The sequence below is a fragment of the Poecilia mexicana genome, unplaced genomic scaffold (assembly GCF_051168715.1).
Source record: "Poecilia mexicana isolate PSO_F unplaced genomic scaffold, ASM5116871v1 scaffold_17, whole genome shotgun sequence".
NCBI lineage: Eukaryota > Metazoa > Chordata > Actinopteri > Cyprinodontiformes > Poeciliidae > Poecilia > Poecilia mexicana.
Genome location: NW_028263386.1, coordinates 26,738,257 through 26,967,572, shown reverse-complemented (window position 1 = coordinate 26,967,572; position 229,316 = coordinate 26,738,257). Strand labels below are relative to the sequence as shown.

General features: G+C 39.3%; 15 protein-coding genes and 1 non-coding gene across 20 annotated transcripts; 9 read left to right on the top strand and 7 right to left on the bottom strand.

Annotated features, from left to right (window-relative positions):
• The first annotated feature begins 2,006 nt into the window (after nucleotides 1-2,006).
• gtf2b (general transcription factor IIB) lies at nucleotides 2,007-9,499 on the top strand. Its single transcript, XM_015005957.2, has 7 exons — nucleotides 2,007-2,119; nucleotides 3,537-3,649; nucleotides 6,140-6,273; nucleotides 6,703-6,849; nucleotides 6,995-7,124; nucleotides 7,730-8,011; nucleotides 8,995-9,499. The coding sequence occupies exons 1-7, from the start codon at nucleotides 2,103-2,105 to the stop codon at nucleotides 9,126-9,128; spliced, it is 957 nt and encodes a 318-aa protein (XP_014861443.1). The 5' UTR covers nucleotides 2,007-2,102; the 3' UTR covers nucleotides 9,129-9,499.
• A 297-nt stretch (nucleotides 9,500-9,796) lies between these two features.
• pkn2a (protein kinase N2a) lies at nucleotides 9,797-51,039 on the bottom strand. 2 transcript variants are annotated; one of them, XM_088014877.1, is made up of 24 exons: nucleotides 36,882-36,959; nucleotides 35,873-35,878; nucleotides 33,721-33,885; nucleotides 33,428-33,563; nucleotides 27,432-27,586; nucleotides 24,749-24,878; nucleotides 23,031-23,179; nucleotides 22,722-22,935; nucleotides 20,397-20,582; nucleotides 19,366-19,475; nucleotides 19,121-19,264; nucleotides 18,875-18,950; nucleotides 17,908-18,064; nucleotides 17,236-17,362; nucleotides 17,018-17,154; nucleotides 16,794-16,869; nucleotides 16,565-16,656; nucleotides 15,639-15,815; nucleotides 14,689-14,751; nucleotides 12,649-12,725; nucleotides 12,389-12,531; nucleotides 12,208-12,315; nucleotides 11,802-11,882; nucleotides 9,797-11,716 (listed from the first exon to the last, which is right to left on the bottom strand). In XM_088014877.1, exons 1-24 carry the CDS (start codon nucleotides 36,942-36,944, stop codon nucleotides 11,513-11,515), a joined length of 2,976 nt encoding a protein of 991 aa, XP_087871003.1. In that variant the 5' UTR covers nucleotides 36,945-36,959; the 3' UTR covers nucleotides 9,797-11,512. The 2 variants fall into 2 exon arrangements, with proteins under 2 accessions (XP_087871003.1, XP_014861446.1); XM_015005960.2 differs by lacking the exons at nucleotides 35,873-35,878; nucleotides 36,882-36,959 and adding an exon at nucleotides 50,581-51,039.
• Nucleotides 51,040-54,432: 3,393 nt separating this feature from the next.
• On the bottom strand, nucleotides 54,433-98,187 carry hs2st1a (heparan sulfate 2-O-sulfotransferase 1a). The gene is made up of 7 exons (XM_015007375.2): nucleotides 97,653-98,187; nucleotides 64,039-64,289; nucleotides 63,787-63,872; nucleotides 62,501-62,639; nucleotides 62,216-62,313; nucleotides 59,427-59,584; nucleotides 54,433-57,786 (listed from the first exon to the last, which is right to left on the bottom strand). Exons 1-7 carry the CDS (start codon nucleotides 97,774-97,776, stop codon nucleotides 57,563-57,565), a joined length of 1,080 nt encoding a protein of 359 aa, XP_014862861.1. The 5' UTR covers nucleotides 97,777-98,187; the 3' UTR covers nucleotides 54,433-57,562.
• Nucleotides 98,188-98,547: 360 nt separating this feature from the next.
• selenof (selenoprotein F) lies at nucleotides 98,548-105,304 on the top strand. The gene is made up of 5 exons (XM_015007363.2): nucleotides 98,548-98,642; nucleotides 100,983-101,150; nucleotides 103,724-103,787; nucleotides 103,909-103,958; nucleotides 104,556-105,304. Exons 1-5 carry the CDS (start codon nucleotides 98,595-98,597, stop codon nucleotides 104,685-104,687), a joined length of 462 nt encoding a protein of 153 aa, XP_014862849.2. The 5' UTR covers nucleotides 98,548-98,594; the 3' UTR covers nucleotides 104,688-105,304.
• Nucleotides 105,305-110,214: 4,910 nt separating this feature from the next.
• LOC106929697 (transcription factor Sox-14) lies at nucleotides 110,215-110,925 on the bottom strand. The gene has a single exon (XM_015006797.2). It carries the CDS (start codon nucleotides 110,923-110,925, stop codon nucleotides 110,215-110,217), a length of 711 nt encoding a protein of 236 aa, XP_014862283.2.
• Nucleotides 110,926-118,097: 7,172 nt separating this feature from the next.
• trnap-ugg (transfer RNA proline (anticodon UGG)) lies at nucleotides 118,098-118,169 on the bottom strand. The gene has a single exon. It is a non-coding gene; the product is annotated as a tRNA-Pro (tRNA).
• Nucleotides 118,170-119,484: 1,315 nt separating this feature from the next.
• Nucleotides 119,485-131,740, top strand: septin2 (septin 2). 2 transcript variants are annotated; one of them, XM_015007352.2, is made up of 13 exons: nucleotides 119,485-119,638; nucleotides 120,504-120,550; nucleotides 121,997-122,111; nucleotides 124,732-124,818; nucleotides 124,913-125,036; nucleotides 125,130-125,264; nucleotides 125,974-126,091; nucleotides 126,206-126,307; nucleotides 126,426-126,571; nucleotides 127,131-127,214; nucleotides 129,521-129,581; nucleotides 130,554-130,671; nucleotides 130,747-131,740. In XM_015007352.2, the coding sequence occupies exons 2-12, from the start codon at nucleotides 120,527-120,529 to the stop codon at nucleotides 130,632-130,634; spliced, it is 1,077 nt and encodes a 358-aa protein (XP_014862838.1). In that variant the 5' UTR covers nucleotides 119,485-119,638; nucleotides 120,504-120,526; the 3' UTR covers nucleotides 130,635-130,671; nucleotides 130,747-131,740. The 2 variants fall into 2 exon arrangements, with proteins under 2 accessions (XP_014862838.1, XP_014862828.1); XM_015007342.2 differs by having other exon boundaries at nucleotides 127,131-127,253.
• An 815-nt stretch (nucleotides 131,741-132,555) lies between these two features.
• Nucleotides 132,556-140,251, bottom strand: stk25b (serine/threonine kinase 25b). 2 transcript variants are annotated; one of them, XM_015007331.2, is made up of 11 exons: nucleotides 139,840-140,250; nucleotides 139,034-139,264; nucleotides 137,954-138,010; nucleotides 137,756-137,864; nucleotides 135,620-135,777; nucleotides 134,367-134,552; nucleotides 133,535-133,680; nucleotides 133,357-133,456; nucleotides 133,202-133,273; nucleotides 132,976-133,112; nucleotides 132,556-132,896 (listed from the first exon to the last, which is right to left on the bottom strand). In XM_015007331.2, the coding sequence occupies exons 1-11, from the start codon at nucleotides 139,867-139,869 to the stop codon at nucleotides 132,857-132,859; spliced, it is 1,266 nt and encodes a 421-aa protein (XP_014862817.1). In that variant the 5' UTR covers nucleotides 139,870-140,250; the 3' UTR covers nucleotides 132,556-132,856. The 2 variants fall into 2 exon arrangements, with proteins under 2 accessions (XP_014862817.1, XP_087870491.1); XM_088014365.1 differs by lacking the exon at nucleotides 132,556-132,896 and having other exon boundaries at nucleotides 132,915-133,112; nucleotides 139,840-140,251.
• An 882-nt stretch (nucleotides 140,252-141,133) lies between these two features.
• Nucleotides 141,134-147,278, top strand: LOC106930012 (mitochondrial fission factor homolog A-like). Its single transcript, XM_015007312.2, has 7 exons — nucleotides 141,134-141,282; nucleotides 142,948-143,169; nucleotides 143,357-143,535; nucleotides 144,265-144,356; nucleotides 144,460-144,630; nucleotides 145,488-145,563; nucleotides 145,777-147,278. The coding sequence occupies exons 2-7, from the start codon at nucleotides 142,956-142,958 to the stop codon at nucleotides 145,906-145,908; spliced, it is 864 nt and encodes a 287-aa protein (XP_014862798.1). The 5' UTR covers nucleotides 141,134-141,282; nucleotides 142,948-142,955; the 3' UTR covers nucleotides 145,909-147,278.
• Nucleotides 147,279-147,305: 27 nt separating this feature from the next.
• On the top strand, nucleotides 147,306-153,181 carry LOC106929990 (putative flap endonuclease 1 homolog). Its single transcript, XM_015007282.2, has 11 exons — nucleotides 147,306-147,608; nucleotides 148,418-148,484; nucleotides 148,620-148,722; nucleotides 148,929-148,983; nucleotides 149,075-149,136; nucleotides 149,219-149,355; nucleotides 150,054-150,114; nucleotides 150,798-150,929; nucleotides 151,013-151,158; nucleotides 151,254-151,410; nucleotides 152,380-153,181. The coding sequence occupies exons 1-11, from the start codon at nucleotides 147,527-147,529 to the stop codon at nucleotides 152,431-152,433; spliced, it is 1,056 nt and encodes a 351-aa protein (XP_014862768.2). The 5' UTR covers nucleotides 147,306-147,526; the 3' UTR covers nucleotides 152,434-153,181.
• Nucleotides 153,182-154,240: 1,059 nt separating this feature from the next.
• On the top strand, nucleotides 154,241-167,872 carry agfg1b (ArfGAP with FG repeats 1b). Its single transcript, XM_088014440.1, has 12 exons — nucleotides 154,241-154,537; nucleotides 158,086-158,179; nucleotides 158,394-158,509; nucleotides 159,685-159,823; nucleotides 159,923-160,082; nucleotides 160,229-160,324; nucleotides 160,850-160,994; nucleotides 163,298-163,377; nucleotides 164,559-164,651; nucleotides 164,837-164,995; nucleotides 165,409-165,503; nucleotides 165,951-167,872. The coding sequence occupies exons 1-12, from the start codon at nucleotides 154,371-154,373 to the stop codon at nucleotides 166,008-166,010; spliced, it is 1,404 nt and encodes a 467-aa protein (XP_087870566.1). The 5' UTR covers nucleotides 154,241-154,370; the 3' UTR covers nucleotides 166,011-167,872.
• Nucleotides 167,873-168,150: 278 nt separating this feature from the next.
• Nucleotides 168,151-170,883, top strand: fbxo36b (F-box protein 36b). Its single transcript, XM_088014848.1, has 5 exons — nucleotides 168,151-168,196; nucleotides 168,873-169,001; nucleotides 169,734-169,906; nucleotides 170,231-170,492; nucleotides 170,606-170,883. The coding sequence occupies exons 1-5, from the start codon at nucleotides 168,151-168,153 to the stop codon at nucleotides 170,722-170,724; spliced, it is 729 nt and encodes a 242-aa protein (XP_087870974.1). The 3' UTR covers nucleotides 170,725-170,883.
• A 5,151-nt stretch (nucleotides 170,884-176,034) lies between these two features.
• Nucleotides 176,035-182,472, top strand: grk7a (G protein-coupled receptor kinase 7a). Its single transcript, XM_015007234.2, has 4 exons — nucleotides 176,035-176,827; nucleotides 177,977-178,432; nucleotides 180,338-180,618; nucleotides 180,812-182,472. Exons 1-4 carry the CDS (start codon nucleotides 176,231-176,233, stop codon nucleotides 181,149-181,151), a joined length of 1,674 nt encoding a protein of 557 aa, XP_014862720.1. The 5' UTR covers nucleotides 176,035-176,230; the 3' UTR covers nucleotides 181,152-182,472.
• Nucleotides 182,473-186,220: 3,748 nt separating this feature from the next.
• atp1b3a (ATPase Na+/K+ transporting subunit beta 3a) lies at nucleotides 186,221-198,514 on the bottom strand. Its single transcript, XM_015007222.2, has 7 exons — nucleotides 196,891-198,514; nucleotides 194,734-194,862; nucleotides 194,356-194,454; nucleotides 194,051-194,244; nucleotides 191,269-191,319; nucleotides 190,601-190,687; nucleotides 186,221-187,887 (listed from the first exon to the last, which is right to left on the bottom strand). Exons 1-7 carry the CDS (start codon nucleotides 197,000-197,002, stop codon nucleotides 187,720-187,722), a joined length of 840 nt encoding a protein of 279 aa, XP_014862708.2. The 5' UTR covers nucleotides 197,003-198,514; the 3' UTR covers nucleotides 186,221-187,719.
• Nucleotides 198,515-202,524: 4,010 nt separating this feature from the next.
• gk5 (glycerol kinase 5) lies at nucleotides 202,525-220,878 on the bottom strand. Its single transcript, XM_015007155.2, has 17 exons — nucleotides 220,846-220,878; nucleotides 220,184-220,504; nucleotides 219,432-219,525; nucleotides 219,229-219,304; nucleotides 219,011-219,104; nucleotides 215,348-215,479; nucleotides 214,139-214,214; nucleotides 213,746-213,807; nucleotides 213,579-213,652; nucleotides 211,787-211,847; nucleotides 210,454-210,580; nucleotides 210,224-210,328; nucleotides 210,031-210,125; nucleotides 208,019-208,122; nucleotides 207,863-207,922; nucleotides 207,529-207,662; nucleotides 202,525-205,645 (listed from the first exon to the last, which is right to left on the bottom strand). Exons 2-17 carry the CDS (start codon nucleotides 220,310-220,312, stop codon nucleotides 205,491-205,493), a joined length of 1,578 nt encoding a protein of 525 aa, XP_014862641.1. The 5' UTR covers nucleotides 220,313-220,504; nucleotides 220,846-220,878; the 3' UTR covers nucleotides 202,525-205,490.
• Nucleotides 220,862-228,882, top strand: LOC106929934 (nucleolin-like). 2 transcript variants are annotated; one of them, XM_015007201.2, is made up of 14 exons: nucleotides 220,862-220,992; nucleotides 222,063-222,123; nucleotides 222,212-222,274; nucleotides 222,547-222,654; nucleotides 223,558-223,626; nucleotides 223,708-223,831; nucleotides 223,925-224,082; nucleotides 225,426-225,552; nucleotides 227,035-227,186; nucleotides 227,272-227,419; nucleotides 227,496-227,629; nucleotides 227,705-227,831; nucleotides 227,936-228,111; nucleotides 228,606-228,882. In XM_015007201.2, exons 1-14 carry the CDS (start codon nucleotides 220,978-220,980, stop codon nucleotides 228,611-228,613), a joined length of 1,470 nt encoding a protein of 489 aa, XP_014862687.1. In that variant the 5' UTR covers nucleotides 220,862-220,977; the 3' UTR covers nucleotides 228,614-228,882. The 2 variants fall into 2 exon arrangements, with proteins under 2 accessions (XP_014862687.1, XP_087870574.1); XM_088014448.1 differs by lacking the exon at nucleotides 220,862-220,992 and adding an exon at nucleotides 221,902-221,925.
• Nucleotides 228,883-229,316: the final 434 nt, after the last annotated feature.

Here is a 229,316-nt window from a genome sequence, read left to right as displayed (position 1 = left end):
ATGCAGAAGTTGGGGACACTTTTCTTCTGCAGCGACAGTGACGCTGGTCAAAGTTAAAAGAAAAAAATTGAGAGATTGTCCAGCAGGCAATACCAGTAAAGATGGGTACAGTAAAATGAGTCAGATTACAGCGTTTTCACAGATTAGTGGCCCAGTCAAAGTTCAGATTTAAATTTAAAGTCTCTTACAAGAATTTGAATCTATTGCACTCCATTTAATCTGATTTAGGTTGACCGATTTTTAAAGAAGAATTGGCAGGATTTCAGTCAGACGTGCCAAATTGGTAAAGGAATATCCCAAAACACTTTCAGCTGTGACTGCAGCAAACATTGTTCTGCAAAGTATTAACTCAGATTTGTCTGGTAAAAAAAAAATTAAACTGTATTTTATTTTTCTTCCACTTCCCTATTTTGTGTTGGCCAGTCACATAAAATACTAACAAAATGTGGAAAAGTTTGCGGCTGTCATATGACAAATGTAAAAAAAAGAGAAGAAAAAAAAAATCAAAGGTAGTGAACAATTTTGCTTAGCATTGTATAACTTGAACTTTTTCCAAACCACAGAATTTGCCTCCGGGCAGGAATTTAGTAAGGGTGCATGTACACAAATCTGTTATTGTTTGGCGCCACCTGCTGTCGTCTATATGCACAAAAACAAGTATTGCGTAATGTTGATAAATCAGTTAAAATTTCTTTGTTATTTTCAAGTTAGAAAGGAAAAGAAGGATGGAAGCAATTCAATAAATGGTTGACTTGTGTTAGGATTAGTGATTTTCCAACCAGGTCAGAGGAATGAAGGAACCGTAAAGTCACAGACTGGCACTGAGTCATGGGCACAAACAGACACAGATGGCTATTCTATTTTTACTTTTACTTGAAGGAAAAAAGAAAATAGTGTTTACATTTTTGAAGAATTTCTTATTTGGATATCTAATTCTTCTCTAAAGCATTGCATGTTTTCGATTTGTCTGCCTGTATGGCAATTTAAGTTGCAAGCCATGATTAATGAGGTCTGGCTTTGTTCTGTTAAAAGAATCAGCGAGAAAGACCACCAGCATCTGACAGAGGTTTTCAGACATCTGGGGTCTTTTTGCAGTGTAGATGTCAAAAAATCACAAATCAAACTGTAAAAAAAGTACACTAAAATATTTAAAGAACAAAGCCTGTGAATTTTTATATAATAGAATAGTATTTGGTTCATTTAATTTTGTTTTTATGTCACCAATTTAGAGCAAGTCATCTCAAGACACTAAAAAACAAACAAATCAAATCACATCTAGTCATACCCAGTCCAATAAAATAAAAAAAAAATATTCCATTCAATTCCATTCAGTCCATTCCATTCAATCTGTATCCAATAGATACTGATTCAAGCACAAGCAATCTAATTCCATGCAACTATCAACACGGTGTTCCAATTCTGTAGCAGCACCAAAAGACAATTAACTGCATAATGTAAGGGTAAAAGTGAAATGTGCTGAAAAAAGCACAGTTTGAATTCATTTAGGAAATAAAAAAAAATGGTAATAAGAATGCATAATGGATAGCTTGTCTCCATGGGCAGTGTCTAAAAAATACTTTATGTTAATTCTGAATAAATACATAAACAAATGTTCAAATTAGTTGTCAAATTCCTACTCAAGGATTTTTTAAATTAATATGTTTCTGCACTTTTTCTAGAACAAAAACCAAGCAGACGAACAAATTTTGTACCTATAGGTTTGATATATATTGTCAAACCTATAACTTTTTGTATTATTGTTTACAAAATCTATAATGGAATGTACCAAGGTAAAATATGTAAATTACTGAAGGAGTAGCCCGTTCAATTCAGAATGAATTCTGAGAAGTGAAAAGTGAGAAGGTTTAAATTAATAGTAAAATGCTAAATAAATTTTCTTGATGACGTTAGTGTAGGCGAATCTAAAATTACAGGGATTATATTTGCTCTTGTAGGCAAGTTAGCGGCGTGTCATGAAAAACAAAATGTAATTTGTTCTCTTTGACACGCCGTAGTTTGACTGCCACGTGACGGGAACAGCTTATAAATATAGGTGCGCCGTCCATTCGCCTCTTTGACTAAAGGAAAGAGCGAAGAGTAACATGGCGTCAACGAGTCGGTGCGTAACCACTTTTTCCAACTATGTAGCGGTTTTGTTTTTTTTCATAAACGCTTTCAAGATGTCTTGTGGTGAACATATACATTGTTAGCTTTGGAATAGGAATAAAGTATTGTGCTCGTTCTACGAATAAGCCGCTCCTTTCACCACCGTTAGATTTGTTGGGTCTATTGTGCTTAGTGACAGCTAGTTAGCTCGCGGGGTCGTCAGTAGATGCTGCCAGAAGTCGTTGTTGTCTCGCCGCTGCGCTCACATTAGGCTGCTTTTAAATCTACTTTCTCCTGTTTTAAGGTGTTATATTAAATTATATTAAAATGAAATAAAAGGTTTAAGCTGTCTATGGATTCCGATTACACTATACAATCCAGACATCTGTAAACAAGCAGGCTATTGTCAACAACTCAACGCTTCTTATTGTTCGTACAGTCTAGGACCAGCTAATGTTATCTGCTGGAAATTAGTTAAATTCTGAAAAAAAAATCACCTCGCGGTTCTCATTTCCTTGAATTGGACGCAAAAACATCAAATTAAGGACAGTTAAACTGCTTCTCAGCGTATCGACATGCTTATGATCGAGCTTGACCTTTGCTGTAATGACATCTTATTATCTACCTATGGATTCACTTCTAAGCGTCCACTGTGTTTAAGTCTGTCTGCTTCTACCGCTTTGCTCCCTGTACAAGCCGGGCCCCTAAGCTGATCTCATCAAGGTATGCTCTGTCCTCTGTGTAAACGGGAAGTGAGAGTGAATGTAAAACAGAGAACGGAAAGTTTCTATTTGTAAATTATACTGACAGTAAAAAGAGATTTCATGCTGTCTCAGTTTCGCAGGTTTTCATTTGGTGTCAATAATTTGGTCCTTTTATGGTCATAACATTCTGCACAGAAACAGCCTTATAATTCAGTTCTGTAAGGATGCATGCTGCCAGGTTATGCTAATCAATGCATTGATTAACTGATCATCTTTAAAGATTAGTTCCTCTGTGAAAGCTGACATTTTGAGTTTCCTATAAAAAGAAATGTTGACTTAATTCCCGGTAGACTTAGTGTTGTATATTTCTTGCTGAACGATTATTGTCAGGACTTAGAAGATGGACTGAACACAAACCAAGTCTTGTAGAACAAAATTCTTCATGCAGAGGAGACCATAATGGAACCGCTTTGAAAGAAAACCTGCTATAAAACCAGCTCACAGCTACGGTGATGGTCGGGACTCTCTGCAACAATCATTGCAACTTGTAGTCGACCGTATCACAGTATGTGGGAGTCAGGTGTGATTGGTAACTCAGTTACCTGAGATTTTAAGACCAGGTTAAGGGCTGGAGGATCTCTTTGATTCTTCATGTCAGTTCCTACTACAGGAAGCAGACCTGCTTTCATCTGGCTTTGTCAACAGTCTCACTGTTTGCTTTCGCAGTGGAGAATCTCTGGCCTTACCCAAAGTTCAGTGTCCCAACCATCCTGAGGCGTTACTGGTGGAGGACTACAGAGCAGGCGACATGATTTGTCCTGAATGTGGCCTTGTTGTTGGTGAGTATTTACATGACGAATGCTGAGAATACACCTTCACTAAATCTCTTCCGTCAGTTTAAACCTCACTTTATGTGTTTCGTCTGTCATTATGACTCACCTTTTTGAAATGCTATGGGATTACAAATCATAATCCATCAAAAGGCTTAAAATAACTTGCATGTAGCTATTATTTTTGATTAAATGTGAAGACTGCAGAGAAACTATGACTAAGTTCACTGTGGGATGCTGCAGTAGCTGACGATGTGGATCAGCGCACGTACCTTAAAGCAACACCATTAAAGCATTTTGGTGACTGGAGCTGATCTGAAGGACAGCCACACTGCGGTGTGTTTTAAATCTTTTGTATGACAGTGTGTTGACAAGTTCTGATTATCCTACTGTCAATTAGCGACATTTAAAAATTTCTGAGCTGCATCGCTTCAAGCAAATAAGACAGATCCTAATTGTTTTGGGACATTAATAATTGAACTCGCATATATTTTTAAATGTGTACAATCAATATGTTAGAATAGTTGCAACTGTCCACATTGATATATCTATAAGCTGTTATCAGTTTGTCAATCAAGTGTATTTGTATAATACATTTTAGCAACATGGCAAAGTATGTTACATGGTGAAAACATAAAGAAATCATAAATACATCACATGGTCAGCAGTTGTGAAAGCCAATAAACATCATATTTTGATGAATGCCATCACCAAAATCATACACATGCACTATGTTGGTCAATGTTTCATTTCTTATGGTTCGTTTTTAGTTATTTTTGTCTCTTTTTCAGTTTTCTGGAAGTTTGTTCTAGATGTGTGGTGCGTAGATGCTGAATGCTGCTTTTCTATGTTTGGTTCTGGTTCTGGATGGAGAGCAGAACCAGACCCTGAAGACTGGAAGGTTGCTATGACAACAGCAGATCTTGACTGTATTGTGGTGTTAAGCCGGTTCAGTGATTTATAAACTAATAATAGTGTTTTAAAGTGCTAAGGTTTTCATAAGCACATGCAGAATATCCTATTGGCATGTGAAGCATAAAGACCTAAAACTTGGGATTTGTGAGTTTCAATGCAAACACTGAAATTGGGATTATGATATATTTGCAATGTATATTATTTGAATTCGTATGAAGATGAGGCTTAACATATACGAGTTCATGAGTTCATGTTTGTAACATGAGTTTTAGACAGTTCAGATTGTTTCATATGTACAATACATATTTGTATCTAGTGAGACCTGTGCACATTTTGACATATTTCTAATAAACACAACTATAATTTCTTTCTCTTTATCACAACCACTGATATCCAAAAGCAGCAGACATGATGAGGCGCAGCGTCCTTGGAGCTGACACATTCTTCATACGTTTGTGCATCGCCTTCATTTTCTCCAGTAATATTGGATTGTTTTGCTTTTTAATAAATGTCACATTTTGAAACAGATGTTCGAATTAGTTTAATATACAAAAAAAAAAAAAGAAGAATGTCATTGTTGGCATTTTCTGCAGCTGATTGCTTTATTCAGAGTATAAACGTTTTGTGTTTAAGGTGAGGTCTGAAGTGTAGCACATCCAGCCCAAACATCTCAGAGCCGCTGGGAACGCTGGGAACGCTGGGAACGCTGGGTTCTCCGGTAATGAGCCCCTCAGCGCTGGGCGGGTCAGGTGGGAGAAGATGAAAGCTCAGCTTCTAGCTTGCATTTCTGCCACAGGCCTCTGAGGAGATGATGACTGCCACTCCCAGTCTGCGACTCACAGCTGAACTGTATTTGGGTCTTTTAGTTTCTATGAGTCACCTGAAGAGAAAACGATGACCTGTTTGGACTGGTCTGTCTGATGTGGCTCCGATGTCTCTAGATGGTTTAATAACTCGCTGCTGCTGTGTTGTGACTCTGAAATAGACTTCAGCTTCACCTCGATCCGACTAGAATGAAACCTGAACATCGTCAGAGATCTGGGTTGACACCAGGCTGTGTGCATGAGGCAACAGCATCCAGAATATTACACCATCCTCTAATTATCCCACAGGGATGGAATATGACAAACAGTGGGATCATCATCATAGTCGTCTTCGTCTTCTCTCTGGAATTTGGCTTCGGTCTGTTGACAGACTCAGTTTCCTGTCAAATTTAACAGGATAGAAAGTCCTGAGAGCAGCGGTCAGCATCTGGACACAAACAGCATCACATGTTTCAGATCTGTATGAGGAGAATTGAGTGGTTACATAGAGACGTCTTCATTTCTAGATGCATTGGAATGAAACCTTGTTGGGTTTTCATCCACTAAATAAGCTCTTGCTGTGGCCAATAGAACTGAAAGGATTTTTTTAGGTTTTGAAGGTTAAGAGCTCCTTTAGCTTTTTTTTTATTGATGATCTGTTTACAGATACTAAACAGGAAGTAAGACTGGATGAAAGAGCAACTTGTTTACACAAACTGTTTGTTTTTTTTCCAGAATGCTGTATTTTGTTGTTGGGTTGATGCAGGTTGTCTGTCTCCAGGTGACCGTGTGATCGACGTGGGCTCCGAGTGGAGGACGTTTTCTAATGAGAAGGCTCTCAAAGATCCATCCAGAGTGGGAGACGCCCAGAACCCCCTGCTCAACGGAGGAGACCTGACCACCATGATCAGCAGGGTGAGCCGCAGTCCAAATCGAAGCGTCTCCATCAGTGTTGCCTACGGATGAACCAAAAAATCGGCCCAGTTTCCTTCACTTTGGGTGATTGGAGATCAGCCTATACTTAAATGGAAAACCGATTTTATCTGAGTCTGAAAAAGTCTGCAAATCGTCTGAAAATCCAGGGATGGTTGACGATAGTCAACATGCTGTTGCCAACTTTGTTGCTTTATTTACTGACGTTTTAGACAAAAACCAACAAAAAATAATCGGTATTGGCCAAAATCCTAGCCAGCAGCTGAGGCGTTTGGATCGGTGCGCTCCTCTCTCTGCCTGACGGTTCCTCCTGGTTGAGGCTCAAGCGGCCGTCAGCCGTCGGCTCCTCGCTGCGGTCCGATGTGTGAGTCGCGCGTTTCTGTTGACATGTTGAAAGCGTTTCCTCCACAGGGAACGGGCGCGGCCAGCTTCGATGAGTTCGGCAACTCAAAGTACCAGAACCGGCGGACCATGAGCAGCTCTGACCGGGCCATGCTAAACGCCTTCAAAGAGATCAGCACCATGGCAGATCGCATCAACCTGCCGAGAAACATCGTAGTAAGTTCAGAGAGAGGACATGGATTCCTCAACCCGGTTGGTTGGTTTGGAACCGGTCTTCTTCTCGCCCTGAACGTCACATCGATCCATTTTAACGTTTCCATGTTGAACATTTTTACTTTAACTGGTCCGTTTGGCTTCTCAGGACAGAACGAACAACCTGTTCAAGCAGGTTTATGAGCAGAAGAGTCTGAAGGGGCGAGCCAACGACGCCATCGCCTCAGCCTGCCTTTACATCGCCTGCAGACAAGAGGGCGTACCAAGGACATTTAAAGGTCAGACTTGTTTTCTCTATCTGGTCTAAATAAAGCTGATTTTCTCTTAGCTTTATAGTGAAATATGGCTGGCTGATATGCATGAAGAACATGCAACTACACAAGCACCTCATATCTGAAATGCAGCCAGCCTGGTGGCATCACCTATCCTCTTTAATCCAGTTTTCCCTTCAGCCTGTTTTTTTATATTTAAGCAGTTATGAGGCACGGCAGGAAAACCTGAAGCTACTGCTGTACAAGTTACTCAACAGGTTGTTGCTAGGCAACCAAAGAGTGAATGAGTTGATCCCACCAGCCTCGCTTATTTAGCTGTGAGAGGTTGAGGTAAGGCCTTTCCTCTGCCTACTTCCCCCAGAATGCTGTTCAGTGCTGGATCAGAGTTCAGTGAATTTTCTATATATTGAATATTCTATCAGATGTATTATCTATAATATCTATTGTGATATATATGATCATTGAATTACTGTCCAGCCTTACTGTGAAAGATGCTGTTATGGGAACAAATAATCCCATTTTTAACCAAGAATGTATCCTATGTAGGTCATTTTCTTTACAGTTGAGAAACAGACTAAATCAGGACTAAATCATCATGTGGTCTCTTCCAGAGATCTGCGCCGTCTCCAGGATCTCAAAGAAGGAGATCGGCAGGTGCTTCAAGCTGATCCTGAAAGCTCTGGAGACCAGCGTGGACCTCATCACCACCGGAGACTTCATGTCCCGCTTCTGCTCCAACCTGGGCCTGCCAAAGCAGGTGCAAATGGCTGCCACCTTCATCGCCAGGAAAGCCGTGGAGCTGGACCTGGTGCCCGGCAGGAGCCCCATCTCGGTGGCCGCTGCAGCCATCTACATGGCCTCCCAGGCTTCCGCTGAGAAGAAGACCCAGAAAGGTGAGAGGTTCTGTGGAAACACTGCTAGCTCTCACCAGCTGTGTTTCCATCGCAAAACTTTGTCAAAAACAATTTCGCAATTGCGGTGTTTCCATTAAGTAAGAAATTAAATGAACGTCACACATGAATAAGTTTGTTCAAGACATTAAAAATCATGACGGGGACAAATGTTATGAGATATATTCATAATTCAGAGGAAACATTGGCATCTTATTCAGGCATTAGAGCAGCTACATACGCAGCATTTTGGGGAAATTAGTCTATAGTTTTACAGAAGAGTTATAGATTCAACATGTACAAATGACACACAACCTCTCATGAGGTGGCGCTGTGGAGCCCTGGTGGAGTCGGCTGAACTTTGTCTAAAAAAAAAAAAAAAAACCCACAAGAACAAAACTGTATGTGTTATGTAGCAGATAATCCTTCCTTAAGGCTGTAGCATACAACTTCTATAGAAAGTTTTTTATTCTTTTACATATTTGTTCAAATTGTCACTATGTTGCGACACTGACATTATAACATGAAATGGATATTTAGCTCCTACTGCCACCTCAGACATACACTGCTCTCATAAACGGCCAATCAGAGCCAGGGGGCGAGGCTTAGCGCTGCTCACCCCCTTACTCTGCTGCGCTACAGCTAGCTCCTTGCAACAAATTTTGCCAGGAATGCTAAGGCTAGTTAACATGTCCACCGATGATGGTGGATAGACAGTTTTCCTGGAGCGGTAAGTTGCTTCTCCGCCACTAGCACATTTAACAGCGACTACATGAGCTTGATTGACAGCACTAAGATCCTCCTCCTGACTTTGGTTGGTTTTGACCGGGAGCAGTGCATTTCTGAAGATAACTCGAGGAGGTGGAGGAGCTTGATTATTTTCACAGATTATCTGTCTCATATTATCCTTTAATAACATGGTGATACTTTAAATATGTAAACATTTTCTACATGCTTCAAGTTTTTTGCTTGTTTTTTCCCCCCAGAAATCGGCGATATCGCTGGCGTTGCCGACGTCACCATCAGACAGTCCTACCGACTCATCTATCCACGCGCAGCAGAACTTTTCCCTCCAGACTTTAAGTTTGACACGCCTGTTGATAAACTGCCTCAACTGTGAACTAGACTCCGCCTACTCATTGCTGAAGTTTCTCTGCTGTACATTTTTCTGTTGGTTTAGAGTTTGAATATTCTTTGGTCGTGCTCCAAACAAGCAGCCTTCATGGAGGCACTGTGACAGGAATACAGCAGACTCACATTCCAGAGCTTGAATAAACAGCTTGCAGACTGTACTTGCAGTATTTCATTTGACTGTATATACTGTACCATGTATATATGTCCAAGCGGGAAAACGTTAACTTGACGCTTTGCAATTTTAGGCTCTTTTCATATTGTATACACAAAGCATTTGTTTTGTAGAAAAATTTGCCAGGTTCTATTTTGTTTGAATTGTTCCAAGTAATTTAAAAAAAATAAAACATTTTCAATTAATCAGCTCATGGCTTGAATTAAAACCTTCACATGTTGCTGCACACTGCTAGTCAGCTGGCTGTAGGAAGGTATGAGACTTCACAAAGATGAAATCAGCTGCGTGAAAACATTTTGCAACTCTATTACTAAACTAATATGAGCTTGCTTGTTAAAAACATTTACAATCAGCTGGCTGATTGTAAATAATTTATATATAGTTTTTTTTTTATCTTAAATTTGACTTGCATTAGATGGAGCCTACTGTATTTCAGTAGCTCCATTAAGCCAGGATGTTTCAGCAGTGAAATAAAAATAAGCCAATATTACAAATGTTTAATCTGTGCATTCATGATAGGTAACAGTGACTGCAAAGATGCCTTTTTTAACATTATACACCAGGATGAATGAGAACAGTTGTGATTTGGGTAATTTGTACCATCCATTCAGTTTATATCTGTTCAGGAAACAACATGCACAAGCACATTTAAAAAAAACAAAAACAAACACTTTGTACAATCTATTTCCATAATTAAGAAATGTAGATAAACTATTGATAAAATTAGTGCTTTCAGCTTACCTGTGTACATACAGTATGCATATAATATACCTCCTGCCCCTCTGTAGTGATTCATAAGCAGGTCTGAAATATTGAATCAGTCATATTTAACATGCACACTGACAGGAAGTCAGCTGAAAACATCCAATCAGATTTAAGGAGGAAGCACGTGCTTTAATGGCGTTTTAACATTAAAAACTAGGTGTAGTGTTTTACCTGAAAAATGAAAATAAACTCATCAGTTTTGGTGTGCTGATTTTACTGAGGTATCTTTAGTCAAAGTTCTGTCCATCACAACTGGCTGGGGACAATAGAACATTTTAGCAGCTAAGGATTGAGTTCAGCTCGATTTCCAACTCCATAGCTGCGCTGACGCCACCAACAGGACGGCACATCAGGGTTATTGTAGAAAAAAAAGGAAGTTTCTGTCAAAAAAAAAATCAGAATTTCTTTTTTTTTAGTTTAATCTCAGAAATTTTCTAGAAAAATAATTTGAAATTTCTGATATTAAAAAGTCAAACATCTGCTCAAATTTTGAGATTAATTTATACATTTTTTTTACTTTTGAAACAAAAAAATTTCAAAGTTTCTTCTAGAAAAATTCTGAAATTCATCTCAAATTTTAGGGTTTTTTTTCCTAGAAAATTTTTGACTTCTCAAACTCAGAAACGAGAAGCTTTGACAAGAAAAATTCTGAGATTAATCTAAAAAATTCTGACTTTTTTTTTTTTCCTATCTACAATGGCCCCAATATGCTGTTGTACCCTTGTGGGCATTTCTATAAGGCATTGCAATATCATGCTTCTATCTAGTCTATTTTAAAGCATTTTAAAAGAAAACATCTTGGATTTTTTCTCTAGAAGTGACTGGTTGAACTGCTCGCCAGAGGGGAAACTTTTTTTTTTTTTTTCAAGTCAGGAAACTGCTGTAGTAGTCAAGATGTTAGCTGTAGCTGACCGTTCAGTGACCAAGCCTTCACTGAACACCAGGTCCAGAAATGATCCAAGCTGAGGGATACACATCAATCAATACACATCAAATATGTGACTGAATATAATCTGTTCATATTTTTTTTGTTTGTTTTTTTAAAAAAAAAAAAATCTGAAGACAGCAACACTGAATAATGTGATTGTAATGGTGCCGTCTTCTCAGTCCGTATGGAAAACATTCTCAGTGGTCAGTCAACGGACACGGCGGCGATCTGTGCAGGATCTCCCTCCACCTTCCATCCAACACAATTCCATTCAATTAAAAGAAAACAACAACAATCTCATGTGGATTAAAAAATAAACAAACAAAACATCTGAGGTCCTTGTAGAGGTCATCTAGATTTTCTTCTCAATGGCACAGTTTGTTCTCTCAACATTTTGGGCAGGGAGGAAGAAAGGAAAGATTGTTTATAAAAAGTGAGCTCCAGTCATCGCTGAGCTGTTTAGTTCACAGTGTGTGTGTGTGTGTGTGTGTCTTTGAAGGTGGAGCTAACACCAGTCAGCGATGTAATCAAAGTCAGAAAACAGGTTCTGCTCCTCGGAGCTCAGGACTCGAGGTTCTCTGGGGGGGGTTAAAATCGGAGCCTCTGAGGTAAATTCATCATCGAAGTTGCTGACGTCGTTGGCACCCTGGATGGTCGGCACGAACGGCGGCTTCACCTTCTTGGCCAGCAAACCATCCCAGTCCAAGTTCTACCGACACACACACACACACACTTAGCATTCTGGTTGCGCACCATTTTAATAAAGAACGCCTGGGTTTTTCTTCCCCTCTTACCCTGAAGAATAGATGTTTCTTAACTTCCTCTGCATCTCTTTCTCCTGCTCCCAGACGGCGCTCCGGGCTCCTCCTCAAAAGCTGTGAAGAAAGAAAAGATGACTCAGTGGAACACCTCAAAAAATATATCAACTTAATGTATATGATGGATCTTATTTGGATTTTTAAATTATTTAAAGGATTTTTATTAGAGCTAGTTATAAAACATTGTATCGGGGGAAACGATTTGGTACTCAATTATCTCAGTAGCCACTAGAGGGCGTCTGGACTTATGATGTTTCAGTGCCTTTCAAAAACATTGATACTTCCTGAACCTTTTGACATTTTATCAGGTTCCAACCTCGGTGCGTTATACTGGGACACAGATTAATGTGACTCATTAGTGTGGACTCATCCTGACACACACCCTCCTCATGATGGAGATGGCCTCGGTGGAGAGGAAGCGTGGATAGCGGACTTCATCGTTAACGATGCTGTCGAACACCTCCTCCTCGTCATCGCCGGGAAACGGTGACTGGACACAAACACAGACGGTTACAGGAAGCCCTGCCTTGCTCGCAGTAATCTACCCAGAGATGGCGGCTCACCTCTCCCACCAGCATCTCAAAGATGAGCACGCCCAGCCCCCACCAGTCCACGGCGCGGGTGTACGATGTCTCTGTTAAAACCTCCGGGGCCAGGAACTCCGGCGTGCCGCAGAAGGTGCTGGTGCGATCCCTGAAGCCCATTCCTGAGAGCAGGACGCACTGATCAGAACCAATGCCACTTCACAGAGCGCTGTGCTGACCGGACCGGATCAAGCAGGAGCATTTTATCGAAGTAGTGTTCATGCAATCGGTCATCTTACCTTCTTTGCAAAGGCCAAAGTCAGCGATCTTCACATATCCCTCTGTGTCCAGGAGCAGGTTGTCCAGCTTCAGGTCTCTGAGGGTCACACACACACTTCCCGTTATTTATACATACACACACACACACACACACACACACACACACACACACACATATATATACATATACATACATACATACATATATATATATTTCAGTGACGTGCGGTCAGGGGAGGCAGGTGAGGCTCTGCCTCACCTGTCATCATGGAAAAATAATATATAATAATAAAACCATTTATATTGCTATTTTCACCCTCTGGTTTGTACTATAAGGTATCTATTTTTTACTTAGCTTAACCAGTTCTGCTGATTTTTTCTTCAAAATCGCTGGATTGTCACATTTTCCCATTCAAATGCTCAGAAGCCCCGCTGGTGAGGCAGCAGCAAGCTGAACCTCACCTGGGATTGATCAACCTCTAGCTAACTGCATTGGCTGCCATTCTATGAGAGCATGTGCGTCCTTGTCTGTATGCCGACAATAAAATGGCTAAAAAATATTTAATATATGGACTAATTTTTCATAATTTAGCTTATGTATATAATGTACAAGTGTTTTTTTGTCACCAACTGTGTGTGTATCGTGTTTTGTGTGCGGAGAAGCGATCAGAAACGGCAGAGAACAGACTCGAGGTGAGGCAGGCAGTTCTCTTGCCTCATGGCAGGGGGCGCTCATGATCCCAGATATTGTGACTCCACAATATCTTACAAAAGAGTAAGACACAGTGAGCTAGCCATGGAGCTAGCCATATAGTAAATAAGTAAAGTACAGCGATACATTTGTTTTCTCCTCTCTTCCGACATCAACATGAAAGACTATATTTCTACACTTAAACAGTTTTCAAAAGTGGATTTTCACTTGAAGCAGGAAATAATAACTAAGGAAGACCAACACCGGACTGAAAGTTTTGCTTCGAGACAGTTTGATGATTCTCAAATGGAGTAGAAAAGACATGCCGAGAATAGACTTGGCTTTGGATGAACGGATATTTTTGTGCAGAATTAGCGGTGCATGAATTTCAATGATACATAAAGGTAAGACAGCAATAAGATGTTTTTTTTTTAAATGAAATGTGAGTTTTTTTGGGCTACAGTTTGTATGTCTAAATAATTCAGTAAAGTAGAAGCGGTAGCTAATCTACCACAGTAATTATTTATTAATAAAACATTAAGCCTAAAATATACTACAACAACAGACTAAATATTCAGTTCTGTGTGCAAAATAAATTCTTGAATGTTTTTTGGTGCTAAATCCTAAAACATGAAGTGGCATTGCTGTCGGTTGCTATGGCAACGAATCTGCATAGCTTGGCGAATACAGATGACTTTGCTGTGGATCATAGCACGAAATCAATACCTACATTTTTAAGTTTCACTGAGTTAACGCGGCTATGGATGACATGTAAAAGATTAGTCTTTTTACCCCCCAGCGCTGTATGCTTCTGCGAAATTTCCGTACATCCGTAAAGTCATAAGTCAGTGCCTCACCAGCAATGAACCTCACCGCACGTCACTTTATATATATATATATATATATATATATATATATATATATATATATATATATATATATTCTCCAGAGTTCAAGTTTATTTTTAAAAACATATTAGTGAACATGTACATGTAAATACATGAGGTGGCTCATTTCCATCTCTATTCCTGTTGGCAAAAGGATAAAAAACACTAAATAAAACTACAGAATAAAAAATACATAAATCACCTTAAGATCTATATGTTTTACTAAATGCTGACAATTTTGGCTTTCAAAGAGCCAGTTTTTAAGATTTTTTTTAAAAATGAGATGAGAAGTGAAAGGTGACATATATATGTCTAGTTAAAACTAGCTTGACCTACTGCAGTTTTCCTATGTGGAACTGAACCATCAAAAACAAATCAAAAACAAAGCTGTTTTTGATTTTGTCCAGGGATTTATGATAAAGTGTCATTTCACTATAAACCAGTGAAAAAATCCCTTGGATTTGTTTCCCAGAGGAACGTACCTGTACACTATCTTGTGGTCGTGTAAAAACTGTAATCCCAGAACGACACACGCTGCATAAAATCTGCAAGAGGACAGAATGGCAATAAGAACATGGCCGTCACCGAGGAGAGCAAAGAAACAGGGAAAATAGTTTGAGCATCAAATCAAATGGTTTTCACACTAGTTGTGGTTGCGATGGTGATGGGGAAACTCCTCAAGCTGGATGAAAGCTAGAGATGCACCGATCAGATTTTAACATCTGTAACCTGGAGACGGGATACAGTGTCCAGGAGCTGGACTACCTTCTCCTGGACACTGACGGGGTACAGATATTATCCCATTTAAGGGATAATACTGAAACAAATTCTAGATCGGTACACTATCTTGTGGTCGTGTATAAACTGTATACGACACACGCTGCATAAAATCTGCAAGAGGACAGAATGGCAATAAGAACACGGCCGTCACCGAGGCCATGTTGTGGTTGTATGAGTGACAATGTTCCAAATCCATAAGGGCAGATCTATTTAGTCTGTGCTATGCTCTGAGCAACATCATGCTTTAACATTCATTGTTAAATTATATTTAGAATTCCTAATTTCACTTTCTGAACCTTTTAAAGAAGGTTTGCTGCAGTTTATTTTTATATGTTTGACCAGGGTAGTCAACCTGTTGTTTTTGTCAGTTTCAATCTCTTTATTATTTAGTTTTATATTGACTGTTTTACTCCTAATTGCACTGACTGAACAAATGAAAGTTGTTTTACATATTTGACCGAGCTTGTGAAGCTGTTGGTGCATTTAAGTGTTTGTACAGGTGCAGAGTTATCAGATTCATTTGTAACTCAGTGCATTTACGTCTGTTAAAAAAAAAGAACATTTTCAGTCAATTCAGCTCAATACCAAAAATGTCGCCAGTGGCGTTCAGAATGTGTGTGTGTGACCAACAGGAAGCTGCGGCGCCACTCACACGGCCCGGGGCTCAGAGAACACGTCGGCGTGGATGTGCATCATCAGGTCGCCTCCCGCTGCGTACTCCATCACAAAGCAGACGTGCTCCGACGTCTGGAAACACGCAAACAAGTTGACCAGGAAGGGGTGGCGGACGCTGTTGACCGTCTCAAAAATCCTCTTCTCACACATCAGACTGGAAGACAGAGATAGAGACGGCTGGACTTCAGCAACAGGCAGGACTTCAATGGAGTTAGCATCAGGACTAGCATGATGCTAACCTTGTGTGTTCATATACATGATAAAACTACAAAGTATGTCTGAGGCGCCTGCCATTTGGCACTCATTTAAAGGGCCAGTTCAGCATTTTGAAGGAGTTGAGATTTCATTTCAACATCTCTAGTTACAAAATGTCTCATATTAGAGTTCAGCTGAATTATTTTACACTTAGAATAAAACATTTATGTGTACCATTTTTATAGCACAATTTGAGATTGATTAAACAATTATTCCATTTGTAAAATCAAAAATATTTAGAGATGAGCCTTAAAGATGAGCCAAAATTGTTTAATAATCATAGTAATAAAAATAATAATAATAATCAAAGTAGAACCAGTATTAAAAAGAAGCAGGAGTTGTCTAAGTTTAACAGTTGTTGGCTTAAAAATCTGGGAAGTGAGTTCATACACCAACATATGATGGACATGACTGTTTTTGATGATGACACTTGACAAACTGTATTGTTTGTTCTCAAGTTGGTGTCTGTCTGATGTTTTTATGATGTAAAAACTTTGAATGGCCTTGTTGCTGAAATATACAAATCAAATTGACTGATTCATTCACAAGTTGTAGCTTGAGATTAATGACAAGAATCCTTAACCTTAGAGAGTCTGGCATTATCCTTAGTGCGTCCAGTCCAGTCTGAGGACAGTTATAACTGCTTACCTGTCCACCTCATCTCGAGCCACAATGTCTCCTTTCTTCAAAGCTTTAATGGCAAACATCTCGCCTGTACTTTTGTATTCTGATAACAGCACCTGAAGAACAAAATGAATAGGAAATCGGTGAGTTTATTTAAATCTATCGGAAAGGCATGACCCAAATATGGCAATCTGGGAGAAAAAATAATGTTTGAAAGGAGCATGTCTGTGAGAAAACAACCAGAAGAACTTACCTTTCCAAAGTGACCACGTCCAAGAACAGCCACACATTTAAAATCTTGGAGACTGAAGTGGAACTGCTCTTCTTCCCTTGAAGAGAGATAAATGGATGCAATGTTGGCTAGAGATGCCAGGGGGCAGCATTTACACAAATAAAAACCAGTGGATATGTCACAGATGTAGAATCCAAAACAGTAAAATTGTGAGAGTCTGACAAAGACAAAGCAGTCGGTCCTACCTTATCTCTGAGTCCTTCTGGATGGAAGTGAGCTCCAGGTTGGGATGCTGGAACTCTGGCTCCAGAACCCCGTCAGCGTCTGGTTCCAGAACCGTGCTGATTCTCTTGTTCAGGAAGTTGAATTCACTCAGTGCGTCCTGCAGACACACACAGGTCATGACATGTGTTGGGTGGAGCGTCATCACAGATACCGTGCTGCTCCTGTGACAGAATCCCACCTCCACTTCCTGCTTGTTGGGCATCTTGTTCTGTGCAGGTGGTTCTCTGACATCATCAGGTGCTGCGTAGTGTTTGGGTCCTGGTGTGGGTTCTTTGTCGAAATCCAGCTTGGTCACCAGTGGATCGCTGTGAGTGGAGCAGAGGAGGGGGAGTTTTATTTTACATCTTTTAAGAGACAACAGAAGAACCCTCAAATTATTCAGCTTCACCTTACAGTCACAGTTAGATAGAAGGAGTTCACCAATAAATCTGACCCAACTTCCTTTATTTTGTTAGATCAGTGATCTGAAAATCAGCCACTGTCCTCTTTGTCTTTCTGCTATGTGAGAGCTGACTATTAGCCCCGCCCACCAGGTCAATTTGCAACTTTGTAGCTCTATGAAGAGATTTAAAAAGAAAAAAGAAAAAAAAAAGAGAGAAAAAAAGAAAATTTGGTATCAGCCTAAATCGGTTTTAAAGATTGGTGATCGGCCAGAATGCTCAGACACACAGGTAGAAATATACCAGAAGTGTGCTGGTAACTTCAAAAAATACATACACTAAAGAACATTTAACCAAGTTTTAAAATACAGAAGACATCTTTGTGCATAAACTTGACTTCTCGCCCCCAAGCAAAAGAAAAAAACAGTTCAAAAGCAACATATACAGCCCAGAATGATGTGCTGGTTCACCTGCTGGGTGTGGGCGAACCAGGAACGCTGCCATGGCCCATCTCAGGAGCTTGGGGGCTGAAAGAGTTGGTGCTGAGATTGGGTATGGCTCTTCTCACCAGCCGCCCCCAGGTGGCGATGTTGATGTTCATCTGGGGGGCTCGTGGGAAGGTCTTACCTGATGAGAACAAATGAGAGGGAAACAAAACGAGGAATATGACGGAAAGCATGGGCTGTGTGAATCAAAGGCAAAAAGGAAACATTTCATATCAGCTAATTTAAAAAAATATATTTTAAGTAAGGCAGTTTCATTTCTCTAAATGAGGGCTCTGCAGCCTGTGGCTCTTATTAACTTTGATCTAAAACACTAAAATATTAGTGTTTTAAACTACAACAGTAATAAAAAAAATGCTGCTTGTTTTCATGTGATATAAGCAAAACATTTTCACAAAGAGTAACAATAATATAAAGAATATTCTTTTTTTTTTTTAAAGTAAATGTCCTTTGGTTGCAAAGTATGTGTTTTTTAAAGGAATTTTCTTTTAAAGATTTTATGTTCCATTGAAAAATTGTGTTCATTCTTTTAGTTTTTAGGTCTTATTTTAAGACCTAAAAACAAAAACAAAAATGCTTTTTTCAACCCTCCTGCGGTCTTAGTGTGTCATTCAACAAAAGTTACGGTTGGACAGCGAGGAAGTGCTAGGCTTGTCCCATCAGACCATCAGTTCCCGAAACCACACACACAAAAAAACATGTAAAAGCGTACCTAGGATCAGTGCAACCCCGCTTGACTGTGCACAGACTAAAAAACAGTAGGGTCTAATGGACCCCATCTCCTTGGGAGGGTCAATTTTAATAAGTTAAGCTAAATAAAATAATTGGCTTCATATAGCTTTAGTATTTCATGTAGCATCATTCATTAAAAATAAAAAAATCAAACTTCCACCACAGTCCACCGTAAAACACTGATGTAGCAGCAACACCTCACCTTGTTGTTTAGAGAAAATCTTTTTTTGTCTTTGTAGCTTTGGTCTTCTCTCAATAACAGGGTTGAAAAATGTTACCTTAAAACAAAACAAGAGAAAAAGATAGTTAGAATAGCTAAAAAAACAACACAGCTTTGGTGTTCACTGTGACACCAAAGCTGTGTTATTCCTACAGCAGATTATGAATATAGAAACACTTATCATCCTTTTATGGGCTTGAAGTACTTGGTGTGTGTGGCTGGACCTACCTCAGCAAACAGCATCCCCTGTGGCTCCAGGTACAGACACATTCCATGACGCTGGTTGTCCAGGAAGTCCTCCAGCCTCAGGAACTTAACAGCGCAGAGGGAACGCCAGTCCCGCCAGTACACAGAGATCTCCAACTCTCGAGACTGCGGGACAGAATCGGGTCAGCAGCAGCAGCAAACATTTACTTGGAGCAGAACGGCCCAGCTGGCAGCGCAGGTGGAGATCAAAGGCAGATGTGTGTTACCCGATCCAGCTCCAGTGTAAACTTCTGGTCCCAGGCCTGGTTACTGACGGGCTTCCAGCTCGTCTGTCCGACCACCGTGTTGTCCAGCTTCAGGACGGCGCTGATCTCATCTGGAGAAAACACACTGAGCTGTCAGGTTGTTTCTAATAAGACCACAGTTGTCATTTTTTGGGGGGTTTATTATTAACTCATTATACAAACTGCTTAATGTCATTTTCTTAGTAAATAATCAGACTTTTTTTTTTTAGAATAGCTATAAGGTGTTTTACTAGGGGTGCACCAATTATCGATCTTTAAAAAGCCTGACCTGCTGATTCAGATTTTAGCCAACATAGTTTCTTTTGTCTGAAAAGTCACTGAATATGGCAATAAATTTGCTAAATTGGCAACAGTGGGGTGATTATTGTTAACCACACACATTAATTTCTCACAACATTAATTTACCCTGGAACATTTGTGTGTGTGTGTGTGTGTGTGTGTGTGTGTGTGTGTGTGTGTGTGTGTGTGTGTGTGTGTGTTAGCACATTGAGTAGCACACACATGAGGTTGACTGATAGTGCTGAGACTGTTCTCCTGGATCTGATTGGTTGTTTCTGGCCAACTACTGCGATCTGCACATTTCTGCAGACCACAATAGTAGAAAAAGGACGAGGCGAAGAAGCTCCATCTTTGACAGGTTATCTGTCTCATATTCTACTGTCATATTAGTGACACTTTCAACAAATATGTAAAATACAACATTTTTAATAAAAGTTACATGCTGCAGCTTTAAAACACTATAAAACAAATCTGGGATTGGTGATATGTTGGACACCTGCTGGACTCACTCAGCGTTTGGGGACATAATCAACATAAACAAACCAGGTTTCAAACATTTACTAGACGTGCACATAAAAACCAGCGTTGTAGATAAAAAGGGAACAGGAAGTTAAGAAACCTCTTGTGAAAATGTGCGAGAATGGCCCCAGAAAGCTCCCCTGGTTCTTCAGTTTCCATCCCAACAGAGTCAGAGGGAGGTGAGGTGTACTTACTGGAGAGCTCCTCACTCTTTGTGAGGTTCCTGGAGCTCACGCCTCGGTTCCTGTTGGCTCGGCTAATGAAGGATGAGCGCGTCTCGCTGGGGCTCCAGCCAGGCAGCGGGCTGGGGGCCGCCTTGGAACGGCCGGGGACATTTTCCAGAAGGTCCTGGCAGCCCATGAGTCTGACATCTAACGTGCCTGAGGACAAAAGTAACGAACCAGTCAGTGTGTGGAAGGTTGCTCCAAACCCAGTCAGACCGTCTTTTTATACTGCAGCTGCAGCAGAAATGCAAATATGACTCGTTTAATGAGTCATATTAGACTAGTTAGACTAGTCTAGTCTAACTAGTCTAGTCTTGCATGTAGACTAGTATCACATTCAGGTTCGTCCAATTCATAACAAGTAGTAATTAAATTTTATTAGAGGAAGCCAACAAACCGACTCTATGAGCGACTGTTGACTAAAATAAAATAAAACACACACCAGACCTACGAGGTCTAACTGACTCTCAGTTTTAGTTTTAAGCCCTGCTTATGAGAGCTTAATCCAGCCAAAGCCTGATACCTCAGCAGAATTAAATAAATCCCACATTTATATGCATCAGCATCAGCTTTAAAGAGAAGTCCACTCGTCCTCAGACAGATGATTACTGTAATAAACTCTATTAAATCTAACTTTGTCCTATCAGTCAATAAACATCTGATTGATAGATAGCTGTGCCTGAGGAAAGCAGGATGACTAAACCAACTGTTAGTGCAAGCCTGAGATTATCTTCTACTGCAAGGAAACATGAAGCACGCTGCATGTTATTCCTCACCATGAAGCATAATATTTATGGATTACTTTATGTAAAATAATTAAACACTCCTGTTTGTTTTCTCACCTAATTCAAAAAGATTCATCCAAGGTTATTTAGTGACACTGAGAGCTAAGTAGTAACTGTTGCTACGCGTCATTGTTCCAACTTTGCCTCCCTTCACACAGCAGCTTTTTCCTCTCTTTTATTTTTTGGTGGCTGTTCATAGAACTAATTAAAAGTGACTGAAATCAGAGTTCTGTTGTGAATGGTTCATAACTCCAAAGTGACCCACATTCACAGAAGAAGAAAGTAAACGACACACTGCAGTGTTCAGGAAACGGACAGGATTGTGACAAGTTCATAAGATGGAGGAGGCAAATTTAAAAAAACACACAACAGAATATTAACTGCAGCTTCTACAGAGAAACCTGTTGCATAGTCAGAACCAGAAGACTTCTTTTATAGTTTCATGTATGTACTGATCCACTTTCACTTCCGATACCGATTCAGATATCTGAGGTTTATATCGGCCGACACAGAGCAGCTGAACTGACTTAAAACATTTATTTTTGTTTTAAACAGACATAATTAATGCACAGTACTGCATTAAAAATGTAGTTGTTAACTCTCCACCAATACAGCACAGCTAAACACAACAATAGCTTGGTCAAACATATAAAAACAACCTTCATGTTTTCAGTCAGTGCAATTAGAAGTAAGATAGTCAGTGTAAAATAAATGTTAAAGAAACTGAAACTGACAAAAAAAAGTTGGATTGATCAAACATGTAAAAATAAATTGCAACAAATCTTCTTTCAATGATTTAGAAAGTGCAATTTAGGAATTCTAAATATAATGTAAAATAAATAAAACATGATCTCGCTCAGAGCACAAAGCATAAAATTAGACTGAATAGATCTGCCCTTATGGATCAGGTGCATTGTGATCGATACCTGATCTAGATCTGTTTTCAATATCAGGACCAATCTAGCCATTGTTTACGTCTAGTTCTACCACATCTGGCTTCTTCGGGTGCAGAATTATCAAGTATAAAAGTCTCACTGCTCGCCCACACTCAATGCAAACCTCTAAAACTTCGATTGCAAAATCTGAATTGTGCTTTTAGAGGTTTGTATTTTCTTATATTTGCGCTAACCATGCTGTGAAGAAGATGCATGTGTATATATCTTTGGCCCAAACATGAGCTGGTTTTGTGAGGTGTTTTGACTAGGCCGGTCCCAGTGCAGCCAGGCTGTGGGCGAGTCTACAGCTTGTTCAGGCACACAGGTGGAGGGGTGTGTCTGCACAGGCAGAGAGGAAACACTAAAATACGGGCATGGCTTTACAAGACTAACAGGTTCGCTAATGTAACATTGCACTGTGTTGATGTAAACAGTAATGTTGCATTTTATAACCCATCTGGAACAACATCAGCCAAGTCAGGAGGGTGACGTCACACTATCATCCAAGATCTGCATTAACAAATCACTGTACGGTTGTGGGTTTCTGATGTGCAGCCGAGCTGTGTGTGTGTTACCTGTGAGCGCTGCGGGCTTGGTGACGGTGCTGTACTGGTTCTGTGTGGAGATGATGCTGGACCTGGGGCTGAGGGCGGGGGAGGACAGCAGAGACAGCTCCTCTACGATGGCGCTGCTGCGAGGGTGGTTTTTTGGCAACTCGCTAAGGCGCTCCTCTAATGAGTAACGCAACAGGTCCAGCTTCTGGCTGGACTCGGTAAAGCGAGCCTGCGCCTGGAAGAGAGCAGCCAATTAAAACCGTAAGACGCAGGTATGCAAGTCGAGAAGAGTTGCTTTGAATGTTATAGTTTACACTAAAACAGTCTTGCCTCTGAGTGAGCTTTCTTTTCTGTGACTTTTCCGGAGCCCAGCAGCTTCATGACGTTCTTGGCTCCCTCTGCTACTGCAGACTCTATCCTGGCATGGTGACACAGCTCCTCCACCCGCAGGTCCAGAGGACTGATGATGGACTTGTCAGCTAGTCAGAGAACAAACCAGCACACAGCTGTTAGTAACTTCAGGATGGAAACAACAAAACAACCTCTTATAGGCGTAACTCATATCCCACATGTAGAGTTTTGTACAGCAATTTTAATAGCATCATATTCCATTTTTCTATGTCTTATGGAAAAGTAAAAATAATAAGCTTTGCAGTTCTTACACAACATTTTATAAACATGATCAAGCTGCTTTTATTTAAAACAAAGAAAAAAGCAATATAAAGTCTTGAAATAATAAAACTAGCTGATTATTAAAGCTCTAATGATGCCTTTTTTCACATATAAATCTAAAAATATTTAGATTTTGAAGCTTGGATTAAAGCAGACAGAGTAGGTCTGTCATGAAAACAAGTTCAGCCTGACGATAAATTGTCCCAGAAGTTATTGCAATAAATTATAATTTTGTTGTTTTGAGACAATTTTCTAGAAATGTAATGGTAATGGCATAATAACGCAAGAACACATTCTCAGAGATCAATAGTCTTTAAATTCTAATGGACATCTGACACTGGACCTAGAAAGGGTTTTAAATATCCAAAATAATGAAACAACAGAAACAACAAACAAAATGAATTATGGAGTCTCTGCAAACAAAACTGTCCTTAGTTGAGACCAAAGTACCAGGCAGAAGACATAGAAAGAGAAAGAAGAGAACAATGATAGATCATACAAATGGAAATTATTGAGTTTGTTGTAGTTTATTATGCGATTAATTGATTTATTACTTGATACGACAGGCCTAAAACAGGAGGAAGAATTTGCAAGAGTTTTCAAGTACAGTTGCAACAACGGGGGTGTTCTGACAAATCACAGATATTTAAAAAGCCTGACGTGATGATTCAGATGTTTTTGTTGCTTTTGTCGCTAAATATAGCAACACAGTTGCTAAGTTAGCAGTACGCTGAATAATGTTAACCCCACACATGCAGATGTGACCTGGTGGGCGGGGCTAACAGTCAGCTCTCTCTCTCACCACAAAGTAAAACAGGACAGCAGCTGATTTTCAGCCCTTTGCTGAGGTAGATGAAATTAGAAGTAAGATTGATTTCTCATTAAGTATCGGCCGATTGCTGATTTCCCAAAATTGAGAAAATTGGAGCTGTGTTGTCTGCGATGGACTGGCAACCTGTCCAGGGTGACCCAGCTTCTTCCCTGAAACGTCTTGCTGAAGATAGTCACCAGCACCCCTCCTGACCCCACTAGGAACAAAGGTGTAAAAAAATGGATGGAGGAAGCTAAACTGTACCTACTTTCAAGTAAACATTGGTGGTGTGCAGCAACAGGTGAGGGAGGAGAAGCGCACCATTACTCTGGCGCTTCTACCTCCTTTGAGTTTTAAGAACTTTAAACCGTGCAAACTTCACTACAACAGAATACAGATCATTACATCATCGTCTTTAAAAGCAGGTATGAAACAAAGCACTGTCATTATGAAACAGCTCTATTCCATAAGTAAAAACTTGTGTCAAATCAACCAAGGATTGGCGAAGAGGCTAAATTATCTGTAGTTGTGTAGCCCTGGTCAGTAAATGGGTGTGGCAGCTCACCCATCAGGTCATTGCTCTCAAAGCTCAGCTCCGTGGCCTGACTGGCCTTCAGGATCTGCATTCTGATGAACTCTATCTTCGTCTTGCTGTCCTGAAGCATCTGCTGAGCGGCGGCCAGTAACTTGCGGTCCTGGTGGTGAAAAACAAAAAGGAAAATCTACATTAGAAAGTGTTTGTCATGAACAACAGAGTTAAATTCATATTTTGTGGTTTGAGGAAAAGCGTGGACGTCACATGCCTCCCAACCTCTAGCCCTGTTATTTACTGACGTCATAAACCATCTGACCACCTGCAGAGGGAGACCAGATTTGGCGCCACAACCTCAGCTTGTGCCCTTAATTGGACCTGTGGTACAACTGACCACATGGAAAACTGTGTTCACTGCAAACAAAGCAGAATCCTATTGTGGAGTTCCTCCTATTTGCTGTTCCTCTCATGCATGCAAATACACACACGCACACACACACACACACACACACACACACGCGCGCGCGCACGCACGCACGCACGCACGCACGCACACACACACACATTCACACACTCAGCGTGAACAAAGCCCACTCCACCCCAAATTCCTGTGACGTTTAAGTGCTGCTTGTTGACGGCTGCGTGTGCAGGAAGGTCCTCCATCCAGCAGGCATTTCCTCTCTGACATCAGGACTATTTCCAACGGAACGGCTGCCTCTGTCTGGTTGGAGGTGGAAGAGGGTGAGAGGAGTGGGGAGGTTCACAAAATGCAACCCCCCCTCCCCACATCCCCTCTCACACACACACGCACGGACGCACACACACGCACGGACGCACACACACACACACACAGAGATACCCCCCAAACAGACGCTGGGAGTCCGGTAACAATACTAAGGCCTGATTATGACCTGCAGGCCGACAAATGTTCCTCTTGTTTGAAAACAACGTTCATGTGGACGAGCAAACAGTTATAGTCTAACGTTTAATTGATTAATTGGATAAAAAATTGGCAAGTTCTCCAGATTTTTAATTTAACCATTTCAGCCTATTGTGTACAATATTAAAAATCCACAAAAATGTAAAACTAACTCATTTCCTTTTGTTAAATAAGAAAATAAACATATAGTTCCCTAAAATGAAATGATTATTTGTGTGAACATTTGTAGCAAGCGGGGGTTTTCTAAGAATTTGACAAAGAAGTTTTTATTTTTATCTTGAGTGCTAAATGTATGTTTTGTTTTGTTTTTTTGTACAATTTAGTTTTAATTACTGCTGATTAAATTAGCTGGCAATTATTTCAATAATTGACTAATCATGATAAATTTGATTAATTGCTTAAGCTCTAATGTGGACAAAAATAATGATTAATTTGGAGAACAACTTGGTCAAAAATAAGATGCACACCAGTTTCCTTTTTCTTCTTTTTTTTTTTTTACCACTGAACAAAAAAAAAAAGAAAAAAAAAAAAAGAAAAAGCTTCCCCCATCTTCCTCATTGAGATCAGAAATAGTGTGGACTTTCCTCAATAACTTTTACAATGAAGAGTGTCGTTGGTGGCGTCACTAATGAAATAAAAGGTGAACATTTTCTGGGTGAATCTCTGTATTACATCAAAGGAGCAATCAAATTCAATCAAAGGCAAATTAACACTTTTTAGAGAAACCGAGTAAAATAAGAAACGATCTGTAATACAGGGGTCATGTCTTACAGTTAAACATCAGACAGCAGATCTGATGAACACGAGACGTTCTGAGCGTTCCCGCTGTTATTACCTGAAGCCTCATGCTACACACCTCCCTCCTAAATAATAGTCTGTCCTCCCTTTGTGCAGGGAAAGAGACAATCCAGCTTTGGAAACAAACAGCTGTGTGTGTGTAGCACAGTATGTGTCAGCGCCTTCTCACGTTCCCCCTGAACAAGCTGCCATGTCACAGACTGGGTTTCAAGTCACGTTTAAGAGTTTCTGCTTTCAGTTCAAATTCTGAGCTCTTCTTTAAGTGGCTGAAACACACTGGAGAGACAGATCTATCATTTAAAAGTTCAGGGGGCATCATGAGTTAAATTTACCAGCTTATGTTTCTGTCACTGATGGCCCCGCCTTCACCAGGTGCCTCATCTGTCTGTTTTTGCTTTCCTGTGACAACCAGGGGCTCATTCCAAAGCAGAGTGCCCCATGTCCTGTTAATGTTCATCAGAATTGAACAAGAAAGACAAACTGGACCAATCAGCCCCAAAAAATTGACAGACTATATCTTTTTTCTAAGGGCAAAAAACAGAACCTCTTTTTATGTTTTGGATCTATGATTTACAATTTTTTTGACTACTTTCTTACATAAAATTCTTTTTTTGTGTGTGTTCAATATATTTAAAATTTTTGTTTTTATGCCTGTAGTACCTCTAAATTGCTGATTTTACCCAGTGGGATAAAGGTTTGGACACCAGTGACAAGCTTCGGCAAACTTTGTGTTTCATGTGCCCAAGTTTTCCAAGCCTTTTTAAAAGTGGCAGCTAAAACAGCAGCTGGGGTAAGAACCCTTCTGACGAAGCTGAAATCTCTCAGCGGCAGCTATTACTTCGTAACGTGTAACCTTATTCCAACTGGCCAGAATGAGAACAATGGTGGCATCTCAATCTCACTCACGCTGACATCCTGTCATGACTCAGCAAAAACCTGAAAGTCGAGTGAGTCCTGCTCCTCTGGTGCTGTGCTCACCTTGGAGGAGCCGTTGGAGTACATCTGAATCATGTTCTCGGCTCCCTGTTTCACCTTCAGTTCGATGTCATTCTGCCGTTTTAAAGCTGCCAGGCGGCTGTTGCTTGTGCACGTTCTCGCTTCACTGCTTGGAGTATCGGGGGTTAAAGGGCACTCTAGACAGAGACAAAAAAGGGTGAAACATACGGTCAGCTGTACAGAGACTTACTGGGATTTTGACAGTATAGCAACCATGAAGTTGTTCAAAATGACTGATGCTTCATGATCTACTTTTGTTTGCAGTTTAAAGAGCCAGTATGATGTATTTTCCAGGTACATAGTGTCATGTTAGAGCACAATCAAGTAACTATGTTATTTTCAGTTGCTTTAAAAATGAGGCACATCAGGTTTTTTGCTGCCGATTCCGATACCAAGTGTTGGTAGTTGTGCGCTGCTTTACCTGCTATCTGGCTCCGGATGACCTTTTTTTCCTGCATTGAGCCTCAATGTAGCCAAACTCCGTCAAGTGCTTGTTTTTTTTTAAATGCCATATTAGATTTGTTGTGTTGATACATTTTGACGTGCTTCACCCCCGAGGTGCACAACATGCAAGCATCCCCATTCACTCTCAGAGCATTATTGTTCCACACTACAGGACTTTTTGCCGTGCGGATGTGCAGTGTGAAGGAAAGAGGAGATCAGATGCACACGAAGGCTGCAACGTGAGATACAGGTGATCGGTTTTGGTGATTAGTAACAAGAAACGGTAATCGGCGATCACCGATCATACACTTTTTCACGGAAATCGACCGATTATGATCGGTGGTCGATCGATCGGCACACCTCTAATAAAAATGCTACATATATCAAATATGACTTAAAAGAATTTTGAATTGGTAAATGAATGCCTTAAAATTGGACCTCTGTCTCTTTAAAAACTCCTGCTCTTTCTAAAACTCTGCCTTCAGAAATTTGAACCTTTTCACCAGCACTGAACTGAGAAGAAGCATGTATGATGATCTCAGCAGATGAGCAGTTCCACCAGGTGTTTGCTAATTGCTACTAGCTAGTCTGAAGGAGCTGAGTGGGGGAAGAGCTGCTCTGTGTGGCAGAAGCTGGGAAGCTTAGAAACTGCAGCTCCAAGGAGGAGCTTGGTCCTTGAAGGCGGAACTAAGTCCAGCCAGGCATTTTGCACAACTCAATGGTTGTCTTGGAGATTAAAGGATTGCTCAACCATTCATGAAAGAATCAAGGCAACACTCCAGGTATGTTTTTGATGAGGGGAAAAATAGTTATTTGCATGATGCAAAGTTAAAAAAACAACGATTTTACATCATACTGGCCCTTTAATGCAGTTTGTTGAAATGCTTGCAGGCATCCGCACTGCTTGGTGAGAACATGCAGACAGAGCCCTGATGTCTGCAAATATGAACAAATAATAGTGATAAATCAATGGGTTCTTTAATATCTCCTAAATATGCCTATTTCCACTGAAAACAGAAAAGATAAAAAAACAAAAAAACAGCTCCAAGATGCTGACAGAAACAAGAAAATGTATGACTCATGTTTCGGGTGTTTCAGTAAACACCCGAAACAGTGTAATGTTTTCTGTTGAACACCTGTGGATGAGAGCAGAATGGAAGCACGTGATTCATTCAACCAAAATACTACATGAGTCACGTAATGACCTTTAATAGGCTGGGGAGGATTGGCATTGGTGCTTTCTGTTTAACGGGAGAAGAGGACACAGGGACTAGAAAGTAAGTTGGGAATGTTAGAAGGGCCTAAAGCTAAATAAATATTCTAAATGTTTGGTGCATAGAAAGTAGAAATGAACTGAAAAATGAACTCAGGAATCAGATCTTTTTCTCATCAGTGAACACAACATATGTAAGCATGACTAGATCATGCTCACACCAACACTGTTTGGTGTGGAATCAGTAAATATAGAGTATTTGTTAAAGAAAGTAGGGCTGAAAAACATATCACGATATAAGTGTTTCATATCAGTTGATATTGATTATTATTGGTAGGTTTTTACTTGTTTTAAATATCTGAAATACTGGCAAAGTGGTGGTGTGACCTTTCATTTTTTGTCCAGTTTTTGCCATTGCTTTTCCTATTTTTAAGAAGTTATGAGGCACGGTGGCAAAACATGAAACTGCTGCTGCACAAGTTATCCTACAGCTTGTTGCTAGGTAATCACAGAGTGAGTTAGTTGATGCCACCAAGCTAACTTAGCTGGCCTTTAGAGGTTGAGCGGTTAAAGTCCTTCCTCTGCCTGTATCCCCCAGAATGTCATGCGATCAGAGTTCAGTGAATATTCTATATATTGAATGTTCTGTCAGATGTATTATCTATTATTAATAATAATAATAATAATAAAATAATAAAATAATAATAATAATAATGTGTATCAAAATATATGTTATGAGTTTATTGCTACTAAAATAAACTAGTAAAACAATAGATCAAAATGGTTTAAATCACATTTTGCTACAATGTTTTGACTCCATTTTCAAAAAGAAATGTATGTGCCTATGTACAATAATTAAACATGAAAAGAGATCGAGTCATAAATTAGTGTTTCCAATAAACACTTATAAAAAGTAACAATAATGTTTGAATGTGTCTAAAATCCATGTTGTCAAGACAATGCATCATTAATCAGTTACTTTTTGCTGAAAATACTTAAAGGGACAGTATTATACATTTTCTAGGCACATAGTGCCATTTTATAGCACAATCAAGTAACTATGTTATTTTCAGTTGCTATAAAAATGATTCATATATCAAATATAACTTAAAAGAAATTTGACTTCGTAATTTAATGTCTTGAAATTGGGCCTCTGTCTCTAAGAACTCCTGGTCTTACTGAAATTGTGCCTTCAGGAAGTTGAACAAGGTTTTTACCAGCATTGCACTGAGAAGTAGCTCATATAATGAACTCAGCAGATGCACAATCCTGCCAGGTATCTGCTAATTGCTGCTGGCTAGTCTGAAGGAGCTGGGTGGGAGAAATGAGGGTGATGGTGGATTAGCTGCGTCTTGAAGGCGGCATTAGGTCCAACCAGGCTTTTTGCACAGCTGAATGACTGCCATGCGAGATTAAAGGATTTCCTCAAACATTTATCAAAGAATCAAGGCAACACTCCTGGTATGTTTTTGATGAGAGAATAACATCAGAATATGATGTAAAGCTTAACACAGCTGATTTTACATAATGCTGTTCTTTAAAAAAAAAAATCAAGAGTTTACCTTACAGTCACATCACTCAAGTTTCAACTTCATGCAACAATATGACGTTGCTGTTTCACATTAATGTAAGGAATATTTTTAGCAGCATTAGGAATGATTTGTGCTTTTCTGTAGATTACACTACAGAAATCAGAAACTGGCCACAAATCATCAATCAGTGCGTCTGTAACAGCAGCGTTAGCAGTGAGCTCATGTTATGTCAGCGGTGATGGCACACTACAACACGTGTAGAAGAGCTGAGTCTGCTGTCCAGTTTACGATTGGGACTTGCTTCTCTCTGTGGGGGGGGTGGTATGGCTCAGGTCGTTTCCCACCAGGAATTCAGTGACCCCCACCCAGAGAGTGGGCCGTGGAACGACACAGTGAGCTCCTGAATAGCTCCAGGGCTGATGTCAACCGCTGGACCACTGACAAAGGGGAACCCTCCCACATATTAACCCGGCCTGCGTCTGATAGGAAGGCAAACATGACTAATACAGTTCCCTAAGCAATGACATCATCACTGGGCAACTCAGACCTGAAACCATGCTGGGTTTGTCTCCATGGAGATGAAATATGATTGAAGGTTAGAGAGTGGATCAGCTCTGAGTGTTGGAATTCCCCTTAGAAAAGGGAGCAGATGTGACTGGGGAAATCTGATTGGTGGTTCTTCATCAAAGCCACTGCTTCCCAGCCAGTCTATTTCTGGCTTCAGCTGAGAGGTGAAGAAAAGCCAGAGACCCTTCAGCAATGAACACTCTGGTCAACAGAGAAAGGCATTTTTATTAATTATAGAAGCGAGTGATGTTCCTCACGCGTTCCAGAGCCAAGCATGATTCCAGATGCAGTTTCAGGTCTGAGGAGCTCAGCAACATTCAGACACCCTCCCTCGGTCACTCTGTGATGGCCAGAAACATTCCACTGGTGCCATGTCACTTATCCAGAATGTCCAAGTTCATCAGATAGGAGGTCACAGAGTCAAGCTAAATTTGTTCCTACTTAAGACAGCCATTCAGATGTCAACAAGGTTCCTCTCCTCAAACACACACACATTATTTAGATTGGGCCTAATAGGCATTATGTCCAAGGCCAATCAGATTCAACTCATTAACTTTGATTAGAGGCTTATATATATATATCTATATAGATATATATATCTATCTATATCTATATAGATATATATATCTATCTATATAGATATAGATAGATATATATATCTATATAGATATATATATAGATATATCTATAGATAGATAGATAGATAGATAGATAGATAGATAGATAGATAGATAGATAGATAGATAGATATCTATAGATATTTATTTTGCTTTAAGTAAGCAAAATAACATCTTCCGGCTCCATCTTGATGCTTGTTGTAACTACATGATGAGTTAAGTGCAAATCGTCTGGGATGATTGATTGATAGGATCCTATCACGCCTGCAAGGTGCAAGGAGGAGCTGTATCCCCCTGCAGTGCGCTGCACTTGTTACAATCTGATGAACTTCTTCATCCTACTTACTTTCTTTATTTCCTCAACAGATTAAACCATATATCCTCCATTTACACTACAATAAGTAGATTAACACAACAATACTGTGCATTTTCCTTTGGCTTTCTCTGTGTTGTATGCACTGCAGGTATTTTTAACGTCTGAGCCCGACCAGACTATTAAGCAAATAATTCTGGCCCGACCCGGCCCGAATTTCAGGTCGCGCTCAGGACATAAATCTAAACTAACACGTCTTCCTTAATCTACTTCCGAACCCAGGGTAATGTGACGGCAACAGGCCATCCATTTGCTTCCTGAACCCATCAGAACAACAGCTGCCAACAACTACTCCACAAGACAACGGCGGTAACAAAGGCGATCCTGAATGCTCCCAGCTGTTGTGCTTCAACTCTCTCTAAATTCCATTGTTGCTGACAAACGAACAGGAGCAGGCTTTCAACAGGCTCGGGGAGGAACAATCGGCAGCTCATTGTAGCTATCGCTGGAATGTGGGAATGCAACATTGTCATCCTCTGGGGAATGAGTCACCTCCAAACACTGGATGTGCACTCTATTAGCATGTGTAAGTTTATACAGGGCTTCTGACAGAACACTCCCAAAATTGTTTGTACTGTCAATATTTGTAGTTACAGTTAAAACAACTATGCAGCAAATGAACAGCTGAATGGGCTGGCATTCAGAGGAAATGTAGATGTAGATGACGGGACAGATAACTCTTTCACCAGTAAAGCTTAGCTAAACATTTTGAATAGCTATAAGAGATACTGATTGGTAATCGGCTGCTACTGATCAGCTGAGCTGATCTTTTTCTGATCAGCGAATGCACATGCCTAAAATGTCTAGGGTTGCTATAACAAGTAGGGTTGCAATGATTCCTCAAATGATTGGAGTACCTCGATTATAAAAATTTGTCGAGCAAATTATCTGCCTCGAAACTTCGTTAAATTATGTTTAATTATTTAGCGCACCATGTTTGGGTCGGGTGATTATTTGTGTTGCGCAGCGCTCTCACTTCCGCCTAGGAGTTGTTGGCGAATGCTAAGGTTAGCAACATAAAGTCCAATTTTCAAGTTCTGTACAGGGAATACTGAAGTATTTCATTGAGTTATGATGTTGCATCTTCTTATACTATAGTTCTTAAAAAGAAATAAGTCGGTCAAAGCTTTGGAAAAACCAGGGATGAGAACTAGTCATAAATATTTTACTGGTACAACTTGGATAATGAAGAATTAGCTCATGAATCAATGCAGTCATCCAGTTCTAATTACCTGCTAGTTCTTCTGGATCTTTGACCACTATATGAGCGTTTAGTTCTTGCAGCTCCTGGTGGAGCTCCTCCACCTTCTTGTTAGATTTTTTAAGCATATTGTCCACGTAAGCCAGGCTCTTCTTGTCTGTGGTGACCTGAGGATACGTGGGAAGAATGAGAAAGTAAAGGAGCACTATTACTTCTTTTGGGTGGTAAATTTGTCAGAGTAATAGAAAGAGCTACAAACTGGAAAAGATTAAAGTTTGCAATCAAGTAAAATTACTTTTTTGCAAGTAATATTTTGGGGGTTACCTTGCGCAGGTTCTCTGCACCTTCTTTGATCTTTAACTCTTTGCGGATCTCACGACGGATCTGCTCCTTGATTTCATCCAGTTTCTGCTGGACCATGGTATCAGACAGGTCCAGGTTTTGTCCAAGACCCAGTCGCTCTGCCACCAGCTGGGCCCTGGCATCCCCCTGGGGAAGAAAAGGTGAGAAACAGAACTGAGTTGAGACGAGGAAACTCGGTATGTAACGCAGAGGGACGACAGAGAGGAAGGAGGCAGAAGAGAGGGACTTCTCACCCTACGAGGGCACCAAAAATCTCATTAGATTATCAAAATTTGTTTTTACATTGGCATAATAACAAGACTCCTACAAAAAGCTACTTTTGAAATTTTATCGAATTTAAAGAAATTAAAATATAAAAAATATAGTAATGAAACTGATGTTCTTATCTTACCACAGATGTTAGCAAATCAAAGACATTTTTAGTTGTGTCAATATTTTACTGATTGGCTGACTGACAAATTCTTTCGAGTATTTTGATTGGTCTAGGAATTGGAAGCTTTGGAGATGCTAATTTGGTTACTTCATATGTAAGAAAAGCATAATTTCTTAATTCTTGTAAATATGTGATAAAATGTATTCATTATATTTATTTACTTTGTAAAACAAATAAATAAAATGCTAAAAACTGTGAATAAAGCCAGGTTTTGCTGATTATGATTGATCCAAGGGGGTGAATACTTTCTATTGTCAAATTATGGCTGATAATAATGAGTGATGAGGATGATGTCGGCTATGAGAGCTTAGGTGAAAAGGATTATGAAGCCAACAGTAGGAAGTTGGAGGACTGCTGCACTTCTGGGTTCAGTGTCTCTTGAGTAGCACTTTATGGTGACTTCTTATAGTTTCAACTGTAATGTAATGTAAGTTATTGGTAATAATAGTGGTATTAAGAGTCAACTGCAACTCCACACATTTTTGCAAACACGGTTTAGGACTCAGTCTTATGTCTTTATCATAACATTTATTAAAGTGACTGTCTTATTGAGGTATTTTGCAAGTTATTATATTTCTGTAAGAAGAAATATAGTAACTTGTACAGAGATGATCAGAGCTGCTCCTAGATAATGCTAACTTGTTTCAGCATACTTTCGGCATTTCAGCTATCATAGCCGTTAGCAGTGCAGATAGTAAGTTAATAATTCATATATCTAATGTAAATTGTTTATTTTTGTTTTCCAATAAATCTTTAGTTTGGAAAACATATTCATTATACAGTTCCTTTTATCTTCAATTATGTAAAAATTGGGTGGGGAAAAAAGTGATATCACAACATTTCATTTAAGATATTTATTGATCATATTTTCCATTAGATTTTTTCATGCTTTGGTCAACATTTTTTTTTCTTACAAAAAACACTACTTACATAAAGTTTGGAGTTGAAAATATTGATTATAGTCATACATTTAAGGGCTTAAAAAAAAAAAGTTATATAACATTGTCTTCAGTACCCAGAGACTTAAAGTCATCCTGCATTTCTAAAATATTTGTTTTTTTGAACCATTTCTGGATTAAAAAAATTATTTTATTTGTGCTCTTTTAATCATTTAAATGGCTGTTCATTAAAAGGAAATGTCTTTATGTTAATTCTAAAAAATATCAAATAATTAATTTTTAAGTAATATATATTTTACAATTGTGACTTTTGCAGTGTACGCTGATGTTACTATGCAAACAGAAAATTACTTTTTAATGTAATCTGGTTATTAGTCATAGCAACTTCACAAGTTAATACTTGTCTTCTCATTTTGGTTAAAGGGATCAAAGGGAAAGTGTCGAAAAAAAAAAGAAAACAAACCCCAGCTCCTCATTTGCATAGTACTGAGTCATTCTAGACCGCCAACATTTTTTCACCAAATCATATTTGCACAACTCAGCTGCCCTAGTTTTGCGTTGTGAAGATCTGTCAGTTCCCACTGGGCTGGAGGGTAAGTGGCTGCAGAAAACCCTGATGCCTGTGGCAGTGAAAAGGTCTTCTGACCGAACCTGAGGCTCAGCCGTTCAGCCTGAGTGCTCTGGCCTCACTAAAACATAGTGGAGTTTTGAATCTGAGCTGCCTCCAAACACCCGCTTTTCACTGCTGCCGTCAGTCACCAGTGACCTGCATCTGTAAAACCATCACCTTAACTTAAGGAGGATTAGCAGTCACTTCCTGAACGCCGCGGCTTTAGAGGTCACCATGAATGCACAGCGATTTTGAATTACAATAAGCAACCCCGATCTTTAAACATCGCAGTAGTTAATGTTTTATTTAAATGGCTGATAAAAAGGATTCATAACATTATTTTCAACACTACAAGGTCTAACTAACTGAATTAAGCCAATATTATGCAAAAGCCTTTAAAACATTCATCATAGAAATGATTTAACCAAATGTGGAGAAGCAGTTTGTATCCTCTACTAATCAGGACCAAACTTCCAGAAAACTGCAAAGATGCTGAAACACTGAGCTGTTCAGAACTGCTTTTGATTCATAAGAACTGGAGCATTGATATTTCAGGTACATTTGCTTGATAATTTTGATGACTGCATGTATTTTGTAGACCTGTCACAATTATCAATAAATCAATTAATCGCATGATAAATTAAAACAAGGTCAATAATTTCCATTTGCTTAATTATTTGTTTTCTCTTTTCTCTCTCTTTCTACCAAAAACTGGATGACAAGTCTTCAGTTTCAACTAGCCCCTTTTCTTGAAGGACAGTTTTGTTTACAGAAGCTTCATAATTCACTTTATTTGTTGTTTCTGTTGTTTTGTTTTGTTTATTTTTGGATATTTAACATGTCTTCCAATTCCAGTGTTAAATATTCATTAGAATTTAAAGTCTAATAATCTTTGAAAATGGGTTCTTGCATTATTTATGCCATTATTATATTATTTGAAAATGGCCTCAAAACAACAATATTATCATTTATCACAATAATTTCTTGAGCAATTTCTTGCCCAGCAAAATTTGTTATTGTGACAGGCCTAATCATTATATTTTTATGATGTAAAGCACTTTGAAATGCCTTGTCGCTGAAATGTGCAATCCAAATAAACTTAACTAACATTTACTCAACCTGCTTCAGGCGAATCTCTCAGTGAAAAACAAGTTCCTTGGTATTACTAGCTGTTCCTTACCACAACTTCATCAGCTTCAGCCAAATCCATCTCCAGATCAGTTGAACAAACAAGTCCACGCATCTTCTGCCGACCAGCTACGCCGTCAACGCTTTCAGTTCTATTACACAGACTGATTCAACACCACAAAAGACCGGGCTTCACTGCGCTGGGCCGAGGCAGCGGCCAGAGTCTCGGTCATTGACTCTGCCGGTGTCTGCTTTGCTCCAACTCTCTCACACAGACCATTGACATAAACAGGGAAGATAAACCGTCTGAGCAGAGACAGCCAAATCCTTCTTAGCTTCTCGCTCTGTGAGGTCATAGCAGCCCAGAATGGGACCTAATCTCACTCCACGGCGAGAACCGGGTTTAAAATTAACACCAGTTGAAGAATATCACTGGCCATCTTCGGCACCCCTCCCCCCAACCAGAGAACACATGTGATAGAGGAGACACCCTGGGATCTCAGAGCAACACCACAGAGACGTATTACCACAAAGCAAAGCATAGAGCTCAAGTGTGTTGTCTGTGGAAATGACATCATTTCTACAGAACTGATGATATCCAAGGCATTACAAGCTGTTTCTATTGACCATAAAATTGCAAAAATCGGAATTTCGAAAAAAAAAAAAAAAAAAAAAAAAACCTAAAGGAAACAAGAATTCCATAAAGTTTGATAAAATGTCTTGCCACTAAAATGAGGTGGTTTTTTGGCTGTATAGAAATTTGTGTATTTTGCAAAACTGCCATGGAAATACTTTTTTTTCCGGATCTAACAAGATCCACAACTGGATGTTACTACTGGCAGAAACGATGAAGAAGACAACAGGAAGTAGTATGAGGAGGATGGAACAACATGTTTTTAAATGACTTACTGCGTGAACAAACTTATTCACATGTGATTTTAATTGTGTCTCTTATTTAATGGAAACAGCACAATAGTGAAATTGTGTTTTTTCGACATTAGCAGAATATTGACAAAGTTTTGCCTATGTTTGTAATGGAAGCGCAGCTACTGTGAAACCAAGGTTGTATTGGACTTCTGCTAACATCAATAGACGTAACCACAATACACGACCATTTCCAGGTGCCTAATACCAAGAAGCAACTTCCACCTGTCCAGATTTTCTGATACAGCTTTGGCTAAACTAAACTTGCCATTAAAGTTGTACAATAATCTAGTTATCAACTCAGTAAGTCAAGCCAGGGATGTTCTCTCAGGTGAAGCTGCTACTAGGGGATCAAAGACAAAGGCGGTGGAGAGCTCACCACCACAAAAAACTAAATCAACTGAGCAGGCCCAGAACTCTTTGCAGCCACATCATTAAAGCATGAATCCATTAAAAAACCATTAGTGTTTTTATCAAATTGTGTTGGTTTTTTGTGTCATTTTAAATATATACACAGCTCCAAGCAATCCCAGTATCAACAAAATCACACAGACACGATATGTGGCAGTTTGGGGAGCATGATGTGCTCAGTGTTCATTATAAATAATATCTTTTCAAAAGGAGGCATTACAGTTTAAAAAACAACAGCAACTAATTAACAGGAACTAATAAAGCTGAGTTCCAGCTGTAGCTGAAAATGGAAAATTCCAACATCCTAGTCAGAATGAACTCAAAATGTCAGAAAGTGGGAGCAACTGCAACTACCTCCATATTGATACATATTGTTTCAGGTGCAGCTGTCAGCTGTGGCAGGTAACCAAAGAGTGAGTGAGTTAGTTGATGTCACCAACCTAGCTGAACTGGCAATGTGAGGTTGAGTGGCTAAAGTCTTTCCTCTGCCTACATCTCCCAGAATGCCATGAAGTTCTGGATTGGAGTTCAGTGAATATTCTATGCATTGAATTAGCAGACATATTATCTATCTATACAGATTACATGTCTGCCACTATGTATATTGTTACTGATTTATTGCCCAGACCTAATTTATCTGTTTTTTGTGTGTGTACTAACTCTTTTCCTGTTCCTCCAGTGTGATTGGTCCTTTAATACCATCAACACACATCCAGAGCCAGAAAACTTGTGTCCCAGTACTGATTTCATAATGATCTAGAATTATTGACAAATGTGCAGAGTTAGGGTTTAATCAGGGAAAGATCCTGGGTGTGTTGAACCTACTTTACTGGAGGCCTCTGCTCCTGTGATATTATCAAACAATAAACGGCTGAATGACAATCATAATAAACATAGCTTGGTAGTTAAGCACACTTAATTCTTTTAAATACCTGGCTCAATAAAATTGTTGAGTACTTCAATGAGAACTTTCAATAGGAACAAATTAAATCAAAGCTAGAATATAAAAACAGCTAAAATCTTCTATTACTGATTCTACAGTTGTATGTCATTTTAATAACACACTACAAAATGCCAGAAGGGACCCTGGCCCTCAACTGTTGCTGCATATTACAGCTTTAACAGTCTTATGGATATTAAAGGAGCCCTGCCATCAGCTGGAGCTCAGTCCCAAGCTGTGAGTGACATGTTTGTTAAACTTCTACTTAGGGCTGAAACGATTCCTCGAATGATTCGAGTACCTCGATTACTAAAATTCCTCGAGGAAAATTTACCTGCCTCGAAGCTTCGTTAATTTATGTTTTATTAGTTAGCGCACCGTGTTCCGGCCGGGACTTCATTTGCGTTGCGCGGAGCTCTCACTTCCGCCTCTGAGTTGTTGACAAAAGCTAAGTCTCAGCGGCATAAAGTTCAATCTTCAAGATTGGCCCGTGGGGATTTTATTGATTGATGATAATGCCCGACTTTTTATCGTTTTTGGGGAACCAATAAGCATCCTTAAAATGACTGGGGGAATGCCTGGAGTACGGCAGCATTTCTCCTCCGGGGCTGCTGGTTGAAAGCGAACGGCGGGAAGAGCGCTGAGGTGAGCGGATAGCCTGAACAGGGCGGGCGGCTGAGTAGCTGATGCTTACCGTGTAAATGTAGCTTTACCGACGAACCGCACAATAAATTTCATATCCCGGTCTGAAGAAACGGGTGGCGGAGCGCATCGTACATGGCTGGTAGATGAGTTTCTGAGTGTGACCAGTGAAGGTGTCGTAAATATCCCGTATTGCTTCCCCCCGTGTTCGTCCCCCGGTCTAACGGTTCGTCAGTCCGCTGGTCTATTTCCTCCCCTCCACCCCATCTTACGTTCGTTCATTCACCCTCTCCTTCCACTCCAGGCGGCATTTCCCGTATTTGCAAACCCAAAGCGTGACAGGTTAGGTGGCAAGGTGAGTTTAATTAATCTATTAAACTCACTGAAGATGAATACATAAACTAAAAGCTGGATTGTAGACATTTTTTATAAGCATATTTGTGAGCCTGCCTCTTTGTTATTAAATTCAATATAATTTCATATTTTTCTATAACTTTTCTTCTGGTTAACTTAGAAAGTGAGCTATTATTGTTACAGGTTAGTTTTCTAAACTACAAAAAAGCAACTGTTAGGGATGCTCAAATATGAAAAATTGGACTGATATTGATATCTGATTGTAACACCGGTATTATGCCAGATTTACCAATATTTCATTTTATAATTTTTTTTATCCGATTACTCGATTAATCGTAAGAATAATCGATAGATTACTCGATTACTAAAATATTCGTTTACAACAGCCCTACTTCTACTTCCTTTATCTGTTTTTCTTTATTCATGTTATTATACAAACTGTAGTCATCAGAATCAATCAACTATTAAATAAATAAATGCTATAGAGAATATTAGCTATATCAAAAGATGAAAAGGTTAGGATAATTTAGACACTGATGATAAATTGTCCCAGAAATTATTGTGATAAGCGATAATATTGCTGTTTTGAGACCATTTACAAGCAATATACTGATAATGGCATAATAAGTTTGTCCTATCAAAGAATAATGAACTTTAGTTTTGTACAGAACATTCCCACACTGGAACTGGAAGGTATTTCAAATATCCAAAATAAAACACAATCACCAAAAACAATAAAAAAGGGAAAACACACACACACACACACACACCCAAAACCATACATAAAATGGATTATGAAGTCTCTGTAAACAAAAATGCTCTTCAAAAAATATAAATCATCAGAATGGAAATTACCTAGCTCATTTTAATTTATCATGTGATTAATTGTTTATTGCGACAGGCTCATTATTGTTGTTTTAGAGTCTGACTCTGACTTTCTAAGTTTATGTAGTTCGAAAGTCACTCACCCGTTAAAATTCCAGATTTTTTAAAATTTCATATTTAAATCCAGATAAATCCAAACTTTTTTGGCCTTTGTGATGACTTCAGTTCTTTAAAGCACAAGAAAAATAACTGACAACTCTATAGAGGGGGGGAAGTGAAAAAGATAAAAAGCTGCAATAACATGGATGAATAAGTGAACACTTTTAAATATACTGGCAAGCAAGCAAGGCTTTTCTGTCAACATGTAGAGCAGCGTTGTCCAAAGTGCAGCCCGGAGGCCTTTTACGGCCGCTGAGTGACACAGATTTGTTCTGATGCAGATGGAGACTTTTTATTTCCCCAATTTGGGGAAATAAGCAATTTATCAATTAATTGCAATAAACTCAATTTCTAATCTTATGATTAAATTTTTTTGAAGGCCAATTTTGCTGAGAGTTCTAATTTTTTAAATTCATGCTTTCAGTTATAAGTGGTTAAATTTATTGTTTTTGGTTGTGGTGTTTAATTTGGGATATGCTAAATATCTTCCAGTTTCAGTGCTAAGTGTTCTTAACAAAATTAAAGTTTATTCTGTACAGGTGAATTTGTGTTATTATCCCATTACCAATATATGAACTGAAAATGTCCTCTAAACAACATTATCGTTTAGCACAGCAATTACTGGGACAATTTATAGTCCAGCAGAATCTGTTACTGTGACTGGCCTGCCCACAAGTTAAAATCTTCTCACAAAAATTTTAGAAACACAACATAATTGTCATCTTTCAATTACCAAGCTTTTTATTTTCCCTTTAGTTCATGGTAGATAGAACCACAACTATCTACTGACTTTTACACTAAAGACGACTTTGGTGCACCTAAAATAGTTTTAACTACATTATTAAAGCTTTTTCACATGAAAAGTGACCTAAATCATGTTTTCATTACTGAGAATAGATTGAATCTTTATTATTTTGAAAAACAAATTAGTAAAGTGATTGCCTTTCTATCAATAAGGAAAACACGCAAAACCCTCTTGAAGTTTTAGATCTACAATGATTTACACATTCCTTTCCTACAAATAAAGTAAAATAAAGACTATTTTCATTGTTTAAAATATTCCATGCTTTCTTAATTGTTGAGCAGGGGGAGGAAAAATTGTCTTTAAATTAGTTTTTAAAAAAATGTTTTATTTTCTGGCCTGGCAATACCCATTTTACAAACAGTTTGGAAATAAAGTGTAGAGGTAAACTAAACAAGTAACCTTCTGCCTCCTGCAACCATAAATCCAGGTTCTCTTCTCTAGGTGTTTACTTCTTGACGAAAGTATAGTTTGCACATATTCTCTCTGATGACTCACAGTTAAAATGGAGGTTGTGAGTGATTGGATGAAGGAGGAAGAGGTCTCTCATTTGCTCACTCCAGTGCGAAATTTGTTTGCACTCCTTGCTGTGTTTGCCCACTGTGGTATAAGGACAACAGTGGACACCCAAACAATCCTATTTTACTGTGCAACAATGCAAGGAAATCCAAGAAAGGCCAATCAGATAAGCCTGACATTCATCAACTCAGGCAAACACAAGGCCTACATTTTAATTTGAAATTAACACGCATCGCTCGTTGACGTGACTATTCTGGTCTCCAGTTCCACTGTCTTTGTCACACATGCCAGAGATGCCGGTCGGCATGTGCAGGTGTCGCCATTTCTTGCAAACTGAACACACAGACTCGTGAGGAGGAAACAAAAATCTCATACCAGAAACATGAGACGTCATGGGTTCAAAGAGAAGTGAAGCAGGAACTGTAAGCAAATGCTTCCTCTCATAACAAAACACAGCGCAAGACTGATGGACTCAACAACTGTGGCTCCACTATTTACTATGAGACAATCCATGACCCTGCATTACTACCCGGGCTATATAGTAATAGAAAAAATGGCTTAATTTGAGGGATACGATTTACAAATTAAAGCTCAGATTTTTTCCATGCGATATCCAATTTGTATATTTTTTTCCCGCTTTCTTTTATAAAACAAAAAAAAAATGACAGAAAATATTTTCAAAAAGTTGTTTTTACTTTAGTCATCTCTACTGAGTGATACGACGGAGAAAATTACAAGAAAAAAAGTTTTATTGTAATCTGATGTGACCAGCTCAGTCCATGAGCTGGTCACATCAAAATAGTCAGCGGTTTTCAACAACAGTTTCAATGTTCTGCTACTGATAATAATTTGATGCTGATGTGTTAAAACAAATGTGTTTTAATGCTGACATTGTGTGGTATGAGTTTATTACTTTCAAAACACATACAAAGTATAACAACACAAGATGCTCAACATTCCTCATTTTAGTTTTTCATTATTTTTCATGTCTGTATTCTCATAAAATTACTTCTCTGCTAATATTACAAATTTGTTCTGGTAGTATTATGACTTTATTCTTGTATTATTAATCACAAAAAAATATTAGCCTGGTCTGAATACTTGGTTAGAGTTGACCTGAAAGTATAGCAGCTGTGAAACTCTTGTAAACAAGAGGGCGTGCCGACATCACTCAGAACTATGGAAACCAACGAGAGCATTGTAGAAAAAAAATCCACATTTCCAAAAATGTAATCTTCCAAACACAAAAATTTTTTTAGATCAATGAAATCGATTTATTGCCCAGCTCTACTTAAAGTGGCAGTATGTAACTTTTATTAAAAATATTTTTTTAATTGAAACTCTCACTATGTTCTGATAGTGTGTTATTAGACAGATAATCTGAGAAAAAAATGAACTCCTCTGCCTTCTCCCAGTGCGAACTAGAAACAACCAATCAGAAAAGGAGGCGGGTCTATCAATCATCCTCCGTGTGACGCTACTCATCCCCCTCTCTACTATCCTGCCTGCATCCCAAATTCTCTCTTCTTTGCTGGATCTAGCATTGCATGTTGTGAAATGCTAGGCTAGTTAGCATGGCCACCAGTTTTCATGTAACGCTAAGTTGTTTCTCTGCCATTAGAAGATTTAGTAGAGTACATGAGGATAATTGACAGCGCTAAAACCCTCCTCCTGGCTCTGATTGGTTGTTTGTGACTATGCGCAGGTCATTTCTTCAGATGGCAACACTCATAGCTCATAGAGGAGGTGGAGGAGATCAATCTTTTTTACAGATTATCTGTCTCATAACATACTGTCACAACATGGTAACAAGCTTTAACAAATATGTATAACAAAAAAAACTTTATGTTTTTGTTTTTATAAAAGTTACATACTGCAGCAGACCAGTGTAAAGTATTAAATGGCTGGCTAGTAAGCATATGAATTGTATAAATAAACTGCTAGCAAATGTCATACCTAGTAAAAATAGCCTTCAAGGGTTCATCTGGGGCCTTAGACATGACCTGCATTGGCCAGTAAAATCACACACTGGGTCTGTACCTCTAATTCATCCAGGTTGACAACATGAGATCTGGTCAGACAATAAGACAATGGAAAAGTTCAGGCCACTCTCCAAGCCCAGGCTTACAGAGCCAGGTTTTCCCGTTAGAAGCCACAACATCTGAGTATTACACAGAGTCCATCGTTCAACACAGCCTGCTGCACAGCAATCGCCAAGGCCTTGTGTGTTACTTTGGTAAAAAATAGAAACATGTGGTAATAAACATAGATTCTACAAGCGTGACTCCCAAGCATATCTCGGAACAGATTGCACTGTATGTAATATTACACTCGTTGAGTTTCTGTTAAAGGTCATGCCTCACGTGCTACGGCAGGCCGTGTGTGAGCATGGAGCAACAAAGTCACAGAGTGATCAATGAACGGCTCTGAGGGACCAACCTGCCGAGAGTCACGACCTGTGTCGCCCTCACAGGGGTCTGGAGGGACTTGTGTAGGTTCACTTCAGCTACTATTAGCATAGGAAAGCAATAGAGCACATACAATCAGCTTTACGGCATATCCTTTTGTCAAGATATGAGTTTGTGTTCTGACTACATGTTGCTGATTGCTGATATCCAGAACATATAACGTTATTTTACCGAGATGCCAGAGAAAAGTGTAGGGTAACCCTAATTAATATCTGTCTCGATATAGACAGATATTTTTGTCAGTTTCTTTATTACTTATTTTACATTGACTGCTCTACTCCTAATTTGACTGATTGAACAAATGAAAGTTGTTTTTACATGTTTGACCAAGCTAGTCCAAGCTGTTGGTGTATTTAAGTGAGCTGTAATGGTACAATTATCAAATTAATTTGTAGCTCAGTACAAATGTGTAGGTTCACTTTAAAAAACCTACACATTTTCAGGTAAAAAAAAAAAGCCAGTCTTTCTGTATCGAATTGCTATCGGCCGATACTAAGCTTCAGATATAAGTATCGGAAGTGAAAAACATGAATCGGTGCGTCCTTGCATGATGAACTTCTTCCCAAGCAGCATACAACCGAGTTACCATGTGATTTGTTACCACCATCATGTCTTATAACTGTGTGACTAAAAGCAACAGCAACCCTACCAGAAAATATAGCGCACCTGTGCTGAGAAATCAGTCAACACAGTGGGACTGAAAAAGCCATTTTATGACTACTTGTTCACATGACAACAGAGCATCAGCACCTCTTGTCTCAGTGAAAGGCTTCAGTTAATGTGAAATGTTAAAAACAGGAAGGCTACCATCAGAAACAATGCAGCTGCCACATTGGATTCAAAGGCTGGATTTGAAATTTGTGAATATGGCCAAAAAAAAAAAAAAAACGTGTTTAGCTGGCTGAAGCTGGTTGTTGATGCTTAAACCTCAGAGCTCATGTTTTCAGATGCGTAGCCATCTTACTCCTCAATACCATGGTACACTGAGTGAATTTGACTTCCAGACCGATATCTTCACAGGTGAAATAAATGTTCTCTTGTAGAGAAAATACTGACAAGAAAATCTTTGAGCATCAATTTTCACTTTTTAAACAGGAAAAATATCATCCTAGCAGTCGCTTCATCTTTTGATAAATAGGGGCGGGGAGATGACCTGAAAAAAAGAGTTTCTGATTACATACAGTAGAATATTTATGTGCAATTTATCAAGTTCACTGCTAACAACAGAGGTAAAAATGTGATTTGAGTTTTTATTGAATACTTTTAGGAGGTCAGCTATTATGTTTTTGACTATTTTTAAATACTTTTTTTTTGTTGCCTGTAGGGATATACCAGTCCACTTTTTTCACTTTTGATACCGATACAGATGTCTAAAGATTAGTATCAGCCGATACGATACAGAAAAACAAAGTTGAATTGACTTAAAATGTTTCTTTAAAAAAAAAAAAAAAAAAAAGCACAGATATAAATGTACTGAATTCTAAATGTATTTGATAACTCTGCACCAGTACAGCACACTTAAATACACCACTTAACTTACAGGGATCACTTCAGTTTTTGTATCTTGAGTCTTCAAGCCAGTAGAAAACAATCCACTGAATGGAGAAATAATCCAGGTTCCCTTTGAGAGCTTACAAAACACAAACCAGCTGAGGCCAAAGGTTAAAGTTCATCTGAAAAAACGTGCAGCCACCAACAGTACAACAAGTAGACAGGTCTGTAATAGGAGTGGGCATTTATAGTGTAGTATATAATTTCTCATGAAAAAATAACCATGATAAGAATTTTTTATCCAAATGATTAGGAACCAAAACAATCAGCTTTACTCAGGCTATCAAATCGGACTTAGCTAACATAATTGATCCTAAAGCAGCACTGCAGAACTTTGATGACTAACCCAAAAGATAATATTTATGATTATTGGTCATTGAAAAGGTTTGATTATTTTCCGATCAGGGAAAGCACCACTCTTCAGAGTGGAAGTTACCAAGTGAAAAAGATCCAGTTTGCCATTTTCAGCGGCAATGAGATGTTAGAGGAAGCAGAGAAGGTGCGAAAAGTTTATGGAATGAAAACTGTGTTTTCTATAGAGAGCCGAGTTAGGTAGTAACTAGTTACATTCACTAGTTACTTTCACTGAATTACATTTATAAGTAAATTTTTTGGGGGGGAAAAAAGTACTTTGAGTATTTTTACTATGCTGTACATTTACTTCAGTAATCTTATCATGACATTGCTTCTCTTAATCGAGTAAAATTTCTGGATTCTCTACCCGGTGAATGAGGAACAATCATGTTTTAACCAAAAATTCACCACACAAACCAAGTTGTCGCACCAGACAACTTCCTGATTGGAAGGTTTTTTTTCACTGGAAGAAAATGCTTTAGAAAAAACTTTCCTTTGATTGTTATTTGTTACTTATCTTTACTGTTGACATTTTTGTCCTTAAAATATCAAAACTTCCACTTAACTTTCTATTTTGCTCCAGCAGATGATACCATTTTTAAATATTAAAAGACTGATCATTTGATCAGTTACTCAATAATTGAGTTGACTTTTTACTAAATAGTTTTTTTTTTACTCGAGTAATTTCTTGGATGGCTACTTTTTAGTTGTACTCTAGTAAAAAAAACATATTGAAGTAGTACTACTTCTACTTGATTACAACTTTTGGGTGCTCTGCCCACCTATGCTATGGAGGCATGTTGGGGGATTTTTATTCTGGCGACAACAAAAAGGAGTTATTCTTTAGAAAACTAGGGGAAGCTCAAAGTACTACATGAAAGTTGCTCTGTTTTATCCATTTGAAGAGTAGAGTTCTACTGATCATGGAACACACTAGATTAGAAAATTTTGTCAGTCTTTTAGAAATCTTACTATTACGGTAAACGTCCACCACTTCCATTGGAAAACCACAGAGAGACTGAATTAGGGCTGTTGTAAACAAATATTTTAGTAATCGAGTAATCTATCGATTATTCTTACGATTAATCGAGTAATAGGATAAAAAAAAATTATAAAATGAAATATTGGTAAATCTGGCATAATACCGGTGTTACTATCAGATATCAATATCAGTCCAATTTTTCATATTTGAGCATCCCTAACAGTTGCTTTTTTGTAGTTTAGAAAACTAACCTGTAACAATAATAGCTCACTTTCTAAGTTAACCAGAAGAAAAGTTATAGAAAAATCTGAAATTATATTGAATTTAATAACAAAGAGGCAGGCTCACAAATATGCTTATAAAAATGTCTACAATCCAGCTTTTAGTTTATGTATTCATCTTCACTGAGTTTAATAGATTAATTAAACTCACCTTGCCACCTAACCTGTCATGCTTTGGGTTTGAAAATACGGGAAATGCCGCCTGGAGTTGGAGGAGAGGGCGAATGAACGAACATGGGGTGGAGGGGAGGAAATAGACCAGCGGACTGACGAACCGTTAGAGCGGGGGACGAACACGGGGGGAAGCAATACGGGATATTTACGACACCTTCACTGGTCACACTCAGAAACTCATCTACCAGCCATGTACGATGCGCTCCGCCACCCGTTTCTTCAGACCGGGATATGAAATTTATTGTGCGGTTCGTCGGTAAAGCTACATTTACACGGTAAGCATCAGCTACTCAGCCGCCCGCCCTGTTCAGTCTATCCGCTCACCTCAGCGCTCTTCCCGCCGTTCGCTTTCAACCAGCAGCCCCGGAGGAGAAATGCTGCCGTACTCCAGGCATCCCCCCAGTCATTTTAAGGATGCTTATTGGTTCCCCAAAAACGATAAAAAGTCGGGCATTATCATCAATCAATAAAATCCCCACGGGCCAATCTTGAAGATTGGACTTTATGCCGCTGAGACTTAGCTTTTGTCAACAACTCAGAGGCGGAAGTGAGAGCTCCGCGCAACGCAAATGAAGTCCCGGCCGGAACACGGTGCGCTAACTAATAAAACATAAATTAACGAAGCTTCGAGGCAGGTAAATTTTCCTCGAGGAATTTTAGTAATCGAGGTACTCGAATCATTCGAGGAATCGTTTCAGCCCTAGACTGAATACAATACAAGTCGTTAAAAACCATTTGAAATGAAAGATCTGTAATTATCTTTGTTTTAAAATATTACTGAAATCCTGTTTAACCGTAATGCTGTGTGACTGATTTCTCTCTCACACACTCTGTGAGGTCGCCTCAGATCGAAATGTGAATTATTAATGATAACGACTGACAATGACAGAAAATCTCCTGTGGAGTTACAATAAACGAATGAATAATTTAACATTTTAACACACAACAGTCAATATCCATCAACTTTCTACTCTATACAAGAGGGGAAACAAAGTATTTCTGTGCCATTTAAATTTAGTTTTTAAAAAGAGAAAACTGAAATCAGCTGCCACAAGTGATCAGATGAGTGTGTCTCTATTAGCTTATGACAAAGTGCCTACATATGAAAAATCATTGAGTCTGACATCACACAGCTTGCTGTGTGCAGATTAATGATTTAAAAAAATATCACATTTCATTATGTAGCTTCAGCTGCTGTCCTGAAGAAGCCTGTTTCAAATGGGAATGTTTTTCAAGAGCATATTTTGTGTTTTTTGGTCTAAGGTTGCTGTGGTAGGCAGCCACATCCACACAGTTAGCTAAAGAAAAAAGACTCTAATAAGTAATAAACTGTTTTTCATACTTTCATTATCACTATAGTACCACAAAATATCAAGATAAAATTTTGAAGTCAACGTCACCCACGTCTTTTTTTGATACATTCATCTAAATCATTGAAAAGGGTTGAAACTTCAATACAAACTTTTTGCTAATAGTAACAAAATCATAACACCAGTAACAAATATGCCTTGTTTCACTTTTAACGTGATTCAATGTAAACTGAAGAATAATAATAACCCTAGAAGCTCGGATTTTAAAATGCTATCTAGATATTTTGAATGTTTTAAACTTAAGTTATTTTCTTGCCATACAGGTTCACCTACAACGTGTTTATTTAAGACCACCGAACTGTAATACCAAACTTGGGACGTCTGCTTCTGGGGCTGACGTCACTCAAATGAAACCACATTAACCGCGGTTCTGAGTATTGATACTCAACAAGAAGACACTCCGTTTGCACCGTTTAAAACCGTGAGGCATTTTTTTCCTGTTAAACTAGAGTTTTCCTGACGACAGTGGTACAGCTGGCTACAAGTTTAACCAGTTTAAAAAGTTTCTGACCAGTTCTTCACTAAACATAACCGCTGTCTACATTACATTACGTTTACTCCATCCATATAGCTGATATCTGCAAACAATACAAGACGGGAACTCCTCACTAGAGTTTAGAGAAGAGTCGTTAACTGTAAGGTTATATCAGAACCAAACGTTAACTATAATTTATTTGGAGATAAAGCAGCGCTACGTTTAATGTGTTTTCACGTGAGCTGCATAAATTTAACACGAAAACGTTCACAAAACAAAATAACCTGCTTAAATGTTGAATATTACATGATAACTTAGTTTGGATAATTGTTTCCCAGGCCTCAATCCATGGAAAGCTCCAAGACAGTCCTCTGGGATCAGTCGGCGGCCTTGTAGCTCAACAGAACTCTACGGAACCACGAAGGACCTGCTTTTATGAAATAAAACTCTTTGCTAACTTATTAATGCATCTCTCGGCGGGGTTTGCGCACTTTTCGCAACAGTTGTCAACTTTTCCTACCTGCACGGAATCAGCAGCCATCTTGGATTCGCCTTTGAATCAAATCCTACGGGGAGAGCGGAGAGGGGCGGTGGGACTCCAAAAACAGGACTTGTTTTAAGTTTCCCTCTCTGGCGACAGAAAGACGGGATTATTTTGGCCAAACCATCGCTCTTCTGGGTAACACGGGGCTTCCCATGCCGTCTTCGCACTTCTTTGACGCGGCCTCACCGTCCCGATAGAGTCCCAGAGGGTGGACTGGCGCTCAGATGTAAAAAAAAAAAAAAAAAAAAAAGCTACGGCAGAAATCTGTCCCACTGTAGCTGGAGAAGGAGAGGCGGTGGTTAGAATGGAAGCGTCCGCCCAGAGGAGCCGTAGTGCTGCGGCAGAGGCTCCCACTGCTGGACTGCTCTGCCCGGACAGTGACGCACGTGATCCACAACTTCCAGCGCACGAGCCTTACCTACTTGCGCTAACCTGCCACCAACCTGAGGAAAACACCAACATGGAAGTTATGAGTAATGAGGTGCTTCAAACTTTCTGACATTAGATTAAATTCTGCTAAACAGTGGAAAGAATAGTCTCATAATAATACTCATAATTTCATCATGAGATAAAAAGCAATAATGAGGATAAAACTAAGATTTGTTATTGAATAAAACTGGATAAATGATAACTTCAGGAAAAAAAGTTTAACCCCTAAAATAAAACTGAAGCCTACACCAAAGTTAAGAGCAAAAAAACCTACTGGTTTGACAAATATTTATTAAAGTAGGGAGTTAAGCCGGTCAGAGGCATAAGCAATCTTTGTGCCTGTGTGACAAGTTTGATTTTTCACCTGGGAGTGAAAAATGTAGGCAAAGTTACATTAATAGCATTACAATTTAAAGTTAATTTATTAGTTTCTCCTTGTGAACACATTTCATGGACAACAAAGCTGCTCGTACAGAAATCAGTAAGAGGCATTTTCCACAGCGGCTTAAATTTTGTTTTTTCAACTTGTGGTAAGCAACAGAAAATTAAATCACTCTGAGGTTATTCCTATTTATTCATAAAAGCTGATGCTTTTGTAGCCAAAGAAAATGTGATGGGTGGGGTTCCTGATATCTCAGTATGTTACATGCTAAACAAAAAAATAAAAAAATGGTTTGATTTTGACAACTGATGCAACACTAATTACAGATGATAGAGTGTGGTCTGTTTCTGTTGTAAAATAGCCAACAGTTTTGCTGATGCACAGTTTTATGGATTTCTGGATGAAAAACAAACCACTCGACCAAGCTTCTTCAGAATTTACAGTACTTCCTGTTGTTCTGCGGTAGCTGCTAGTTTAGAAGAAGATCAACATCATCTGGGTTGATCCCACAAATTTATATCATTTGTATATTCCAAATTGGAAACTGTTGCGAATTGCACTTAAAACTAAGAATAAATAAAAAATTTAGTATTTTCAAAACTACACATACATTGTGGTGTGGACAATAGTTTTTCATGTTTTGTCACATTTCAATCACAAACTTTGTGACATTTTATAAGGATCTTATGTGAGACCAACACAAATTAGAGTAGCGTGAACTGAAAGGAAACTAATACATGGTTATCAAAGTTGTTTTTTTTTTTTTTTTACAAATAAAAATCTAGAAATTGTGATATTTATTTGTATTTAATCCCTCCTTTCTCTGATAATATCAAATATAGCCGCCTTCAGAAGACAACCATTTAGTGAATAGAGTGCACCAACGTGTAATTTAACCGTAGTCTAAATACAGCTTTTCTATGAAGACCTCACTGGTTTGTTGTAGAACATATTGGAGAACATGACATGAACACCAACAGCAGCATGAAGACCCAGGAGAACAACAGGCAGGTCAGAAAGACACAAAGATATAGATGTTAAAAGCACAGGTAGGTTCTAAAATAATATCCACCGCTTTGAGTAGCTGACAAATTAATAATGATGCAGTTATTATGGGAATAATGAAAAACATCCAACACCTGAAGGTAACATATTTGATTGTGTTATGAAAAGGCACTATGTTCCTGAAAAATATATAACACTGCCCTTATAAGTTTATTAGAAATAAAAATCTGTAGTGTGACCTGTTAGAGGATGCGGAAAACTGGAGCTATATATTTAGGCTCAGAGCCAAATCCTCAGCATCCTGTCTGACAGAGATTTTCATTTCCAATAAAATAACAGAAAATCATCCATTCTTCCAATTCACAACTATGTGGACTGTTTCTTTTTTCTTGTTCTATCTCTTAAAACCAGATTAAAAAGTCATCATAGTTGATGGTTGTCAATGGACATCATTGAAAAACTTTGAGGGGTGTAAATACCTGAGCTCTGCAAAAGCAGCAAATCATAAAATTGTTCCTCATATCCATAATATTTGACTGAGCTTCACTTGGCACCAAACGGGTCATAAAATGTACATATTTATTGCAAATTTATGTAATTTAAAGAAAATAAATGTGTTGTACTTGCTGTTGGGTGGGTCATGCTCTGAAAAGCATTCAGTCTGTGTAATAAATTAAAAGCAATGTCACTCTGGATTAATTTAAAAGCCTCATCTATTGCAGCCAGTTTGTAACTTCATACCAATCCCTAGTAATAAATCTTACAATAAATAGCTGACTGTAATTGAAGCTTCTCCAGAGAAGAAGTGGAGAAAGTGCATTGTTTTTGTTTATTTGGGTCAAAGGGTCAAAACGGGGATGCCGTAACAAGAGAGCGATCTGAGATTATGGGGATGAGTCCAATAGCTGATGATGTCTGTTCAGGGATTATCTGAGAGCAACGAAGAGAACCTCTGACCAGCAGCAGCAGCAGAGGCTCGTATAAACTTCTCCTGACCTGAGCTGACTCCTCTCACGTGAACATGGGTCAAATTTAGAGTCCGCCATTCATGATGGATCAGCTACAGCTTCTCTGTGGGGGAATATTCTGCATGTACATAGCGGCAGACCTAACCAGAGTATGAAACATGTAGAAAATAATCATGTTGAAGACAAAAATCTAAGAATTTATCCATGACTCTTAAAAACAAACAACAGTGGTGCAGTGGCTCCAGTTTGGGGGTGACTGGAGCAGTGGCTAAAACAGATCCCAGGAACAACATCAGACATCTCAGTCCAGAAATGTGCAGTTCTAGGCACAGCCAAGATACTGGAGGAACCCTCAAGCTCCCAGGGCTCTAGTAGAGGACCCGAGCTCAGAGGATGAAAGAGAGATCACCCGCGGAGGGTGAGAAGGGAATTTAATTTATATATATATATATATATATATATTTATTTATTTATTATTTGGCTAGAAAATAATCTAGCCAAATTAAAAAAATTTTACTATGGTTTATGAGCACACAATACAGACATGGCAAATAAGTACTCAAGTTTGTTTTTTTTCTATCACTGGTTTCTGATGAGAAAATTCATTAGAATTCAGATTCTGATCTTTCATCTGATGAAATAAAAGGACAAAATCTGAATCTTTAAACTATCCTCCTTCCCATGTGTAATATTCATTCTTCTATACTTACCCAGACTTGATATCAAATTCTGTACTTTTGAAGATTGCAGGGACCCTTCTACAGATCTGAAGAGCTCTCAAACAACTGAAGTGGAAATAACAAGTAATAAGTACACACACACACACACCCCCACACACACACACACACACACACACACACACACACACGCACACACACACACACACGAGCTGGCATGGCAGCTTGTTATCTCTGAAGGACATGAGTCTTGTATTGGATCAGCCACCCTAGTGGCTTTCTATCTATCTAATCCCGGCTATGTAGAAACTGGCGCTGGAGCACAGACATTTGCATGGAATAAGAAAATAATTAAAACAACACAGAATCTCATGAAAGTCTTTTGTGTATTTTTTTTTTTTTTTGTCAGAACCAAATTAAAAACACACGACAGCCAGTGTTGTATTTCTGTCCCTTCACACAACGCTGCAAAGCAATGAGAACCGGAGAAAAGGCACACAAAACCGAATGGATTCTACAGCTGATCAGTCCGCAGTCCTTTAAGTACATAATGTGGCATTATGTGTCCATAATGTGACACGAGCTAAACTCACAGATAAACATGTTATCCTCTTTGTGTGGCTAGTTTATTCTAAAAACGATCGGGTCTATGCAGTGCTAATCAGCTGAGCATCGGAGTGAGATTAAAAATCTGCTGGTAATCTGTATATAATGTTTGTTGCCTTGGTAACATAATCTCCTATAGTAAACATTTTTGAAGATGGCATGGTGAAACAAGCTTTTCTGGTTAAAAGACACCTTTCATTACAAAGGTCCTGCTTTGTTTCCAGCTTCCAGTGGAAATGACATTTCTCTGCTGTAGTTCTCTACAAATTCAGGCAAAAATAACATAGAAAATACAACTAAAGAGAGTAAATGTTGTTTTACTTTGCAGCAGCAAAAAATAAAATACAGGTATGACACAAAATAATTAATTCACGATTTGGCTTATAGAGGTCTAAATTCATCATTCAATCTAAAAAAGTCATCAAATAATTGCTCCAATCAGGGCCGGCCCAAAGTTATATGGGGCCTTAAGCAGAACTTGATTTGGGGCCCATCCTCCTACTCAGAATATCAGCACCAGTAACAGCAGTTTGATCCAGACATGGTGAAATTTGGGAGAAGGGGCAGGGCAAACTAAAGCTCAAACACATAGAAAAGGTGAAAGTTGTGGCATCAGATTGTAATTCCATAATTTATTCCTCAAAATTGAGTGATTCCATAATTCATTGTTCTGCTTGATTAAAAAAAATCAATTTAATAACAATATATTTTTTTCTAATGCTTAATGTAATTTTTTCTGCTTTATTTTATTTATTTATTTTGCTGATGATTAACCTATGATTATAGGGTCCATATTTTTATGCCAGGAGATGTTTCTACAATGAAATAGATTGATAACAAAAAAAGTTTACATCAAGTTCCTGCCAAGCTGTAGGAGAAAAAAAGGAAAAAAAGAAAAAAGAACAAAAAGAAAGAAGCAAATTTTTAGTCACTTTAAATTTCAGCCACATCACAAACAAAATGTTGGCTGAGGGGTGATCCTAGAGAAGAAATGCTCAAAATTATATATAATCATAAGTTACTTTAGAGATGCACAGAGAAATTGGCTGGTGACCAATTGGTGGTCAGAAACCTTGAAATCTGAAAGATTCCACTGACAGCAACGTTCTTCAGTGCTGAAGGGAAGAAGTGTGGAGGGAAGAAGACTCAAAATTTAGCTTTTTTCACAGAAGCATTGAGATGTTTTGAAATGGAGGAAGCACAAAAGAGAGCAAGCGGCTTTTTAAAAACAGAAAAACTATCTCCTGCCAGCCGGTCATTCAGACTGCCGCAACACAGAGCCAGACCTCAATGGGTGCTGATGGTTTCACTGGTACCGTGCTTGTCGTATCTTATTTTTCTGTTTAAATTATTTGTTATATTGTGTGCAGCACTTTGACCAACAGCAGTTGTTCTTAAATATAAATCAATCTTAATTTGATTTGATGCTGGCAAATATTTCCAATAGGAATAGGCAATTCCCTAATTGATAAGAACAAATAATGATTAACTATTGTCATGTAAGGTGATATCATGCACTAATCGTTTGCAAACCTAACAAAGCAAAGCATTCCACTGTTGCTCCAGAAAAGCATCAATACAGATCAAAACATTTGAGAAGATGATTGTGTTGTGCTGCAGTTTCACAAATAATGTACTGAATACACACCGACACTCCTTTTTAACCTAGTAAAGCTAACTAAGCTAACCATGCTGATGGCTAACAAAACACAGCCAAAAGAATTCAAATCCCTCCGTAATCCCTTTTGTCTTTGTTTGTGGCTGACAAAATCCTGCTTTACAGCGACTTCTTTCTCTGTCTCACACACACACAGTGTGATATCACCTCTGCTCTGAACATAAATAATTAGCGACCTTTCCAGTCTTTTTTATATGCAAACTAATTTGAACGCTGTTAAAAAAAAAGTAGTTCTAAGTAGTTCATAAAGAAAATCAGACCAAAATTGGTACTTGCAGGTCAAAACAATTTACAAAAATTGCTGATGAGGCTCAGCGGTAAAGTGTGACCCAGGTATGGAGGCCTTAGTTCGATGACCTTTGCTGCATGTCTTCCCTCTCTCGTAACATTCTTTCCTGTCTGACAACTCCTAAATAAAGGCCACTAGAGCCAACAAAATCTTAAAAAAAAAAAAAAATAAAATAAAATTGTTGATCGTGAATCTGCCCCAGACCGTTGATCGGTGCATCTCTACAAGTTATACAACCCACTGTGCGAGAACGAATTGGATTGAAATGTTTAGAGAAATTGTAACGTTCTGACACACTCCAGTAACATTAAGTGTAAAAGCATCCTTCATTTACAAGAGTCACACATCAAGTAAAGTATAAAACACACACACCTGGCCCAGTAAATAGTCCAATAAAACAAACAAAATAAACCCAGACAAATGTTCTTTAGGTTTAAGAAAGTATTCAGCTTTTTACTGTTACTGTCTCTTTAAGTTAGTCACTGTGGTGAGGCATGTAGATGTCATCTCACTGTGGAAAATGTCAGTCCTCACATATGAACAATAAATCATAGTAAAGAGCTAAAATACAACCAAACACAATCAAACAGTACAGAGCCAGTGATTCCCCCCCCCCCCTCAGGTTAAGTGAAGAGCCAGGTCCAAACCGGATCCACGGTCCAGTCAGGGCTCCTCTGATTTTGTTTGGAAGGAAAACAGAGTGGAGAAGCTGCAGAGGATAACCTGCTGATGAAATACAAGCTCCCCAACCAGCCAGCCGAGCCAGAGACAGACCCGTCACATAGCAGAGCCACGTTAAGTCCTCCATTACAAATCCAGCAAATCAATGGCTTGCTAGATTTTCTCTCCGCTTCCGTTTCCTCAGAATGAGTCAGCTTAAAACACACAGGAGACTCTAAAACCGCTCTTCTGAGAGTCCCCTCTTCAGTTTTTGGGATAGATTTTCTCATAGAAGAAATTTTGAGCCAGCATGTAGAGTTCCCCATCCTTTTCTCTGACAGCGTGGGCTCTGACGAACTGGAACTGCTCCAGCGCAAACTCATAGAAGTCGTTCTCCATCTTCCAGATGGCCGACTGCTGCAGCTTGGCGATGGATTCCTTAGTGGGTGGCTTTTTCTCACTGGTCCTCCTCAAGTGGGATTTCTTTCCTTTAAGACGAGAAGATACAAGTTAGGTGTCTGTTTTTTTTTTTTGCTGTGTTTTTAGTTAGTTTGCCTTTCCCCACTAAACCAGGAGTGGTGCGCTCAGAGTGATGTGTTAGAAGGTTTAAAAAGTTCCGTTTATTTTTTAGCAACTTTTTCCACATGTTTGCTGTGTTTCGTTTACAGTTTGTGAGGCTTTTTTCTAACCAAGAAGGAAAAGAATTGTGGAAATAAAAGTCACTGTGTTGACAGATTCTCAGTTTTGGGTAGATGGTCATGCCGTTCTCTGTCAATTTCACAAGTTAGGATATTATTTTCTAACCTATCCACCATTAAAACCTCTGATTTACCTGATTTATCTCTATTGTCTGAGAAATGACTAAATTACTCAAATTACACACAGCGGGACTCAGTTTCTAACAAGTTAAATTCTGAAGGCATATCACAGTAAAAGGGGTCTGAATAAACTGTAATTTAAAGAATGTTGAGTAATTAATGTGGTAAATTATTAAACATTTTCCTTCCACTTCAACATTAAATACATTACCTGGCCACAAAAAGGCAACACACTAATAACTGGTCAGAACACATTTAGCTGTGGAATATATCAGGAAAAAAAACAGTTATTGATGGAATCAAATGGTGATTCAGTAAATATTGATCCCAAAGGGAAATTAAATGTTGTTGTAACTCATATTGATTCAAATTCTTCAAAGAGTTACTGTAAATGGTGATGACTGTGGGCAAGAAAGATCTCCTGTAGCTGCCTGTATAACAGTGAATATGAAGAAGCCTCTGACTGAAATTGTTTTTAAAAACTATCTCACAAAGATTGTCAGGGTTGTCCATAATTTTCTTGAATTTATGTAAAATCTTTCTTTGCATCATCATCATCATCATCATCATCATCATCATCATCATCATCATCATCTCCTCCACAGACGTCAACGGAACAGAACCAGCCAACTTCACCAGGTGAGGTGGGTTACTACGGTTACGGAGTTGTTGGGTGAAAGTACAACTCTGGAAAAAAATTTCAGAGCTCACTGCACTGAACCCCATTGAAAACTTCCTGGTTATTCCACCAAATATTAATTAATGTCTGAACTCTTCTCGAGTTAAAACATTAACATTGTTGTTTCTGAATGAATATTAACTTGTTTTCTTTGCATCTTTTTCATTATTTTGATCATTTTTCATTTTTTCATTTAAAACTAAATTTTTGCTTGGAATTTCAGAGACATTTTGTCAGTAGCTCATAGAACAAAAGAACACTTCGTTTTACTCAGACATATACCTATAAAAAGTAAAATCAGAGAATTTTGAGTGGTCTCTTAATTTTTTCCAGAGTATTTTATATACTCATATTTTTTGGGGGGGAGCCAGGAGAGGGAAGACTTATGCCATTGGAGGAAGGTGACATCATAATGTATGTAGAAATGCTCTCTGGAATGAGTTAGGAGTTTCTCCCGCTGCATCTTAAGAATCTGTCCTTTTGAAGTCTGGCTATTTGATTAAATATTTAAGATTGGGATTTTTTCCCTCCAGTTAGAGTAAAAAAAAAAAAAAGCTATGATAGTTGTTTATTCCAGCAAAAGGGGTAGAGACGATACCAGGATTTAACGACAGAGTAAAACTTGCGCTACCCGTTTTGTACAGCTCTGTGGCTCCTCTGAAGAACCGTGGCAACGCAGCCTCCAGCATCATCACAAAGTCCTCCAGCTCCTCGGTGACTCCCACCAGCATGTACTCATTCACCAGGTTGTATTTGGCCTGCTCCAGCGCCCACTGGCTGCCCACATTCCTGCACACATCAAGTTTTGTTTGGGTTGACAGGGAGAAAAGCAAGATAAGACCATTTCTGTTCCGTTTGTTGCTCACACAACTATAAAAATAAAAATATGCGGTTATAGGAGCAGGGATGGAGGGGAGGGATGACGCTGCGGATAGGAACATATCAGGAGTGAGACGCCACCAACACATGCGTCGAGAGAGATGAAGCTAAGAGTGTGTTGTGAGCCCAGAGGACAAAATGGAGGCTGAGGAAAAAAACAGCTGCTTTTCAGACGTTTCTTAGTTTGTTTTAGCTTTCCATCCTGTTCTGTAGAGAAGAAAGTAAAATGTGTCAGAGAGTCAGAGCAGGAATAAAAGCAATGCCAAAGGTGAGATGGTTACATAAATAGAGAGATGAGGTCAAAGGTGAAAGTACTGAAAGATCCTGGGAGGATAAAGCTGATAAAGCTGCTGCTTAGAAACTATTTTACAAGTTAAATAACAAAACGATAGAGAAAAAAAAAATATGTACAAAACATTTATGTTGTCCTTTTTAAAGCAAGGCTGCAGAAAAAAAACAGAAATGTAAAATAAGTGGAAAAATTAGGAAGCATCTTATAGTAGCTGGTAAAAATGTTCAAAGATCGATGTTTATTCTTAAATTAGACAATGGTAATGTGGTAATTGGTAATTTTATTCATTAAATAAAACAACCAAAATGTTTTATGATTGTGAAAAAAAGACTAAACACTGGTCTTACTAAAATATTTATATTACTTAATTTTTATCTGCATCGTTAAAATTTGCATTATTATCCATATGTCTATACAGCTGAAATCAGAATAATCAAATAAAAATTACATACACACACACACACACACACACACACACACGCACACACACACCCACACACACACGCACACCCTTTTCCTAACCCTAACCATCACATACCTAACCCTAACCAAAACTCAATTCATACCTTAGCCCTAACTCTGACCCCTGACCCAAAAACAGGGTTTCCCCTCGTGGGGACCAGGCTCCGGTCCCCACGAGGAGCAATTGGTCCCCACAACGTAGTATATGTCAGGAAAATAGTCCCCACAAGGTATTACAAAGAAGCACGCACGCACGCACGCACGCACGCACGCACGCACGCACGCACGCACGCACGCACGCACGCACACACACACACACACACACACACACTGTCTGAAGTTAAAACAGACCACAAACTTCTCTCACCTTAGATCAGTCAAAATGACCAAACATTTCTATTTGCTAAATGTTGGAAAACTTATTGAGAAGATTTTTACACATTTTTTTTGTAACTTTCTTTGAATTTAGAAGTTTACATCAGTTAAGTCATACAGTTTAAATCCCTGATGCTGACCAAATGCATGTAAACTTTGGAATTCGAAGAAAGTTACAAAAGTTCTCAATAAAAGTTTTCTAACATTTAGAAAATATAAATAATTTTGGTACTTCTGACTTACCTAAAACAAGGGAGGTTTGGTCTGATTTCACTTCAGACAGGGAGAAAAAAAATGCGCGTGTATTTTTATTTGCTGTATGTAAACTTCTAGTTTCAGCTGGATGTGTTTATTTCTTGAGCACAGTTTTGGTTCCATCCCAAATAAATACACTGCTGACTACAAAAAGCATTATACAGAATTCACATCAAATAAAGTAACATTCACAGTCCACTGGAGTAAAGGAAAATGTCAGCGTATGCCACAGGGTAGAATGTGGAGATTGTTTTGTCGAGTGTGGCTGCTTTCAGGATGTATTCACCAACTATTACTATTTGACATCGGTCAACAAAAATGACATCATGACATACATTTTGCTTTTTTCTCCTATAACAGTTTTCAGTGCTACCCAGACATATTCAGTAATCCATACTTCTAAGCTCAAATTGCAGGATTCTTTTCTCCAGTTCGTTTTATAAAAAATCTGGACATTTCACTATAAAAATATTCACTTCAAACTGCTCATTTGTAGGAGACACAAATAAAGAAGTAGCATAATTAAGTGCTGAAACTGTTTTCATTTATTTATTTTTCCATTTTCAGTATAGTATTTTTTCATTGTTGTTGATGGACATGGAGGTCCACGACTCTCTTTTGATTTTCCATGTTGTCACACAAAGAAACAGAAAGTTTGAGTAGTTCCCTTGAACTACTACATCCTAGTGTTCGTTCAGTTAACTTATCCTAATATGTGAACTTCATAAAAACTCTTAAAGGGGCAGTACTCCACCAGGTGTTTGCTAATTGCTGCTGGCTAGTCTGAAGGAGCTGAGGTTGGAGATGCAGGGGCAAAACTCCAGGTATGATTAGGGAATAACATTATAAAATGATGTAAAGTCCAAAAAAGTTGACTTTACATAATATGTCCTTTAATGTTTCAACATTTTACAATTAGCGATAAAGTTGGTAATCCTAACTAACCAAAGACAGGACGCCTTTATTCTGATTTAATGTCAGACAGTGAGGAGAAAAAGCTGGTCGTTTTCACAGTGTACAGCTGAATATCTGGTTTCAGCTGTACTAGCCTCAGGTTGAGTTTAGTCTAAGAGTTATTAATGTCCAGTGTTTCCACTGAACGATAAACAGAATGTTTGCTGTCAAAGAGGAATAAAGAGTGAAACTGGAACTCTTACCAGCATTCAGAATAGTGACCGCAGAAAAAGGGGATCTGGAGCCAGAGTTTCTCAGGAGCACAGTCCGATCCGCCGGCTGACACGCACTCATCAAACGTCTGAAACAAATACGCGCAAAACACATCAGGGGACAAAGCAGTGCATCTTTTTGACCCTTTCTTAATTATCTATGTCCAAACATGCATTCAGAGCATCATCTGACATCAATATGACTCAGCAGAAAAGTGGAACAGAGAGGAAGCAGGCTTCAGAGGGGAATGTTGGCATGTTTTTTTTTTTTTTTACCTTCTTGTCTCCTTGTTTCCTGCGCCTCAGGCCGGGTCTGTAGTCGTCCCCGAACCGCAGGAAGTAATAATAAGACACCAGCCTCTCGATGGGGTCTCTAATCAGGTTAATGTAGATGGGCTTCCTCTTCACTCCAAACCTGAGGAGGATTCACTGAGTCAAGCAACTGGAAGAAGCTCGAGAGTAAAACCAATTTTACCATGGGGAACAAGAAATGTAAAATTTGAAGTACAGATGCACCGATCCCATGTTAATGTCTGTATCGGTCCAGATATTGAAAAAAATTCTATATGGGGTATTGTGACGCTGTGCCCAATAAATAAAGACAGATCTATTCAGTCTATTTCTATGCTTCATACTCAGAGCAACGTCATGCTTTATTATTTAATTTAAATGTTTAGAATTCCTAATTGCACTTTCTGAACCATTTGTTGGAGTTTATTTTACATGTCTGACCAACCTAGTCAATCTGTTGTTTTTGTCAATTTCAGTTTCTTTATTATTTATTTCACACTGGCTGTTCTACTCCTAACTGCACTGACTGAATTAAATGAGAGTAGTTTTGTTTTACATGTTTGTCCAAACTTGTGAAGCTAGCTCAGGTGTGTGAAGCCACAGCTGAACCAGAAACAGCTAAAGATTGGACTGTTTGCTCAGTGGTCCAAAGTCCATTTTATTTTTAAATGGAAATAAAGTTTGCATTTTATTTAGAAATGAAGATTCCAGAGTCTGAAGGAAACGTGGAGAGGCTCAGAGTCCATGTTGCTTTCAGTCCAGTGTGAATATTCCATAATCAGTTATATTTTGGGTCACCATGTCATTTCCTGGTTCTGGTCCTCTGGGTTTTCTTAACTTCACAGTCAACGCAGTCGTTTAGCAGGACATTTTAGAGAACTTCATGCTTCCTTCTGCTGACAAGCTTTCTGGGGACGCAGGTTTCATTTTCCAACAAGATTTGGAACGTGTCTGCTTTACCAAAATCCAGCATGAACATGTCCTAATCTCTGATTGGTGAATCCAGCCGGGCATTGTCAAGTAAACACATGTCTTTGTGTGTAATGAGTTTATATCTGATTATTTACTTTCACTCTTTAAACTGAACTATTGCAACAACATTTTCATGATATTCCAAATTAATGGGACGAGCATGCCCCCATTCACAGTTTGAAGCTTGGATCCCTAAGTGACCACTAGGGGGAGTAAAAGACCCAAACGGTCAGCAGGTTGGATTTCCTAGTATATAATCAGCCTGCCATCATAAACATGAACAGAAATGATTTCTTTACTTGGTAAAATCCAGGAAGGAGACGTGTCCGTGGTAAAACGCAGGCTTCATTTCCCTCCATTCAGTCACGTTCTTTACAAACCGCACCTGAACACACCAGAAAATGCTGATTACGCCAGAGCCTGTCTGTCTGTCACACTGTATTAAACCAGAGTCTGTCTGTCTGTCTGTCTGTCACACTGTATTAAACCAGAGTCTGTCTGTCTGTCTGTCTGTCACTCTGTATTAAACCAGAGTCTGCCTGTCTGTCTACCTGGTCCTGTATGGACATGACGGGGTTGTTTTTGGTGGTGTTGATGTGCAGCACATGGTAGTGGTTCTTCCCGCACAGGTCGTAGGCAATGTTGGTGAAGGAGGTGCTGGCGGTCTTGGGCACGCGGTTGTAGATGATGACCAAGTCGTCCTCGCTGTTGGTCAGTGCGGCCGCCGCCTCGCGCTCCCTCAGGCCGTCCTGCGTGTGCCGCTGCTCGATCTCCCGCACCTCGTGCCGGGCGATGGCTCGCTCTGCGGGAAAAACAGGGCCGCCGTTTGTAAAGTTACACAGTGAAAAAATTAACATCAATAATTCGGTTTATTTAGCCTGTCGGAAAGAAAATGAATGTGCTTATTAATTTTTCAATGTCATATTTTCCACCATTTTATTCATACATTTAAAGTTCCGAACTAAATATTTTGTTTTCAAATTAAATATTTAGTCCCAGGCTAAATTGTTAAGTCTAAGCTAAATGTTTAGTTTTCAAACTAGCTCCAAATTACTTTAAATTAAATTAAAGTAAATTTTACTAACTGAAAATTTTGTTACAAACTATTTAGTTTAAAAAATATATTAAATATTTATTTTCCAAACTAAATATTCAGAAAGCTAGCTAAATATTTAGGTTTCTAACAAAAAATTAAATTAGTGAGCAGCGGATTACAGAGGTCACAAAACCCAGCTTATGTTTTGATATGCAACATCAAGTGGTAGAACAAAAACCTTTTCTTGGACCTAAATATTTAGTTGACAAGTTAAGTACTTAGTTCGGAAAATAAATATTTAGTTTGAAAATTAAATGTTTACTTTGGAAAAATACATATTTATATATTGAAGATACATATTTATCTTTCGAACTAAATATTTAAATGGGAAGTTAAATATTTAATCTGCAAACTAAATATTTAGCTCCAAATTAAATATTTAGTTTAGAATTCTGGCCTTGAAAAATGAACAGCCATTTCTCAAATGGGTGCTCACTTCAAATCCATCCATTGTTGTGCAGTAAAACAAATTATTGCTGTTAATTTTTCCAATGTTAATTTTACCAACGGCAGTAAGAGCCAAAATACCCCAAAGTCACTGTTGATAAAAGAGAAGCAGCCAGGTCTTGCTGATTGGAAACCATTGATCGGCTGATCATCAGAAAGCAGGATGGCCTCTGTAAAAGCTAATGTGGAGACAGTTTGTGGATATATTAATCAGGCTAGTGACAAAATCATGTGGCGAAGGAAAGCATTGATCTAAAAAAAGATTATAAGGCCATAAAAAAAACCCCCACAAGTTTTATTTAAGGTCTCAGAGTGTAAAGTTCATAACGGAGGAAAAATGGCCAGAAGAAAGCCCCCCTGGAAGAAACAAAGAAACAAACAAAAAAAACTCAACCTATAATGCCCGCTGGGCTGGATTGATGGAACCAACGTTTGACTAGAATACGGAGAACCACATGTGGATTAAACCCAAATTCAGGACACCAGAACAAACAGGAAGGATAATGTGGGCTTGTTTTGAGCTGCAGCATCATGAAAAGAAATATCACTTATAAATCCCAAAGTTTTCTAGAGTCAGATGGGAGGCCATCCCGCTGATTCTGAACCAGGCCATGCAGCAGAACAGTGAACCCAAACAGCAGAACGAAAGGGAAAGCAAAGAGGTACGATGTTACAAAGATCCAGTTAAAGCCTGAAACTAGGCTGAGCTGAAAAGCTTTGGATACGACACATATGCATATACAATTGTCTAACAAACCAAAGTGGTGGACATTTACAGGAACTACTGCTGCTGACGCTGGCTCTACAAACTGAAAGGTGTACTTTGGTCCTGAGACGCTGCTTAGATTTAGCTGGATTGTTCCCAGGGAGGACAAGACTGCACCTTCGGAGACACATAAAGACACTTACAAAGTCAGCCTTTTATCACAAGAAGAACATGTCCAAGACTAAAGGACTAATGTCCCAACAAAATCTAGAGAAACTCATCCACGTGTTTGTCTTTTGTCGCATTTTGTCTGCATGTTGCAGTCTTCAAAGGTCTGCCTAAAAATAAAAATAAAAAATCAATCAGACAGCTGCAGCTGATCCAGACTGTATGAGCTACAAATCTAAGCTTAAGTTTAAATCTGATCCACTCACTGATGCAGCACTCAGTGACTGTGATCAATAACACAGCTCTGAGAGAGACTAGAGCCGTAACTTCATTAAAAATGGATTTTCATTTAATTCGGCATCGTCCCTGTCCGTGCGTAGCAAAGCTAAAACTTGTGCCGTGCGTTGCAAGTGGAATGAAAAATGTCGTCAACGGGATTATTAGTTAATCTTTCTACAAACAACTTGTTTAATCCTTATGTACCGCATCCCAGTAATTATGTAGATGGCTCTGTGATCAGTCACATAAACAAACAATCCAATATTTGGATTTATAGTGATGTAAAAGGACGAGACGATGCAAAAAGCATTCTTGTCTCTTGGACTTTCCAGTTTTTTCTTCTCACATTGCAGCCATAAACTTGCTCGAGTTTTATTGCATTTTTATAATGCAGTCCAGCAGAACGTAGTGCAGAACTCTGAGGTGAAAGGTCATATGGTGTTTAAAATGGACTCTAAATAAAGTCCAGTGCGAGAAATGACTTATAAAAGTGACCTCATTAGGTATTATAGCCCACCTCCGAATAATCTGGGCTTAATTCAACTGTTCTGTGACGTTCTAAGAGGTTTTGGCAAACAAACAGCATCATGAAGACCAAGCTAAATAACATCCCAAGCATTAAACATTATCAGCAGTAAATAGAATATGTTGGCAGGACATCCATTAGCCACTATTGGAAAAAAAAAACATAGAAAGGCCGGTGTAATGTGTACCAGAACTCATCCATGGGACAAAAGCAATCATATTGAAGAAGATACTAGAAGAAATTAACCTTATTGACTCACATGCAAAACGTTTTGCGGCACATGGAACTGATACTGCACATCACCCTGAACACACAGATCAAAAGTGAGCCGTTGTGCTGTAGGGGTTGCTGTTCTTCAGCAGGGGTTGGGACGTTTGCCAGAGTTCATGACAAGATGGATGGAGCTACATACAGGGAAATCCAGGAAGACAATCTGTTAGGAGCAACAAAAAGACTTGAGACTGAGGCGGCAGTTCAAAAGCCGGGAACTCATTTTCATTTTCCGGCGTGATCCTTTGAGGATCATGAATGTCCTCAAAGGGCCCATTGTGGCAGAATGCACTGATAAAGCTACCTATTAAAAACTGTTAAAATATCAACAAATAGTTTTCTATGCATTCAATCATTATTCTCCATGTTGAATGATACTGAACATCTTTTCACACTGATGTAATTTGGTGGTCTACGGATAAAAGTGTCTTAAAAAATTAAGCACACAAGTCTTATTTTGAAGGTTCTGTTCATGTGAGGGCCACATTAAACTTATTCCAGGCCGGATTCAGCCCCCAGCCCTTAAGTTTGACGCATGTATTAGGATATGAGTTTTACTGACAAATAAGATTTTCCTAAAATAAAAAACTTTTTCCTCTTTTATTAATCGTGCTACAGCTTTTTTAAATTTTTTTATTTCAATCCCCAAACCACAAACTGATAAAACTATAGAAAAGGGCAAAACATAAAAAAAATCCAGGATATTTGGGAAATTCATTTACTATAAACAATTCAATACTTTGCTTGCTTCATGAAAATCTTCAATATACAACATACTAAATATTAATTAACAGATAAAAGTTTTAAAACATGTAGTAAGAAATTTATTTTTCCACTGTCGATTAAAAGAATAATAATTGTGGCCCTTGGGCATTCTTATTTTGGTGATTTTGGACCACTGGCCTAATCAAAGTCCAAAATTAAAACCAACTGAGACTTGGAAACTGATTTTATTCCTTCTAATTCAACTTGAGCTAATTTGCAAAGAGTAAGTCAAATCTGTATCATTTAGATTCACTAGAGACAAACCCTACATAACTGTAACTGCAGTGCCAGGCGGTTCTAACAGGTTTTGAGTCAGGAGGGTTGAAAACAAACCCACAGCACACTTTTTAGAACTTTATTTGTACAATGGCCTGTCAACGACACAATGCAAAGCTCTACATGCTCGTCCAGGAAGAGTGAAAGCTGCAAATCAGTGACTCGGTACAGTGCCAATTTAATTAATAAACTAAACTTGACTGAGCATGATGGTTTTTTTTTATGTGCCTTGAGATGTTTGTTGCGAATTGCCTCGGTATTAATAACCCAAATTAACACTAATAAGTGTTAGAGGTGCAGCCCTGAAGCTGACAGGTTTAAGGGCAGGAGGATGGCAGTTAGATGTAAAGATTACAGTTATTTGATAGCTAACTGGACGTTTACAGGACATCAATGCCCCTTAAATAAGGAGTGCAGAGGTTTTACTGGGGTTATTGCCTCCCAAACACTATGTGAGACTGCAGAGGAGCCAGACTCCGGTGCCTCGGTGTGAATAGACGCAACACAAAGAAGGCCTGGCCTTTGACGCCCTCCGGCTTTTCTTTGCCAAAATTTGCTTCCAGATTGACGGCCGTTGACAAAGACAACGAACGCTCCCGCAGGAAGGATGTAGGGAGAGGAAGTTTGTGTGAGTGTGTGAAGAGAGAAGGCAGCAACACCAGAGCGCCTAATACCCGTGGGAGCTCCAAATGGAGTGCTGATTTGAAGCAGTGCCTTGCGCAAGGGGCACAGGCCTGTCCTGGACAGGCCTGCATAGTTTTACGAATAAAATTTTATTTGGGGTTCCACTTTTTTCCTCATTGTGAGTATATGTACATGAAGTGCCCTCCTGAGCTACACGGCTCCATGCAGCTGTTTACGAGGCGGGATCGGGTTTCACTTCCACTCGCTTGTGTCCGCTGGACATCGGGCACAGTGGAGTGGAGACGGGCCAGCTGCTGGTGATGGACGAAGGGTTCATCAGCATGCACAACAACTAGATTGAGACATGTGTTCACGTGACGACGGAGGGTTCGCCTCGGCCAACATCAACAGCAGTAACAGTTGCTATGTTGGAACCTTATCGCCTCAGATCAAATGACATCTTTGGAATATTTCGATCCGGAACAGAGAGGGTACACAGAGTACCGCAGAACCAGCGGTCCGTGACAATACAAGTCATCAACGTCACACGCTTCAGAGTGGCACAGAGTAGCAGGTGCTTGAAGGAACGCAGTCTACTTTCCTCTTCTCCACATCCTGTAAACATTTCCCGCCTTTAGCCATACGAGGGGAATTAGCAAACGCTTAGGTTATTCCAACATGTACCATGTAAATCCATGCAGTGATTTAAATGGTAAATCACTGCATTTATGGGAATTGTACATTATGGGAATGTACAATTCCCATAATGTACATTTAAAAATCACTCTAGTAAACAATGAGACACCTAATTCAGAGTATCGTGGTCATATTTTAAAAATCTTCTTCTGATCTATTTCATATTCAAACAGTAAATGAAGACGCACTCATTGGGTGGCTGGTGACTGGAATCAGATGATTTTTAGCTCCGGTGGCCTTGACCAGACAGACAAACTGAAAAATCTGATCCTTTTTTCAGATCAGTAAAGGCTATGTCAATTGTGGTAACAACACTCTTCAGTGTGGATGTTGTTACTGAGTGAAGACTCCAGGTTTGCTATTTTCAGTATTACTAAGGTGCTAATAATTTAAGTCAGAGGAAGAAGACAGCTGTAACAACCTTTTTGTTTTCTGTCTTTAAACATGCAAGACTTGGACATGATGTTAGCATAATGCTAACAGCACCAACTCTGGTCTAGGTTGTAATCATTTTGTCTTTGCTTTGCAACTGAAGGGAATATAGAAAACATTTTATATATGATCACACGACTATATCTTAAGCCTCAAAGATATAATGGAATTTGCTAAACTAAGAATTATCAGGTCCAAGTTTTGTTCAGTGTTTTCTTGTTTAGTGACACTAGTTTAAAATATGACAAAGCTAATAGCTCTCTGGGAACATTTAGTGCAAATGTACCACTTTACGCCTTTCAAGCTGTGTTTTCTTCTGGTTGTTTTTTTTTAATCCATTGAACACATTCTACATCTTTGCTACAGCCTGCTCCAAAAAAATCCTGTAGTCTTGGCTCTTATCCCAGACCCTTTACCCTGTAATGAAGAGAAAGTGTCTAAACCCAATCTAAATCCTCTCTTCTGAAACACTGAGCACAATATACACAAACCATGTTGTCTGTAGGATATATTTAGGGGTAGCTTATGTTTTTCTTCCCACGAAGGTTTGGTTGCCAAGGCTTTTAATTTTTCCAATGTATTTTAATCCCAGAAAACTGCTCAGCTGCTTCCATCCAGTGCTACTATATACAAGACAACAACAGCATGGCTTACTGATATAAAGTAAACTGGTGGCACAGTTGTCAAATGCCTTTGTGCAGCAGAATAACAATTCTGTCTTGCCTGGAACAAAACTTATGCTGTCAGAGTTTCATTTCACCACTGTAGCCATTTTTTATTTTTATTTTTGCAGGTTACTGCAGGTGCTGGCTTGTTAAGTCTCCAAGATGCAGCTCTCAGACAACATTTCTTCTGACTTCCTGCTCCTCACTCATGATTTATGAGCTCATATTACTGCTAGTGACTCAGGATAAGTTCAAGCCATTCTTCCAGGGTGGCCATTGATTGACATCTCAGTTACCTTGTTCTTCCATTTTTACATAGTTCTCAGTGGATGAAGATAACTTTAGGCAAAAATACTGAACTTTGTCATAAAGCAATAAACAAAAACATAATTTAGTAAGTGCATATTTGCCCAACCCAAACATTCTCCCTAGCCCTACTAAGGAGCTCCATATACTGGGTTTAGATTCCTATAAGGCCAGTCGGTCTTCAGAAGTTTAGTAAATATGCCAGAAATTGTTATAAATAGGACAAACACACACAGACACACACACACACACGCACACAGGTTTGTATTTCCAGGTGTGTATGAAGAACACATTTCCTACAAGGAGTTGTTGCTGCTGCCGTGTGGACGACATGAAACCGCACGGAAGAGATACGGCGCGCACCAAACATCACGTTTAAAACCGTCCTTCTGTAAGAAGGACTGAGAAAACACGAGGGCTGCCGTGTTGCTGACTGAAATCCACTGACCATGTGAAAGGAGCCCTGAAAGCGCTCGTTAACCACACAGGTTCTGCCAAATTTCTAACAACCAACAAGCAAGCGGAGAGAAGTTCTACTTTGGCTTTGTGGTGGGTGCCCCATTCATCGCCAGACTGAACACACTTGGCAAAGGCCCCCATATCAAAGAGTGCCACACACACACACACACACACACACACACACACACACACACACACACACACACACACACACACACACACACACACACACACACACACACACGGAGCTAAGCTCAGAGCTCCCCTCTGAGGTCATTTAATTAGGGAACAAAAGTGTGAATTACTATGGCCACACAGCGGGGCTCCTTTCTTTCCACATTTCCCTCAGCTCCCCTCCCCTCTAGCCGTTGCCATGCATTAAAAGCTAATTATGAACCGTGCAGCCTACACGGGTCTTAAAAACTGTGACAACTACAAGCCTATTACTCCCGGTCCCGTTCCAAGTGAGAGGCGGGCGGAAGACAGAGGGGCTGGTAGTTGAAACATATTTACTGAAGCAATTTCACGCTGATTAGACGTTGGAATTTCAAATCATCATTCACATTCGCAGCTTGATCTCCGAAATGGGACAGGCCGTCATGTATTATTGCTCCCACGCCAGATCTGATGGGATAATAAAAGAGAGGGAAAGAAGGAGAGAGAGAAGATGATCCTTTCTCCAAGCGGCTCATAAATCCATCATCACTCCCATCCACCAGTTCTCCTCTTCTCCCTTCTCCCCTCCGGAGAGGCTTAGCCTCAACGAACCGAGGCCTGGAGCTGGGCGGGTAATAGAGATTGGCAATGAGGGGCAGACTGAGGTGTACGGCTTGTGTGGTTCTGCTTGGACGCCGCCGGATTGCAAAATCAATGGAGGATGGCAGGAAGGAGATCTAGCTCGCACTTGTGGTAAAAATCTTTTTCTAAAAAAAAATATGGAGTTTTCATCCCCCACACCTCTGGGTGTAGCTTGCTAGTTTTGCTTTGCCAGGTTTCCAGAACGGGTGGGGTGGGAGGGCAATTATGTCACCACTGCAGCGTTCACACACACTTCGGAAAGTCTTAATTATTCTAATTTAGTCTTTGGATGCATTTAGCTTAGGGTGGATTAGCAGCGGAGTTAAGAAAGGAGGGTTAGGGTTAGGGTTAGAGGAGATGCAGGTCAGCATAAACTGAGCAAAACACGACGAGGAGAGGGGAACGTGTGTGAGAGGAATCAGGTTTTAAAACACTGCTGGCAGAGAAACGGGGCTAAATGCTTCTGCTTCCAGATTTCATTAAGAATTGAGAAGGGTGCCGCCTTTCCTTAAAAGGTTTAAACCAGAAAATAGTTCTATGCAAACATATATTCATTATTTATACGTAATCAGGAAATGAACGTAGCTCGAAAAAGAGTGGGAAGAAGAAGAGCTTACTTACTCCCACTCCCTATTCAAACATTAATTGCACGGCGACGTCACAAAGCTGCCTGCATGTAATGAATATCTGCAAAAATGACTTAGTACTTCTGCTTGAATCTCAAACCGGAAGAAAAAAAATTGTCTGCTCCTAAAATAGCTCTATAAGCAAATTGTATCACTCTTTTAAAAACAACCAAAGCTGCCTAAGCTGCTGTTAATTTCACATCTTCATCATTTCACACATTTTCAGTTTAGTCCGTTCATATCTACATTTTCTTTTATTCAATAAAAAAAATTATATTCCAAGTGACTTTTTATGTACTTTCCAGATTTCTTTATTTTACTGCCTACGTTTATCGACAGCAGATGACTTTAAATAATTGCAGAATTCTTGTAATCTTAGGTTCACATGGAAAAGCCTATTTTTAGATGTCCCAGACTGGGACGTGGTGGCTAATATGAAACACATAATTGAAAATCTATTAAAGTCTCAATCAATAAAGCAATATCTAGCTCAGTCAATAGATACAGTTCTGTTGATACCTAGGTCAATCAATAATTACCTGGCTCAATCAATCGATACCTACCTTGACAGACAGATGGATAGAAACACAGAAACACAAAGAAAACACAGAAACAATTCACATGGGATAATTGGAGTAAATGGTTCTCAAGATAGGCTATAAAAGGAAGTGGAATCAAACGCAGATTTAATTATAGGTCACAGACAGTCCCTTTTTAGTCCACACCACCCAGAAGGACTGCATTGAAGATCCTCATAAAAACTGCTGTGACACAATACGTCCTGAGTGAAAAGTGCTCTTTATAAAGCTTTGTAATGCTTTTAAATGGACGTGCGGGTTTTAAAAGAGGAAGCAAAAAATGAGATTGACAGAAAAAGTGTGAATAACATCAACTGGAGGGCATCGCTGTTAAGGTCAAAAGCCTGATTTTCATCTATAATCCCCCATAGATTCGTGCTGCCTTCGCTGCTGTCCAGGAATTCTTTGCAAACAACTCATGTAAAGGCTGCTTATAATATAACCCCTATTAATTTTCTTCTGAATGTTCAACAAAAGTAGTCCTCTGAAAACAAGAACCTCTCTGTTACCAAGAAAGCCTCCTTCCAATTTAGAGAAGGCACAGAACACACCCTTGTTTGAGCCGAGGGACAACAGCGTTCAGACAGCTTTAAGTGGTTAACGGGTCTGAGTGTGGGTCTTCAGACCACAATTACACCATTGAAAATCATTTTGGGAGTTAGTCAGTATGACAGGATCCAAGATGATGGACTAAAAATGACAAAATGATCCTTTCTGGAGATTTCTTTACAATGTTTATTTTTCTAAATCGTTATTGAGAGATGTTCTGATGGGAAATCAGGTTCTGCTATCTGTGTGGATGGTAGGTAATAATTTCCTAAGGCCAGAAACATGCTGAGTGCTTTTGGACTTTCCAGGGGTCCAAATGTGGAACTGCATTTGAGTCGGCTATAGTTCCACTCGGAGATACAGAGTTTTACTGCAGCCTAATAGGGGGGTAAAGTGAACAAAATAAGACCTTTAACCCTTGTATGTAGAAATGGGCTCCAACTGACCCCACACACATAAAACTTGTATCATTTGCCATAGTCCTCTATGTTTGCCTCAGTCCTCGCACGCACAAGGGTTAAGCAATTTTATAACAAAGAGTCTGGTGAAACTTTTGGTACTTTGTGGTCATTGACTGTCCAAATACAAATCTCTCCCCAAACAACTTAGGTTTACAGTTTGACTTGGTCTTCTTTGGCATCACTTTTTGAAAAGGGGTTTTACTATCACTAATGGTGAGCAGAGTCAGCACATTCACACACATTTGGACTACACATACACATACCTGCATGAGCCTTTGGTAAGTGCTGGTTGTTTCTTTGCATTGTACTTTAGTAGTTTATTTGCTACATTTGTGGGAACAAACGAGCAATTTGCTCGCATCATAATCAAAGTAAAATCACAAACAACAGAGTACAAATCTATGAGGACCTCACAATTATTTCATGTATATTTCTGGAAACTACTCAGAAACTTTCCATTGGAAGCTAAATTGAGGAATTTTGGAAATATTGTAAACTGGAAACTGTTCATGGGAAAGATGAAAATTGATGGAAATAAACTGAAAATTTAGAGAATTTAAACAATTAAATAATATATATATATATATGTTGCCATTAAAGCTGCAATATGTAACTCTTACAAACACCGTGTTTATTTTTTTTTTACATATGTGTTAAAACTGTCTATGTTTTGACAGTATAAAAAGAGACAAATGATCTGTGAAAAAACGGAGCTCCTCTGCCTTCCCCCTGTGGTCCTTCTGCCATCTGCAGAAATACAACGCTTGGTCAGAAACAACCAATCAGTGTCAGGAGGAGGGTCTTAGCAGTATCAATCACCCTCATGTATGTTCTACTCAGATCCTCCCCTTTGCTCTCTGCTTCGCTATAGTTAACTACCTGTTGTTAATGCTAAGGCTACTTAGCATGGCTACCGATGACGGTGAATAAACAGTGTTCCTGTTTATCCAGCTTCATGGAACCTGGAGGAGAAACGGTAAGTTGTTTCTCCACTGTTAGCGCACTGAGCAGCATGTACACCAGTGTGATTGACAGCGCTAAGTCCCTCCTCCTGGCTCTGACTGGTTGTTTCTGACCAGATACAATGTATTTTATAAAAGTTACATACTGTAGCTTTAATCCTCGGAAAGTCTCATCATTTTCCAAGAAAAGTTTCCAAATTTGAAAATTCCTGGAATTTTGCAATCCTGCTGACGTTGCACTTTAGGATCTGCTACGAATGGGTTAGAGTGAGTGTCCACACTTTAACAGAGTAAGTCGATGTTTTATCAGCAAGCGTCGACTTAAACATTATTAGACATGTGGTCATTATGTTCAGCTTCTGCACAAAAATCTATAGCCCATTACATAGGCTCAAGATTACACAGCTAAATGCAACCAATATGGTATCGTGTAGATAGACAAGATAATAATCATGGCCTAATTTGCTTCCCACTTTCTCTTTCAACATTTCTCCTATCTTACTGCCAGTAATGTCTGCTCGAACAGAAATCGTAGAGAAACTGCGTGTTGAGGCCACTTCATCGGAAATAGCCACCAGACGACGAGGTTTTATGGACGAACCGATCTAACGTTCCTCTGCTTTGTCCAGAAATGGTAGGTCTGACAAGTTACACAGTGGATTGGCTGGAACTGCTCTCGCCTTGGCAAGCATCCTCCATGACTAAGCAGAGGCTACTGGCCACGCATTCTCTGGCAGGGAGTAAAAAGAAAATATGTGAGCAATGATTGAAGAAGAGCTAATAAATCTCTTTTGTAGAAAAAGAGGAAGAGAAGCAGTCCCAGCAGGAATGGCTGTCACTGCTAAACGCCTTCGGCAAAAATCATGTGAAATACTACAGTCAGATCAACAGATGAATGAAGATGAAAGAGCTTGAGACAGAGGAAGGCATATGGAGTAGGATTTGAACTAAAATAGAGCGCTCTGTTTTGTTTTTTTTCCCCTCTCCAAGGATTTATTTCCAAGTGTGACAACAAACCTCCGTTGTAACAGAGCGGATCGGATTGCAAAGATACAAACGAGATTGTCACTCTTCCCTCTTTATCCAACTACCCCGTAACAAATAATTAATAATGCATACACAGGAGTCTGGGGAAAGCTCGACACTCTGTTAGACAGAGCAGACGACGGCTATCAGTGGGTCTAAATGCTGAGTGGGAGGGACAGGAGAAAAATCTGTTTCGCAAAGTGAAAAGTGTGTTACACAGAGCAGTTCTGCAAAAAACAAAAACACCCGAGAAGATTTATCCTTTTGTCTCTGAGTGGCTCCTCCATCTAATCTAATGCTGATGTACTGGATTTATCATTAGATCATTAACAGTCTGGAGACGTAAGTTTGTGGTTTGTATCTCTGACAAATCATCCGCGCACCAACCAACCAGAGGTCACTGTAGGTTGTGAACGGATCTCGCTTCTTGTTTCCACTGAAAAGATCTCCTCCCTCTGCTTTTACAGTCAAACTTCTGTCAATCTGAACAGCTCAGGCAAATCTTCCTGTCTGTCCACAGTCCAGTTATTTGTCCAGGCTTGATTTGAGGTTTCTGCGTTTTACTTCGTCTGAGGCAGAAAAAAACCGGAGCAATAGGAAAAAAAAAAAAAAAAGAGGTACCTCTGTCAAATCTAATTTGCACATTGGGTTATATCTGGTCGTTATTGTCTACTGAAATGATTTAAATCTCAGCTCAACTGTACAAAAACAGATGAAAGGTGTTGTACTTTGTTTTTTAAGCAGAAATGAAGCCAAAATGGAAGAAAATAACTGGACCCTTTGGGCTTCTATGAGATTTAGGATTAAAAGTAGCAACAGTATTTGAACTACTGCAAATATGAGCAGCTCTATAAAAGCAGAGATTCTTGGCTCCTTGTTGGTCTGGACGGAGCAGAGGCCTGCCACATGTGGCCCCTAAAAACACTTCTTAGAAGAGTTTCTAATAGTGGTGGGACTGGATTAAAAATTTTGATCGAGGGCCTGTTGTTATTACTTGCAATTAATCACATTTTAATTGAAAGTCAAGTATCAACAAAATAAATTTCTAATTCAAAATACTCAATAACAAAGATATTTATTTGTTTCTAATCTGTTGTTCAGGCTCTCCAACCATCAGATTGGACCAATGTACTATTCTACCCTATCAGCTTTCTAGTTCTTCAGGAACCTCTGGTCATTCATGGAACTTTTTTTAGAAATGTGAATGTTCACATTAGCATTGGGACATCTGTGCTGCTGCTACATGTTAAGTATTGAGATGCTATTTTAGCCTTGAATAGTTTCGTTGACAGGCTAACTGCTTTTAGCACAATTTGAACACAATAAGAGTTTCCAGCGTCCCAGTAGATCATTTTCAGAAGCAAAAACGAACCTGAGGGGAACCAACAGAAGTAACTTTGTCATTTTTAGTGGATGTCACTTGTGCGTCAGATTTACAGGTGTACTGGAAACATGTGAATACAAAGGTTCTGGCTCGTAACTTTTGTATGTATAAAAAAAAAAAAATGCGATTGATGGCATAAGTATTTTTTAACAACTTAAAAATCATAAATTAAAAGTCCCAGCCCCAGTTTCTAACCATAAAAACAACAAAGGTTGTTTTAGCAGTTTATCTGTCTGGTTTTATACAATATCTAAATATCTGAGTGTCTACAAAAAAGCCCAAATGGAACAGGGCTTTTAAAATGTATTGTATAGCTTCAAACTAAGCACTTTATATTTTTAAGTGGGTTACATATCTTTCTTTATTTCCCATATTTATGGGAAGGACTCACTCAGCTGACCTCTTTCTACAAGAGCTTTTTTTTCTTTGCAAAAACTAGATGATTAATTTTGTTCTAAAGTCTGAATATTTTAGTGTCATTTCCTTAGCTTTCAAAATCATACAGTAAAAGGCCTGCATTTGTACAGCACTTTACCAAGTCCGAGGACTCCAAAGCCCTCATAGTGGACTCACATTCATCCACTGATGGTGGTGCTACATAGTAATGACAGCTGTGTTGGTGCAGGCTCACAGAAACAAGGTTGCCATAGCTACAATCGACTCCACTTCGACTACCTCCATCAAAAATAAATTATTTTACTTAGTGCAGATTTATAAAATCTATCTTTTTTGTGCCTCTAGACACATTTCATTTTGTGCTGAAAGTGACTCAGCAGTTTTATGAAGGGAGTCGTCGTGTTTGTTTGGTACAAGTCACAGATTTGCACAGAGGCCTGGCGCCTGGCAAAGTTGCAACAATAACAAATATTCACAGGGAAAGACGAGTGTCCCTGTTCATGCCATCATGCTCAGCCAACTGCGGCTCCTGCATTTCTTGCCTCCACACAGGCACCAGGCTGAAGGCCACAGGAGAGATGACAGACTAAAAGGAGACAAAAGTCTGATACTGTGTTCATAAGTTGTCAGGTTATAAAAACACAGATATTACAATCTCTAAAAAGGGTCAGACTTCAATTATTTTTAAATGTCATCCTGTATTACTGGACGGGATGTTAACTGGGAGGCCATCAGTCATTAAATAAATGTTCAAGTTTCATCTGCAGTGTTAATGTCAAAGTGGAAAGATATCAAACAACATTAATCCTGTTTCCATCAGAGGTTTTTTATGTCCATTTGGAAGTATTGCGTTAGAAAAGGTTAACGGAAACGGCTAAAGTCGAAATAACTTCCTTAATTTCGCATAAAATTTAAAAGCTCTCTTGAGATTGTTTACACCGTTTCCAAAAAAAGAGTTAATGTGCCAGAGTGGAGATGGAAACACATTTGCTTAATAAGTTCTGACCTATCAAACTTCCCCATCCATTGGATGCCTCTCCTAAGGCATCCAATGGCCTCTGGCGAGAGTTCAGAGGCACAAACTCTGAACTCTGCTGGACATCCAAACCTCCACCACTGAGGGGAGACCTTGAGCATAGAGTGACCACCGAGAGGCACTGCAGTGGTGGATTACTCTCATTCACTAAGTCGATCTTCCCCTTCCGATAATTTAAAGGATGCTACGACAGTATTGCTTAGGCTATTGCCTCCTTGCTTAGGCAATTGCCAAAGCAAGGAGGCCCAGACCTCCCTCTCCCTAGACACTTGTTCCAGCTCCTCCGGGCGAGTTCCAAGGCGTTCCCATGTCAGGGGAGAAACAGTTCCTCCGGTCTGTCCTGGGTTTTCCTCTGGGTCTCCTCCTGGTGGGACGTGCCCAGAATACCTTACCAGGGTCTGGGGCCTAACCAGATACCTGACCCACTTCAACTAGCTCCTCTCAATGAGAAGAGGCTCTTTTCTGAGTCACTCCTGGATGACTGAGCTTCTCACCCTATCGCTTAGAGCCCAGATACCCTGCAGAGAAAACTCATTTTTGCCGCTTGTATCTGCAACCTTGTTCTTTTGGTCACTACCCAAAGCTCATGACCAGAGATGAGGGGAAAAATGTAGACTGACCTGTAAACCTAGAGCTTCACTTTTTGACTCAGCTCTCTCTTCACGGTGAAAGACCGGTACAGCGCCTGCTTCACCAATCCCTGTTTATCTCCTGCTCCATTTTTCCCTCATTTGCGAAAGAGATCCCGAGATATTTCAACTCCTCCACTTGGGGTAGGCCCTCCTCCCCGACCCAGAGAAGACACTTTACCCTTTTAAACTATCATTTTTCACAGTCATGTGTGGAGTCTCTGTTTTTGAAAATAATCCTACAATTTTAAAATCTTGTCATCCGAACCAGACATTACTTAAATTTCCTGATTAAAATCGGCCAAGCAAGAAAGTTCCATTACATTAAGGCTCAAGATGTTTATATTACATTTTAGAAAACTTTAAGGAGATGCCCCAAAATAGGAAGATTAGGAGTCTGCAAGTCCTCAGCAGCCTGTCCACACCGACAAGAAGGAGCTCACTGACGCCTAATCTGTTTAACAAAGCCCCAAACCAGCAGCAATGTAATCCATTGTGTTGGACCGCCGGAGTCTTGACGGGAAGAACACAGCCACGAGTCTAAGAAAAGAAGAACCCGATTAATCATTCTGGTGAGCTGCTTCACCATCCGAGCAGAAGCCGAGGAGGAAACCACGTAGATGTCAGCTCGCAAATCCAGTGATCTGCACTCAGCGGGGGGCCGCGGTCTCAGTGCGGGGGAGCTGAATATTCAGTAACCCAGATAAGTCGTTAATAAGGTGCTGTGCAAACACACAGACAAGCCCGCAACGCAGCTGTTTGTCATGTTCTTATCTGTATTCTGTCTAATAAACTGTGAAGTGGAAGCCAGGCAGTTTGGTGACACCGCCAACATTGTTCTGAGGAGAAAAGACACAGGCGCGAGGAGGGAAATGAGAGGAGGAAATGAAAGGAAAAAAAGAAGCACACATGCTGATAAAAAGTGGAGTCTTACAGTGCCTTGCAAAAAGTGTTCATGCTTCTTGAGCTTTTCCACAGTTTGTCACCGTACGGCCACACAGAGCAGTCCGATGTTGTTGTAGTGGATGAAAATGATTGACGGTTTTCAAGATTTTTTAAACGGAGGATTACAAAAGGTGGAGCATCCAAACTCCTCTGTTATTTTGTAGAACCCCGCTTGACTGTGATTATGATTGGAAGTCCCTTGAGGCATCGCTCTGCCAGCTTTGCACAGTTTCCCCCTCATTCATCTTTGTAAGTTAGCTCGAGTTCAATCGGATTGACTGTAAACATGTCTACCTACAGATTCTCAGATACTAGATACTCTGGTTCACCTAAAATAACAACACTCGGTTCAGTTAAAGTGAAATCGGACTGACGCAGCTCACATGCCAAGTGGACCATAGACCGCTCCAAAAGCAGGAAGCGGACTAGTACATGGCATTCTGGGTAAATCCAACCAAAACCAACACGCAAGTCTACTGCTAGCAGAAGAAATTGATTGTGTTTTATACCAAATTTTTACAACCACTAACCATTCCATTGTTGTTTACATTTTGTGAAGAAAGAAGTTGGCCTCATTGCCTTCTTCTGAGGTTTTCATGTCTTTTCCGTGGTTCTTGGTGCAGCGCCACCACAGGCGAGGGGTGAAACATGTTTTTCAAAAAGTTTGTCTTGTTTGACAGTGCAGCATGAAACCGCTGAAAATGTAACAGTTTTGTTTCCCAATTAAACAGAGCCAACTGAACAGGTGTCAAAAGACCCTTAGATTAAATTGTGCCTAAGGATATATTTACATCCACATTGCCTTTTGATTTTATTTTCCAATATTTTGAAAACCATGGATCACTTTCCTGAACACCGTTTTGTTGGTTTGTCACATAAAATCCTCTTTAAATATACTGAAGTAAAATGTGAAAGTGTTCGAGGTATGGCTATTTGGAACTAAGTAAAAGGAAAACACAGCCCATCTCTGAAGACCCTGGCTTTTGGTCAGGCAGCTGGTAAAAGCTTCTCAGTAACATGGGCCACAGTTAATCAGGGGGGAAAGGAAGATAGTGACAAAAGGAAATCTTATTCCTATTCCTCCTCGCCTCTTCGTTTTTTTTTTTGACCTGATGTAATTGGTTGTAAAACTCCAGCAGGCTTGCTGTCCTCGTTTTTTTTTTTTTACCCCCGTTCCTTGTAGAAGTTTGTGGTTTCCACCAGCGAGGGATTTAAATATTTCTAAGTCCCGATGAAAATGAAATCATCCCTTTCATTTCAATTGCCTCCTTCTCCCGTGACAGCAGCTAGCTTCCTGCAAACATTATTGTCCTCCCATGCGCTCCACCAACGGGCACAGTAAAACACAAGTGGCACGTTGGAATACCACATAGGAGACGGTGGGAGCGTATAAAAATGTTGTTTACAGCAATCGATCGAGGAGGAGGCAAGTGAGAACACTGTCGTCATGAGTTATGGTGATGACGGAGCTTTATAAGCCACCTGATGTTTGGGCTGGTGCTGTGAGGGGCGCTGGGAGGAGAAGCAAGAAAAGGAAAACCCTGCTGCTGCAGGGAAGTGAGGAAAACGATGGCTACCACAGCAAGCGTCAACTGCTAGAAGTAACAGGCTTTAACTACACACTACGGCAAACACTAAACCACATTAGTTGCTGAAACAGGTTGAAGTGCATAGAAAATATTTTTTTTTACATCTGGTACATAAATATATAACATTATCTAATTGCTTTAATTTCCACCAATTGTTTCCACCATAAAGAACATTAATTTGTTTTGAAATGTTCATGATTTCATCAGCAGTATTATGTAAAATCCACTTTTTTGAACCCCCAAAACTAGCCCACCCAGCTCCTTCAGACTAGCTAGTAGCAATTAGCAAAAATCTGGTGGAACTGCTCATCTGCTGAGCTAATTATACGAGCTACTTTTCAGTGCAATGCTGGTAAAAATGTTGTTAAAGGGTTAATAAAGGAGCCATGTTGTGATGACTTCAGAAAGAGCAGGAGTTTTTAAAGAGACATAGGCCAGATTTCAGAGTTAAATTACAAAGTAAAATTTATTTTAAGTCGTATTTGAGATATATAGCATGTTGTTACTTGATTGTGTCTTAGAATAGCACTAAATAGCACTGAAAAACACAAATACTGTCCATTTAAAAGGTGTGTGTTCAATTTGAAGCACTGTGGAGTTTAATCAGTGACGTCACTTATTTTATGAAGAAACAGTGGGCCAATTATTTATAGTTAGCTCAGATTTTTTTGAATCAAGGCTCTGTAAATATTTTATTAGTGATATCAAGGAGTGTAACGTTTCCTAAAATGCACAAGACGAGACGAGTCACGATACCGAGTTGACGAGAACGAGACGATATTAGTATTATTATTATTATGATTATTATTATTATTAGATATATATTAGTCCTAGTCCACACGAAGCCGGACATCTGCAAATACATTTTTATGTGTTTTGGCCTTTCATCCACACAAAAAACTCAGTTTAATATAACTAAAAATGATAATAAAAATTCCGACCAAAGTGGACATTTGAGAAAATTCCATAGGAGATTTTTGTGCTCTTCTTTATTTACAGCTACAAAATGACGACAATCCTTAGTTTCTCGGCCACCTAAAATGTAGATCATAGCTGGACACTAAAGGCAGTTAAAGCCATTACATGATTCTGACTCTGAACCGTGCTTCATGTACCTGGACCCGGATTGTGTACTGCCTGTTGCTGACCTGGACCGATTTCCGGTCCTTTAATTAATGGATTAAGGATAATGAAACCCCAGTCTCTCCCATGGTGAGCTCTGATCTTTGGATTAGTGTGTAATCCTACTCACCTTGCTACTCTGTGACGTCATTGCCCCCCAGTTACAGAGGATTCCCTTCTATATCGCTCTGCGGGTGAAAGAATCCCCAGCAAACGACACTCACCATTCCTCTACTGCAGGGGTGCCCAAAGTCAGTCCTTGAGGGCCGGCATCCTGCATGTTTTAGTTCTCTCCCTCGTGGTTGTAACAAGTCAGTGTTCTCCTTAGGCCTTCTAATGAGTCATCATTCGATGCAGGTGTGCTAAACTAGAGAGAGAACTAAAACATGCAGGATGCCGGCCCTCAAGGACCGACTTTGGACACCCCTGCTCTACTGCTACAACACAGAGGATGCCAGTCTATCAAGGTCAGATTCTTGGAAAATGATTGCCCTGAAAACCACCTCTGTCAGGTAACTCTTCAACGCAAAATTATGTAATACTTCCTGTTTTCTGTGCCAGTCACTTGTCAAACAATCATCTTCACAGAGTCCAACTGTAAAGCCGCGCTGAAGTTGACTTGGTTTGGTTTTTAATCTATTGTGGGTAAAAAACAAAACAAAAAGAATCATGTGCTGAAGTGGTTACAACTAGTCAAAAAACACACCAGCTTGCTGACATTGCAAATATGTGCAAATCTTTGTCAATAGTCTGCTAATGTAAAAAAACAACAACAACCCGCCCCCACACACACAATTTCACAATTGCAGTGTTTCTATTAAATAAGAAACTATTAAAATCACATGTGAATAAATTTATTCATGCGATACGTTATTAAAAATCATGGCAGCAATGGATGTAAACAGTAACATGAAATATGTTCACCATTCATCCATGGTGGTGGATGAATGATATGATGGCTCATCAACCATCACAGGAGGCGTTGACATTTTATTCAGGTGTTGGAGCGATAAGCGCCTTATACTTGAGAGCGGCTGCAATAAGCAGCGTTTTGAGAAAACTGTGCTCGCCGTTTTTAGAGCAATGAATTCAACATGTTTAATGACCAAACTTATGAACTGTTCATCTATCCGAGAAAAAAAACATCATCCTCCTACTATTTCCTGTCATCATCTTTGTTGTTTTCACAAGTAGTAACGGCTGTTGATCATGTGACTCGTAATGCTAAATAAGTGTTTCCATTGCAGTTTTGCGAAATATATACTTCAATATGATAAAAAAAAAAACCACCTTGTCCTAGCACAAAAACTTTTTATGGAAGGGTTTTCCCAAAATTAGGCCAATTTGAGCAATTTTTGGGTTAATGAAAATGCATCTACAGACTACAATAGAGAGATGTGGAGGAACATCCTGTGGACTGAAGAGCAAGTCTGTTCTTGGGGCACCTTGATACCAGTAACACACTTGTTAGAGGCTTTAGATTGTCATAAATTTCATAAAATTCCTACAAAAAAGAACCTCGGTGAGTAAATAGAACAATACTATTGCACTGTTTTGTAATGTGGAAAATGGGCACGCAATGTATCTATAATTGGTGAAATATGAAAACCTATGATTTGAGGATTAGTTATAATCCCACTAGATTCACATGAGCTTGGGTGTATTTTATTCCATCTCCCTGTGCAGCTCACACTCTGGGAACACTAGCTCATCTCAGCTCCTACATTTACAGTAGATGTAGGTCAGGGCTGTAATTGGATCAGTTAAAACTGTTTAATTGATTTGTATTGAAATAAACTGAATGGATCCGAGTTGGATTTTAGATTAGCTGCATTAGATTGCACCGTATTTGACCTCAACTTCTATTTTCTTTGTGATGATTTTTGATCAGTTGGCGTTCCATAGATACAGAAAAATCTTCAAACATTAACTTGTTTTCTACAACTGGGAAGGGAAGTTTTAGAGTAAATTTAGGGCTTTTGAATATATAATTCAGAATACATTTTTAAACTATTATTATCAACTCTTTATTGACTACTGAAAGAAATAAACGAAACCACCAGAAGGAGAATTTTTTAAACTCCACCCCTTTGTCAAATTCACTAACAAATCTTACCAGTAGATGCCTTGCAACACAAGATTTTCGACAAATCATTCTTCTGTAACTGGAACATTTTCATAGCTCTTATAACTATGGGAGACGGTTTCTCATCTGTTTATTTGTGATGGGGTTTGACACAAAGTCAAACCCCATTTGACTGTTTTCACCTTTAGGTTTGTGCAAAACTGTTTGTACTCTCTCAAGCTTCTTTTTGTTTGATACTATAGGTTGAAAGATCACCCCATTGGTGTGTTGAGCTTGTTGAAGTAAAGCCAACAGTAATCCACATGAGCTTGAAAAAAAAAATCCTACAAATAAAAAAAATCCTATAATGAGATGTTGCAGTCATGAAGTAGCAGGAAGTTAACTGGGAACAACACAGTTTATACACAAACACAACCTGGCAAAACCTGGGGGCTACAACCCTGCTCAAAACTTAAGATTAAAAATAAGTGTGTAAAGTATAATAAAGCTGTTCTAATCTGGAAATGTATGTTGGTGTAGCGAAAAATCTCTTTGAAGTATGTGTATGACTTTAATTGCGTAGTGTGTTTGTGTGGAAATAAACGGCATAGAACTGGGCCAGGGTAAGGTATGCTACTTTTGCAGTAACATCACATTTTGTTTTTTTTTAGGTCATACCTAAAGAACAATTTAGGGATGGAAGTTCAAAGCTTTAAAACTGAACCCGAGTGGTTAAATAATTATTCGCCAAGTTAATCAGAAAGTAAGTTGAGCTGCCACTCGGTTGGAGTCGCCACAGGAACTCTGGATTTTGAGGTGATTTAATCTTCATCAGTACAGACAGAGCAACTACATAGCAGAGCATGAGATAAACTAATCTTATATCGGCTAAGTTTCAGATGGACCTGCCACTTGTGTATTTTCTTTTTTACATTTACAGATAGGCTTAGCTGCCCTGCAACAGACTGGCGACCTGTCCAGGGTGTACCTCGCCTCTCGCCCTGAACGTTTGCTGGAGATAGGCACCAGCACCTCCCGACCCCACTAGGGACAAGGGTGTACAGAAAATGGATGGATAGAGATAGGCTTAGCCAGTGATGAAATTATATCTAATGTGCACGAAGGTCAATGAAGGAATGTTTTTACTTAAGTAAGTGTGTCTTTCTACATGATTGAAATGCAAGGTAGATATGGAATAGTGTGGTGGGGGTGTAAGGTCAACAAGGTTTGATTAAGCTCCTCATTTACAGAAGTCAACATTGGAAACCATTGGTGAAGAAATGTGTAACAATTAGCCCAGATGATGTTGTTTCTCTACAATAAACTTTGAATGTAAGCGTACAGAAAGCACCAAGAAAGAGCATAAGGGATGGCTTCTGTCGAACTCGTAATTCCCAAAGAAATTACAATGTGATCATGACTCATTTACCACCTGCCAGCTGGCTGTCGCATCTCTTAGTGTTCTCTTCTTAGGTACAATTACAGTCATAAAAGGTTTAGGCAGTACGTCGGCCAAGTAACTGGGAGTTTAGAGGTTGACACACCACTTACGGTTTGGTTCAGATTTGTTCGGTTTCATTCTGAAGCATAACAGTCTATATTTTTGCACCGCGTTTTAAAATGTGGAGGGAAAGGAGAGAAATGTGGGGTGACGGGTTGCCTTTGTGAGCAGCAGAAGTAGGGGGAATCAGAGTGAGGCGATCAAAAGGGGGGAAGGGAGTGATTGGTGGCACTGGAGTGCTTTGCTCTGCTGGAACAGCCTCCAATTACACCGAGGGTGTGAAACCGTCCATAACACCCCGATTAGCCTGTCTGTCATCCTGCGACGGCAGCGAACGGCTGAGCCGGCTCCGGTTGCCGCTGCGTGCGCCACTTTGCAGAAACACATTTTCTGTCAGACAAAGTGCACACCAGGGGCCATAAATCCCTGGCCCCAATCAAGGCCCGCTTCTAACAATACGGCAAAAGCCCCATCTGACCATTAGTGCTACGCCGTCCAACCTCCCACAGCAAATCCATCCCAGGCACCTACGCCCATCTCCTCAGCGAGCTCTCCTCCATTAGCTGCTCAAAACGGCATGTTTCAGAGAGAGGTGCAGGCGGCAGACACCACCAGCTGCTTATGGTAGCAGATGCCCGGGTGCAGAGGGAGAACAAATGACTTGTGCATCCTTTATAGTGCATAGGAGAGCTAAAAACAGATACGAAGGGTTTCAGTAAGAGTTCAAAGGCAAAACCCGAAAGCTGTGTAAGAAGAAAAACAAGAAAGGACGAGGAATAATAGGGCTTAGATGTCTTCAAGGAAAAGACTTTGAAAGAAGAGATGAGTCATGGTCCAGCTGAGTACTCAAACTGCTTTTTTGTGCCAATTGGCACAAAATCTACCAATCTGTGGGTGTTGTTAAAGGAAGTACGGCAAACACATTTGCAGCAGTGTCCAATACAGTATCAGCAACAAGATGAACGACGTCTGGTGGGGAACTGAGCTGCAATCAATGTCTGTGCTGTGTGCGCCTGAGGACAGACTGGTAATGCCTGGCTGATGTCCTTTCAAGAGCAAATTCCTGACCAGATCTTCAGGTCCCCAAGCAGCGGGCGTGTGTGGGTGGGCTGCAAGAGTCTAACATGACAATCAAAGTCAAACTGGGGACTGACAGCAATGGAGCTGAGCCAGGAAATGAATGCTTAAAAAGTCTTGCGTCAGCTCGGCGAATGCCTCAACAACGGTCGCACGCACCCTCCTCTCCGTGGGCATTCGACAGCACGTCTCGACTCTCCCAGAGCTCATCACAGGGCCACTTGTGTCTGGAAGCAGATACCGCCACGCAACAGATGGAAATTGAATTCCTTTAATCGTGCCGACTCGCTGCCAGCAGATAGAAAGCCGATGACGCTGGGTGGAAAAAGAAAAAAAAAAGGAAAAGTCTTTTGAGATTCCGTCCTGCTGGGAGACAAGCAGACCTCACCAGGCCTGGAGGGCACGCGCTAACTTTGGGCCATCTATTTTTCTCCACTTACGAGGGCCGGGAGGTGACGCTTTTACAAGCAACATTCCCATTTCTGCAGTGACATGAAGTGCCACCTAAAACCACACGTCTGAAGAGTTTACTGAGCTTTAAAAATTAATAGCCACACTGATTTTACATGAACAGGAATAACCTTTTAATAGCGTTTGGCAACCCTTCTCTCTTTAACCGAAACTTGGAAGGACAGATGTTATGCAATGCTGATGCATCCATTTGTGTAATGAACTCAGTGGAGCAAACCACCGTGACTGGCAGTGATAATTTTATCAAACCATTTAAACCCCCATGTTTAAAAACTTTATTTTAGCTTTTTATGCAGCTCATTAGATGCCAGCAGCCGGATAATGAATGTCTAGTTTTCACAAGCCACGCACGGAGAAGTTGGCTGGTGAGCGGAATCGGATAATTTTTTATTTTAAAAAAAATATAATTTAATGATATGTACAGTATATATAAAAAGGTCATATGAGAGCTGGCAGATTGTACTGAGAACACCACTCTTGGCGTGGACATTAATGATGGAAAACATCTCAGTTAGCTTGTCTGTGAGAACCTTCTAGAAAGGGAAACTGTATTTTCTACAGTCATGCTAGTAGAGCTAATTGCTACATTAAGATGTCATGTGGAGCTGTTAACAACAACTGCTTTCTCTGAAACGTTGTGGGCACACTTTCGTTGCTGTGCTAGCAGTGGAGCTAATTTTTCATCTAGCACTCTAGTGGTTTTGCTAACTGAAAACATTTAGTACACTTAGATTCCCCTAAATTAATTTTATCACATAATTTCTAAGGTGCTAATTTACCTGACTGCTTTGTAAGATGTCAGCTGAATAAAGTTTGACATCTGTGTTGACGTTTTGGTTACTGACAGTTAAGAATTCTTCAAGAGGCTGTCTTTTATATTTACGCTCTTATTTTGAAGTCTGTTTACACGACAGTTCAGTTTCCTCTCCTTACATTCTCTTTTTTTATAAGAATTTTTATTGAAAAAGAGGCAAGTATACAACAAATGAACAAATGAAGTATTTATGAACAACCAGAGGAGTCAATTAAATAAATACATGCACAGATTCACATATATGAATTCTTTTGAGAGCCTTTTTGTTGGTACTGCTTACATTAGCCACCCATGCAATGCAGCTGATGACATTTATTCTGTACCCAGAATGCATCTCTTAGCAGCTTAAATATAATGATGTCTGGCAGAATCAGAAGAGCTAAGAACATTCAAAAACAATGAAACTGAAACCATGAGTGAAGGTCTGTTTAAAAGAATCACTTTCTGGGGTTCAGTCATGCTGACAGGTGTGCAACAACGACTTTGGTCCATCTCTGGATATTAATTCTCCGGGGCTTTTGGAAAGTTCCAGTAAATTATTGAATGATTGAATAAGCTACCACATTACAGTGAATCAGAGCTCATTCACTCAAATATTAAACGTTTTATAATTTGAAATGATCTGGTTGCTCACTTCCAGATCGAGTCTTGCATTAAAGAAAGAAAAATGCTAAGCTAGGTTAGATCTTTTCAGATTCGGTAATTAGAAATCCGCTGCAAAAATCTGTGATTGGTGCATTGCTCCTTCTCACACAGCTGCCTCAGGCTCACTAACTCCTTCAGTTTCAACAAAGTGACTGCTATATGCAGACTTCTTGAATCTCATTTACTTCTAAATGCTGGTCTGAAATGTCAGATTGAAGTAATAAATTAATTCAGTTCACCTTAAACTGTTTGAAGTATGGAAAAGGTAACAGCAATCTTAGCAATGACAGTCAAGCCATGAATTCAAATCTACAGCTCTGTAATGAAGAATCTTTATTTCCTTTATTTCCTCCCTCCTTTCTACCAAACCTGTGAGCAGCCGGCGTACAATGCTACCAGAATATTGGATTAGGCCCGCTGCAGGACTTTTGGAAGTTAGCAATGCCAAATGCATCGCAGCTAACGTTGGGATGATGAATAGTCGGAGCAAATCAGAGGTCATATGCCCTGCAGGAGGTGTGTAATGTGAGGAATTAACCAACCTGTGCAGCAACACAATCTCACACTGCTAGAGGAGAATAATGCTAGGCTAAAAAACAAAACAAAACAGGAGCTGTAATCTTAGACTTTACAGACTTTATTTCAGGTGTAACAAAATGTCTGAAAACAAAAGAGCCAAGGTGTGGGAATTAAAGAGAGAAATCAATCCAACAAACCAAGACAGTAAAGAGAGGGAGCTTATTGTTTTACATCAACGAGATGACTAACATGATTAATAATTGATTCAATAATAAATAATCCTTTAGTTTCTACCTTCTATTTTTTGCTTTACATATTCACGCTTCAGACCAGATTTCTACATTCACCTGAGAAAATACAAAAGGCAGTTTTCAGATCACAATTTTAGTCATCCATTTACTTATTTATTTGAAAATATTACTGCCTCCTTTAACTGCAATGTTAACTGCAATGAACCTCATTTTTTAGTTCAGCTTTACTCGCCAAACCCCAAGTTTCTGCGTTAGGCTGACGTATCAAACTAGTCAAATACCGCAAAACAGTGACATACGTCTATTTAGCACTTTTTAGCATCACACCAGTCATGTGATCAACAGGTACTACAGGCAAAATCGAGGAAGAAGTCAACTGGAAGTGGTAGGAGGATGATGGTTTGTTTTTGTTATTTTTCTAACAAAGTGCAGCTGGCTCCACCAGAGCTCTCACAGCATCAATTCATAAAATGTTTTGTGTCAATCCAACGTGTTGAATCCACAACTCTTGTGTAACATCATACTAAATTTTCCCAAAAACACCACATATGGAGCCTCTCCCATTTTTTATTTAATGGAAATGCTGCAAATGTGAAATTGCGATTTTTTTTTTGAAGGGCCAGGATGTTTTTGATTGTTTATCCTCAATAAAACAAATTATTGTTCAAAAAACTATTTTTGTATTTACTTAAGTTATATTTGTCTGATATTAACATTTGTTTGCCGATTTTTTTTGTGTGTGAAAAAAATAGCAACAACATAGAAGTCCTATCTGTAGATGCCTTCATTGTAACCTAACAATGCGCTATAGTTTCCAGCTTCATCACGGTGTGTCGAGATGATTTGTGGAATCTCCATGTGGGTTTGGACACCACCTGTCCCTTTAATGGTCCATGTGCAGCCTTGCAGCGCGGCACAGATGGATCTACAGCAGGCGTACCTGGTAATGGGAGCGGGCAGCATGGCGGGCCATCAGCATCGTGACCGTCAGCCCCCACATAACTCGCTGCTCTCATACACAGACGTCTGCCCGCTCCGGTCATCCATCAGAGAGTTTTCTTGCCAAGTCAACAGATTCTTGTGGTGGTGGGCGGCGAGGGGAGCGCCTCTCGGGTTCATTTCCAGCAGTAAAGGTGAGTGTGTGGAGGTTTTTGAAGGAGGAGGTGAACGATAGAGCTAACCTCTCCATGCAGGCATCCTGATATCTCCAGCAGGAGAAAAGTCTATTACAGTTAAGACAACAGCTATAATAGATTTCATTCAAAATTCAACCCAATAATCATAGCTTTGACTTGTGTATTATTATTTTTTTTGGCTCTAGTGGCCTTTATTTGATAGTTAATTGACAGGAAAGTGGGTAATGAGAGAAGGGGGAAGACACACAGCAAAGGTCACCAAGGCCGGGAATCGAACCTGCAACAACTGTTTCGAGGACTAAGGTCTCCATTTGTGGATTGTGCTTAACCCCTGCCCCACCACAGCACATCCACTTGTGTATTACTTATAACTGCCTATTTTAAAGTTCACACACCTAATATACCAAATTAAGCATTAATACACACATGGTGGAAAACATCTCAGCGCTACCTCAGAAGCTCACATCTGTATCTCTGCTCTTGTGGTTCAGCCAATCAGTGCCAAGGAAAATGAGTGGTGATCCTGGATTGGTTGCTCTGTAGCATGGCGCCTAGGCATTTATTGTCAAAGTTGCATTTTCTTTAGAATATTTTAGAAAAAACTTTGCGAACACGCAAATTATTCGCAAATAATTTGGAGCTACGTTCCACGAAAAAACAAACACACAAATAAGCGAATCTGCAAATTCTGGCCCAGTGTTTGATTTTTTGACTTTATGGGGTTTTTCTGCGACAACTAGGAAAAAAAATTACAAATTTATGACATCCTCTAAGTCTTGGTTTACAGCTCTAATTGTATCTGAAGAATCAAATTAGAGAGACATTTAATCGCGCCATAAATAGGGTCAGAACTTTAACACGTTATTTCGATTAATTTGTTACGTTGATTTTAACATATAAAATTTTTTAACTCAATTAATTGCTTTCCTTCTTTTGTTTTTTTTTTTTCTTACATATAAAGGTTCTGGCTGGAATTGTTGTATTTGCGCATTTCTGGTACACCCGTAAACCTGACACACAAGAGACATCCGCTAACAACAACGATGGACGACAAAAGCTGCTTCCCTTAGCGCAGTGACGGTTAATTATAGCTTTAAAAAAATAATAATCTGATGGAACAATGGAAAAAACTGTTGATGTGTTCAAGTTGTGCTAACAGGAGTAGGTTAATGTGTTTTTTGAAGTTTTTCACTAAAGGCAGAAATTTGCACGTAGGTAAGAAGCAAGCAGACATGAAAACTGTATAATTTTCCATTCACTGCACAATTAACCTTTACGTTTTGGTCTATGTGATCATGTGTGTCCTGAACCAGCCGAGGTGTTTTTGCCTTCCTCAGGCCGATAAGGCATCTCTTCATATCCGCCCAAAACGCTGCTGATCGACGCGCATTCATCTCCCAAAGCCGAGCTCAGCTCGTACGAGCCCAGACAGACTCCATCATCTTCTGTATGACCCTGCACAGCTCTGAGCTGCCACAAGGAAAACAACTGTGTGGGAGAGCAGGAAATATAAATAGATGTGTAAGCTGCGCATCAACAGGGCCCGGCGAGGGAAGCAGAGGTGTTACCGATTCGCCCAGGATGTCTATGTGCCGCCGATGACCTTTTCAGACACGACAGGCAATGCTAACGGCTTCATCAGTCCGTCTCGCAGAAACATTTATTATCCCCTCGCCGTCTCAGAAAGCTACGAGGCAACGTGTGGCTCGTGCAAAAGTGGAAACAGTTCCAGAGTTTTTTTCTGCGGGATATCTCTCTCTCTCTCTCTCTCTCTCTCTCACTTCAGCACCAGGAGCATTTCCATCAACAGAGAGGACTACAGGTGCAGGTTCTGACCGGTTTTTAAAAAGCCTGACCTCTGCATTCATTTATGTCTCCTACTTATCCCGTGTAGTTAAATTATAGTTATTATTGCTGCAAAGTACTTTACCATCAGCAACGTAATCAAGGACGTTTATGTATTTATTTATTTTTCTCCTCTTTATATAGTGTTTTTTGTTTCTTTTTGCTTCATTCTTTCTCATTTATGAACCATGTAAATATAAACACACTCCATAACACTGAGTCTGTTTAGGATTGTTTCACACATTAAGGTTTGTTTCTGTGTCTGTTCACCTGACATTAATGCCTTAATTTGATTCGTTTACATCCCAAGACAAAAAAAATAGCCCCCCCCCAAAAAAAAGCTGATTTTTTTTTGTCCAAAAAGAAGCTAAATATAGCAACAAAGTTACTCCATTGGCGACAGAATCTGATTTTCAGCCCTTTTGCTGAGGTAAATAAAATCGTGTTTAAAAATTAAGGAAAACTTGGGTGATTTATCGGTCAGCTGATTTATCGTTGCTGCCCAGGCTGCTGCGATCTAATGCGACAAAAAAATAAAAAAAATAAAAATATAATATGAACTGAACTAATGAGAAACGACACGCTAAATCTCTGTGTGGCTTTCAAGCTGTACTATGGCTTATAAAAAAGCAGCTGCTATCGAGATAGAGTATGCAGCGTTGTGAGACAGCACACACACACACACACACACACACACACACACACACACACACACACACACACACACACACCAGGGTACTGGGATGGTAAGCAGGAGATATAGGAGGGTGCTGAGGTCTGAGTAACACTCTGAGACAGCTTTTATAATCAGCACTATTACACCCAAACACCTGGCATATAACACACACACATATATATATATATATATATATATATATATATATATATATATATATAAATATTGCCATCACAGCAACATTAACATGGGTCCAACACATCAGTTCATCCCAACATGTTAAGTTTCAGCTGAATGAAGGAAATGGGGCCAGTCTATCACCTGGCTGATCTATCGGTGCTCTCTGATAGTCACACCCGTCTCACACCTCAGCATATTGTGTCCTGAAGTACCCCAATTTCATTGCTTGTTATATCTAACTGTGCAATAGCCATATTAGTTTGGTTTCCATTACAAATATAAAAAAAACAACACCACAATTTTGTGGTGTTTCCATTACATAAAAAAAGCAATTAAAATCACACTTGACTAAGTTTGTTAATGCGGTAAGTAACTCAAAAACACGCTGCACAATCATCCTCCAACTACTTTCTGTCGTCTTCTTCGTAGTTTGCGCCAGAGGAAACATCCGGTTGTTGATTGTGTGATTGTGAAATGCAAACAAAAAGGGTTTCCATTACAGTTTCACAAAATAAACCAAATTTTGATATGGCCAAAAAAACAAAAACAACAACAAAAAACCACACCACCCTAGAGGCAAAATCTTTTATCTAAAACCGAAGGTTTTCTTTAGACTGCCATGTTTCTTTTAAACAAATTTAATTTTGAGATGTCAAGTTGCACAATGCTATGGTGAATGGAAACACAGCTTGTGTTTGTAAATCAGTCATATAAGTGCAGCTGCAGTCTGATTGACTGAAGGCAGCGCGTCTCCGACTGTTTTTCCAAGTGTTGTTGTGACCCTTCAGAGTAAGAGCCCTGAGGCTGCAGCACCTAACTGGAAAGCATCCCAGCTGTGACGGTCACACCTGCGCTGCTCCTGCTGGAACTTGCCTGAACACTACCGGTCTGGAATCTCCTCTGTGCCAGACTCGCATTCTCATCAAAAACAGCTCGGATGTGGTGTGAATCTCTACAAGACGCCTCGGCTGCACCCTTCACAGCCACTGCTCAGGTCTGCTGCTGCTCCTCAAAAATCCCCTCAGTAGAGGCGCTGCACAGATAATCCTGCAACGTCCCAGATCTTTTCTGGGATTGAACCCCCGTGGGATCTGGCGATGAGATTTCAGAGGGCACCGCCGGCCACTTTTTTTTTTTTTCTTTTAATCAAAGGACAATTTGGTAAAGGGGGCAGGGGAGGATTTGGAGTGTCCCCACAAATCCAGGTTATTACCAAGCCTGTCTCAGTAGGCAATTAATCAACTAATTGCATAATATATAATTATAATTTCCGTTCTGATGGTTAATATTTTTTGAAAGGCGATTTTGTTTACAGACATCTTTTTTGTGTGTGTGGTTTTGTGTGTGTGTGTGTGCTTTTATATTTGTTTTATTTATTGTCTTTGGTTTTTTTTGTTTTCTATTTAAAATGTCTTCCAGTTGCAGTGTGGAATGCTGTGCACAAAATTAAATTGTAGTCTTGCATTATTATTTTTGTGCTATCTTCATTATTTTAGTTGAAGACGGTCTCCAAACAGCGATATTATCGTTTATCGCAATCGTTTCTGGGACAATTTATTGCCCAGCAAAATTTGTTATGGTGGTAGGCCACATTATTATTGAAATATTTTCCTCCAGCATTTCAAACATGAATCAGGAGCCGGAAAACTTCTAACGGCTTCAACATGAAGCAGAAGTAAACATGCTGCGAACTGGGCTGCATTAAACATGGCAGCCAGACTTTTCTGCAAACAAACTCACTTTTTTCTTTTATTTTGCTATTTTGGTGTAAATTGTAACTTAATCAAGTTAAATTCCACTTTTCCAAAAATCAAGCTTCCACAGCTGCATGTCTCTGATGACATCACATAAGGCAGCTGATCACAGTTGATTGCCTTTTCTTGGTTTTCTTGCTCACTGTATTTGCGAGTTTTTAAATTGGATTCCCTGTTCAAAGGTGTCTAATCTTCCTTCCTCCTCCACTGTGGTGTTTATTGGTGGCACATTTGGTTTATCTTGGAAGTCGGAATGGCATCACACCTGAATCAAGTGTATTCCAGTTGCAAGTGGAGAAACTGTGGGATCTGCTAATAGTTAGCTAATCACTGTAGCAGCAAACAAACTGATAGCGATGAAGGGAATGATGAAAAGACATGTCTGCAGTAGGTGTTGTACAGTTGAAAAAAAGAAAGGCCATATCTGTTAGGATTTTAGACCTCAGATGGGGAAATGTTTCATTTCTGACTGAAAATCCCACTTCTGAGCAGAAATACCATCAAACTGCATTGGATCTCTTCAGAACGCTGGAGGTGAGGGTGTTCTGGTTGCAAGTGGGATTAGATTCGTTAATCATTGTGGTGCAACAAACTACAATATATGAGCTCAAACACTGAAGGAATGCTCACATTTTTACTGCACCGTAAGTGTCACTGCTCAATCCAATATGGTGCCCGCCATATTGGACACTAAACTTAAGGCTTTTTGGTGATAAGCTCCGACCTTCTCAGGTGGAATTCTGACTCTAGGGTCTTTCTCGATTGGAAACTCAAAAATTCCTGCTTTTGAGAGCAAACACAACATCAGCTCGATTCTTTTGCCTCTTGTGATGTCATGACCCAAATACACACAAAACAGAATTTGCTGGAAGTTTTTTTTTTTTTCTTCAGAGCACTTCTTTAAAATATATTTAGTGAAATATTACATTGGAAATCCACTTCAACAACCAGCTTTGTTTTGTTGGAAGTACAGATGCATTAGTGGTCATACCTTAAAAGTATGTTGCCTTTAAGATGGACCAAGACATCAGTGGATGTTACTTAGTATTTTCTAGTACCGATCAATCAGTGATGGAAACCACTGCGACCTGCTGTCCCTTATTCTGTACTAAACCACGGAATTGCTCCTCCCTGACTGAACGTTCAGTTCACCAATCCCTATGCCGAGTAAAAGATATTCATATCAGTCATGCAAAGTTCAGTACCTCCTGCATCAGTAAATAATGAAAGCCTGTGTGCCATTTTCTGAGGAACAAGACGAAGCATACTTGATGGATGAGGCGCAGCTCGCGTCTCTAACTGACCCACATGCACAACAATGAGGGCTCGCCCGCATCTCTCTACCCGCGCTCCTCCTCAAGCCGTGCTGCGATCCCGTTTTGGGGCCGCGTTCCGTCGGGATCGCTTCAACTTACCGAGCTTTCCCCGGGACTCCTCCAGCTTCTGGATCTGGTTCTCCAGGAAGAACATGGCCACTGCGAACGCAAGCAGCGCCAACAGCTGCAACTTGGGCGGCATAATGACTCTGAGCAGCCCCATCAAATCATCCGGAGAGGGATTTGGTCACTCCATCCTCGGAAGAGACAACACCGAAACAAACAGCGGCTGCGGCAGGGGGTTTACTCAGCGGCTGGGGAGTGTGAGCATGGCCCTCTCTCTCGCTCTCTGTCTCTGTCGTTTCTCAGGAGCGTGTGTGTGGATATCTTGTAACATCTAGATACTTCAGTCACCTTAAATGGTAGATCTCCATGCTTAATTAATTGTCCCGGGTTGTAAATCGTCTCAAAACCCAGTAGATTTGAGCAGAATGCGAACTTCTCCAGTCGGATTGGGGAACCAGACTGGTACCAGTCGGTGTTGCCAGTGTCCCCTATCACACCGAGTGTGCCTGCCACCGCACTACGGACACATTACCCCTATTTGCCACCCAGACTATTGGATGTATGAGCAGTCCACCAGCCAGCAGTGGCTTTCCATTCGTCCACTATTCCTGCCTATTCAATCCGGATTGGACAGTTTCATCTGATTTACCTCAACCAGACGACAGGTGTCGCCCTCTTTTCATAATCCTCGAAATTCAATAAAGACAAGGAAGAGATTTTTAGTCGGCTTTGGTTAATGCCAACATAGAAAATATGAAAGAAATGTACAAAATAAAAGGAATAAAAAATGACATTTTTATTAAAAAATAAAACGACATTTTTCAAGCGACAGTGTTTATTTTTCTGACAATAAGCTGAAAAAATAAAAGACAAATATATTTTTCAAACTGAGCATTACTCAGGCGAATGTAGCTTTCCCTGAGTGAAATAATAAAGGACCTTTGTAGTAGTTTTGCTAACAAAGCAGGTTGCAAAATGTCCGGAGAGGTGTACCTACTGTGGCTGTTGTCGTTGCTGCAGACGGTAAGTTTATTAACGCCGAGAGAGCCGGTGTTAGGCATAGGGAGACTCCCTACAAGCTTACAGTCGCTACCAGCCGCTTACAGTCGGCGCTTACAGTCCATCGTTCAGTTCAGAGCACCGCATCCTGTTCCAGGAGTCCCTACATGACGTGGCTCTTCCAATGAACTGTTGCGAGCCAAGAGGAGAAATTGAGCTTATTCATTGAACACTGTAAATCTGGATGATGTTGTTATCAGAAATTAACTGAACAGTTCATTTACAGGTTTTTGGCGCCGATAAGCAACGTTAACATTTGACTTCCGGTGTTCCAAATTCACTCAATCTGTATAAAAGCTAAACTACAACTGAAATTTAAAATAATGTTTAGTGTTAAAGTTACATGGCACGGATAGGGCGCTCGTAGTCTACAGTGTAGTTGCATACCGAACATTAAAGGAGATCTTTTATGAAGTGTTAACATAAACTTCGCCTTCTGTGAACTGAAAATGAAAACAAATGAGTGGAGCGCCTCAGAAGCTGACGTGTTGCTGGACACAGCTAACCAAACAAGATGACAAGAAACATAGCTTACTGTTGGGATATTTTTTGCGATCGGAAATGTTTTCCTATCTAATGCAGTTTTATAACACCAAATACACCAAACAGTTGTTTTGTGAGTGCACTTTATTGCTTATGCAAGCTTAATTTGACCAAAATATTTACAAAGAGATGCATTTGCAAGTCATTGAAGTCCGTACAAAATGTTTAATGTTCAAGGACAACAAATTCAATTTTCATGTCAAAGTAAAAAAAAAAAAAAAAAGAGTTCAGGGCACGAGACTATACAGCTGAAATCAGTGCGCGCGCACAAAGTCCTGGGTTCGATTCCAGGTCTCCTGCCATTCGCTGCATGTCTTCCTCTTCTCTCCCCATCTTGTTTTCTGACTAAAGCATTGTTCAGTAAATGTAACGAGCCAAAAAAGTCTTAAAATACGTATTTCTCGTTTTCCCTCATTAAGAAGTTTTCTTGTTTAAGATTGCTTATAATAACCAAACTTATTTCTATTTGATAAATGCCAGAATAATGAGATATATATATATCTCATATATGATTCCAGGTTTTTGATGACCAGTACAAACATTGACTTTGTTTGGAGTGACCATCACCATCTTAACTAATTTGGTGATATGCTTCTGGGTTTGTTTTTTTATTCTTATTTTAAAAGGCATTGTAATCTTATTCTGTGGCATCTTGATAGTCCAGACCTACTAAAAGGAAATAAATGTGTGATTTGCAGTAGTTTATTGGCGCAAATTCTCATGTCTTAGTTTGTGGTGCTGGTAAAAAGCTAGCACATTCATACTTGTATGAAAATGATCAGATCGTTACCAGGTTTAAGTAGTAAAGGGCCAATTTTCCCACCTCCCTTTGTACCCCCATTTCAAATCGACAATCACTAAGGGTGCATTCACACCAGTCCTGTTTAAAGTTCCATTTCTTTTGTCTATAAAGTCTGATTTGTTTCGATCAGGTGTGAATGTGTAATCAAGCTCTGATGTCTCCAAAAGCAGGAAGTGCAGTATAGCGCAGGGCATTCTGGGTAAATACAACCAAAACAAACATAAGTAGGATTCTAGTGCTAGCGTGAGAAGGGTTGGCGGTTAGGCTCGTGATCTTTTACCAAAGACAAAATAAATCCTGCAACCACTATGATACGACATCACTCCATTTTTATTTACATTTTATGAAGATGTAAGTCGTCTTCAGAGGTTTTAATGTCGTTTGCTTCAGTAGTCCTTGGTGCAGCGCCACCACTGGCGAGGAGGGGAACAGGTTTTTTCAATTAGTTTACAGTGCCATATGAATTTGAACCGCAGCAAATGAAAATGGAACAAATGTCACAATTTTGGTCTCCAATCGACCAGAGTCTATCAGATTATCAGGTGTGAAAAACTCTAAAGTTTATTATTAACAGCTCTTTATAGGTAAATATTGTAAAATCAAACGTCAGGGGCCATATGTCCAAAAAGCTGGTGATTGGCCCAAACCTCATCAACAGATCTGATCATACGCTGATATTTGGTAGCGATAGACAGAAATTTAAATTATTGTTGCTGAACATAATTTGAACATTTTGGAGTGGTTTGTCTAATAAATAGAATGACATATGTTGTATGTTTTTGTACCTTTGAGGTTAGCTTTAAATGGTTCTTAAAGGTGATAAAAACCATCTTAAAACTGAGTCAAACCTCTTCCTACCAGTGTCATTCTCATACAGACTGAGTCACACGAGACTGTATGATGAACATATTCAGTTCCTAATTGAATCTCCTTCTCATCTAATCTGCGTGTCCCTGCAGCTGTCTGCATACGGGGCCGAGCTGTCGTCCGAGGCCTGCAGGGAGCTGGGCTTCTCCAGTAACCTCCTGTGCAGCTCTTGCGACCTTCTGGGGGAGTTCAGCCTCACCAAGCTGCAGCCCATCTGCCGGCAGTGCTGCCAGCAGGAGGCTCAGATGGAATCACGCAAGGTAAAGCACGGAGAGAGCTGGGGTGGGCTACACGAGAGCTTATTTAGAGAACAGAGAGAATGCCTGTAAAAATAAGAATAGTTTACAATGTTGGAGGTGCAAACTGAAGACGGAGTAAGGAATGCAGGACGTTCTGTCAGAATGCGTCAGCTTTTATTGACAGGGTCACATTCTTTAGCATTCTGCCACTACTAAAAGCAGCTCAGTTTGCCCTCTGTCTGTGGGTTTGTTGACACTTCGCAGCTGTACATCATCTCTGAGCCATCTGTCATCAGCTGAGACTCCTTTGGCCATAGAACTGCACAGTTTGACGTTGCGAAATTAAATTAACTTAATGAAAACATGAAACTGGTTTATTTTGCAAAAGGGAATCATTTATTTCACATCACACAAGTCACATTATCAACAACCGGATGTTGCTACTGGCACAAACCCTGAAGAAGAAGACAGGAACTAGTACGAGGATGATGTTTTTTAATGACTTATTGTGTGAACAAGCTTTTTCACATGTGATTTTCAACTGTGTTTCTTATTTCATGGAAACGCTGCAATTGTGAAATTGTGGGGGTTTTCGGCATTACTGGAATACTGACAAGATTTTGCGCACATTTGTAATGGAAACGCAGCTACTGTGAGACTCCAGCACAACAAAGCTTTACCAGCCTCTGTTAACGCCCCTGTGACAGGCTGAATCAGCAGGTTTTGCCCTGGGACCGTCTCCGTGGTGATCCCCTCTGTGATTACAGCAGGAATCAGAGCAACCCTCGAGCTCTGATGGATAAACACATAGTTGACTGATGGTGGGAAAACGGCATTCTTTTTTTTTTTTCTTCTCTCTCTTTTGATTTAAGCAAATCCCCTGGAGCGCGTGTGTAGTATCCTAGCAACAGCACCTTCTCAGAAGTGTAGTGAACACCTCTTGATGATAACTCTATTCCAGAAAGACACTTACAGCCAAGATTACCTCTTCCTCCTCCTCCTCCTTACGATTTGAGTAAAAACTGTCACTTGAAGAGCAATTGGCTGCCTCCTGCTGCCCCCCCTCCCTCCATCCCCCATTGTACCTGTAGAAACCACACTGCCTCTCAGCACATTTCCCCCTCAGACAGCAACAATAATGTCCCTTAGGAATCCGTTTAGTTGTTGGATTGGACATGAGTGGCGAGTCATTAGGCTCTCTGCAGAGCCCTGCTGGTTAGTGAGCAGGTAGAGTTCAGGTGGTTTGCGGCGCTGCCCCTCAGCTAACCTGACTTATCTCCGTCTTTCAGGCCTCTTTGGAGAACAATCGATGATAAAACCTGTGAGACATGCATTTCAGAGCATGGAAGCCTGCTGTGTGATGACCTTTTATGAGAAACGCCAGGATACAGACATTTTCATTCATAAATGCACATTTTTAATTCTGCCATATATATTCTGGAGACCCATCATGAAGGTTTCTCCTGGCTGTTACCGTTTTCAAGTTGTCCTTATCGGATCTCTTATAACCTTAACAGAAATGCGTCTAAGAACATGCTGTTGGTTAGTTTTGAGGCGTTTAAAGAACGCTCAAAATCACATCTTTCTGCTTATATTTTGCCTGTCACTAATGAGAATCATTGATAAATGAGGAGTGACTTTAGGCTTAAACATAAAATCTTTTTCACCCCCTATATTAAATCTGATTTCTGATTTGAACTGATTTTTTTCCCTCCCTTTCTTTTCATATCATGTAAAATCAGCTTTTTTTTTACCCCTTAAATACATATTGTTGTGCTCTTGGAGTCTGTGGCAGAGCAGTGAAGCTGAATTCAGTCTCTCCCAGTTCTGCGTTTATATGTTTATATGCCATCTAGGTCATATTTTTCAATCTGTTGAGTTTTCTCTTTTCCTTGTTACATTTTTTGAACAGTTTCCATCACAGTATTTGTTGTGGAACTTTTAAACAACTTTATGGACTTGTAGCTAGTTGGTTTTGTGAATCTATTTTTATTTCTGTAGTCCAAATTCAATGATGCCAAAACTACAAGTGGACAAGTCAAAATGTTCTGTTGTGTGTGTGTTAACACACACAACTCCTTCCACCGTCTCCCAGCATCAGGAGACATTACAAAAATAGTCCCTGATGGATTGATGGTCATTTCTTTCTGTCTATGGAAACACAGACACAGGAACCTATGAAATGAAAGTAGTACATTAGTGAAAATATATCTTAATTTTTCTAAGAATTAAATCTCCATTAAAAAGCCAATTTGATTGACTTAATAAATGTATTGCCTAATTTATAGTATGGGCAATAAAAGTATGGATCATTTTGATTGGCTCATCTTATCTATATATTTAATCAAAACCAACACTATGTATGTGAAGAAGTGAATGACATGCCACTGAGCGCTTTACCTTTTCTGACTAACTGGTGTTGGTTGTTGAAAAGCTCATCTTCATCTTCGTCATCCATCAGCCCTGCTGCATATTCACAGGCTCACTGGTTAATGACCTTGGAGAAGATGCCACGGCTTATTTATGGCTCCGCCCCTCCAGCAGAGCCTCATGCACGTCTCCTTATTTTTTTATTTTGTAATTTCCCCCTGCAGCTCTACGCTGGAGCGATCCTGGAGGTGTGTGGATGAAAACTGGGGAGGTTCCCTCAAGTCCAGGGTAAGTTCTGGAAAGAGAAGTTGGATGTTCATCTGTTTAGTTACCTCAGCTGTTTCTGCTGCATTCTCAGGATGTCTGTCCGTCCGTCCACATGACCTCTGCCTGTGCTTTTTCCCCTCAGCTTTTGTCAGGAGCGAGATACCCAAGATGTTTAAAGGTCTTCAGATCAAGGTAGCGCTGATGAGTTATGTTCTTCCTGTTATGTAGGGCTGCAACTAACAATTATTTTAGTGATTGATTATTCGGTTGATTAATCAGATTGAAAAATGGCCCATTCTACAGATTCCATTTAAACACTTTTTAAATATTAAAAATACATTCAAAAATGCAAACAAACAAATAATTCAATTTCTTTTTTAAATAAAAATATTTTATTGCCTAAAATGAAACTATGTAACATTCCTTTAGCTAGACTGGGTGAAGATAAAACCGTACCACTGGAGGAGTTTTGGCTAAAACATTTTTACAGACTGAGGAATTTTATCTTATATATATTTTTTGTACCGTTTTGGCTTCACTGCTCTGAATATGCTATTTTTACACACCAAATTGCGTTTTTTATATCTGTATTCTCCAGTTAAGATTAATCGATTATTAAATTAGTTGGTGATTACTTCAATAATTGATTAATCGCGACTGATCCGCTCGTTTTTAGCCCTATTTTTGTGTTGGCTGTTCCTTATCATTTTCTATCATCTATTTCTACCAAACGTTTATGTGCGTTTCTAACATGGCTTCCGTCTTCTGTCTCCCGTTTCCATGGCGCAGTACGTCAGAGGCTCCGATCCCATCCTAAAGCTCCTGGACGATAACGGGAACATCGCTGAAGAGCTCAGCATCACCAAGTGGAACACAGACAGCGTTGAAGAGTTTCTGAGTGAGAAGTTAGATCGAATATAGGCACACACAAAAAAATATCCTTTTTTTTTATATGTATAGAACTTAAATGGTCCTTTAAATTACAAAAAAAATTAACTTTATTTTGGGCAAGCGGGCAAAAATGTTGCTTTTTGTTTCATTGGATTTCTGTCACTGTTTAGCTGTTTGTATACAACCTGGGCTTGACAGCTGTTCAAATCATTGATCTATGACTGTTTTTGTATCTGATTATAATCAGTGTGTCTGTGTGGATCTCACCAGATGACTCGACTAAAACCCTAAAACACATTCATAAAATCAATTTCACAAAGGAATCATCTTTTGCTAAGATAAACGTTCCTCTTTTTGTCTGTCGGATATTGTTGTGAGATGATTATTTTTATGACGCTTACCGTTGTGACCAGCAGTAAATGCAGTAAGAGAGAGTGAATCCCCTTTCCTCAGCGAACGCACCCGGCTTTGCCGAGACACACGTCAGTGAAGAGCTCACAGTAAACCGGTTGTGGGATGTGAGCTCTGATGGAAATCTGTGTGTTTCTGCAGCGGCTGCTTTTGAAGAGGAACTGGTTTTCTTTGCGGGGTTTGTTTATGAGCTGGATGATGGGATAAATATGCAACAATAAACAGAATATCTTCAATTTCTTCTTTAAGGTGTTTTTTTTTCCTCTGATGCCAACAAACGGCATCAGATGGTTCCTGGACAGAACTGTCTATTTTAGATGATCTGCTGACATCTAGTGGTCTTGTATATAACCTGTTGGATGTTCATACAGTTCCTTCTCAAAAAATTGGCATATTGTGATGAAGTTCATTATTTTCCATAATGTAATAATAAAAATTAAACTGTCATATATTTTAGATTCATTGCACACCAACTGAAATATTCCAGGTCTTTTATTGTTTTAATACTGATGATTTTGGCATACAGCTCATGAAAACCCAAAAGTCCTATCTCAAAAAATTAGCATATTTCATTTAACCAATAAAAGAAAAGTGTTTTAATACCAAAAAAGTTAACCTTCAAATAATTATGTTCAGTTATGCTCTCGATACTTGGTCAGGAATCCTTTTGCAGAAATGACTGCTTCAATGCAGCGTGACATGGAGGCAATCAGCCTGTGGCACTGCTGAGGTGTTATGGAGGCCCAGGATGCTCCGATAGCGACCTTAAGCTCATCCAGAGTTTTGGGTCTTGCATCTCTCAACTTTCTCTTCACAATATCCCACAGATTCTCTATGGGGTTCAGGTCAGGAGAGTTGGCAGGCCAATTGAGTACAGTAACACCATGGTCAGTAAACCAGTGGTTTTGGCACTGTGAGCAGGTGCCAAGTTGTGCTGAAAAATGAAATCTTCATCTCCATAAAGCTTTTCAGCAGATGGAAGCATGAAGTGCTCCAAAATCTCCTGATAGCTGCTGCATGACCTTTCCCTCGATAAAACACAGTGGACCAACACCAGCAGCTGACATGGCACCCAGACCATCACTGACTGTGGGTACTTGACACTGGACTTCTGGCATTTTGGCATTTCCTTCTCCCCAGTCTTAATCCAGACTCTGGCACCTTGATTTCCAAATGACATGCAAAATTTGCTTTCTTCTGAATAAAGTACTTTGGACCACTGAACAACAGTGGTCCAAAGTGCTGCTTCTCTGTAGCCCAGGTCAGGCACTTCTGCCGCTGTTTCTGGTTCAAAAGTGGCTTGACCTGGGGAATGTGGCCCCTGTAGCCCATTTCCTGCACACACCTGTGCACAGTGGCTCTGGATGTTTCTACTCCAGACTCAGTCCACAGCTTCTGCAGGTCCCCCAAGGTCTGGAATCGGCCCTTCTCCACAATCTTCCTCAGGGTCCGGTCACCTCTTCTCGTTGTGCAGCATTTTCTGCCACACTTTTTCCTTTCCACTGAGGTGCCTTGATGCAGCACTCTGGGAACAGCCGATTCGTTCAGAAATTTCTTTCTGTGTCTCACCCTCTTGTTTGAGGGTGTCAATGATGGCCTTCTGGACAGCAGTCAGGTCAGCAGTCTTACCCATGATTGCGGTTTTGAGTAAAGAACCAGGCTGGGAGTTTTTAAAAGCCTCAGGAATCTTTTGCAGTTGTTTAGTTACTTTGTTGATTCAGATGATGAGGTTAATTGCTCGTTCAGAGAACCTTTTCATGATATGCTCATTTTTTGAGACAGGAATTTTGGGTTTTCATGAGCTGTATGTCAAAATCATCAGTATTAAAACAATAAAAGACCTGGAATATTTCATTTGGTGTGCAATGAATCTAAAATATATGACAGTTTAATTGTTATCATTACATTATGGAAAATAATGAACTATCACAATATACTAATTTTTTGAGAAGGACCTGTATATCTACATTCATCTACATAATCTATGATGAAAATAGATTATCTGTTTTAAGTTTTAGGAACTTTGAGTCAAAATTTTGAATAAATTATCCCTAAATTTAACAGCAAGCGCTTATAATCTCCCAAATGATGCTGTTTAACACAATTCAAAATCAATAATACTTTATTTACCCCAAAGGAGAATTAAATCATTAAAGTATATTTACAGGGCCATTGTGGATTGCGATGCTTTGGGCAGAAAGACTCCAGTAGCAGTCAGTATTTCAGCAAATCTGCCGGTGCGTCTGACTGAAGATGATGTTGTGCGTCATTACATGCTTATGACTAAATTTCCGTGCAGCAGAGGTGATAATACACATAACATCAGTCTAGCTACCTGCTACCTGCAAGGATTTGACACTTTGAATATTTACCATGCTGAAAAATGACCTGAAATTTAAAGGGGCAGTATTGTGTGTTTTCAAGGCACATAGTGCCATTTTATTGCACATTCAAGTAACTGTTTCCTTCAGTTGTTATAAAAATTATATATATATATATATATATATATATATATATATATAATTGTATAATACTGCTGCTTTAAAAGGGCAGAGAAACTGAGAACGGAGCAACCTAATGGTGGCTGAAATCATTTTTGATATCACATTGTATTGTAACCTAGTTATAATGGATTGTATTAACAAACTGATGTCATTTTAATCACATTCATTTGTACAGATTCAGGTCTGTACTAAACTGGACAATTCTAACACCTGTAAAGGTTTTCGTGTAAATCATTTCATTATGTTCATGGTGGGTGATGCTCCATGTTTTCTAACTAGTTGTTCTTCCAGGATCGTCCTGCGTTTAGCTCCATCAAATTTCCAATGGACCATCAGAGAGTTTCATGTTCAGACTGTTCCTGCGAGCCGACTCAAGGTTTGTTCATCTAACAAAATGCTCCCTGGTGCTGAAATGGGTAATGTGGCTTTATTTTCCCAATGAGGTGAATTTATGCAGCTGTGCCATCAGGATTGACATAACCCAGTTCAGAACCTGAATCTGAATATGTGTAATAATGATGACCCAGTTTGCTTTGGCTGATTTAGGTGCAAAGACTCAGTTAGTGGATCAGGAGGTCCTGCAGCAGGATGTATTAAATAATTACTTTAAGCAAAATCATAGTTGAGCCACTACATGTGTTCCTCAAAAATAAATATACCTTTTTTAAATGTATACTTTCTTATGCTGATCAAACTTTTTAGGAATTTCTAATTATTAACCCATGCCAGTCTTTTATTTTGGGTTAATGTAAGATGCCTACATTCTTCTGGCCACTCGACCCGTTTTCATCTTTCCACCACACACAGTAAGCAGGATGGTAAGAGTAAAGACGTCTCCATAACAACCATTAGCTGTTGACATGCCAGCTAGTTGATGCTAGGATAAAAACCTCTTTCTGTCCTACCGTCACAAATGTAAATCCAGTAGGTTGAGTGAAGAGAAGACCATAAGAGCGAACCAGGAATAAAGATGATCAAAGATTATCTCTTTATGTTCCAATCTTGTAAAATGTTTATAGGAAAAGACTAAATAGGGTAACATTCACAAAAGGGGGTTGACTGAAGTAGGCTACAACTTCTAATGTTGCCACCAACAATTTAGTTGAAAAAAATAACAATTGTTTTCAATCTGTCAGTCCTTCTGCATTAGAAGTTTGTCTTTAGGGGTTTTATAAAGTTACCAGGGAAACCAATAAATATGGCCGAAACTGTAAATGCATCACTTAGCGGTGAGAATAAATCACCGAGGTTTACATGTGAGGGATCATTATCACATTCCACCTGTGAAACCAACACAGCTCCTGTTTTCCCTCCTCACTTCTAGTCAACAGCTAAGAAGGAGTTTCCAGTTCTTCTCCTGTTGTCAACCATCGCCTGATTTCCTCCCCACACAGCAACAGATCTCACTCAGCTTTCATCTGTTGGCGTAGAGTCAGATTTCCGTCTCAGCTCTCGGTCTGTGATATGGATGTCAGAAAGATACAGAACTGAGGCTGATCAAAGTTATTTTTGTGACTGCGGTAAGAAAGACTATCTAAATAATCCTGATTAACAAATTATTGAAATAATCAATTAATGTAGTAGTCAAATAATAGTTAATTGAAAACACACTCAGAAGCAATAATTAAGGTGAAACTGTACAAAAATGTACATCTTGGAATTAAGACAAATATTAAACATGCTCTTTCCATCTCCACAAGTGACATAATTTTAATTTCACCTGGCTGAATTATTTCCTTATTTGCATTTTATAGTTTTTCAACACTGCATAAAAATAGGTTGAGGTTAAAATGAACAATCAGCTAAATATGCCAATTTTTTAAATCCAATTTATCGATTAATTATATCACTAAAATAATCATTAGTTGCACCTTTATCACATAGAATATTGAATGTATATATTTGTATTCTCTTTAAGCTCCAAACAAACATGCTCTATCTACACAGAGTGTGGTCAGGTTTATTTTTCCAAAGATGACCGGAACAGTTTTATTTACAGAGAATGAATCACACAATAGACTCTGTTTACTAACGAGGAAACTGCGTAATTGGCTGCACTTTTTTGGGGATGTGCGCAAATGCAAAACTTTCATTAGTATAAATAGAGAAAATTGTTCATGGTTTTCTTCATCTTCACAGTTGAGCATTGACTGTTTTGTGTTGTTTTATTACATGGAGTAGCCTCTCTCTCTTTAAATAGACTAAAGTTCATTTTAAACGCTACTCTCTTTAAATGGCACCAGATTGATAGATTTTCAGCTCCACAGATCATCTAAATATACGTAGACTGTTTTATTCGCTCGTCAAACAATGAAGCATACCTTGATATGAATCGCGTTCAGGTGAGAAACAGAAAAAAATGTCAGATTTACGAAAGTCGTTCAGGACAGTGTTTTTCTTCCCTTCTTGGTTTTAAAGCAACATCATGAAAGTGATTACATTGTCTTAGTGCATTTTTAAGTAATAAAAAAGAGATATGTTCTCACACATTAAATAAAACCTTCAGTTGGTTTTATTTTGTTTCTGCAAAAGCTTGGAGTTGTAAGATTTTACTCCTCCGTTCTCCTTTGTACACCTTTCCAGCCACATTTGTTGATTCTTCCTTTAGAGGAATATTTGATAGATTTTTGTTTTCCAGTCTGTCACATGCTGGGGGAGTTTGATGGCGCGTATGATGAGTCCACGGCGTCCTTGCTCATCCCTCCTGGCAGCAGGATGTAGGCCACCTGAGGGTGCAGGGAGGCTGCGGGCCAGGCGCTGCAGCTGCAGGGAACCACGTACCCGGCTGGGCTGGACGGAGGCGGGTGCTGTCCGGGGCTCGCCAGCCCCCCGAACCCTCCGCCCTGGTAGCCGAAGGCGTGCGCGCCGTAGGGCAGCGCGTGCGACATCTCCGCAATCCGCTGGACAGCTCCGGTGCTGAACTGCGTGACAGGCTCACAGAGCGAGAATGAAGAGGGGGAGGAGGAAGAGGGAGAGAGCAGAGTTCTGGGTTTGTCCCCGGAAACGATCAAAGAGTCCAGGTTAACCCCTTTCAGGTGTTCCGCTGCGTCGCCGAGTAAAGACGGCAGCGGGAAAACCAAACGGTCCCTCTTCAGGGGGCTCCGGGGTTTGCGCCGGGGTCGGTACTTGTAGTCCGGATGCTCCTTCATGTGCTGAGCCCGCAGCCGCTTCGCCTCGTCGATGTACGGCCGCTTCTCCGGGTCAGAGAGCCGCTTCCACTCCGCGCCCAGCCGCTTGCTGATTTCAGAGTTGTGCATCTTGGGGTTCTCCCGGGCCATCCGCCTCCTCTGCCCTCTGGACCAAACCATGAAGGCGTTCATGGGTCTCTTAATGTGATCCACAGGTTTTGCCATTTTTACGGGTTGATGTTATAAATGTAAAGGGAATCAAGTCACCCCTCGGAAAAGCTCATGCTCCTTTCGTGCGTAAAAGCAAAAGCTGCTGAGGGGGGAAAAGTCCAGAAGCTGGTTTAGTTTTGGAGGATTCGGGGAACAAAAAGTCCAAACTGACTGGAGAAAAACTTGAACAGTGAAGCCGAAAGACTGAGCGAGTGAATGAATGGGGACCACGCGGGACCGAGTGAGCTTGTTGTGGATGACGCAGAGCATGTCATCCACTCATCACCACGCGCGCTCTGACAAGGTGGGGGGTAATGGGCACAGTGGGGATTAAAGAGGCCATATAATCCTTTAAGACAAATAGGAGTGTAACTACAACTTTTTTTCCACTTTTTCTCACATTGTCCAGAAACTTTGCTGGATTTTACTGGGATTTTGTGTGATGACCAAAACAAAACAGCCAATACTTGGGAGGGAAAAATCCCACCAGAGACAGTTTTTAACATTTTTTCCGAATACATGTGTTTCTATGCAGCCTCCTTTACTCTGATACCCCAAAACTGTGGAATGGTTTACCTTTATACACTGCTCAAAAAAATAAAGGGAACACTCAAATAACACATCCTAGATCTCAATGAATGAAATATTCTCATTGAATACTTTGTTCTGTACAAAGTTGAATGTGCTGACAACAAAATCACACAAAAATCATCAATGGAAATCAAATGTATTAACCAATGGAGGCCTGGATTTGGAGCCACACACAAAATTAAAGTGAAATGTTCCCTTTATTTTTTTTGAGCAGTATATATCAGACAAACTGAGTCTCTTCATGCTTTTTTAAAAAGTCTTCTCTTAAAGTTTATCTTTTCTCACTGACTTTGAACTTGAAGTTTCGATTTTTACAGTTATTGTTATTGAATTTACTCTTAGTATTTATTTATGGGTGTGGTGTACAACACTTCGGTCAACTGTGTTGTTTTTAGAGTGTTTTATAAATTAAGCTGGAATGTGAAAGGAATGATGCCCATAAATAAAACGAATAGCTGAGAACTGCCTTCAGAAGAAGCCAAACTTAATTTATTTATGTTTGTTTGACATGACAACTTCTTAAGCTTATATTTACTTGGATAAACTTAACAAATTAACTACGTTTTTTAAAAGCTAGATCGCCGTTTTCTATTCTCAGTGTAAATAGACTACCAACACATGGGTGTCCACATAAATTGACATGTTAAGCAATGAAAGCATCGATCAGAGAAGCAACCACACTGTAAATGCCGCCTCCGAGACACAGCTCCTCCTTCACTCCTTCAGACTAGCCAGCATTAATTAGCAAATACCTGGGGAATCTGCTGAACTAAATGTAAAAGCTACTTATCAGTGCAACTGGTAAAAACGTTGTTAAAGAACTAGTGTGTTTCTTTTTTTTTTTTTATCAGAGCAGAAAGAGCAGCAGGAACCAGTAGAAAGATGGATCTGTGTTTATTGCTTCCATCCCCAATCTGGATAAATAATCCAGATATAATAATAATTTTTCTTAAAAGTCTGAATGTGCAAAGCTGAGCAAGACGTTGAAAAGATGTGGAGCTATAGTTGAAGATTAATGCACACCATATGTTTCAGAGTTTTAATCGCAAAATATTTCGAAAACCACAAAAATTCACAATTATGCAAGACTTTTGATTCTCTGTCACATTAAATTCGAATGAAAATCCCCACAGTATGTAGTTGTAGACTGACAACTACATACTGTGTTGTCCTCAATAAAACATAAAATATTTGAAAATCAGACACCAGACAACGTGAATCACAGTAACATCATCAGCCGGTGTAACGCTGAACTGATGCGGTGAAGCTACCAGTAGCAGGACAGCGGAGCTGCGCCAATAAGCTACAAACACTGAAGAGAAGAAGAACTGCCATCGATACAGTTCTAGCCAAGCATGTTTTAATGTTACACAATACAGTTTTAGCAAGTTGCTCAAAGTCTAAACTGGTATTGTTGTGCATTTAAGGTGCAAAGTTTACCTTCGACCAAACGCCCCCCAGAGGAATCCCAGCGCCCCCCTTTTGTAAAAATTTCCACCAGCGCCCCCTGCCGTCCTCTGAATGCCCCCCGGGGGGCGGTAGGGCCCACGTTGAGAACCACTAATCTAAAGCAATCCAGGCCTCTTCAAGGGCAAAATAACCTGACATAAAAGATCCAGTGGAGCACAATAGACTGGAGGTGGGGATGATAAGATGTTTTTCTCTCCCTGTCCAGCGGCTGGGAGGACAGCCGGGCTCAGGCAGCTGATCTGCCTCCTTGCAGCTGCTGTTATCTGCTTTGCTGTGGCTGCAGGCAGGCAGGCCTCCACATGGGAGGCGCAGAGACAGTCACCCTGCAGAAGAACAGCAGCTGGAGGACGACAAAGTGTGAAGAAATGATCCGCTTCTTTTCGCTCTCCACAAAGGCTTTGGTTGTTTTAAGTGGAAAAATTGTCTTGTGTTGTTTTGTACCTATAAGTGTTTAGAGGGACTTCTAAGAAAGGGCAGCGTTTCAACTCCAAAGAGATGAGGTTGGTGGGGGAGTGGGGAGGATATAAAGGGGGGGAGAGAAAGCGCCTGCAGCTCAAAATGGCGGCCATAATCCGGTTATCCTCTAGGCTCTAAAGATACTGGTCCTCTCTTTAGGAGACTATCTTTTCTTCTTATGTCAAAACTGTCCTCTATGCACTCAGGTGGATTAGGGAGTCACAGTGTAGAAAGAGGCTGGCAGGTAACGAAAGACCCAGGGGTGAAAAAGCAAATAAAGGACGAGACAGAGAGACAGGCTGGACATTTCAGACAAGGGGCATCCGAGAAAAAAAAAACAAAAAATGGAATCTAACAAAATAAATCAGCTCCGATAAGTAATAGAACAGCTTCTTTATTTCCTCCAACAATCCCCAGTCACTTCACCGTCTCCAACGATTTGTCATAAATCTTTTTGATTTGTCTTTCTAGTTTAGTGTTCCCAACAAGCAGGAACCTCTCTAATGGGTTTCCTGATTCTCCATCAGCCTTTACCAGTCAAAGGTCGTCTGGATTCTAGAAATATCATCTTCAAAGTATTTTAGAGTCCAATGTATAGAATGTGATCGTGATCCTGAAAAAGCTGTGGAGCAGTAGAAACATCACAAAAACTGGAGGTTTTTCCCAAAGTAATGAGAAGATAAGACAGAAACTGTTCAGGGACAAGCGATTATTTCTATGGCGTTCTGGTTAGGCAACTAAAATCTGCTGCATTCTTCTCGTGTTTGGACTAAAAAAGTGAGGCTAAACCACAGACATGTCTTTAAAAGCACTAACCTTTGTCCACAATTCCAAAAGTTGACACAACGACATTATCATCTGTTATGAAAAGAACCCTATAGAGTAAAACACGGTGGAAGCAGGATCATGACCTTGGATCTTTTTTCAGATGGAACAGGGTTTTTGTTAAAGGGGCAGTATTATGTATTTTCTAGGCACATGGTACCATATTAAAGCACAGTCAAGAACTATGTAACCTTCAGTAATAAAAATACCATATATGTCAACTATAATTTAAAATAAATTTCACTTTGTAACAACACTTTGAAATTGGACCTCTGTCTGTTTAAGAAACTCCTGCTCTTTCTGAAACTCCACCTTCAGGAAGTCATCACAGCAGGGCTCCTCGTTTTTACCAGAACTTCACTGAGAAGTAGCTCCAATAATGAGCTGAGCAGATGCGCAGCTCCACCAAATGTTTGCTAATTGCTGCTGGCTAGTCTGAAGGAGCTGAGTGGGGAAATTGTGGGGAAAGCCTCAAAAAAGTAGATTTTACATAATATCCTGAATATATTATTGATAAATCTAAAATATAGTGAGGACAACGGTCTCAATAAGCTGAAGCAATGTTGGAATGAAGAGTGTGTCAAATTCCCTGCTGGTGAAGTATTGCTTTCCATGCAATGCTTTTAAAATTTTTGGTTTAGGCATTTTTAAAATAAATAATGATCATGTTGTGTGCTTTTGTAAACTTAAAGTTACATTTAGATTATTTCACAACCTGGCAGAGCAGTGATTGTTTATTAAAACTTTTGTATTTTTTATTTTTGTAATAATAAAGTACTCTGAACTAACAATTATTGTCAATTTGTTGCTTTTTTTAGGAGAATCCTTCAGTCTGCACTGAAGCTCAGCTGATGAACGCTGGCTAAAGCATTTCTGTTAGATTTAGAAAAGTTCAGATGTGCTTCCACTCAAAATTCTGTCACTTCAGCTCCAAGTAAAAACTTTAAAGTCTAAAAAAAACATTCGAGTTTAACGCGACACCTCTGAGTAGTCCATTAGGATACATTTCAGGGGGAAAATCCCCCGAAGATTTCCAACGCTCTGCGAAGGATTTCACTAAATCTTGTGCTTATACTCATGATACTTAGGAAAAGTAAAGCGCTTTTTAATAGCTTTCCTACTGACACAGGAATATGGTTTGGCTTTGTGGCTGAGAGCTTCAATCCCAGTTTGAGGGTGGGGCCACCGCTTGATATTAACACACTCCCTCCAACATGCAAGGATAAACCTGGGGGCCACATTACTGTGGTGGCCCCTTTAAGCCACCGTGTAATACAACCGAGTCAGCAATCAATGAGATGCATTTTTACAACCGGGCATTTGTCAGTGACTCAGTGCCACACAAGAAAGAGATTTAAAACATCCTGCAGGAAATGAAAGTGCTGCTTGGAAAGTGAAAGGTGGCGTCTGAGCAGGCAGCTGCTTATTTCTAAAAGGACATTTTGGTTATGATAGGAGAATGAAAGTAAATATTATTTTCAACAAAATAGTGGTGACAAGCCTTTTACAAACACATTCGTTTGACTAATTATCCAGTTTTGTAAAGTAGGTTTTAAATAGAAATATAATTCCTCCTTCTTGCACACAAAGGCCAACGTGTTTTATGAAAGGGGCAGTGTTATGTAAAATTGACTTTTTGAGATTTACATCATGTACATTATTCCCTGATCAAAAACATACCTGGAGTGTTGCCTTGATTTTTTTATCATGCATGTTTGAGAAATCCTTAAATGGTAACTGTTCAGATGTGAACCTAGCCCCACCTTCAAGGACGAAGCTCCTCCACGGAGCTGCAGCTTCCAAGCTTCCCAGCTTCCACCTCACAGAGAGTAGGCCCCATTCAGCTCCTTCAGACTAGTCAGCATCAATTAGTAAACACCTGGTAAAACTGTGCATCTGAGCTCATTATAACAACGCTGGTAAAAACATTGTCAAACGGTTAATAGATGAGCCATGTTGTGATGACTTCCTGAAGGCGGAGTTTCAGAAAGTCCAGAAGTTTTTTAAAGAGACAGAGGACCAATTTCAAGATGTTACATTGCACAAGTCAAATTTATTTTAAGCTATACTTGATATATTTAGCATTTTCATAACAACTGCAGGTGACAGAGTTACTTGGTTGTGCTATAAAATGGCACCATGTACCAGGAAAACACATAATACAGCCCTATTAAGATTTTAGGCAACAATAAGTTTGGCTATGAAGCAATTATTAACAAAACTACTAATTTAGATCAAAATCATCAAGTTTGGACACCACCTGACTATCAGGAAATCATTTGCAAATAGTTTTCAGTGTCTGTTATTGCTTATGAATACCAGCCTGCTAAGGCCTTACCAGCCCAGGATCCTGGGTTGTTTTAATTTTTTTTTCAAGCCTCTATTTATTGTCTTTCATTCTTTTTTTAATTATGATATTAAATTAGTCTTGTTTTAATTGATTTATTTTTTCTTTGTTAAGAGAAAACAGCAAAAACACTGTGCTGTAAAAATGAAGGGAAACATCATAGAGAGACTGCCTTCTCTCTCTTTGGAGAACAGGATTAGAGCATCAGTGTAAAACACAGGAATTAACAGCAATTTCTTCTCCTATATAACTAGGGTGGATAAAGGAAAGATGAACTCAAAAATATATAGAAACTCATACGTATCACAATGCTTCACTACAACTAGTGAAGCATTGCACCAGTAAGAAGCTTATGGAAAAAAAATAGGAAGACAGTGGGTCCTGTGAAGATGATGTTGCACCGTAGCAGAAGGAGAAAGGGAGCAGTATTTACCAAGACAGCGGACTGTCCTGAACTCTTTTTATAGTTCAGGACTGAGCCAGGATGGAGGGGGCCTGGGGTTAGAGACGCTGTCACAACAGCAAGCTCAGATAAGCTCCCAGAGAGGAGACAGAAAAGCATCAAGTGAGCATATTTTTTAAGTCCCCTGATGCACTTCCTGAGCAACTAGATAATGATTTTGTACAAATAGTCTCAGGAAGACATATTAGTCTCATTTGACATCTTGAAAAATCATTGGAATCATGGGAAATCATTTGCTGTTACATGATATGCAGAGGGAGAAAGAAGTGTCAAAGACTCAAAACTGTTATTCAAGTGTAACGTTTCTTTTCTTGAAAGCAGAAACATCTTTCTCTTGAGCTTAAATGTATCGAAGCACTGTATAACCAGGTAATGACATCCTGCCTCATTCTGGTACCAAAGAAAACTCCCACATCAGTCATCAACGGGTAAAGATCTTTATAAAGTTTGAGTTGAAGACTGCTTCAACAAACCCACTGTCATCTGGACAAAACAGGCAGCACTGAGAGGATCCTATTTTAGTTCCAGTGTATTTAACACAATTCAGCCTGATCTGATTTGTCAGAAGCTCCAAAAAACAAAGGTGAAGGCCTCAACAGTCACTTTGAGATGACTACCTCACAAATAGACCACAGTTTATCAGGTAATACCTCTGAAAAAACTTTGATAAAATAAGTCACAATATTTTGTTTCACTCTGGCATTAGCAATGTATTTTGAATAGAATTGAGCTGAACTAAAAAGAAAACAAATTAAACTCTTTAAGTAAGCCATTATCCGTACCATAATTAGTTCATCCAACGAACAGAAACACCAAATAGTAGTTCCATCAGAGTCCACAAGAGGTCAGGATAAACTCAATTCTACAGAAGGCAAACATACCCCTTTTGCGTTTCATCGTTAAGATCCGTGCAGTCATTTTTCAATTCTAATTTTATATTCAAAAAGGAAGTAAAACGTTATCTTATCAAGTATTCTCCGTGTACACTAACAGATATATTTTACTTATTAAAAAAAAGACAAACACAGAAAAACAGGGCTCGTCCGGGATTTGAACCCGGGACCTCTCGCACCCAAAGCGAGAATCATACCCCTAGACCAACGAGCCGGATATTAGAATACTCGAAGTAGTGCTTATAAAATTAGTGATAGCCTTCTACACCGGAAATGCATTGTTTTATTTCTTGTCATGACGTATTTCTATCTATTCTATCTCTATTTAACAAGCATTAAATGTGTTTAATTTGTGGAAGTGACAGCTGTTTTTAAAGCATTGCTACAGATGATTTTTACATACTTCTTTCAAGTCTGATCTGTCAATTCCCCTAAAGATCTAGTTTATTAACAAGTCTTTATTTCGAGACAAAAAGTAGTCCACACCATTTAGATTAATAAAATAAAATAAACAAATCATATATTATGAGTTATGTATAACTCATAATATAATATAACATAACCAATTAAAGAAGTAACCTTTATTTAAATTATTATTTAAACTTAATCACCATTCAAAGAAGGGATTCCGATTTCTGGCCGAATAATTGGTACATCTCTACAAACTGTCTGGTAGAGCAGAGAAGGAACCATTACCTATCAAGTAAGGATTTTTCAAACAAACTTCAACTAAATTCAATGCATTATACTTTATTTATTTATCTCACAGAGAAAGTAAATGTCATAACTCATACCACCCAAGTCTTCAAAGAATGGATAGTGATGCTTCAAGCAGGGAGGATCTCTGGTAGCAGTCAGTCTCACAACAAATCTGAAGCGGCCTCTGGCTGAAGACTGTTGCTGCATAACAGTCTCTTAACTGTAATGGGATCCAGGCAGCAGAGACTATATTCTATACCAACATGTCCTGGATGACATCATCAGTTGTTGCTAAACTCTGTTAATCCACCTTATTTGCTTTAGGTAATTTTTTATACATATATTTTTACTATTTATTTATTTATTTTAGTATTATTGGATGCTTGCAATGGAATTTCTCTCATTATGTACATTTTAAATGTGAATAATAAGTCTGTCTGTCAATAAATTGCACAATCTGTGAAATTATTATTTATAGTCATAAATATGGATATAAGTATCTTGTAAAATAGTGAATTGTAATTTACTTCAAATAAACCAAAAAGTCCCACAAGCTTTAGCATAATGAATACTGGTTTTGCAAACTGAGCTGAATTTCAGAAATTTATCCTGGGCGCAGGCTGGAAATTCATATTTACATACACTTTTTCCTCTTGTTAAAATGTTATAACTCTAATTTCATACTTTTAAGAACCATATAACAATTAAAATACAAAATTAAATTCGTCAGCAGGTATTTTTTCCATTATAATGTGCTTCTAGCTGCTCCAGGACGGTAAGAACCGAGCTAACGGTACTGGCTGCTGAGCTGTGCCTGCTCCGCTCTCCCTCCTGGTGCATTGTGGTCTCTGTGCTAAAGGAAGCTGCTTGCACCGGAATCTGAAGAATTCGAGGTGTCCGCCAAGTCTGCGTTACCTCGGCAGCTCGTCTTTCCTCTCTCCGCACCTCTGTCTTATTCTTCACCACCCTCCCTGTTGGCACACTGTAAGTTTACCCGAAACTGTTCGGGACTTCATCTCTTATTTATCACCGAGTGTCTCTGGCGCGGCGTTAATCTCGGCTTGGTGAACGGACGACGCTAACATTAGCCATTTGAGATAACATCCCGCACCAGAAGCTACGCGGCTACCTAACGTCGGCTAACGCTGCGCTGAACTGTCTAATGAAAAACTTGCATGGATTGGTAGTTCGATAAAGACTATGGTTTATCTGTCCCGCTGACCTTCGTTAATGTAACTAAATAGCTGGGGGCTAATTACCCGGCTAATTTCAGTGCGTATTACATCATTAGCTAGCTAGTAATGCTCATTCTAAACTAAATTAGCCAAAATGAAAGTAACTCAATCCTTTACGCAAACAAAACTACAAATATTTTCAAACGCATTATAAAATAAATGTAATTTTCCACGTTTATCTTGTATTATTCGCCTTTGATTCTCGATGTGGGTGTGTTCACATCCCAGCTTCAGCTCATTAAGACTGTTTTTGATAAAGTATACAAGATTACAGTAATCAGACACAGAGAAGAAAGGCTCGTGAAGCAAATTACAGGGATGGGTGGATTAATTTAAGAGGCATATCTCAGTCTCTGAGGCTTAAAGTCGTAGTGCGGAATGGGGAGGCAGCTGCGATGAAGGGAAGCAGCTTTTTGTGGTGAGATGCAGCACTCTCAGCCATTCTGAGCAGACTTCCTGTCTCTCATACACTGAAACCTTTAACTGACAACATGAATAACTTGCAAGGCAGGAAATCGTTCAGAGGTGAAATGTGAGGACGCATTTTTAGTATTAATGGTGTTTCGGTCACTTTGTTCTTTAAGCAGTCTGTTCATTCTTATATTATTTTCCAGGTTGATCAAGGAGGAAAGAAAAAATGTCTCAGGCGGACAAAATGAAGGTGAGCCATCTAAATGTCAAGGCTTGTTGTATCTCATGACCTCGAGAGGTGCGGGCGTTACCAGATTTCTACTTCTCGTGATGCTCTGCTTCGTTGGCAGATCGACCTGATATAGCTTCTCCTTGTGCCTGAGTTGATGAGGTTTTTAAATATCCCAGTTTATTCACTCTGAATCAGAACTGCATGCTGGCTTGTGCAGGTCTCATGACCAAACCAAACAACCTCTTGTAAAAGCATGCAAAATACATCTGTTATGATAAGAGTTAAAAAAAAAAAAAAACACCAATCGGAGATTTCTGTGGCCAATTTCCAATGATTTCATAGCACTTTGACCGGCCAATACTGATGTTACAGATTTTTCTTTGACAAAAACCAGGGAAAAAATGTATTTGCTGTATAATTCAAACAGGAGCAGTGCCTCTAAGAAGTATTCACCCCTTTTTGGATGTTTTACCCTTTCATTGCTTTTACAAATCAATCACGATCAACTAAAAAACTCCTTAATGTCAAAGTGAAAATGAAAGATGAAAGTATTCAGCATAAAGAAGAGCATAAATATTCACTTGTTTTTAGTTTTTGTTTGCAATCTCAGCAACTGAATGAATGACTGAATATAGCGTGAAGCACTTTCAGTATAAGTGTGGGCCGGTTGCCATTTTCTATGATTCAATGTTCTACCTAAGATGATTTTGTCCTTTGCAGTAAAATTTTGCATGATTGGTTTATTGTTAAACGGGTAGAAATGACAAAATTGATCATTTTAATGTTTTCAAAATGGAAACTAGCACCTCACTGAATCCATAAGTAGTCCAGCATGTTCAGATGGAGTTGGACTAAATATTGGATTGAACTTTGCTGTGAAACTTTCAGCTTCCTGTTTTAGGAGTTTAAATGGAGCAGCTGAAAACTCCTGCTTCTTCAGAACACGGCATACTCAGCATTGAACATCCACACAGAAGAGTGATGCTTTTAGCGCTCAGCTTCAGTTTGTTCACTGATTTGGAAAAATGTTGGACTGGCTGGTGAAGCGTAAAATCTGCTTTACGAAACCAAACGGTCAAACGTTGACTTCTTCTCGTTTCTCTGGAATGAATACACACTTTAGTTATGCTTTGACCTGGGAACATGCAGCTCAGTGAGTGAGGAGCGACATCCATAGCTTTGTCTTCGTTGTGTTTGAAATGGCCTGATCTTGGGCCTTTAGGAACAGGAAATGTCTTTTGGAAATAATGCAGAGATGTTCCAGCCGCCCTGCTTCTGTAAATAAAATGTTTTTTCATAAGTCGATGTCTCCTCTGTGATGGCAGATGTAGGTCTTCTAATTGACTGTCGTACTGATGCCTGATTACATTCTGGTCTGGATGTGACTCCCAACGAGAATGTAAAAGGCCTCTGCCCTCAGTGCTGTTTTGGAACAGTCCTAACTTTGTCCTCTAACTCTCACAGCAGGGGCAGTTCACCAACCCAGAGACCCCGGGGTACGTTGGATTCGCCAACCTTCCGAATCAGGTTCACCGCAAGTCAGTCAAGAAAGGTTTTGAGTTCACCCTTATGGTTGTAGGTGAGTATATTGTTACTTTCCGTTGTGCGAAACTGGTTTTGTCAGGCCTGAGGAGCGATAGTGATAGCAAGTTTTTCACTGGCTAGTCCGAGCTTTTAGTTCATATCTTCGAATCACATGAATGTAGCTACTCAGCTGGGCTGAGCGGCGATGTTAACTCCTGATGTGTGTGTCCGTGTGAACCTCTGGGATTGTTGGGAAAGGGGAGGAAGATGGGGGGTGAGAGGGGGAGGGTAGAAACTACCCCGAACACGGCTCATCCTTCTGCTTTAAAATAAACCAGAGGAATGCAGCCTGTGGGCCTCGAGGGACTGATTCACACAGCGAGGCCTTCTGCTCTGTTCACTGTGAGAATACTCACTTAGTGCTTATCTAGAGCAGGAATCTGGATCATAAGCAAATAGACTTTTCCTGTTTTATCAGCATAGCTTATTCTTCCTGACCACAATAGCAGTGATGAAGTTACAATGAAAACGAAAAAATGATGAATCACCAAATGAAGACAGCGTTGGACTTTTGTCTCCATATAATAATAATACAGTAACTTTCTACACGTTTCAGACATTTTGATTCTGTCACTTGGTAAAGATTTTAGTGGGAACCACGGGACAAACATTTCTTCATAAAACACAAGCTGAGACACAGTATCTTGACTCATTTCATTCTGATTATTTAAGCTATTTGGACCACTTAGCTTATGTTGAATGTGTTCACATGAAGGTAGAAATATTAAAAATGTTTTTAGCAACTCATATAAAACTGAAAATGTAAAAAAATTAGTTGGAAACGCTGGTAAATATTTGTGAAACCCATTAGCTAATCAGCTAATGTTCTAATTTTGCGTCTACTATCTCTTCAAATAGTAGACGTTCCTATTCATGCTCTTATTTTGGAGTGGGTGAATGTTTACCCAGCGGTTCTGTTTCCTCTCCTCACGTTCTCCACCGGCGATGTGGTGCAGCAAATGACCTTTAATCTGTTCCCAGCAACAGAGTTAGCAAAACTTAACTGAAACCACAAGTGAAAGGTTTGCTCTAAAATCATTTCCTGAGTCACAAATCACACAAGGCAGTGTTAGTTAAAAATATTAGCGAGAGAAACAAAAGGGAAGAAATAATAATGATGAGATTAAGAGTAGGTCATGCCTTTCTAAATGACATTGTATGTTTAATTGGGAGGAAAAAATAATGATAAATGTGAAGGATGGGGAAGGAATAAAAATGTAGAACATGTATGGATGAATTGTAAAATATGAAAGGGAGAGATTGAGAAAAATAAGGATAGCACAAGTGACATCCGCTAATATCAGCGATGGATGATAAAACCGCCTCTCTCGACTCACTGGGGGTTAAATTTTGCTTCCAAAACGATCTGATGGGATGCTGGAAAAGACTGTTGATGTGTTCAAGTTGTGCTAAAAGCTGCTAGCCTATCAGTGAAGCTATTCAAGCCTAACATAGCATCTCAATGCTAAACATGTAGCAGCAGTGCAGAGGTCCCCAATGCTAACATCAGCATCCACAGTCCACATTTCTAAAGAAGCTCAATGAGTGATCAGGACTTCCTGAAACCCTGGAAAGCTGATTGGGTAGAACTTTGCTGCAGTCTGATGCTGAATAACCTGAAAAACATTAAAAGCAACAAATTTCTTAGTTGTTGAGCTCGTATGTCTGTTTACTCAGTAATTTAGCAGCAAAAAGAGTTTCTGAATTTAATATATTGCTTTTTTCTCTGATACAATTTTTGACTTAGTCACCTGGGTTAGTGGACTCAGATGGTGGTCAGTTCATTAATCTATGCTGCTGTCAGGACAGTAATGGAAGAAGCACAGTTCTATGTTCTGTAAAAAGCAGTGAAGAAAGAACATTGAAACATGGTTTCACTTCAGCATCGTCTGTGAATGTGGAATCCAGAGACGGTTTCAGGGTCTGACCTTTTGGGTTGTGAATAAACCATGGTTTTGGAATGTGCTTGATAAACTTAGACTTACTTTATTGACATTGCACAAATAAATACAGAACTGTTTTTGGAAACAAAATGTTGCTTAGCTACTGGAGTACACAGAAAAAATATAGAAAAACTATTAAGTGTGCCTAAACTCCCCTTTATGCTACTGACCATTTCTTCAGCAGTTGGGATGATTTATAGGAAAGATTCGTATTAATTTAAGAAAGGTGTCATGTTTCAGGTTTTCCTGAAACTATAACTTGTTAAACCCGGTGGTAGGGGACCAGGTCAGTCATCTAGCAACATTCCATGTTTTTGAGTTAAAAAAAAAGTTTAATGTTGACAGGAAATTTGAAAATATCACTAGGTAATTATGTGTTATGGAAGACATTACTAACATTACATAAACACAGACTATAAAGTCTTAAAAATGACCAAAAAAAACAACTAAAATAAATAGAACAAACAATTCTCAACCTTTGTGGGAAGAAACTGAAGCCTGGTGGCCCACCAGGCTTAGAATACCTGCCCTGTGTTTCTACAAGCCCTGTGTTTCTGTCTCATGTAGAGTTATTTCTATTTATTTTTCCAGCCGTTTCTCGCTAAACCTAATTTTTTATGCAGATCATGTCGTGTAGCACAGATTTAAAGCGCATTATCTTTTTGCTTACAGGTGAATCTGGACTCGGAAAATCCACCTTGATCAACAGCCTCTTCCTTACTGATCTTTATCCTGAAAGAGTCATTCCCGGGGCAGCAGGTAGAACACACACACACCTACACACTTTTAATTCCATCTTAAATCTGCAGTTAAAGTCCTATACCGTCTGCATTGTGTTTTGTCTCTGTAATAGAAAAGATTGAGAGGACGGTTCAGATCGAAGCATCGACTGTAGAAATAGAGGAGAGAGGGGTGAAGCTCCGCCTCACCGTCGTAGATACTCCAGGATACGGAGACGCCATCAATAGCCAAGACTGGTAGGAAATCACTTTAACATCTAATGAGTAGATATAAGTTTTACCCGCTCTGTGTTTAGATTTTATTGCCAATGTTTCCTTCTTTTGATCCAGTTTCAGCACCATCATCGCCTACATCGATGACCAGTTTGAGCGCTACCTCCACGACGAAAGTGGCCTAAACCGCAGACACATTGTAGACAACAGGGTTCACTGCTGCTTCTACTTCATCTCCCCTCTGGGCCACGGGTGTGTGCCTCCTTACACACCGACACACATGCAAACACTGCTTCTGTTAGAGTAAATGCTTCAATAAATTAGCCTGATTTTCTTAATTTTAGGAGGTTGGCTGATGCTTCAATGTGAAAGTGATCTTATGTATCTTTGCGAAATCAGCCACTGTCCCCCTTTTTGCTCTCCAATGACAGACGGTTGACTGTAAGCCCCGCCCACCAGGTCACATCTGCATGCGCTCAGTTAATACTCACCCCACGGCTACCATCTTAGCAACCTTGTTGCTATGTTTTCTGACAGAAAAATTGGTGTCAGCCTAAATGGGAACGGTCAGGTCAGGCTTTTTAAAGATTGGTGATCAGGGCCTGAAAAGTTGAAATGAGTGGCACCAGATCATGTGTGATTTATATGGGATGGAAAGAATTAAATTTCCAGGTAGATTGCAACTTGCAAAATTTGAAAAGATCTAGGTTAAATAAAAAAAGAAATGGTGGTAAATTGCTCAGAATTTGTCTCGTTGTATTAATTGTATTGCAGTTTGAGTTATTTACATGTTAAATGTTTGATTGTGCTTTCTTCAGTGTTTTCTTCATGTATGTGTGGTTATGTTAAGGAAAGCTTGAAAAAAAAAAAAAAAACTAAATCAATGATCGGCCAGAAAACTTCAGTGTAAAATAATTTTTCTCTAATATTTGCTGACTTCTTGGTTTCCTGTCCAAACCAGCCTGAAACCTCTGGATGTCCAGTTCATGAAGGCCATCCACAACAAGGTGAACGTGGTTCCGGTCATCGCCAAGGCCGACACGCTCACCCTGAGAGAGAGGGAGAGGCTGAAGCGCAGGGTAAAGTGTTGCCACGGCTCCACTTCCTGTCTCACCATCACAGCCACTGGGAATTATATCTGGAATGACCTCATAACTCTTTTTTTTTTCTTCTCTTTTTTTAATAATGCTAAGATTCTTGATGAGATCGATGAGCACGGTATCAAGATCTATCACCTCCCTGACGCCGAGTCGGATGAAGATGAAGACTTCAAAGAGCAGACCAGGATCCTCAAGGTTGTTGATTCTCCACACAGCAGCTCATTTATCACATTCAGTATCAGATTCCTAAAGTTGTCTTTTCACTTCAGGACCCGTTCTATTTGTAACATGATATGCTACTTCTCTTGTTTAGGCTAGCATCCCGTTTGCAGTGGTGGGCTCCAACCAGCAGATTGAGGCCAAAGGGAAGAAGGTCAGAGGTCGCCTGTACCCGTGGGGTGTGGTGGAGGTGGAGAACCCAGAACACAACGACTTCCTGAAGCTGCGGACCATGCTGATGTAAGAGAGGAAAGAGCTGAAACTACAACTAGCATGATGACAAAATTTTCTGGAAGATAAATTGTCCCAGAAATGATTGAGATCATTTTCAAGTAACGATCTGAGATCTGAGAGGAATGTCTTTACTGTACTCATTTCAACACTTTGTTTTTTAAGGTGCTTGAACTCTGTTAACATTTATCTCTGGGAAATTCTCTGGAAGTACCTGGAATCCAGCAAGGGTACTTGTTGAGATTGTAAAAGATCTTATAAATTCGGGACCTGTCGTCGACTCAAGATTTTTGTTAAATACTGTATGCACTGTTTGAAGAAATAAAAACAGTTTATACAGTAAAGCAGAGCAGGACCAAACTGTCTGTTTTTACTGCAGAACTACTCTGTTACTCTGCTGGTAGCATAGAGCTGTTGAAAAGGGGAAAACGACATTCCAATTGCATAATTGACTCTGTTGACTTCAGGCTGCTGCTATCTTAAAGAAAACCCTTAGTGGGAAAACCGTTCGGCCTAAGTCTGTGTAAATATCTGTGAAGCTCCTAACTTGGTTGCTTTTTTCCCACAGAACCCACATGCAGGACCTGCAGGAAGTGACCCAGGATCTGCACTATGAGAACTTCCGCTCGGACCGCCTCAAGCGGGGTGGCAGGTTGTCCTCCCATGGTTACGTTCTGCCTCTGTCTCCTGCGTACGTACCTGTCTGCCTGCCTGCTCTGTCTCCAGCTCCCCCACCTCCAAACAGCAAACCTCCACCGATGACATGCTAGGGTTCACAAGCTGCGTTTTCATCGCAAATGTGCGCAAATCTGTCGATATTTTGCTAATATTGGAGAAAAACACAATTTCGCAGTTTCTGTGTTTCAATTAAAAAGGAAAATGAAATTAAAATCACTTGTGAATAAGCTAGTTCACGCGATAAGTCATTAAAAATAATGGCAGCCATGGATGTCAACCTGGATTCAACACGTTGGAATGAAACACAACGTTTTATAAACTGAGAGCCTTGGTAAAGCCAACTCCACATTGTCTGGAAAAAAAATCAAACAAACCATCATCCCGCAATCACTTCCTGTCGTCTTCTTCATTGTTTCCACCAGTAGTAACATCCGGCTGTTGATCACATGCGAAAAAAGTGTTTCTACTGCACTTTTGTGGAATACATCTATTTCAATTTGGCCGAAACACACGAGTTTTTTTTTTTTTTTTTTAAAGTTGGCGCGTTTCAGTTAAGCGAATTTGTTTTCATAATTTCAATTTGCTCAACTGAACAAATTGTACTGAACAGAAACACAGCTATGGACACATGGTGGGTATCAACAATGTTGAATTTAGCACTTTAGCATTACCTACAACTAAATAATATGTCAGCATTAGCAAAACTACTTTAGGGTTAGCGCAGCTAACTTTTTAGCTAGCTGTATCCATTTTCCTTTGGCAGCAGTATGTAGAACTGATGCTAGGAGTTGTAGACTTTTTTTTAAGAATTAGTTCTGCTGTTGATGACAAAGCATGTGTAGATAGTGTCTGTAGATTAGAATCAGGGTGTGTGTGTGTGTGTGTGGTGTAACATAGTTTGGTTCCATCATGGTTTAACCCCTGAATAGACGAACTGGTTTAGCTCTGTGTTCTGAAGTCAACCACAGGAAGTGGTTTTCGCTGTCTGACTGCTCTGCCATCTGTCCACTGATGGCTGTGCTGATCTCCACTTGTGGCCAGGGGGAGGTAATGTTTTTATCATTAGAGGGGAGGCAAGCTGTTCCCCGGACTTCGGCACTAATTACTGCTTCTTATGGATCTTCCTGCTTTGGACTCTTTTAGATATTTGTCTTAGAGGCAACAAGAACACTAACCCACTAACCGTTTTCCCTCTCTCAGTTTGGCTTTTGTCTTATTTCCCTAAAGCTGCTTAAAGCTGAGTAACAAGCGCTTCCTCACATAGTGTTTCTGAGCAGACTCTGTGTTAATAATAAATAAATCAGTGCACAAAGCAAATGGCACCATATTAACCTCCCTTACTGCTTTCAGCTTCATTTATTGGGTGTTCATATAAAATATTACATGTTGGTAATGCAGCCTATGGTGAGTGAAGAGTGGAAAATTACAACGAATGACTAACTTATGAAATAATTATTCAAATCAGGGATGAACCGATCCACTTTTTTTTACTTTTGATATCGATATCTGAGGTTTAGTATCGGCCGATCTGATACTGAAACACAACTGCGTTGACTTAAAATGTTTATTTAAAAAAAAACTTTTAAAAAACAGACATAAATGCACTGAATTCCAAATTAATTTGATAACTCTGCACTTAAATACACCAACAGCTTCACAAGCTTTGGTCAAACATGTAAAACAACTTTCATGTGTTCTGTCAGTGTAATTAAGAGTAAAACATCAAATGTAACATACATAATAAACAAACTGAAACTGACAAAACCAATAGATTGATTATGTTGGTCAAACATATAAATAATAAACTCCAACAAAAAAAAATAATAAGGCATGATGTCACTTAGAGCACAAAGCATAGAATTAGACTGAATAGATCTGCTCCTGTGCACATTGTCACCAAAACCCGATCTAGAGTTTTTTTCAGTATCGGGACTGATACAAATATTAATATTGGATCAGTGCATCTCTAATTTATTTTTAAAACTGGAGATAAATACACTTACTAAATGTAGAATTAATTGCATGTTCTTTGAATAAATGTATTGATTTCATTTTAAAAACTAGATATAATAATTTCATGTTTGAAGAAATGTTTAATAGAAATCAAAACATTTAATTCTTTATTCAATTATTTTTGTATTTACTTTCAGTTTTAGACAAATTAACACATTTAAAGTAATTACTTCATAAATTATTTATTCATTGTAATTTGGCTCTCTTCACTCTCCATGGCAACCAAAGGTAACATGAAGCCTGACTGAAGTTGTCTCACCTGTGCAGGAAGGCCCCGGAGCCAGAGGAAATGGACAAGGACATGATTCTGCAGGAGAAGGAGGCTGAGGTTGGAGTCTGACCAATGTCTGACCGCTTCATGAAATGCATTATTCATGCATACTTCTAACTTTATTTTCATAATAGCCATACTTTTTGTGAATACACTTATCATATATTTGAAAAAACTGAGAATTTGCTGGAAAAAAATTTGAGATTTTTATTCTAGCGAATATTCAACTTTTGGAGCTCAGAAATTTGCTCTTCTATTTTTATATACAGTGGCCCTAATACGCCATCATATTTATGCCATTATTTTAGGAAGGTGACAATATTGAAAACCTGTCCAGTACTGGCCTAGAAACAATCCTGGAGGTTTTCCCCATCCTCCTCGTCTCCCATGGAAACCTTGAGTTCAAGTAAACCAGATTCATTAGTTGCTGTTTCCAGCATGGCGTCTGGCCATTCTGTCAGATTCTTGGCCAAGGCTGATTTCCTGTGAAACCAAACAGACCCACAACAAAACGCCGGATTCTTTGGAGCCAGATGGAAACTAAAAGATCCGGACCAGGAGTCTACAACATTTATAATCCAAACGGACATTTTTGTCCTCAGTCCAGCTGAATAAAAATCATTTGAGCCACTAATGCTACATGACCTCCCAGAATAAACGACCCTATCAACAGCTCACCTGAATGAAGGATTGACTTCTCTAGTCATGCCATGTTTCCTTTTGAACTGTTTCTTCCATCTCTGATTGGCTGATAATTGGTTCTGACTGATCCAAGTGGAAAGTCAAATCAGTTCCTATCATTTTTTAGGCTAATTTAAGATGGTCTCCATAAACTATAATGGTTACAACTAATTGTCCTTTTTAGCGTTTTTGCACATTCATTCGATTTTGCTTTTGTCTGAACAGTTGTACATTTTGTTGTTTTGATGTTAGGGATCTGTGATGCGTTCGATGTGCAGGTTTTTTTCGTCGCTCCTTGTTTTAAGTTCAGATTCCCTGTCTCACCTCTGGATGTTCTGTGTCATGTAGCTGAGGAGAATGCAAGAGATGATCGCTAAGATGCAGGCCCAAATGCAGAACCAAGGAGAGGGAGATGGCCAACATGTGTAGAAGGAAAGAAAAAAAACATAAGCAAACATCGTCTTTGGTAAGCATCAAACCAGGAAGTGTGCTTCGGTTTCTGTTCCCACAGCGATGTAATTTTCTTATCATTTTCTTTCAGGTGGATTTCAACCGGCGACCAACTGACCCCTAAAGTTTAGTTCCAGATAGAATCCGAAGTCTTCTTTTTTCTTTTTTACATTTTGTTTGATATACTCAGTGTTATGTTTATATATTTACATATAAAACTTTATTTTCTTTCTATTTTTTATGCATCTTTTTTTTTTTTTTTTTTAATATGCTTAGATGAAGTCAAGTCATGGGATGTTTCTGTTACGTTTATTTAATTTGTGGACGACTTCTGTTCAGAAAGCCAAAGTTTTGCTGCATCTGTTCAGAGGTTTGTGAAAAATAATTCCTGAGAGAGCCACCTATGGTGAGAACTATTAAAAATGCCTATAATCTCCTCCCCTTTTTTAACCTAATGTTCCACTTATATGAATTTTCCATTTAATAGGACCTATCCTGCCAGTGTTAGCCAGTTTAAACTCTCTAACTGGACCCATCCTCTAACATGTAAGCGTTCAGAAGGTGACAGTTTTAAAGGATTAAAAGCGTTCAGCCTTCAGCCTCACCAGGTAGAAGTCAAAGGTTTTTATTCAGGCGTAGTTGAGGTCAGGTTTTTATCCAGTAGTGCTGTTCTCAGATCAGTGTAGCCATATTAAAACTGCCTTTCACTGTGGTTAAGCTGAGGCTTCTAACAGTCTTCCTGTGCACCTGACTGGAGTACCGAGACATGACGTCTGTTTGGTGCTTTAAACTAACCGGGTGCTTTTACTCATGTGAAGTGTTACGTGGCGCAGCAGTAGCAGTGAGTGTGTTCTGTGTTAGATGGAAGTGGTGAATTGTGATGGTTTAACCCTGAACTTATCCCAGCTGCTGAGAGCTCTGGGGTCAGGAGGTGACCCGGCGGGGCCAACGTTCCTCAAACCAGCCAAGATTTGGGTTCTCCACATTCCTCTTTTGTGCTGTTTCTACCCAACATTAAGTACCAAATATTGTTCTTTATGCATATATTGAATAAAAAAATGTTTATTAAACTTTCAACAAACTCACTTGTAATTTGGCTTTTTATTTATATCTTTACAATCTTTGAAATAGTGCAGGGCATGTTTCCCATCAGGCCGACTGAGGCTCATCGCACGAAAGGCCCTTAACCTTTAAAGGGCCAGTATTATGTAAAATCCACTTTATTTTTAACATGTCATTCCCTCATCACAAACGTACCTTAAGTATTGCTTTGATTTTTTTCATGCATGTTTGAGTAATCCTTTAATCTCCCCTAGCAACCATTCAGCTGTTTGAAACACCTGGGTGGACCTAGCTCCGCCCACGAGGACAAAGCTCCTCCTCAGTCCTGCAGTTTCCAAGCTTCTGCCCACCCTCCACTCGGCTCCTTCAGACTAGCAAACAGCAATTAGCAAAAATCTGGTGGAACTGTGCATCTGCTGAGCTCATTATGAATGCTGATGTGATGAAGGTGAAGTTTCAGAAGAGTATTTAAAGAGACAGGCCCAGTTTCAAGGCTTTAAATTACACAAATTTCTTTTAAGTCATATTTGATACATATGAAGCATTTTTATAACTGAAGGTTGAGCCTGGATAATACCTTCCATCATGACACCCACGTTTCTAGTTATCTTTAATGACGCAGGGATTTCACACTTCAGATGCCCCTAAATATGACGGTGATCAGTAATTCTTATGCTCCAAATCCCCAACTCACTGTATGAGGAGGGAGAAAATGGGAGTGCATTGAAAAAAAATTCATTTTGTAATATGAAAATGTCCCTTTATAATGGAGTTTCTTTGAGTAAAAGTAGGCATGGTGTTAGAAGAGTTCATGGTGCAAGAAAAAAAAGACAGGAGATAATTTTCAATAGTCTTTATAGCAGATTTCTTCTCACTAACAGGTATACACAACGGTCTAAATGGCATGGCTTTTTTTTTCTTTTTGTTTTAGTGTTAAATACTCTTCGTTTTTAAAGAAAAACTGTAAAAATATTTAATTGTAACTAATTATAAGATCTCTTTCAGGGTGTAGACGGGGGGAAGGTGGCAGTGGTACAACAGGTGGTCTGTTTGTGGTCGTCAGAGCTGTTGTGTTCATGGACAGATGGACGAAAAAAAAAAAAAACAAGGCCGGGTGACGTTACATCCAATAGGGGGTTTCACCGTGAAGATGGAGTCATGTTACCATTTAAAGTAAACCTGAAAGGAAAACGTGGATTAGCAGGTTACAGTCAGAGACGTGACGTCAGTTTTAGAACGCCGGCGGCGGAAGCGGCACCTGCACACTCTCTCCATCATATGTGTGACCAGACGGTCAGAGATGCCTGGGAAGGACTCCTCTGCCAGGCTGAAGGCGTTCTCCAGCTCCTCAATGGCTCCTACTCCACCTCCGCTGGCCCGACGCTTGTCTTTCAACTGATGGGGAAGAAAAGTATTGTCCATAACTGGTCTGGTTATGTCAATAAGTTGCAGTTGTGATGAGGAGGAGGAGGAGTGTGACTTGCCTCTCTGAATATGGGCGTTACCAAAGCAGACAAGCACTGGGACTTAGGCTGTCGTTTCATAGAATCTCCGGACTAAAGAGAGGAGGAGAGGTAGAGAGCTGAGCGACCTGACAGAGCAGCTGCTGGTTGCCGTGTACGGCAGTGGGACGCCTCACCTCTGAGTCCGGCTGTGGGTAGCCCTGCTGTAGCTGGCTTATAGATTTGACTGTGGGGAAGTTCCACAGGGGAGTCTGCTCAACGTCACCGTCGGCATCCCTGTGAGGTGGAGGAGAATGAAACACTGCTGATTCAGCGAGCGGACAGAAATGCTCTTAGAGTCACGACGGCACTAACATGTCTGAGTCATCGGAGCTGGACTCCTCCCCATGTCCCTCGGATTTCCAGCGCCGGTATCGGTCGATCAGCTCTGTGAGATACGTCGTCTTCTTGGTGTGACGGGTGATAAACTTATGCTTCAGGAGCTCTTTGGCAGTGGGCCTCTGTGCAGACAGAACACAAGTAAAAAATACCCACTAAAAATCACAACCCATTTACTTACTTATTCTCATTAGGGACGCACCGATCCACTTTTTTCACTGCCAATACTGATACCGATATCTGAGGTACTGAACTGACTTCAAATGTCTTTTTTATGAACACAGACATAAAGGTACTGAATTATAAATTAATCTTCTAACTGTATCAGTACAGCTCACTTAAATACAAAAAACAGCTTCATAAGTTTGGTCAAACATGTAAAAACAACTTTCATTTGTTCTGTCAATGCAATTAGGAGTAGAACAGTCAATGCGAAATAGATAATAAAGAGACAAACTGACAAACACAATAGGTTGACTGTCTGTCAAACATGCAAGAAATAAACTCCAACAAACTTTCTTTCAAATGGTTCAGAAAGTGAAATTAGAAATTCTAAATATAATGTCAAATAAATAATAAAGCATGACATCACTCAGAGCACAAAGCATAGAATTAGACTGAATAAATTGGGCACATTGTCACTGATACCTGACCTAGAATTTTTTGCAATATCGGACCGATACGGATATTAACTTTGGTTCGGTGCATCTCTAATTTTTATACGTTTTAATTAGCGAAGCTCTCTTTTTCCACGCTGAAAAGCTCCAGAATTGTGAGCTTCAAGAACAGACACAGCTGTTGGACTCACAAAACGAGGGTCTTTGTTTAGGCAGGCCTCCACAAACTCTTTGAAAGGTTTGCTGTAGGGGCCCTCCAGGGTGGGCGGGGGGTTTTTGGGGATGAGGAACAAGACCCTCATGGGGTGCAGCTCCGAGTTGGGCGGCTCTCCTTTAGCCAGCTCTATGGCCGTTATCCCCAGGGACCAGATGTCGGCCTGAAACGGAGCAGAAACATGTCGTCACGTCATGCGACACAAAACGAGCTGCAACTAAGAACCAGACTTCAAATCTAAAACCAACAATGGTTTCCCACACTGAAACACACAAGAAAATGAGAAATTTTAGTAGATTTTTATGTAATAAATCAACACAAACCAGAGGGACGATGAAAAAAGCTTTTAACAATTTGGTGCAACAAAAATCTGAAAAGTGTGGTGTGCACATTTTTAGAATTAGCATCAGCCTTTACTGTACAGAAGCACAACAAAACTTGTTACTATTTCAGTATAAACCCAGAGTTTTGTTTGTCTTTTCATGTTTAATTATTATTATTATGATAGGTATTTTTTCTTGTTTTCTTAATTATTTTATTTTGTCCCTGACATTTTACTTGTTCTGAAAATAAAGATTTCATTTCATTTAGAGTTAGGTTCCAGAACAGTATCCTGAGCTATAAGCGTCTCTCACAGAATAGTTCAATCTACTATAAACTAGCACTACATGCTAGTTTTGTGGTAGCTAAAACTAGCATGTAGTTATTATTACATGCATGTAGTGATTATTAATTAGTGTAGCCGGTAGGAGCAGACGAGATTGGGGGTTGAGTGTTGGTTCCAACAGACACTTCTGGAGGAGCTGCACCGATCACATTTACAGCTGTCAGTCATGCACTCTGAAAACGGGGCTTTTATGGAAGGGAAGGGCAAGAAAAACAAGCTGCTGGTGAAAGTAACCTCAGAGAGTTTTCTACCCGCCGCCTCAGTGAACATGAGGAAGTGGGAGTTTGGGTCAGATGTGAGTAAAAGCTAACTTCCTGGCGTCCAAACCAACAGAGGCTCAACCTTAAACCTACAGCCAAGTAGTTCAGATCAAAGCACATTTCTGTGCCAGCATGTCTGAGACAAGAATGGAAAACTAACGTTTACCATCCAGTCTGAGTTCAGTTCCTAGAAGTGCAAAGCTGAAAGAGACGCCCAGCGTGTGTAACAGTAACTCTGTCAGTCATGGTGCTTGTGGTTGCCGTTTGCTGCTGCCAGGCTCGTTGCTGCTGCTCCTCTCTCACCTTGAAGTCATAAGCCGACTGCTTGATGACCTCCGGTGCCATCCAGAACGGCGTGCCAACAAATGTGTTCCTCTTGATCTGGGTGTCTGTCAGCTGGCCGGCCACTCCGAAATCAGCAAGCTTCACATCGCCCTGCTCTGATAGCAACACGTTGGCAGCTGGGTGAGAGAGAGAGAGAAAGAGAGAGAGAGAAAGAGAGCGAGCTCAATAAGCTGGGTTAGCCTTTGCTATCCGTTACAGAAGTCCTAAATGCTCCATGGTGAAACTGGGTCACCAGCAAACAGCTGGTCTGGAGTAAAACTGCTGCAGCCTCATTTGATCAGTGGCACTCTTCATAAACAACACAAGCCTATGATAAATATGGAAAATGTAAATTTAAATACATAAAATTAAACAAAGTTGTGTTTTTCTTATCTGAAGGACGTAGAGATAGAGGATCTAGATGTCTCTCTTTAAATGGTGCGCTCTCTGCTACACAAGGGCTACTTGCCTAAGAAATCAGTCAGCAAGGTCTCTTCTTCATCCAGCGTCTAGTCTCCATGGTAACAGTATTATTGTACTTCCATTAGCGCTTTGAGGTTTACAGCAGATAAACCTCCAAGTGTATCTGGATGTATGTTCTGCAGCAGACCCAGTCAGGAAGGAACAATAAATACCAGCACCATAAAATACCAGCTAATGGTTCTGTCCACTTCTGATCTGACCGTTAGCCCCGCCCACCTGGTCATGTCCTGTGGTTAACAATTGTAACCCCACCGTTGCCAACCTAGCAACCATTCAGACAAAATAAAGTAAAATGGGAATCTGCAGGTCAGGCTTTTTAAAGATCAGTGATCGGCCAGAAAACTGCAGTCGGTTCAGCCCTTATATTAAAGTACAAGGAAAAACTATTTTACCTTTTCACATGAAAATAGCCTAAGAGGGAACCATATCAATATTCTATATATAACAGTAAGTAAAATAGATGAGAAGCACTCTAAAAGTTTATCATGAGTTAGTTTTCTAGTTTGTACTGGTTTAAACTAAATGTGTTTTTGTCCCAGTTGGCAGTCCCTAACTTTTATATTTAGTTATTTTTTGCAGCTCTTCTGTTTAATATATCACTGGAAGATTCCAGAGAGAAAAACGCCTCCTGCATGCTCCAAAAACTGAAACACATGCAGCCATTTGATCATTTTTGGAAGGTTTAAGGAAGTAAAATCTCATAAAAGCAATAGCTGTGCATGTATGGCCCAAATGTAAAGAAATCAACATTCAACCCCTGAGAAAGATGGTACAATCCTCACATTTGGTCATTCTTTTCCTACTTTCAACACATTGAATTTTAAGACATCATGCTTTCTCACTAGCTGTATCCAAGCAGAAGGAGCTGATGAAACTAAATGATCCACATCTTTCACTTCAGATGTCTCAACAGGAGCACTAAGCTGTAGGACTAAACTCTTCGGGGAACACCCTGCAGAAGAGCAGAGCAGAGCGGAGACAAATGCAATCCCTGAAACGTGTTGCTGAGAACAAGACACTGAATCTGTGGCTTCAGCACTAAAAAGCACAAACGCTCTACAGAGAGGTCAAGAAGCAGGGAGAAATGATGCATTCATGTTTCTGCGGAATATTAAACACACTAATAGTCCAACTTATTAAATGTCTCACTTTTGTCACTGTGGGATTATTACAATCCATCTATTTTATGAGTAACAAAGAAAAACATTTAAAGGGGCAGTGTTAAGTGTTTTTCAGGCATACTATCGGTTGTTACAAAAATACTTATTTATTTCAAATTTGACTTTGTAATTGAGGTGCTTTACACAGCTGAATGGTTGCCACGGGATATTAATGGATTTCTCAATCAAGGCAACACTCCAGGTATGTTTTTGATGAGGGAATAATGCTGCATCATGATGTAAAGCTAAAATAAAAGTTAATTAAAAAAAAAAAAGAGATGTAAATGAAAATAAAATACCAACGTGAATATGTTTAGCACCTACAGATGGCTGTGACGTTACAACCTCACACACGCTTGTGAAATCAAGCAGAAGAGAACGTGTGTAGTGTGACTGTGACTGCGTGGCTGAGTGTGAAGCATCTGGTTCGGGCTCGGCCAGCACCAGGCTGTAGTCACACATCTTTCATTACCTTTGATATCTCTGTGAATCTTCCTCTCCGAGTGCAGATACTCGAGGCCTTTGAGAATCTCCCTCAGTATCGTGGCGATGTAGGTCTCCTCCAGAGGTCCGGGGCGGAGCTGGGCCGGGGAGAGACGGGACGGTTTGGATTCTCGTTTTCAGTCTGGCTGCAACAACAACGGGCTGTGAAACGTAGAAAACATCTTACCAGATCCAGAGCAGATCCACCGCCCAAATACTCCATGATGATCCATAGCTTGGTCCCCTTCAGGGAGAAAAAAAGAATCGAGTATTAACTGACAGTTATTTCACATTGTCTTTAACTTGTTTTAGAGCGTTTTACAATTCATCTCCTGGTTCTTATTTCAACTTTCTGAAATTAAGGTTATAACCTTATAAATTAGACTTATTTTTTAGTTTTCTAGTTATTCTGATTTTTGGATGTGACATTTTCTTTGCTTAAAAAATAAATAATAATAATAATAATAATAATAATAATAATAATAATAATAATAGTGATTCATTTTAACCTATGGATAAATTGTTGCTACTTCTCTCAAGACTTTTTTTATATTGTTTATTTAATTTAAACTCTTTCTCTGGTTTCCTTTTAAAGTCTATTTGGCTGTCAACACAACAGTTTGACCTCCGTTACATTAAGTCTAGATTATGCTATAATTGTTTATTTGTTTGGTTTGTTAACCAAAACCCAGTTGGGATTGTTGAGATTTTATGTAATAAAATCAGGCTGAAACAATTAATTGTGATTAATCAATTATTTAAATAATTTTTGTAATGGATTAATCATTAAGTGAGGTATACAGACTAAAGAAAAAAGGCAACTTGCTGAAAGATCAACATGTTCAGAACAGTAATTAAGCCACAGCTGCACAGGAAATATATACATTTTGCACATTTGAGATAAATGTCTGTAAATAAGCTCTGATCAGTACTCTTCAAGTGACAGTTTTAGCTTCACCTGGATCAAGTTCTGTAAAAGAACTACCACAAAGCACCTTTAGCTATCCACTTATTAATCAGTTTATGTCAAGCAGAAATGTCAGAGGAAACATGAACTTTTATTATTTATGAAGGATTTTGAAAAGGAAAGACACTTCACAGTTCTGTGCTACTTGGTGTTGGTCTATGTCATAAAATGCCTCAATAAGACATTCTTGTTTGTAGTTGTGACATGAAATGTGAAAAATTTATATTATTGCGAGGCTCTTTATGTAGTTATCCCATTGTTGTGTGTGTGTGTGTGTGTTGTTTTTTTTTACTATCTCACCTTCAAATATGATCCATAATACTTGGTAACAAACGGACTATCACATTGGCTCAGGACTGTGATCTCCTGTTGAATATCTTCTATTTCATCCTCGGCTTCTTCCAGGTCAATAATTTTAATGGCCACCACCTCCTTGGTGCGGTTGTTGAGACCCTTGTAAACCTCTCCAAAAGAACCCTTTCCAATCCGCTCCTGCTTGGTGAAGTACTCCTCCGGGTCCAGCTTGGTGTTCTGGATGAGTGACAGACAAATCTAAGCATTTTGTATGCTAATAAAAGTGCTTATGTTTTATTGTATGTGTGTGTGTGTGTGTGTGTGTGTGTGTGTGTGTGTGTGTGTGTGTGTACTGTGAGGTTGTCCCTAATTGACATAAAAAGCACAGAAAGCAATACTGCTATTGCTAACTTAAATGTATATTCGATGTACTATAGTGCTGTGCTGCAAAATATTAATAGAAAATATGATTAGCTGCGTGTGTTTTACATTACTATATTTGAAATAACAGCAGCAAATAAACTCAAAGTTACGAGGTTGTCTCAGCGCACAAATATATCAACTGCAAATGCAAAATTACTGAGAATTGAAATTATAAAACAGCACATTACATTTTAAATTATCTTACAAATTGTCTCCAATCATCTTTCTTGCTAAATGTAATGATAATAAAAAATGGTACATGTTGTGACAATTGGTTTAACCGTGTGCCCCGATGTCTTGGACCCCCACCCATCCTTATTCCTGAAAAGCCTGACAGCCACAGGAATTCACTAAACAAAGGATAAGAAAGGTGACAGGAGGTTCTGTACCTGGTTCTGTAAGTCTCCAAGGTGTGCCATCCCTTCTGCCGGGTCGGACAGAGCGACAGTCACAGCTCTGTCTTTCCAAACTTATCAGTCCTTACAGTTTTCGCCGCTTCCCGTCGCTGCTCTCTAGGAAGCTAGCTGAGAGGCTAGCCGAGCAGATAAACACCCAAACTGCTGCCTTTTAACGGGGCTGTCACCCCGCGTACCGTTTTCGGCCTTCAAGCCCAACGGAGGACCGAGCAGGCCCGCGAGACAGCGAGCTACTGACCGACACGCTCCATGGTATGTTCTCGGTGAGGACGGAGGGAGAAAAAAATCTCTTTCCGTGAATTAATATTTAATTCATTTCAGGGAGCGCTTAGCCTGTTGTTCATTTAAAGCTTGAGGAGGACAAAATAATGGCTCAGACCGACTACGCATGCGCTCTGTGTAGGAAGCCGATGGAATTCTGGGAGGTGTATTTCTACACTTGCAGCAGAAAGTTTTCAAGCTGATATTTTTAATAGTTATGTTAATATTTTAAAGCTTATATGGAGCTATTAAAGTGATGTTTTTTTCTGAAATAGCGTGAGGTTATTATTAATAATAGCTTATTTTCCTGTAGCTAACAGATGTCGATTTGCCATGAAAAAAACACAACATTTTTCTATGGATTGTAATTGTTCTCCAGATTTCAATATTGTGTTGTTTTACTAAATAGTAACTCATCTGGGAGCTGTAGTTACATTCACTCTTAAGATTAGAGACTACACGTGTTAGTCTACACGACTCTATAGTGTTAGAAAGAGATCTCCACTTACTGCCACTGAAAATCAACAGTGCAAGAAACTTATAAAACTATGATGCAAGTTATAGTTTTATAAGCACATAAGCACAATCTCATATGTAAGTCCTACTCATCCATTCTTTTCCTTAGATTAAAATATTTTCTTCAGCATAAGCATCTGACCCTATTTTGACAATAGGATGCCTAATAATCCTAATACTAGAACTGGATAGATATGTAAACAAGAGGACAAAAGGGTGAATACAAAATTATGGAAATAGTAACCTAATTAGGTGGATATGTCCATGTTACTCATTCAAATAAATAAAAACTGAATAATAAGCAGAAGGCATTTTGTAGATGGCCATTCTCTATTATTTATTTCGCCGGTTGATTCCTTAATAAAGAAGCATCCTGCTGAAATGTGAGAGTACCGTGCGTTCGTTTTATAACCTCTTTGCCACCTGCTATAGCAGCTCTCGGTTCCTCGAGCAATAGAAGTCTCAAACTCCGCCCCCCGTAGTCATGCACGCGATTGTGATTGGAGCAACAGCACTCTTTATTTGCGTTAGGAGCTGTACAGTTGCTCGCTGATTGTCTCCAGCAGAAGCTGTATATTTAGCGAATGGAACACTGATTTGACATGACATTTTAAAGCGTGGACCAAAAAACCCCAAACAGTAAGTAGTCACGCAGGGTTCATAGCTGTGTCCCTACATTGGAGACGGTACGCGGTTCTCAGCTCACGGCTTTGCTAACATACTAACGCGGGCTACTGTTCATGGCTTGCTAATGTTAAATAGTATGTTAGCCAATTTTAGTTAATTAGCGTAATGTTAATTTGTATTCAGGCTGAACATGGCGTCTTGTATTCTGTGACATTGAAACCGCGTGTCAGCAACGGCTACACTCTTGTCAGTGTTATGTAATTTAACGCAGTGCTGCGAGAAACACTGTTTTTCATCCAGTATTTATGAAGCATGGCTGTTACACGCCATATCTTTCACCACTGTAGTCCTCTCAGGACGCGACACAACTACCGGACAGTCTGTTCAGACGAGCCAGACAACATGTTGTGACTACGCGGCAGCTTCAAGGCGGGGCTATCGCTGAGCCTGTCCAAATTAGCCGTAAATGATTCTGCTCGAAATAAATTCAACCGCTTAAGCAGTAGTTATCCACTGGCATGGAGAAGGGCAGCTTGATTGAAATCGTGTGACTTCATCATTTTTACCTTTAGATGTTATATTATGTGTGTGTTAAGTTACAAGAAGAAGAATATAAGAGTTATTAATAATTTATAATAAACAATTCAAAAGATGAATTGGTCCGTCCGCTGTGATGGATGTCATGCCAGGCTTCTCCTCCTGCCTAACCTATAGTCCCACTCCTGTTCTCTGTCAGAGTTTGGACTGGGGCCTACCAGACGGGGAATCGTGTATCCCCAGAGATTACTGGGTGCCATTTAAAATCAAACCTTCTTTTGTCTCATCTTACCCACTCCATTCTTTTGCTTCTAGGAAATAGAGATTGGTAGGTTCGGTCTAACATGTTTTAAACTCTAGCTACAGTCTGGTGTTCGACAACAGGGCCAGACTGCAGTGGACTATCGGGTCTACAGAGAGGATCATCAGGGCTCATTTTCTCTCCATCCTGGACTTGTACAGGACTAGGGTCAGGAAAAGGGCAGCTAACATCTCTGCAGACCTGACCTCACACATCCTGGACACAAACAGTTTACTTTAAGCTCAGCGCTACAGCGTGCTCTTTGTAAGAAAACAACAACAAAAAAACAGCCAGTACTGACAGTTTCTTCCCTCAGGCTGTCTGATGTACACCCTAGTAGAGTCAATGTCTCCACTATAAAACAAATGACCATATTTTACACCATTTTAAACAAAACCCATCAGGTGCGCATTTATTTTAATCTCAAAAGTTTTTATATTTTATATATTTTTATATCAGATTTCTTGTTTTTCATTCTCTTGTGGCCACAGGCATGTGCTTCTTCTGACTTCCTTTTGAACATGTTACTGACACAGGAAGCAGCTAACTTCAGTCAGTAACAACATCCACAATGAAGAGTGTTTTAGTCACCGTTACCTAGCCGTGCCTAAGTATGTTGTGCTCTCGCATAGGGAAAACATTAAAGTTGTGAATTTTTCTGAAATCAGGCTGATTTTTACTTTAGTTCATCTTAGAGTAAAATAACTCGAAGGCTCCATTTGCATCTGTAATTCTGTAGGTAAGAAAATCAGAATATTTATGTGTGAGAGACGCCGAATCCCAGAAACATATATTCAAAGAAAATTTTGTGTTCGTTTTTTTTTTTGTCTATTTGACAGGAGGCTGGATGAGTGGGCCAAGTTTTACCCCGCCTGCCGAGGTGGCTGAGATTAACCGCATCCATTATGAGCTGGAGTACACAGAGGGCATCAGCCAGCGCATGCGAATCCCAGAGACCCTCAAGGTGGCGCCGGAGAGCGGATCGGGGCCCACTCTGCTTCAGCCACCTCTACCAGTTCACACAACTCTGATGCAGGTTCCTGAAAGAATTGTTGTTGCAGGTAGGATTCTGGGTTTGGGTCACTAATGATAAACATTTAAAATAAAACATAGATGGAGCAGTTCAAGTTGTGGAGCTGTTGCAGACCATCCAGGACAAACGGCTTTAACACCATCATCAGTGGGATGCTAGAAGCGGTAAAAGAAATGTCCCTTTAAGTTCTTTCTTTTTTCATTTTTTTCTTGCAGGTGACGATGGAGAGTCAAGGTTTGTTCAACCAAGAGATTTAGATCTAATTCAATCGGTTCCATCGGTGGACCTCCTGAACATGAAGGCCCCGCCGCGTGTCCTCACCCTTACAGAACAGCCGCTGGACTCTCTGGAAACGGATCAAGCTGCCAACTCACAGAGTAATCCCAGCCACACTGTGAGTACAATCAGACTCTAGTTTTGTGGATTATAATATAAACTCTGAAAAATTGCTACTTGAGCATTCAGCGTCTTTGCACTAAAAATCTGGAACAAACTTCCAGAAAACTGCAAAACTGCTGAAACATTGAGTTTCTTTGAATCTAGACTAAAAACTCAGCTGTTTAGATTTGCTTTTGAAACCTAATCATGAAACAATCAGTGATCACCTGATGTGCAAAATGTAATGTTGACTGTGTGTTTGATGACTTTGTATTTTTGTGTTTTTATGATGTAAAGCACTTAGAAAAGTCTTGTTCCTCAAATGTGCTATGCAAATAAAATTTGATTGATTTCTATTCATAATCTCTGATAGTTCTATGTTATTGGAAATTTTACATTTCATATTGAAATTCCAGTAATATCTGTAGGCTTCTCTGGACAGGCCAGTGCATACAGGCCCAGTCAGTACAAAGATGGACGTTGTATTCAGTGACTAGTTTTGTCACACTGGCCACTGAGAGATCCTCAGGACCCACTGTCCTGTATGTTTTAGGCGTTTCTCTTCTGTCACACAGCCGACTTACATGAATGTCTGGTTAGTCTTCTGCTTCACGTGATGGCATGCTGAGACGATCACCAGCAGGAAAGCTGTTGATTTTGGCCATTTAATGATTCAGGATTTTCAATAACACTTGATCACTAGATGTGAGCCTGGAATTCAATGAGCTCTTTCTGTGTGTTACAGGCCAGTTATAACACCCGCTCTCGGAGGGAACGCAGTGCAAGTGAGAACATACCTGGTCGTCATGGCAGCCATTGTAGCAGAGGAGACGTAAGGTAAGGAAACCTGAAGCGCTGCTGATCTCTAAAGGTCCCTAAAGTCTATTTTTCATCATTGTTTGTTAATCTACCGGTTCTTCCAATCTTCCCCCTGTGCTAGCGTAACCCCCTCCCCATCAGCCCCCCCTGTCCGCCTCTGTCCTCCCCTCTGTTCTCCAGAAGATGCAAACATCAACCTGTTTACAGCTGCTGGGTTTCTGTCTTACGTTCAGTCAACGACGCGCCGTGCTTACCAGCAGGTCCTTGAACTCTTAGATGATAGCCACCGGAGGTGAGTTGTTTTTGGTTGTTTTCTCATTAATCACTACATTCTTTATATTGCTCCATATAGATGGCCAGCTCTGATTGTTTGAATTGAATGTATACAAACCTTGGCAGCAACTGTTTGTAATAATTTACAGTTTTTTACATCGATTTGGGGGAATTGGGGATCACTCTTCTTTGCAGAATTGGTTTATAGGAAGGTTCTTAAGTTTGAATGGCCTGTTTAAGGTCAAGCCACATCATCTTAATCAAATACAAGTCTGGATTTTGAGTGAGCTGCTTCATAGATTCATTTTGGTTTTGATTTTGTTTTTTAAAGGGAAGCAGAGGTTGACATGCCGTTTTGCTTTGAAACATGCTTCCCATGAAAGCTTGAGCTAAAGGTCAAGAGCTCATAGTCAGACATTGCCCTTCAATATTTTTTGCTAGAGAGCAGAATTCATTGTTCCATCAGTTAACCTCTAAACCCCTCCAGCTGTCATCACTCTATACCAGATACAATGCAATACCCTTTCCAAAACTCTTGAGAATCATCAATATCTTTTTGGGCCTTTGTTTAGTCTTTTTGGTCAGCAGTGGTTCTTGGCCCTGGTCCTCTCTAATGAATGTGATTTTTAGCTTGCTTTCCTATTGTTGAATCATGACTTCTGAAGTTGATTGAGCCAAGTAAGGCCCGCAGAACTTTAAGTGTTCTGGGTTCTGCGAAATTGCAAAAAAAAAAACTGTAGTGATTGAAAGCAGTTAGGATACTGGTCTAAAAGAACAAGAAAATTAGTGTTGTATTCTGACATGGTGAATGTCAGAATATTGTTCAGGATGCTGTTTATGTTATTAATTTAACCAAAGATGTGTTAATTTCCACAGAACCCATTTGGACTTGGCTCTGGATATGAACCCTGACGAATCTGGCTTAGTTGATGCTTCATCGCTGCGGCGTCAGGTAACGAGTCCCGTAATCTTAAGCTCTATCTTTCTCAACGTTTAACTCTTTTTCATTTGAAATGATTAGGTGTGAAACAGGGACTGGATGTGTTGGCGTTTGGGGAATTTGTTAGGTTCCCTATCACAGCCCAGCAGAGTTAGCGTTCAACTTTTAAAAAAAAGAAAAAAAAAGAAGTGTGTAAGTAAACATTCACATTGTTGTGCTCACCAGATTGTGAAGCTCAACAGACGTCTGCAGCTGCTGGAGGAAGAAAACAAAGAACGCTCCAAGCGGGAGGTGGTCCTGTACTCGGCCACGGTGGCGTTCTGGCTCATTAACACGTGGATCTGGTTACGTCGCTAAACCGGGATACGGCCCAAATCTCCAAAAACACTGGAAACCAAAGTAAATCCTTGTTCAGTCAGCATAGGTCTTTTCTGACATTCCACAATAATTAAAGAAAACAAATGTTTTTTGTTTTTTTTGTTTGTTTGTTTGGTTTTTTTTATTACAGATTTAAAGATTATCTCTGTCTAGGGAGCACCTGAACCAGTGAAACCAGAAAGTGCTCAAAATTTGGAAAAAGTAAAGAGCTTTAGATGCTTTCTGGATGTGCTCTGTTTACTCAGTATATATCTTGTTCCTGCAAGTTATTGCCCACAAAATGAAGGCCAGACATCTTGATTGTATTTTCTGAGCTGTTGCCTCTGTTGTCAAATTTAAAACTAGTTATCTGACTGAGTTAAAATAATTTTACTGTGGCTATTAATGAATAATCCTGACACCAAACACTGAGACAAAGCTCACTACAAGTCATATAAAATGTTAAAATGTAAAAAAAAAAGAGTGAAACTGTAAAATAAAAAATAATAATTGTGTTCAATTGACAGCAACAATCACTTTGCAAATATTTATAGTACTAAATATTCCATTATATAATCTAAGGAAAGGGTGTCCATAATGCCAGTTCCTGTTTTACACTCTATTTGCATACTTTGGACAACATTTGTTTACTTTTAGTTTGAGCAAAGTAATCTTTACACAGGTTGGGGAATTTAAAGGCTTGCACAGAAAAAAAAAAAGACTTATCTTAGTAAAAACAAAACTCGGCTGTTACTGACAGGCCTCTGTTAAACTGAGCAGCATGTGTTTGAAAAGACTCACAAGACTAACAAGGATTTCTTTAAGTGACAAACACAGTTTTAGGTCTCGTATCTAGGCTGAAATGTAGGTCCCCTGCTGTGGCCATCATTAACCATTCGTAAAGTGTCAAAATATTAATAATTCTGCAGATGCCATAGCCATTTCCCTGCATGTCATATGTTTAGGAGATTCTGGTATGTTTTATATGAATTGTGTATCTGCGGGGGGGGGGGGCTTACTATGATGATCTGTTACATGAAGATTCCACATACTATTCACAGAGCTGGAGCTGTTTTTTTTGTTTCTCAGATTAAAGCCATTAATCCCATTGTTTTATTCATCATGAATTTTGCTGTAAATCCAAGAGCCAATGTGTTCATGCTCAGGTGTAGTAGATGAATACTTGTTTTTGAATACCATATTCATCTGTTGTGCATCCTTCTTATGTGAACATTGCATACATATGTATTAATATTTATTTAAAGAGAGGATACGTTAGGTTAATATTTGTTTCTAATTTATTCATTTGTGAAATGTCTGTAAATATTATTGCTATAATAAATGCTGGAGGTCCGTTTCCTCAAAACCCATCTGTTTGCTCAGTACTGACCCCTACCGTCTTTGTTGACTTGCCGAGCTTAGGAAAAAATTGTTGTGTTTCAATAGCTGAATTTTGTTGACGATAAAACGCCTTTTAGTCAACCGCTGTGTTTCTAAACGGATACAAAGTAGATTTACCGTGAGATATATTGAGAACCCGACGCTATTTGTTTTATTTTCTCCCTTTTTTTCAAACCGGAAGTGGGAGAAAAACAAAAGTTCATATGTGATTAGGAGGATGGGGATCACTAAACTGGCTGATTTAATTCGTTCTAATGCTCCAAATGCAGTTTCTTATAAGGATATCAGTGACTATACAGGTAATAGAGGACTGAACGCCGACCAGCTTGATCTGCCTTAATTATCTCTAACAAAGGTTGCTAGCAGCTAACGTTAGCATTCATAAAGCTTCTAATTGTATACCAAACAGTCACTTTGGTGCTAATTACATCAGTAATTGAAGTTACAGTGCTATTACATGAAGTCAAATTCAAAATCGTGTTAACTGGTCTCACCCTAATAAACAGTATGTAAGCTTTAACCTTGTAGTTAAATATCTCTGTAAGATCTAATAATTAAGAAATGACACAAATAATGTAAATAATAGCAATGTGCTGCTGAGAAAATGCATAATTTTTTTTACTGATCATCAGGAAGTCCAAGCAGCTATAGCTGTTAGGTGTGTGCCATACATGAAATATATTCATTAATGATCTTATTTTTATTATGTTATTCTGGGTAGGATTATGAGATCTTCTCCAAACAGTTCATTACTATGCAGAGAACAGTCATGTACAAATCCATAAATATGCATAAATTGTATTAGTTCACTCGCAGATACAATGGTTTATGGAACCACCTGTAAGCAACATGCAGGGGCGCAGCCAAGTACTTTCTGAGGTGTATGCAGAGAAATTATCTCATCAAGCAAATTTACTTTTCACATTTAAAGAGAAAACATCTTCATTTATCAAATGAAATCTTTTGAAAAAGAGGCTTTTTGTTCTGCCATCAAGGAAATATCTGTTCAGTTTGTCCTTTGGGAAACTATGTCAGTGACAGGAACCAGTAAGTGAAGAACTCTTGTGTAGTTTTATGTTCATTGTGCTGCCGCTGTATTCCATCGCAGGGAAAGTCATCGCCTTGGATACCTCAGTGGTTCTGAACCAGTTTCGAGCAGCAACGCCCTCTTTGAGGTGAGAGATCTTTGAGAAATTTATCAGAAAAATACAAATACCTGTACTGCTAAAAAAAAATAGTCCAACAATTCAGCTATAAATGCCAAAATAGCCTCTCTTCCATGTTGGTGATGTTGGGTTTCTTCTCCACAGCCCCCTGACTGGACTCTTTTTCCGCACACTGACCTTCCTGGAACACGACATAAAGCCGGTCTTTGTATTCGATGGAAAGCCTCCCGTGGAAAAGACACCTGTTGTAAGAAACATTTACAGCCTGCGTGTTTTGAATTGTTTTTGGGGATCATTTTGAGTTGGAGAACATGTCTGTGGGACCAAAGACCCTTTCCTGTTTTGCTCAAATCGGCAGTTTAACTGGTCTGCTGTAGAAACGACAGACTGACTGTTGACTGATTCCAGATTTTAAAAAATCCCTCTCGCTGATTGAGACTTGCTTTTCTGCAGCTGGAGAGGCGAGCCGAGGCAGCTGGTTGGAGCTCCCCCAAAAGAACAGGAGAAGGTCCACATGTATAAAGAGTGTAAAAGGATCTTTCATTATCATATTTAAATGTTTCCAAATTCTGATGTCATTGAATCATTCTTTTATGCAGCATCAGCCCAGACTAAGGATTCCATTGAGCTACTGAAATGTATGGGTGTGCCTGTCATCCAGGTACAACTTGTTTCAGTTTCCACTTTTTTTTTTTTTTTTTTTAATGTTTTTCATACTTCATGCACAGGATTCTGCCTTTCAGGCTCCAGGGGATGCTGAAGCGCAGTGTGCCCGGCTGGTGAGACATGGGGTTGTGGATGCAGTGGCCTCCGAGGACATGGACACACTGCCCTTTGGAGCGAACGTTCTCATTCGTCAGCTGAATGCTAAGAAGAACAGGTATGTTGAAACTGCAGTATGTAACTTTTATAAAAAATTTACATTTATTTTACATATTTGTCACTATGTTGTAGCAGCAAATTTTGAGACAAATAATCTGAAAAGATGGTTCTCCTCCACCTTCTCCTTGAGCTGCTATTGCCGATTGAAGAAATGCACCAACCAAAACAACCAATCAGAGCCAGGATGAGGGTCACGCTTGTGTACGGGTCGCTAAATGTGCTAATGACAGAGAAACAATTTACCGTTACAGGAAAATTGTTTATCGACCTTCATTGGTGGCTATGCTAACTAGCCTTAGCATTGACAACCGGCTATGCCAGCTGCAGCGTGTTAGAGAGCAAGGAGGGGAATGACAGGGGAGCCTGAGCAGGGCCACACAGATGGTGATTGACAGCCATAAGACCCGCCTCCTGGCTCTGATTGGTTGTTTCTAATTGGCACTGGGAGAAGGTGGAGGAGCTCAATTTTTTTCCCCCAGATTATTTGTCTCATGCTGTACTCTCACGACATAGCAACAGTTTTAACAAATATGGAAAAAACTTTTTTTTATAAAAGTTACATACTGCAACCTTATAATCTGTATAAATATATAAGAACAAAGTAAAGTAGTTCCAGTGATAACAGAGTTCAGTGCTTTGCTGTATTAGACAGATGGTAAGTCTTATCTGATTTTTATTTTATGCTCATGCTCCTAGTGAAGTTGTGGAATACTCATTACCCAGGCTGCTGGAAAAACTGCAGATTACTCATGAGGAGGTAAGAGCGAAACATTAATGAAACTTTTGCTTAAGTTTCTGTTATTGGAATCATTTAAAGCACATGTCAAACTCAAGGCCCGCAGGCCAAATCCAGCCCGCCTTGAAGTTTTATGTGGCCCAGAGGGACACATACATAGAACACTGAAAATAACTGTTGTATGTCTAAATAATATTTTATCAATCGAATGAAAGCAGTTTTCAATAGAAGAAGATTAGGGCAACAGTAAAAAAAAATTCTTAGAATTTTTACTTTTTTTTTCAGAATTTACCAGATTTATTCTGACTTTAATCTTCTGAGATTAAAAGACAGGATTCTGAGAAAAAAAAGTAAAAATTCTCAGGGAAAAAAAGTGAAAATGTTGACATTTTTCTCAGAATTATGACTTTTGATCTCAGAAGATTGAAGCCAAAATATATTTTTTTCAGTGGTTACAATCTTTTTTTCGTATGTATACTGCCAAATTACTGAATGTGAAATGATGTTCAGTATTATTGAACTTCTTTGTTAATGGGTTTAAACTGTAGCTTTAAACCCATTTGTTAATGGGTTTTATCAATGCGTTTTACCCCAACCGGCCCTTTGTGGACATTCTTAATCTTGATATAGCCCAAAATAAAAATGAGTTTGACATCGCTGTTTAAAGTTTTGTGATGAATAATCACTTTTTCCCACTTTTTTAGCTTGTTGACCTTTGTATTCTGCTGGGCTGTGACTACTGCGACAAGATCCCCGGTTTAGGTCCAAAGAAAGCTCTGACTCTCATCCAGAAGCATCGCACTATTGAGAATGTGGTGTTGCACATCAACAGAGAGGTAATCTCTTGTTTTGATCTACTTCTCACTATACAGAAATAATAAAAAAAAAAAAAAAATCTAACATAGTCACATACTTCCAGACCCATCCTGTACCTCTTTTATGGAAATACAAAGAGGCCAGGAAGATTTTCTTGGACAAAACAGAAACTCCAGCTCCTAACTTGGTGTGGAGGGAGCTGGACGAAGAAGCCGTGGTGGACTTCCTGTGTCACACCAAACATGTCAGGTACAGATTCATAGAGCCTGTTTTTCTGTTTATGTGGACCTGGACCGATGTGGAGCCGAAGGATTTGTTCCATTTATTCCCGTATGCTTTTTTAGGGAGGAGAGGATCCGTCATCGCATGAAGACATTTCATGAACATCGAGAAAATAGGCGAGAGGAGAGGAAAAAGGAGAAGGAGGCAAGGGACGGCAAGGGATGTATCAGGCAGACGCGCATGGACAACTTCTTCAGAGTTACCAGAAAGAGAGGACAGGTGAGGAGAGCAAAAGGGGAAAAATACACAAACATATGGATGAATATTTAGAAAACATAAATCTTCACCACTTCATCAGTGATGAATTTAAACTTAGTCATCCCCAAACATGATCGCAAATGTGTTTGGAGCTTTTATTTATTTTTTATTATTTGTATGTTTTGATAATTTACTGAAGAAGAATTAAAAGCATTTTATTAGTTGCAGTGTTGCAGCAAAAAAACAAAACATGGCATTTATCCAGAGAGTAAATATTTACAATATTTTTTTAATCCTTTTTCATAACATCTTCTAATGGTCTGAGGTGTTCCTGAGAGAGTGGTCGGGGGGCGGGGGGGGGGGGGGGCGGCATGGCCCTCTCAGAAAATTTATGTTAAATTCATGTTGTAAAACCCAATAAATAAACACATAAAAATTAGTATACACGTATTTGGAGTTTACCACAGTTTGTTGGCTTTTTGTTTCACCACTGCTTTTTGAGAGCGGAGCACGGTTCTTAGTGTTTCATGACGTTACTCATATAGGATGTTTTTGATCCCATTCATTATGGCATTATGCTTTGACAGAAATGTGAGGAAGAAGTCCACTCCCTTGGAAGATGAGCAACCATATAAATGTATCAGGATGCTTCACTGTTGACATACTTTTTACTTGTTGCACAAACTATTTTCCAGATGTCCTAAACAATTAAGATTATTTGCCATAGAAAATAACTTTGCACCAATCATCTGCTCTCCACCGGCCCACTTCCTGCATAATTCCAGTCAGTCTTTGTTGTTTCTCTTGGACAGAAAGGACTTCTTTGCTTCCTTTCTCATTACAAAACCCGACTGCAAAAGTCTTTGTCTTATTGTGTGTTCAGATGCACTCACATCCTTAGAGCAGAGGTGCTTAGATACATTTTTTCAATGTTGAAAATCTGCTATTTTGATGTCTAAACATTTTTCCTCTTTCTCTTTTCCTCCACAGCCAGTAGAATCACTTTCCTCATTAGGTGACAACAAAAAGAAACCTAGATTATAATAAGTATGCCTTTATTTTATAGTTGTTCCTAAATCGGAATAACTATATATGAAAAAAAAGAAAAACAATTCAACCTGAAGATTATGCTCCGAGGTAAATATTCCAGACAAAAATAATCAGGATGCATTTTCTTATGATAACAGATTATTATCCCAATCCAATAATTTTGATGGTAAATTCAGTCAGCTGCTGATTGATAAATAATGTGCAGCTTAAAATAATTTATTTGACAGAGAGCCTATTTTTGGAACAATTAAAAGAAACCCAGCTGAGAATCATGAAAATATACTGACCACAGCCCTGCATCTGGAACACCACAGCCTCCGACAGTACAGTACTGTGCCCGTGTACGACCAGCGGTGTTCAGAAAACAACACGGTTCCATTTGATTTCTTGGTCCATGCAGCAGTTTCCTGCAGAGCCAGTGAGACAAGCAGAGCAGGAGGTGTGCGGCCATGAAAGAGAACAGAGTGACCACTGTCAGGGAGGCCAAAACCAGGGACAGGCGACGTCTCTTCTCTGGATATTCAATGAGCACCTGCTGTGTAACAGGAGCCAAGACAGACACCAAAGGCTTGAATTTTAAGTTGTTGCTTTAATTTCAGAAAGAGAAAGTGAGATTGCTAAGTCCACATAGTAAAATCAATATTATGAAGAAAAAAAGATGTAAATCCTAATTTTTTATTATTTTTTAATGTCTTTATATGTAAGTATTTTTCTTTTACGATTAAAACGACATTGAGTTGTATTTGGTCATGTAATGTTTTTGTGACTTGATGTGAATTGTTTTAATTGCTCTTTTGTGGGACCATTTACTACAGAGAACCAAAAGTTTTGTTAAGTATATTAATGTGCCAGTCTATTAAATACACAAATATCAAAATTTTTAAATCATGTCTTAAAATCAGATATATCCTTTTTTAGGCATTTATTTCCTCTGCTACATCTCTTTATTAAATAATCTAAACTGCCACTATGCTTCTTCAAATAATTCCCAACATCTGATGGCTGGTATTTGATTGTGTCAAACACCAATCATGTTTGATTGGTGACAAACTATGATTTGTATCAAATATCAATCATAGTTGCAGATAGCAGCTATGGACCCAAGCAGTGACTGAGCTGAAATAAATTGATTAGCTACAACAGACGATTATGAAATAAAATAATATGAACGTAATTTTTTCAGCATTTAAGCATATTAAATACAAACTATGAAGTATTTTCTGATAATTATTTATTAATGAGCCCTCGTTGATGTGTGTTTAGAATCCAGATTAAAAAAACACTTGTTGGTTTAAACTATGTAAACCAACAACTATTTAGTTGAATTTTGGGGTGAAGTTAAAAGATTTTGAGTCGTCATCTTCTTTTAATGCTAAATAATTTCAACAAACAAAGAGTAAAAGAGCCCCACAGCGTGACACTGCCACCCTCATGCTTGCCAATTAACATGATGTTCTTAAGTTTTGAAGTTGTATTTTAATATACCATTTTATTGGAATTATGAGAGAAATTAATATTTATTTACAACTTAATTTATTAAATTTTGGTTCTTAAAATGTAACGCTGTACTTAATAAATTCACTATTTTCTTTCAAATTATTACATTCATGAATACTTGTTTACGACTTATTTATTGCATTTTGGCACTTATGTCCCTTAATAATTTCCTTGCCATTGTGAAACAAAACACAAGGCAGCATTCCAAACCGACAGATGGCGCAGCCTCTGGGGGAGGGGTTGGGTTTTGTCGACGTTTCAGTTACAGAAGAAGAAGTTTGTCAGTCACCCAATCTACCCGCTGGACCTCAGCAAGGTGTCTCCCCGTTCCCTGCCGTCAGACGCGGCGAGTCTGCCCCCGAAGAAACGCACTCCGCCGCCGGGCCATTTGACCAAACTTCTCCCAGTGATACCAGCTGCCCTATTTTCTTGCCATGGCGACGAGTGCGAAGCGAAAGCAGGAGGAGACTCACCTAAAGATGCTCCGGGAAATGACTAGCCTGCCTGCGAATAGGAAATGCTTCGACTGTGACCAGCGCGGCCCGACTTATGTCAACATGACAGTGGGCTCCTTCGTCTGCACCACCTGCTCCGGGATCCTGTGAGTGTTTCCTTTTAGCTTCCACGCTCTATTTGTTGTTTATACCAACCGCCGTGGAGCGACGAGAAGCAGCTGTCGACACGAAGCTCCCGGGAGGTGCGATACCGTTAGCTCGTTAGCTAGTGGGAAAGATGGGACAGGTAATGCCGCCGCTCCCTCCGGTTCAGCCGGAGGGCCGTTGGGCTGGGCTTTATGATCCTCCAGGAGGCAGATTGGCTTGTTTACAGCCACCCTTCAGCATGACGAGATGCCCTGACTTGTGTGTGTAGGCTGACTGTTTGATTTCTGACTCACACTGCCTCGGTTCTCAAGGTTAGCATGCATAACGTTGTTGTGAACTCCCGAAAACCTCCAGGTGTTCGGTTGATAGGTTATCAAACCAACCAGAAGAGAAACACACAGCTCTACTTAGGCCTGATAGGTGTTTGGACTTAGAAAGGAACTGGGAAGGTTGGGAAAAATGCTTCAATAGGAAAGTCAGTCATTCCTCAAGTTTTAGCAATCCACTTGGTCTAAACATGAAACACATTTCTGCTTCTTCTCTGTGTGCGTCACATGGGTTTTACTCAAGTGTTGGTTTTGCAAGACACCATCCAGGCAGTGTTATAACTGGCTAGTTCCTCTCTTTAGAGTCAAGTTGCAACATGGAGATGCTGCATTAGACGACATTGTTCACCAACCATTGTCAAATGTGACTTGGAGGCCAAAAATATTCATAAGATTGTCAGTATGGCAGTAGTACATCACTTGCATGACCTTCCCCTTTGACTCAGACTGTGTGTATATCAGCCAACCATACACACAGCGTAAGGAGTCATAATCTTCTCCATATAAGGCAATCTGACAATACACGCATGCGGTTTTAAAATCTTTCCTAAGTTTTTTGTTTTAATGTAATGTTTGCCATATGTGCAGATTGCTGTATAACACCAGATCACAGGACATAGAGGGTAATATACAGATGTGGTTAAAGGTTTACATGAAGCCATTATGGGCATGAATGTCCTATAAATACTGCTGTGTGTTTTTGTAAGACAAGATTTAGGTGCCCAGCTTTTAAGCTTAGTATGGCAGCATGTTGTAGTAAATCTGTCACATTAATTCTGATTTGTTCTTTTTGTAGTTTTTTGCCTACAATGTTTTTTATTGATGAATTGCCTTTTTTTTTGGACGCTGTGGTTTTGGATGCTGATCAGCAGGAATTTGGGTTTTATTTTTCTTTCTTTTTTTCTTTTACTTCAGGACAGTTGTGGATAGTAACAACAAAGTATATTTTTGTTTGTTTGTTTCTTTAAGCAGCTGATTGAGATCTCAAAAGCTCAAATGATACTTGAACTATGACCCCCAAATCCCAGAGGAGCTGGAATGGAGGCAGAGAGAGAAGGAGGAAGTTCAAACCATTTCTTCCATCGATCATGGTGGACAAGAAACAAACCTCCAACTCTATCCTCTCTCTACCCGGCTTTCTAACCGTAGAGCCAGACAGATTTAAATAGGAGCAGCAAAAGCAAATGAGGTGAATTGGTAGTTCTTGCTAACGGCTCATGATGTCATCCTGGAAATGTATTCTCTGCTGCCCAGATATGACATGTCAGTCAGTGTCTAAAGTCAGAGACTTCTTCATATTTATTGCTACAGTGACTGCTACCAGAGATCCTTCCGGCCCACAGCATCGTCATCCACGTTTCTCTGAAGATACCCAGTTAATATGAGTTATAACAACATTTAATTAAATTGTGTTAGATTTCAATTTTCTTTACATACATACATATGTCTGCCCAATGTCTTGTCAAGGGCAGGATGATGTAAAATTGACTTTTTTTTAGCTTTACATCATGTCATAATGTTATTCCCTCAACAAAAACATACCTGAAGTTTTGCTTTGATTCTTTCATGCATGTTTGAGGGAACTTTTCATTTCTGTGGCAACCATTGAACTGTGCAAAACACCTGGTTTGCACAGTTCTGACCATTAGCTCCGCCCACCAGGTCACATCTGCACCTGTCCGGTTAACAGTAGTCACCCCACTGTTACCAACTTAACTATTTTGTTGCTACATTTAGCGACTTTTTAGACAAAAAAAAATTGGTATCAGCAAAAATCTGAATTGGCAGGCCAAGGTTTTTTTTAAACAATCAGTGATCGGCCAAAAAACTGCAATCGGTGCAGCACTTATACTAAATTATAAGAAAAAACTATTTTATTTTTTCACATGAACATAGTCTAAGATGGAACCATCTCAATATTCTATGTAAAACAGTAAGTAATATAGATTAGAAAAGCACTCTAACAGTTAGTTTTCTAGGTTTTACTGGTTTAAACTAAATGTGTTTTTCTCCCAGTTGGCAGTCAGCTAATCCCGAACTTTTATATTTATTTATTTATTTGCCGCTCTTCTGCTTTCAAAGAAATAATTTTTATTGTACACATGAGAAAAAAAAGTGGTGATAATGGCAGACCTGATGAGGTTCGTAGGTCAGCTGATCTGTTTTCCCTCTGTTTGCTCCATGAGAGGTAAAAAAATAGCTGCATCTGTGCTTCATAGTGGAACTGACTGGGAAAAGAACCCATTTTATAGAGAATTGATTCACAATGCAAAATAAAAAAAATTTTAAAATCAATTTTAGTTTGTTTAATGTTTTTTTTTGTAAAATTACACTTTGAATAATTCTTTCATATATATATATATATATATATATATATATATATATATATATATATATATATATATATATATATATATATATATATATATATTTTATCTAAGAAGAAGCCAGGTAGCTAAGCTAACCTAACACTGGTAATTTAAGTTACAAAACTTTATGCATAAACCTATTTTTGCTTAACTATTGACTGATGGAATTTGGTAAAGCCATCCATCCATCCATTTTCTTTACACCCTTATCCCTTAGTGGGGTCGGGAGGGTTGCTGGTGCCCATCTCCAGCTAACGTTCCGGGCGAGAGGCGGGGTCACCCTGGACAGGTCACCAGTTTGTCGCAGGGCAACACAGAGACAAACAACCATGCACACACACATTCACACCTAGGGACAATTTGAAGAGGCCAATTAACCTGACAGTAATGTTTTTGGATAGTGGGAGGAAACCGGAGTACCCGGAGAAAACCCACGCATTCACAGGGAGAACATGCAAACTCCATGCAGAAAGACCGGGGCTGGGAATTGAACCCAGAACCTTCTTTACCCAATTTGGTAAAGCATGGAAGCTTATAGAATAGTTTTAAATAAATGCTCTATTTGCTTGGCAAAAATTGATTTCTGAATTAAAACTAGTTTCTGAATCAAATCTCTAGACTCTGGAAGATTCTCCTGTGAATTGTGGCGTGTTCAGCAGCACACCTGCACCTCTTAACACAGAGGTCAGGTTATTTTTAGAAACTGCCTTCTTGGCATTGCAATCGTTGGGATTTCAACCCGAGTGTGGCTCCACCACCCGACAGGTGGAGTGTGTGTGTGTGTGTGTTTCATGTATGAAAGTTACTCCTGTTCTCCAGCTAACGTAAAACCCTCCTTTCTCTACCCTGCAGACGAGGACTGAACCCCCCCCACAGAGTGAAGTCCATCTCTATGACCACGTTCACACAACAGGAAATAGAGTTCCTACAGAAACACGGCAACGAGGTGCCCTGCATGTCTTCCCTCCTACGCGTTTTCTAATATCCGTGTCCTAACTTCACTTCCTGAGATTCCTCTCTCCCTTCTTTTTTTCCTCCAATTCCTTTTCTCTCCCTCCTCCTGCGGCCTCCACTAACTTCACTTTCTCTCACCTCTGTCCGTCCTTCCACCCCCACCCCACTTCCCCAACCCTTCTCTATGTGCCCCCCTCTCCCTGTAGGTCTGTAAACACATCTGGCTGGGCCTTTATGACGACAGGACATCAGTTGTTCCAGATTTCCGAGAACCGCAGAAAGTAAAGGAGTTTCTTCAGGAAAAATATGAGAAGAAAAGATGGTAGGTTCTCCCGTTTTGTCACATCACAAACACAAATTCAATGCATGTCATAAATCAGGGTCCAGACTTTTTGCTATCGCCCACCAGACTTTGAATTTTATTGCAATATGTTGTGATATTATAGTGATAACGATAAAAATGATGATGCAAAACATCTTTCTATTTTTTCTTTTTTTAGGATTCTTAGCAATTGTAGTCGTTCTTGAAAAACGTTCCCATTTGAAATAGTTCGGAACACCAGTTGAAGAAGTTTGATTTATATAACTAAACTAGACACACTAACTACATTTAAATTAGTCATATTTTCAAATTTACCAATAGTTCTGAGACAGTGGAGAAAATCATAAATATAAAATTTCCAATATCAGTTTTTTTTTTTTTTTTTTTTTTTTTACATTAATGGAAATTCATCAAGATAACGATTAATCAATTTTCTTAACATAAGTTATTTTCAATAAAAAAATGATAAACAATATGCCCACCCCTCGTTGAGGGCCAGAAAATGTTGATGTAAAATTTTCAATTCAATTTTAAAATAAAGCTATGTTTTACTTTTACCTGCTCAAATATAAACACAATTTTTATTAGAATAAAGAAGTAGAAAAGAAGCAAGATTATCCACACTTTTTCAGATTTTATTTTCTGGAAAGACAAAAAGTTTGGATACCATGTAATACTTTAAGTTCACTTTACAGTTATGCCGTGTCATGCAGGTCTAGCCCAGGATGACTCGGCACTTCTTGCTTCATCAGTGTCAGCTGTGGTGTGAAGAAAGTGTTGCCGTCTAATTGTTACTTCCCTCGGCCAAAAATCTTTAACCATATGTTTCAGTCTGACAGCATAAAGTTTCTACATTATCCACGTGTCTGCCTTTTTTTTCCCTTTTTTCTTACCACGTTGTTTGTGGAAAACCTTTTAAAGAAATATTGTCGTATGAGAGCTGGTAGGAAGTAAAAGGTATTGAGGAGGAAATGCAGTGAAATTGAAAAATCCGGGGAGTAAAGCTGTGTGTGTGTGTGTGTGTGTGTGTGTGTGTGTGTGTGTGTGTGTGTGTGTGTGTGTGTGTGTGTGTGTGTGTGTGTGTGTGTGTGTGTGTGTGTGTGTGTGTGTGTGTGCGTGCGTGCGTGCGTGCGTGCGTGCGTGCGTGCGTGCGTGCGTGTGTGTGTGTTTTGTAGGTATGTTCCTCCAGACCAGGCGAGGGCGGTAGCGAGCGTTCAGGCCTCGGTGTCGGGCTCGTCGGCAAGCAGCACTGGGAGTACCCCGGAGGTTCAGCCCCTGAAAACCCTGCATCTCAACAAAACGCCACTACGCCAGGTAGGCCCAGCGACTGCGGTTGAGTCGGCACAGTAGCGTCGGCCCGGCAACGTTCCGTCTGTTGTGGGTTCTGGTGGTCAGTTGTCCTGTGTGTTCCAGTCCCCAGGGCTCAGCCGCCCGCAGGCCCACGGCGTCGCCCAGGAGAAGAAGTTCGACCTGCTCTCGGATCTGGGTGGAGACATTTTCGCCGCTCCTCCGACTCAAGCCGGCCCCCCCTCCACCAACTTTGCCAATTTTGCACATTTTCCAAGCCAGTCGGGTAAGTCTGCACCCGACAGAATTCTTCGTTCATCCATTACCCCGTAAAATTTCCTGCCGTGTCTTTTTGTTTTTTCTTATTCATTATTATTATTATTATTATTTCCACATCCTTTTTCCATTTTATGGTTTTTCCCATGGCTGCAGCACCTCAGGGTAATTCAAACACCAACTTTGCCAACTTTGAAGCATTTGGAAACACTACAATTTCATCCCATCTGAGCACATCACCTCCCTCATCAGGTACCACCTTCCCCATCACCTTTCTCCCGTCACCATTCTGCTTTATGTTTCTTCATGTTTTGTTTTATGTTTATGTCTTCCAAATGCACTCAGTATTTAACAATGTTCAGTGAAAGCTCCCCCAAACTTTAGATCTTTAAACTATAATCAATGTATCACACCTAGTTAGAAAGGAGAAAAACCTACTTATATGTTTTTTTTTTTATATACATTTTTATTAGGAGCTAATAAACTGGCCTCAATTTCCTCAATTTTGGGTGCTCGACTGATACTGATTTTTTTTAGTCTGAAGAGTGGAAGTATCAGCCAAAATCGTAATTGGCAGGTCAGGTCAAGAAAAAAAAAAGTTATCTTTTTACATGAACATAGTGTAAGTAGGTAACCGCATCAATATTAAGTTGTCTTTTCAGACAAAAAAACTGCAATCGTTGCACCCTCATTTTTATAGTAACAGTTTAATTTTTGGGGGATGTCCTTGCACATTTTTGTGATGCTTTGTGACGCAGTGCTAATATTCCTTGAAAGGGGGAGGTGTGCCAATTCCCTCCAGATCCAGTGCCGTTTCAGCTCATCCCCAGTCGGCGAGGTGCACAGAGGACCGCTACGCTGCGCTGGCCGAGCTGGACAGTGAGCTGAGCTCCTCTGTCACCACAGGCAGCAACATGCAAGGGTGAGAGGCCGACACACACACACAAACACACACACGCCAATGTTCATTACAGCTGCTGCCTTTCACACACAGACTGCATAGCATACTGCATGAACTATAATTTTCCAAAGCCTTTGAAAAGCATCCATACCGCTCAAACATGTTGCAACCACAATCTTGAATGTGTTTCACTGGAATTTTATGTGATTGACCAACACCATGTAGTGCAAGATTTGTGACATGGAAGGAAAATGATACAAGATTTTCAACAACAACAAAAAAAAATCTTACCAATAAAAATGAGAAGAAGTCCCACATGGATTTGAATCCAGCCTCCCTCGGGTTCTAAAACGTCCTACAGGAAGTGACTCTAGCAGCTTTCCACACCCAGAGTCTGCATCTCGGCCCGAGCTCAGTCAGGTTGCATGGAGAGTGTCTGTGAACATCACTCTTAATGTTCTGCCACTGATTCTTCAGTGGATTTATGTTGGACTTTGACTAGGCCATTCTAAAACATGAATTATGCTTTAATCTAGACTATTTTATTTTCGCTCTGGCTGTCCAGATTACAAGAAGTTTGTTTCTCACTAGGAAATGAGACAAGACTTCCCAAAACAACATAAAATGTAATTTGTATCAAATATGAAAAAAAATTGGCATGATGAAAAATATTTATACTCTTCTCAATCTAGGAAAGGAAAACATTTATTGGCTTTACAGCAATTTGGCTTGTCACAGTAAAAATTTTATTGGACGATAAATTGTGCCTGTAATTATTACGATAAAATATAATATTGTTTCGAGAGCATTTTCAAGTAAGATAATAACAGCATAATAATACAAGTTTGCTGTCTCAAAGACCAGTAAACTTTAAATTTTGTTAAGAATATTTCACTCTGGAACTGGAAAATATTTTGAATATCCAAAATAAAACACAACCGACAGCAATAAATAAAACGGTTTTGAAAGTCTCTGTAAACAAAATTGCCCTTCTAATCATATTAATCATCAGAATGAAAATGGTCAAACTCAATTACATTTATCATGTAATTAACTGATTAGTCGCTTAACGTGATAATCTTAATCTGAATAACGGTTTGCATGTTTTCATACGTTAGAAAGACTCCTGGCTGTCGCATTAATCTTTAGGGCCTTCCACAGATTCTCTGAGATTCAAGCTGGGACTCTGGGTTGACTCCTCCTAAATGTTACCTCCAATGGGAAGACGCATGTTGATTAAATTAAAATATGACTTTTAACCTAAATCTGCCAGAGTTCAGAATTATTTTAGACTTATCTGTATGTCCAGGATCGTTGTGAACCTTCACCCCGGTTTCCAGTTGCATTCAGCTTCTAACCTGTTTCCCTCCGTCCAACAACCAGCTTCCCTGCTGTTCCTGAAGAAATATTTCCCCGCAGCATGACGCTGCCACCACTGTGTTTCACCATGGGGATGGTTTGTTCAGTGTGTTGCGTTTTCACCACATACTAGACTATAAACCTGAATTTTCTCATCAGAACAGAGCACCATCATTCACATCTGACCACTTTCTTCATTAATGTTTTCTAGCAAACCTCTGAGTCCTTCATAAAAATATATGTTTATGTCTTACTGTTTAGTTTTTTTATTTGTAAAGTAAAAGTTTTTTACATCCCTGTGTCAGAATCCTTCCAGTTCACCATTATGAACTAAACTTTTAATGAAGTTTACGGTTGTAACGTAAACTTCATTTACGTTACAACGTATTGCTTAATGCAACAGCATTAAGCAATACGTTGTAACGTAAATGAAGTTTGATGAATTTAAATGAGCTCGATGATCACAGTCCTTCCTCAATGGTATTTTTTCTTGTTTTAACTAGTGTGAGTCTAATGATTAATATTTTTAGAAGGACAATTTTGTTTACAGAGACTTCTTAATCCATTATCTTTTTGGTTATGTTTGGTTTTTATTTCCATTTTATTTTTTGTTTTTGGTTGTTTTGTTTTTTTAATTTTGGATATAATTTTTAAAAAATGATTTAAAAAAAATCTTCTAGTTCTAGTGTTAAATGTATTAAAATGTGTTTATATTTGAGAGGACACACTTTCATCTTTATTCCATTATCATATTACTTGAAAATGCTCTCGAAACAACAATATTATTGTTTATCGCAATAATTTGTGCGACAGCTTATCATCCAGATTAGTTTGTAATTGCAACAGGCCTAGTGATGTAAGAATCATGCTTTAACTCCTTCTCTGCCAGGTCATTATTATTTATTTATTGCCTGTGACTGTTAAACAGACTTTAAAATGTATCGTGTTGTGTTTTGTTCCCACAGGGCCATGTTTGGACCTGTCCTTGGTTCCTCGCCAGCTCAGAACCAACCTGTGATGGCCAGCATGCAGCCCGGCTTTGGAGGTGGCCCATTAATGTTTCAGTCTTGATTACAAAGTTGAATTTATATATATATATATATATATATTTATTTATTTATTTATTTATTTATTTATTTTTAATTGGCAATTCAAAGTGGTACCATAAAAACATAATACAATTATGAAACTATCAACAAACATTATATTTTGTCAAATGCCATCACTAAAATCAAGAGTAATCATCATCAAATACACATAAAGATTATTGATGAATGTTTCAATTATTATTAAAGGGGCAGTATTATTTAAAATCGACCTTTTTTTTTGTTTTGCATCATGTTATCTTGCTATTCCCTCCTGAAAAACATACCTGGAGTGTTTTTTTTATTCTTTAATCCATGTTTGAGAAATTCTTTAATCTCCCATGGCAACTGTTCAGCTGTACATAACACTGGGGTGGACCTAGCTCCGCCTTTGAGGACAAAACTCCTCCTCAGTCCTCAGAGCTGCAGTTTCCAAGCTTCTGAGCTTCCACCTCACAGAGCAGCCCTCACCCACAACTCCCTCACTCAGCTCCTTCAGACTAGCCAGCAACAATTAGCAAGCACCTGGTGGAACTGCACATCTGATGAGCTCATTATAGGAGGAACTTCTCCGTGAAACGCTGGTAAAAACGTTAACGTTTTAATAGAGGATTATTGTTGTGACTTCTTGAAGGCGGAGTTTCACAAAGAGCAGGAGTTTTTAAAGATTTCAAGGTGTTAAAATACAAAGTCAAATTTCTTTTAAGCCATATTTCATATATACAGCATTTTTGTAACAACTGAAGGGAACTTTATCATGCTCTGAAATTGTACTATGTGGTTGGAAAATACATAATACTGCCTCTTTAATGAATGGCAGCTCTAAACAGGTGGGTTTTTAGAATTGATTTAAGGATCCATGTTTTGCCAGGTCATTATTTATTTATTTATTGCTTACGACTGTTAAGTAGTTTTGCAGTTTTCTGGAAGTTTGCTCCAGGTTAATGGAGCATAAAAACTGAATGCTGCTTCTCCACGTTTGGTTCTGGTTCCACTGATGCAGAGCAGAACCAGAACCAGAAGACCTGAGAGGTCTGGAAGGTTGACACAACAGCAACAGAGGATCTTTAATGTACTGTGGTGCCAAGCCGTTCAGTGATTTTTAGCGTACAGGCTGATTTTTATGACTGTTTCCTTTTAGCGGTGCCATCAACAAATCCCTTCGTTGCCGCGGCGATAGCCCCCGACATGGCCTCCAACCCCTTCCAGGCCAACGGCAGAGGTCCAGCTGCAGGTGAGAACGTTTAGAAAACATGAAAACCTTTTGTTATTCCATGTTTCTGATTAGATACTTGTGGAATTTTAATGTAACTCGGTTACATTGAAAAGTAGTATATGCTGAGTATCTAATGTATCTGTGTGTGTGTTATGGGTATGTGTGTACCGTCACTGTGCACACATGATGTGTGTGTTTCGTAGCCTCGTTTGGTACTGGCTCTATGAGCATGCCTGCCGGCTTTGGGAATGCGTCTTCCTACTGCCTCCCGACCAGTTTCAGCGGAAACTTCCAGCAGCAATTCCCCGGCCAGGCCCCCATTCCTTACCCCCAGCCTGGGGCCTACCAGCCTCAGTCTAATGGTTAGTGCCCTGTCCCCTCTGACCTCATACAGTATTGTACCTGTACAGGACCTGCCTTGTATCTTGTATCTATTTGATCATAAATGAAAGTCTGGATGGACGGTGATTTTTTTGTTTTTGGCAGCTGCTGTACAGTTACTTAAAGTTTGCATTTAGGGTGCAAAGCTTTTTGGGTTATTGTTTTTGACCAGAAATATAATAATAATAATAATAATAAAAAAAGATACCAACACTTATCAATAAGGCTCTGTTTACACCTAAATGCAACAGAATAGACCAAGGTTTTTACTCTTACTTTGTTTTCCCTATTTCTTTCAGAGTTTTGAATCATTGAGTATTATGGTTTAAATCATTTTAATATTTATGTGTTTCTGTGAAGTGAAGCCATTTTCCTTCCTCTCTGTCCCCCTTAGGGCCCGCCTTCCCAGTCTACGGTCAGAACAAGCCCTCCATTACGCCCTTTGGGCAGCCCATGGCTGTTCCTGGCATGTCCAATAACCCATTTATGGTGAGCATGCTCTGTCCTGCGTTTTTCACAGTTCTCTTCATAACTATCCAATCCTACCAGGGGTCTTTCTTCTGCTGTAGTGCTTGTTTTTTTTTTGGGGGGGTTGGGGGGGTTCTGTTGATGTTGTGGATTCTATGGTGGCCTTGGAGTGCAAACCACATCAACAAATTGCTAAACACAACTAAAGATTGAAAAACACTGTTGGGTTAAACTAATCATTGTTTTATCATTTTATTTGAGTGTTTTAACCCCCAACAAACACAATGATATTATTAGCTAAGCATTATTCCAACTTAAGAAAACACATTAACTAAACAGAGACGTCGCTGATGGGACGACACCACTTTTCTTGTTGTGTTTTTCAATTGTGTTTAGTTATTCGCTGAAGCGGTTTGCGCTTCAGGGCCAACGCAGGAACCTAATCTTGGATAATTCTTTTTATTTCAGGCCGGAGCGCCAGCGGGGCCATTCCCCTCTGGAGGTTCTTCCACCAACCCTTTCCTGTAGCACAGCTCCTGGCTTCGGCCACCAGAGGGCAGCATGCAGCACATACTCGAACGCACCTGTTCCGTCACGAAACTAGTGACAGTACATTTCTTAAGAAGAGACTTATCTATTTTTTTCTCCATGAAAGAAGTTTACAACACTATGAAGGAGTACAAAGGAATATATTTAGGACTAAGGGGACAGCTATGGCAGAAATGTACTGTCTGGACTATATTCCATTATTGTATGCTTTTTATTTTTAATATTTTTTTCCGTTCTAACTGTAAGCTTTGTGCATATCACTATTTGTAATCACAAACAAGTACATGTAATGTATAATAAGGACTGAACTAACAAGGATGCATAACCATAAACCTTGTGGTTAAAAACGACAAAAAAAAAAAAAAAAAGAAAAGGGGAAGAAAATCACTTCAAACTAACAGATAAGTAACAGTTTACATTTAAACAGGGTCTCATCCAAATCTGCATTTTTGGTAGAGTGATAATATTGTTTTTTTTATGTTCAAAAAAGGGAATTATTTTCTTGTTAATTTAAGAACTCTTTTTTCGCACCAGGTTTCCTGTATTAAGCCACGGTTCCGTTACTGCGATTCTTGAAATATAAAAATAGGCTTTAGTCTGATAGATAGGACTTTTAAAAATGAAAATAAAATGTAACCTTCAGAGCAGGTTAATGTAATATGGCATTGATCTGAATAGGCCAACATTTAAAGATTGTCGTTTAGGCAATCTTTAATATGGTGACAATTTCATATATCACCATATGAAATTAAGTATAAAAAAAACAACAAAAAAAGCTGAGTTTTGCTGTATTTACACAAATTAATCAGATAATTAAGTCATATTTCACCTGAAATGTAATTCCTACAATTGCTACATATTGGTTACTACAGAAATAGGAATATTTATGATGGTCCTACAGAGACTAAAGCAGAAATATATAGTAAATACCTGTTAAATTTAGTCATTAAGTGCTTATTAGCTGACCTGCTGAGGTAGTGGATGCTGACCAGAGGAGATTCATAGCTTGCCAATTGTAGGTTTAAAACAGCGTTACCCTCAGGATGGGTGGTTCTGTTTGTCTTCACACAAATATTTCCAAACAACTAAGCTAGTCTTTCTGTTCAGCAATCAGTTGGGGCAGGGCGTCTTACTGTAGGCCCCAGGCCCATGCCTGTTGGCAGTGCACAGCAACTATACTATGTAGATTATGAGGCAGACAGGAGTCTGTCGTGTTTTACTTACAGGTAAAGGAACAGACACGGCTCTTAGAGCATAAACAGAGGAGAACCAAGTAAAGGTTAAGTTAGTCGGATTTCTTTGTGTTATTTTACCTAAGCTGATAAGTCCTTGTTAAAGTTGGTAAGTATACTCTTGTAACTTGGGGAGCATAATTCAGATATTCTCTATATTCTATGAATAAAAACAGCAGAAAGAGACTGTTATTGAAGGCCTCAGGCTTGTGATCCGGTTTGGGCTACCTCAGAACACATGAAGTCAGGATCCCACGGTTTTGTTGGGGAGTGGTGGCTTGTACTTTAAAAGCAGAAGATCTTCAGCATTTGACTGACTAAACATCTGGGAGATCAGGGTTGTGTTCACTGTCCTCTTTTTGAATCTGTCCTCTTTGCCTTCGTTTTTAAAGCATCCGATCAGACGAGCAAAATGTGGGGAGAAGGAGGTTTGTTTAGATGAGGCAAAGTCTTCAGGGACTGCATACATCACTGGACCAGCCCCCTGACTGTGGACAATTTGGGTTTCAGTTATGTTTAAAAAAAAGTTTCTTGTTTTTACAAGATTAGGTAGTAAATGTGTACATTTATAAATATATGTATAAATAAATTAAAAGATTTTTAACTACACTGCCTAACTTGTCTTTATTGCAGATGACATACTTAATGCTTGAGCAGCAACATACTGCATGAATTGATGATGAAACAGATTAACATTTAATAAAGCTGATTTCAGGTTCATTTCACTTCCTGTATACTTTTATATTTTATATATATATATGTATATATATATATATATATATATATATATATATATAACTATATAAAAGCTGGTATAATGATAAAAGTCCTTGAATTTCAACAGGACATTCGACTGACGTTGTCATAGCAACGCCTAAACATTCGACATGGCGTCGCTTCTAACAGATCCATTGTTTGAGACTTATGGACGGGGTCCTCCGCCAATTAAAGATTATTATCACTTTTTTGTCACCAAGTCAGAAGTAAGTAACTGCAGTGTACTGCAGTACTATAACAGAAGTTTTGCTTTCTTTTTTAAGTTTAAGCGATTGAAATGGCTAGCATAAAGTGAACATTAGCTAAACCTGCTGCAAGACAAACTTCTTCCAACTTTTCCATTGGTTTTCTGCTCGTAAACAAAAAAGCAGGTGCGTCTCAATGAATTAGAAGTCTTCAAAAAGTGAATTGCAAACAGTAATTTAATAGAAAAACCTATTCATGTGAAGTTTCAAAAGGTACATATAAATTGGAAGCATATGTTTCTGTTAATTTCAGTAATAACTATTAACGACTGGAAAAAAATAAATAAACTTCAGCTTCTCTGAAAATTGAAATAGTTCGGTTAGGCTATACAGATGACAAAAAGGACTTTAGTCCCAGAATTATGACTTTATGTTCTTAACCAGAATTCTGAAATTTTTTTCAGTGACCTTAATCCTTTTCTGTAGGTTTTTATGTGGAAATATGGACAGACCTTACTTTTTGTGCATGACTTTAGTATTTATGTTCCATCATATGTCACAAATGCTTGGATGAAGAAAAAGGCTTTCACTGACATTTAATAAAAATAACTAGTCTGTATTTTTTCCCTCCCTCATTTGAACTGGAGCTCTTTTACTCTATTTCCAGATAATATGGAGATGGTGGAAGATCTCGCCCAGAATGGTGTACAGACACACCAAGCCTGGAGAGGTGAAGGAGTCTCTCAGTGACTTCTTGGAGGACACTGATCTACAGAGTAAGGCAACTATATATCGAGATTTGTTAAAACAGAGTCAGAGGAAATAAATAAATGTTTTGTCATAACTGAAAAACAATAGAGAAAAAGCAAAACTAGTCATCAGAGTTTCCCAGTGGAACAGTGGTTAGTAGAGTTGTCTCTGGATGTTATGCAGTTTCTAAAGTTTGTGCTTCCTCTGCAAATTGCATCAATTTAGAAAACTTGATAACATTTATTTTTTATAATATTTTATTATCAAATCTATTCTTTACATTTCCTTTTTTTATTTTTTGATATGGCAACATTTTTGTATCAGGAGAAAAAAACAATATCAAACATTTAGTAAAAGTAGCCAGAAAAATTAATTATCACCAGTACTGTGCAGTATCTAACACGAAAATACTAAAAGACCTTCTCCACTCTGCCTGTCACACACTGCATGGTGAATTGGAGCTCCGGCCATCTGGTAAGAGATTAAGAGCCAAAAGCGAGAACAACTACATGTAAACACTCCTTTATTACTGACGACATTATTCAGCTTAATTTAAAATGTGATTATCTAAAAATGATCATTTGACATTTATTTTCTATAAGACTTGCTGTTGTAGAATTATCATGTCTCTGATTGTGTTTCATCTGGTTGCAATAGACTTTTTTTTTTTTTTAAAGTGGTGCTAATCGTAACAAGCACTAAATACTATCCAGCACAGTCTGAAAAAACCCCCCAACAACTATGGCCTCCTTCTTCAGGAGAAGTCAGAGTGGTCTTTGGAGATCATGTCTTGGAGTTCACCATGGCTTTGTGCGAAGGCCGTTACAATTATCTTGATCGGCTGTCTGACTCACTCCTCCTACGGATAATAAACTTTCTGGAGCTTGAGGATGTGGATCAGCTTGGCCAGACCTCACGCAAGTTTCAGCAGGTGAGTTGCAGAAAAACACTCAGAAACACAAATGAAGTAATTCTCTATTACCAATGCACATTTTGTATCATTTCAATTTTTAGACACTTGTACCAAATATTTAACTTTTTTAAAAAACTGTTTCCATGAAATCCAATAATATATAGTCAATGAAGACATTATTCTTAAACTGCCTTTTGTATTCACTCAGGTTCCTTGCCTGATGTTAAAATGATGATCTGAAAGATTAAATGTGACAAACCATTAACAGAAACAAAATCTCTAAGGTAGGATATCCTTCTTTTACGGCACTGTATCTTACTGTGAAGTGTTTTTCCCCTTCAGCTGTGCGGGTCAGAGGAGTTCTGGGAGCAGGCAATGCGTCGCCATTGCTGCAGCATTTCTGACGAAGTGGCGTCTCTGGCGAAGGAAATAGGCTGGCGCACCGTTTTCTTCACCAACAAGTTACATCTGCAGAAGCTGCTCAGCCGCAGGAGGAAGATGTCTAAGGAGCAACATGAAGGCCCCGGCACCGATGAGGCGACACAGTCAGGGGAATCTTCCACTGAAAGCTTTAAGGAGGAAATTGACTTTGGTGCTGGAGCTGGTCCAGACTTTGACAATATAGATCCACACGTTGACAGCACTGAGCCACACGTTGACAGCACTGAGCCACACGTTGACAGCACTGAGTCACATGTTGACAACATCTCCAACCGTAATGCCACCTCTGGTTCAGACGTTGGAGTATGAGTCCATCAAACTCCTTTGCTGACCGTTTCAGGGACAACATCAGGTTGTCTGAGGTTGAGACGTTGCCTCAAAACAGGAAGTTTTGACAGGAAGTCTTGAGGCAAAACTTCCTGCTCCCTCCCTAACTGAACAGGAGCACAAAGCCAATCTGACTGATTTATGCCTCATTAAAAATTGCTAAAATTTCAGTTCAATTCTTATAGTTGTATTACTAACATGTGTGATTAAATATCTGGTTAGTTGCTCATATGAATCATCTTTTTCTTGATTTGTCTATGTTACTTGTTTTATTATACCTAAGTCACATAAGAGACTTACTTTACAGTAACAGGAATAATTTTAATGTTAATGTACATTGAAATTTACAATTTATAATTCAGAAGAGCTAATTAAGAATATAAAATATAGTGTGACCTGTCATAGCAATTTTAGCTATATTTAGCTATACACTGTTAGCTTATAGATGGAGTATGTTACTGGATGTCAATATGCTAGTGCTAGCCCTCGTGGTCATAAAAGCATTTGTCATGAATGTGTATGAAATAGCGGTTTTTGTGATACATGCAATATAGTGATTCTTGAGAATAGGGACAAAACAGGTCCTATGGATAAAGCATGAAATTTGAATAAAATATACACAAAATATATTTTTTTCAAATATCTAACTAAACTAACCTGGGTCATGTGAGCACAACAATGTATATTTTTCTTTTTTTTGCTGAATATTTTTTTATTTTAAACATTGTAGTCGGTGGATGATGCCTGTAAAAGCCCTTGTCCAGGAGCAAAACTCAATACATTCTTAAAGAAATACTAAAATTATATATTATGACAATTAAGTATAAGTAGTCATATAAATAATTATAAAAGTATCGATAAATTGAATTAAAAATAATTTTTAGATATTTTCCAACTCCGTTGAAATTTGTCCTTAGTTTTTGTCAACACCGTCAGAAATGAAAAGAATGTAAAAAAAAATCAGGCATTATTGGGGGGCACCAGAACTTCTGAGGACCCCATGACGTTGTCTTTTCTCTTCCTTTGCTAGGAGGGCTAGTTAGCTCCGGTTAGCTTAAGTTATTCTTTAGTTTTTTCTTCTGTTTTATTCCTAAGTTGTTTGTCACAACCATGATGTGTCAACTCCATAACTGACAATTTACAAAACTTTGATGAAATTTTGCGAAATAAAAGCTTAATTTTGGTATAATGTAAAGATTTCATGGACCTGACGAGCTACAATATGGCCTCCTTCAGAATAACATCATATAAATTGAGGTAGTTTGGCATTTCGTCAACTCCGTCAGATGTCAACTCCGTCAGAGTTTTTCTGACTCTTTCAGTGAAATTGTTGTCAAATCTCACTTAATTGTGCAACTAATTCATTTTAATGTATTTTACATGAATTGCATTACTTCACATGTACCAAGTTTTTCATTTTACTCACTAGTTTGTCACCACCTTCAGTTCTGTGTCAACTCCGTCATGCACTGTCAACTCCATCAGATGGACTTTTTCTTGTTTTTTGTTTTAAATAATATTTATTTTATTTCTTGAGAAGCATTTGTCTGTAAATTGAGTAAAAATATCACTAATGGGGTATTTTAAAAATCATTTTAGATTTATTTTTGTCAGATGGTGATGACAAAGTTTTGGGTCAGGTTGATTAAAAATATAATTTAAAAAAAAAAAATTCGCAACTGGGAGCCTGTACCTTAGCATCTTCATATTTTCTAAACATTATTTGTCATATTTGCATACATAAGGTTGAGAAATAATTAAAAAAAAATATGGGAAAATTAAAACCCATTTTGTCCCTATTCTCAAGAATCACTTAGCTAACTGTGGCATTTGAGCTAAAATTAGCTTATAAAGTTGTTGACATAATAAATGGAGTATGTTACTATAGGTCAACATGCTAGCCACCATGCAAATAACACTTTAGCTAAAATTAGCATTTTAGTTAATTTTGATATAATTGCTAAACTTAACATATTGAATGGACTAGTCTATGTTAGTCAACATAATAGTAGTAGCCCACATAATATTGACATTATTTTACCTGACCTTAGTATTTTTGCAAATGTTATCTTATATACTGCTGTTTGTATACCAGAGGGAATAGGTTACTCAGTATTTTAGCTAATTTTGGACATTTTCCTGGAACACACTAAACATGTACACAAACCATCCTTTTTTAAGGTTTGACTCTCAGGTTTGAGGCCTGCAGAACCTTACTCCCCACCTGAACTTGTGATTCGGGTCTTACAGATACACACTCTTTGGAAGGCCCCTTTAAGCTTTCTTCAGAAATGTTCTCATATGAAACATTTCATAGTTAATAATTGCTTCTTGAGAATCAGATCTAAAATTGGTTTAAAACTGTCATCAACTATTCCTTCCCTGTCAAACAATCTTCTCCACAGTTGTCTTCAAAAGAAAATCATTCTGTAAGGATGCCAACATCACTGGCCTTGTTTGTATTTAATACTTACATCAGCTCCCTCCCTATCTTAACAGGAGACCCAAAAAGTAGGAGTGTTTATAGGATTGATGGTGTCTGGGACTCAGAAGAAGCCCCCTAGGGGGCACAAGCAGCCAAAGCTAATGGACTGGTCTATTCTTAGCGTTCCCTGCCTGCCTGCTTGGACCACTTTATTTGGAAGAAATGTAGTGTTTACAAACATATAAGGGTTATTCATATTTTTGATCAGGTTCCAGTTTTCTTCTACACTGAAAAAGTTAGTCTTACGATACTGAAAGAAAACCCGGAGACAAAGGGGAAGAAACATTGGCAGATTATCAGTCTGTCCTCCATGTTATTCTTGAGACCTAAGAAGCTTCTTTGTTCCCCATTTTGCAAACAGGATGTTCTCCAACAGATTGTGAAGCACTGTGCATGTAGATACTGAGCAAGCTCTGCACCGGTGGCAACAGGACTCTGTTGCACAGCGCTGTATAGCTAGTTTTCCTGGAGTTGTTGGAGACTCTTGGGGATCCTGAAGCTTTTTTTTGTAAACTGTGATGACCTGGGACAACAACACTCCCAGTGTTGCAAGTGGTGGTGCAAGACATATTTAAAAAGATGACAAGTCAGAACATAAACAGAAGACGAAAAGAAATTGAATAGGATACTGGCTGCTAAAAATCCTTTAACAGACTCCAGAAAATAAAATCTTGAACTATCCCTTTAATTTGTCTCCCGGCTCCGCTGGGAATGTGTGCCGCCTCTCCATGTAGAGCTGTCTGGTGGGCTTAAGAGGATTGAGTGAAACAGTGTGAAGACTACATAACATCTTCTGAGGCACTAGCACAGAGTGGTTCCCTCATCTTAACCCTTGCTAACAACCCCCAACCAACCACCAAGCTTGGTTAATTACCCCAAGGTTAAAGCAGCAGGCGACTCATAGATCAAGCATAAAAACCAACTGAAATAAAACATCAGAGAACCTTTTTGGAAACAATCCTGTGAACTTATCTGGCACAGTTCTTTATTTTCAACCACGCTCCTGTGATCCATTACAACCAAGTGACTTGTGAAGGCACTGAGGCCCAATGGGCTCTCTGGGAGAGTAACTCTGAGCAGCAGAAGTCGTGTGTGAAGTAAAAGTGAAACTTATGGAGGATCTGTGAGCTTTCAGCTTACAGCTCTCTCCCTCCCTGACCTGGAAACAGATAAAACTCATGGCCTCTTTTCATCCACTCAGGAGGCTTAAGGGCTTCACTGACACTATGATCCATTTACAAGTCCACACTGTCATGGCTGACTCAATGACTTGGCCGCTGGCTCTCTTAGATCAAAATATTCTTAAGTTTTCTTTTAGCCAGTGATAAATTACAAAGAAATAACAAAAAAATAAAAAATAAAATAAAATAAATAAGGGCAAATGTTGGTTTGTTTTCTTCAGTAAAGTGGTTTCATGAGGACCTTAAGTATAACCCTCTGACTGTTTTTAGAAGCTGGGTGATCTGTGAGGAGTCTTCCTAGGCCACTTGAAGGGGTCAAAAGTTCTTACATTGGTGGTTGTGGACAGCAAGCAAAGCCTTTGATCTTCTGCAGGATACTGACAGCTTGAGACTCTTTGAGACTCTTTGAGAAAGGATTAGCTTTATCAACCTGAATTGGCCCACACATTATAATAGACGAAGTGTTGGGATTGCCTGCAATTAAAATTGTTTCAGAAATTTTAAAATGAGGTTCTATGAAAAGGTTAAAGCAGCTGAGATGCAGTAGATAACAATCTTGGTGATTTATCAAATGGTGTAGAAGGTGGAAGCTAACAGCTAATCCCAGAGTGGCCAAGGCTAAACAAAACACAGTAAGTATTTTCCTTGAGTCCATTTTAAACTATAATTTAGCATTTTTTGTATTGCCTTTGTAGTAATGGATTCTTCTTCCCTGTGTGGCTTTTCAGTCCATGTTCCTTTCTGAAGTGATCAACTGATCTCCTTCCTGAAGAATATCACAGCTGGACATTGCCATGGGCTTTATCCTGGTACATAACTGTTCTAACAGGTGAATGTGGCACCTTCACTCATCTTGAAATTGTACCTGCAGCTGTTGAACCAAAATACATAGAAAAGCTGCTATTAGACTACTTTTATTGAATTTCATATGCAATAAAAACTGCTCCGTTCTACTTAATCTTTCTCCAAAATGATTAGGGCCCAAGTAGCCACATGTGGCTCCAGAACTGCAGTTTGCAGACCGTCAGTGCAGTTAAACACCTAGTTTTAGTCACATCTGTAACCTCTGCTTGTTTCCCAACCAGGATGTTCTTGGAGATTATTTCACTCAACATATGGTCTTCATTATGACAATAAAAACACAATATTATTAGAAATGTGTTGCAGATTTTTTTTTTCCTTTTTTGGTGATCAAGACATGGCCATTGATGAATTAGAGTAAATATTGCCAGTGAGAGTGTTGGGAGAGATAAAGAAGCAAGCAGATTACAAGTGAGCTCACTGTGGTCCATGTTCTGGTGAGACAGGCAGGAGGAATCTAACGATGCCTGAGATCTTTCCCCATTCCATGTGTGCACATGTAAATGATATCTTACATGAGATTCTACACGATATTCAATTCATTTCACAGTTGTCGTGTTTTAAGCAAATGCACAGATAGACATACTAGATTTATTTAAATGTATTCATGACATATGTCAAAAAATGTTTCTGGTTATTTCTGTCTTTTGATCTTATTGTGCACCTCACTACTATCTGCATGGTCAACAGAATCCAAAGGACCACTGCTAGACTTTGAAAAATCAGGGACAGATATAGAGGTCTTCAAAGCCTCTTACGGCAGAGCCCGCTTACGATTCCCTTTCCGTGTACAGCATCCTTGAATAGACCACACAAAGATCCTTAAGCCAAAATCCCTCCTTGGTATTTAATTCTAAATGAGTAATTACTGGGTGTGTCAGTGTGTCTTAGGTTTGCAGGTGTGCTGTGTGCAGGAGCTCATTTGCACGCTGGCTTTGGGAGAGAAGTGCACTCTCACATAGACGCACAAACTCCAAGTGGGCATCCTTGAGAAGCCACTGAAGAACCCAGTCACGTAGGGGGGACAGAACACGCAAAACCGCCAAGATGTGTGACATGGGGGGCTTGGATAACCTGGTGGCCAACACGGCCTACCTGAAAGCACAAGGAGGGGATGACAAGGAGATGAAAAAGCGCCGCCGGAGCTTGTCTCTGCCCAAGCCGGAGCAGTGTGCTGCCATCAGAGGAGCCATTGACAAGGACTTTACATTCATTTGTGAAAGGCAGCCTATAGGGAAAAAGCTTTTCCGAGATTTTTTGTCTAGTACCCCTGAGTTCAAACTTGCTGCAGAGTTCCTGGATGAACTGTATGACTGGGACCTCGCTGAAGGTGCAACCAAAGAGAAGGCTCGGCAAGAAATTATGAAAAAGTACTGCAAAGCTGACTCCAAATCCTTCCTGACCTTTCTTACCGGGGAGCCTGCGGAAAAATGCAAGTCTGTGACAGATGCCAACTTTGAGGAGGTGATGAAAACCCAGGTCCAGGAGGGTGTAAGAGAATTTCTGAAAGGCAAGCCTTTTACAGAATACCAGGCCAGCCCATTCTTTGACAAATTCCTTCAATGGAAGGAGTACGAAAAGCAGCCCATCAGTGACAAATACTTTTACGAATTCAGGACTCTGGGAAAAGGGGGCTTTGGTGAGGTAAGCATGACAACTTATTTTTAAATATAGATATGTATATTTTAAACCTCAGTCATTTTATGAGGTTTCCAAATTCACGTTCTAAAATCCTACTGGCATTTTTGCATTTCTTGGTCGTAATGTAATTGCTGTTGATGAGAACTTGTGGGCAAGAGGATTAACCTCATTTCAAGCTGACTGCCAAGCATGAGCCATAAAATCACAATTCATATTGTTGGTGCAGAATCAAATCTGATGACTCGACAGAAAATAAGGGCCAAAATAAGAAGTCATTGACTCCCAAACACAAATATTTAAAACTTATTTGTTTTGAGCCATCCAGGTGTTTCAAAGGGGAACAGATGCGTTATCTGCCATTACTGATAAAAGTTGCACAAATGATCAACACTACTATCCTGTAATGGCTTAGCATTACATTCACATACACAGGTCTTAGAGCTGACCCTTGAGGAACTTATTTGGAGTTAGGGATTACCATGACTGAACCTTATAGCTGCTACCTCAAATGGCCTTCACTAGTATGTTCTCCATTTTTTAACTAAACACTGGATACTACAATTTAGTCTACATAATGATTGTGCCATGTTTCTACCTACAGCAAAAACTGATATTGATAAGAATTTTAGTTTAAGATGTGAGCAAAACAAGTCTCTAGGGTGATGCTAAGTAATGCTAAGGATCAGCTAGCAAGAGTCAAGTTAGTTTGACTCCTATGTCCAGTTTTTCAATTGCCTTGTACCCAAGCCAATAGATAATTGGATGATTGATGATTAGCATATCATACATAATGCCAAACTAATGAAATGGTTTAACATTCACAATCAGAATAAGTGTCACTGGGTAACTTTGTTTGCACAAAGAATTTTACCTTGGTTTCACAAACTCAGAACATATAGACATTAACCTTAAAACCTTATAAGCCTTCTATAATAAACATTACATTGTTCATTAGTGTGAAAAATGTTTAATTTATCAAGAAACAAGAAAACTTTTGGTCATTCAATCTGCATAAATCAGTCTTTGGCTATGTCCGTCAGCTTAATACCAAAAGATGATATTTTGGTTCTGTCTAGATATTGTAGAAGTTCTAAGCATCTATCATAATGAAGAAACCCTCATGTTTTCCAAACAATGTTTTTCTCCTTGTAGGTATGTGCTGTTCAGGTCAAGAACACGGGTCAGATGTACGCCTGCAAGAAGTTGTGTAAAAAGCGTCTGAAAAAGAAGGGTGGTGAAAAAATGGCCCTTTTAGAAAAGCAGATCTTGGAGAAGGTCAACAGTCTGTTTCTGGTCAACTTGGCCTATGCATATGACACCAAGACTCACCTGTGCCTTGTCATGACCCTGATGAATGGAGGAGATCTCAAGTACCACATTTACAACATAGGCTACGATGGCAAAGGTGTGGACAAGGGAATAGAGATGAAACGCATCATTCACTACACTGCACAAATCGCCACCGGCATCCTGCACCTCCACGCCATGGATATTGTATATCGTGACATGAAGCCTGAGAATGTTCTGCTGGATAGTCAAGGCCAGTGTCGACTTTCAGATTTGGGTCTGGCAATAGAGGTCGCTCCCGGAAAAACTGTCACCCAGATGGTGAGTAGACGGACATTGTGGCTGTGTGGTTTCAAGAACTGAGAAAACATCTGATACACTGTACAACAGAAAGCTATTAAAATCATCCCTTGTGTCTATATGACTGATGTTAAGGCAGTAGTTTTTGTTAGCTAACTCTCTTAAGAAAACAAAAAAGTCCAAATAAACCAGGATCAGTGGTCCCTGGGTAGCGGGCTAATGTAAAGAAAAGGTTCAGCTCATTTCAGCATGTAGACATATTGTCACCCTTTGGTAGAGTTTCAGTGTAAATCCGGACAGGGATTACTGGTTTGTTTAAAGATCTTTGCAATTAGAGCCTCTAAATCGATTATATAACTCATTTGATCCTTTAGCAGTCAGGACAAAGCTTGAACATTTGTAGGCAACCATTTTGAGATACACTAACACATATGCTAATGCTTTTGTGAGCACCTTGATGGGAGAGATTTTATTCATTCTATCCAACTGTGAAAATCAACTCATCTTCATTGAGGGCCCCCAAGTGAAGGGCACCCTGACAACACTGAAAAAGAACAGCTTACCAGAACCAGACTAGGTGGCGATACTATAAGATTATGTACCAACATTTGAAAACAGTGGTAGATTTGTTAAATATTTTGAGTAAAAACGCATTTAACAGATAAACAATCGAACATTCTAATATTATATTAGTTAGCAGCATTTTTCACCTTAACTGTCAAAACAAGAAAACCAATATTGCCACTGGTTTTGTTCAGTACTTACTTGCAGGAGCAAAGAGTAAGCTCTTGGCTCTATGAAAGTCTAGTAAGCTCATTATTGAGCACTGCGATGCTCTCCAGTCAGCCAAAGTGACTGGGCTAACCTCCTACAGGCAAGCCTGGCTTTGGTCCCATAATCCTCTTACTGGGTATTACACAAGTCTGTCCCTGATTAGATTGAGAGACTGAAGGAAAACTTGCATTGTATATGTTCAGACATGGTAGATTGCAATCAGTTTCATCTTGGAGATAAAAAATTCCAGAGGTTGCCTCTGTTTTCCTCCTTTGTGTGGGCCGGGTGATCATATTTGACATGGTGCTGGTACAAAACTACTAGGCATAGATGTGTGGCAACTCAATCTTTGTGAAGGACAGGTCCAGAGGTGCCAAAGGTGTCCAGTAATCCCAAGCATCAGTGTAAAAGACTTAAATAGCACAAATGGTGAGGTCCTCAATCAATGTCTACATGTATATACGTATGAGCAAAGAGGCAGGGTGCGTTTTCTTGAGGGGATTGATACTGGCAATGATTCCAGGTCAATTGCCTACCTGCATGGCTTTGCACTGAGGGTGGAGCAAAGAATAGAAAGGGATGATTTGGGCTGATAGTAATAGTCTTTAAGGTGTTAGGATATGTAAGTGCCTCAACTAACTTGAGGTGGCAAACAGAAATAGTTCAGCGCAGGTCTGTGGCGCATGTTCTTTAGCTGGCATAATAGGCTCTGTGTTTGGATGTCTGGATGCATTTCTGCTGGGGGCTACAACATCCAGAAATGGACAGGCCTTATATAAGAGACAGGACAACTCAGGGTGCAGACACACACAACTCTTGACAGCTAGTAGGCTTAGCATTAGGATTAGGCTCTTGGCTTTAAGGCTGGCAACAGGGTCACACAAGGAAAGGGAAAGATAAAAAGAAGGGGAAGTGGTGGAGAAAAGCAGTAGGGAAGGATAATGAAAGGTGGTATTTCATTGGACAGTTCAATATATACATTTGGAAATACATACTCTTAAGCAGAAATGTATTCCATGATCTAACAACATTCTCTACAACATGTCACGCTTTCATTGACACGGACATGACAAAAGTCTCAAGTTCAACTCAACTTTTATCATGTTGACCTCAACTTTTCTAAATTTCCTAACTTTTATGTCTGCTGTCCAGGCTGGTACAGGAGCCTACATGGCCCCTGAGATCCTGAGCAAAACACCATATCGGACATCGGTGGACTGGTGGGCCCTGGGTTGCAGTATCTATGAGATGGTGGCAGGCTACACACCTTTCAAAGGCCCTGAGAGTAAAAAGGAGAAGGTGGAGAAGGAGGAGGTCCAACGACGCATTCTCAATGAGGAGCCAAAGTGGGAGCACAAGTGCTTTGATGCTCCCACCAAGGACATCATCCAGCAGTTCCTCAAGAAGAAGATAGATGAGCGTCTGGGCATGAGGTAAGAGCAGGTTCTTCAGGTTTGCATGAGTTATTAGGGATGGACAGAAGGTACCCCTGCTACCTTCTGAACAGTAGCATCTTCAAATCAGCTTTAGTCAGGGCGTTAAGCATAAGGTTCAGCATTGGTGATTAGCCTTTTGGTAATTCTGGATCTACATGAATTCACACATGTATTTTTTTCCTTTTAACAGGAACAACATGGAGGATCCGAGGAAGCACGAGTGGTTCAAAACAATCAACTTCCCTCGCCTGGAGGCAGGGCTTGTGGACCCTCCCTGGGTGCCCAAACCCAACGTCGTCTACGCCAAGGATACCGGCGACATCGCAGAGTTCTCCGAGATCAAAGGCATCGAGTTTGATGCTAAGGATGATAAATTTTTCAAGGAGTTCAGTACGGGCGCAGTGCCCATTCCCTGGCAGCAAGAGATGATTGACACCGGACTGTACGATGAACTCAGTGATCCCAACAGGAAGGAGGGTGGAGGAGGTCTAGATGATGACAAGAAGTCCGGCACGTGCGCACTCCTCTGAGAGGGCTCATGTTAGGCTTCTAACACCTCAGTAATTTGCTTTCTCATGGATAATAGCACCGGTGTAAAACGTGGATCATGTTTCATGAAGGGTAAGGATTGGCATCTTTGCAGAGAGAAAGAGCTTGTAAGGATGCTGATGGTTTAGAGGCAGGCTGCTCCTGAGGCAGAGCTCACAAAAGCATGAACAATGACATGATGATGTATTTTACACATCATTCCTGGTCCACAGCTTCTCTTAAAGACATGCATATTTCATTCTGTAGACTTGCAACCACATTGACCAAGAGTGAATGCTAGCAGTAAGCTGTTTTTTTATCCACACAAGTGTTTGCAGTGAAACCGCAAAAGTAAACTGGTGTCTGCACGGGAAGACAGTTGGAAACTGCTGTTACATGTACAACTGTAAAGATAGAAATGTAAAATATCTTCTCGTCTTTGAAATCGATCCTGCTGGATTGTGGAACATCTGCGTTTATTTACACTTCCATAACACCAGAGGCTTTCTACTGTGAGGAGTGGGGTTTTCTTCCTCCACCGCATTCCACAGAGAAATTTGTAGTATTCCTTTTCTGTTGTGATCTTAGACCACGTAGTTACAGAAAAAAAACACAGCATTTCCATCCGCCTGACTTCTTAGTTTTATACAAACTCTAAAAAGTGAATGTATGTGTTGTACATAAAAGAGTTATGCAAGTATCTATGCACAGAAAAAGGGAGCTTTATGTAAGTAATTTCAAGTTTAGAATGATTTTAGAGAAATGAAATAATACCAAACACCTCCCCGCTCTGAGTCTCTCCTGTGTTGGTGCTGTAATGTCCAACATAAGGACAGAGAGTGAAGCCCAGGGTTGCTGGGGGACTGCTAGAAGAGTGCACAACTAGCAGATCTTTGCTGCATATGATCGAGGACAATTTAGAGGAGTTGGGCAATAAATTCCTGTACCAGGAGTTCCCTGTCCACAGCCCTGAAGCTCTGTGATCATTCAGGGCTGTTTTTATTAGTCTAATGATTGTTAAAAAAAAAAAGAAGAAAAAACTCAAGCTAGTCAGATATCATAAATTATTGTATAGTTTATGTTGAGCTGAGATTAGAGACTTTGAATAGGCCAGTTGCTCTTGCTGATTGTCTCAGGGTCTTTATTTGTTTTAAATGGGCAGAGTTGAGTTTTTACCATTTATGTGAATATAATTCAAATGTGCAATCATGTTTCTGTACATATGAATGAAAGAAAATGAAGTAATGCGCTGTGTAAATCTGAAAAAAAAAATCCTTTACGTTTGAATCAGCTTGAGGAAATTAAATATGTCTTTTGAAATCAGTGCGTCTGGTTTACATGTGTTTTTGTCACCTGCTGCCAGAGTCAGAACAGCCCAGATTGTGGCGCGTTACGCACTTCCCCGTCACTATATTTACACAAAGACGGTGCTGCTGAGGACTCAGGAGTGAATCCTAAAAATATCCATCCCGCTAATCCCCTCTAAAGATGCTGACTACAGCCAGGTCTTGGTTTCCACAAATTGGCAAGTTAAACTTTTAGCTGATTAGGTGATAACCCTTTTGCCATCTTAGTTTAAACCAGTTTCAAATCGCCTCCAGGTACTGGGCAACTCAATGCTTCTGACATGTGCAAGGTGAAGATTTGCATACAGCATTTTTTTTTCAAAGTGGTGAATAAATGCTAAAAGCAATTATTCATATTTGACCACTAGTTGGAATTTACCATGGATTTTCTCCAAACAAGGTTGAAATAATATACAGGTTGAAATTTATACAGACTCGCACTAGTATTTGGTTAAATCTCTCTCAACAAGTTGCAGAGAAACAACCTTGCTTTCTGGTCTAACAAGAATATTTGACCACAATTGGCAAGTTTGCTAGCTTGTCAGAAATGATTGTTTCCAATGATAGCTAGCCAATAACTAACATTTTGTCTGTGAGTATTTAATGTACTAGTTGTGTGCTGTGAAACTTACCGGAAATGACCTGCGCTGTAAACAACCATCCTCCACTATGAAGAGAGAAGTGTCCATCCTAACAACGCGGCTGTTTATGTTGATTCAATATTTGGAGGTGTGGTCAACACAGACTGAACGGCTTTGTTCACTCCCTCCACTGCCATTACTAAACTGTAGTTTAGTTCACGATTTCTCTGTCTGTTCATTGATTGGCCAGGTTGAAATTCTACCAGAGGAATCCAAGTAAGTGGGAGAAACACCTAAATTTGCATATGGGAAGGTAACAGCCCAGCTCTCAGTTTCCTGGCACTTAGCTTTTTCACCAGACTTTCGATAATTCTGAGGTTGATGCCTGTCCAAAACATTTAAACCTGTTTCATCAATTCTAAAAACCAGATTTTGATGTGTGTTTGGCACCACTGACCTGTTGGAACATTCAGATGCGTCAATATTTCAAACATCTAGCTGTTGATTTGAAGTCAAAGAACTCAGAAGCTGTCCTCCTTCACTATGTCATGCAGTTTGTGTTATTAAATTGAATTAAAATGATTTATTAATTTATTGTCTTAACTCATATCATTCGAGTATCTTCAGAGAATTGTGGATGATGATGCTGTGGGAAGAAAGGATCCTCGGGAGCAGTCAGTCTTGCAACAAATCTGAAGAGGCTTCTGACTGAAGTCAGTTGCAGTCTGACTCAATAACTGGGCATCAGAGAGGATATTCCACAGTAATATGACTTGATGGCCGATCAAATCAACCAAGTTCTGCCAGTTCCAGTAAGGTGAATGGATAATTATCCAGTCAGAATTGGGTCAGGAGATAGTTATGAAAATGATGTGGATTTTCTACAAGTTGTTGAGGGACACACATCAGAATATTTGTGTTTAAATGTGGAAGGTTGACTTAAGTTCACCAAATAATTTCATTCATTGAATTTGTTGTAATAATCTTAACAATCTAAAAAGAACTGCATCATTCAAAGCTCTTAAGTTGATGATATTCATTTTATTTTGCATGTTGGGAGAAGAAATTAATAAAAACTCAAAAGAAATATTATTTACCTGTCAAAGCTGAAGATCAACACTTAAAAAAATTTCCTGAATAAGGATATGGTAAAATGTTGATATATTTTATTGGCCTCATTGAAACTTGAGATACCAAGTGGGAAAAGCTTTTATCTCCAACTTCTGCTGTTTACTGCCGTTCAAGTCAAGGACAGTAAGAGCTTAGGAGACATTAAGGTGAATTCTTGTTGCAGCTAAAGCCCAGGAGATTATCTCACATTTAGCAGGAGCTGCTGTTACTGCTGTTACTGCTGCTGCTCCTGCAGCAGCTGAGAGCGAAGGATGGAGCTTCTGCAGCTTCATAGGTGATGGAGGTGATGAAGACTCAGAACAGAAAGAAGATAGGACTTATTTTACATCTGTTCCTGATGTTTTCTGGCCTCAGCACCAAGTGCAGCCTCTAGTAGGCCCAACATGACCATTCTATCTAAATTAACTTAATGGAAACACATGAAAAAAATAATCACGTTTTTGTTTGACCATTTTTGCGCTAGGATGAGGTGGTTTTTCAGTTGCATTGAAACAGATGTATTTTCCAAAACTGCAATAGAAACCCATTTTTTTCAAATCACAAGAGTCACAAAATAAACAACTAGATGTTGCAGCTGTACCTGCATCAAGAGGTTAGGGTTCTACGAGACACAATCTTCAGATTTTTATCACAAAGGCATGTTGAGAACAACCTGTATAATCTTTTTTACTTGACACAAAATACATTAAGGTTTGTGATTTCTGCATATGAAAACAATCTTGCATGTCATGTTTATGGTTGTCTTTTGAAGAGGTCAGAGTTAGTTCATGTCCAGCTTTGATTGAATTATGACATGAAGAGTGCAGCTTCAGATTGTGCTCTGAAAATTGCAGAAATGGTTCAATTTTTCTTATCATGATAATGATCCTAATTCCACCCACTATTTACAAGCAACGTTTATAGAAATAGCATCACATTATTGAAGCAGTGATGGATTATTGTAACACTAACAAAAGCCAGCCAAGATCTACAGTGGAACAAAGGCTTTACCTATAGATGAACCTTTCAAAGAATGCTGCTAAATAATATAGGTTTACATGTTAAATATTAATGATATTTCTCGTTAAATTGATATCAACCTTGTCTTACCCCTATCAACGCTAAGGTGGTGGTGTATGTACAATGTTTTCCATTAATTTCTTGTCTGTCACTGCTTGGTCTCTCTGGCGCCCCCACGTGGTTACAAAAATGTACTACAATAAAAATGAGAGTATGTTATAAAAAACTCGTATTTATGTTTATGAAAAAACCCGATCTGCAGTCCAATTAATTCCACCACCCAGTTAATAATAACTTATCAGAAGATAAAAGTGTAATTTTCATTCTATTTATGCATACCTCTATACTAATCTTATGTGATGGCATGTGCTTTATCATATAAAACAGGGCTCTGGAAGTAAGATAATTTTCAGAAGATTTAGAAATAACTTACTAGAAATAATGATTATGTTTGAAATCCTTCCAATCTCTCTTTGAGGAACCCAAGCGCTCTGACAGTCATGGTTATTAATAATAAAAGGATACTTGAAAAACTAAATATGACTCAAACAGAAAAGGGTGAGTTTATTTCTAAGTGGAGACACACTAATCAGTCATAAGCAGACAGTATCTTACCTGATGTATTGCTTAAGTCAGGCGAGTATAGGACAAATAAAAAAAAAGCAGGTGTGTCGTTTAAATTAAAAAGTGCTTTGCTATGTCAGTGAAAAAGTGAACAATATACCTTAAACATAAAAAAAAAACATTTGATTCTCTGTCCTTTTCTTGTCAGTTTATTTGAGGAGGATGCTTGGGATCATTTCTTAAGAAAAGAATCAGCTTCAGTAAATTCCAAAAAATATCCCTTTAAGACGGAACATTGAAGTATTTGGGGTTATTATTGTCTACAGTGACATAAAAGTTAAAGTAAATAAGTTAGCATGCTAACATGCTAGACTTTACAAAGGCAAAAACATATTTTCTACAAGCTAAAATGGAAATGAAACAACAACAAAACACCACAGGAAACTATGAGGCTTTTTTTCTTCAAAATCACAATTTATTTCATCAGGTCTTAAGGCACCCTGAAGAGATGTTACAGGTTGTTCCTTTAAATACGGGTTCCTTTTAAGACTGTGTAAACATAGCTTTGAATAAGATAATCTTCTGTAAATCTTTGCTTAAATTATATTTCTTTACAGTGCACAGACATTATGTTTGGTGACCAAAAATACAGTGTGACTTAGTATGGTAGATATTGTGTGTGTGTGTGTGTGTGTGTGTGTGTGGGTGTGTGTGTGTGTGTGTGTGTGTGTGTGTGTTTGTGTGCGTGTTTGTGTGCGTGTTTGTGTATGTGTATATATATTTATATATATGTACATTAAAGAGTAATAGATCAGCAGACAATCAGATAAACAGGCTGAAGAAGAGAGTAAGCTAACAAACAATCTTTGAGACCCAGATAGATATACAGATCACGTAGAGATATACAGTACATATTGCAGTGAAGTTATTTCTTGCTATGCTTCTCCAGCTCCTCTCCACCTCAAAACAGCAAACCCTCACCGTCCACACACACACCGCCGCCCCAGACAACGCAGCTCACCCAGTCCTGGAGGGACTCGCCCAATCAGCTGCAAGAGGTGGACAAACAGGAAGACAGGCAGACAGACAGGCAGATGGACGGACAGACAAACACACATGCAGACACACAAACAGCCAGACAGACGGACGGCACAAGACTAGTCTGCGGCTTGGTGCACCGCAAGACAAATTTCTACCTATAGTTCCCTAAATATGCTTAAGTTCACTATATATTTATAGTTAAAAGGGCGTTTGGAATTGGCATTTCATATACAAGGATATATTGGCTATACTCGAGTATCAAGGTATGACTTGATGAAATCTTTTGAGATGAAAGATACGTTGGACATGTTCTACATTTTCAGCTCTACACACAGCAAGATCCCGAGTCCTCGCAACATCAGCGAGTGACGAGGCCCTTCACACAGATTCAGAGATGGAAACACACTCATCCTGACAGGAGGAAAGTCACAAATGAAAAGAAAGAAGTATCAGCAATTGCACACAACAGCTCCAAGTAGCTTGGTTCCAATGGCTATAGGTTATTAAATCACATCAGCACTAAAAAAAGAAAAAAAGGGACCTGTGCTAAGTAAACGATGAACGGTGCAACAGAAAATGGAAAGGATCTGGTTCAGAAACTTGTTCTGAGGAGTTCAGCAAGAAATCAGATGGAAAGAAGGGTCAGGAAGGTCATCAAAGCAACGTCTGCCACCAACCGGCCTCCTCTGTTGGAGGCCCAAACATTTACCTGTGTCAAACATCGATACCATATCCAGAAAAGAAAGAAAGAGAGAGAGAAAAGAAACATCTTTGTGACATATTTGACACTTCCTTCCATTTTTTTTTTTTTTTTTAATTTTAAAAATTTTTCCATAATCACAAATCCGTTTGTAAATTCAGGGGCCGGCAAGGTGCGCTCCTCCAATCCGCCTCCGCCATTTTTTGTTTTACTCCACCACCTTGATCCGGAAGGTGATGCGGCCCAGGAACTTGTCCCTGTCGTCGTTGTTTAGAAGGTTGGAGCCGTTCACCTTGCACTCCACGGCCAGCTCCTTGTTATAGTCCTCCTTGGTGAACAGCAGCTTCACAGCCACCAGCGGCTCCACGTAGTTCTCCTGCATCGGGGAGGAAATGCTCTTTCATCAGTCCTGACACTGGAACAGTGTTTATCAAACTTAACCCACAATTGCTCCCATTGTTGTGTTATTGCTTCCACAATAACACAACATCATAATATATACAATCTGAACTGAAAATGTTAGTCTCGGAACTCATTTATTGTTGTCTTCTTTGGGAAGTGTTTTGTAAATGTGACTGGCACAATTACAAAACATTCATGGCCCCCAAGTACCATGAACGATGCTTGGGGGCATTTTGAATTGTCTGAGGGTGAATTGTAAGCTTTCCAACAACGGAAAACACATGGAAATCAAAAAAAGAAATTGTTCTCCACTACAGGTGTTGTGTACATTGATAACATTTTAGGGCTATTTGCAATTTAGTAGCACAATAAAAGAAACAGAGACTTTTGTAGACATTTGGCAGAAACTAACATTTTCTTTCAACATGAAGAAAGGCCGATGTAAGTAATAGTTTTTTAAGATGCAGTTAGTCAGCGTGGGGCGCAGCACTGCTCACCGCCAAGTCACTCAGCACAGCCACAGACCATCATCTGTGTGCAGGTGGCATGCTATGCATCGTAATAATGTCATAAGAACAAAAGCTCTGCAAAAATGGAAAAATATTCCTGCAGACATAAATTCCTCTGATCAATTAAAAAAAAACTTTGTTTATCCCAAAGGGAAATTAAATATAAGTAGTATTGTATAAGTATTCCTGACATTGTTTTCCTTCCACTGATATCTTCAGCTTTTCTTTTGAGTGAGCCGGTCTTAAGCCACTTATCCATTATTATTATTTTAAACACAGTCCTTTTGTAAGCTAGCTGAGCTCACGTCACGGCAAATAAAGGTCGTTCATATGCAGTACCGTATGGAACACTAGTTTCTACTGCAAATATATGAATACACTTGAGATAAAACAAAATAACTTAAAAGTAACATTTTAGCAAGATATAAAGGCCAGTTCCATTGGCAGATAAATTAACTTATAACATTATTATAAGTGAAATAATCTGCCAATGGAACAAGTACTTTTCACCATTAAATAATTATTTACTTAAAATAAGCATTTTGCTATAAAGTCACTTAAAATTTATTATTGTCTTATTTCAAGTGTACTAGGAACTAGGAACGGAACCAAAAATATTTGTGAGGATTTCCATTATTCTGTCTTAAATGACAGAATAGTGAGAGAAGAGTAAAGATTTTTAAAATCCTTATTATTTCTTAGAACTCTGAAGTTTACATACGCTAACTTTACGATGCCTTCCAGTAATCTGTGTCCACCATCACGGCGATGGCTTTATAAACTTCTACGACTGTGTAACTCCATGCCTGTGCTCCTTGTTTGATGTAACTTTCAGATGTCTGAATGTGCCATGCACACTGTTCTGAACACTGGGACGTCTCACTATCAAAATGTTCAGGAAGACACCCCCCATGTCTGTGTCCCAGAGCTGGACGTCTTTAAGGGTGAAATGTAAATAGACGCAGAACAAAACCAAAGCCCACGTGAAGAGGCCATTCAAAGCGCCCGAAAGGCCAACTAGTGAAGCTGTTATTCAAAGAGCAACAAAGCGAAACAGATATATTACAATTTGCCAGTGCACTCAGAGACAAAGACCTTCATTTCTGGCGACATGTCCAGCGGACTGGTGAAACTGTGTTGCCGTAACGTTCATTGTAACACCCCAACTGGGAAGTATGGAAGTGGCAGCTTCATGATGTTGGTGCTTTGATGCTTCAAGAGGGATTATTGAGGCATTTTACAATAATCTTAATAAATATTTCCCAATTATGTGGAAATATTGAAGCTATATATCTCATGACGTCAATCAGGAAGTTAAAGGTTGGGTGGAAGTGGGTTTTCCAAATGGACAATGACCAGAAGCATACTGCCAAATTAGCGACAAAAGCTAATTTGTAGAAAATTACTTCAAATGAGCTACAAAAGCACCTTAACTACAACAAAACCAATGTTCTGAAGGGACCTACAAACCTTCCTCAGTTACACCAGTTCATATTTCGGAGAAATGGATTGTGACGTGTTTGTGGGAGGACAACGGAAACATTTGAACTGAGTCACACACTTTCAAAGGGAAACCTTTCAAGGTCTAAGGAAATATATGCAAACTTCTGATTTTAATATAATAAATTGACATCATTGTGGCTCTTAAGAAATAAAAAAAATAGTTTTGGTTATTATTTAGGGTGACTTAACGAGGGGAAAAAAATCTTTTAATTCAGTAGAGCATGTGTAAATGTTTGGTTTTAAGTGCAACGCCTCTGTTGGGCAAGTGGTACTAAAATGTTGAAGCAATGACCCGATTAACAAGCAACGCTATGCTGATGCTCTGTCTGCACTGATGAATGTCACATCAGCATTTAGAAAAATCAGTTGCTTTGACCGTCTTATTGAATTCAGTGAATAATTATTCACCCGCTAATAAACTGTGTAAAGAACCTGTAAGCGATTTCATCAGGTGATTGCTAAACCGATGGCTAACACGATGGTGACATCGCTGCAAAAGTAAAGCATGGCAACACATTTCGCACCCTCCCTCCTACACACACTGTAAGAACAGGTGAACGTCAAAAGAAACACACGTGTGGCAAGATTTGATGTTTCATAAAATGCATTTCATTGCCTCATGTAAGACATATTCTTAGATACATCGACATGCACCTTGGAAGATAAGATACTTACATGGGCTTTCTTGCCATAGTAGGGGAAATACATCTTGTCAAAGCGTCCCTCTTTGGGGAAATAGTGCATTTGGATCGGGTTCTCTTTCTGCAGGGAAGAATACATGGAGGTTTAAATTTCTCATTGGATAAAAGCAAGTTTAGTGTTAAATTAGCAGCAAATGTGAAATGTTCTTAAGACAAAATGACACAAGACATAAGCGAGCAGAAGCACCATCTCTCTGAGGTCCAGGCAAAGAGATTTGAATGAATTAGTTAAATGAGATTGTTCTGTGTTTAGTCTGAAAAAAGTGACATCTCCGGGGTAAAAGAGCGGCACTGGTTAGGCTAAAAATAAACTCTAAAATGCCACTAAGATGGGTTTTGGAGGCGCCCATGTAATGACCCGTTACATAACAGAAATGTGTTCTTACTCCTACTGGCCTTATCCTGATAATTCACATATCCATCTTACCCTAAAGACGTCAGTGACAGCATGCAAAAAGACATGAGACACAAAGACACACAAAAAAAAAAAAAAAAAAAAGAGGGAAAATATGAAAGATCAACAAAGGAAATATTAAATCCACAGTGGTAATAAATATGTTTTGCTTTTAATGGAAGAACTAAAAAGACATAAATACACATACAAGAAAGTTGCATGTGAAATGCTCTGATGTTTGTTTTTACTTTGACAGTGCAGTTGATGTAGGGATCCCCGCCGGGCATCAGGCCGATGATCTGTGAGGGCAGAGAGACGGGAGGAGGGTCACTGTCAGGACGCTGCACCGCTACAAACAAATCAAATCGTTTAGGAGCCTGAGCCCATAAACGTATTCATAACAGGTTAAAACTTTTTGTCATATTGCAGCTACACAATATGACCAAAGGGACAGCATAGCTTATTAGGATCCATGTGGAAGTGGGAGAAAAATTATATATGTGGTTTTCAAAGATTTCTACAATTAAAAATAAAAGAAAGAAATCTAAAAATCCCTTTGATCAGACACATTGCAGAGGCTATGCTGTGGGATGCTGCTAAAGTTACACATTCAAAAGTTAACAGCAATAATCTGGATTATTCAGCCTGTCATAAGAAACAAAATGGGGGTTAATTTGTCAGTCATATTTTCACCAGGTTATTAATTCATCTATAAATGTTATAGTTTAAAACTAAATATCTAATTACCAAGATAAACATTTAATTTATAAACTAAATATAGGAGCTACAGATTTATATTGAAGCTAAATATTTAATTTAGCTTCAATATTTATCTTCAAGCTAACTATCTGGTTTCAAACAACAATATTAATCTTTGTAAATTAATATTTTATTAAATTAATAGCTTTAAACCATATACTTAGATTGCTAAATAAATACATTGTTTGGAGCTAATTGTGTGATTTGAGGCTAAATGTTTGGCTTGGAATATTTGGATTTAGTTGGAAGCTAAAAATTTAGCTTCCTAAACAAATATTCAACTTCAAAATAAGAATTTGGCCTGCTAAATAAGTATTTAGTTTGGATCTAATTGTGTCACTTGAGGCTAACGGCTCCAAACAAAACAAAACTTAGGCTCACTAAATAAATATTTAGTTTGTAGCTAATTACTAGGTTTAAAGCAAAAACTTTTAGCTTGCTTACTAAATATTTACCCTCAAACTAAATATATATGTGTGTTAGCAAAATATCTGATTTGGAGCTAAATATTTAGTTTAAAGTGACATATTTAGTTTCAACCTAAATATTATGCTTGTTAACTCAATATGTAGTTTGGAGCTAAATGCTGAAAATATGACTTTTTGTCATAAAATTATGGGTAAAATTATTTAGCCATAATTTGGCTAAATAATCCACATTATTGCTGTTAATTTTTTTACTTTACAGCATCCCACACCTTTTATTTAATATTAGCTGCAAAATCCATCAGTGCACGTCTCTACCAGATTTGTACTTCCATAACATAACATTTGTGTCCCAGTTTTCTTGCACAATATCTCAAACGCCATCGGATTGCATGGAGAGCATCAATAAAAAGCTATTTAAAGCCATCACACAGATCTAGACTTTGACTGGGCTATTCTAAGACATAAACAAGCTTTGATCTGAACCATGGAGCTCTCTACTTTCTCACAGCCCCTCACAGTTTTCTATTTTTATTTTTATTTTCTAGTGTTGCTCTGCATTTAACTGCATTCGTCTTCCCTTCAACTCTGGCCAGCTTCTCTTTTCCTGCTGAAGAAAAAATATTCCCACGGCATGAGGCTGCCACCACCATGCTTCACAATGGGAGGCTGTGTTCATGAGGACGTGCAGTTTTAGTTTTTTAATCACACAGCAGTTTGCATTTAGAGCAAAATGTTACATTTTTGGCACACTACAGTTATCTGTGGTAGTCCATCATTCGAGTGGTCATTTATCGTATCGTTTATCGTTTATCATTTATCGTTTATCGTGAAAATTTCTTATAGATTTAGATTAACTGTTGTCTTGATAAATTTGCATTAATGTTAAAAAACAAAACTGACATTATTGTAATTTACTATGTTCTCCAGAGTTCCACAAATTCCAGTAAATTTGAAAATATGATTAAAGTTACTGTGTGCAGTTTAGTGATATAAATCACATTTCTTTATGTGGCTTCCTAACAGAGCCACTGAAAAATGGGAACGTTTTTTAAGAACGCTACAAATTCCCCCTTTCCCCCCCAAAAAAAGAAAACGAAAAAAATCTAATAAGTAGTTTTAATTAATTCTAAGTCTTTCCACTGGGTTAAAAATTGTTTTTTGGAAGTTGTCCATGTTTTTTTAACTGACTTAGGTTTATTTTGCAACACTGAATCCAAAACTGACATCCATTTTTCTCAATCAGGTCAAGTTTTTTTTTATTCTAATTTGATTTAGAGAAATCCAATCTTCTGACTAAATTGATGATATTTTTGTGACATTATCAGTTCATTTCCATTAATATTTCTCATCCAAAAGAAGGCTTGTAACATTTAACTAAATGTTACAAACTTGGATTTCTGTAAATCGAATAATAAACACTATTAAGGGTAATGTGAATTGAACATCACGTCTTCATTGTGTAAAATTCTCCGTCTCTTTTCTGTCTTGATGGAATCTCCTCCGGCTCATCACTCATTGATCCCAGGTTTTCCATATGTGAGGACAATCATCCATTTTGATGCTCCTGTTGCTCCATAGTTCAGAAAGTTGATGTGATGGAGAAAAACCAATGTGATTTTTGGATTCAACTCATCAAAATAACCCTAAAACAGTTGAAAAACAAGACGATTATTTGTCTGTTGACCAGGGTTATCCCCACCCACAGTGCATCACAGAAACTCCCAGTGAAACACATGACAGTTTTACAGTTGTAGTTAAAAGTTTTGTGAAAAAGTTTAAAGATGAAGTATACTTCTGTAAGCAGCTATAAAAGGCAGACTTTGCCATGAAAGCCGTTTGGTACCCTGTTCATTTTGAGCAGCACACAGGGTTTTCCTTCATGGTATCCGAAGTTAGTGTCAGACAGGCCGGAGCAGAAACTCAGGAGCACTCTCCTGAAGCGGCACGCTTTCTGCGACATTCCTTCCCCTCCCTCCCGCAGGGTGTAATCTCCTGGAGAACAGTCCGTGTTCCCCTCCTGCTCCGTGTCATTATATCCTGATAGAGACATGATGTGGACAGAGGTCTGCTCAGATCCAAGTCCACGAAAACAAAGGACACCTGCAGATCTTTTTTTTTTTGTAATTCATCAGCATGGAGTGCACTCACTCTGAAGGAAAGACTCCAGGTTTTGGACATACTGCGAATACTTCTGTGGATCAGATCTGTTGAAGGAGATGTCCAAAGAGTTTGGCCGGATCGCCAGTCCTGCAAAACAGAGACGTCGAGTGGAATAATCATAAAGTGAGAGTGAAACCAAAACATGGCTATTAGAGGAAGCATTCACTGAGCTGATCCTGTTCTAGTTATCACTCAGGAAGAAACTTAAAAACAGATCAATGCAAAAAGCAGCAATATAAAGTAACACTTTACAGTGAAAGCGTCTAAGCTGGAGGAGCATTAATAATGCATGCCTCAAAGAGAAAACATGGCCGCTCGCAGCAGATGGTGGTGCCAGACCTTTAGGTGGAGCCGGAGGACACTGACCTGGACTGGGGATGCGGTCCCTGTACCTCGGCACGGAGTCGTCCAGCGTGAGCAGCATCACCCACATGGTGAGTGCGAACATGCCGGCCAGGAAGCAGTAGAAGACCAGGTAGAAGAGCAGGATGAGGGCTGCAGGTCAGGGGGACACACAGAACATTTTTAAAAGGCCAGTATTGTGTTCTCCAGCCACAGAGTATCATTTTATAAAATAATTAAGTAACTATGTCACCTTCAGGGAAGTCTGGACCTCCCTTCTTAGGCTGCTACCGCCGGTGACATGACCCCGGATAAGCGGAAGAACATAGATGGATGGATGTCACCTTCAGTTGTTATAGACATGCTATAATTATCAAGCATGACTTAAAATAAAATTGACTTTATAATTTAACGCCATATGAAATTGATGCTCTGTCTCTGGAACTCCGCCTTCAGAAAGTCATCACAACATGGCTCCTCTATTAAAACTTTAACAACGTTTTTACCAGCGTTTGCCGAGTTCCACCAGGTATTTGCTAATTGCTGCTGGCTAGTCTGAAGGAGCTGAGCTGGGGAGGGGAGGCATGGAAACTGCAGCTCTAAGGAGGAGCTTCGTCCTCGAAGGAGGAGCTAGGTCCAACCAGGCGTTTTGCACAGCTGAATGGTTGCCATGGGAGATTAAAGGATTCTTAAACATCCCTTAATCAAAGTAAAACTCTAGTTGTGGTTTTGATGAGGGAATAACATTTGAACATGATGTAAAGCTAAAATAAGTTGACTTTACATAATGCTGCCCCTTTCAGTAACATTTCTGCTGTTGTTGCACATCTGTTTTTTTTCTGCACTGATGTACTGCAGGGTAAATAGTCAGTCTCTTTTCCAAAAATGACTGAACACTGAAGATGTGAAAAGTCATGTCTAAATGATTTATTTGTAATAAGTGCTCAGGATTTTCTGTGCAGTTATTACAGAAAATAATAACATAGAGTAATAACACTGTACGTTATTATTATTAGTATTGTTAGTATTATTATGATTAATATTGCTGCAACTACTATTATTGTTGCAGTCTTGGTTTTTAATATATTGTTTTTGACTTTTGTTGTGTGAACCTTGATGCTGCCGAATCTTCTCTCTGTGGAACAGTAAAGTTTGTTTGTACAGAGGGTCGAGCATGCTGCGGGACGTGTCTGGGTTTGCTGCAGTTCTACAGAACTACCCATTTAAGCGACACCATTTTAAATTCACTACCTCTGACAATCATAGGTATTTTTTCCTCAACGCCCCCTTCCAACGCCCCAAACTTTTCAGCAGTTTTTTGCTGCTGTAAAGCGAGGAAACATCAGAATCAAAATGGTTCACCAGCACCTCAGAGATGCCCTCTAAGCAGACCAAAAGAGAGAGAGAGTGTGTGTGTGTGTGTGTGTGGGGGGGGGGGTGACAGCCACCCACTCCCCACAACCACCCACCCCTTCTATCTTTTTTTACCCTCATTGCTCTCCAGCAGTATCCCACAATGCACCTGTCCAGCGCGAGAAAGACAGAGAAAGAAGAGAGAGGGAATCCCATTTGACCTTGACAGGCATGCTAATGTGGGCGGCCATGCAACTGCAATGGAGCATCCCACTGCACAGCAGCACGGGGGCCCAGGCAGCCTGACTGAAGCCGGCATCAGCCTATAGGAGCCGGCTGCAGTGAGGGGAAGAGTGTGTGTGTGTGTGTGTTTGTGTGTGTGTTGGTTGGGGAATTGGGGGGTGGGGGGCGGGGTGTTACCACCTCAGACTAGGGAGAAGCATTACATAAAAAAAAAACTCTACATCCTGATCAGCTTTGGATGGAGCTGAGGAAATCAGCAGGACCCTGATTATATGGGAAGGAAGCAGCTCAGTCAGCAGGGGGGCTGGAGAGAGGAGGGGGTGGGGGTCTCTGCAGATACATATAAATTATATCTGTTTGGAAATCTAAATAGTCTCACGCAGCAAGAGGAGACCTGGGCACACCTTTAGACCATCCTTCACGTCCATGCGGGCCTGGGACGGCTCAATGCTAACTCAGCCTCACAGTCACCTTCATTCAGCCATCCACGCACACAAATCAATAATAACAATAATAAACAAATCAGGCTGCACAGGTTTAATATCTGACAGGAGGAGGACACCGGACGCAGGGCTGCATCCTTACCCCAGCTGCTGGCCGTGCGACCCAGCAGCTCCCCGGTCCTCGGGTTGTAGATGGAGTCCTTCCAGCTGGACGGACTCTCCTTGCTGGCCGCTTTATCCTCGGTGCTCGCCATGGTGATGAGGAGGGAGGGAGGCCGGGGGCTGGGGAGGGAGTTTGTGTAGTCCCAGAAAAAAAATAAAAATAAAAATAAAAATGTTCCGATTTTCGTCCTCTTAGAAAAAAAATTAAAATAAATAAATTAGTTAAAAAAAAAGAAAAAAAAAAAAGAAATGAAAAATGCGGAAAAGCGCAGCGGGGCAACGCGATGATGAGGCGGCGGTGCGGTGAGTGGTCGGGATCAATGGCTGGGAAGAAGTGGGCGGTGGAGAAGGAAAGGAGAGCAGAAGGAGAGAGATGCTCCGGTGGAATAAGAGGAGGGGAGAAAAAAGGGACGTGAAGGGGAAGGTGCGGAGAGACAGAGAGAGAGAGAGAGAGAGAGAGAGAGAGAGAGAGAGAGAGAGCTGTGACGTCCGCTCTGAGCCTGCGCTGGCAGCTGATGCAGTGCGAACTGGGAGATGCGCATTGGTTCATCACAGAGACGCACCGCGACGCGCACAAATTCTAAGTAGAGCCCTCACCATTATTATCATCACGACCTATTAGACTCCTATATCCTCTGATTTTTTTTTTTTTTTAGTAAATGGCCTCTTCACACTCTCCATCAGATTATCTATATAAATCTATTCATAACTTTAAGCTCTCAAAGACATTCGAGAGGATTTTCGTTTTTTATTTATTTTTTTATTTATTTATTAAGTTTGACATCATGGTTTTATTGTAGATTAATCGATCCTGCATCAAAGTCGGAAGTGGTGAGTCACTAAACCAGGCTACACCCTGAGAAAGCAGGATAGAGATATGAACCCCAGATCTATTTGAAGGGCCTGTACTACGTACTTTCCAACAACATAGTGCCATTTTATAGCACAATCAAGAATATTACCTTCAGTGAAAATGTTAAGTATAACTTAAAGGAAATTTAAGTCTTGAAATTAGGCCTCTGTCTCTTTAAGAAGCTCATAGTCTGGCCTTGTTTGGGATCTTTTCTTATTGACTGAGATATTTTCCTAAATTTAAGAAGATTAGGATGTCACTGCGCAGCTCTTCTGAGCAATTTACACACTTCACTACAACTGTTGGCTAAATGAACAAGCTTTTCTTCTGTACCAGATTAGCTCCTATTACTATTATTATTGATTTACTCACTTTTCTTTTCTCCTTTTCTTAAGTTTCAATAAATGTGCTTTTGATCTATTTTTTCTGAAGGTTCCCTTTCTTCTGCTCTTTATTTTACTTTATTTTTACACTCAGATATATAAAAACATAAATAATTCTGTGCTTTCTTTGAAAGTGTTTTTTTTCTCTCTCTTTATGTTGCCTTGATGTGCTTGTCTGTTTTTTGAGTTTATACCTTTATGTTATAAAGGAAGTAGTACATTTTGTTTTATTTGTACAATATGATGATAATCTTATGAATATGCAATTTGTTAAAACCATACAAAGTTAGGAGGGAAAACAAAGAAGCTCCTACTCTTTCCAATTAACCCTTTAACAATTTTTTTTTACCAGCATTTCACTGAGAAATATCTCCTGTAATGCTTAGTTCTTCTAGGTATTTGCTAATTGCTTCTGGCTAGTCTGAAGGAGCTGAGTGGGGAAGTTGCGGGAGGAGGGACGGTTTGTGAGGCGGAAGCTCCCTCCTAACAAGGAGCTGCATGGAAAATACATTACTTGGTGAATGCAAGGGTTTCACTCAGAATGGTTGCCATGGGAAAACAACACTCCAGTTATGTTTTTGATGAGAACATGACATCATAACATGAGCTCAAAAAGTAAATTTTGCATTATACTGCATCTTTGAAATCAGCTGCAGTGTGAGAACAGGAGAGAACAACCTGAGATGCTGCAACACTTATCATGGAAATTTATTTGTGGGTTAAGCAGTTCTCTGAGCATGTGGGTTGTGCCCAGGGGCAACTCTAGGCTATTTTTAGAGTTAGAATTTCTTTACAGAAATGTGACTACATGTTAACACATCAGACTGCAAGTGATTGTAAAGTTTAAACCAAAAACGACAAGGTCTGAGTATTTGTTTCCTGAAGTACATTTTGCTGAACTTGTCATTATCAAATTAAGCACAGAAAAAATACAACAGCTTGACTGAAAAAGCAGGAAGATGCCTTCATCTGAGGAGTTGCAGGTAATATGGCAAAAAGCAGCAAAGCTTTTTGCCATATTGCCATATTTTTAATGGATCTCCTACATTTTAAATAGATTTTACAGTATATTTTAGTTCAATGAGCAGTGCATCCTTGCAGTTTCTACTTCTTGTAGTATCATCATATTTATATTTAGTATAAAATTGTAAGGTATTTAATCTTATCTAATACCTACACATACTCCTGCTAGCTCAGATTATAAGATAAGGTAAGGGAAGGTAATTTTGTTTACATAGCTCATTTTCAGCAACAAGGCTGTTCAAAGTGCTTAACAGGAAATTAAATTAGCTACCATATCTAAGCAGATGATACACAGCTCTACATTTCGATTTTGCCTCTGAACCCATCCAGTCACTGAACAGATGCTTAAATGTGTGGATGTGCCAAAACGTCTTCCAACTGAACAGAAACAAAACTGAAGTTATTATCTTAGAACCTATACAGAAATGATCTAGATCGCACAGCTTCAGTTTCTACAACTAAAAACCAGCGATCAGACCTAAAATCTGGGAGTAGTGATGGACTCTGATCTGAACCTTCAGAGTCACATAAAGACAGTTACAAAGTCGGCCTTCTTTGTAACTTTTCCAGGATTAGAGCATTTCCAGGAATAGAGGACTTATATCTCAGTGAGATCTAGAGAAACTCATCATTTCTTTTTAGTTGCATTGATTACTGCAGCAGTGTCTTCTCAGGTCTGCCTAATAATATCAATCCTCTATGGAGGATGGAGGGGCTGAAGCTGATCCAGAATATTGCTGCTGGTGTTCTGACTAAAACCAGGAAGACAGAGCACATCACCCCAGTCCTTACACTGACTCCCTGTAGCTCAGAAAATAGACTTTAAAATACTTCTGTTTGTTTAAACATGGTGCCTGCGACAGACTGGCGACCTGTCCAGGGTGTACCCCGCCTCTCGCTCGAAATGTTCTCTGGAGATAGGCACCAGCACCCCTCCCAACCCCATTAGGGAGAAGGGTGTACAGAAAATGGATGGATGGATGTTTAAACATGGAGAAGCAGCATCCAGATTTTATGTACCACAAATCGCCTCGTAGTTTTCAGATACACTGTTTAAAAAAGCCCAACTAGGAACAAGTGCTGCAAATTAGCTTAAGTTACAAGCACCATGACACTAGCATGGGACTGCCGCTTTATTCAGTTTGTCTATGTTAATGTGTATCTGTTCCTATCAAATAAACCTAATAAGATGAAAATAAAAGAAAATTTGGAACAAACGTCCAGAAAACTGTAAAACAACTGAAACACTGACTTCCTTTAAATCTCAACTAAAAACCCACCTGTTTAGAGTTGTATTTGAAGCGTAATCAATTACGAATTTAATGATGGGATTTGACTTAATGTAATGTTTTGATTATTGATTCTATGTTGCATCACTTTGTGTTTTTGTGTTTGTTATGATGTAAAGCACTTTGAAATGCCTTGCTGCTGAAATGTGCTATGCAAATTAAATTTTATTGAAATTTGATTGATTTGTATTGGGATCAAGGGTAAGGAACTCAGTGTTCTGTTGCTTCAGGACGGGGTGCGTTACCTGAATTGAAGCCCTGATTTTTCAGTTGCGTACACAATGTGCCTGAAGAGCAAAGGAGCAGTTCAATCCCATGGCAACAAGCTCTGCAGCTGTAACAGTACACAGATGTTGTTTTTGTCAGAACAACGATCCTGCTCGGCATATTTGGAGCCCCGAAGGATTTGATTTGTGACAGACAACGAAGATCAAAGGCTACTTGCTTTCTCCGAGAATATCTGAGAAAGAATAAGGTATGGTACTTTATTCAGAGAGCCTAACTGTAAACAGATGTATTAAAGTTAAAGAGAACATTTAGGAGTAGGGGGTATAATTCCATGTAACTAATTTTCTTCACCAGAGATGAGTGAAATAAACTGGGCTGGGACAGAACCAACTCCCCCCCCCCCAACTGAACAATCCCAGTGTGTCACAGAGAGCAGGAGAAGAAGAATGCAGAAGAGACAGTTATATAATGACAAGGGTCCCGTCTGCATGGGGGAAGGGGACTAGAGTAGCAGTCACACTGCACTCACTTCCTGCTGTCACTCTGAATTTGTTGCAAGGCGAGGTCTAACTGAAATCATGCGATGTAGCACTGGGACACTCACACACGCAATCTCGTTTTTCTAGCAAAGACGTCCCACTGCTGATGAGAAGCTTTAGCAGACCTGCTAATGTCCTCATGTTTTAGTGACGAAGTGTTCTGCAGTAAACCTCCCAGAATGGACGGAGCTGCGTGATGCAAACAACACTCAACTATGCTCTCCTTCTGACAGAATGGACACACAATCCTCCCTTTGTCAGAGTGCCCCCACTACCCCCCTATTTGTCCACTCAATTAGCACCCCCCCCCTCCACTTCTCTCCACCATACCAGCAGGAACACACACCCCGCTTGTTCTCAGTCACTCCATCCTCAAGCTGCCATAGCAACACTCGTAGCTATTTTTTATTTTTTTTGGTCACGTCAGAGGGACTCCAGACACATCTGACTGTCTGTGTTTCTGATGATTCCCTGGAGGTGAACACTTTGTGCAGCATCTGTTCACTTGTGTTGTCACTGACACCTGTGCAGCTGGAGCCGGCAGGACACGTCACCAGAGTCCATCATTTATTATTAGCCCTTTAATGACATGCACAATCCTCTTTGGAGAGATTACACAAAAGAATGAGCTGCTTCCCACACATCTGGGCTAACACATCCCTGTACATGGGCATTTATCGTGAAAATTTCGTATGAGAATTTTGATTTATCATTGCCTTGATCAATTTACATTAACATCAACAAACAAAACTGACATTATTGGTAAATATGTTTTTTTTTACTATTTTCTCCACTGTTCCACAATTATCAGTAAGTTTGAAAATATAATTAAAGTTACTGTGTGCAATTTAGTGATATAAATCACATTTCTTTAAAACTGCAGCATGTAACTTATCAAATGTGGTATTTTTACATATTGGTTAAAACTGTCACTGTTTAATATAGGACACACACACACATCTGTGTGTGTGTGTATATATATATATATATATATATATATATATATATATATATGAGAAATAGGTTATGGGATAATTTATCTGGAAAATTGTTTTCTTAAATTTCCAGACTTAATCAAAAATAAGCATGTTGGAATTTATTGCTTGTGTGACGTTTCTTCTCTATGGTAGTTTTAAATTCATTCCTGCACATGAGGCTGGCAAAATTTGACTTATGGTTCCAGATTCTGAATGGAGCCCCAACTCAAGTAAAGAAACTCTAACTGTATTAATAATTTCATTAATAATAAGTTATTCATCATAGTTATTAATAACTACATAAGCCAAACATTGATGCAAGTTTTGATTCCCAACACCATACTTTTCAGATTTATTTGTGACATGTGTTAAAAACAATGCATCAACCCTTCATCTTCATTGGATTGTGTTGGGCAATTGCATAAAAGGCTACTAAAAAGTTTACAAAAGTTTGAGGTTGTAACACCAAAAAAGTTTGAGAGACATGAATACTGTTTACTAGACATATTTCAGAAAATTATGTAAAATCCAAACACCACCCAGCAGGTCAGGGGTGAAGAAAGAGGTTTAGAGTTCTCAGTTACAGAACAATCATGTCAGAAGAATGTCATCAGAGTTCACACTGATCATACGACATCAACATGGAAAAAAAAAATCTACAATAATAAGCAGAAAAGTATTGGAATGTTTCTTTTTTCTGCCAGTTCAATCATTTCTTCTATCCCCGATCCTGTCTTTATAAACATTATGTCGTACAAACGCTCTTAAATACTGAGTACAGTGGCTTTTACAGGTTCAGAGGAATAATCACATTTTAACAGTGAGTCAGGATTTAACACCATTATAATTATAACATTATATACAAAGATTCACAAAGGGTTTAAAATGAAGTTGCTCCAAATTTCCCAAAGGAAACAAGTATTTTTTAAAATCAGGTCCTCATCTTTTTAAAATGACTATGCAAACATTTCATGTTAAATCACCAAAATGCAGCTTCATAAGAAAAAAAACACTGGTTCTGAAACATCAAGAAGTCAGGTCAATTTTCTTTTAATTCAAAATGAACTGAAGTTTGTGCTTGAATCTGAATGGATTCTGGCTCGTGTCCCAGGATTAAACATTTGGCACTCAGTTGTTGCTATGGAGCACTCATGAATTAAAAGCTGATAAGCCAGTCGTTAGCGTCATAGCATCGGGTTTTGTTATTTCATTAATGAGACAAAGAGACTGAGAAGTGAAATCCAATTTAGACTAGAATGAATAAAGTCATCTTCTGAATAAATGGCACTGTTGAGAAGAAATAGTGGAGCAGGAACTTCTTCATGCTGATGGTTCTTTATGGTCCCGGTTCAGACTTGGCAGTAAGATTCACTTAAAAACGCTTCCTAAATGATCTGATCTCAGTTTCCAGTTTGCTATAAAAAAAAAATAAAAAATTCTTCTGTTTTTGCTAATATAAATAATAATAATGATAAAAAAGGAAATTTCCATGAACTCTGCACTCTGACTGAAAATTTCTAAGGAGAATAAATGAAATTCTCATTTTAAAGCTGGATTTCTTATTTACTCAAATTATCTTTGAAAATAGAATTTGTTGATAATCTCTAGATCATGAAAGTGTGGCAAAGAAAAGTCAGAACACAAGAAATCTGTACAGAATCCATGGCGACAAGCAGAACATCAGCTGGTCTCATGTTTCTATGAAATCCTTAAAAACCTGAACTATAAAATAATCATGAACACATTGGAGGTTTATGTGGGGTTTTTTTTACACTCACCTCACAAAAATAACAACCCGTACATACAAAAAGTTTATACCTTGATCATCAAGACTCTGTGCAGGACTGAAGTTTTTGTCATCTCTAACCACTGTTTTGCACCAATGCAATTAAATGATTACATAGTATTTTTTTCTCAGATCTAAATATTTATATGAATTATAAAATAAACTGTCAGAAAAGTGCTTCAATCTGGAGAAATAACTGACAAACTTTCTGCTTAAAACACAATTATTTGATATCAATGTGTTTGTTGTGACAATGAAATTTTAGTTGTTTCATTGCCAATCATTTTGTATATAAAGTACTTTAGCCAACTGTGGTTTAGATATTCTATATAAACGCAGTTATCTTTGACTTGATATAAATTAAAATATGTATATATTATCTCCTGAAGGTTTATTTCAGCTTATTTTATACTTATTTTTGATCTTGTATACGTTTGGACCATTTGACTCTTACTGAAATATGACTCATTATGATGAACCAAAACAGATCTCAGCAACCTGCTGCTTGTACTGTATTTGTCTTACAGTAGAATTTTTTTTGCCTAAAAATCTACCTCCAGCTAGATACATAAATTACTCATTAATTTAGTTTTATTAGAGTTTTCTTAAAAAAGAATCCAATGAGGAGCTAATATCCCGAGTCAGGAGTGGACCATTAGCTAAGTGTTTGTGTTCAGACTACAATGCAGATAAGATTGAAGATGTACCGAGAAATCAGCAGGCGACCAGAATCTGATGATTTTTATAGTTTGATGGTCAGAAATTCAAATATCTGGTCTGCTTCCATTCACATATTTAAATGTTTCCGGGTCTAACAATAGTCCTCGGTTACTGAGGACAGAAGATTCAAAGTTAGCTACTTTCCTTTCCAATGAGATGTTAAACACAGATTCAAGATGGTTTAAAACATTGACTTCAAGAATGTCTGCTTTAAATGACTAAAACCCTGTTTTACAGCAGCCCTCACACACAGTGTTGATATAATCAATATCTGATTGCTAGTGATAAAGAAATGAGAGAAAAGCACTATTCGGTTAGCTTCTTTTTTTTTTAGTTCTCAAAGAGAAACTGGAATTTGCTATGGCTGCTTTCAGCAAGTCAAAGCTCTAAATGAAAAGCCAAAAGATTCTGGTCTGTACTAGGAGAGTTAAGCTAATAGCTGAGGTTCATGCTTAGCTTCATGATCTGATCCCCGGTTTGGTTGTTAGTGCCTGGACTGAACAGGGCCTTAGATCAGTTCTGACTTCCCTGGAAAGCTCAGAAGATTTTCATTTTCAAGTAACTTGTGGTCCATTATACACCTTCCACCAGGTCTCCACCTGCTGCAGCTTTAAGTACCGTGTCTTTAAATTATGTGGACCATGATTCACACAGATAAACAGTTATATTCATTTGAAGGCACAGCTGATGGAGGTTAGCTCTGTGTTTCACGCATACTCAGCAGCTGATGTGTCGTTTCCATTGGTTCTGGTCCAGACCCTTCCTGTTGGTGCGTCCCACAGTCAGGGCTTGTACCAGTTCATGGAGCGCCTCAGGGCTCTCTCCCAGCTCTGGAGGACGGGGTTGTATTCCTGACCGCGGCCGGCAGCACCTTTAGGCAGGAACACCTTATCAGCGCTCTGCAGCTTCTTCAGCTCTTCACGGGTCATCCAGAAACCTACAGAGAAGCAGATAGCATGTCTTAAAACTAGTCATCCACTTAATCTGCAATAATCTCATTACATAATGAAGTGAATAGAACATAAGAAAATAGCAGGACTCATTTCTGCTTTTGTGCCCCTAGTCAGCAAAATAAAAACAGGACTTTTGATCAGGAGCTTTCAAATGAACACTTGTCATGAGTTACAATATATTTAGAGTATGAACATTGAAAAAAAAGGATAATTAAAGTGACTGCTCGACAAAGTGGCTTTTTATGTCCTCCATTTAGGTAGAAGAACATTCCTACCAAATCTTAGACTCCTGGGATTGTTTATTTAATGCAGAAATATAAAAACCCCCCAATACAGACAGCAAAAACAGGAATATGTGACAGACCAACTTCCTAAATAAAGTCTAATACCTTAAAAATTCACCCAACTAGCAAACAGAGCCCATATTATAAATGCAGCTTTTCAGCGAAGGCCTCAGAAGTTTGTTAGAGAACATTAGCAAACAAACAGCTTCAAGAAGACTGGGGGAACACAGCAGGGAGGTCACAGAGGATGTTGGAGAGGTTTAAAGCAGATTTAGGATCTAGAATGATATGCCACAGTTTGAAGATGTCACAGAGCTCCGTTCAATCCATTATCTGGCACTGAAATGTACAGCAAAAATCCCAAGATGGATATCCATCTTAGTCCTGTCCATCAATCACAATTCGATGCCAAGTGGGAGAATCTGTTGACTGGACGACTAGAGCGCTCCACAAACCTGGTCTTTTTTAAGAAGAAGAAGAAACCTACTGTTGAAAGAACACATCTGGAAGTCCTGTGTGCATTTAGCCAAAGCAAACAAGCAGATGAAACGAGAGCAAAATTGAACTTTTTGGGGCGGCAAGCAAATCGCTGTAAGCATCACTGTGAAAACATCATCTCCACATTGGTACATAATAGTAGAAGCATGATGCTGTGGGGATGCTTTTCTTCGGCAGGGACAGGAAAGCTGGCTTGAGTTGATGTAGAGATCAATAAATCCAAGGCAATCCTGGAGGAAATCCTGTCAGGGGAGGCTGTGGAGGTTCAACCATCCTGATCATACAACTAGAGCTACAATGGAATGGTTTAGATCAAAAGACATTCAGGTTTTTAAAAGGCTCAGTCAAAGTCCAGACCTAAATCCATTAGAGAATCTTTGAAAAGGTTTCCTGTTCATATCCAATCTCCATCCACAAAGACAAAGGTCAGAAATTCCAGTATCCAGATGTGGGAAGCTGGTGGAGACAAACCCCAAAGACTCTCAGCTGTTATGGAAACCGAAGGTGGAAGTACTTATGCCTCATTTCCATGAGACATTACGGCACGGTACGCTCTGATTCCATTGTAAAAATCAACCCAAACAACCGACCTGTACCACACCATTCTTGGGCCCCTTTCAGTTGTAAGCAATGGTACAGTAGGACGTACCATACTTGTCACACAACACAGTCCGTTGATTTGGGGACAGAAAAGTGCCACTGCTTGTGTCACGTTAGTCACTAGTATGACATCAAGTTAGGCATTTGGGTTTAACTCGCAGGGAGAGTCTAACTGGCTCTCCTGAATACGCCGGACCGTAGAATACCCCACCGCACCGTAGAATACCCCACCGCACCGTCTCCTGATGTACCTCTCAATGGAAACAAGGTAATAGTACTGACTCTCAGGGCTGAATAGAAAGTAAAGCCAACAGAAATGTGGGGGAAAAAAAAAAAAATCATGCATAATTTTTTTCCACTTTTCCGTCATACACTATTTTGTCTTGGTCTGTCACATCAAATCCCTCCAAAATAAGAATTAATGGCTACAGGTCTGAATGCTTTTGCAATCTGGCATTATGTTTTAAATGAGTGTGTTTGCCTACCCACTCCGAGTCCAGCAACAAAAGCGGCCCCCAGGGACGACATCTCCCGGTGTTGGGGCCGGATCACCTTTCTGCCGAACAGGTCTGCAGTCAGCTGCAGGACAAAGTTGTTGGAGGAAACGCCTCCGTCCACCCTGAGGCAGAGAGGAGCAGAGTGCTCAGCTATCGCTCAAATCATTTCACTGTAACTATGTCAGAGGAGCATCTATCCAGATAATGTATTATCGACACGCCTGCATTAGCTGGAGCAGAGTCCAGTGAAGCTCAGGCTGACACACCCAGCTTGCTGGATACAATCCAGGTTCCACATGTAAGACTGGACCGTTAACCTCACCTGATCTTTGTGATGGGGATGCGGGTCTCTCTGAGCATCGTCTCATACAGCTGCTTGTTTCTGAGGAGAAAGATAAACCAGTAAGCATGAAGGAGGCGGAGACAAGTTCAAACAAGTACATGCTGATTTGTTTGAAGCCTGCCTAAAGCCAATCACCTGAAGGCGACCGACTCCAGAATGGCTCGGACCAAATGGCTTTTAGTCGTGGAAGGTTTGAGGCCCATCAGGGAAGCACACGCTCTGGGGTCATTCAGAGGAGCCTTTAATAGGACACACACAGAGGTTAAAGACGAGCCACCTATCCAAGTCAGTCGTCTCTTCATGCATTTCTGATTAATTCTCCAGGGTGGAAGGAAAAAACAAACCACAACTTCAATAAACTAAAAACTGGGAGACCAGTGGAACAAAGCCACGATGGACTGTAGCTGGTCATTTCTGTTGGTCTGTCACCAAAGTAACTGACTTGATGACAGATCTCAGCATTGTAAACACTCTAAACAACGGGAGAGTACAACGACGTCACGGAGAATCTAAGGAGGAGAATTTTTGGCTTAAATTGGGAAAAATCCTCTAGAGCTGTTTCTAAACAGCAGCACCATCCAACTTCATCAATCAGATGCAAGTACAAGTTATTAGTCTATGTCACCATTTGAAAAGGTCAACCTGAGATGAAAGGAAATAATTTTGGATGTTCAGCGACAATCCAGAACCATGGAGGTTCAAGCTTGGCTTTAAATGGAAGGAGCTGGAAACAGAAGCTATTAGGCTACACTGACCAAAATATGGTTGGAGAAATTCATCGATACATCAGCTCTGATTTCCTTCATTTTGGGCGATCGGACGTTACTTACATGAGAAACCGATCTTATATATTGTCCTCTTTAGCTCTGCTGTGAGAGAGGACTGATTGGTGTCATTATATAGAAATCCAGGTGGGACAGAAGTGTGGAGCTGAGATATGAAGTGTTTTGGTAGAAACTGATGCATACCGTATCAAATATTTAAATAATATGTTACAAACTATTGCTGTATATTGTCAAGAAAAAAAGAGGGTGAAGACAACAAGTTTTCTATGTCTACCAACTCCTTTTTGGACAATTTGCTTTGCGTTCTTGTCTTGTATTTGATTATTTTTATTCATGCCTGAAATCAAATCAAGTCTGGTTTGATTTGATTTGATCAAATCAAATTTGAATCAACACCCAAGCATGGTGGTGGAAGCGCTGAATCCCTGCCAGTGGTACAAACACCTAACCTTTTCAGGTGGATGGCAGAAACTAAACTTCTGGGAAGCACTCAGTTCTTGTTTTCTATAATCACTGAAGTTGACTGTTGTGTAATCACTCCACTCAATACAATACAGCAGTTCAAACATAAAGCACAAAATGAATGGAGAACACTTAAAACTACTTGGTTATTATTTTTCCTGGAAATGTTGACACAGTCATTCAGCCATTTGATTTGTGTTGGAGGAGGAACACAAACTAAAAACATGCAGGAACGCCGGCCATGTCACTAGGCAACATTCGCCTGGACAACGAGGGGAGGGGAGACATTTTCTAATCAGAACTAAAATATCAACATCCAGCAGAAAACACTTACAACTGCCAGTTCAAAATGGAGGGCAGAGGGGAAAAAAGAAAAGCATGTTACAGAGAGACAATGCAAAACCTATGGCGGCATATTAGGGCCATTGTAGGCAGAAAAAAAGAAAAGGAGGAGTAAATTTCTCCTAAAAATCTCAAGAAAATTAAAAAAAAAAAAAAAAAAAAAAGGAAATATTTGAGCTTGAAAAGTTGCAAATTTGCTAGAAATCTCAGAAATTTTGTGATCAAAAAAATTGTCTAGAAAAAAAAACTTGGAAATTTCTGAGTTTGAAAATTTGCCAGAAAAACAATATCAGAAATTTTCTGGAAAAAAAAGTAAGAAATTTTACACAATTTCAGAGTTCTTTTTCTTGAAAATTTATGAGCTTAAATCACAAAATTTCTGATTAATTTACTACTCTCTCATTTTTTTTTCTACCTACTATGGCCCTAATACACCGTCATAGAAACCAGATGAAAACCATTACCACAACGCATGTGCTTTTATTAGAGATGGAGATAGGCGTGTGCATAAAAATATAATACGTCATATGTTAGCAACAAATAAATGAGTGCATTTACCTGCAGGCCGCTGAAGGAAGGGACGAAGCATACTCCATCCGAGTCGCTGACACTGTAAGCCATGTCGCTGGTCTCTCTGACGTCTGAGAAAAGTTCTGCAATGTCATTTTAGACGTGAAGAGGAATAATTATTGGATTTTTAAAGAAAAAATACAAAACATTTCTACAATAAGCGACCCATTTCAGTCCTCACCAAGTTCTTGGGCCCATTTGATGGCAGTGCCCGTGTCTGCTGCATTGCCCTCTGCCAGGTAAACGACGTCTGAGCCGATCTTCCACCCCACCAGCGGATACAGACCTGCAGTAGACAGGTTGGAATAATCCAGCAGGATTAAAATCTGGATGAAAATAAAAAAAACAAAACAAAAAAAAAACAACAAAACAAAACAAAAAAAAAAAATAAAACATGTGCTGCTCCTCTACCTGCCACAGACGTGTGTGGTTTGCTCCCAGTGTTGATGTCCATGAAGGTGCCGGTTCCCATCGTGATTTTCACGTCGCCCACATCGAAGCAGCACTCTCCAAACATGGCCGCCTGCTGGTCCGCCATCTGCCACCGGAGGGCAGAGCGAGTTTATGGAGCAGGAACGAAAAACGCCAAGACTGCCATCCCATCAACGGGACTTCACGACTGTTTTGACCAAACTTAGAATGTGTCTGATGTTTAAGTAGGGCTGAAACGATTAATCGTGATTAATCATTAACTAATCATTAACAAATTTAGTAACTGATTAATCGTTCATTGAAGTATTGAAGTAAAAGACAATTGACGAAAGAACTGTACAAAATATATATACACTATATATACACTTTGCATTTTGGATAAAAATCATCTTTGTCTGTAAATCTGTTCTACCCAGAACTCACATGGCGTAGTTGTAGCTTTACCTGATTTATTAAAGGAAAGTTGTTATTGTATTCCACGCTATTAAATGTTTATCTTATTTTAAAAAAGGAGTATAACTTTATTGGTCTTTTTTAATGTATTTTCTATATTGTCTTAAGAGGACAAATGAAAAATCAGCAGCAGGATGTGCCGATTTCTTTATCTACTTCATTGATTGATAGTCAAAAAATTTTTTATAAAATAATCGATTACTAAAATAATTGTTAGTTGCAGCCAATAATGCCCTGCAACAGACTGGCGACCTGTTCAGGGTGACCCCGCCTCTCGCCCAAAATGTCTCCCTAGAGGTAGGCACTGGCACCCCTCCCAACACCACTAAAAAATTGGTGGATGGATGGATGGATGGATGGATGGATGGATGGATGGATGGATGGATGGATGGAGCCAACAAATAAAGCACTTTACACTGTTAGCCTGGCGTTTCTACTTGGCTGTGAAACCTTCCTGGAGGGGGCCACTGTTACCTACGACTTTATGTTGTCTTTCTATAGATGATACATTTCACCCAGTGTTTCTGTTTCTTCTTGATACAAAAACATTGCTGATATAAGAGCAGCGAAGAGTGGTCAGTGCTCAGGAAGCGAGGATGTACAAAAAAACATCACTCTGTAATTTAAATGGAGCAATTAGACACAGAAAAGCAGGAGATGAGGTCACTATCACCTATAAAATGGGCTTTGAATGTCTAATTAAACTTTGCCTGAGTGAAAATTTGACCAAGTACTTTTTTTTTTTGCATTTTAACAACACAGTAACTGAGATACGGAGGAACAAATGAGACAGTTTTATTGTGGCTGTTTATCATATTCATGCTGCTGCTGGTTTGTGATGCCAGGAACGTTCACTTACCACTGACATGATGGGAACGGACACTCCGAGGATGGACGGATCTGTGGAGCCGAACTTATGGCTGATGGATCATGAAAACAGAAACCAGAGACAACACATTATCTCCTGCTTTCGTCTCATCCATCAGCAATCTGTTCTAATGCAGGAACCGGACCAGGAACATGGCATAATGTACAATACGCTTCATCATAAAAACATGGTGAAATTATTATTAGACCCTTCACCCCCCACCACACCACACAAGCCTGTCCAACTACCTGTTAATGTTTCCACCTCACTGGTTTACCAGTGTGAAAGGAGGTTATGTTATTAATACACAGATATTAGTAAGTCATTATCTTTAAAAAGACAAAAATCTAAATCAAATCCACCTACAACCTAGTAAAAAAAATTAAGTTTCCCACACAGTTAAAGGGGCAGTGTTATGCAAAATTGTCTCTTTTGAGCTGCAGTGTCCAAGCTTCCGCCTCACAGAGTAGCCCTAACCAGCTCTGCTCCTTCAGACTAGCCAGCAGCAATTAGCAAATACCTGGTAGAACTGGTAGCTCATTATACAAGCTACCTGCCAGTGCAACTCTGGTAAAAATGTTAAGGGGTTAATAGAGCCATGCTGTGATGACTTCCTGAAGGTGGAGATTTTAAGGTGTGAAATCAGGAAGCAAAATTTATTTTTAGTCATATTTGATATGTATATATATATATATATATAGCATTTTATAATAACTGAAGGTAACATAGTTACTTGATTATGCTGTAAAACAGGGGTCCCCAAACTACGGCCCGCGGGCCGGATCCGGTCCGGCCCCCTGAACAATGCTGGATCCGGCCCACCTCCTCATACCAGAGGGCATTCAGTGTTTTTTTTTTCATATATTGTATTTTCCGGTTTATATGTGGATTTTTCTTCAACCACCAGGGGGCTTGAGCAGATGTAAAACTAACTTTCCCTCAATGGAATATATACTAGTCAGTCCCACTCACCGTTTCACTCACGGTTTTTTTCATTTGCATTCTGGGTAAAAATCTATCTAAAAGCGCGAATGTGTCGTCGCCCCCCCCCCCCTCCTTCGACAGTTTCAAAGACAGAACAGCCCTCCCCCCCGTCGACAAGAATTTTCTAAGGTTTCTTTCTCCAAAAACTAAGACCGGCCCCCGACCAGAGAAAGGAACACCTATGTGGCCCTCGCAGGAAAAAGTTTGGGGACCCCTGCTGTAAAATGTCAATATGTGCCTTGAAAACACACTATACTGCCCCTTTAAGTCTAAATGTAGTCATACCTCCAGCAGTTTTAGCTTTGAAATTGATTTTAGAAGTCTGTAAATAAACCGTAGCAAAACAATGGAGAAGCGCCAATCAATAGAAACAATAAAAAACAGTTTTTATGTGCATTTTCTTTTTAAATGTCATGTTGATGATTTATACTTCTTTCAATAATCAGTGGAAACATCTTGATTAGCATTACACCGATCGAAGCCTTCTTCTAATTGCTGAGTAGCTGTTCCCATGGGGATTTTGGTGATGAGCTGTGACGTTGGCAGGCCTCCTTCCCATCACCCTAATCTTTAGATCCTCCCACAGATTTTCTGCCAGATTCAAGCTGGGAATAAATTCCAAGCCTGATCAGCAGCCCCACACCTCCAGGAGAGAAAAGCTTTACAAAAACCAGAAGTCGGCCACACAGTTCAGATCGATGTTCATCTTGTTTTTAATGTCTCTCTGTTCTTCCAGCGGTAAAAACTTCTACTGACCAGAAGCTGAAACGTCGTGACTTGTAGTGAAGTTTTAACTTACCCTGTATTTTCTACTTGGGGGAATATTGAGAGGGGCAGAGAGACGAGAGAGCAGAGAAACTGACTCCAGCACATCTGTGAAACAACACATGACAGAGAGGTAAAAAAAAACCTATAGTAACCCCACCATGCTGAGCACAAAGGAAGCAGCAACATGATGTACCACACCTGGTAGGAGTCAAAAATCCCCGTTGAACTGGCGTTGGAGTAGTCTGTGGCGTGGACGCGACCTGAAACAGATTAGGCAGCAATATGTGAAGGAACTGTCTGGAAAAAAAAAGTCCTAATCGTTTGTTTTCCACTTCCCCTCCTGCAGAGGGTAGAAACATTCCTCAGAAATTGCAAGCAATCAGCGATGCAAGAGAAATGTGCGAGACAAAGAGCGCCCTGTCTGCACCTTAATATCCTGTTAGAAAGTCCATGGAGTCAAACTGGCAGGTTTGGATCACACATTTCTACAAATGCTCTCTGTGTCTACGTGGGACAGGCTGAGCAGCAGCGACCGACTGACTGACTGACTGACTGACTGAGTGACTGACTGACTGACTGACTGCCACCGACCTTTGGTGAGTTTGAACAGGAGCCAGGTGTCTATGGTTCCAAAGCAGCAGTTGCCTTCTTCGATCGCTTGATGGACCTGGAAAAAGAAGACGACATGATGAGGAAGAGGAGGAGGAGGAGGAGTACAGTCTGTTCCTGCTGGGATTATTGACCCGGTGTGGAGGTTGGTTTGGAAAATGAGCCACACTGAGATCATGTCTTTATGCTGCTCTCATTAAAAACTGTAGTGCAGTGAAAGTGTTGTTTCAGATGGCTAAACAAATTCTAGTATAAGTGAAATATAATCAGTTAATACAAAAACAGTTCTTAAGTGGTGATTTCATTTATTAATAGTAAAAAGAAACAAAGTAACCCAAACCAGCCTTAGCCCTGTTAGGACCAGACAGGCAGTCCTTTACGTCTCAGTGGGAGTCTTGGTCTCCTTTTCTTAGCAGGATTGTTTGAATTCAGCCCAGTGGGGACGTTTGAGCATGAACAGTCAGCAACCAGGCCTTCACTTTGTGTTTTGGAGCAATTCAGGCTAAAATGGCCGAGGTGCTTATGTCACTGTCCTGCTGTATTACCCAGCTTGACCTCAAGTCCTCAAACTTTTGGGATTTCCTGCTAGACAGCAGAATTCACGTTTCCATCAGTTATGACAAGTCGTTCTGGTCCTAAAGCTGGAAAGTCAAGCCCAGACCATCACACAACCACCACCATGTTTAACTGTTAATAACATTTTATTTTAAATATAAAGCTAGTGAATGATGAAGCACCTTCTAAAAAAAATTAGAGTTGCACCGATTGTAGTTTCCTGGGTGATCCCTGGATAATTTTCAAACACCCTGACCTGCCAATTCTGATTTTGGACAATTTAAAAAAAAATTTGGGCTAAATATTGTGATAAAGTAAAGGAGGAGGAATTCTTTTTTGCAAAGGACCAGATCAAACTGCATTCTACATTAACTCAGGTTAGCCTTCATGTTAATGTTTGTTTTTTTTCCCCCACTTAATTTTTAAAAAATTACCAAACAAACAAAAAAAAAACAGAACACAATTTGTAAGAGATCTAAAACCTTTGCAGCATTAGAGCTCAAACCCTCTGGAGACATATCGTTTTAATACATGCTTGTGGGTTTTACTTTATCCAGCTTGGCAGAAAACAGAAACACATCAGCAGAGCTTCATTTAAACTTCCTGTTGTGTTCACCAGCCGGGTCATCCACACACCTGCTTGTAGTGGGCCAAGACCCATACGAGGCGAAAGGTGACGTGCTGAGTGGAAAAGACGATGAGGCTCGCTGCGAGTGACCGCTTGTCCCGCGTCAGGAAGTAGGCCACCTTCATTGCGCCGTGGATTATCTGAGAGTATTGAGGAATAAAAATAAAGATAAAAAGAGAGTGAATGAGTGGTCATCGTGTTCAGCTCCAGCTCAGTCATGCTTATCTAAAACCCAAGTCAAAGTCAAATTGCTATCAGCCAATCAGTGGCGGGTAGCTGCTAGTTTAGTTCCATGATGTACCCACTGTACTGTTTTTGATTAACCAAATGATAATTGTATAGCAAAATCTGCTAAACAGAACAATAATAAAACTATGATACTTAAGGAGATCTGGTTAGAACACATTACAGACAAAGACGTTTTATTATTAGCATTTTTAAATGCAAAATGTACATTTTTGTAAAATGTTTGCTTAATTACTGCCCTGAATTTGTTGTTCTTTTAACAATTGGCTTTTTTTTTTGTTTTACTTGCATATTCCCTTTAACGATTAATCAATTACTAAATTAGTTGCCAATTATCTCAATAGTCGATTCATATCTCAATAAATGGGCCTGAAATGAGATGAATCGTTTCAGGCCTGGTTTCCACTCTGCAGTCAGTACAATACTTAGGCTGTTGGATGGAAACAGAGTTAAAAATGGCTGCTTAACCTGCAGAACTTGTTGATGAAATGCCCATTTCTACGCCCCCTTCAGGCTGCTGCTCCAAATGACAAACATGAGCCCCCACCCTATCAATCACTTACTGGTGTATCACAATGGGTGGACATGATGAGAACACAGTTACTCAGCATTTTGAGTAAGGGATTTAAAGAGATCTAAAATAATTACACTTAACAATTCCAATGTCTGGGAAAACGGTTTATAAGCAGAAAACATTCCCAGGTCTGATTCGTCACCCTGAAAGCAGTCAGCAAGATCCTAAAGGAAGTCTCCAAGCTACAGCCCACCGGCTCGCCTCCTCATTTGGTCCGGCCCCCTGAGCAAGACCAGAGAGCATTCAGTGTTTTTTTTCATATATATGTGGATTTTTCTTCAACCACCAGCAGATCTTGAGCAGATATGAAACTTAGTTTCCCTCAATAGACCCTTTTCACATGACGTCACACAACCTCCGTTTTGGCTCGAAGCTGTGTATCCTTAGTTCCGGTGTACATAGTAAGTAACGATAAAGTTGTCTATTTCATATATATATATATGTAAAATGGACACATATATATCTATATATAGATATATAGAGACATATATATAGAAAGAGAGATTTAGATATTTATATATATATATATATATATATATATATATATATATATATATATATATATATATATCTGACAGCATATGTTGATCAGACAGAACACCGGAGCATGGAGTTTACACAGTCTCTAAAACATTTGCCTGAAATAAGATTTGAAGATAGATCACGATTTGCAAACCAATTTTCTCTGACAACAAAATCTAAATTAGACAAAGGCTAGAAATTCTTCACCGAACAATACCTGTTTGACTATGAAGGTAGGTATTTTTGTTTTGCGTAACCGTTAGCTTAGCATTAGTGAATTTTGTTAGCTAGCTAAGTACGTGACATAACTGTTCCTTAACCAGAACTTTTTACTGTTTTTGAACTATAACGTTTTAGGCTCTAATCTTGATCAGATTCTTAAATTATAGACTGGAGTTGCCACTCATCCCATAAAATAGGGGTTTGTTTGTTATAAGCAGAGGTGTCCGGTGCCGCCGCTGCTTTGTAATGCCTTCCTCTAATCGGACCACTTTTTCCGGTAACGAATAATCTAACGAGCTCGTATTTCAAATCCAGTAATCAGATTAAAGTTATTTTTATGTCCTTTATTTTCCATTAATACAGAAAATGAACCTCTAAACGTTACATCACTGATAGGCGGCGGTGTATATGTTTCCTAACTGTGGCTAAAGCTGCTGCTAGCTGGTTTACTCATGATCGGAGGCTGGTTGGAGAATGGTAAATTGACAATGACTAATAACGGTTAGCTAACACGTAAACACTGTTTTATAAAATACAGAAAGTGAACCTCTAAACGTTACAGCGCTGACAAGAGAGTATATTTTTTCCTAAATGTGGCTAAAGCTGCTGCTAGGTGGTTTACTCTCCGATCGGAGGCTGTTTATTTTATACACAGTTAGAGAATGGTGATTTTACAATAATTAATAACAGCTATCTAACACTTAAATGCTGTTATTATTAAACTTACCTTTTATTATATCCTTAAGATTATGAGAATGCGGGAATTTTTCAGCTTGGTTCCCAAGGCAAAATCACACCTGAAGTAAAGATACCCAGGTTTGAGTTATGGCGGTCATTGTCTGACGTCACTGTGAAAAGGGTCTATATTAGTCAGTACCAGTCACCGTTTCGCTCACGGTTTTTTTCCATTTGCATTCTGGGTAAAAATCTATCTACAAATGCGAATATGTCGTCGGTAGTAATCCAGCCCCAGCCCCCTTCCACCCCTCGACAGTTTCACTCCCTCCCCAGTAGCTGCTGCTACTGTTGATATGACGGTGGATACTTGTACAATCAGAGAGATACACTAGTTTAACTATCAAGGACGCTGTGCAGGAAGGAAACCTTTGTTCTGTAAGAAGGCCAGAATAATGTTAACCAGGAACAACGTAAACAAAGACAAGGACTTCTGGAATCATGGCTGATCCTCATTTGGACCCCAGAACAGAGGAAAAAGCAAAGCATTCCAGAAAAGACGAGGAGGTGGAAGTGAAGCTTCTTAATTCAATTCAGCTAACACCAGCTGGTATGGTACGAGGCATGCTAACTTTTTTCTTCAGTTAAGAGACACATTTCTATTTATGTCTTTAGATTAAAATCTCAATCCATATGGATTAATTAATAAACAAGCCAATTAGATTAATGCAACATGTAAATATTGCTCTATAAAGTTTAAGGTACTTTGAACTTCAGAACTTTGGAGCCTGGAATTGCATTGTGAAAAACTTTGTGTTATTGACAAACACTGTATTATCGTCTAAACAAATCAATCTAATGTATATAGATAAAGCGGGTGATTTATTTACCTACTTCATGACTAAAAATAGTTATCAAGTATTTTTAATGGCCATAAAAACAGTCATTTTAAAAATAGTCATTTTTTTAATAGGTTTTATTGCATCACAGAAATTATTGCGCTAAACTATTTTAATTTTTGTGATTGCTTGTCAATAAATCAGTTTATTCCAGAGATCATCTTTTCTTAACAAAGAAAAGAAGATTTATTTATACTTCTTTAAATAGTACAAGTCTAAGAGCTTCTTGGAAAATCTCATTTTAAAAAATTAACTTAAAATATTTAAACATTCAAATCCCTATATGATTACATAAATAATGAAAATATACTTTCTTATGTGATGTTTATTAAAGATATATAAGAGGTAGAGATGTCAAGGAGCCCTGTGATGGACCTGCCTCTCTCTCTCTCTCTCTCTCTCTCTCTCTCTCTCTCTCTCTCTGTCTCTCTCTCTGTCTGTCTGTCTGTCTGTCTGTCTGTCTGTCTGGATGGATGGATGGATGGATGGATGGATGGATGGATGGATGGATGGATGGATGGATGGAGACCCACCTTCATGATGCAGGACCTGTTCCAAGACTTCACCAGGTCTGCAGCTCTCTGGTCCTGCCAGCTGATGAAGTTGTGAAAAGGAACCCCCGTCCTCCTGTTGAAGTTCAAACACAACGAGAGAGAAGAGGAATTACAGAAAAGTCAAACCAGAAGCGCTCTTGCTCACTTTCCAGTTTCTCAATGAATGACAAACTGTCAGGCTGTTTCATTTCTCTGACCTGTCCCAGGTGGTGAAGGTTGCTCTCTGAGTGGAGATGCCGAGGGCCTCCATCTGGCACATCTGGACTCCTGCATCTGTAACAGGAGCGCAGCAAAATATCAGCGTAATACTGGAACAGTTGAAGCTGCTTGAATCCTGTTGGCATTGCTGCCCTGACACAGCTCCAGATGGATTTGATAACAGGACGTCGTGCAGCTGTACCTTGCACTGCTCCTTTGACCACAGTGATAAAGCCTTCCCACAATGCATCTGGGTCCATCTCCACGTGTCCCACCTCTGGGTACAACGGGACAACCTGGAACAATCACAGGGAATAATCTGACTTTAAATGTGGCAGAGAAACAGGTTTATGCAAAGATCTGCTAAACACTTAAAATACTTCATAACCTTTCTACATTTCTACATTTGCAGGGCATTTTGTTAGTGTGCTAAATAATAAAGCAACACAAAGCGGTGCAACTCAACAACTTGTTGCTAGGTAACTAAGAAACATGTCAGTTAGTTCATACCACCAACTATGCTTGCTTAGCCCTGAGAGGTTGAGGGACTAAAGGATTTCCTCTGCCTACATCCCCCAGAATGCTAAGCGGTTCTGGCCCTGAGTTCAGATCCATCAGTTCTGGATCTGAATTCTGTCATATCTTGATCAAGTGTCTGTCGTGATATTGCTTTTCTGTCCAGCCCTAGCAACAACCCAGCCAAAGCTAGAGTGAAAAGGTTTAGATCACAGTATATCTATGTGTTAGAACGGCCCAATCAAAGTCTAGATCCAGATGCTCTCCATCCAATCTGACAGAGCTTGAGCTATTTTGCAATGAAGAATGGACAAACATCTGTTTGTTATTATGTAGTACTTTCTGTTACTGTACCACATACAATCCCATTTAAAAGTTTACAACCCCATGAAGATAGCGGGTAAAAACTGAAGAATCTATTAGATGTAAATATAATACCTTGCTGGTGCATAATCCTCGGATCCTCGCCTCCTTGTCGTACACATGACATCTGATTGACGTTGTGCCGACGTCCACCGACAGGATAAAGCTTTCCTTCGTTAAGCCGTTTCTCCGACTGCCCATCATTGTAAACGTCAGATGAGTTTACAAAAAGAAAACCCTAATTAGGTGTATCGAGTGTTTCTCAGAGGAATCCCGGGTCCTCCATGGTCAGCTCACACCGGCTCTGTTTTGAGCCTGTGCAGATGGTGAGACTTGATCAGACTGTAACTCGAACCCTGAACTTTGGTTTCTTTGGACGTCCAGTTCCTGTCCAACCTGCTCAGAAACAAACATAGGGCGGTAGATTACATTTCCGGGCAAACAAAGCTACAATATGGCTTATAACGTACCGACATCCTGGAAATCTGTGAGAAAAGCTAACACGATTACGTATCCGCATAGTCTCTACAGACTGGGTGGTGAATAAATAGGGAGACTATTAGATTCAAGCTAAAGCTACATGGCTAACTGTTAGAAATAGATATTTAAATGATTATTAGTTTAAAATGAGACTATTATAAACCATTATATGCTACATAGGTAGAATTTACAACGTCGACGGTTGTCATTAAAGGAGGAATTCACAAACTGTTCATTTGTAGTTTTCGCATACGCACCGGTACAGCACCGCGCTGTCCCTGCCGGCATCCGTAGATTAGTATGACACATGCGCAGTGTGTAGCATACGCTTAAGTTGCATCTGACCCACACGTGTGTTTTTCTGTCTACACCTTCTGTTGGAGCATAACATGGCAAAGAAACAAGTAAGAATGGTATTTATGTTCATATTAACTGCTGCTGACGGCGTTTGTAGACAACGTAAGTTAACTGTTGTAAGTAAACCGTCAAGCTAACAAGTTAGCTTGTTATTTAGCATCTTAGCTAAAAAAACATGGAACGTCTGCGTGAAATAACTATTTTAGATATTAGAATTTCGTAACAAGTTAAATGTATTTTTTAGTGACGATAACTCTATTAACTCTATTATTACTACCATTCTGTTACTTATAGACCTGTACGTTTTTTAGTCACTTTCTGAGACTACGATATAGGTGGAAGTATATTAAACGTGTTAGCAAAATATTAGAAAACTTGGAACAAATTGTCATACAGATCTCTGTTGGTGACATGCCTTATTTCTCCAGATTTATGCATACATAAAATAAATACTTTTGTGAAGCTTTTTAGCATCCTCATTTTTCAAACTCTGAAACAAAAGGAGACTATTGTTTTGTGGGATCCAGGAGATGTTGAAGAAATCCAACAGGGAAATACATTTTTCTGAGGAAGCAGCAAAAAAAAAAAAAAAAGGAGTTGGACATTAATCCAAAACTTAGAAAACAGATACAGTTAAGTTACAAATGAAAGACCTGATAATTGTGAACAGGAGAAAACAGTGGAGCCTGTGCTGTTAAGCTGGAAAATATGTGCAGGTTCCTAACATTGATCTCTGGAGGGATGGCCTTTTTTAAGTGTTGAAAACTTACCCAAAATTTTAATACGGTCCAGTTTGTAGGAAAGATGAAGGATTATCTGATAGTTTGGAGTGCAGTGTCAAAAGTCTACCCACCTCCAAGTTCAGAAGATGGCAAAAATAATTTTCTTAGCCTTTGTAAATCAAGTCATGAACATTCCCATCACCGGTCTGGAAATCCATCAAAAACTTAAAAAAGCATCCAATTTTTTTAATGCTCTTGGTGAGTGAACTTACCGCTTTCAAATGTTAGATTTAAAGACATCAGCATGCACATTTATAAAACCCGATTTGACTGACAAACAGCCAGCAATGCAGACCCATAACTTTCTTGTTTTTTTTGTTTGGTTCTTTTCTTAGAATAAGAGACATAAAAAAAGCCAAAACCACAACACAAAGGAAGAGAACACACACAATAATGGTAGGTAATTTTATCTTAATGCTTCATATGAAGTATACTCAAGTCTTTTCATTTGCATGATAGTAATAAAATCATTTCATTGTACCAGATTGGCAGCCAGAAGAGAACACAGAAGTGGAGATGCGACAGGAGGAGAGTGGAGACGAACAAGGTACTGTGACTCATAACGTGCAACTCTGAGAGGTATTACAAGCCGGATCTGAGATATGTTTGTCACAATACACACAATTCAATCTGGACACATTATCAAGAATAATAATAGCTTTATTAATAAGGACAAATAGCATAGGGTTCATTTATTTAAATACAAATAAGTTGATTAAGAACAAAATGGCAAGAGTTTTAGTGAAACGCCTACTTTACAGCAGCTTTTTGACAAGTCCAATAATTAATGCAAAGTTCTTTTCCTCTTTTTCTTTTAAGATCTTCAGGTGGACATTGAGGTAAAAAGAAATGTCCCCACAGTAACGGTGTCTTGGGAGAAGAAGGATGCAGAAGGAGAAGAAGACAAAACAAAGAGGACAGGTGCTGGTAAGGGTTGTTTCTATGGTGATACTGTGAGCTCTTAATTCTGGTTCAGTTTTACTGATCAGAAGTTTGTGACTGATTTAAAAATGTCTGGTTATAGTAAAAGTTTGACCTGCTGGTTTCTCAACAGGAAATGATATAATAACACACTGGAGCATCTTCCATGATGCACTTTCTAGGCTTTGACTCAATGACACAAGCATAACAATAGGAATTAGGAGGGGCTTACGGCAGTGATGGGTGCTTCACATTTTAGAGAGAAAGTTTCTAATAGCAGAAAAGAGCCTAAAGATTTGTCGCTAGTAGCCTTTAAGAAAAAGTTGCTAAAAAATCATTAAGTTGGCAACAATGCACTAGACCTCATCTCGACCTCATCTCCACACTCAGCCACGCCCGCACAGTGTCTCTTGGTTCCTCCCACTTTGGTGGAATTATTCCAAATTTGCCTGGGGATGGGGTTTTCCTTTCACAAGGGGGTTTCTTACACTTTAAATAGCTTCTGTGCTTTGTGTAATTTCATTTTAAAAACTCTTCACAGGTACTTCAAGAGAGCTAGCATTGAATTTCTTCTGTCAGTAACAGGGTTCTCCCTGAAGACTGTTGCTGTCAGTAAAACGTAGCAGCGCTTGTGTGGGATGAATTTAGTTTCTAGTGAATGATTTCAGTTCTGAGCTTAAGATCAGTCCATGTGAAATTGTTTGATTCTTGTTACTGGGGGTTTAGAATAGTGAAATAATTAGAGGAATCGTAGCTCAGTAATGAATGAATGTGGTTAATAGTTTGTTTATTTTTCTAAAGATGCATTTTATTTCTTAGGCTGAGACTGTTTCTCTTTACAGCTGTCATTGGAGAATAAAGCTCTCTTTAATGTGTTGGTTGCTGATTGTCTGAATTTGTGTCTTACAGTAAATAGAAAACGGAAAGCAGACGCTGCCTCCGATTCTTCCCCGTCAAAGAAAACCAAACCGACCGACGGTATGAACTCATTCTGTGGTGGACGCCCAAACGCCAGCTTCTTTCAGTGAACGGTGCTTCACACGTTTTCCTTCGTTGCAGGTCTTTGTCTCTATGTTGGCAACCTGAACTTTACCAAAACATCAGAGGAAATCAGAAGCTCTCTGGCAAAGTGCTTCATGACGCAAAGTCTGCTGTTTCAGGACATCCGCTTGGGACATTCCAAGTGAGTTTGTTTAAATGTTGACGGCTGAGTTTTTTTTGTTTTATAGCTGCTGATGCATGAAACAGTTAATAAAACAACTTTCTGTACCTGTAGGAGGCATGCGTTTGTAGATATGGCCTCAGATATGGACCTGAAGAAAGCTTTGGCTCTGAATGGAGAAGAAATCCTGGATAAGCCCATGAAGATGGCAAAAGCCAAAGTTAAAAGCAATGACCAGGGCAAGTCGAAAGCGCCACCTGTGGATAAGAAAGGTAAAGTTGTAAAGTGGACCCCAGATATTCAAGGGGGTGAGTGTCTCCAGCTCAAGACGCCCTCTAAAACATTTAGAACTGCCTATTTGCAAACGCCAGCCAATGCTGTGTCAAGTAGCATAATAGTAGTATAAATATTTCAGCTTTCCAAGCTGCATTTTCTTTGAATATTTTAGATATTCACTAAGGAGAAATTTGGAGTTCTGTTCCACAGAAAAATTGACTAACAGTCTGTAGTCCACAGTATGTACTGACCTGTAGAAGTGATATCAGAATCTATTCTAAGAACACTGAACCTCACGCCCAGAGAAAATATATTTTTTAGTTAAAATACTATTGACAACCTGATAATATTTAATTATTTTTCTGTACAAACCAGTGGCACCAGCATTCTGCATGCAGTCAACAGTTTCTCAAAACAGCTTAATAAAACGAGCTGCAACAATGTAAATGCCAAGTTGTTGCAGGTTTTGATAAATTGAAATTGGAAACTGTTTTAATTCAGTTAGCAACATTTAAGCAAAACTATTCAGTTTGTGTGATTCTCAGAAGAGAAAAGAGCACAAAAAAAAAAGGGCCTGGTAACACTTGAAGTGTTACCAGGCTTTTAGACTAAACCTGGTAACATTGAAAAGTTTTTTGTTTTAAACTAAAAAAATTATATATAACTTTTAGCATTTTTTTCTGAAAAATCTGAAACAATATCACTTGTATTTTAGTTTATCAGAAGACATTAACATTACGTAACATTTTTCACTCCCAGGAAACCCAGGGGTTACTTGTTCCCTGCATTAGTTGTCTCTGGCATCTCCGCCATTTTTCTTTTCACCGTCACAAACTTCTCCATCCCTCTTCCTCCATCAGTTCTGTGAATAGAAACAGACTCTGCTTTTAGAGTTGCAGTCATATTTCAAATTCAAAGCTTTTTACATTAATAAAACAATATTCATATAAAAATATTGTTAATCAAAAATGTGCGTAACAGTGGTGTTTGATTAATTTGTAATGCTGGAAGTGGCACTACAGATGTTTTTCAACCTAAAGTGTTTTTTTTGTTTGTTTTTAAGGCATTAAATGTGAAAAAACATTGAACAAAGTGAATGAAAAATAAAAAGCAGCCTGATGGAAAATGATACAAAAGCCATATTTATTCACAGATTGTAACTTTTTGAGTTTAATTTGAGGTCAGTTGATGGAACTTCTGCTCCTGTTTCTTCTTTTGGAACCCGGTCATGATCCTCCAGCATGAAACGGGGAAAACTTGTCATCTCTTCCCTGGTCTTCTGGTTGTAAACAGATTTGTACATGTAAATGATTGAGCATTTGATGTTTTGTTTTGTCAGTGAAAGACAAGCGGTGTTTGTTTCTGAAGAACATCCCGTACGACGCAACCGAAGAAGACATCCGAAAGGTTTTCCACAAAGCCATCTCTGTTCGCTTTCCTGGAGGAGCCAAAAGTCCGACTCATGGGTGAGAGTTTGGACTTTTTACGGTTTCTCCCTGCTACAGTTGAAACCAAAAGGTTGAATTGTACAAGACGGGTAACTAAGGGGGGACAATATGGACTTTATGTTTCATCATTATGTATTTTTATTCTGTGTTTAGATAAAAAGACACATGCATCCTTTTTTTTTTACTACCTCTCTCAAAGTTAAATTAGAAGAACTTCTTTTGTTTTAGGTCGGTTAGATTATTTCTATTTACTAAACGTCACAATAATAGAATACAGTTGTGATAATAAAAATGATGAAAAATTAGTTCTTTCTTTTTTAGGTAGCTGTATGGCTGTGCCTGCATGACAGCATTCATAACGCCACAAACACAAATATTGTTCTTGGAAAAGAAAAAATGCTATTTAAAACAGTCTGTTTCAGAACCTACTTAACTAAGTGTGATTTATATCACTAAACTTCTCACAATAACTACATTAATATTTATTGACACTGTCGTGGAACAAAAACTGGTGAAAATAGAAAAGAAACACTTCCTATAATACAGTTTTTGTCTCTTAACATCTTTAATTCAAATGTATCAATACAACAATAAGTCAAAACAGTCTGATAAAAGCCTAGCCCTGCAGGTAACTCACTGCAAAGAAGTGCTGAAACTGAAAAACAAATCAAGATCAATGGAATAAAAGAACATTAAAGCAGAAGTGCAAATGTTTTAATGGCTGAACATCTCAAACTGAACATTTCATGGCTGAATATCTTATGGACTGCCCTCCATCGTAGAACTTCATGTGCAATGTGTTTTTTAGTTGCATGATGTTTTTTTTAGGCTTTCAGTTCAATGTGAATATGACCAAATACAGAGGAAATGTGTGTAAACATCTGATTTCAAAGATATTGATGAATAAATCTTTGACTACTTCTTTCTGTCATTATTGTGGCATTTATCAAATAGATATCATTTTTGTAATTCTAATTCTCAGACAGGTTTTTGATCTGATTTACCTTCAGACAGTAGCTGCATTTCCATTACAAATGTGTGCAAAACTATGTCAATATCTTGCTAATGTTGGACAAACAACTTCACAATCGCGTTGTTCCCATTAAATAAGAAACAGTTAAAATCCCATGTGATGAACCACTTTGTGCACCATCATCCACCAACCACTTCCTGTCGTCGTCTTCTTCATGGTTTCCACCAGTAGTAACATCCGGTTGTTGATCATGTGATGCGAAAAAATATTTCCATTACAGTTTTGTGAAATAAAACAGTTTTGATCCAGCAACAACCCCCCACTTAATTCTATCACCAAAACCTTTTATTAAGAAAACAAGATTATTTTTTAATTAGTGTTTCTATTAAGCTAATCTAATTTAGAAATATCAAATTATGTAGTTATATGGTCAGTGAAAAGGCAGATAATGAGGGGGGAAAAGGCATCATCTTTTTATTGATGTTTTGTCACAGATTTCTCATCTAATTTACATTTTTTTCCAACAGCATTGCCTTTGTGGAGTTTAAAAACAAAGCCATCGCTGTGGAAATGCTGAAGAAAAAACAAAAAGCTCAGATTAAAGGCCGGAACCTGATCATAGATCGTGTACAACAAAGAGAGGCTGACAAATCCAAAGCCAGCGGTAAAAAAACGAAGGGTAAGAAGACCTCATCATCAAATAAAGTCTGTTAGCTGCCTGACATTTTCAAAAATGATTAAAGAGATCCTCTTAATTCCAACAGCTGCAGCTCCTCCAAATAACATCTTATTCGTAACTCGTTTGCCTGAAAAAGCAAAAGAAATCCACCTGAAATCCGCCTTTAAAAAAGCTGTTAGTGTGAGGATTCTCACACGGCCAGGAGTCACTGCAGGGAAAGATGAAGTAAAACGGTAACCCGACGCTCAATCCACTCTATGGGACGGATTCCCTTCAGGACCCTCACCAAGCATTTGTGACTCTCTGCAGGTTTGCCTTTGTCGAGTTTGCAACTGTGGCCCATGCTGAAAAAGCGCTGCAGGGGGCCAAAACCGTCAAGCTCTGCAACCAGAAGGTCAAAGTTGAAAGGGGTCGCATTGGTGTGAAGCCTGTGAAAGCTGAAGGTACTTTAAGATTTATTCATCAGTTGAATGTGCCATGCTCTCCAGAAGCGTGTAAGTGAGCGGTTTTGTGTTTAGGTCTGCAGAAAACCCTGTTTGTTGCCGGCCTGGCTGAGATGACGACCGCAGAAACTCTTCAAAGCGCTTTCGACGGAGCCATCAGTGCAAGAGTCGCCGTTGATAAGAAGACCGGAACTTCAAAACGGTTGGTATCGCGTGGTTTTATCAGTGGATCGTGTTAGCTTTTTATTAAAAAAAAACAAAAACATCTTTTCCTGATTACTCTGCTTTTTACTATTTTTCCTCCAGGTTTGGATTTGTGGAATTTGACAGTGAGGAAAACTGTAAAGCTGCCAAAGATGGCATGGAAGACTGTGAGATCGACGGCAGCAGAGTCACTGTAATTTACGCCGCACAGAGGGGTGAAAGTTCATCTGGACCTGCTGGGGGGGCGTCGCCTGGCACACACCGCAGGAAACACAAAGGTACACGGGACGGCATCACTGTGAAACCAACACAGAAGGGCTGGAACTAAACGTTGTTTTACTAATCGATTTATTCTGGTAATTTTATTGGCTAAAACACAACAACAGCATTCCTTCATTTGTAACAAAGGAAGCATCTGCAGTAAAACTAATCCTTCCAACATCAACATGTGAAAAGCTCAGGCCTTTCTGCTGGACTGATCTGGTGATTGATTCTTTGGTTAACAGATTAATAATTGGACAGCAAAAGGTGCTTCATAAGAGTTTTTGTTTTTACAGAATTTGAACCTAAAAATATGCGATGATCTTTAAATTGGACAAAAGTTTTTGTCCAATTTTATTTCTGAGCTGAACCCAAGCTTCTTTATCAGTTCAGTAAAGATGTTTTGTCTGGCCTCAGTTTTTTTAAAGAGACCAAACAAAGTGTAAAAATAATTTTTTTTAAATGTGTTCTTTAAAGAAGAAGATGATCTGCTTGTCTTTTCTTTCTTTAGGTAAATGATGTGGATGTGGAACGTCCCACCAAGTTGCTGAAGAAGTGAAAACTACAATTTAACTTCTGGAAGACTTTTCTGCTGCTGTTTCTTTGTTTCAGTTTTTAACACCTTTAAGCTTCTTTCAGTACAACTGTAACATATTTTTAAACAGATGTTGTAGTTAGAAGTCATGTTTTGGATTGTAAAACATTCACTATTCATTTATTAAAAGTTTGCCAATAAAAACATTGTCAGATGATGTTTTCTACCGTTGATAAACATACTTAAAACCCAACCTGGTGTTTTTGGTGTTTGTTAAATATTAAAAGGTCCTGCATGTAGTAGATACAGTATCCTAAAGAAGCAATGACCTTCATGTCCTTTTGACTATTTAAGTACAAATAATTGATTATTTTCTAATACATTTTATAGCTTCTAGAATATTCATGAATAGCAGCTCAAGGCTGCTTCTCCATGTTTGGTTCTGGTTCTGGAGATTCAGTGCAAAACCAGAGTCAGAAAACCTGAGAGATCTGGAAGGTTAATACAACATCAGATGTTTAATGTGTTGTGGTGTTAAACTCTTCAGTGATTTATAAACTAGCAGTATTTTCAAGTGTAATGACTCTAGAACTGGTTGTTGTACTCGATCTTCATGGTTTTAAGTTTCAGCTGCAGCTGTCTGTTTTTTTGGGGGGTGGGCTTTTTGTTTTTTTGGTTTGTTTTGAC

What these genes read in the sequence shown, in the direction of transcription:
- gtf2b (XM_015005957.2), top strand. An exon ending in ACCTGCCGAGAAACATCGTA is followed by an intron (nt 6,850 to 6,994) that starts GTAAGTTCAGAG and finishes TTGGCTTCTCAG; the next exon opens with GACAGAACGAACAACCTGTT. An exon ending in TGAGAAGAAGACCCAGAAAG is followed by an intron (nt 8,012 to 8,994) that starts GTGAGAGGTTCT and finishes TTTTCCCCCCAG; the next exon opens with AAATCGGCGATATCGCTGGC.
- pkn2a (XM_088014877.1), bottom strand. Translation starts at nt 36,944, where the DNA reads ATGCGTGGACTTGTTTGTTCAACTGATCTGGAGATGGATTTGGCTGAA. An exon ending in AAAGAGTGAGGAGCTCTCCA is followed by an intron (nt 19,476 to 20,396) that starts GTAAGTACACCT and finishes TGTTTTCTCCAG; the next exon opens with ATGAGATCAGCGCCGTCCTG. An exon ending in TTCTCTGAGCCCCGGGCCGT is followed by an intron (nt 14,752 to 15,638) that starts GTGAGTGGCGCC and finishes GTCCTCTTGCAG; the next exon opens with ATTTTATGCAGCGTGTGTCG.
- hs2st1a (XM_015007375.2), bottom strand. Translation starts at nt 97,776, where the DNA reads ATGGGGCTGCTCAGAGTCATTATGCCGCCCAAGTTGCAGCTGTTGGCG. An exon ending in TCCTTCCTGGATTTTACCAA is followed by an intron (nt 62,640 to 63,786) that starts GTAAAGAAATCA and finishes AATCCTCCTCAG; the next exon opens with GTTTGGAGTGAAGAGGAAGC. An exon ending in GGTCACTATTCTGAATGCTG is followed by an intron (nt 59,585 to 62,215) that starts GTAAGAGTTCCA and finishes TGATGTGTGCAG; the next exon opens with GAATGTGGGCAGCCAGTGGG.
- LOC106929697 (XM_015006797.2), bottom strand. Translation starts at nt 110,925, where the DNA reads ATGGCAAAACCTGTGGATCACATTAAGAGACCCATGAACGCCTTCATG.
- septin2 (XM_015007342.2), top strand. Translation starts at nt 120,527, where the DNA reads ATGTCTCAGGCGGACAAAATGAAG. An exon ending in CTCAGGCGGACAAAATGAAG is followed by an intron (nt 120,551 to 121,996) that starts GTGAGCCATCTA and finishes TAACTCTCACAG; the next exon opens with CAGGGGCAGTTCACCAACCC. An exon ending in GTTCTGCCTCTGTCTCCTGC is followed by an intron (nt 127,254 to 129,520) that starts GTACGTACCTGT and finishes TCACCTGTGCAG; the next exon opens with GAAGGCCCCGGAGCCAGAGG.
- stk25b (XM_088014365.1), bottom strand. Translation starts at nt 139,869, where the DNA reads ATGGCACACCTTGGAGACTTACAGAACCAG. An exon ending in ACCCACAGCCGGACTCAGAG is followed by an intron (nt 133,274 to 133,356) that starts GTGAGGCGTCCC and finishes TCCTCTCTTTAG; the next exon opens with TCCGGAGATTCTATGAAACG. An exon ending in TAACGCCCATATTCAGAGAG is followed by an intron (nt 133,113 to 133,201) that starts GCAAGTCACACT and finishes CTTCCCCATCAG; the next exon opens with TTGAAAGACAAGCGTCGGGC.
- LOC106930012 (XM_015007312.2), top strand. Translation starts at nt 142,956, where the DNA reads ATGAGTGGGCCAAGTTTTACCCCGCCTGCCGAGGTGGCTGAGATTAAC. An exon ending in TGTAGCAGAGGAGACGTAAG is followed by an intron (nt 144,357 to 144,459) that starts GTAAGGAAACCT and finishes CCCCTGTGCTAG; the next exon opens with CGTAACCCCCTCCCCATCAG. An exon ending in TTAGATGATAGCCACCGGAG is followed by an intron (nt 144,631 to 145,487) that starts GTGAGTTGTTTT and finishes TAATTTCCACAG; the next exon opens with AACCCATTTGGACTTGGCTC.
- LOC106929990 (XM_015007282.2), top strand. Translation starts at nt 147,527, where the DNA reads ATGGGGATCACTAAACTGGCTGATTTAATTCGTTCTAATGCTCCAAAT. An exon ending in GCAGCAACGCCCTCTTTGAG is followed by an intron (nt 148,485 to 148,619) that starts GTGAGAGATCTT and finishes TCTTCTCCACAG; the next exon opens with CCCCCTGACTGGACTCTTTT. An exon ending in TGCAGATTACTCATGAGGAG is followed by an intron (nt 150,115 to 150,797) that starts GTAAGAGCGAAA and finishes CCACTTTTTTAG; the next exon opens with CTTGTTGACCTTTGTATTCT.
- agfg1b (XM_088014440.1), top strand. Translation starts at nt 154,371, where the DNA reads ATGGCGACGAGTGCGAAGCGAAAGCAGGAGGAGACTCACCTAAAGATG. An exon ending in ACAAAACGCCACTACGCCAG is followed by an intron (nt 159,824 to 159,922) that starts GTAGGCCCAGCG and finishes TGTGTGTTCCAG; the next exon opens with TCCCCAGGGCTCAGCCGCCC. An exon ending in CACATCACCTCCCTCATCAG is followed by an intron (nt 160,325 to 160,849) that starts GTACCACCTTCC and finishes ATTCCTTGAAAG; the next exon opens with GGGGAGGTGTGCCAATTCCC.
- fbxo36b (XM_088014848.1), top strand. Translation starts at nt 168,151, where the DNA reads ATGGCGTCGCTTCTAACAGATCCATTGTTTGAGACTTATGGACGGG. An exon ending in GGAGGACACTGATCTACAGA is followed by an intron (nt 169,002 to 169,733) that starts GTAAGGCAACTA and finishes CTCCTTCTTCAG; the next exon opens with GAGAAGTCAGAGTGGTCTTT. An exon ending in TGACTTTGGTGCTGGAGCTG is followed by an intron (nt 170,493 to 170,605) that starts GTCCAGACTTTG and finishes ATCTCCAACCGT; the next exon opens with AATGCCACCTCTGGTTCAGA.
- grk7a (XM_015007234.2), top strand. Translation starts at nt 176,231, where the DNA reads ATGTGTGACATGGGGGGCTTGGATAACCTGGTGGCCAACACGGCCTAC. An exon ending in GAAAAACTGTCACCCAGATG is followed by an intron (nt 178,433 to 180,337) that starts GTGAGTAGACGG and finishes TCTGCTGTCCAG; the next exon opens with GCTGGTACAGGAGCCTACAT. An exon ending in GATGAGCGTCTGGGCATGAG is followed by an intron (nt 180,619 to 180,811) that starts GTAAGAGCAGGT and finishes TCCTTTTAACAG; the next exon opens with GAACAACATGGAGGATCCGA.
- atp1b3a (XM_015007222.2), bottom strand. Translation starts at nt 197,002, where the DNA reads ATGGCGAGCACCGAGGATAAAGCGGCCAGCAAGGAGAGTCCGTCCAGC. An exon ending in ACATCAACTGCACTGTCAAA is followed by an intron (nt 190,688 to 191,268) that starts GTAAAAACAAAC and finishes TCTTCCCTGCAG; the next exon opens with AAAGAGAACCCGATCCAAAT. An exon ending in ACTATGGCAAGAAAGCCCAT is followed by an intron (nt 187,888 to 190,600) that starts GTAAGTATCTTA and finishes TCCCCGATGCAG; the next exon opens with GAGAACTACGTGGAGCCGCT.
- gk5 (XM_015007155.2), bottom strand. Translation starts at nt 220,312, where the DNA reads ATGATGGGCAGTCGGAGAAACGGCTTAACGAAGGAAAGCTTTATCCTG. An exon ending in ACCTTCACCACCTGGGACAG is followed by an intron (nt 219,105 to 219,228) that starts GTCAGAGAAATG and finishes GAACTTCAACAG; the next exon opens with GAGGACGGGGGTTCCTTTTC. An exon ending in TCTTGGCCCACTACAAGCAG is followed by an intron (nt 214,215 to 215,347) that starts GTGTGTGGATGA and finishes TTCTTTTTCCAG; the next exon opens with GTCCATCAAGCGATCGAAGA.
- LOC106929934 (XM_015007201.2), top strand. An exon ending in AACAAAGAGGACAGGTGCTG is followed by an intron (nt 222,655 to 223,557) that starts GTAAGGGTTGTT and finishes TGTGTCTTACAG; the next exon opens with TAAATAGAAAACGGAAAGCA. An exon ending in GAAAACCAAACCGACCGACG is followed by an intron (nt 223,627 to 223,707) that starts GTATGAACTCAT and finishes CCTTCGTTGCAG; the next exon opens with GTCTTTGTCTCTATGTTGGC.